The sequence below is a fragment of the Phyllopteryx taeniolatus genome, chromosome 6, assembly GCF_024500385.1.
Source record: "Phyllopteryx taeniolatus isolate TA_2022b chromosome 6, UOR_Ptae_1.2, whole genome shotgun sequence".
In the NCBI taxonomy this organism is placed as follows: domain Eukaryota; kingdom Metazoa; phylum Chordata; class Actinopteri; order Syngnathiformes; family Syngnathidae; genus Phyllopteryx; species Phyllopteryx taeniolatus.
In genome coordinates, this window is record NC_084507.1 from 16,990,502 (window position 1) to 17,276,069 (window position 285,568).

Below are 285,568 nucleotides of genomic sequence, written 5' to 3' on the forward strand. Positions count from 1 at the left end.
AAGTTGCCTTAACGTTTTCATCAACCCTTTCTTCTAAAGTGTATTTTGTTAGTTAGTTGTTTTTTTTAAGTACATAATATCCACGAATAGGGAAAATTTGCAGATAATTCACAGCCATTACAATTGCATTGGGAAAAAAATAAACCCCCCAAATTATTGAATAAGCGGGGATAAACCACCAATTAGTGCTTTGTTTTTTTTTTTTGTTCCCCCCCAAAAAAGAAAAACATTCAGAAGAATCTGTGGATGCGAGTCTGTTTTTTTTTTTTTATTAAATAGTGTATATATACTTTCTTCTTCTTCTTCTTCTTTTCCTTTCGGCTTGTCCCGTTAGGGGTCGCCACAGCGCGTCATCCTTTTCCATGAGAGCCTTTTCTCCTGCATCCTCCTCCTCTCTAACACCAATTGCCCTCATGTCTTCCCTCACGACATCCGTCAACCTTCTCTTTGGTCTTCCTCGACCTCTCTTGCCTGACAGCTCCATCTTCAACACCCTTCTACCAATATACTCACTATTTCTCCTCTGGGTGTGTCCAAACCATCGAAGTCTGCTCTCTCGAACTTTGTCTCCAAAACATCGAACCTTGGCCGTCCCTCTGATGAGCTCATTTCTAATTTTATCCAACCTGGTCACTCCGAGAGCGAACCTCAACATTTTCATTTCCGCCACCTCCAACTCTGCTTCCTGTTGTGTTGTCAGTGCTTCTGTCTCTAATCTGTAAATCATGGCTGGCCTCACCACTCTTTTATAAACGTTTCCCTTCATCCTAGCAAAGACTCTTCTGTCACATAACACACCTGACACCTTCCTCCACCCGCTCCAACCTGCTTGGACCCGTTTCTTCACTTCCTGACCACACTCACCATTGCTCTGGACGGTTGACCCAACATATTTAAAGTCCTCCACCCTTGCAATCTCTTCTCCCTGTACCTTCACTCTTCCCACTCCACCCCTCTCATTCATGCACATATATTCTGTCTTACTTCGGCTAATCTTCATTCCTCTTCTTTCCAGTGCATGCCTCCATCTTTCTAACTGTTCCTCCAGCTGCTCCCTGCTTTCACTGCAGATCACAATGTCATCTGCAAACATCATGGTCCACGGGGATTCCAGTCTAACCTCATCTGTCAGCCTATCCATCACCACTGCAAACAGGAAGGGGCTCAGGGCTGATCCCTGATGCAGTCCCACCTCCACCTTTAATTCATCTGTCACACCGACAGCACACCTCACCGCTGTTCTGCTGCCCTCGTACATGTCCTGTATTATTCTAACATACTTCTCTGCCACTCCAGACTTCCGCATGCAGTACCACAGTTCCTCTCTGGGTACTCTGTCATAGGCTTTCTCTAGATCTACAAAGACACAATGTAGCTCCTTCTGACCTTCTCTGTACTTTTCCATCAACATCCTCAAGGCAAATAATGCATCTGTGGTACTCTTTCTAGGCATGAAACCATGTATATATACTTTATATGTACTATATACTGTATTGTGTATGTATGTATATAATTTAAATAAATTAAGATTAGATCAACTTAAAATTTCATATATAAGTACATCCATCCATTCCCTTTTCATGAGTCACCTGTTTAGATTCAAAGTTTGAATGTTTTGGTGGTTTCCTTTTCGTGTGCGCACACCTGTCACAGACTGACTGCACCAGTTGTGGTGAAATACACAGATGTTATTTAAGTCACGAAGCGGCATTTGGAAGAATGAAATAATGATTGGTTTATTTAAAGGTTGCTTTTGACATGTGCAGAGGAATATCGCTGGCGTTGGGTCAAAACCACCCATGTTCGAATTTGGTCAATTTAATATTTTTTTACAAATCGACATCATGGGTCAGTCTCCATGTGTGTATTTTTAAAAATACCAATTTCAAGTGTTGAAAATCTCTCTCTCTCTTTGACGACACAATGTTAATGGATCAACAAACATGCCATTATTTTCTTTTCCTGAAAAGCGATGGTATCGGAGATGCAAGGTTTTCCAACCGACGCCAGAGATATGTATACCACTTCTTAAACGTTGCACTTTCATTCAAACTCTGGAGCTTGTGTAAAAATAGAAATGAAAGCCCAACAGGAAAAATAGGCTGGATTCCAAGATGGTCAGATCACAAAGAATTTATTCTCAAAGGCAGAAGAACAACATCTTCTCTGAGAGACTGAACCACAATGGGCAAAATACGGGCATATAAACAAAAATTTGGCAAAACCCCTTCTTTCTGATTTGTCAATCATGGACGGGCTGATCTTAATGGAAAATGCTGTCCTAAACTCTAAACTTATTAATGTTGTTCTTACTGGTACCCAATCTAGACTTTGATTTGATGTCTGCGTTTCTCTTTCAGGCTGTCACACTTTCCCTAATTTAACGTGTCTCGAGGTTCATTTGATTATAATGGAATCCAGGACAACAGAGTAATGAAAATTACACACTAAATTTCACACTAAATGAAAATGCATCAAAAGCGGCTTGCATTTCGAAATGCACTGTAACTTATTCATATGTCGCATGTATGTAAATAAGTCCATGTTGATCTTATTTACATTCACATAACTGGTAAAGAAAGCATCACAATCGTCATCATCATACTCAGAAACATCAGTAATTCTCTTTCTCTCCTTAGCCCAATCTTTATTTTTCTTCAGTCGCTTTGCTTCTTCAGTGCGTCAGTGGGAGGAGAGGGGGCTTCTTCTTCTTCTTCTTCTCTGGCCGCAGTGGCACTGCAGCAGCTGTCGGACTGTGATAAAGACAGGAGGTTTTTGCACTAATTAGCACAGCGGTGACTGGTGAAGGAGTGGAGTGAGTGCAGCGAGGATAAGAAGGAGATGAAATACCAGCGACACTGGCAGTAGTGGCGGGCGTTCATCGGCTTTCTGGCGTTCTTCATCTGCAGGAATCTTTTCTGAAGTTGGAAAAAAATAAGAGTGTTTTTTTTGCAGGCTCCCTTTTTTTATCTTGTCATCTCTTAAAACAGCTCATGAAAGGTCAGCCTTGTCGTGACTCAATCATTTTTTTTTTCAAATTTGCAGTAAATTTTATCTATAGAGCACTTTTCAGAAACTTTAAACAACTTATATTTGAAAACAAATAGCAACACATGCAGACGGAACATACAGCAATACTCACAGGGATATATTCTTCATCCTCAACAAAAAAATGACTAAAACTGTCACTCTAAATTGCCCGTAGGTGTGAATGTGAGTGCGAATGGTTGTTTGTTTGTATGTGCCCTGCAATTGGCCGGCAACCATTTCAGGGTGTACCCCGCCTCCTGCCCGATGATAGCTGGGATAGGGTCCAGCAGGCCCGCGACCCTTGTGAGGATAAGCGGCTCAGAAAATGGATGGATGGATGCATGGATGGATGGATGGATGGATATAATGTTTGCCAACTTGGGTGGGGTACACACAGAGCAACAACCAGGCCAAATTTGAGCATTTTCCCTCCCTAGGAAAGCTCGCCTCCTCCGGTGCAACCCAGGGGTGTGTTGTCAGTCCATTCCTATCTTGTTTGTTACCAGTGTAGCTCAAAAGCTACTAAACTGATTCGTAGAGGACAGGTCAAGGAAAACACAGATTAAGTTTAGGTTGGATCTGGATAGTGGATCCAGGATTTTTTTTACTGAAATCAAAAATCTAAAAGTCCCGTTCTGAGACTTTTGATCCATGTAAGGCACTTTAAACGCATAAAAATAACCACAAACGTTTATCCCGTGGTGTCAGGTGGTTTAAGAGGAATTTATTTCTCAGCGATCTGCTCGGTGATAATAATCAAAGTTAAACCAATTTTTATAATGGCAAATGCTAGTGATACTACAAGATGTGCAAAACAGATGCAAAAATGCAATTGCTTGTCTGTTTTTGACATACTTGGCGATAAAGAGGATTCTGACGTTATGTGGTTAAGATACAGCAGCCTATGATTATACACATGCCCAACAGGTTGTTTAATGTGCACATGGAGCATCAAGAAATGAACGGCTGAAGTGGTACCATGCTCCATGAAGCTTCATCTCGCGATCACTAGAAAATGCTTATGTGTGTGGTCAACACCGAGTTGGGCCGACCACTGACTCCATGATTTTGACGGGAAACGGAACGATAGCCAATTTGGAAGCCCGGGCGCAAATAGAGGAGCAACTGGTTGTGTTTTGACGGATATCTGACACATTTCGACTTGTCATAAAATAAAATATGACATTAAATGTACTAACATAATGAATAAAATACAGGTATTATAAATAACATTAATAAAACAATAAATACAACAACATAATATATACAAAAAAATCATTTTAATTACCTGACAAGATGGCTAAGGTCATAGCAAATATTGGCATTTTAACTTCTCTGCTAGTCAAGCGTTTTCAACCAAAACAGTTTAAATTTTCTCAATCTGAACAAGAACTCGAATCATTTTGACAGACGGTTGAGGTCCTGTTTTAACATCTGTCAGTAGAAATACGTCTAAGTGAAACCGGCCAGTGGCGCAAAAAAGGTTGAGGACTGCTGTACTATGCTGAGGGGGAGAAAAAAAAATCAATTATGTCATCAATTAATCGACCACTACTGTCGACTACAAAAAAAATTACAATTCTCTCTTTTCTTTTCACCTCTCCAGTCATATATTTCAACCTATCAGGTCTCGACCTGAACAAGAAGGCTATTCATTTAGAAAAAAATTATCCTAACAAGGGTAGACATCTTTGTTTTTACCTTCCTTCTTCTGATTTGGCCAAACAAAAGCAGAACCAAGCTGAGCAGCAGGAGCACCACCAGGCTACCAGCGACCAGAAGCCACCAGCCCAGCTTGGAAAGTGCAGGCTGGACACGGGGGGGGGAGGAATAACCTGAACACCAGGAGAGGGAAGCATCAATTTGTTAAAAAGACAATCATCACATGGGTGGCGGGCTGATTTTGAAAGCCGAGGGGACGAGTAGATGGACATGGTAGCACATAGACGCTGAAATCTGACTGGGCATACAAATCTAACTTTTTTGTTGTGTTACTGTTGAGGGGTTGTGGCTAGCATGTCACGTTCTGTTGCTCTGAGCACTAACATTTCCAAAGTGTTTTTGAAACCGTCACTCGACTCGCAGTTGTGGCAATGGGAAGAGGGAGAGCGACTCAGAGAGCTAGAAGCTAATAGTCGTGTTCTGCTCGTGACTTGGTTGTTTTGGCGTCGGTCACGGCTTACAGCAGCCATTTTCTTGTTTTCCAATAACACGGAGATAAACCGTCCAACATCTCACGTAATCATTGAGCAATGATTTGAGTCGATCACAGTCTTTGTTCTTTGCAAATATGAGAAGTTGAGTAGAAATGCATGGTAAGGAAGCGACACGAATGTCAGCACATGCACACAGCAGAACATTTCTTTGAAAAACCTAATAAAATCCAGATGATACTTACATTTTGAGCCTGGATTGCGGTAAATCGATGGTGTCTATTATACATAGAAGGGTTTTCCTGATTGTTGGGGTGGATTTTGGGGCTGCGTATTTTACTTGTGTAAAATACATGAGAAATTACGGTAATCGATTAATAGACAACTATTCATCAATCCATTTTCTACCGCTTATCCGAGGTCGGGTCGCGGGGGCAATAGCTTTAGCAGGGACGCCAGACCTCCCTCTACCCAGCCACTTCATCCAGCTCTTCCGGGGGGATCCCGAGGCGTTCCCAGGTCAGCCGAAAGACGTAGTCTTTCCAGCGTGTCCTGGGTCGTCCCCAGGGTCTCCTCCCGGTGGGACGTGACCGGAACACCTCACTAGGGAGTCGTCCAGGAGGCATCCGAATCAGATGCACCAGCCACCTCATCTGGCTCCTCTCGATGTGGAGTAGCTGCGGCTCTACTCTGTAATCCTCTCGGATGACCGAGCTTCTCACCCTATCGCTAAGGGAGAGCCCAGACACCCTGCGGAGGAAAGCCGTTTCGGCTGCTTGTATCTGGGATCTTGTTCTTTCGGTCACGACCCACAGCTCGTGACCATAGGTGAGCGTAGGAACATAGATCGACTGGTAAATTGAGAGCTTCGCCTTTCGGCTTAGCTCCTTCTTTACCACAACGGACCGATACAAAGTCCGCATCACTGCAGACGCTGCACCGATCCACCTTTCGATCTCCCGTTCCATTCTTCCCTCACTCATGAAGAAGACCCGAAGATACTTGAACCCCTCACTTGGGGCAGGATCTCATCCCGACCTGGAGAGGGCACGCAACCCTTTTCCGACCGAGGACCATGGTCTCAGATTTAGAGGTGCTGATTCTCATCCCAGCCGCTTGACACTCGGCTGCGAACTGCTGAGTTGGAGATCTACGCCTACGAAATTCTGTCCATAAAAGTTATGAACAGAATCGGTGACAAAGGGCAGCCTTGGCGGAGTCCAACCATCACCGGGAACGAGTCCGACTTACTGCCGGATATGCGGACCAAACTCTTACTCCCGTCGTACAGGGACCGAACAGCCCATATCAGGGGGTTCGGTACCCCATACTCCCGAAGCACCCCCCACAGGACTCCCCGAGGGACACGGTCGAACGCCTTCTCCAAGTCCACAAAACATATGTAGACTGGTTGGGAGAACTCCCATGCACCCTCGAGGACCCTGCCGAGGGTGTAGAGCTGGTCCACTGTTCCACGGCCAGGACGAAAACCACCCTGCTCCTCCTGGATCTGAGATTCGACTTCCCGACGGACCCTCCCCTCCAGCACCCCTGAATAGACCTTACCAGGGAGGCTGAGGAGTGTGATCCCCCTGTAGTTGGAACACACCCTGCGGTCCCCCTTCTTAAAAAGGGGGACCACCACCTGAGTCTGCCAATCCAGAGGCACAGTCCCCGATGTCCACGCGATGTTGCAGAGGCGTGTCAACCAGGACAGCCCCGCAACATCCAGAGCCTTTAGGAACTCCGGGCGAATCTCATCCACCCCCGGAGCCTTGCCACCGAGGAGCTTTTTAACCACCTCAGTGACCTCAACCCCAGAGATAGGAGAGCCCGCCCCAGAGAACCCAGACTCTGCTTCCTCATGGGAAGGCGTGTCGGTGGAATTGAGGAGGTCTTTGAAGTATTCTCCCCACCGACTCACAACGTCCCGAGTCAAAGTCAGCAGCGCCCTAACACCACTATACACATTGTTGATGGTGCACTGCTTCCCCCTCCTGAGACGCCGGATGGTGGACCAGAATTTTCTCGAAGCTGTCTGGAAGTCTTTCTCCATGGCCTCACCGAACTCCTCCCATGTCCGAGTTTTTGCTTCAGCGACCACCAAAGCTGCATTCCGCTTGGCCAGCCGGGACCCATCAGCTGCCTCAGGAGTCCCACAGTGTTTGTTATGGGTGACCCTGCCAGGGGCATAAAGCCCCAGACAACTTAGCTCCTTGGATCATTGGGACACACAAACCACTCCACCACGATAAGGTGACGGGTTGCAGTAGGGGTAATAGACAACTAATCGATTTTAAAATTAATCAGGAACTATTTTGATAATTGATTGTTTAAAGCCATTGTTTAACTTGAACTTTCCATATCCTCTGGTTTAAGTCTCTCAGTAAATATTCTCTAATTTCTGTAGTTTTCCATGAAAGCAGACTGTTTATCTTTTTTTTTAATCAAAATAAGATAGTTGCAGTTAATTGTTGGCCAATTATTTAAAATAATCAATAGAATACAGATAATCGATTCTAAAAATATTAGAGCAGCGGCCCTACTATGCCTGTTTATTTTATTATTATATTATTATTTATTATATTTTATAATTTTTTTTGACAACGCATAATACCTGTTTTCTAAGAAAATAGTTTTCTTGGTGTTGTCTGGTTTTGTAATGAAAGGACATCAATGACCTCTTTAAAGACATTTTCAATAAAGTTAGATTTATTTTCTCCAAATTAGCCCTTTAATTGCTTAATTTATATTAATTTAGAATACCCTAGATATAAATAATTCGCTTTAACCTGGAGTAAGAGATTTAAAAAAAACAAAAAAAAACACTCAAAACTCATTTTACTCAATTCACAATTCTGCTTTTGAACTAATCACATGTATTGGAAGCAACACAGCCAAGAGAAATGCTACAAAATGAAGGTACTTTACTGTTGGAAATACATTTATACAGTTTCATAGAACAAATATTAGGATTTAAGTTGTAAATGTAGGTCAGTGCTTCTGATAGTGTTTAGGTCAGCAAACAAGGCCTTACTGGTCTTGACCACATAAAATAAAAGTTGTATTTACCCAAGTCCTTTGTGCTTGGCGTGCTGGTTGTCATGTAAATGTCTGCAAGGAAAAAAAACAACATTTAAAACGTGGTCTTGTGGTAGAAATGATCATCTGAATTCCTACTTCCTACTTTTCACGTCAATCTCTATTTCCTCCGTGTACTCGGCCACCTCATGGTAGAAGACACACTGCCACTTCCCCGCATGGGACGCCTCCACCGGGTCGAGGCGAGCAATGCCGCGGTCCCATCGACGAGCACCGCCGGGCCTTCTCCAGTGCACCACTGTGTCCGAGGGCAACCCGGCCACCCAACACTGCAGCACTGCCAAACTGTGCAGCCACAGGTCACCCGCAGGCTCCACCAACACTGACAACGTGATGGAGAATATATTTAATCATTCATTTATGTACACAAAATACTCTTGACTTATAATTGCTTGTCCATTTTGTTGCTTGTGTGCGATTTCGTGTCAGCAGTTTTTGATGTATAGTATAAATGTTATGTTATTAACATTAAATGATATCAAAAATATTTCAAATAATAAGAATAATTCTTCTTGGGAATGGGAGTTGGCATATTTAACAATATTTAAAATATTCATTCATGTAATTTGTAACTATAAATTATTGAAAATTTTAAATTGCAAATTAAAATTACAATTTAATTCAATGTAAAACTAAATCACACAAATAATTATAATTTAAATAACAATAACAATAAGTGACACTAACAATTTCTAATTCAATTAGATTTACTTTAGAATTTATTTCTTATTTTCAAAATGAAACTATGTCAAATAAATTAGACTTAGCGGTAATTTTTAATTTTTTCAAACTATTATATTTGCGGGAGGGCAAATTAGGTGAAATTCACACAATGATATTAAAAAACTAAAGTGTTTATACAACTAAAAACAGTTTATTTGCAACTTCTTGCACATATACAATATAGTGAAGTACTTTAGGTTCAAATTATGATACATATTTTATTTTTATATATTTTGATAATTTCTTATGCGGTTGGAAACTTTGTTGAAAATGTCATTGCCTATTTAAAAATACATCAAGGTTAAAAAAAATAATAGCTCGCTGCATTCTAAATTATTATGTAAATGATACTTTTCTCAAATTTTCCTAAAAATGTTGATACAAATAACATGACCTCCTCATGTTGCAAATTCAATAAATGACAATTTTCAGTTCTTTACAACCTGTCAAATATCTTGAAACTCTGTTGTGCATCATTTAGAACAATGCATTTTAAGTTCTTTTATTTATTTATTTTTAAATACTATCATTGGGAGATTTCTTCAAAAACATTAGAAAATTATTCTGATGGTTGATGATTTAAAAATTATGGCCGACTATCATTTGTATCACCTATTTAGGAAAATCGGGGAAAATACCATTTGCATAATAACTTGGAACATTGCGTAAAAAGGAAAAAAATAAATATAAAATCCTATGAGTTTAAAAAAAAAAAAAGTTCTTTAAGAAAACATGTTTAAGCTTTGGCAGGAGTCTGCACTTATAGTTAGTGCTATTATAAAGTTGACAAGTGGAGTCTTTATTTTAACTCACAAATACGTATAGTATTGTGGAGTTCAGTGCTCACCGGAGACAACAACAAGCGTGTGCACTTTCAACTTATTGTCTACAAAGCATGTGAATTGTCCGGCGTCGCCTTCCTCCACCGCGGTGATCTCCAGATTAGTCTCCTGCCTCACCTTTGACCTGGACCCAATGGCATTGGTGCCTGACAAAAGACAACATGTTATGAACTAATGAGGGATTTGATTTTGTTAGTTTTTTTTGTCCTACCTCTGAGCAGCATGTGAGTCTTGCCGCTAATCTGGACAACCAGGTCGTCGCTGTGACGCCACACCAAGCTGCTGGCGAAGTCGCCAAGGCCGCACGTGATGGTGACCCTCTGGCCCGTTTTGGTGTGGATCAGCTCTGCTCCAGTCTGCTGCAGAGCACCCAGCACTGAGGAGGGAAGATCACGTTACACAAAGATCAACCCTATGTTTGATTCAATCTTGTTAATACTCACATACTGACTCACCCAGTGGAAACCACATGAGGGTCTTCATTGTGATAAGATGCATCCAAAAATTCTTTAAAAATATATAATAAAGTTGAAAAATTTTGTTTTTAAATCCAGGATAAACGTACCACACGGAGCTTCTGTGTGAGATAAGACGAGTTGATTCCAAAACCACTGAACTTTTTCTTCACTTCCTTCCTCTCTCGTTCTGGACTTAAAAGCGTGTGCTTTGTCGTCTTCTGATGTCACTAGAAAATGTTTTTGCCATATTACCAAGCATTTATTGTTTTTATGAGAGGTCTATAGTATCCAATGTTGAATTTTCTCATCTATCTGCATGCTGGGGCAACTCTGTGTACTGCTGTTTTAATATATGTCATTTATTCTTATTATTTCTAAATTTTTTGTGAGCTCAATACATTTAAAATCATGTTCAACCAAAAACAAAGCAAAATGTATTCACAAATTTGAAAAAATCTGACCTTTCATTTGAGGGTTAAAATTAGTATATTTTTGTGTATTTTTTTAAGGTGACTGAGTCTCATGAAACACACTTTTAAATCAAATGTGTCTACATAATTGACAAATGAAGTACAGATGAGTAAAATCACAAAGGAAAATTGTATTAAAAAGTGCTTAGTAGACTTCAGATGTCACTAGAATTGTTTTCTTTTTTTTGGGTCATATTTTAAACCATTTATTTGTTTTCTGGGATGTCAAGTGTCCAAATGAAAACAATATTACTGCAAATGTTTTTAGTCATCTGCAGAGTCAACCTCATCTGTTCTGCTCTATTGATTTTCTGTGAATACATTAAAAAAAAGAACAATACACATTTATTCAAAATATTTAAGTGTAATTTGTTTTAAGGTGACACTGAGCATCATGAAATGTGCTCTTAAGCGTAAATACAAAAATGTATTTTAAAAATACAAATAATTAAACAACTATCAGATAAATAGATAAGAACTATTATTGGCATATAAAGAGAACGCTGAGTGAGACTGAGTTCACATCAGCGCAACTATATTCATTCATTTATTCATCTTCCGGATCGCTTATCCTCACTAGGGTCGCAGGGCAATTTATTTATTTATATATATATATATATATATATACACACACACACACACACATACACAGTATATATATTTTAGGTACAAAATTATAGTTATGCTAACATGACCAGAAAATATGATTTCAAGCATGATGACACTTTTAATGCTGTAGATTTAAATGTTTTCATCTCTCACCTACCAGTATTCATGTTTCAGATGATTACTGGTCTAACTCAAGATTTAGTTCCCATTATGAAATATGAGGGCAGTCCATTGTTGGATTTTTTTCCTGATACATCAGTGCAACACTGTGCCAACTCCCATTTCCATGATGACCGCACCCAATAAACCAGGCTTCACCTGTCACAAAAACATCCGAGAAAGCGAGCTTCATAGAGTGATAGAAGACTCAGAAAGTAAGTAGTGCTTTAGCTTGGGTGTCAGTGCATTTGCATGTGAGAATGTAAATCGTATTTAATATCATCTGTCATGAAATACTGATAGCTGTGACAGATGTTTAGACTTACACTACTATTGTACGAAACGTTTTTTGTAATCCCAGTTCGTTTCTTTTCTTTCAGGGAACGTAGATGGTACCGACTGTGATCTGATACAGCAGCCGTAGATTAAAGTTGATTTATTATATTTGGCAGAATGCCAAACTCTGGCGAACAAATCAAAAAACGCAATTTTTGTAAAAGCAAATATCCAGAAGAAATCTTTGTCCTATGAATCACCAAAATATAAATCCCCCAGATTTTACTGCCGCCATAACTTTAAATCCCTCCTGCAAAATGACAAAAATGGAGTTAGCCCACTCTCAATTATAGAACCTTTTTCAATACTTGATTCAGAGGCAGTTACTTGTGCTTTGTAATCTAAATTATTCAATACTTACCTTACTTCAGAGGCAGTTACGTGTGCTATATTCGTAATCAAGGCATCATCATCTGCAACACTTGCAAGGATGCAAAACACTGTGGGAGGCGCAACTTGAAAAGAAAGGAGCAACAAAAGAAAGCTGCACATTGGAAAGTTGTAGACCAACTTAAAACCACACAGGGGGAAAAAACAAAAAAACATGCGGCTTTGCTCTTGCTTTTGGAAACGACTGAGCTGAGATTCTGCACAAATCTTAAGTGTGATAAATGTCTCCACCACATTCACATATTACTTCATAGGACTGGGAGGCTAAAATATATAAATGGAATAAAACACAAAAACAATGATATAGGCTCAAGGTTGATTTGGTGTTTTTATTTTCTTTCACAGCACTCACTGGAGCGGACATGAGCTCAACACTTTCTCCCTCTGAATGAATGAATAACTTGGAGGCTGACTTGGCTAAAGTGATGTCCAATTGTGAGAAGGAGAGGGCAGGGTTGGAAGGAAGTGTGCTGTACTTTTCAAGGGGGAAGTCATGCAATGTAAACCAACAGAAGATATGGAATATTAGAGGCTAAGTGAGGCCTTATGTGAGAGTTTGTTTCATGAAGGATTTACTTTTGAAAACATGGACGAAAGAAAAAAGAAAAAAAAACTCAGCCAAATAGTGAGCAGGTCAAGAAAGAGTATTTACAATTATGACATGGGTCAGGGTCTTTCTTTCAAAGAGCTTGTAGGGAAGTGTGTGCGGCAATAAAAGCTGTGTGTGTGTGTGTGTGTGTTAGCATCCACACTCGCCACTTTCACCCCCCCAAAAAAGTGCTACAGGAGCCCCCTCAGTCTCATTCAGGCATCCGCCGGTAGAAGTAGAGGTACCCCAGGTCCTTGGGGGGTTTCTCGGAGGCGCACACCTTCTGGTCATTGAAGATGACCCACCTGTCACACACACACACACGCGTCAAAATAGGAGTGTGGCTTCTTGACAAAAACGTAATAATCTTTGAATTTGACTCCCCTGCAATACATACATTGTAATTGGAAAATGGGAGGTGCTTTTTATTAAATAAATAAATGATAAAACAAATAAAAAATACACATTTATAAAATACTATTAAAAAATGTATTTGTGGTCTTAGATGACCCTCATGCCATTTTTTAAATAAAATAACTTCAGATGGCCCTCCTTCTGTGAAAAACAGACAATTGGAAAATGGGATGTTCTTTTTTATAAAAGAATAAATATATACTAAAGACTAATATTTATAAAATACTAGAATATTAAAATAATAGAAATATGTGTTTTTTTGAAAGATGAGCCTCATGAGAAAGACAATGGGAAAATGGAAGGTTGGTTTAAAACTCTCTCAATGAAATACAATAAAAATAAAATACGAAATAAACAATATTTTTTAATAGAATAAAATAAATGCATTGTCCTTGGATTTTAGGCACACATAAAACACACATGACAATGGGGAGATGGGGGGCTCTATTGACAAACTAACTAACTAATTAACAAAAAATGTAAATGTTAAAGTTGTGGTCTTTGACGAAGACCCTCAATTTCTGGTCATTGAAGATGACTCGCACATCTTTGGAGGTTCTTTCTATAAAATGTAATAATATTTTAAAAAAGAAAAAAAAGGTAGACTTTAATAAAATAACATTTTAGAATGAGTCAGTCGATATGGTTCAGGTCTTTAGAGTGACCTTATTAACGTTGCTATAGTTTTTAACATGGAGAAACAGCGCCTTCTGCAGGTACTGAGAAGGAATAAAACACAGAAAATGAACTTTGAAATGGTATGGAAAGCCATTTTTGAGTATTTATTCAGTATCCTTGATATGCAGCTTAAGGTCCATGTACTAGTACACTATTTGTCCTCACGAGTAAGACAATTTAGCGCACTAGTAGAATGACTGTGTCTTACAGGTAACCTTTTTTTTCCCCTCCTGACCTTTCTACACACTATTAGGACAACTTTGGCAAAACTACTAGTGGTCATTTTGGTGCTACTAGTAGGGTTCAGGAGGTTACTTGTGCGTGACAACTGTTTACTAGTTGGGCCTAGTACTGTTACTAGTGCAGCTCAATAGTAAGGTTTAATTGTGTACTAGTAAGTAAAAAGTGGCACTCCGAGTAGAAAAACCATGACTTGTAACACACAATTGCTCTACTAATGCGCCCTAGTCGTTCTCTGAGTGCGCCAAATTGTGTTATTAAAGAGGACAAAGAGCATACAGGTACATGGACCTTTTGTGGATGACATTTGTTGCTTTGGCCTGAGCGTTATTCAGTGAGGTTGCAAAAATAAAATGTGCAAATGTGCAAATACTGAATTGCGAATATGTGGGTGTTCACTGTCCATCTGGGTGCTAGAATGTGAACCATGAAAGAGACGCCAAGATAAGTGAGTGAGATAACACAAGTACACTTACTGCTGATCCTTCTTGATGTGACAGACGTAGTGGCCACACATTGTGCTCGTGCCCATGTGGCTGATGAAGGCAAACAGTTCATATTCTGGACAGATCACAGAGAACATGTAACCCTGAGACAACACTTCCACAAGGGGCTCTCATGTTCCTCGACTAGAGCGCCCTCGTTCTCCCTGACCCTCCCAATGGGGACTCACTGCCTGGTCCGTCTCTGACGCAAGGCCCGGGAGGAGGCTCCCGAGCGGCCTCGCTCTCGGCAGCCGAGCGGCCTCCTTCTGACACCTCCATGGACTCCAGGTCATCCAGGTGTGAGAAAATCCAGTCCACGGCTCGCTCCAGAGTATTGCTCTAAAGGACAACAAGTGAATGCATGGTAAATTTGACATTAGGTTACTTTCATATTTTGCTGTCCTGTCATATTTTTTTGAAACAAGTTGTTAGGAAAAAAAAATACATTGGGATAAATTTTTGTTTATATTTCTTAAGTCCTAGTGATGCTATTTATACGTTAATCAAAACTTTATTGATAGCACTTTTCATGCATGGAAATAGAACAAAAGGAACAAAACATAAATGCTATATACAGATATGCATCAACGCACACATACACACTATTGCATTTGTACATATACATTATATTCATAAATGGGGGGGCAGGGGCCTGCAAGTGGTGGAGGCAGGACTGAGGACACAGAGTGTCTCAAGCAGTCTCACCGATCCGCTCTGCTTGTTTGTACAGATAAAAAAAAATTATAAAAAATAAATAAATCATAAACAGCGGAATTCAGCTAAATAGCAGAGGTTTGGGATCTCTGTAAAATGTATGTTTCACCTTTTGAACTGAACGACTGAAATAAAATAAACAATTTTAGATTTACCGCCACATTATAATAAACCTTTGCTGTCACCTGCGTTGTGCACACAAAACATAATGTGGTAGGTAGGTTAAAAATCCAATTCATCACAGTCAGATCAGTCACAGTATTAAGTGCACCATCACAATGTAATGTAATCCATCCATTTTCTGAGCCGCTTCTCCTCACTAGGGTCGCGGGCGTGCTGGAGCCTATCCCAGCTGTCATCGGGCAGGTGGCGGGGTACACCCTGAACTGGTTGCCAGCCAATCGCAGGGCACATACAAACAAACAACCAGTCGCACTCACAGTCACACCTATGGGCAATTTAGAGTCTCCAATTAATGCATGTTTTTGGGATGTGGGAGGAAACCGGAGTGCCCGGAGAAAACCCACGCAGGCACGGGGAGAACATGCAAACTCCACACAGGCGGGGCCAGGGATTGAACCCGTGTCCTCAGAACGGTGAGGCAGACGCTCTAACCAGTCGTCCACAGTGCCGCGTAATGTAATCTACTACAAAAAATAAAATAAAAAATTTGCCTTTACAAAGGTAGTAAGTAGCTCCATTTTGATTGACACCATCAGGTCGGTATTGTTTATGTTATTCATTATTTATTCTTATTATCATCACCATTATTATTTATATTTTGTATTTTTTATGACTGCACTGGCAGTGGTGTGGAAATGTACTGAAGCATATAATGCAGTGTACCCCCGTTTAGTTTACAGTGAGAATAGTGTAAAAAAAAATTAAAAAAATTTAAATAAATAAATACATAAATAAAATTGCAAGGCAAAAATTAAGTGGGTCAAAATTTTCATTTTGTGCCTCATACATTCAGATTGTTGCGATTGTTGTTTTTCCGCATTGGTCACGTGACGTTCCGCATATAGCCAATTAAACCACGGAGACTGTCCCAAAAAAACTTCACAGCAGCCAGTCATAGTACAGCGACGTGTGTCCTGGAGCCAGTAAGTAATATTGGAGCAAGACGTGTAACAACAACGCGATTATGTTGTCACTGAAAAGGCGGAAGTGAAGCGAAGCTCGGTAGCTGTCGTGCATGAAGCTGAATTCATTTTAAAAAAAATATGAGAGCAAACGATAGAAAATGGAAAAAGTGTAGACGCATTGCATACTGAAATGCAAGGTGAGCACCTGAGACGTGCAAGCGCTGTAAAAACCTTCATCTCCGCCAAAGACGCCCAGTATGTGAGCTGCGTTTGACATGAAACAAGGTAATGTAGCTCTTTTGCCGGGTTTCTATAGATGCCTTTTTGCCATTCCGATTGAAAATCTCTGGTCAACTATTTACATGTGAAGTGATCGATTCCGACTGGGTGTGTATACCTGTGCACTACATTTAATCAGCCGTGTGACAGGTGCACATCGAACAACCACTTGATAAAACAAGTTGCAAATACTGTAGTTCAAAACAAGATTGTCGTCGCATATGAGCTCAGCTAGGAAGGTGTCATATTTACGTGCGTAAACGATGGCTTGTTTGTTACGAAGGTGACAACTTCACAAGTACAGGATAAGCAAACAGTACGTTACTTCATTCAAGATGTAAGTTTGCTCAGTGTAGTCACTGTGACATATGCCCAGAAAACTACCATCTGATCTGTAAGTGGTTACACTTTTGAGTCAAAGAAATAAGACTAAAATGAATCATGTACCTACACAGTGAAAGGTTTTGGTGGTTTCTTTATTTTAATTTGAACAAATTAAAGACTTCCAAAACTTCTAGTAGCATAAAGAATGTCTTATTCCTTGTCAGTTGTTCTAAAATCATAAAAGCCCAGCCATGAATATACTGTATTATGTCGTATACTAAAATGCTAGCTGCTTAAGTCATGTTGTACAAAGGATGTTGTCTTTTTTAATGCCTTATTATTTATGAACAATGTGAATTTAAGAAATAAAACTGTTGATTACAGTGGTGTGAAAAAGTGTTTCCCCCCTTCCTGATTTTGTATATATATAATTTTTTTTTTTTTTGCATGTTTGTCATACTTAAATGTTTCCCATCAAACAAATTTAAATAGTCAATATTAGGCCATGTAGGTTTGTATTTTTTTCTCCCTTAATAAAAAACATTTAAAAATTGCATTTTGTGTTTAGTTGTATTGTCTTTGACTAATATTTAAATTTGTTTGATGATGGGAAACATTTAAGTGTGACAAACATGCAGAAAAATGGGAACCCAAGAAGGGGGCAAACACTTTTTCACACCAGTGTATATAAAAAAAAAGAAAACAATTGTTCATTCGTTAAGTAAAGGGTCTTATTTTCTGTTTTGTAGTCATTATAGCTCTTAAACCTTGGAAAAATATAGCTTATCCAAATATTCGATTCGATAGAATTTTCAGTAGGCTAATCAAATACTAAAATATTCGATAGCGCCTCCTCCACATTCAACCCCGCGTTATATTGTCTTCGGGTCTCTGCGATTAACATGCAAAAAAATTGCTTCTCAAATTTAGAAACTTGCTCCTCAAATGAAGAACTGATGAGCAAAACTTCTCCTCAAAGGAAAAAAGAATAAATAATTTTGAGCCCTGAAATGATTGCTTAAAAAACATGACATAGCTGGAGAACACTATTTTAGGTTATTTCTTGAAACTATGCAACATTCATAAGCTTGTGTGGGTACACCCAATGTTGTCTATAAACGTATTAGTGTGTGAATGGATCGACCGAGCCTCTAACCGTTGCTCGAAGTGCTTTGGTGGCTTGTTCTCGGCTGAAGCCCATAGAGACTATGGTTGCCAGGTGTTCCTCGGAGACGCTCTCCATCGTCGGCGTGGTCCCGCCACTGCAGCCGGGCAATACCAAGGGGGTGGAGAAGTCTGCGACCAACCAAAAAGGATAACACAACATGGCTTGAGAGAAGCAAGCGCTCAAACGGGACTGAAATCCACTGACTGTTCAGCACACCTGAATCATCCATGTGGCCCATCACCCAGTTCATGGCAGAGTCGATGCCAGTGTTCCCAGTGTAGTACACGGCTTTCCTGCACGCTTCCAAGGGGAAGCCCATGTCACACAGCTGCGAAACGGTGCAGTCGTCGAGGACCGGAGCTGAAGATTGTTAAAAGGCTGAATTACTTGGACAAATTCACTGTTCAGAGAGCAAAATTGGATAAAAAAATGAATCAAATGAAAGTGTTACAGCATATTTCCTCATTTGGTGGGCAAAAATGATTATTCACTCAACTTCAGAAAGGGGCATTTTTAGGACAATATTAATCAATTTTACAATTATATTACACTATTGGGACTTTAGCGGAGAAATGTAGCTAAAGCAGCAAAAAACTAACATAAATATGGGCGCAAAATCGCTGAGCAATCATATAAGAAAGTCTACTGCAAGGGTCGGCAAACATTTGTGCTCAAGGGCAACATTTGATTTTTAAAACAGTTGTGAAACTCAAAGTACTGTGCCTTCATCGTTGCCCGCTTTTCTATAATTCGGCGAAGTGGAGAGAGGCGACGGTAAGCATAGTCTCTGTTACTGGGTAGCCGTTGTCAAGGGTAACAGAAAGGCAAAGGCGCAACCCAGCTGGTAGAACTATCCTGATAGCACTCGTCTTCCATTAACTGAAGGAAACTCAAATCTTCCATAAGTGGTGCAAGTTGGTGGTCATTGGGTGACTGATGGAAGATTGACTGTCCCAGAATGAAATGTGTGACGTGTGGTGAGGTTCTTAATGAGGAGCTTCTCCTTTACTTGGACCAAGTAAGTAGTCCGGACTGTTTCCAAGACAGAGGTCTTGTAGGCATTCACCTGAGATGATCTGCGTGTTCCTCCAAGACTCACTTAACCAACAATGACCCACCATAAGTCAACTTTTAGAGCAAAGGTGCATCATGGGGATCATTAACCTGATCACACACTTTATGCACTCTCCAAATCTCGCTTCCCAATAGTAGAAGGATTTTGGCCTCTGAAACAAAGGGAGGAATCTCTCCGGTGATGCATTTCAGATTGCTATGATGAAGAGCAACATTTCAAGTCGGGATCTCAGAACAGTTACATTCAAAAAGTGTTGGAAGTGGGAGACAAATCTCATCCACTGATTTGATCACGAACCCACTGGCCCACAAGCTGGGGTCTGTTTGTATTCTAGCCTCAGTTCGGATGAAGTCCACAAACACACTGAAAGGGGGGAAAGGAACATTGTGTTGCAACTTATACTAAGGAAGTAACTTCGCCAACTGATTCCCACTTTTGCTGTGTGCCGAATGGGAGCTTCTCATGATTGGGCAGACTCCTCGGGATGTAAATGGGTATGAAAGTCCAATCAGGAATCCATCCAACTTTGCAGTTTCCACCTCCATCAACAGGTCTGCAAGCTGAGTGAGTTTATGTGGGTCTTTGTATGAAAGCCTCACAAAATTCTCTCGCTCTGAGAAGTGTGTGTTGAATGGCTTCAGGTAAGCCATAGGTTTCCTCCAGCCTTTCCCATATCATCATCAAGCCTCTAGATGGGTTTCTTACATTAACCGCCTTTATCCTGCGTGCATGCTCAGACGAACGACTTATATTACTGTCTTTTACTGGGAAGCTGTGACCGTCTAATAGCAGTATGTGTTTTACTGCCCTCTGGTGGCCATGGTGCACACATTAGAAGGAGCAGCTCAATGTCCATTGAATTGAAGCACAAAATGTGGCAATAAGTGTTTGTTTACATACTATGTAATTATGTCATTACTGAATTATTTTATAAAGTACAATAATATTGAGTGCATTTTTTTCCCCTAATAAAAACGTAAATGTTTGGGGGGAGGCTCGAATGGATTACTGGCATTTCCATTCAATTCGATGGGGAAAAACTATTTGCGATAGGAGCGTTATGAGCATGGTCACGTAATGAATTAAACTTGAAAGTCAAGGAACCACAATATATAAATATATAATGAGGACATGCTCTACAGAAAATGGAATGAATAACATGGCTACCATTGCTGTAGAAGGAAGGCCACTATTTGAGGAAATATGATGAATCATAAAACAAATGATGTAAAAGTGAATAACTAAGGCAACATGAGGACGTCAAAGGCAGAAAAGCAAGAAAAGGAGGAAAAGACGAGTGGATGCTTATGAGAGGGAGGAAAGGAGCAGAAATGACAGACAGACTGACACAGCAGTGGGGAGTAGAGAGAGTCGTCCTCCTCGTTGCCGTGGGAGCCCAGGATACCTTTGACCTCCACATCAGGGGTCATGAGTGGGGGCGGAGCCACCTCTGGTAAGAGCTCCTCTCCTGGCTGCTGCCCTGACGCACGAAGTGCACTTAGATCCAGAGTGTCGGGGACGTCAATGCTCACATCTGCACAGAAAACATCAGTGAAATTCCTTCAAAGGCCACGTTACAGTGAACCCCCGTTTATCACAGGAGACACATTTCAGACCCCTTAACTTTTTATATACTACACTGAAAGTATTTTAGCTGATATAATAACAGGCTTGGAGTGTAACAGAATACAAGTAACGGTAATCAGATTACAGGTACAGTTACTAAAAATTGGGAGGATTTCAAACGATTACAATTTCAATGGTTTTTTATGATAACATATACACTTTTTTTACATTTAAAACAAGAGAGATGGATAGAGATAGTGCGCACACCACCACGACTCAAGAGACTCAGCAAAATGAGCTGCTAGCTTGGCCTTTTATTGTGGATTTATTGTGACAATTACAATTCATCCAAAATGTTACTTGAGTACATGTAACGGACTAAACGTAGTGCGTTAGTACCCATCTCTGATTATAATACTGAATAATTTTATTTTATTATTTTTTTTAAATAGTAATTATATTGAAATACATTTGTAAAGTAACGCTCCCTACTCCCCATACAATTTTTTGCACACATATACAAGTCAATTTTAGCAAAAGGAGGAGAAAGTATCCTTCCCAAACAAGTGATAGCTTTGCTCACCCAGTTTCTTGGGGACCCAGTCAAGGCCAAATGTGAACTTCTTGATCTGGATAACCAGGTGGTCAGGGAATGAGGCAAAGCGGGTTGTTCTGATGGAAGAAACAAATCAGATTGATAAAAACAATCATTCTGAATGCTAATGTTATCAGTATGCGCATACTTGGTGGCAGTAGTCTTGGTCTGCACAGCTGAGCTCCAGAAGTCCGTAAGGAGTTCAGGTTCACTGAGGGCCGCCATGCAAACCGCAAAGGGAATTTGTGCTCGCACGGGCGTGACTGTCGAGTCACCGTTCTCACGTTGGCGCTCCGCCTCCTGCAGTTCATCTGTTGGGCGGAAGTTATAAAATAATACTCTCTCACCCTGAAAACTGACTTGACAAAAATACTTAATATTGGGCGATATGGCCTCAAAATAAAATCTCAGAATTTTTTTTGCAAAGATACGACTTCCAATATTAATCACGTTATTCATATTTTCTATTCTCTCGGATTTGTTTTATTTCTCCTGATACAAAACAAGCGTTAAAACATTTTTCCAAAATATTAACTTGTATCAACAAGAGAAATAATAGAAATAGTACTTATTTTATTTACACTGTGAAAATAAGTGTTTCCTCTAAGAAATGTTCCTTTTGTCAAAACATAACAACAACCAGCTCTGTCACCCGCTTTTCTCATGTAGAGATGCACAGGTAAGGCAAGGGGACGCCCATGAAATATTTGTTGCTTTGACGCACATACCTTTCTAAAAAATAAAGTTAAGGTAAAAAAAAATAAAAATTCCACCATGTCAATAAACACATTTGGAGTATCTGCCAATACAAAGTCTCGATCCAATATCTCAGCAATTCATTAGGGGGAAAAAACTATCCAAATTGTGTCCATTATATTACTTTTTATTTGAATAAAAGTATCCCAACACCGTAGCTATTTTTATGGCTATACATCTAGTGGAGCAGACTTAAAAAAAAATTTTTTTTTTTTTAAATAAATAAAAAAATCATACTGACAAACTTGAATTCGTCGATTAACTTCATTAATCACCCAATTTAATCTGTCTCCTTGATTTTGAGTTTATTAAATTATGCTAACGTTAAATACTCAATTGAAGTAAGAATTTACAAAATCAATGATAGAACCACATGAAAAAAGCATATCTACAAAAATTCATCTAAAAATTAAAAGAAACAAAAACATGACATAAGATGCCACAGGGAGACAAACATTAAACAACCAAAACAAGAAAGGAAAATAAAACGTGCCACCTGCATGTACAAATACATACATTGAAAATCACATGAAACACAAACAAGAAACAAGTACATTTGATAAAAAGATCATATTCCCATCAGCCCACTCACCTTTGTTGATGGCCTGGTCCATGGGCACGGGCAGCTGGATGATGTAATCCACTCGCTGTGTGTACTTGGCCTTCTGGGACTGCTGACACACAATCCTCTCCTCCACCAAGAACCTGAAGGCTTCAGAAGGGTTGGGCCCCGAGCGACAGTTTCTCTGCAGATGAAAAGAAGTAATAAGATAGGGGGAGGCAGATGACTAAGCTGGAGAAGTAGCGGTGTGTGTTCAACATTACCTCCACCATGTTTATGAAGTGCAATAGAAATTCCTGAGCATCCTGCTGTCGATTGGTAGAGAACTCCGGGTGGCCCCGCCCAACAAGTGCTTTGAACATTCTTGGTGCTATGCCGATTTGGTAATCCTGTGAATAAATAATTGAAAATGCATGATCAAAAAGACGCCAAACTACCCCCCGCCCCCACGCCCCTTACCTTGGCCTCAGATGCACTATTTTCATCCACAGGATCCGGTGCTGGTTTGGAATATTCACCCGACAACAGGCCGTAGCCCAGTTTGGCTCTGTGGGAGACGACCAATTACAACATCACCGCACAGACAGCGACACTGACAAGCTGAATCGGGTATCACACAGATACTCAGAAGAGACACTTACACTTGGGTTTTGAAGTCTTGAGTGGGGTCACTTGGGGCCTCGTCAATAATTTTGTCGATGTTAGACACATACCTGGTATGCAACACAGAAGGAGTTATATTATATCATTACTATTACATTCATAACTATTAACACTGACTAAAATTATACATAATCATCTCAAATGTACTGTTAAAATAAGATTTACACTGACACAATGTATACAAAAAAAAAACATGCTGTTAATATATATTATGTACCGGTACATGCACCATACAAGTAATAGAGTAAGTAACCCAATTGCTAATAATGGTTGGTAACAGTTTTTCACGCTACTGCTTTGAAATTTCTACTTAGTACCAGGCATTTATTTGGAGCAAGTGGTTTATTTGAGGATAACTACTACTAACTTTTCTCCAATCGAATGATAATTTTATAATTTTGTAACAAATAGTGACACTCAAGTAGGGCTGAAACAATTCAACGAATACCTCAAATTACTCAAACTCAAAACAACAGGCAACTACACTCTCTTTTTCTGACTGACACGTCTCTCACCAGGCCCCGCCTTTTTAAGCCACACACATTCAAAGGCACGGAATCTACAGAGTAGAATGTGAGGATGGCGACCTCAAGCGGACAAAAATAATACCTGCATCATGTGCACATTTTGTATGGGTATTGTTGGTTAATATAGCAAAATCAGTTTTAAAACGATTACTCGATTAACCAAAGTGATAATTAGCAAAATACTCTAAATATTTGTAGCGCAACACACAAGTGAAATTTAAAGAAATACTGTCAAAACATTTTTTAAATCACTATTAATTTGGTTACATCTACCAGGAAAGGTACAGTAAAGATAATTACAGAAGCTAAGTATCATCACAGGTTGTTTTGTTTTTCTGGAGCAAGCCTCTTGAGGTCTTTAAGTGGACAATACACCAGGTGATTAATTGAGGCGTGGACAATGCTTCATGAAATATAATATGCAGGCCATCAACTGCATTGGTAGCACTTCAAATTAGCCACAAAGCCATTTTATTTTTATATATTATTGTGAAAACATTCTATAGCTTGATCTTTTTAGTAATCAAGTTACTTGACTACCACTAAATGTCAAGTACATGCAGCTGTTTAGAATTTTACATTGAACATAAACATAGATAGAATTTAAACAGGATATAGAACCGATGGTATTTTGAGATTTTTTTTTTTTTTATTGGCTTTCCAAAAAAAAAAAAAAAAAGTCTCTGCTGCTGCACAGCGGCAATTATAAATTAACCAAGACAATAAACACAAAAAGGAAAAGGATGGATACTAACTTGCTCTGGAAGTCTGGAACGGTGAAGAGCACTTGCATGACAGAGTTGAGGTAGCAGCTGTTGCCCAGGTTCTTCATGCCAGTCAGGCTGGGGCCAAACAGCGGACGCAGGGTGGTCCCGGACTCTTGGATGACCTCCCACTCCCCGACGCGCTGGTTCACGGCAATCTCCAGCTCTGTCATGGTCCGCTCAGTCTGCGAAGGCACAGGTACGTGAGAAAGCTCAGATTGAGCAACAACAGACTAAGATGAACATTCAAAGAACACTGATAACGTTGCACTTACAGTATGTGTACTGTACTTACTTTCTCCATAGTCATCATGTCGATGCCAAAGTGAGAAAGGTGCTCTGGTAACTTGGAGTCTAGCACCATGTCATCCTCATCGTAAGAATAAACATCTGCAAAATAATTCAGTAAAGCCACATTTCCCGAATTAATTCTTTTGAACTGCATAATTTTACCTGCTCCGTCGGGGGTGATGGTTCCAAGTTTGACCGCCAGCGGGTATCCAGTCTCCTGGAAGTAGAGCAGGGCGTGGTTGTTGCCGCCCGAGCCGTCAAAGTACTTGCGACCGCAAAGCACCTTGCCGTCCGTCAGGTTCATCCAGAGATTTTCCTGGAGACCGCACACTTCACACCGCCAGCCACTATAGCATGGAGGGACCCACATGATGACAGAGAACTGTACTCAAGCACAGCTAAAAGGCCATGTCTACAAAAATCTTACAATTGGAGTCAGAAAGATGCAATTAAACGAAATGAGAAAGAATTATTGATTACACAGTGGAAAGTCAAAATTCCATTCATTTTCTATAGCGCTGGACCTCACTAGCACTAGCCCATAATGCTGCAAATACCATAAATGTCAAACAATTTGGATAAAAATCTCTCTAAAATAGGCATGGGCAAAGTACAGGCAGGGCATCAGACTAGAGATGGCACATTCTGTCGTTTATGACAGCGCACTGAGCATTTACATTATCAAGAGTCCTGATTTGTTACATTTATTCAAAATCAGAATCATCTTTATTTGCCAAGTATGTCCAAAAAACACACAAGGAATTTGTCTCCGGTAGTTGGAGCCGGTCTAGTACGACAGACAGTCAATTGACAGAGAACACTTTTGAGACATAAAGACATTGACAGAAAAAAAAAAAAAAAAGTCACTGAGCAGTAAAGGGTTGCTAGTTATCTGGTAATGACATCGAGACCGTTCGGCTTTATTATTATTTTTTTATTACTAAAATGATTTTATTCATTAATCTTCTGGACTGTTATCCTCATTAGGGTCAGGGGTGTGCTGGAGCCTATGCCAGCTGACTTTTGGCTAGAGGCGGGGTACACGCTGAACTGGTCGCAAGCCAGGTACATACAGTTTATAGATCTACTGTGATCTCTAAGTTCCAACTATAAATGAAAACACTGTGTAATATTGTTGAAATTGCACAAATTTTTGTTTTGACATTTGAGATTGCTCATTTGATTCGAAACAAGATTGGCAACAAGATAATAATCAATAAATGTGAATATTTTCCCAAATGTAGTTGTAATTATGTGCACTCTAAGAAATGGTAGAAAAAAGTTGAAGTGTTGTTATTCATAGGTTATAAGGCCACGGATATACTGGTCTGGCCCACTTGAGATCAAATTGGTCTGGATGTGGCCCGCAAACTAAAATGAGTTTGACACCCCTGAGTTAGACAGTTTAGATATTTGACCACAAGTAACGTTACAACAGTGAAATCATGTTCTTATTTGTGGATATGGGGGGGGGGGAACCCAGCCAGGGGGATGCCACCCACTCCCCAGGATCTAAATTACATCATCATTAAAATAAAGTTTAATGATTGACAATTGATTACGTAAAATAAAAGTGATACAAATGTAAAATAAATATAATTAAACTAATAAAAGAGTAATAAAGAGGATAAGCTATTCGGAATATGGATGATGGATACTTTTTATATTTAATTAAACAATTAGTTTGTTACTGCGATTGGCTGGCGACCAGTTCAGGGTGAATCCCGCCTGTCGCCCGAAGATAGCTGGGATAGGCGCCAGCACGCCCGCGACCCTTGTGAGGATAAAGCGGTATAGAAAATGGATGGATGGATGAATTAGTTTGTTAATTATAATTACATTAATGACACATTATTCCAGTGATTCTCGAACATTTTCACCAAGTACCACCTCCAAAAATATTTTGCTTTTTCGTACCACCATAACAGCCAAGTTTTATCATGGCAACAATTTGACTGGTGAACGTACAGATTAAATTTATATTATTTCAAATGGGAACAATTGCTTTGACAACAAATCTGAGGTGTACCATCCTGAAAATGATTACGGTCAACATTGAAAGTTATGCTCTACATGGGCAGGCAGTAATGACGGTTACGTCAAGGCTCACCTGGGAGGGATCTTGACGCCGTTGTCAAGCTGCTTGAGGTCAGGCGCATATCGCGACTCCTGTCTCACCTCCCCGTCCCACTGTTGTACTTGCAAGGTGTGACACACTGAGTCGGCGGCAATGATGCCCGCCATGGACAAGGACACCTTTGCAGGGCATGGAATAAAACAGATTGGATAATTAATGACAGAATATTAATATACAGTGGCACCTTGACTGACAAATTTTAATTCATTCACACATATTTTGCATTAGAAAATCTTACGGCACACCACCCATAAAAATAATAAATCACAAAAAAGTGGATACGCATGTTGTCCGTTATACTCATTTATCAAATCAGTTATCCCCATTGAAAATAATTGATCTACCACTGATCCGTTCCAGCGCCCTGCCGCCCCAAAAAAAAAAAAAAAAAAAAGCATAAGACTACTTTTACTTGTTCTGCGTCAGTGACAGGGCATGCCAACCCAACACACACACACACACACACACAAAAAAAACATTAACAGCACTTAAAAATAACTCACCCGCTCTTTAACGACATCAGGCATGGCTCCAAGGTCCTCTGTTGTGACTTCCTGTTTGTCAGGAAAGATGACAACCTTGTATTCTTCCTCATAGTGCTCTTGCTCCACATCAAAACCACCTTCAATCCCTGGGCAGGCCGAAAATATGACAAATGATCAACTCCAGAGATTAACATATAAGCAGAAAATACTGTATATAAACACTTGTATTTATAGTAAGATTTTGAGTTCCAACAAAATTTGGGGAGAAAATATGGCTTAAAAATGTCACAATGAGTAATATCATATTGCGTGAGCAGTCAGCCAGTAAGGGATTCATTGTGTGTGTTTTGCATTATCTTTTTCCTTTTTGTGACAGTTTTCCAAAGAAGAAGTGCGTTAAGAGAAGAATGTGAGTGAATGTGCTTCTGTGTCACAATAGCTGGAGATGATCACCAGTAGTCATGTGGATAAATGTGTTTTCAATGTGATGTGTAATGCTGTTATTGGTATTATATTGTTCGATTTCCATTTCCTGTTTCTATAGCTTGATGGGCCGGTATTGAACTACCTTTTGCCAACAAAGGACTTTAATTTGATCTTCAGTTTCAAGTTTGTCACATAAGCAATTATACAGGGATAACCAGTAGTGAAATGCTTGTTCATTGGATAGGCTCCTGCTCACCCGTGACCTTAGTGAGGACTCATACAGAAAATGGATGGCTAGTATGAAATTGAATATGACAGGTGGCACGGTAGGGCATGTGGTTAGCACGTCTGCCGCACAGGCAGATGCTGTGGGTTTCAATCCATCCATGCTTTTTGTTCAGGGCACAACAGCAATTCTCCAATGTTACCAAAACATGCATGTTAGGCTCATTGAAGACTCTAAATTGCCCATAGGTGTGACTGGGAATTGTTGTTTGTCTCGATCTGTCCTGCGATTGACTGGCAACCAGTCCAGGGTGTACCTAATCTCACACCCAAAGTCAGCTGGGATAGGCTCAAAGCCAAACACTATACAAAATGGTTTGATGTATGGGATGTTGTTTTTTTGTCAACACAATTGGAGTCTCAACCTTCAAAGTACCACTGTGATGCATGTCAATATGCTTCCATGTTTCACCTATAGCCAATCTGGTGGGCTTCTTCTTGGGCGGGTGTCCTGATCCAGAGTTATTGTCGTCTTCTTTCTGCCAGACACAATTGGGTGATCATACGGTCGATTGTGCCACAGAAAAAGTAACAGGCATGGAAGTATGCATGTATGTATGAATACCTTGGCCTTCCGAGTCCTGGTGATGTGCAAGTAAGCCCTCTGCCCAGCCCGAGCGTGGTGCCTGTCCACATACTGGCTTCCAAAGCCCAGGAAGCTGTTCATGCACACGTACAAGCCTCCTTCGCTTTCCTAGGAAACAAAATCCACAGATTTTTTCCAGACACTCTGACCCACATTTCTACCTGTCCTCTCTTCCTCCATCACCAAAAGACGTTGAGAAGTTGGCAGCAATGTCGCTAACTTTCCAGGTTACAGTCAACCTGTCACGATGCTAGCTAGCTAAACAAACAAACAAAAACAACTGTAAAAATTGCATGTTAATGCTTCTAAGTGGAAAATACAGCACAGAAAGCGTTAAAGTTAGTTAGTTTGAGAGAATTCCCGGTGATAGCGGAGATGCAAGCTAACATGCTAAGGCAGCTAAGTTTCCCAATTTCGCTACGGCGCTCCATTAGCTTAGCTTAACGTTCACTGGCTAGTTAATGGGGCATTTAAGGTAAACCGAGCGTTACATTGTTTCAACGTTCCGCCGTAATAAAACCAAATAGAGATGACAGGTAGAGTGGTACGGTCCAGTCCTGTTCGCTATGCTTAGAAAAAGAAAGAGAGAGCTGTTGCTCACCGGGGAGGAAAATGACAAGGCGCATTCATCTTTGTGGACGCGGTCCCCGGGCTTCGGTACCCGAATTGTGGACAAAACCGACATCAAAACTTCGCTGACGTCCGACATGACAAGCTGGCTGGTGCCGACGTTCGGTAAGTAAGCGTGGGTCCACCGGGCACCGTAATTCCACCGGCTCGGAGTGAGTGTACGTCGCTTTAGCCCGTCAAACGCTGTGTGTTGGGCTTGAATGAACCATGAGACGCTGCCTTGTATTGTGGGAAGGCCGTGAACACAACTGGCTTGCAGATTTTACCGTAAATCTTACAATACACGCGTCCCCCTTGAATGTAAAGGCGTTGTTTGAAAGTTTTACCGCACATATTTTGTTATTAATAGGTCATTATATTTGTTATAATACTTAATATCGTCATAATTACTATTAAACTGTGTAACTGAGAGTTTAAAACAATAGTTGATTTTATTGTGTGATAATTACGGTTCCGTGCCGAACACAGCTGTTACCGTAATTATTATAGTACATGCCTCCACCTCTTATTGAAATGCATTGTCTTCCAGCTGTATGGCGCATATTTTGTTATTCACGCGTCTCTAAATATATGAAAACTCTACATGTTAGTGGTGACTGCAATATTGTATAAATGAAGTCTGAAACAAGAGTTCATTCCAGTTTGTGATAGTTACGGTAACAGCTCGAGCACAAACAATCACCGTAACTTTTACAATACACGCCTCCACTAGCAATGGAAAGGCGTTATTTTAACGCTTTTACAGCACTTAGCCTAATTATAACTAGAATATCGAAATGTTGGTGGTTATTATTAAACTGATGAACTGAGAGGGTATAAAGGAAGAGTTACGATAATACGTGTAGTGCCAGACCACAGCTCCCCCTACCGGGAAAACAGCGGTACTGTAAGTCCCACCACCTCCCCTAACTTCCTCACGGACGTGGTGCGGTCTCTCCTCGTCTCCTCTTGTGCGGGACCATGGCGCTTCCCCCTGACCTCTTTGCTGTCTACGTGGCGTCTCAAGTCCTTTTCCTATGCGCGGCATCGGTCAACTCGAACGGCGTTTCGTCGCTGCTGCAGCCCTATGACTTTTTGTACTACAAGGGGGTCCGGTCGTATTACAACGCAGAGTGGGCGAAGGCCGCGGAGCTGCTGGAGAGGTCCATTGCGACCAAAGAGGCTCTGTTCAAAATCCGAAGGCAGTGTTTTGAGGAGTGCGGAGCGGCGGGAGGAGGTGCTCTCCAAAAACTAGGTAAGTTGCATCGACGGTATGTACATTCTGGTCTTTCTGCTTTTGTGTGGCACAACCCTTGATGTGCAATCTATATTCACTTCAGTGTTTCCCAACCTTTATTGCGCCAAGGCACATATTTTGCATTAGAAAAACTTACGGCACACCACCCAAAAAAATAATAAATCACAAAAAAGTGGATACGCATGTTGTCCGTTATGTATCTTCTGCCATCTCATGGGATAGCATTTAATTGTTCTGCCTGTCACTATATGACGCTGGTGTAGATGGATGAACACATATGCATTATTTGTACAAAATCATTTTGTGGACCAAATCAGTGTAATTGGATAATTTCCCACAACATACCTGTTGATTTCTCACAGCACCATGGGTGGGAATGGTTGAATCTCATTTGTCAAACTGAAGGCCCTCCATGTCATTTTATGTGTCCCACGACAGCTTGCCACAATTTTTCCTCAACTTCAAAAATAGTTATTTGTTATAAAAATGACAATGACCCGATTAGTTATTCAACACAAACTGTGGAGCAACACATAGAGACAGATCATATACCAATACTCACAGATATTCTCTATCCTCTGCAAAGAAAGACTAATAATGCTGCAACCTACTGAGGAGCTGTGACTGTTTACATGTATGTCTGCGTTACACTGTCGAATTGAACTGATTTAAATGCATGATAACATGTCATCAAATGCCTGTGGTCACTTGTCCCTGTATTGTCAGACACTGAAGAGGGGAGCCTGTGGGACCTCTGGGCCCTGGACTGGGTGCAGAAGAAGGCGGAGTGCTTGAGGTTCTGCGTGGGACGCTCGGTCAGCCATGTGGGACAGCTTCCCGTTTCCACAGACATCGAGTACGAGTTCGGCTCCCGCAACCCGTACAACTTCCTGCAGGTTACGTATTATAAGGTTAGTAATCACTCACAGATACAGTAGCTGCTAGTTGCCGGAGAGTTACGGTGATAGGTCAAAATCAGTTTCTCACGGAAGGCATATTCATGAATCAATAAGGTATACATGTATTCATTGTAATACTGTCTTCACACACTCCTCTCGCACTCGCTGCATCAGCTGGAAAAGCTGCAGAAGGCTGCGGCGGCAGCCCAGACCTACTTTGTGGCCAACCCCACTCACCTTGAAATGAGGAACAACATCGAGAAGTACAGAAGGATGGAGGGACTCACCGATGAAGACTTTTACGACCGAGAGATGGACAGCGAAAAACACTGGGTGAGGGAGCACAAGAACAATGTGCTCTGTTGTCATGACAAACTCTACAGCATATAATTTAGATTACACTACGCACAACAAGTGAGGGATATTGGGCTTGTAAAATGCACTATACCCTCTACAGGTGGACATTGAACAGTTGGAAATGTAAATTCAAGAGCTGAGAGATGGTCAAATTAAGTTCATCTGTAAAGGGTATAGTGCATTTTAGGTTGATCTTGCAATTTCACCTGAAATCCCAATATCCCTAACTTTTTTGTGAGTAGGATATACATTGGAACGTTGGTTTTTACCAGTGACCCAATTGACAAACAATTCGGTTTGCAAACATTTTTGAAGAAAATGTACCTTGGTTCACACACTTTTTTTCAGTTCACGTACAGTATTGGCATGGCAGCGAAAGTCTCACTTGTGCTTTTTCTCATCCAAATTACAGGTATCTTTGCTTATTTGCTCAATTAGGCTCCCCAAAAAGTGAACACTGCTAGTGACAGTGTTATTTCAAGACTTAGCCGCTTTGAAGCGCCTTATTCTCGGTATGATATTGCCAACGCCACGGAGAAAAAGAATAAAGAGTGGAGGGCGGAAAAAAACAACTTTAATTCCAAAAAGGAGGCCAGCCAGCGAGTGTTAACACATTCACTGCCATTGATGGCTTTAGAAGTCAAATATCCATGTTAACTACAACGCGAGAGATGTATTTATGTATTTATGCCAGGTTTCTGTCTTTGGCCATGGGAAGAGAGCTCGCCGGTGATAGTGTTAGCGAGGCTTCGCGAGCTAATGTTACCCTGTAAATCTCCGTAACGTTCCTGAGAGTTACCATGCAGTCTTTCACTATGCGACTACACAATTAAGTTTACATTCACCATGGATACAGCCAGCCCAAATTGGCCACCACATCCCACAATGCAGCGCCGTTCCCAAAGCATATTGTGCTGCATGCGAAAAGACTAACTTGTTGCACAGTGTTTTGCTAGTGAACACACCTTGTTATTTCTTCATAATAAAGTGTGTATTCACTTGCAGTGGTGTAAGATCGGCGTAAAAATGGTCATTCTGATGATTTTTTTGCTTTGACTTGCAAGCAAAAAGATTGAGATACGAGCATTTTATGGCAGCAATGAACTCAACTCAGTTCACAACAGATAGCAGCTTGGCAGATAGTGAACAATTCTTCAAAAAAGAGGCTGCACGCTGTTAAATGCCATTTCCAGTTGAAGTTTACTGTCAAGCTAAACATAAAACCACGAAAATTACAGTACATGTGTATTTAATCAAACCACATTTACTTTGTCTTCTAAAAGTTTAGTGCTAGCAAACAATGCAAAACGCCATAGACATGCTAACAAATACCATCTATGTGACACTTTAAGCAAGATGTACACAAACAGTGCATCAACACACGTAGACAGAATATGTTACAATACTCACAGGCATATACTGTATCTTCTTTATCCTCTGTGAAAAACGACTGCTATTATTGGAGCTTACTGAGTCACTCACTTTTCGTTCGTCTGCATGACTATTGTACTGTCCCCTGGTGACCAAGTTTCACACACCAGAAGGAGCTGCAATTAATTAATCATGATGTAAAACTGTTAATTCTTTACATTTACATGTAATTATATTATAACTATATGTTGTTATAAAATATAATATTATAGAGTGCTATTTTCCTTATAAATTTTTTATTTTTATTTTTTTTGCGGGGGGGTTTCAAACAATTTAATGGTGTTTCCATTAATTCCATTTCGCAAACGTTTTGGTTTGCGAACGGATTCACAGAAGGGGTTAAATCTGTAAACCTATGTTCCACTGTATACATAGATAGATAGATAGATTTATCTATAAGTAGTTTGTAGATGAGCAAAATTCTTGTATGCTTCAACCTTTAATAGAGAAAATTGTCTGGTGTTTTTTTTTGGCGGGGGGTGCTCGTCACAGCTGGCGTACGATTCGGCACTTCAGCTGGAGGCGTCGTCCGAGTGGACACAGGCGGCGGACAGATGGCGAGCGTGCGTGAATGAAACGCTGCGTCAGACCGAGGAGTGCAGGGTGCAGTGTGTGGTGGCCGGACAGCGCTTGCCCGAGGACAGGGGAGTGGACAGCGTCGACGGCGTCTTTGAGAAGGCTGCGGGTATTCGGAAGTGTCTTTGTTTTGAATGTTATGTTAGGACACTTAATTGAACGCAACATCTTTTTTTATGCATTCTAGCTCTTTCCCTCTCACTACTGTCGTGCCAGCAGTCATGTGTGACTCAGGTGGCCACGCCTCCCGGCAGGATCTCCTCACAGGACGACTTCTTGCCCACTCAGCTGGAGCACATGCACATCGCGCAATTTAAAGGTTTGTGTTTCTACAGCCTAACATCTGCATTCTCTCTTACACTCCCCAAATACCCTCAACAACTGGGTCACTGTCATCAATTGGCAAAAAGTAAGCAAATACTTGTGCCCTGTAGGGGGCAATGCTCTCCAATATCTTAAGCTGTGTACACATCCACTGTCCACACATGTATTCGCTTATTGCAAATTCACCTCTGCTGATTTTGTTGTGGATCCTATCCTCTGTTTGTCGCTGTTTTTGTGCTCGGGCCAATAAAAGTATTGCTTCAGGAGTATGTGGATGGAACTATTTTCCCATAGCTGACATCATGTTGGTCTTCTTTTGACAGTTAATTAGTTGAGAGCAAATCAACAATGCTTCAACTTTTTGCAGCCCAACAGTGCACTCTATTTTGCCTCATTGATTCAGTTTCACACAACTTAATTGATTCTTAATGATCGGTTAATTGATTATTATGCTGACCCCTGCAGATAGCAAAAATCTGGGCATAATAGACATCCACTCATTTGCCTGTAGATGCCACAAGATAGTGGCAAATCACTACTTTTGTTTAAATGAAGCTCATCAACTCACTTCAACATAGTTCCTTGGCACCAAGATGCCACAAGATGACACCAAAGGACTACTTTTTTCTAAAAGAAGCTCTTCAACATAGTTCTGTGGTGTCAAGATGCCACAAAATGGCACCAAAGCAATACATCTAAAACCTAACCATGAACATGTGGGGGTTCACTGTTGTAAAACTATATCTTTTGTGGACAGAAGTATTGGGACACAACCTCTCATCTTTTACTGTATTTGAGAGGACCACACAATGTCCGTTCTAGTTCATCCTAAAGCTTGCTTTGCCTTCCTCATACTCATGGAAGCAATTGTCCAAAATGTCATGGTGAAAGGAATGATCAAGATTCTGCAGGAACTAACCTCTGATGAATTTAGGAATTGAGACTCTTGCTCATATCGAATATTGTTGATTGGACCACCTGGACTACTCCTTAATATTCGGGCATTCTGTCTTCATGCTTGCTTACAGCTGGAGACGTAAGAGGTGCAGTGCAAACGCTTCGCTCCCTGCTCCTCTTTTATCCCTCAGACAAGGACGCCATTGACAACTTGCAGCTCTACCAAGAGACACTAGGAGGAGACAAAGAGTCACTGGACCTACAGCCTACTCAGGTGCGACCTGAACATGAATCCAGCCATTTTCTACTCGCTTGTCCTCATTAGGGTCAGTGGTAAGATGGAGCCTGTCCCAGCTGACTTTGGGCCAGAGGTGGTGTTCACCCTGGAGTGGTCGCCATCTGATCGCAGGGCAGAAATAGACAAACAAGCCTTCACAATCACATTTGGTCTTCAAGGCTAAAAGATTTTTGGGATGAGGGCGGAAACTGCAAAAAAGTGGGAATTCCACAAAGAGACAGTCAAACAGAGATTCAAACTAGCAGCTAAACTACTATGCTACCATGCACATTAATGTCTGCTAATAATGAGCTCATGTTTTCATGGTTTTTGTGCAACGTCACCTCTACGGTTTCTACTGTCAACTGTTTTCATGATGGGAGCGATTTCTTTCTTATCCGCATACAATTGATGATGTCATAAATAATTAAATCTGTCAAATCTTATCCAATTTAAACAAAATATGAAATGTGAAGGTCGAGGCAGATTAAGGTCAAACCACATTGACAGGAATTTAATTTAAATATGGAAAATCCCATTTAATATGGGATATATGCCTATATATACAGGTGCAGCTAAATACTTTAGAATATCATGGAAAATGTAATTTAACTTCAGTAGTTCAATTCAAAAAGTGAAACTCACATATGGATTTACTAAAAAGAGTGACATATTGATTATATATTTTTCATTTAATTATGATTATAGTTTACAGCTAAATAAAGCCCCCCAACAATGTCAAGAAATCAGACTATTACATAACAATCAAAATACATTTTTATTTAGAAATTAGGTAGGAGGGTAGCACGGGGTCCTCGTGGTCAGCACGTTTGCCTCACAATTATAAGGTTTAGGTTCAAATCTCGGCGGCACGGTGGCCGACTGTTTAGAGCATCAGCCTCACAGTTCTGAGGAGTGGGGTTCAATCCCCGGTCCCGCCTGTGTGGAGTTTGCATGTTCTCCCCGTGCCTGCGTGGGTTTTCTCCGGGCACTCCGGTTTCCTCTTACATCCCAAAAACATGCATTAATTGGGGACTCTAAATTGCCCGTAGGTGTGAATGTGAGTGCGAATGTTGTTTGTTTGTATGTGCCCTGCGATTGGCTGGCAACCAGTTCAGGGTGTACCCCGCCTCCTGCCCGATGATAGCTGGGATAGGCTCCAGCACGCCCGCGACCCTAGTGAGGAGAAGCGGCTCAGAAAATGGATGGATGGAGGTTCAAATCTCAGTTCTGGGCTTCCTGTGTAGAGTTTGCGTGTTCTACTCGTGCTTCCGTGTTTTTTTTCTTTCCGTAGCCGGTCTACAACTTACTCGTTTCCTCTTAATTATCCACTTCCAACATGTCACCTTTTACATTTTGATATATTTGTCTAAAATATGTCTATTTTTAATCTTTTTTGTATGTTGATCATTACAGGAGATCGTCCACTATGTCCAACGCTCGTTGCAGGAGAAGAAGCTTCTCTATTTCGGCATGGAGAACCTAAATTACACTTTCACTGACCCAGTAAGTATTTATCTTTAACTTTAATTTGCATTGTGTAAACTTTTTCAAAACGTTTATCACATGTTCCTATGCAGGATCTTTGGACACCAGAGGATGTTGTCCCAGAAGCACTGAGGGAAATGTGGAAGTAAGTCAGCTCACAAGCAAAAATGTGAATAAAAAACTAACAAACCGAAGTGAAAGTCAACATAACTTGTTTCTTAGAGCTGAAAAGAAGAAGATGACTGAAAAAACTAAAGAGGAAGAGCAGCAAGAGGAGGTGGACGACAGCGGCTTCTATGCAGGTCAAACACGCACCTTCTTCTTGGAATTAATTCTGTTTTTTTCAACACTCTCATCCCTCGGTTCGACCTTCCCTGCAGGTGGTCCAGTCCGTCAGGTGGGTGTGACCATCACCATGGACGACCTGCTCCTAAACGGGACCAACCGGGTGGTGCTCGATGGAGTCATGACTGACAAAGAGTGTGAGAGGATGTTGCAGATGGCAGCAGTGAGTCAGATTACAGTTCAGATTTTTTTGCTCTCAAGTGGCATAATTGATATATACATCTTGGCAGCCTAAAGAAGATAGTGATAGTATGGGGCTGTGTTAGTGCCAATGGCATGGGTAACTTACACATCTGTGAAGGCACCATTAATGCTGCAAGGTACATATAGATTTTGGAGAAACATATGCTGCCATCCAAGCAACGTCTTTTTCATGGATGCCCTTGCTTATTTCAGCAAGACAATGCCAAACCACATTCTGCACGTGTTACAACAGCGTGGCTTCGTAGTAAAAGACTGCGGGTACCAGACTGGCCTGCTTTCTCCCATTGAAAATGCGTGGCACATTATGAAGCGTAAAATACGACAACGGAGACCCCGGACTGTTGAACAGCTGAAGCTGTACATCAAGCAAGAATGGGAAAGAATTCCACCTACAAAGCTTCAACAATTAGTGTCCTCCGTTCCCAAACATTTATTGAATGTTGTTAAAAGAAAAGGTGATGTAACACAGTGGTAAACATGACCCTGTCCCAGCTTTTTTGGAATGTGTTGCATCCATAAAATTCTAAGTTAATGATGATTTGCTAAAACAATAAAGTATATCAGTTTGAACATTAAATATCTTGTCTTTGTAGTGTATTGAATTAAATATAGGTTGAACATGATTTGCAAATCATTGTATTCTGTTTTTTATTTATGTTTAACACAATGTCCCAACTTCATTGGAATTGGGGTTGTACACAAATTACTTTAAATTACAGCGAAACCATAGAAAATTTAATGTAATTTAACTGTGTTACATTAGCGATTTGGGTATAATTAAATAAAACTATATATATATATATATATATATATATATATATATATATATGTGTGTGTGTGTGTGTATACTGAGCATACAGCGATACATAAAGCTCTGTGGGAACAACGAACATAAAAACAACAAAACGTGGTAGCGTACACAAAAGCATCCTCTTCTTGCTCTAGATTCGGCTGCTTCTCTTCCAGTACCAGAACTCAGTGCTACCCACCATGTTAGGAAAAATAGCCTGTCAATAAAATCGGATATAGGCATTAAATTGGAATTAGACACTTGGACCTACAGTGTAAATCCAGCCTAATAAACTGTCTCACCCTATTAATATTCTTGTCTGTCTCTTGATAGGCGGTTGCAGCAGCAGGAGACCGGGGTCGACGGTCGCCGCATACGCCTCACGAGACGCTAGACGGCCTCACTTTGATCAAAGCTGTGAATGTGAGATTTAAAAAAATAAATAAATAAAAGCAAAGTACAGTAAGACATTTTTTTCACACGCCATACTTGAATGTGACAGCTGGCTCAGGACGGCCTGGTCAACCAAACGGACGCGAAGCTGTTGCACGAGCTGGGTGAGAGAGCGCGCATCCTGCTTCATTCCTACTTCAGGAGCCCCTCGGGACTATTTGTCACCTTCACGCACCTCGTTTGTCGGAGTGCCATTGCAGGTAAGAAGAAGCAAGGGTTACTCCATTGCAGGTCACACAGTGATGGTCACGCATAATTTTTAATCTGATTGGTTACTTTTGAGGTTTAAGAGGGTGTGCAAACTTCTGCAACCACATTTTCTGAGTTATTTTTACTTCCTTTCTCAAAAATTGCATTTCTTTCTGTTGAGTTGTACAAGTTATATAGGTCACATTAATGGTGGAAAAAATCTTTTGAACTTATTCATGTTGGTCTCGTTTTTTATATATCACCCAAAAAAAATGGCATTTGACCAGGAGTGTGTTGACTTTTTATATCCACTGTACTAAGGAAAATGTACTTTTTCTTGTCTTTTATACAAATAGTTGGGTCTCTGGAGTTTTTTTTTAAAAAAAATCAATGTCGTAATTTATAGTCCTGCATTATTTATTGAAAAATAAAAGAAAACGTTTTGAAAAAAATGTAACGCGAACAAATGTAAAGACATGAAATAAATAAATAAATAATAAATTCTCTATATTTTGTTTGTGCCCACCAGGTGACCAAGAAGGCAGAATGGACTTGTCTTATCCGGTCCATGTGGACAACTGTCTCCTTGAGCCAGACACCAGGCAGTGCTGGAAGGAGCCGCCCGCCTTCATACACAGGGACCTCAGGTACACATTTGGATTTTTGGATGTACAACCATTTGGAATGTCCTGAGCTAGAAAGTATTTACTGTATGTGTTTTTGCTCTTTAAGCATAACACATATTACAGATATGAAATGTTTGAACATTAAAAATAAACTCACAATTTTATCATAAGGTTTGTGTATAGTTCTTGTAAAAAATACAGATTTACAATATATATCGATTTTTTTAAAGGGACAGAATTGCATGTCCAGTGATGCCTTGGGATACGAGTTGAATTCGGTCCATCGCTGTTTTTGGAAGAATTGTTCACTAACTGCCAAACTGCTGCTTGTTGTGAAGTGATTCGAGTTCACTCTTAAGTCAGGTCACTCGTATCTCAAGGCACAGCTTGTACTTCTGTACTTTGAAATTGAAATGTAATTCATATTTCTCTGCACAGCGCCATTCTCTACCTAAATGACAACTTTGACGGGGGCGAGTTGTTCTTCACCAACAGGGACACCAAAACTGTCACAGTAAGTGTTTTATATTATATTTACAGTATATACACAGTGAACCCCCGTTTTTCGAGGGCGATGAAGTAGGTAGGTGAAAATCCGCAATATTGAGAGACCATATTATTTTTGTAGTTTTACCGCACCACACGTTTTAAACACATTTAAACTTATTAAAGCACTTAAACCTATTAAAACATTTTTCAAAAGTATTCCTTAGTGCCAGTTCTCACTCTCTCGCTATCAAGAGAGGGGATAGTCGTCCCTTTGAGGAAACGAATACACTCGCTCGGACAGTTGAACAAGAGCGAAGCGTGCTTGCCTCAAGCTGTTCGTCACTCCCAGTTGAAGTTTACTGTAAAAGTGGCAAATAAAACAAAATCAAATCAAACTGTGTATATTTAAAGACCAAAATGTTCAACCAAACCATAACATTTTGGCTAACCAAAGTTGAAAACCTTCAAACAACTGCTACTTCAACACGCACGCAGCACCAACACATACAAGCACCATACAACAAAACTAATGCGATGTACAGTAGTAGGGGGAACACTGTAGTACTTCTGTTATCTGACAAGATGCATGACATTTGTGTCCTGGCCCCGCAGGCCCGAGTCAAACCGACGTGCGGCCGTCTGGTTGGCTTCTCGTCGGGACCCATCAATCCGCACGGTGTTACGGCGGTGACGAGAGGTCGCCGCTGTGCATTGGCTCTCTGGTTCACCAAAGACAAGCTCTACAGGGACATGGTGAGTCATGACACGTTGGTGTGACCGTCACACCCGCAGCGCGATGCAAATTTGGCGGGATGTTGTGGAGTTGACCTCATTGAGTTCATCACCTGGGAAAATGTTATGTCATGTAGATCTACTTAAGTACAGTAAGTATGTATTTGTACTTCACTATTTCCTACCACTGGCTATACAGATTTTTTTTTTAACCCCACCGCAGGCAGCTCTATCTACTGCATCTAGTAGGTCACTTGAGATGGAAATTGTTGGTTTTGCATACTGTACTACTGCCTTGCTGACAAATTGCCTCACAGGAATTCAATTGTGTCTGTAGAAATGTTTAAAAAAAGCAAAATGAATTACAAAAAAATCTCTTCAAGATCAATAAAGTATCTGCAGTGCATCTGCGAAACAATTCACAGCACTTCATTTTTTCCCCACATTTTTATGTTACAGCCTGATTCCGAAATGGCTCAAATTCATCTTTTCCCCCTTAAAATTGTAGCCATGACAAACAGCCTATAATGACAGTGGGTATGAAGTTGTTTCTAGATTTTCTTTTTTTTTTTTGTAATTGATTTGCAAAACTCTAATAGAAACAAAGTTAAATAAGTACTAATGTGCCGAAAAAATGGAAACAAGTTTTGAAACAATTTATCTTGGTCTAATTTTTTTAATTTATTTTCTTTATCAAAAAAAATGAACATTGAACAGGGAGGGGTGTGTCGACTTTTTATATCCACTGTATTTTGGGAAATGTATTATTGTATGTATGAGTTGCAAAAATCTAAGATAAATAGATAAATAAAATCCCATCTACATACAGTAATTACTAATTTGCAAAAAAATAAAGGTTTTCATTATGGGGTGTCGATTTTCCATTTTGAATCTTCATTTTATATCTGATTTTTTTTTAATCATTAAAATTTGACAGGCTTGTTAACAACACTCTTCTCTGTGGTGTGTTAAATTTACAATTTATTTTCATAGATCGATGAACAACGATGTATCATTTGTAGTAAACAACAAATTCTGACAAATTAAGTGAAATTGGATAATTTCCCACAGCACACCTGCCGATGTCACAGTGGGTGGGAATCACTGCTCTAAACTATATTTCTGTTTAATAGAAGTTTCAAAGATGTTGCTTAGGTTAAATATTGATTTGGAATTATTAGCTGTATTGGATTTCATCTTCATGCACAGTCTAGATTCCAGCCTGTCTGTCTCCCACCCTGCAGGAGCGAGAGGAGGTGGAGAACGGGTGGGCCCCCGACAGGCAGGGCGTGGCGAAGTCGGACGACAAGGATGGCGGCGGCGGCGGAGCCCCCGCCACTCGGAACGCACGTAACCAAGCGCCGGCCAAGGGTAGAGCGAGAGGACGAGTGACGGCAGGCAAAGATGAACTGTGACTGTGCGCCTCTCAAGTAGCGCTTTCGCACTGAGCTGGTTCCAGTGCTGCTTGGGTAACAGTGGTAGATTGGTTCACTTTGGAGTTCGCTGGCTTCTTATGGATTTCTTTTAACCTCACATTTCTTTTCTTTTCAAAAAGTATTTTGCAAACATCGCATTTCTAACACTGAATATTTTACCATCAAATTTCAAAAATTCATATTTACTTCCATTGTACTGTATAACTGTGCCATCTGAGTTTGAATTTGAAATTCTAACAGAATTTTTTTTTACCATCAAATTTCTAGCACTAATTTTATTTTTTTTCTATAGACGCAATAGGTGCAATGGAAGTTTATCTGATTCTGTGCCTTTAAAGTATAAATTTGTATTTCTAACACATCAAAAATACAATGTCAAAAATTCTACTTCCTAAATTCAACTCCAAACTCAGGTGGCACAGATAGATATCTTGTGGTGCTTTTGTGTCATCTGAGTTTGAAGTTGAATTTAAGACATTACATTTTGTACACTGAATATTTCTGACTAGAAATTCTGGTGGGGAAAAAAAAAATACATCTGTGTCAGAAATTTAAATTTAAAATTCTAAACAGCACAGATATGTATATTTCAGACGTTGAATATTTTACTCAGATTTTTTTCATTGTTTTGATAGTAAAAATATTCATTGTTATAAATTCAAATTCAAACTCGGATTGCACAGATACAGAATACAATGAAAGTGTATCTACATTTTCAATTTTAAAAATTTAGTGTTACAAATTTGATGGTTAAAAAAAAAAAATAATCAGTGTTACAAATTCAACTTCACTATTTCGATATCTTCCATATCCGTAAAAAACAGTTGAATGTCCGCACCCCTCAGCCAGTGATGTAATAAGAGCCTTCCCCCTGGACCAACAAAGATTTAGTGCTAGTCTGACACAGCATTTTTTGCGAGCTCCAAGTGGGTGGGTGTTCTTCCAGTGAAAAAGCAAAAAGAACCACAACTCATTTTGGCTCTAGCTCCAAACCAACACTGGCACCAGCTCAGTGTGAAAGGGTTAAATGTGGCAACTAGCTTTCCGTTACCACCAAAGAGCAACTCCACTCTGCCAAAGAAAACCATTTAAGTGACACCAAAGAACAATATCCTAAGGTGTTCCCTAAAAAGATGAGCATGCTGTATTTAAGGAAGAACCTTATTGGTTTTCAGTGAAGCTTGACACGGTTTTTGAGTATTTATTAGTGACACTGTTCAGTATGAACTTGTTTTAATTATGTGGACCTAATTAACTGACGTGTGTGTGTGTGTGTGTGAGTACTGTATTTATACTTACTATGGAGAAAGAAAGTAAAAAAACATTTCTGGTCCCTCTGCAGTGTGTGAGTGCTGTTTTTTCCTTGAAATCACAGTCTTGTGGAACATTTATGTGTCAATTAAAACTATACGAGGAATATCACATGACCAAAACCGGATCGCTGACATCCTGTCTATGCTATGCTAACAAGCAGGACTACGGTTTGTTTGCATAATTTCACGGTTTGAAGCCGAACTTGCGGTAAAAAAATAAATCTTTATGACTAGTGTCTCGATAGGGGCCCTGGTGACCAGTCCAGGGTGTAACTTCTTGCTCCATCGATTAATTGACAACTAATCAATTATCAAATTAACTGAGTACTACTTTGATAATTGATTAGGGACATTGTTTAACTTAAAATTGTCAAAATCCTCTGAATTTCGGCCTTTCAACAGTATATATTCTCAGATTACTGTGGTCCCCCATGAAAGCAGACTGATCAGTCTGATTTACATGGAGTCTTGCGTTCTGATGAGAATCAGGTTAGAAGCCCAAACTGAATAAAAATGCTCCATATGAACACCTCAATCGGAATAAACAAGCCGAATCTGAATGGAATTTCATTCGGATTCACAGGGGTGGAATGTTCCTTTTCCCAAACTGATCCAACGTCATCCAGTTCAATGGGAATAGACAGGCAGCATCCTGTCTGCGCCTGCTCTGTCTTGAGGTACAGTAAATGAAGAGTGACGTCATCGTTTACGCACTTGTAAATATGGCGGCTTCCAACCAGAGCTCGTTTGCGACGGAGATTTTTTTTTCACTACTTGAAGTTGTCATTTGTTTTTATCCAGCTGTTGCTTTAATACAAGTGTAAAAACAACACCGGTTACTGTGCGAAAAAGACGACTGACCGTCTTGATAAATCACACGATGTTTGCATCGATCCGCGCATGTCACGACTGTACAACGGCTGTTCCAATTAAATGTGGTGTACCAGATTGGAATTGATCACGTGTAAACAGTTGACCAGAGGTCTTCAACGGAATGATTTCAATGGAAATGAGAAAAAAATGTCTGGGTTACTATTTTTGTGTTTAATCAAATTAAGATATTTGAAAACATCGATTTTTACTCTGGAAAAGAATGATCAACATTTTTGCGTATTTTACAGACCGAACCAGTAACTGAATCAGTAACATCAATTTATGTTTGTGCATTTTCTGCACTGTTGATTTGAAATAATAGCCTGTGTTTTAGAAAGGGATGGAAATTTTAAAAATGTTATCTGGTTCATTGATTAATTGAGAAAATAATTGACCAATTAATCAATTATTAAAATAATAATCAGTTGCTGCCCAAATAAATTGCTATTTTACTTTATTAAAACACAAAATAAATGGTTCGTTGGAAGATGGAACAGATTAATGGCATTTTAATAGATTTCAATGGGGACAATTTTATTTTTTTATACGAGTAAATTGAGTTACAAGCTTGGTCACAGAAAGAATTGTAACGTATTCCAAACTTTTGCTCTCATTAAAATGAATGGATGGTTGTTGTATCAACTCTAGATATAAATGTTGATCTCTTGTCTCAATGTTTATGGCTAAAATAAAGGAAGAGGGCTCACTGTTCCAATACTTTAGGAGGGGATGTATCAGTACCAAAGATGGAAGCCATGTTTAAAATGTCCATTAGTCTCACAAGGGCCAGCAGCAGGAGAGAAACTGTGAAAAAAAAAAAGAGGAGCACAGAAGTGAGTGTGTGTCTGTGAGAGAGGACAGAAATAGAGCGATTACGTTTAATCCCTCCGTAAATGAGTGCATTTGTTTATGAAGCTTAAAAAGTCGCCCATTTAGAATATGGAATAGTAATCCAGCTGTAGAGATCTTTTTATCATTTGGTGGAGTGACTCTGTCGGCCAGTGGGCCCCCACCCTGACCCCGACCCACTCCCTCATCTCCTCAGTGCACACTCAAGTGCTGTTTATGTCCCATATTAACACTCTCACCTCCCAGCCCCCACCCCCTTTCCTGTGTTATAATCCCACTCCCACCACCACTACTACTTCTGCAGAATTGGGTCGGCGTGCCGGCTGAAAAACACGGTGTATCCTAAACATCCGCATTAATCCCCTCTTAGGCGGGTGTCACATAACGCATGTCATGTTTACATCGAACCTCACACTCGATGCAGTAATTAGGAAGTATGACCGTGTGACGCCACCTTTCTGTATTTTACTCTAAATTACTTAAGGCCTCGTTGCAATATTGGAATCGACTCCATCGTGTCAATTTGGCTTGGGGTGATAGTGTGTGAAGAGTACAGGGCTTCAAATTCCAAAGTGCAATAATGGCGAGAATATTCATATCAGGGAATGATTAAAAGTGCAATCAAATTCAATTAATTCAGATACAAAGCAGTCACACTGTGAGCAGGAAATGAAAAAAAATATTGAGCAAATAAAAGTAGAATAAAAATACCACCATAAAAATGTGTCTTGCATTGAGACATCACTGTTTTGATATTTTTGAAAAAAAACAAGATCATAATGAGTAAACAAACTACTGAGCAAAAAAATACAATCAATAAATTATGATTATAGTAAAAAGAATACAATGTGCAATGTAATTGGGCAGTGGCTGTCAAAGTCTTTACACCAAGTACCACCTACAAAAAAAACAAAACAAACTTTGCCCCTCCAACTACCACCATAACGGCCAACATTAAAATACAGTAGCGTAGTAGGCCTTAGTATTATTATATTATATTATAAGCTACTGTAACATTATGCACCGTTTGAACATTAACACTGATTAATTATTGTAAAATTACAAAAACTGTAATTTACTAATAATTCAATTAAAATGTATTCCACATAATTTTGAAAACAAACATTTCTTAAAGATTAAATGCAAATGTACTAAGAAGGAAAATACAACTGAACAGTATTGGCAATGATTTTTTTGGAATACCACCAAGAGGGAGGCCGCGTCTATTCTATTAGTCGACTAATCCACATCGACTAAACGGGGATCACGTCTTTTTGGCATCTCGTCTTCCATCCATATATCCATCCATCCATTTTCTAAGCCGCTTCTCCTCATTAGGGTCGCGGGCGTGCTGGAGCCTATCCCAGCTATCATCGGGCAGGAGGCGGGGTACACCCTGAACTGGTTGCCAGCCAATCGCAGGGCACATACAAACAAACAACCATTCGCACTCACATTCACACCTACGGGCAATTTAGAGTCTCCAATTAATGCATGTTTTTGGGATGTGGGAGGAAACCGGAGTGCCCGGAGAAAACCCACGCAGGCACGGGGAGAACATGCAAACTCCACACATGCGGGGCCGGGGATTGAACCCGGGTCCTCAGAACTGTGAGGCTGACGGTCTAACCAGTCGTCCACCGTGCCCCCCTTTAAAAATATACAATGTGCGATGTACTCCATATTTTTATATATATATATATATTTTTTCTTGTCTTTTTTGGTCCTTGAACAAATTTAAATATTCTTTTCTTAAGAAAATATTTGTAGATGAGGCTCAAAATGTTGTCTACTTATCGGCCAAATTGTCACTGCAGAGAAACTGCTGTACAGTAGTAAACCAAAACTCACAATGCCAGGACTGACTGTGAATATATTCAACATCAGAAGCATTCAAAAGTGATTATTCATTTAAAACACGTACACACGTTTAAAAAAATTCCACAAATAGAGCTCAAGTACAAAGTTCCCCTGACGTCTCCAAATGCAGCCGCTGCTGTCGTCACTCTGCTCCAGTGCGTAATGGTTCCCGGCGCATGTGACGTCATAAAGACAGGAAATAGGGAACACATTAGAAGCTTTAGAATATACAAAAAAAGACTGTAGCTGCAAATCCTTTGCTTACAATAATCACATCAAACCACTGATATCAACAAACCTTTGTATTCTTCTTAATTGCTTAATTTATTTACTGTAAATAATAATATTAAAAGATTTGGCCGATACAGTTCATTTAACATTTTAGTGATTATTCTTAATATTACTTAAATCTAAGCCTGGAGTACAAAGGTTTCAAACAAAAGGTATTATTTTTAGGGATTGTACCATATTACAACGTCATATTTCAACAAATTAATTAAATAACATTGTTTGTTGCTTTGAGTTATCAGTCTTTACGCTAGTATTAAGTAATAACTATCTGTTTTCCACTGTGTTGTCTTTTCTTATCGTCTCAATCCATAAAGTCTTAAAATGGGCCACTGACAACTAGAGTGTGCTGACTCTGTTTCGGTCATTTTGAAGTTAAGTGCAGAAAAGAAAAATTGAGAAAAGACATATCTTTCCGATGAATACTGGTCTAAATGAAGGTGTAGTTACAATTTTGGCTTGGCTTGCGACCAGTTCAACCTAGATGATATCCACCGGGATGTAATTTATGAAACTGAAGATGATGACAGACCCTTTGTTGTGGATACAAGTGCAAGCAAGCAATATGAAACCGATTCCAAATTCATTATATTTGGCAAAAAGCCAAATTGTGAGGAAAACCACAATTTCTGTAAAAAAATATAGTATCCAGAACTAATCATTGCAATAGAAACCACCAAGATATAAATCCCCCATATTTTATTGCAGCCATCTTTCTCACACAAAAAAAAATCATAAAATTCTAATTCTCAGTGGCTCATACAGTATTAGCTCCCTCTCAGGTTTAGTCAACATCAGCACTGCTGCCACTCAAGGAAGTTTCAGGATTACTTACTAGTACACCATAAAAAGTCATATACCCAGACCCTCTTATTTTCCTTCTTCTCCCCTCCCCTCCATTATTTCCATCCCTTGATTCACCCTACGCTCGTGTCTTGTGACCCCCTTGCAGTAAGCGCCTTCTTTGGTCTCCCCCCTCGTCTCCTCTCCGTTTTTGTCTGCCCCTTCCCCACCACCACAACCAACCACCAGCAGCAGCCACCTCTCACTGTCCATTGCACAGTTTATCCCCTCATCCCTGATCTCCCTTCATCCCTGCAATCCTCATCTGTTCTTCACAGGGCAGCAGAGGAGAGGAGCGAGGGACTAACAAAGGGGAGCATCAGGCCCGCTGCAAAAGTGAATGGAAAGTGCTGGAACGGTCAGAGGGTGACTGACTGCTGTACCAGTGTGATTACATTTTTTATTTTAAGTCTTCTGGAACATTCCGAGTGGAGTCCCCAAATTGGTGAGGCCCCTTTTTGTATTTTTTAAGTTTGATTTTGCTGCTTAATTGATGGCTCATGTCATCAAAATATTCATATTAAGGGAGTGCTTAAAATGCAGAGTTCTACCACATAATCGGTGAAAAATATGCATCATATACAATTAAATTCAACAATCTTCAATGATGTCATAATAATATTCTAAATTTTTGGGTATTTATTTATTTTATATTTTCTTTATTTTATGTAATTTATGTAAAAATCTTTCAAAAAAAAAAAAGATGCCCTATTAAAAATGTCATGGTTTTTGAGAATGCTGTTTTCAGTAAATAAGGTTGAAATTGCTGCAGCAAACATGATAAACTTAAAAAATATGAGTTCAATTCAACTAAATTTAGTGTTGTTATAATAATATTACAAATAATTTTAAATACATTTTATACAATTTGAAAAATGCTTTGTTAAGTATTATTTAGTAACTGCTTAGTGCTCAAAAGGTTATAACTCCTTGAAATGTTGATTTCTGAATGAATCAATCAAAGTCAGTGAAGCCCAAAAATATGAAAATTATAGAGCTAAATACAGCAAAAAAAAAAAAAAAAAACAGTGATGTTATAATAATAGTTGAAATATTTTTCATATTGTTGGAGAAATCAGAAAAATATTTTTTATAATGCCTTATTAAAAAATGCCAGACTCTTTCAAAGAGTGCTGTCTGTAGAAGTAAGGTGAAGTGGCTGCAATAAACATAAACATTTTTAAAAATTGACCGTTAAATTCAATTAAATTTAGTGATGATATAATATTATTAAATAATCAAAGTAATAAAAAGAAATAATCTTTTTTTTTTAACTCCTTGTTGAGTAATATTTAATAACTGAAGGGAGTGCTCAAAATGCTAAAAGCCCTGGAAATGCTGATTTCTCTCAGCCAATTGGTGAAGACGTAAAACATGAAACATACCCTAGTTAAATTAAGAAAACATCTGTGATGTTATAATAATATTAAAAATAATTTCCAAAATTGGGCGGCACGGTGACCGACTGGTTAGCACATCTGCCTCACAGTTCTGAGGACCGGTGTTCAAATCCCGGCCCCGCCTGTGTGGAGTTTGCTTGTTCTCCCCGTGCCTGCGTGGGTTTTCTCCGGGCACTCCGGTTTCCTCCCACATCCCAAAAACATGCGTGGCAGGTTGATTGACGACTCTAAATTGTCCGTAGATGTGAATGTGAGTGTAAATGGTTGTTAATTTCTATGTGCTCTGCGATTGGCTGCCGACCAGTTCCGGGTGTACCCCGCCTCTCGCCCGAAGATAGCTGGGATAGGCTCCAGCACGTCCGCGACCCTAGAGAGGATAAGCGGTACAGAAAATGGATGGATGGATGGATTTTCAAAATTGTTGAAGAAATCCCAAAAATAAAAAAAGACACCTCATTAGGTAAAAATGTATTTCAAAGAGTGTTGTATCAATAAGGGTGAAGTGGCTGCAGCAAACGTAAGAAACGTAATTCCTTGACTTTTTGGTTCATATAATAAACTAATGTCTTTTGTATTATTTTTCATAACATGTGTATTATATGTATCATATATATCTATGATTACATGACAAGTTAGTATCTAAGTCAAACTTCTTCTACAAACCTTTGACCAAGAATCAACATTTTTGACCAAGAATTAAAATTTGACTACCATGACTTCTACACTTGTAGCAGACAATTGACACTCCATCCAGCCCAGCACACACCACTGCACCTCCCTCGGGTGTCATCCCCTCCCTCCCGTCTCTTATCCACATGCAAAGAGCAGTCAGTAATCGGATGAGAGCAGATTTGATTCAAAAAGGCTCCCCCCCGCCCTCTTCCCCTTTAAAAATCTCTGCCGACAGGATTTAAAACTCACTCTCCTGACTCACCTCTTGCCCTCGTCCCCCTGCCCCCGCCCCCCACCCATGGATGGTGTTAATGCACTTCAGAATCCAGCACCACCCTCCTCTTCTAGCAGCCATTTAATCACGTGAAACAATGGCAGGACAATACCTTCTGTCTGGACTAATACATGACAAAAAGCTACTAAATCAGCAAGACACTATCAATCGGCACTTTAATTTCATTTTAACAGGGTCGTGCTTTCACTACAGGCTCTCCAGATGGTTCAAAAAAAGTCAAATCTACACACACATGCACGCACGCATACACACACACAAAAACACACACCTTGACCTCTCCTTCCTCTCCTTTTTACTTTAGACAAATGAGAGGCAAATCCATCAGGTCATGTGTTGTCTGATTCAAATGGTGAGGGAAGGTGCAAATAGTGGCCATCACTGAGGTGTACCCTAGTACACTGTTAACATACGAGTTTAATTCGTTTCCAGTCAAGAACAATAGCACTGTATTGTATAAAACATAAAAAAAGATCATGTCAAGAAATAAACTGGTTTTATAGAGTGTACTTACTGTACATACTGTACTATTTGTGTGTTCGATGTGTACCTTTAAGGGGCATTGCCAAGTGAGTGAGCTGATGGTTGGCCGGTTCGTCTGTGTGTGAGTGTCTGGCTATGAGTTGTGGCCTACAGCAGCTCCTTGCCAATGTTCTCATGTTGTATTTTTGCATTTAACTTTCTTTCCCATAAAATAAACAGAAAGTGCACTGAGGTACTGTAATGCATGTGGGCAAGGAGAGCCACAGTCGCCAATGCATATGACTGCATACAGTGCCGTAATTGCGGCATTAATTTTTCACTTCGTTTGAGTAGTGGCGTATCAGAAGCTTGCTCGTAAATCTGATTTTGGCTTGGAACACAAAGCAAAAAAGCAACAAAACAAAACAAATTGACCAAACAATGGCTCGTGACTCGGAAAGCTCGTAAGTTGGGGCATTTGTAAGTCAAGGTACCTCTGTGGTAGTATTTAATGACATCGAAGGATGGGCGTTTGATTAATAATTGTATCGATTAATTAGAGCAAATATTGGCAAATATGAATTTTTAAAAAACAAAATCCCTGCAAAGAAACAATACCAACACTGACTACATGAACATAATCATTTTCACACTGTATTGAGTAGTGACTCTTAACTGGTAGGTCATGGACAGCCATAAAGAATATATACCGTTTTCTCATTTAGATTTTTCTGCTACAGTACAAAGGCGTGCCAAGTTCCCACATGGAACATATTAGCTAAGCGACTGGAAGTGTAGCTGCCTCGTGCTTTAGTCACTAGTTTACTCCGTAAACAAAAACTATGCAGCTCAGCCTCTGGCTAGCAGGCGTCATGGTGAGCAATAAGCTTTTGGCGGTACATGAACCTCATTTGAAACAGCTTTTGAAAATATACGTGTTATGAGAGGCTATTTTTAAACAAAACATGTTCTTTATTGTACTTAAGCTCTATAAAAGTGGGATGCGATTGCGATGTTGCAAATAAGGAAAACGCGGGTCCCAGGGTGACCTGTCCTAGTGTCAGCTCGTGTCATTCAGCCCCAAAAACCTGTCAGGGGTTATCGTGGTTGCATTTGTCACACTAACTGATTTTCTCCATTAGAGGATGAACTGGCTCTTTTAATCACGACATGACCAAATTCTATTGCAATCAACAATTTGGACGCTTGAACACACACACACGCACTTCCTCTCGTTCCCCGCCAATACATCCATGTGATGACATTATGACAGGACGTACTGGTTTGTGTGTACATACAGGGCGAATCAGCTGAAGAGCAAATAGTTTTACTGTTCAGGACCCGCTTGAATATTCATACACTCCTGCGTGAGCTCCACTGTATGTGCGTGTGTGTGTGTGTGTGTGTGTGCGCTCGACCGGTTTCTGTGTGCTTACTGAAGTTTGCAAAGCAGGCAAGAGCCCAGTTTGACTTGCAAAAACATTACTTCCTCGCAGAGCTGGAGCCTGCCGCAGGTAAGGCTCATTGTTAGGGTTTTTCGCAACATGACTGAATGGACGCTGTGAGTTATATTGCAGACGGATCATTGAATTGTGTTATCTTTTTTTTTGGGGGGGGGGGTGGGGCTTATCAGCTTTCCTGCCATCCCTGACAGTGCCTGACGAGCATCGCCATGGGTGAAATGGAGCAATTGCGAAAGGAGGCAGACAACCTCAAGGACCAGATCACTGTAAGTGCACTTAATTTGATCACCTAATACTTAACAAATCAAAAGAAAATTATACTGTATATACAGGAACAGCATAAACTCTTATGTCAGTTTTGGTTGTTCTCCTTTCTAAACAATTTTTGCTTTAGAAAATAATGGAAATGGAAACAATCTGTTCCAAGGTCACACTGTCCCCAAAAATCGTAGTTACCGAAGTCATGCAAGTGTATAATTGAGCTCACCACTGTCAAATCAAACTAAATAAAACTGAACTTACAGCTGCGTGCAGCAATTAACTGGCCCTCGCACCTACTTTTTCATGGCAAAGTCTCAAAATCATCAAATTTGACACCATGTTTTGTCAACATCAGATGGCAAAGGTATAAATGCTTTGTAATTTTGTATCGCCCATCTGTCTAGGATAGTGTTTCCCAACCTTTACTGAGCCAAGGCACGGATTTTATTAAAAACAAAAAAAAATGTTACGGCATACCACCAAACAAAAATGACAGAAAAAGTGGATACACGTGTGTAATGAAATCTAGTGAACGAGAGTGTTCTACCTGTCACTATACATTGGTGGCATAAATAGATATGTTATTTGTAGTAAATATAATGATTGGCCCTATGAACTGGAATTGAATAATTTTCTGCGGCACACCTGATAATCTATCAGCACACTGGGTGGGAATCGCTAGTCTATGATCTGTGGTTACTGGGGCTCATTTGGGCCAATTTCATAGGCTGGAATCTACCCAAGATGTCTCCTTCGAACCATAATGGCCGACGTCTTGTTCAATTTTTCTATCGGTCCTTTTTACTTTTTTATGCATCCTGTTATGATAGACATTTTTACCAAATTAGATTTGGGAGCAATGAGACCAAATCTGTGGGACAAGTTTGTTTTTGAAGGACCACTGCAAATGGTCCAAATGACCCTAAAATGGCTGCTTCAAACCAAAATGGCTGACTTCTTGTGTCTTTTGAGGCATGGGTTCTTGAGACTTTTTTTTTGTGGTTCTGTGCATGATAGACATGCATACCAAATGTCATGTTAATAAGAGAAACTGGCTTGATTTTTTATTTTTTTTTGACAAAATCTGTAGGATGCGTTCGCCTTTGAAGGACCCCTGGAAATGGCCAAAATGACCGCTTCACAGCAAAATGGCAAACGTCCTGTATCTTATTGTTCATGGGTTACTGACACTTTTTTGTGGGTCTACTCACAATAGAGACCCCTACCAAATTCCATCTTGCTCAGAGAAATTGGTTTTCAGAGTTGTTGTTGTTTTGTTTTGTTTTGTTTTTATATAATCTGTAGGACACGGCCACCTCTGACGGACCCCTGGAACTGTCCAAAATAACTCTAAAATGGCGATTGAAACCAAAATGGCAGACTGTGTCTTTTTGGCCATGGGTTCTTGAGAACTTTTTGTGAATATACTGATGAAATATATGACTGGCGAATTTCATGTTGCTAAGAGAAATGAGATTTGGGGGCTGAATGAATTATTTCATGGCTTCCATGTCAAAACATACATTCTGTGGTGGCATCAAAAAAACTAAAAAACAAACGTGAGCTGAAGTCCACTGAAATTCGATTTTTGAGATCCAGATCATTTTACCACTGCACTCCTTCCTCCCTTCCAATTAGGCAGCGCGTAAGGCCGCGCAGGACACAACCCTGCAGGAGGCCGTGGCTGGTATCAATGTGGTTGGCCGCGTCCAGTTGAAGACCAGGAAAACACTGAGGGGTCACCTCGCCAAGATCTACGCAATGCACTGGTCCACTGACTCCAAGTAAATAACATTGAAAAAGTGTCCGTTTTTTGGACAGATTGTGTAAGAAATTCAAAGTTTTCGTGTTCACGTGTCACCAGGCTGTGCGTGAGCGCATCACAAGACGGGAAGCTTATCGTGTGGGACAGCATCACGACAAACAAGGTGAGAAAGTGCAATGTGACGCGCTTGGAATTGAAGTGCTAACAAGTTACACACCTCTTGGTGTTTGGTTCTCTGTGGTCTCCTGAGGGAACAACTCAAGTCTTTGCCGAGCGGGTCGCGAGCAGGCTTTTCTTCTTCAAAACAGACGCCTGTGGGGAACAAAAACGTCAGTAAGGTGGACTTGAGCAACAATTTAAACTTTTAACTGGTTCTGTTAAGAGTAATATCCAAGTTCTTTCATTAAAAAGAATGCAGTGGTTGTGCCAACTTTCTCTGAAGTCCCTGTAAAGCACAGGTGTCAAACTCAAGGTCCGGGGCCAGATCCGGCCCGCCACATGATTTTATGTGGCTCGCGAAGGCAAATCATGTGTGTCAACTTCCATGGTTCTTGTTAAAATCTGTACCAAGATTTCAAATTGTCATATTTCGTAAATAACATTGAGATATTGCAAGTATTTTTGTGTTACCAAATATGAACAATAGTTGAAAAATCCATTACCCCCGATTTCTGATTCCAAAACTAGTTTATAAATTTCGGGTGTAATAATATGATGAGGTGATTCGGCTGTTAGGCTGTTACGGCCAAACAGGACAAAAAAATCAAATTATGAGGTGATGAAAGATTATTATGGTTTCACAGCCATAACGGCCCTCTGAGGAAAACCGTAACTACAGTGTGGCCCGCGACCAAAATGAGTTTGACACCCCTGCTGTAAAGTGACCCAGATAAACACTAATGTGAACGAAGGCGCTCAAAGGCACTCAGAGGAGCTCAGATTCTTAAATAGTGAAGGGATGAGTCATGCCAGACGCCCAAGTTCATCACTGGGCGCTGTTTTAGCCACGGCCCCAAAAATTCAGAAAGACTGAAATTACGTATGTATTTATTTCTTTCTTTATTTTAAACCTGTCCTGTTCAGCTGCATGGCCATGCACAACGGTGGATCTGTATGCCTTTTGTGCTGGAAGAGTTTTGTTGTGCAACACGGGAGATTGAAATACTCCCTCTGCTTGTGAAAAACAGTCCAACGCTATATCTCCACAATTGAGTACTACGTTCCATGTTCTGTTTTTATATGTTTTTGGCAATTATCTTCAAACATGTATATTGTATGAAAAACAAATCTATGATTTCACTTTTTAACTAGTAGAAGTAGTGATTCAACTCGTTTTTGAAAGTAAAAGTAAAAAAGTACAGACTATTGAGATGTACTAAGGTAGAAAAGTAAATATCTATTTTTACTGTCAGTTTCAGTTTCTACAGTAACCGTTTTGATAACTTGGCACGATTACAGCAAAACGTCTCTGAACAAAATACTTTCCCTCTTTATTAACTCACACAGTGCTCATACTGAAAAGAAAAATGAAAAATAAGCATTGGCTCAGGCTTTTATATCTGTAAGTCCACCTGACATCTTGACAATAAACACTTTTAATGTCATCTTTAAACAATTGCATGTTTAAAAGTAAATATAATTGTGGTGTGTATTATTTCAATTTGTATTTTATGATTTTTAAAGCCTTTATTATCTAAATATCTTTATATGATCGTTAAATAATTGGAGAAGCTGTAAAATAAAACCCTAAATATTGGAAAAAGCTTTCAGTATGATGGCTCTCCATTAACTTTGGCAGACGCCATCGCTATTCTTCTTGGGGTCCACATGCACTATTGCTATCTTTCCACTGCAGTACACCATTACAAAAACACAACAACAAAACAACAATTTTAAAAACACCTTACAACAACACTTTCACATTGTAGAGGACTGAGTTCAAATAAATAAGCACTTCCAGATATAGATGAAAGCACAGCCCACACTTGGTCTGATAGTTGGATGTACTGTATATCAGCATGCATTAAACCTAACAGTTTATATATATATATATATATATATATATATATATATATATATATATATATATATATTTACACAACTGTGTACGTGGATGTCATCGGACAATAAAACATTTTAATGAATTCATTTTACATGATCAGTGGCATCAACTAAACATTATAAGAAACAGAACTTGCTTAATATGTAATGCTCTATCAGTATTGGTTTAAATCTATTCCACCACTGCAAACTACAACCACACTAATAAACATATTGTTGGTTGAATACCTCTGAAAACATCATGATTAATTGATGTGTTTTCCTCCTCCAGGTGAACGCCATCCCACTCAAGTCGTCGTGGGTGATGACGTGTGCCTACGCCCCGTCTGGCAACCTGGTGGCGTGCGGCGGCCTGGACAACATGTGCTCCATCTACAACCTCAAGGGCAAGGACGGCAATGTCAAGGTCATGCGGGAGCTGGCGGCGCACACAGGTTAGTGGGAATCGAAGCCTCGTTAATGGTCTGCTGCTTGTTCAAATTCATTTTTTTAAATTCTAGTATTGTTGTTGTCTTTGTAGGTTACCTGTCCTGCTGTCGTTTCATCAGCGACAGCGAGATCATCACCAGCTCTGGAGACTGCACTTGGTGAGACACAGGCAGTACAATTTATTTGGTACACGTACACAATCGATGAAAATCTAACACAAAAGATATATAAAAATGCAGTGGTGGGAAGTAACCACATTTGTACTTAAGTCGATTTTTCAGGTACAGTGGTGCCTTGAGATACAAGTGCCCCGACTTAGTTTTTTGAGGTAAAAGCCATCAATCAGTCTGTCGATTTTTTTTGCTGTGACTTGCGAGCGCGAACTTGAGATATGAGTTCTGTAAGGTGACAGTGAGCTTAATTCAACTCACTTCACAAATGCCAGTGTACAATTCGTCAAAAAGAGATGCCAAGCTGTTTAATGCCACGCCCAGTTAAGCTTACTGTCAAACTAAACAAAAATAAACTAAGAGAATTACATATTACACAACTTCCGAAAGAAAGCCGCCGCTAGCTTAATGCTAACATACATTTGAAAACTCCACTGACGTGCTAACAATTAGCATCGATAGTTGCGATTTTAGAAACCATTCAGCAACGAATATTTAAACACAAACTGGTGGAGCAACATATAGACAGGTATAATAATTCTCTGGCATATCCACTATGAAAAATTATTGATGTCATGATACAACATCTTCTGAGTCACCAAAAGTCATAGCTACAGTATGAACAATTGGTAGAAAACTGCGTGCTTACTGTGACATTCAGATAGTGGGGGCAAAGTGTCATCACATTCCATGTTTGTGAATAGCACAAAAGCCAAAATAACAAGGAGGTCTCCACATTGTGCTGCATACGGTTGCAAACAACGCAGGACAAAAACAAGGCAACTGGGAATAACCTTTATAGGTGAGAATAATTTGGGGCTCTTTTTACAAAAGTTCTCTATTAATAGCACATGCTTTGATGTTGACAAAAAAGTAAACCTAATGAAAACAACTTGAGACGTGAGCTAGTTATGATTCAATTTCAATTTCAATGCATTGCCTTTGATGGGAACGTTGCCCTGCTCAACATGGCCACTACGTAGGCACGTCGTTTAGCCGGCCTGTAACAGCACGCTGGCCAATCTAGTCTTCTATTCATATCTGTGCTTACAGTAGTTGTGAATCTATCGTTCTTTTGTTGTATCTTAATTGAATTGAAGCATGAAATCATGATGCGCAAACTGTTAATTCTTTAAACACTTCTTTGCACAAACTGTTTAATTCTTTACTTTGTATTTAATTATGTCATTCAATTATTTTTTTTACACAAATTTCTGTACTTCTACTTAAGTACAGAGTGTGAGTACTTTTACTAACTCTGGAATTACCTACAGATAGGCAATGGCCAAATCTGCTATATAATATGCCTCTGACACCATCTCAGAGGATGGAAAATTGCCTGGTTGCCTGTGAATTACATTGTGCAAGTGTACGTAATGTGGCTGTGCGGTGTCATATAAAACTGACTTTCCTGACTGCCGTGATGGTGGTTGGTCTTGGTGCCAGCGTGCTATGGGACATCGAGACGGGCACCCAGAAGACTATCTTCGCAGGCCACCAAGGAGACTGCATGTCCTTGGCCGTGTCCCCGGATTTCAAGTTCTTCATCTCGGGAGCGTGCGACTTCACGGCAAAGCTGTGGGACATTCGAGAGGGCAACTGCAGACAGACCTTCGGGGGCCACGAGAGCGACATCAACGCCATCGGGGTCAGGATACTTGATGGTTCTAAATGTTGGCTGTGTATTCTAAACATACAATCTAATGTTTTCATGACAGTCAAACATCATTGCTAAGTCTTAATCAACGCAGGGTCTATTTTTATTAGATTTCTATGGTTGTGATGCCCGGTCCTCACCATCTCTTCCACAGTTCTTCCCCAACGGCAACGCGGTCATCACGGGTTCCGACGACGCCACCTGTAAGCTGTACGACCTGAGGGCAGACCAGGAGCTCCTCACCTACCAGGACTCCAGCATCATGTGCGGCGTCACCTCGCTGGCCCCCTCCCTGTCGGGACGTCTCATCCTGGCTGGATACGATGACTTCAACGTCAACATTTGGGACTCGCTTAAAGCAGAGAGAGTGGGTGAGTTGGCCTGCTGTGAATGCTTTCAATCGAGAATCAAATGCTACACATTCCAATTCGAAAACTACCAATGTAAAATGAAATGCTACACATTCAGAATCAAATGCTACAATTCAGTAATAAACATTACCAATTAGGAATGAAACGCTACCAATCCAGAATAAAATGCTACCAATTCTGAATCAAATGTGACCGATTCAGAATGAAACACTACCAATTTTGAATGAGACACTACTAATTCCAAATCAAGTGTTACCAATTCGCAATCAAATGCTGCTCATTCTGATTCTAATGCTACAGATTCACAATCAAAAGCTGCCAATTACAGTAAGAATCAGTCACAATCAGCAAATGCTACCAATTCAGAATTAAGTGCTATCAATTTTGAATCAAGTGTGACCAATTAAAAATCAAATGCTACAGATTCAGAATAAAATGCAACTAGTAATTTAGAATCAAATATGGCCAATTTAAAATCAAATGCTACCAATTCAGAATCAAATGCCACCTATTTGGAATTGAATGCAACCCATTCAGAATATACAGTAATACCTGTAATCAGAGGTGGGTAGTAACGTGCTACATTTACTCCGTTACATTTACTCAAGTAACATTTTCGATAAACTGGACTCGTCAGAGTACTTTAAATGCACTGTACTTTTTACTTTTACTTGAGTATTTATGTGAAGAAGGATCAATACATTTACTCCGTTACAATGATCGACACTTTTATTTATCAATTCTTGCGTGTGCGCGTCTATTTTTAGACTCCATCTTCGACTTCCGCATATGGCGCCCGTTGCGTCAATCAAACATGAACACTAATGTCGTTTGACTCCAATTCACCAATCAGGCAACACAAGGCAGTCACGTGACCGCGCACATAGCCTTCGCGAGCCAATCAAAATGGCTCATTTTGGGAACAAACAAATACTTTACAGAATACGAAAAACAACAGCTTTGTCATGCAGCTCTTCAATTGTGACTGCCCAAACTTGGATATATCAGCCGACTTCTAACTTGAGAAAACACCTTGCAGTAAGTTGCAGAGGTTTTTGCTATTGTTTTGTGTTTTGTGTGGCAAAATTAGCACATGCACACACACACAATCACTAAGTCTGGTCAGCAAACAGCTTCTTCATGAAGTCATTTCAGTGAATATTGCAAAGAATTTTTCTGTAGGGCCCAATGCATGTGTTGTTGTTTTTTTGGCAGTTAAAAACTGAAATGATTGTGTGTCGACTCCCATATATTATTTGTTTTATTTGATGTTCATACTCTGATTTAAAAAACAAAAAACAAAACAGAAGTTACTCACAAATTAATCTTTACTTGAGTAGTTTTTTCATTGAGTATTTTCTCACTCTTACTCAAGTAAATATTTGGATGACAACATTTTACTTTTGTCATAATATTCTTATGTAACAGTGCTCTTACTTGAGTACAATATTTGGATACGCTACCCACGTCTGGCTGTAATACCGGAATAAAAACTTGTCACCCTTCCAGGATGTCGAGTGGGCAACATTTATCACATACATAGTCTGGTGCTGTACAAGTTCATTACAATGGCAAGATGCTGTACAATGTTCATTAAGATGGCATAAGAGTCCATTTAAAGAGAGAGGGCGCCGCAGGTAGACTCCTTCGGGAAAGTGGTTCTGCCTCAGGACCTGGCCCAGTCGGTCGGAGCAGAATCCATACAGCGACAGCCTCAGATTCGGGCAACATCACCTAGCCCTTTCTCCAAGCAGGAGAGGAGGGGGGAGTTTACGAACAGTGCAGTGGGGCTTATTTTACAACTACTTTGTGATTTACTTGGTTGTGTAATTTCACAGTTGAGGGGTCAGCAGGCACTTTGGAAACCCAACAATTTAGAAGAAAAACGAAAAACATTTCCATATGTGGCCTTCTCTCACGTGTGGTGGTCCAGGAGTGCTGGCCGGCCACGACAACCGAGTGAGCTGCATCGGCGTATCCTCCGACGGCATGGCGTGCTGCACGGGATCCTGGGACAGCTTTCTCAAGATTTGGAACTGATGCTTCACAGCTGGTGTCGGATCTGCATATGGGATTTCTTCGGGAGGTCACAGGCGGGCGTGGTATTTAATTGTGCCAATTTTTTAAGTTGGGTTTGTTAATGTGAATGAAAATTCCTCTCTGTAGTTCATTACGTAGTGGTCTGGCACACTCAGTTGCTGCAGTCGAGCAGTCACCGAACGGAAGCACACCGGATGTTTGTCTTTAGGTTGACACGAACTATATTGGTATGTATGTATGCTGTGTTTTATATCAAGCAAACTTGTTTTTTAGGTTGTTGTTAGTTTTCCATTAGCTGCTTATGGTGACTTCCTTTTCTAAACAGAATGACACCCTACTTCAGAGGTTTTTGTGTTTGTTTTGAATGTAACATGCTTGTTCTAACCCCCCCTCCCCCAACACAAATGTGAGACAGCCAACAGATGGGAAAACAAAAAGTGGTTCACACAGCACTTACAAGCAACAGCCCATTTGTCTCAGGACCTACTCATGGATGCTATTGTGTGCACATTACCGCTAGTTTTTTTTTAGGAATTTGTTGTAAATATTAGTTATCCTTTTCCTCTACCAGGTAAAGTCAGGGGTACAGTAGTTTGATGATTGACAGGTTTTCTTATTAGGATTTTACAACAGCAGGCAAGGTCTAGCGTAGCTTAGCAGCCCGTTGAATAAAGAAGGAATTCTACTTGTCTTCTGTGGTCATTTTGCAAAATCCAACTGTTATTTCAATCAATAAGTTATAAAACAATGGTAACTTGTTGAGGTACTCAGTTACAACGGCACAATAAAATGATATGCAATACAAACTATTCTTTTCACTATCAATTTACACACGCAGACTGTACATATACATAACAGGCCTTTTGCAGCCCGCAGGCTGTTATTTTCCCCTTCTACTTTTCTTCTTTTCCTCTCGGCTTGTCCCGTTAGGGGTCGCCACAGCGGGTCATCCTTTTCCATGTGAGCCTATCTCCAGCATCCTCCTCTCTATCACCAATTGCCCTCATGTCTTCACTCACTACATCTATCAACCTTCTCTTTGGTCTTCCTCAAGCCTGGCAGCTCCATCCTCATCACCCTTCAACCAATATATTCACTGTCTCTCCTCTGGACGTGTCTAAACCATCAAAGTCTGCTCTCTCTAACTTTGTCTCCAAAACATCGAACCTTGGCTGTCCTTGGCTGATGAGCTCATTTCTAATTTTATCCAACCTGGTCACCCCTCGAGCGAACCTCAACATCTTCCTTTCCGCCACCTCCAGCTCTGCTTCCTGTTGTCTCTTCAGTGCCACTGTCTCTAATCCGTACATCATGGCTGGCCTCACCACTGTTTTATAAACTTTGCCATTCATCCTAGCAAAGACTCTTCTGTCACATAACACACCTGACACCTTCCTCCACCCCCTCCAACCTGCTTGGACTCGTTTCTTCACTTCCTGACCACACTCACTATTGCTCTGGACGGTTGACCCCAAGTATTTAAAGTCCTGCACCCTTGCTATCACTTCTCCCTGTAGCCTCACTCTTCCCCCACCACCCCTCTCATTCATGCACATATATTCTGTCTTACTTCGGCTAATCTTCATTCCTCTGCTTTCCAGTGCATGCCTCCATCTTTTTAATTGTTCCTCCACCTGCTCCCTGCTTTCACTGCAGATCACAATGACATCTGCAAACATCATGGTCCACGGGGATTCCAGTCTAACCTCATCTGTCAGCCTATCCATCACCACTGCAAACAGGAAAGGGCTCAGGGCTGATCCCTGCTGCAGTCCCACCTCCACCTTAAACTCCTCTGTCACACCGACAGCACACCTCACCGCTGTTCTGCTGCCCTCGTACATGTCCTGTATTATTCTAACATACTTCTCTGCCACTACAGACTTCCGCATGCAGTACCACAGTTCCTCTCAGGGTACTCTGTCATACGGTTTCTCTAGATCCATAAAGACACAATGTAGCTCCTTCTGACCTTCTCTGTACTTTTCCATCAACATCCTTAAGGCAAAGAATGCATCTGTGGTACTCTTTCGAGGCATGAAACCATACTGTTGCTCGCAAACACTCACTTCTGTCTTGAGTCTAGCCTCCACTACTCTTTCCCATAACTTTGTGTGGCTCATCAACTTTATTCCTCTGTAGTTGCCACAGCTCTGCACATCACTCTTAAAAATGGGCACCAGCACACTTTTCCTCCATTCCTTAGGCACCTTCTCACCTGCTAGAATTCTGTTGAAAAGGCTGGTGAAAAACTCCACAGCCACCTCTCCTAGATGCTTCCATACCCCCACAGGAATGTCATCAGGACCAACTGCCTTTCCATATTTTTCTTCTCTCATTTTCCTCATTCATCAACTCCTCAAAGTATTCTTTCCATCTATCCAGCACACTACTGGCACCAGTCAACACATTTCCATCTCTATCCTTTTTCTTCTTTGGGCATTGTTTACTGTTAGTTTTTTAATTATGTTAGTACTCTTTTCTGGTAAGAGGTTTGAATTGTTTTCAGATAAATTAACTTTTTATTTTATTGTAGGTGAAGTGTTTATCCTCACCATCTTCATCTGTACCCTGTGAAAGTTGTTTTCTAAGGCAGGGGAACTGGTGTCTCAGAGGAGAAATCACCTTGGAGCAAAGACACTTCAAAAACTTTTGTTCCTCAATAAAAATGCAGAAATACATTTCTAGTATTTTATTTTATATGATTGAATACTTACGTTAACAAAATTCCATACATAAGTTTAAAATTTTAACAATTTTTGTAGATACATTTGCTGTATTTTACATACCAACACATTTTAGCATTTAAACAAGGTTTTAAGCAAATTTTAAACTTCTCATAGCTCAGCAAACAAATTATACAGTGACATTTTTAAGGACTAGCGATTAAATATTTCACAGGCTGATGTTGGGTTTGCAGCATGTAAGCCTTTCCATCTTATTTTCATTTTGTTTACCTGCAATGATTTTAGAAATTACTGCAGGGGTCACTATTGCGTGACCAACAGTGTCAATACAGTTTATGTAGTGTGTCAATACACTCCTTGCGGTATCATCATCCCATCACTAGTTTGCACTGCCTTGTGCCCCCCCATCGGGCTGCATTTTGCAGGCCATATTTTGCCCATGGCTGCTTAAAAATCATTTAATCTGGGCATGTCATGCAATTGTAAAAACAAACAAAACCGAGAAACTGCTTAAGAAAAAAAATTAAACCCAAGAAATGCTTACAATATATATATTTTTTTTTTAAAGAAAGAAAAAAAAAATCTTTGCATCCATTTTTTTTTTCTATACAAGTCCATTTAGTCCATTCACTGACTGGGGTTTAGAAGTTTCCCCACTTGTATTTCAGACAAAAATAAAGGTTTGTTTGGTGACAAATACTTTTATTGCTAAATGACAGAAAGGACATAACAGGGTAAGAAAAACTGAACATGGTAGTAAAAGGGAGAACAACAAACAAAAAGTAAATTTTGGAAAACTCTACACATAAAAACAGACATTTTTAAAAAGCGGTATGAAAATATGGACAAATTGTTTTTTGCACAACATTATCGATTCTCCTTGTTCAGAGACACGGCCAGAAGTCTGCGGTCCATCTGGCCGAGCCGAGGCTTTTCTGGGGTGGAACCCTTCAGCTTCATCTGGAATAAAGGCATTATTTCAATTAAATTGGACCGGCATTACCAGATAACTAGCAACCCTTTATTGCTCAGTTACTCTTTTTGTCAATGTCTATATGTCTCAAAAGTGTTCTCTGTCAATTGACAGTCTCTTGTCATACTAGAGCGGCTCCAACAAATTCCTTGTGTTTTTTTGGACATACTTGGCAAACAAAGATGATTCTCATTCTGATTATTTTACAATAAACACTGTTGCTTTTGATGAGTCAGCAGGATGGATGAGTGTTTAGTTACCAATTGAAAAGGTGAATGATATAGATAGCGTCAAATAATGACGAGACTATTCCATATATAATGGCTAGTTATAGAAAACACAGTTGGCGCATATATATCTATAGATATATCTATCTATCTATAGATATATATACACACACACACACACACACACACACATTATGGCTAGCTAGCAAAGGATACATTTAGAAGCTAGAAAACTCCATGTAGAGAGTGAAAGCAGGGTAACTAAAATTAGTGCCAAGTAGCTATAGCAGAAGAGCAACAGATGCATACCAAATTATAGCTGAAGCAAAAATAAATCAATTGCCCTGCTTATATATTGTCGGCCATAGCTAAAAATTGTTAACAGTAGAAGCAGATGAATACTGAAGCAAGATGTTAAGTGGGCAGCCATAGCTTATAGCAGGAGACTGATAGCATAGCTAGGGTAGGTAGCGTAATTAGCCAATAACTAGTGCTAGAAACCCAAAGAAAGAGAAATACAAGCCCCTTTGTGTTAAAACTGTTTTTCGATTACCGGAGGCTGTCCCCTGGCCGAGTTGGTCTCCTTGAGGATCTGCAGTGGGGAGCGGCCTTCTGTCCACAGAAAACAAAGGGGGAAAACACGCATTAAATGAAAAATGCGTCACAAATAAGAGATTATGCAAATGGTGGATGATGATGCACACCTTTCTGCTTTTGTTTCCCACAGGTCCCCTTGTTTTCATTGTTGACGCTCTTAAATGCCACAGACACAGCAAGAGGGGAGGAACCCCCTTTTGCACCTTGCACCGCTCTGGCTCTGAGCCCAGTGGCCCCGAAGCCTTTTCCCAGCCACTGTGGCTTGAACACCACTTGACTCGGACTCTTGATGTCCAGGGTGAGGCGGCGGGGGCCGGTGGGAAGCTGTGAGCCGGGTGCCTCGGGAGCCACCTTGGAGACTTCTTCGGCTTCTTTCTGCGGTTGCGCAGGGTGGTCCAAGGAGTCCCGATTGGGCTCGAGTGCGATGGCGGGCAGGGCGTAGAGGTGGTCCAATCCGTAGGTGAGCACCTCCAATTCGGAAGCGCCACTTCCATCCTGGTGCACCTCCGCGAGAATTTGGGAGGGGGACGCTCCCTCGTGGCAAGTGATAAGGCTCATGCTCAACCTCTTATGGAGCGGAGATTCCCGGGCTTCCTCAGCCTCCTCCAGGCTCACGGTGTCTGCTTCGATCTCTACCTCCACCTGGGGCTCCTCCAGCAGCACGAAGGGGCTGAAAGAACTGCCCCCACTCTGGATGGGCATGGCCGCGAGGTTGGCATGCTCAGCTAAGGAGCCGAAGACGCGTGGTCTCTGAGGAGTAAGGAGAGGCTCTGTGGAATCCAGTTCCTCGCTCTTAAGGACATCCTGATCCTCTTGTGCAGCGTCTCCATTTCTAGGGACTTTGCCCTCGGCTTCGATGTGGAATAACATCCCCAGACGACGAGCGAGGGTGTCCACTTTGGCTGAAACCGGCAAGTTACATTTAGTCAGTCTATATTCCAAGTGCCAAATTCCGATGAAATGCAGATATCTGAATTTTTTGTCCATTAATTTCCATGTACAGTAAATTTCAAGTAACATTTCTCATATGGTGGTTTCCATTCATACCCTGCACAGGGAGACATTGAGATTCCACAACAGTACCTCCCCAATAGTCAACACAGAAGCAAGCAAATATTAATCAATACAAACACAGTGCTACCTTGACTTGCAAGTTTAATTCATTCTGTAACCAAGCTCAAAACTCATCAAATGTTCCCCATTAAAATACCTGAAAACACCAATAATTCATGAAAGCCCCCACAATTATTTTGTTTTTAATAAAGACACAGCACTGTATTGTACACACAAAATAAAAATGCAAAGAAAATATGGTTTTCTTTCATGCATTTACTGTACATTCTGTAGTATTCACGACAACTATTTTATAAAAAGAACTATTTTCCTCATTTGTTATGAATGCTTTTTTATTTTATTTTTTTCAACTGTCAGTAGTTATTTGTTTTATTATTTTATTTTTTAAGTCCTCCAATAATAAAGTTGACTTAAGTCTGTTGAATGCATGCCTTAAAGGGGTGTGGCCTAGTGAGTGCCATCAGGAGCTGTGGCCTTCAGCATGCTGTGTAAATCCAGACTATTTAAAAAAAAAAAAAATGAAATTCACCTCTCATGACTTCTCGGACAGGCGTTCGGGCAATTCCCACGGTGGGCGAGCGGGGATCACCTCCCACCAAAAGACACTCACTCTTCGCTTCACCTGAGCCAACCTGAGGGGAATAAGACTGGCTAATGCAGCATTCAAGAAAATTGGGAACTCAGGAATTTCAAACACCGATCGAAATGCCACTTCAAGTCAGAGTTATGACTCTAGGATATCTGAAGGTTTAAGGAAGCCATATTTAAATTGGGACATTATGTAAAATTGACTAACATCATGTGGCCTGTACAAATAGTTGGCTCAGTGGAGTGCCTGCCCAACTATCAAGTGTGAAATTAAACAACCAAGTAAATCTTTTGTTTGTTTTCCAAAATGTGTTTACAAGCGAGCCATGTCATGAAAGCAGACTCCAAAGTAGGAGGGTGGGGTGAGCAGAGGCTCATTTGCATGATAAGAGACCAATTTAAGAGTCAATAGAAAAAGAGGGTGAAAAGTCAGCTATAATTCTTTACCCTTAATGGCTTCTTCATAATTGCGCAGACGGCGACCGCGCCGATGTCTCTGCGGCTGTCCAGCGCGTAGTTTGCCTTTATACTCGAGTGCAACCCACACGCGCAGTTTTGAAAATGTAGTGCAGTTCACCTCCAAGTCAGGGGTGTCGCTATGGCAGGTATTGGCTAGGACACCACAGGGTGGAGTATCCTCTGCATTTTTTTGGCCATTTCCGGTAGCCGTTTTTAACTTTCCTTTCAGTAACAAGGAACAAAGCAACAACAATGGCGACCATGGAACTGTCTGCTAGAACAAACTGACCTTGCTGACCAGATGATACGTTTAAGTACGCTGCAAAAGCGATCAAAAAGCCGGCGGCATAGATGGTATGTAGAACCAAGGGGCACGCTGAGTAAATCATCACAGCATGTGACTAAAACGGACCAATCACAAGAGATGTTCTCCATGGCGTTCTACACGCAGCAAAAATTTTCACAGTGCGCGCGTGGGGCCAATTCGTTGGTCACGTGATGCAATGCGGGCGTTGTCGGCCGGGTGAGGATAAAGAGGCCTTTAGGGTATTGTTAAATATATTGTAGAAGTTATCATTTATTTGCTTAGCTTGCATTAGTATTATGGACGATTTTGAGAAAGGGAGATGTCTCGCCTTCAAGAAGATGACTCAGCAGGAATCATCAGAGAAAAGGACGTGGCAGGTGTTGGTCCCATGTTTTCACCTTGAAACCCTATCCTTAGTGTGTTGTGTCTTGTTGCTTAGTACGTTATGTCTTGTAAACTTAGAAACCTCCCTATTTTCAAATAAATGCAGGAGCGACGGGAGAGATTGTTTAGAGCGTGTTGAGAGGCTGTGATCTGAACAATCTCCCATACGCCCTCCTCATGAGAAAAAGAAACCAGCGTCTTCATTCCTTGTGTCTATTTTTTATAATGTTGGGTAAGATAAATCCAACAGGTATTTTGACAAAAGCATGTCAGAGATATCTGGGGACTCTTATAAATTGTGAAACAAAAAGGCATATTTTAAAACAAACTTCAGAGTACGTTATAACAATATTTTATGGATTTTCAAGATTTTTGATATGCAGTGCAAAATATTTGTTTTCCAAAGAAAATATAGCAATGACTATTAAAGACGTTTGATAAGCGGGTATAAGTACTGTCATATTTAACCCCTCTATTATGATGCAGGACAAATTGACCCATTTCGAAGTTGGAAAATAATAAAATAAAAAAACATGATTACACATATGCTGCTTAACACACACACACACAAACCGTGATTATGGTTGATATAGCCAAGAAATGAACAGCAGGAGGGTTACCGTAATTATGCACTATTTTTTTTATCATCAAGAGGATAAGACATCCGATTTCACACAACAAAGGAAGCATATTTCAGCAGTCAAAAAAAAAAAAAAGACATTCCCCATATTTATTGCTTGTACTAGACTACCATTCATCATAAACAATGTTTTGAATTGAAATAGTGTTGAGGCGTGTTTCTATAGTTGATCTGTGTAAAGTTATTCATACAACTGTCAATTAAAAGTGAAGGTAGCATTATTGAATATAATTTAGCTCCAGTGCTAAATGACACAATTTGCTTACTTTGACTGGAACAAGCAGAAGTTTCCTATACGGTTTTGAACCATTGAATGAATGAATCATCGGAGCGGATACTAGTGAGCTTCCAGTGGCTCATACTGTACCTGAATGGGTGTGCGATCAATGGTTACCGATGGGGAGCGTGGATCAATGAGTTGGGCGACCCTAGAGTTCATGACAGGCACTTCTGGTTTGGTAGAAGCTCTGTCAGCAATCTTACTCTCACTGGCTCCCATCCTTAGTTTTTGGTTGTTTTTTTTCCCTCCCCTCAAATGTCAAACCTAGACAACCACAAAATGAATGAATGGGGTTATAATAAAATTCTTTTTTCTTTTCAAAATATGCCATTATTACATGAAAAAGCCCATTTAAGAAAAGATAACTTATTAGTCCCACAAAGGGGAAACTTGCAATTTAAGTAGACTAATTACATAACATGGCTTAAAGAGGGAGACTGACTAAATATGGCTCAGATTTATTTAAAATAATAATAATAAAAATAAAAAAGTCTTCAAACATTTTCCTCAATGCTAACTTTAAAAAGGTCCAATATTTTACCAAACCAACTTTTTCTAGTATTTGGAATGTTATATTGGCTCTAGGGTGCCTCAGTAAATGTGAAATCTGAATTAAAATCATCCACACATTTTTCTGCCGAGAATCTTGAAACCAGGTCATTCGAATTTCGAGCTTATCCAAGTCACTCGCTAATATCGCCACCTAGCTCTCTGCTCACGAACCAGCGCTGTCAACATAAACACGTGTGGGCTCACAAGTAGTGGTGGTTGGGACTTCTACACCGAGGCAACCAATCAGGGGAACGGGGATATGGACAAAGCTGATACAAAACTGGGTCAAAGAGAAGGCGCTGTCAGAGGGCCCTTTTCTAGACACTAGTATGACAAAACCAAGATATTTGTTTTTGTTGTTAATGAAATTGACACTTTTACACCAAGTCCATGTTAGAGAGTCACTCTAAGGGACCTTTAACTACTTTTAAAGCATTGTCAAGGTGACTTTTCAAATTAGTCCACCATACAACAGCTATTTTATAAACCTCCATATAGTTTTTTTTTATAAATACAAAAGAGAATGTGTAAAGTGTGTAAAGGGATGTTTTATGCACTGGTTCATACGCTTAACCTTCAATTCTTTATTGTACAATTATTATTCAGCCATTTCTTAAAGTCTTGTACAGGTATATCCAAAGACCTAGTTACCGTAAACTCAATACAATAAACGGTGTAACTGTATAACGATAACACGCCAAATGACTTTGAACGTACGTTTGTGGCATCAATTCGCAAGTTAAGTCTTAAATACGAATAAGAGTGGACTAATATTAGCTCGTTAAGAAGCTGGTTATGCTAATGTCTGCTAAGTTGGTTTTTTTTTTCCTCCCTCAGTTCACTCTCAAAGACTCGTTGTACTTTTTGTATTGTTGTAGTACATTAACGTATACAATAATTAAACCAAGGCTAACAAACAGCAGTTAATGCATTGTCAAGCTTACCTTTAAAAGTCAACTGAGTCAATGGGACAAGCTGACTTCTTATCACCTGCGTCCCAGCACTTGAAAGTAAAATAACCCCTTCTTGTACATTTAAATGGCGAGGTAGGGCACTAGCTTTTTTTGAATGAGCCAATCAGTGGGTGGGTACGCCCCCTGTTCTCCTCGCTGATTGGTTCAGAGGATTGTGATCGACGGGTAGGTGGGGCGTCGTGAAGCATTTTGAAGTAAAATAACTGACGTTTATTTTTCGTTTGCGCACGTGACTGACAATTTCAGAAACGTTTGCTACTTTGCTTGGAAAAAATATATATATATATACATATATATTAATCTAGAATTTTTCCAACGGTCGGCAAATAATATTCAAGATATGTGTGCAAATAAAATAAAACATTTGCAATATTTATTTTTTAGGTGCAGTAGTTTTTAAAGCACTCTATAATTACAATTCATGTATTTATTTAACCTTTTATCCAGGTAAGGGATTTGCGAACAGATTCTCATTTGCAATGCCGACCTGGCTGCAGTCAGCCGCAGAGTACAAAGCAAAATAAAAGCAAATATGGATAAATAGAATAAAACAAATGCATACATATACAAACTGTAAAATGTGATGTTACATATTTACATAATATATTACAAAGCATGAATGAAAGGTTCATAACAGGGTAAAAACAAGAGTTGAGTCTGGAATAAAGTGTAAATGCAGTAATGTGGGGAAAAAAAATTGTTTTCTACCTACTTCTGGGTCATCCAGTATAATTTTGTATACCATTAAAAACAAACACTTTGAAATTCAAGCTTTATTGCTGATTATTATATGAAACATTGCAGCCAGGCCATCAGTTGCCTGAAAACAATTATAGTGCAACAATTAGGTTACAATACACGTTATGGGGACAGTTCAATTTACAATGGAGAAAATTGTTTGATGAGATGTGAAAAAGAGAGGGAGGAGCACAAACAGAACCTATCATATTTAACAAATATGATCTTAACATTCAATTTGCCTGTACACACACACACACACACACACACAAACTCACTCAAACGCACAAAAACTCTCACGCACACAAACACTAACTCTCGCAATCTCTCACAAACACACAAAAACCCTCTGACACAATCTCCCTCACGTGAAAACTGACACTCACACATCCAAACTCACATTAACCAACTCTCACACTCATCTCGCTCAAAACAAATCTTACAATCTCTCTCACACGCACAGTCTCTCTCTCTCTCTCTCTCTCTCACCAACTCACACACACAGACACGCCCTCTCGGTCACACAAACACTCGTAACGGTCTCACTAGTTCTGTTCAATGGTCAGGCTGATAACTGATTACAACAAAATTAAATAATGTTCATACAGTAAAATGAATAATTGATATAACCATTCCATTTTGCAAGTACTTGTGACAAAAAGTGGAGCAACTTAAAAACTTGCACTCACTTTGTTTGTACCATCAATCTACTGTACATCATAACCATGCTGGAGTTGAGAGCTCTCCTAGTTTTTAAGGAGAATAAAACAGCGGTAGTGCGACTAGAAAACTGTCAAATCATTGTAAGAAGAAACACAAGGACTGCCAAATACACAAAATAAAACAAATGTACTCTGGTTGGCTGATACGAATACTGCATCTGGCTCGGAAGGGCATCGATTGATGAATGGAGGATGATTCACAGTGTCTTCCTCCTCAGTTCCCTCTTGTTGTCCCTTTCAGTGCCAAACATTTACCTCCATACAGGGAACATTCACACTCAATAAAACCCCCCGTGACAGACCTTCATTCGGGTCCGCCCTCCACCTCCCTCTGGCAGAAGTGGGCCAGTAACGTGTCCAGGTCGCGGCGGTCGGCGGCTGAGTACAGCGAGCTCTCACCCATCATGCTGAGAGCCATTCGCAGCGTGGACCAGATGTTGTCAGACATGACGGTGGCCGCGGTGCCGCCGGGTACCCGCGTGGCTCTGGCCTCCACGCCGGCGGCTGCCTGGCGCTGAAGGGACAGCGCTTCCAGAAAGTGCTCCACCGCCTCCCTGCACATTAAGGAAACAATGAGGATAATTAAGATAAGAGTTAAGATAAGATGAGCATGTTTTTTTTTCATGCTTCCTGGTTCACCTTTCTTTAGGTCGCTTCTGTTTTCTGCTTTATAAGACCCCAAGCTCTCAATCAATCAATCAATATCGCAACTGCAGTTGACTTTACCTCACTCTATGTTTTTTTTAAAGATCGTGTTGTCACCTGCAGAGATTGAAAAAGGTGACAAGCCTAGTTTGACAAAGTAGAGGAGTAGAAAGTACAGATATCTGTCTACAAATGTAGGGACTTCAAGTAAAAAGTTGTCAGAAAAACATTTAAGTACAGACACCAGAAAAATCTACTGAAACACAGTAAGAAAGTATTTTTCCCCCATCACTGCCTCTAACTTCACATGTACTGCAATACTTTTAGCTCGATGAGTATGAACAGCAAATTTACAGTACTGCTGCTGCTACCTAGTGCGCAACTGACTTGAATATACTCACTGTGTGATCTATCATTTAACTTATCCAGTCAAGACACACTAGTGAAAATGTATTGAGCTCGCTAATAGTACTGCAAAATGGCACTGTCAAAATTGAAAATTAAATCTACCTGACAAGTCTGATGCAACCAATTACAAATTAAATAAAATGGAAAAAAAAAAAAACAGTTTGCATTTGAAATCACACTTCTGGAACACCTGAATAATCTAGATAATATTGAAGGAGAGGAAAGTCTTGGAAGTATGAGGAAAAATGAAAAACTAATCTTAACAAAAAGAAAAAAAAAGAAAAAATACATTTAATATGCATGAAATATATAATACAAAAATAAAAGGAAACAAAAAGTTAATGCATAATAAAATATATTTTTTAAATGTCAAAAATGTAGCAATAGTGTTTTTTTATTAGATTGACTAACTTTATTCATGTACTTATAAGACAAATATCGCAATATTATGAGTTATAGAATGTGAGTGCGAATGGTTGTTTGTTTGTATGTGCCCTGCGATTGGCTGGCAACCTGCCCGATGACAGCTGGGATAGGGTCCAGCACGCCCGCGACCCTAGTGAGGAGAAGCGGCTCAGAAAATGGATGGATGGATAGCCTATCCCAGCTGACTTTGGGCCAGAGGCAGGGTACACCCTGGACTGGTTGCCAGCAAATCACAATAACAATAAGCATACTGTTAAATCAATACATCTCTGACAGTGTTAATAAAACATAAGCTTTATTAATAGGTGAGGCGGGCATATTCAGTGTTGTAGTTCTGTAGTATAGTATTACCTGTGTGCTCCTAAGTTAACACAACTGATTCCCAGGTTGTAGCGACTGCGGATGAAACCTGGCTGCAATTCCAGGGCTCTCCTGTAGGCAGCCACGGCCTCTTCCGAGCGGCTACCGTTGGCCAGCGTGGCACCCAGCTTGTTCCAGAGTAAGTAGTCCTGAGACGCAGACCGGGGAAAGGACGGCATTAAAACTCCCCACACCCACCCACACTGTAGGTCTCAACTTAGTGTTGCCGTGGTAATTAACCTGTGGTGTGGCAGAGAGCGCCGCGGTGAAACAGTCCACTGCTTTATCGTACTCGCCACTGAGGTTGAAGAGGACTCCCAGACCGCACTGCAGCTGAGGGTCCACCTGTGCAGGGTCCGTGTTAGCCGCACGCAGGAACAAAGTCTGTACGTCTGAAAACAAGGACCTGGGAGAGTGGAAGGAAAAGAGGCATGTATCGGAAGAAAAAAATTACAGCAGTGCCTTGAGATACGAGTTTAATTTGTTCCATTCCTGACCACGATTGCAACTCAAAATACTCTTAACTCAAATCATCTTTTCCCATTGAATGAATGGAAATGGGCGGCACGGTGGGCGACTGGTTAGAGCGTCAGCCTCACAGTTCTGCGGTGCGGGGTTCAATCCCCGTCCCCGCCTGTGTGGGGTTTGCATGTTCTCCCCGTGCCTGCGTGGGTTTTCTCCGGGCACTCCGGTTTCCTCCCACATCCCAAAAAATGCATTAATTGGAGACTCTAAATTGCCCGTAGGCATGACTGTGAGTGCGAATGGTTGTTAGTTTCTATGTGCCCTGCGATTGGCTGGCAACCAGTTCAGGGTGTACCCCGCCTCCTGCCCGATGACAGCTGGGATAGGCTCCAGCACGCCCGCGACCCTAGTGAGGAGAAGCGGCTCAGAAAATGGATGGATGGCTGGATGAATGGAAATGCCATTAACCTGTTCCAGCCTCATAAAAAAAGTGTGTAATGTGTTTTTAAATTAGAAAAATAGGATTCTCTAATATAGTACTTTTAAAAAACATACATTATAGACAGTTCAATAGAATGTAAAGAATTTAAACATTGTTTTCTAATTTTTTTGCTTCAATTCAATGGATATGCTGTTCCTTCTAGTGTGTGTGCCTTGGCCACCTGGGGGCAGTATAAGACAGACAAACTGATATAAATGAGGGAGACGGTCACAATTGCTCATTAAGGCACAGTAATACTGGTCGTCCTTCACTGAGGATAATGAATATATGCCTGTGGGTATTGTTATATTATCTACATTTGTCACTCCATTGTTTCAAATATTTGTTGTTATAATATTGAAACAATGATGCGATTCATTAGGCCATCTTTGGCATTGCCCATTACATACTGTGGACTTTAAAGCAAGGTTATGTGGTTGTTTTAAATATATGTGTAATTCTTTTTTTTTTATGCTTAGTTTGACAGTACGCTTCAACTAGGAGTTGCAATAAACAGCCTCTTTTTTGACGAATTGTTTACTATCTGCCAAACTGCTGCTTGCTGTGAAGGAAGTTGAGTTGAGTTCACTGCCACTATACAGCGCTCGTACCAGAAGCTGAAGAGGGAAGGAAAAAAATAAAATGAATAACGGCTTGAAAAACTCCTAAATCGAGTCACTCGTATCTCAAGGCACCACTGTACTGGCAACAATCTCCAGTCTTTTCTGCACTGGATAGTTTTCTTCTCAGTTTCTCTCACCAACAACGGTCTTTCCGATAAAGTGTCACAAAAAGCCACAACACCAACTTAAATCCTTTGATGCTGGCTGAAATGATGTCTAATGAGATCCAATAATGGCTCGCATATAACAATCCTTGACTTTTTTAAGGCATATTGTTCCCTAAAAATGTTGGCGAAACTTTTGAATGGGTTCCACTGTAACTAATTTTAATCACTGAATGTCCACTAAACAAATAGCTACTCACTCAGGCAGCAGAGAGCCAAAACGTTGCCTTTCTTTTTCCCTTTCTCCAGAAGCGACCTGTTGGTGTTCCCGCTCGTGCTGCTCCCACACAGCGCTGTATTTGGGGTTATGCTTGAGCCAGTCACGTAGAGTCTCGCAGGCCTGCCGGTGCAGCGACTCGTTGGTGAAGCTGACGGCCAGCGCCATCAGAGCGGTAAGGTTGTCGTTCTTTAGCTCCACACATCTGATGGAGACACAGAGAACATGTTATGCACTCCAAATTTTTACTTTGCATTTATGGACGCTGTCTTTGAAAGCACAAAGGACCTCGAGCCATAGCTCAGATCTGCTTACTCAATGTTAAATCATAATACTGGAGCTACTCTTGAAAAGCACCTTGAAGATCTTGCTGCATAGACTTTTTTTTTTTTTACAATCAATCATTTTCAACATGACTCCTCAGAAATAGAGGACTATAAAAAGCAACTCAATCATCAACAAGAACCGCTATAAAACAAGAGGATGTGCAGACCTCCACGAAAGCTTAACCATTTGTCAATTGTCATCACCAAAAGCAGGCAAAGTTCCATCCATATCTGGGAAGCCCTTCTGGAGCCAAAGATAAAAGCTGATCCAATAAAATTTGACTGAAATATAACTGTGTGATTGTGCCTGATGTGGGATTTTCCATGTAAAAAAAATCAATTACTGGCAGGAGTCTAGGTGGTTTGATGTTCCAGGTTTTGACTGATGAAATGTATTCATCTCGGTACTGTAGCTATCTGTGCTGGAAATAAATGTTTGCCTATTGTAAAAGCAGGGATTTCTTAAAAAGTGGTATTCATAGTGTGGATTTTCAAAGAAGAATGTCTCAGTATGATGCAGTGCAGTTGTCTACGATCAAAATAAACATACAGTGGGTCCTCGGATTATGACGATTAGAGATACCCCGATACAATTTTTACTTCTGATCCAATACCGATATTGCAGCCTTGAGTTTTGGCAAATACCCTTTACTGCTCAGTGACTGTTTTTTTTGTCAATGTCTTTCTGTCTCCAAAGTGTTCTGTAAATTGACTGTCTGTTGTCGTACTAGAGCGGCTCCAACTACCGGAGACAAATTCCTTGTGGGTTTTTGGACATACTTGGCAAATAAAGATGATTCTGATACCGATATCAGTCCGATCCGATATCAGCAATAATCATACATACTTATTTTTATAATGGAATGTTAGAAAAGGCTTGATCAGGTGATATTACTCAAACAGAGAACAATAATCAGCAACAGTAGGTATAAGAAAAACTGACCCATTTATTATTAACCAACGGGTTACATAAAGTAACTTTAAACATGTACTATAATTGAATAAAATAGATGAAAATTATATGAGAAAATCTTGAAAAATAAATAAAACCAAGAATAACAAAAATATATATTTAAATTACAAAATAACCACTGGCTAACTTAAGCATAAACAAATAAAAAATACATTAGAAAACCATAACAAACAACCTCAATATATAATAAATACAAATTATACTTTTATACCGCAAAATAACAATACAAGTTAGATGTAGTTATTTTTTACTGTCAGTATATGGTGGGAACAGCATTTGCTTTCTCTACGTGCGGCAATGCAGAGGAGTAGCAGCTCTACTCTGAGCTCCTCCCGGATGACCGAGCTTCTCACCCTATCTGTAAGGGAGAATTGTTGAAATCTTTGCAGATTTATTAAAAAAGAAAAACTGAAATATCACACAGCCATAAGTATTCAGACCCTGTGCTGTGACACTCATATTTAACTCGGGTATTGTCCATTTCTTCTGATCATCCTTGAGATGGTTCTACACCTTCATTGGAGTCCAGCTGTGTTTGATTATATTGATTGGACTTGATTAGGAAAGACACACACCTGTCTATATAAGACCTTACATTATCACAGTGCATGTCAGAGCAAATGAGAATCGTGACGTCAAAGGAACTGCCTGAAGAGCTCAGAGACAGAATTCTGGCAAGGTACAGAGATGCAGTCAGGAGGTGGGAGAAAGTTCTAGAACGTCAGCCATCACTGCAACCCTCTACCAGTCAGCGCTTCATGGCAGAGTGGCCCGACGGAACCCTTTCCTCAGTGCAAGACACATGAAAGCCTGGATGGAGTTTGCTAAAAAACACCTGAAAGACTCCAAGATGGTGAGAAATAAGATTATCTGGTCTGATGAGACCAAGATGGAACTTTTTGGCCTTAAGTCCAAGTAGTATGTGTGGAGAAAACCAGGCACTGCTCATCACCTGTCCAATACAGTCCCAACAATGAAGCATGGTGGTGGCAGTATCATGCCGTGGGGGTGTTTTTCAGCTGCAGAGACAGGACGACTGGTTGCACTCGAAGGAAAGATGAATGCGGTCAAGTACACGGATATCCTGGACGAAAATCTTCTCCAGAGTGCTCAGGACCTCAGACTGGGCCGAAGGTTCACCTTCCAACAAGACAATGACCCTAAGCACACAGCTTAAATACTGAAGGAGTGGCTTCAGAACAACTCTGTGAATGTTCTTGAATGGCCCAGCCAGAGTCCTGACTTAAACCCAATTGAGCATCTCTGGAGAGACCTGAAAATGGGTGTCCACCAACGTTCACCATCCAACCTGACAGAACTGGAGAAGATCTGCAAGGAGGAATGGCAGAGGATCCCCAAATCCAGGGGTGAAGAATTTGTTGCATCATTCCCAAAAAGACTCATGGCTGTATTAGCTCAAAAGGGTGCTTCTCCTAAATACTGAGTAAAGGGTCTGAATACTGTGTGATATTTCAGTTTTTCTTTTTTGATAAATCTGCAAAAATTTCAAAAATTCAATATGTGTGTACTAATGAGGGGGGGAAATGAATTTAAATGATTTTAGCAAATGGCTGCAATATAACAAAGAGTGAAAACTTTAAGGGGGTCTGAATACTTTCCGTACCCACTGTAAGTCCATGTTAGAGAGTCAGTCTTTGGAGGTCTAAAGAGCCAAAATATGGGACCTTTAACATTTTTATTTCATAATTATAACAACATACACCAAATATAAACAACTACCAGCTAAAAAATAATAATATAATGCTTTATATACAAACATCTAATTAATATTGAACACAACTGATAAGCATGTTTGCCTGGCCCTCAACCCCTCCAGTTTCTCACATGGCCCCTTTGGAAAATTAATTATGATCTATGCTTATAACCGACCTGCGGAGAGCGCTGATGGCAGCAAATTCTTGTTCATTTTCTGCTTGACACGTGCCCAGATACTGCCAAGCCTGCAACATAAAAATTACAAAAGAGTATAAATGCTTTCTGTGAGTGGTTTAAAAAAAAATAAAATCAAGTTAATCACCAGAGACAGAACAACTGAGCAAAGCATAAGCTGATGATTGGGCCAAATTTTAGCACCTCCTGTCAGATCAAAGTTAGCTAAGACCCGATGGTCGGATGTCTCAGACAGATTATCCTGAGCAATTATGCTGAGCTGTTTGTGTTAAGAGTGATTTTTTTTTTTCCTCCCCATTCTGGTCGGAAAACTGTCGAGGCCGACAATCAGAATAGTTACACCACTTAAATATTTATCATGGTACATTAATGTGTGTGGTCAACAAGTTGGGCCGAGTCACGGACTCCGTGATTGTGACGTGAAATGGAATGATAGCCAATTTGGAAGCGATCTGAAGCTCATAATTTTTGTCCTCGTCATGTGTGGTCTTATGTTTTTAAAAAATCGGTATGTGTGTAGCATGTGCCCTTCTTAAGATTTCACACCCTCACCAGCTGGTTGTCTGGTTCTTTCTGTACTGCACTTTCAAAGAAGCGCACAGCCCCAGGGATATCTCCAGCCTCCATTCTCTTCACGCCCTCCGTTAGAGGGTCCTGGTGGGACAAGTAGGGATTGTCCTCTTCAAACTGATACCCCTAAGAGGAAGACGAGCAAAGGGACAGGAGAGGTTCAAACTCTGTGATTTTGAATCATGTGCAGATGAAGCGGCGTTCAAAAGTGTCAGCGACCTTGTCGTAGGACGAGCTGAGCAGCTGATCAAAGTCCGACAACCAGGGATGACTCTCTGCGTCCCGTTTGGCCATCTCCTCCCACTCCTGTTGCAGCTTCTCCCAGAAATCCACATCACTCTGGGAGGGGGGAGGGGGAAGCCGGTCAAATTTAACTGGGGAAGGCCGAGGAGACGCACATGGCGCTCGCCTTTACAAACTGATTTATGAGCTGGAGGACGAGGTGGAGGAATTTGCCCGCCTCTTAATGACACATAATTCATTTCCAGATCTTCTACTTCCCAAACTGCCTCCTTCCCAGTCTTATCCCTGCATCCAATTAGCAATGTGGTTCACCGCCAGCTCTGACTCACCTCCACCGCAGTTTTGGCTTGGTGGAAATCCGGTCCTGCAGCAGTGAACTCATCCACCCAGGCTTCGGCAGACTCCTGCGACACCTGAATAAGAGATGAGCGGTGATGCGGGTTGCTCTAAGTTTTATGTGCAAACTTTGAGTTGGGGATGGAAGGGTGGGGACAATAAATCAGGAAAAATGTCACGGAAAGTGAATGGAAAGGCGGAAAAGATGAAGACAGAAAAAGCTAATATTCTTCCACACGCTTGCTGCTTAACTTTGGAAATGCACTCAACATTCGAGACTAATGTTGCTGAGTGCATCTCCCTCTAGCACACTAAAATGGTGCAGCCTACAAGTGGCACGACCAAGGCGGTCCTACCTGCCTGACGACCTTGGCCCACTGCTGTGCCTGCTTAGCTTTAGCTTTGTCAATCTTCTGATTCCTTTCTGTGGATTCCAAGGGAAGACTCCCTCCCCCTGTTTCTGTCAGGAACTATGCCGAGGAGGAGGAGAAGGAATGGGACAGAGTGTTCGATGTTTTTAAGGGGCCAGTGTGAGAGGTTAAAGGGTAAAGGAAGTAGATGATTTGTGGTTGTTAATTTAGGGTAAAAAATGTGAAGAGTACATCTGTACATGACAAAGTTAGAGGCCCGTGGTTATGAGCAGGTAGTCATCACAAACAGTGTATAGGTCAGTAATTTCTGGCAGGAAAACAATGTTTTATCAAACGGTAACACCAAATGAAAAAAATATAGACGAGCAGCCAAACCAGAAGGAGAAAATGTGATTCAAATCTGTTTTATGTCATTTCTTGGCAGAAGTGGGCTTTCTACAGCTATTTGAAGGGGAAATCCAGGGACATTTGGCTTCAGCCTTTTTCATTAACAGAAAGTGAACACCACAGTGAAAAGAAATCATAGTTTACATTATTGAAAAAAAAGACTCGTTAATGTGCATAAAATACTAAACTCCAGCCGCAAGATTCATATCAGGAATAGGAGTCGTGGTTGATTTGGTGGAAAATGTTACTTAGACACAGTTAGCAGCCTGCCAGTTGAGGGAGGGTGGGTGGAGGTGGGACAACTGTCACATAATGGCAAGTGGCTCATCCTCAAGGAGGTAGAGACTCGTACCTGGTTGAGGTTGGAAGCCCAGTTGTGAGCCTCCTCGGCCTGAGCTTTATCTGTGAGCCGTTTGTCTGTCCTGCTTTCCACTGTCACACTGCCCTCGCCAATTTGCCTAATGAATCGCAGGAACTACACAACAGTGAAAAACAAAAGGAAAACGACAAAAAAAAAGAAGAAAAAAAATCAGCACTTACCATTACTATCTTATCATGCTAATGCTAATATGCTATTAACATAAGAAAATAATTCACCGGAGCACCCAAATATGGCTATAAAGGAAAGGAAAGAGAGTAGAGTGACAGATGTGTAATGAAAGGGGGATGTTGGCCACTGGCTGGAAAGGAAGTTGATGCTCACCTCTGTGTTTTGTAATTTTGGGTCATCAACGTTCGAGACAAGCTCACTGGCTGTCTGCCTCAACTCTTCTCCTGGTTGATATTCCTTTGTCCTGTTAAAATTAACCAGAAAAGATGATCATGATTTTCTGTAGTCATTATACAGGGCATTTGGAAGGTCACTGTGCACTTTATTTACAGTCCTGCTCACCATTATTGGCACCCATGAAGTACTAAATGTGGAATATTTCCTGAAGAAATTGTATCAAGTGCAACAATATTTTTCTATAGAGATCTTGTGTTTGATACAAAAGAGCAAATGATAAGCAATATTTCATGGACAGATGGAAAAAAAAAAGTTTTGGCAATGCACATAAACTGTATGTTTACAGGAAATCAGAATCAGAAAATTATCAAGAGATTTTAGAGCGAAATGTCTTACCGAGTAGGGCTGCACAATATTTTGTTTGAGCATCGTCATCGCGATGTATGTGTGGGCAATAGTCACATCGCAGGAGACGGTGCCCTGTAATATACAGTGAATCAACTGTAATATTAAAAGTGACTGGCAGAGGGAACTTTTTGGACATGCTCAAAAGATAAAACGATTGTACAATTCCTATTTCGCTAAGTAGAAAATGAACTTTCCCAACACTGATCCTGTATTATTTCACATCGCAATACATATCGCAGGTTTAAAAAAAATAAATAAAATCACGATGTCTTTTTTCTCCAATATCGTGCAGCCCTCTTACCCAATATCGTGCAGCCCTATAAGAAAACTTGGTTTGAGGCAAAAATCATGGGTCCTCTAGCAAAACAAAGACCCAAAGCACACATCCAACAGCGCAAAGGAACGTTTGAAAAGGAAAAAATTGACTGTTTTAAAATGGCCAGCAATGAGTCCTGATCTCAATCCAATTGAAAATCTTTGGGGGGTGCTGAAATCTGCCATTGGGGAAAAGAACCCTGCAAACATTCAAGATCTTGAACAAATTGCAAAGGAAGAGTGGGAGAAAATACCATACAAGAAACATTTGGAGGCTTTCATCGCTGCCAAAGCATGTGCAACCAGTTTTTAAGGAGGCGTGCCAATATTGCTGCACATGCTGTCTTTTTTTTTTCTTCTTTGAAATCACAATATCTAAGTTTAAAAAAAAAAGTTGGTTAAATTACTTTGGACCTCCAATTAAAAGATCCTGATGATATAAGTTTGGTACGTTTACATTTCTGAAGATATACAGATTATGCAAAATAATGCCAATAATAGTGAGGAGGACTGTATATTAACAGATTTGTTTCATGTACAGTGGATATAAAAAGTCTACACACCCTTGTTCAAATGCTAAGTTTTGTGATATAAAAAAAGAACAATAAAACATTTGGAAAGTTTTTCTACCAGTAATTTGGCCGATAATACGTAGAACTCAATTTATTTATTTTTTGTTCTTTTCTAGGGGCAAGTAGAAATAAATGACCAAAATAATGTGGTTGCACGCCTTCTAATAACTGGAACTGGGGCTGTGTTCAGATTCAGACTTGCCCAATCACATTGAAACTTTCCTTAAATGGGAGTTTGCACACACATGCCAACATTTAAAATGCCTGTGGATTAACCTCATATACATTTTAGATGTTCTAAGTAGGCTTTTCTTTGTTTTTTGCTTTCTAGCAGAGGCCTGGAGGTTTTGTGCTAACAGTGACATCTATTTCGAACTCTTCATAATTCCCTCCACCGTCCCTGAGGCCCCATTTCCAGTTGAAAAAAAACAGCACCAAACATGATGCTGCTGCCACCACGCTTCACTGTAGGTATGGCATTCCTCAGTGTTGTGTTTGCGCCAAACATACGTTTTTTTAATTAAGGCCAAAAGGTTCAACCTCAAAAAAAAAATAAAATGAAGGAAAATATTTCATTCTGAACACGGCCACATCCCACTTATAAGAGGGTGTGCACAATTGTGCAACTACATTATTTCAGTTGTTTATTTTTATTTCCCCACTAAAAAGAAAGAAAAATCAAGTTGTATAGGTTATAGGCCACATTAATGGTGGAAAAAGCTTTGAAATGATTTACCTTGTTCTCATTTTTGTATTTCACAAAAACCTGCCATTTGAACAGGGGTGTGTAGACTTACATCCTCATGGATTCTTTATTGAAACAGGTCTATAAATAAAAATATGAGCACACAGTGACTTTCCGATCACCCAGTATGTATGCTGGATCAAATGCATTTAGACTGTATGGTATTGATCAGTTTTACTTCCACTTTCCAGCTTAACATAACAATAACACTTTTATATTGTCCTCTTGTGCCTTCGCCTCACCACTCGTTCTCCTTGTCTCCAAAGTCTCCCAGCCACAGCTTCTCCTCTGACTGTTCCAGATATTCCTCTGCCCAGCGTCCAGGATCTGTAAGGAAAAAAAATATGCGCCAGGAGACCACACAGTAAGAAACACTTTATACCAAATGCTGTACTGTAGAAAAATTATGCAGGTTTATGGCTATGTTGAGGTTGTACAAATGCATTTTTTTCGATAAAATAAATAATATATATATATATATATAGATATATATATAGATATATACATAAATTTTTTTTGATTGAATAATTAGAGATAGTGTACAATTACAATTACAATAGAACAGTACACTGAAAGGTAATGACAGCCAACTAGTGACATCAGCTGTTTTTTTTGTTGGTTTTTTTTCTGGGGGGGCATGTATTTGAGAAGCAGTGTTTTAGTCAACTGTTCGACTTTTCTACTCCTTGGCAATGTTTAACGCTTGAAGTCGATTAATCGCTAATCACGTGTTTTTGTTCTCAGGGCATTGAATTGATCGCAACCAGACATGCCCAGAGAATGAAATAACCTGGATGAATGAGACGATTCACAGGCACGTGTTTTTGGTATCCTGTCGAAACAGGTGGCATGAAAAAAAAGGTGGGGGACCGTTGTATTGTGCTAAAAAAAAAAATAGCAATGTTGTCATCAATTCATTGACTTCAACTTGAATTTCATCACATCATCTTGGGGCAGCGTGGGGTTCGGTGGTCCGGTACCCGTGCCCTTCCATTTGAGACTGGTCGGGGCGCTTCGGTTGAGCTAGGGGACTGTCCTGGGGAGTGGGTGGTGTCCCCCTGGTTGGGTCCCCAGCGGGATGGGCGCACTGGCTTGGCCCCCACTTGCGGGTGGAGGGGGCCAGGCCCACCCTTCCTTAATGTGCCGGCTCAACAACTTGTACACCAGACTAACATGCATATGATATGGTGTTCATTCACTCATAAGTTCGATAGACACGCTATAGGCTTTAATTGCTTGTGCTGGAACCACTAATTAATAACAAATGTTATATTAAGATATCAACTCACAGAGCCTTACTGCTGTTTAGACACTATAAAAAGCATGCCACCACACCACTCATCAGTAGCATTGCCTTGCTCATTTCCCACATCCTGTCCTGTCCTGCCCTTATCTGTCCTCTCTCGTCTTGTACTATTGGTTAGTTGTCCTCCGTGCATGTCCTCACTTTGCAAGTAAGGGTTATGCCACCATATATGAAATGTTATTCACTTCAGGTTAATTTAATCATGTCCGTTCCAATACTTTTGCTCACTTGAAAAGTGGTTGGCTTCAAACAAAAGGTGCTCAGTCAGTTGTTTAACACCTCGAGATGTAAATACCATGAAATAAAGGCTGGAATTCTGAACTTTTGTCTCATATTCATCTTTTGATCTGAAACCCAAATGTCTTCAATATACACTAAAAACAAATGAATTGACCTTGCCGTTCCAATACTTTTTGAGGGTGAATGTAAATAAAGGAGTAATATGATGGTAATATAATACATTGAAAAGCATTCATACACTGTGTGAAATAAGACCTTACTGTGCCAAATAAAATAATACAAGAATGCCAATGAAAAACTTATGGCATGAAGTATTAAGTTCAACTCAAACACACCAAGCAGAACTGCTCTAGGAATTTATGAATATGTAAAATATCAATTATGTTGTGTGCCAAAGTGGTACAACATTCTGAAGCTACCTGCGGCCTGAGCGATGAATTCTTTGGTCCAGTCGGCGTCCACTGCGTCACTGAGTGCGACGAGGCCTGCCGTTGACGCCGAATCCGAACCAGAGATGAACTCTGCCGCCCAGTCACCCGAGAGAGCCAATGCTGCCACATCTGGAGCTGTGACGCCACAGTAAACATTACATTAAAGGAAGGCTGGAGACATTCGTAAGGCGAGTTAAACGACGAAAAGAAGAGAGACCTCTCTGTGGAGCCTGTCTGTAGCTCTGCTGGTCAATCTGCTGCATCTCTTCCAGCAGCTGACCCATGTCGAATGTGTGCTGTGGACGTGGGGGTGCCTGGAGGAACTCATTCACCAGCTGGAAATCCCCCAAAAATATGTTAGTATAGCTTTTAACTTCATCATCATAAATCTAAATAATAGTTGGGAAGTGAAAACACGAAAACTGACCTCTTCTTCAGTTGCTATTTCAATGGGAGTTGGGGCAATCTAATATGAAATAAATATTAAAATAATGAGATGTGTAGACTTTCCAAGCATTTCTAAAGTGGCCAATTTCAATAAATGGCTCAAAAATGCACTCACTGTAGGTGTGGAGCGGTGCCGCCATGCCCCACCTTCCTTGGTCATGTGACCAGTCAACTTCATGAGTGGATTGGCTCCGCCACATTCTGCCTCCACCAGCTCCCGCATCGCCATTGCAACACAAGGATGAAGCAATCCCAAATGGGCCACCTGAGAACTGAGAGGAGGATAAAGATGTATTTAGAGGATTTGACGTTTACTTTGTGTTCCCAGTCACAGAAATAAATGGTCAAATAAATACAAACTACAACACAAAGCTTAGTATTACCAGTTAAGACAATGTCAGTGAACATGTTTTAGAGACTACTGCTTTTAACAGCTGAAAGGCCAAGTGAGGCCAAATCTGTGCCCCAGTTATCTTTTGCCACATAACCAAGTTAAAGCTCCATCTGCTGTTTTCCATGTCATTTCCTTGTTAGGCTCAACCATGAATAATGAGGCTGTGATGGGGCATCACGCACGCACGCACACACGCACGCACACACACACACACACACACACACAAACAGCGACACGCTCCACCAGTTCTGCTTCTTTTTTTGTTTTGTCTTTCAAAGCTTCAGTATAACCATGTTATAATGAACAGACTCCCAGACCATACGCATCAGCAGCAATGGAAAAAAAGCTAAAAAAAATTTTTTTTTTAAAAGATTGGTGTCTAAACTCATGCCCCACTAATTTAAAATAAAGAGCAGCAGGTTCATATAATAAAAACGGTAGTGAGAAAAAATGTTTTGCCTGCACTTCAATGTTCACCTTATCCCAATTAATCGCCAGAATAAATAAATCCCATACCTTTAATAGTTCCCTTCTTTTTTTCCCAAGGGGGGAAAAAATCAGGTAGTACTACGAGTTAATTCTTGTGTGACAGTTACCACTATGTGTCATGGTAGACGTTGCCCCCCACAGGTCAAATCTGACATCTGTAAAGGTGTGTTTACAATGTGCAGTAATATGAAGTGTTGTAGCCTATTCAGTGGTCCTAGTTTGAATAGAACCTTGTGGGAATCATCTCCTTTACGTCGTCATTCTTTTCATGACTCAACCTTGAGGTTTACATTCACTCTGTAAAATGTTCACTGACTGAGGGACAGTGTCCTCAGTGCCCTGCATCTCTTCTACAGAAGGCAACTCCACAAGACGGTGCAAATCCCCCACACGAACGTCAATGATTGACATGTCATGCCAGTAAACAACTTCATTTCACATAGCATTTTTTTAAGGGCATGCTGCCAAAAAGCCATAGCCCTCCACAGAGATCTTCGCGAAAGGAGGCGTCCGATAGCAGAGCCCGAGGAGCTGAAGGGATATTTATAGGAAAACCGAAGTTGGAAAGGAGCCATCGCTGGATGTAGTGACTGTGGCAGAATGAATGGTATAAGGTTGATCCAACACAGCGTGGCAGATAATGAGAGCTAGCTGGCTAGCCTGCCAGGAGGCAACTGGTCCCAGGCAGCGAGGATTTACGGCACCGACACAGGTCTAAACCAACCCAGGTTCTACATTTGGCAATTGTACAGCGAGGGAGCCTGGTTAAAGTAAGCCATTTTAAACTAAAAAGAAAAACCTTTCCGGGGGGCGAAGTGGCAGCGAAAACGTGCCTGCGTACTGTCTTTCTGGATTAATAGATAGTTCTCAAATAATTAAATTGGACTGTCAGACTATGACATGATTTTATATCGGAATAGTACAAGGAGTAATGGTTTGATTCTGATTCGGAAGTCCTTCGTTACTGTCAACACGAAAAATCAATCGGGATTTTGAGGGCGAGTCTGAGCCATAATGCTAATGTTATATTGTAACATATATTATTTTAAACAAAACACCTTATTTTGTGCAAAATTACGAAAAATATACATTATTATTAAAGCTCTTTTTTTTTTTTTTAAATGTTCGAATGGACACCAGATGTGGCACCTGTCAAGCTGAGGTTTCAAAATTGTTTAAGCCCTTCAGTCAGTGACAGAGGCATTATCAAACACTGTATATAGAATACGATTGTATATTATATCAATTGTGATAATATTATATTGTAATACATGCGTACATGGAACAGAAGTATCATAATTTGTGGACAATAATGACAAATATCTAATATTATTTAGGATTGTTAAAAAAACTCAGCTCTGCAGTTAAGTAAATTAATGCCACTGGCTACTAAGAGGAAATAAAGTAAGTCCAGTTAAGTAACTCCATGGATTTTTATGCCCAGAAAATAATAAATAAATCACAACGATCAGCCATTCTGCAGTAAAGTACAGAAATATTGAAACGTAGTGCAACAGTTGAGTCTGGCCTACTCAAATCCACCACCGTGGATATGAGTTACAATTTCCAAAAATGAACTGTCAGGAATATAAATCACATCTGCCAGTATTCTTCTCTCAAACACACACATAAAGTGTCATACAAGACAAGATTCCGTCCTCTGTTATCAATTACAGACGAGGCCATGACTAAATGCCAGGCACTAATTCACATTGTGGTGATACAATCAGGATGGAAGTAAGAGGATTATAATACGATATTAATACGCACTCACTGGACACAACATATCAGACAGGTGTAATCAGACACAATATAATATTTGCATCAAACATTATACCTTTGTTATCCAATCTTCCCTTTTCTACAGTCCTTGTCAGGGTCACAGTGTGAAATGGAGCCTATCCCAGCTGACTTTAGGTGAGAGGTGGGCTACACTTTCGAATTGTCGCTAACCAATCGCAGGGCACATAAACAAGGATTCACATCAGTGGACAATTTAATATAATAAATTCTGAATTTTGATCGATACTTGACAGGTTCAACATTTTAGAAACAGCCCGCCGTATGATGCAGTGCCGTTGTAAACAATTTCAAACTACAATAATAAACATATTGTTATACTTGTATCACAAAACTGAGCATTTTTATATTGGAAAAGGTAGAATTAGAGATACAACTGTTGTATTGATCTTATTAGCGGCTCCTAACTAAATGTCAGGCAGTGAGTGTACAGTACTACAAATTATACCAGAATGACACCTGTTTACACACCACTGATCAGGCAACTGCTGAAGCCTCGGTTTTATTATATTAATAATTTCCATTTGTATATGTATATTGAATCAATTAATCCGAAACAAGTACAAAAGCCAAGCAGAAGTAGAATGGATATGCTAAGTGACAGGGTTCATTGTCATGTGTCAAATGATTAAACAGTGACCACGGTGCTTAAGACTGAATATGCCTTTACCCAAAAATATCAAAATTATCGTTTGACTTATGTATTACGCTTCTAACTAAAGTAGTAGGAGCAGCAGCGCTCCAAACCCAGCATGTTTTCGAAACGAGTCAAAACGCACCCAACAATAGCAAGCTAAATGTTAGCTCGCAAAGCTAATTAGCCATGGGGCTAACATGCCAAGGGCAGCGGTGAGGAAGAAGTCAGCTCGCCGCGGAAGAGACACAGAGAGACGGATAGCGTGACGTGCAACTCACGACCGACAGAAGCTGCTGCCTGGAGCTTCACCCCCGCAGTCCCTCCTTCTCCGATACGTCCGCTCACTCTGTTGTGCTTTTACAACCGCGTCTGGGCCAAAGCTGACGTCGTTAGACTGCCATCTCTCACAGGAACAGCCACTAAATCGTCCGTCGTGTGTTGTTGTAAGCGCAGCTCTTTTATTTACCTTCCTCCTCCATGACACACTGACTGCACAGTGAGTGCACGCTTAGCCCAAAGAACAAGCTCTTGTTAACGAACGTCTGAACCCTATTCTTGAACGGGTTTACGTACGTGCGCCGGCGCACCAACTTCTTTGAAGGAGTTACGTCAAAATATTCGGCGTAAAATAGCAAAGTTCAACAGTTGTTTGTCAGGGGCTAAAAAAAAACATTAAAATATAATACTCCGTGTACAATGATGACAGTTTAACTAATCATGTTAAATTTTATCCCACCCGATAATGGTGTATTTTTTTACTATGTACGTATGGTGACGACCTTTAAATAAATTATGCGAGCATGTGATTCGTCAAATCATGTCAATTTTTTTTTTTTTTTTTTTTTTTTTTACTTTTTAGCTGCTGGAAATTGTTTAAGTAAAAATATAGAAGTGAAACAATGAAATTATTAATCGACAATTAATTGACTACTCTTGATAAGTGAATAATCGATTAGAGCAATTGTTTAACTTGGAATTATCCAAATCCTCTGATTTCAGCCTCTCAACAGTAAATATTCTCTTATTTTTGCTGTCTTCCACGTAAAAAGACGGATCATCTTTGTGTTTAATCCAAATAAAAGATTTGCAAACATCTGGTTTTACTTCGGAAAACAATGATCAACATGAGCTTTGGTGTTTTACACATAAAATGTATATTTGATTGAACTATGGTGGCACCGCAAGGTGTTCAGTGCATGCACACCCAAGCCTTTATGGGTCCTTAAGCAGAATTTGACCCTACCACCCCCTACACCTCCTTCCCCCATCGGGGAATGTCTATATGTGCCTTGCTACTGGCTGCCGACCAGTCCAGGGTGTTCTACCTCTTGCCCAAACTCAGCTGGGTTTGTTATATGCCTATTCCTGAAGTTGTGACTGTCAGTTAGGCCTTGTAATTCAATTAACAGTAACTGCCCACCATACAACGTGTTTATCTGCCCATTACATGATCAGATAGACTGGGTGAAGATCCAGAGCCACTTTCATGTGACAGCATTGCCTGAAGCACTATCAAGAAGAAAAAGCCACATTCCCCACATGTGAGACTCCCCCTGCAATCAAGTCAAAGCCAAAAGGTAAGTAGAGCTGCATTGTTTTGTTGGCTGCACAAATTAGCATTAGCTAACAGCATTAGCTTCTTGCTTGGTGAAGTTGTTGATGGGTTGGCGGTGGTGACGGGGTACAGGGGTTCCTTGACTTACAAGTTTAAGTCGTTCCGTGAGTGTGACTGAGCTCGCAGCTCAGTTTCCTCGTACCTCAAACTGTAAGTGAGACATGGGATACTGGGCAGATGTTGTGGCGTTCTTGCTAGCAGCGGCCTGTCTGAAGCTCACTCGTACCTCAAATTTGGCTCACAACACAAAGCAAAAAAATCAACCGAGCAACAACTCAGAAGTGGAAGAAACCGTAAATTGAGGCACTTGTAAGTCAAGGTACTGTTGCATTTGTGTTTGGTACTGTGTCTATATGCCACATACACACGGTTTAGTGTATGAACTGCTTACCTCCATGCATAAAAAAAGCTTTTATTGTCTTTATAGGTGCTGGGCTTTTGCAAGTAGAGGCTACTCTCGTCACATTGCTGAGGCTCCGCCCCTGGTCAGCATAGTAATGAAAGGTGGACTCGCCATTGGCCGAGCAGTGTATGGCGCGGGATGCGGTCTGTCTCATTTGCATGCAGGAATTAAGGCGGAACCTTTAAGTGAAACCTTGGTCCACGTGTAATTTAAGTGGACAAATATTGCTTTGTATCAAAAACTGTGCTGCCTGACATCCACGCAAAACGCTCACTGGTGTTTTCATTCACACAGTGTAAACGTCATTCGCGCTGTATGTCGCGTATTTTAGGTATATTTGTGTTCTTGCCGTATTTGTATGGCTCCCAAGGGGAAACGTGTGTGTGTGTTTATGTGCGTGTGTGTGTGTGTGAGAGAGAGAGAGAGAGAGAGAGAGAGAGAGAGAGAGAGAGAGAGAGAGAGAGCGAGCAAGCTGCAAGGCACTCTCTGGGTAGGCCACGCCATTTAAAGGCACATTACACAAATGTACTACGGTGTGTTTGTCTTTCGGCTCAATTATATTTAAAACCAGTTTATTTCTTAAATTCGCTTTAATTTTATATTTTATGATGCAGTGCTATTTTCTTATTAAAAACGTAACAAAATATTGTGGTGCTTTTTGGAGGGCCTGGAACTAATTCATGGCGTTTCCATTCATTTCAGTGGGAAGAGTTGATTTGAGATATGTGTGATTTGAGTTACGAGCATGGTCATGAAGCAAATTAAATTTATAAGCCAAGGCACCACTGCACAGTATTATTAAAATGCGTGAACAAACACAAAAAATTACCTTTTCTTTGTAATTTTTAAATATAAGATGCATTCAAGTGTCTGCTAGACTGAAACATTCAAGGTGTGAAAAAGGGGGGGAAAGACTTATCGCAGAGACGTCATATATTGTTTTTATTATGAATTTTGTCACAATGTCCAACAGTTTTCTCTCAGTAACAATCCATCTCATCATCGCTGTATCAGTAATTACAGGTAATGTTCCAGTAATGAGCGTAATACAATATAAGTTATTCAATGCAATGTTTACACTCCTTTGTGACATTACACTCCCCCCCAAAGAACAAAAAACAAACAGGCTTTATTATTATTTATTTACGGACAGGGTTTTCTTGTTTTTTTCCTTATAGCACTGCACATTGAAAGGCTACACAGACTGACAACAACAGACACAGAGGTGGGGGAGCGGTGTTGGAGATGAGGCTGTTTGGAGGGGTGGGTGAAAAGCACAAGTTGTACATTCGTTGAAGGGAAGTATCAGATGGAAGATATAAAACTGAATAGTAATGCAAAAGAGTGTGAAAGATTGCGATGCCACGTTTATATACAGTTGCAGGTATTACAACAAATGTGCCTTCCTTTTTTATCTGTGATTCCTATATTGACAAATTCTTAAATTACAACAGTATTAGACACAAAAGTAAGAGACATTCATCAAGCCAGTTATCATCTTCACCACGACTACTAGTATTCTTTTCCTACTGTTTTCTCGATGCTGGAATAGGCGATTAACAAAAACAGGGAAATGACTGTCTGCTCCCTCTTCAAGTGTGCTGAAAAAGTGGCTGCAGTAGTAATTCATAACAGCAATAATCATAATATTTCTCATTGTATGTACATACAGTTCATTACAATCAATACAGTCAAAACTGCCCAAGCTGAGCTGACATTCCGGGATAGCGTGGGGGGGATAGCGTTGTAGTGTGTAAGCGTATGTGGTGACAAGAGTGTGTGCTTTATGTGGTTTAAAGACATTCCAGACATCAATTTGAAATGCATTAGAGCAGTGATTTACTGTCTATTTTTTATGTAGATTGAATTGAGAATTAAGTCAGATTTTATTTTATTTTTTTAGAGAAGCCATACTGTTATGAGAATAGTCAAATACTATTACCCAAAAAGTTGTAATGTTATGAGAACGAAGTCTCTTTTTTTATGAGTCATAATATTACAAGAAACAAGTTCTAATGTTATGAAAATAAAGTTGTAATCTTTTTCAGAAAAAATGGTCATATGCAAATTAAGAAGTCTTAATGTTATGCCAATTCATTAATTTGTATTTTTTCAAGAAAAAAAATACAATTATTTTGAGAATCGTAGTAAAATGTTTTAAGTTTGCAAGACAAATTGTGATATGAATTGTGTGATACAAAAAACTAATTATGATAATAAAGACTATTATGAAAAAAAAAGTTAAGACTAAATTTAGTGAGTAAAGGGCAAGAATGTCCAAATTTCCACACAGACAAAAATGCAAAAAAACCTCAAAATATTGCAACTTTATTCTTCTTAAGTTGCATATTATTTCTTATATTATCTCTTTTTTCCTGTAATCAAATTGCAATGCCTTTTCTATTTTCTTGTTGTATTACGACTATTCTTGTAAAAATTACAACTATTTTCCAACTATTTTGTCATAAATTCCAACTTAATTCTCCAAACACTACGGCATTATTGTGGGAGTAGCCTTTTTTTTCTTTTCAGTGTGTCCCTATTGCTCCATCACAGATGAAAGTCTTACGAAACACAATTATTTATCGCGGAATGTGTAGAGAGGTCGCAAAGGGGAAGGAGACAGCTTGTGCCCAGACTTTGTGGTTCACTCTATTGAGTTGTATCTGTATGTATCTCTCTGTGTGTGTGTCAGCATGTGGAAATCAGGGCTTTTGCCTACTTATTCAAGCAAAGATTTAATTGTGTGTTCAATAACAAAATACAATACAATCACTTATTGTTTTGTTGTTTAAACAAAGCAGCCTCATTCATCCAGCATCACACTATACAGACACATTATTATTATTATTATTATTATCATCATCTTGTGATGTCGAACTGGTGCACCACAAATCATTTGTGTGGCTCAGGCAGTTCAATTACATTGAGTGTATACATTGTGCCGCTGAACATCGAAGTGGAGAACGACTGCCCGTCGTCCGCTATAGGTCACGTATGGTGTCGTGTGGCTGAGTATTACATCAAATGTGTTGTGTGTTTTTGCAGGTGTACATTCCATACATGATCAGAAAATCCATGAGAACTGGTGCAGGGGGTTACATGCAGCTTAGTAGCGACAGGCGTTGCCATCCCTCCCCTCCTTCTTGAAGATGATCCGCTGGTCGTCGCTGGCATTGTTGGGCGACTCGCCCACCTCCTCTTCCTCCTCCTCCTCCTCCTCCTCCTCGCCTTCTCCTTCCGTGTCAGCGGACATGCCCATGTGAGACTTGTAGGACTGCAACAACAGCATAGGAGAAAAATGTACTCACATTCTGCAATTTACGAGACTTAGTAATACATTTCAAGAAAAAATGTATTATGAGAATAAAGATATTATCTCATGGGGAAAATTTGGATAGATCGATACATTAAGGTGTTAAGTCATAGTTTAGTAAGGAGTAACAATTACATTGAAAAAGATAAGATCACACCCACATGTGGTGATTTTACCTCCATGGGGTTGACGATAATGGTGAGTGCAGAGTCGTCCCACTGGCCGCCGCCCTCCTTGGCGGCCTCGCGGGCCTCCTCACTGCGGCGGTGGATGGAACGGATCCGGAAAATACCCAGGATCACCATGATGACCAGAAAACCCACACACACCATGATGATGATGGTGGCTGCCCCGGGGACCACTGACAAACAACACCGACATGTCTTTCAGCAAAATGGATAATCACATTCATGATCTGAAGATGAATTAGATGTAGAGGCAGTCTCGTGTAATACAACCAATCACAGCATTATGACCACTTGCACGATCTAATGAGATCCAGTATAAGAGCTGTGAACAAAATTAAGTTTAAGAAAGAGCTATTATTTTAACAATACAGTTGGCACTCAGGTTTGCCATTGTAAACTGAACATCAGCTACTGTGTATCCACTCCTGAAAATAGTCTCTTATCACAACACTTACCATAAGCTACAACACCAAATTATTAAGCCTAACATACTATTGACATAAACTGTTTAAAATGCGAACAGCGAACATGTCACCTGAGTTGCGATGTAGGCTGGGCAAGGCGTGTCCACTGAGCTCGCCCGCATGTTGATGGAGAAACTGTTGCTGGGAGGCCATCAGGTGGGATGGGCGGTACATACTATCCAAGGAGTGGAGAAAATTCACCTAAGAGAGGAAGGAACAAATCAATATCGTGAAATTGAATAATGTTCAGTGCATTTCCAAAAGGATTTGCTCTTTCACAAAGGTTTTTGGGAGCATCACACAAAGAATCACGCGTCTCCTCACCTCCAGAGTCAACTCATTGCTGGTGTATCTGCCGTTCATCTCGGAGCAGGACAGACGAAAGCGTCTCTCGAAGCGGGACGAGCTCCTGGACAGTCGGTAGCGGACTGAGCGAAGGACGTCCTCGTACACAGAGATGGATTCAGCACCTGGAGAGCCAGGGAAAAGATGTAATTGAAACCGTGTATAGTGAACACAAAAAACACTCCAGACAGTATCAAATGAACTTTGAAATGTGAAAGCAAAGAGGATTGGGTCCCCATTCTATTGGTTTACTTTAATGGTATTTTCCACCTGATTTCTTTCAAACATCCAAATCATTATTTTATTTGTACATAAATGAAGGCTGTAACTGAAGTAAGACCAGTTTTGAAATGAATCATACTGAGAGATGGTCTCAGTGTCAGTCATTTCAAGTCTTGGAAGTAGTTTGCTTAACCTGTGCAATGTCACATTACCTTTTTTGTATTGACTGAGGCTCCTTCAGGCCTGAATAAGAAGTTGACCAGAAACAGAATTGGATCCTCTTTTGAATGAACTTGCAATGTTAATGCAAAAATAATTAAGCCCACTTTCTGTTGGTTTACTTCTATAGTGTGTTCACCCCGAACACACCATATGAGCTCTCCATTGCATTGGTTTCCAAAGTTGTAGGCTCCATTGTCTTAATTACCTGTAATAGCAATGTAGGCGGTCGTATTGATGATCTCCAAACCCCGTTCTCGCACAACATCCATATCAACCAGAAGCTCCTCCCTCTCTGGGTCTAGCTCCTCGCCCAGAGGTTGAACCTCACAGCCGTCCAAAGTATGGGCCACTGCGTCAGACATCAGCGCTGCAATACCACGTAAAAAGCAATTGACAAATCGCTATCATCTATGGAGAAATTGTTGAAGATTACATATGCCCTGTTTCAATAAGAAGTAGGGTTCAGTTTGGTTCAAGGTTTTCCTTGTGTTTCCATTGTCAGATGTTAAGGGTACACAAACATCCTACGGGATATCATCCCACTTTCTAGCCCCCTTTCGTTGGGGTACCAGCCACATGGACACAATATGGCATCTAAGTGCAGGGTGGAGTTAAACATAATGCTGTCTGTTAATTGGTCAACAGACAATTTTTGCTTTCGTGTTATCAACTTTGTCTAGTGTCAAGTTCCTTCCCACCAGAGCATACTGGAGGATACTGAGGCATGCCACAGTATACCGAGGAATACCAAACCGTACCAAAACATAAGAAAGCATACAGAGGAATGCCAAAGCACAACGAAGCATACCGAAAAATACTAAAGAATAACGAAGCATACTGAAGTTTACCAAAAGATACCGAAACATACTAAAGAATACCAATGTTTACCAAAACATACAGAAGCAAACCGAGAAATACCAAAGCTCAAAGAAGCATGCAGAAGAATACCAAACATACTGGAGCATACGAAGGAATACCGACCCACACCAGGGAATAAAGAAGCATACCAAATCATAACAAAGCATTCCGATGAATATCAATGCATACCAATGAATACCAAAGCATACAGTATCAAGGGCTACCTGAGGCATACTGAAGCATACCAAAGAATATCACAGCATACCAAGTAATACCAAAGCATACAGAATGATACTGAGGAAAATGGAAGCATATCGGAACATACCCAAGAATAGCGAAGTATATCAAACCATACAGAGGAATACTGGTCTACGGAAGCGTACCAAAACATACGTAATCATAGCGAGGAACACCCAATCATACCAAATAATCAAGCATACATGGCATAAAGATGCATACCCAAAAATAACGAAGCATACAGAGGAATAATGAAGCATACCAAAGAATACTGAAGGATACCAATGTATACCATGGCACACCAAGGAATACTGAAGCATACATATCATGGCATAACAAAGCATACCGACAAATAGTGAAGCATGCAGAGGAAAACCGAGGCATACCAAGGAATAATGAAGCATACAGAGGCGCACCAAAGCTTACTGAACCCTGACAAAGGGCTCTTGAAAAGTGAGACAGTTCAGATTGGATAATTTGGGACCCGTTACAATGGAAAAAGTTAAAGGTGTATGATACCGAACTGAACCATACTGATTGATCTAGTCAACAGATATGTATTTCTTTGACTTACCACCGCCTTCCATCCCCTGTGCAGCCGTGTTGACAGCATGCGTTAGCGAACAGACAATCCGCAGCTCGGGGAAAAGAAGGACGCCCCGGGGGCCTTCGAACTCAGGAGCAGGGCGAGCCAGATGGGGGCCGACCCCGGACAGTGAGATCTGAGGAGCATCGGGCTGGAGGACCACCAGGTAACCTTCCAGCGGCTTCAGGGACAGACAACTCTCCTCGTTGAAACATCTAGCAGGGTTGAGAAGCAGACCGTTAGCCAGAAAACTCTGAAACTGAAATTAACAAAGTTTATGTGATCCCTCCTACTTCTTTAGCCAGCAAATAGTTTGAGCCTGAATCCACAGTTCCCTCTGCTCTGCTGGTTGCTGCCAAGTAGCACTATTTACCTTAATTGGCTTGCAATGCTTCACTTCTTTAGCCTGCAAATATGTTTAGCCTGAATAAACAAAATAAAATAAAAGAACCACAGTTGTTTTTGCCACTAGCCTTAACTGATACAATGCTTAAGCAACAATTAGCGAATTGATTTTCATGTACACCTCCCTTCTTGAGCCAGCAAATAGGTTTAGCCTGAATCAACAGTTCTCTCTGCTGGTTGCTGCCAAGTCAAACACTCCTTTTTGTCACAATTTCTTCATGACTTAACTGACAAAATGCTGAAGAAACAATTCACTGACTAACCGGTGTTTATGGCCCTCCACTTCTTTAGCCAGCAAATAAGTTAAGTCAGAATGAAAGGCTCCCCCTTCTGGTTGCTGCCAAGGTGTGCACTCCATTTGGCCTGAATTGTCCATGACTTAATTGGCCAAATGCTTCAGAAACAATGAGCACACTAATTGATTTTTATTGCCATCCCTGATTCTATAGCCAGCAAATACGTTGGGCTTGAATCAACAGCTCCCTCTGCTGGATGCTGCCTCGCACCACACTATTTTCTTTTTTTTTGCCACTAGATTTGATCAAAACGCTTAAGAAACAATTAGTTGACTATTGATTTTGTATGGACATACCTACTTCTTTAGCCAGGAAATAAGCTAAACCTGCATCAAGAGTACTAAACTTTTCCTGCATCTCTGCAAGATGTATAAACAAAACGCTTATGAAACAATTCGTTGACTGATTGATTTTAATGGCCATTCCTAGTCAAAACGGTTGCAATCCACTTGTTTAGCCAGCAAATAAGTTTAGCCTGAAAAATCCACGCTTGCCTCTGCTGATTACTGCCAACTGGCGTGCTCCATTTTGCCACCATTTCTTCGCAATTTAACTGGCAAAATGGTTAAAAAACAAAAAATAAATTACTTGACAAGTTAATTTTCATGGGCATCCCTACTTCCTTCGCCAGCAAATAAGATGAGCCTGAATCAAAAGCACTCTATTATACCTCCATCTCAAGATGTTACTAACAAAATGTGTTAGAAACAGTTCATGGATGAACTGAATTAAATGCGCGTCTGTGGTCAAAATAGTTCAATGAATCAATAGCTTCCTCCGCTGATTGTTCCCAAGTAGCACATACTGTTGGGATAATTCTGCCTCAAATTCCAGAAGACAGTCGTTTTGTTAAATACTGTACCATTAATATAGACAAATATTATTATTATTATTAATCAGTTTATTTGAAAGGGGACAATGCAATTTCATAAAACACATGAGGTACGCATGGTTAAAAAAGCCAGAATTAGCCAGAAGGCTAGTTTTCATCTGTAGTCCCCTGGCCATGATGTAAAAAAGCAGTAAAATACATCTACAAGACAATATAATACAGGATACATAATCAAAGACTTACTATACTATTAAGAGAGAATAAAAAATATATGCCATATGATTGCAAAATATTTATACATTTGCTTGATAAATCAGTATGATGATATTTGCGGGTGGATTAAGCACAGCACGTGTGAATGCGTGTGTTACATTTCCACTATCACAGTGAGCAGCTGCTTCTATCGGCTTCTCCAGAAGGGCCTGCTGTTCAGCCATCTGGGTTACTTCCTGGCCCAAAATCAATCTAATCTTCACACACACGCAATGAAATAAGGAGGAGGGGGCGGGGGTGATATAAAGAAAAAAGAAAAGTCATGGCACACTTGAGCTGAAACTAAAACAATCTCTTTATGACCTTGAATTGTTGAGAGAGAAACCCTACCGCACCAACATGTGGCCTAGAAATCCTCCATCCATTTTCTATCGGGCTTGTCCTCATTAGGGTCCCGAGTGAGCTGGAACCTATCCCAGCTGACTTTAGCCATCCTGGACTGGTCACCAGCCAATCACAGGGGAAATAATTTTAATTTTAAAGACAGATGCATTATGTGCTCGGGCTTTGAGTTTGATGCGATCTGCCTTGTCAGCAGCTTACTTTTTCGCTCTCTCTCACTCTTGCTGTGGTATAAATATAAATACGCAGCTCACCACATACATGCACTGGACTGCACTAATCTGAGGGGGAATTAATATTTCACCAGCGAAAAGCGACAACTAAAGCCAGAGACGCAGTTGTGTAGATGTAGAGCATGCTGGAGCATTAACTTTAGACAAAAGACTGTTCTGTGCATTTTACTGTACCTTTGATTGACTTCTTCACCTTTACTAAAGACAGTGATAAAGGAATAAATGATCAATGCAACATCCAAATCAACTGAGTTAGAAGGCACATTTTATTTCTTGAAAAAAGTGCCAGTAGATTGTTAAAATATGGGACACACAAAAAAAAAAAAAATATATATATATATATATCAGCGCCGATTTCAACCAGATACATTGAACAAAAATAGCCTCTTTGTAATGACCCAATTCTGTTAAAAACATTGACAGTAATAAGACCATTTAGCAGATATTTGATGTGAAGTGTGGACTCTTGGATATTAAGTATTCAGTTTAGTTAAAAGTGATAAATATAGAGAGCTTGTAGCATATCCACCAGGGAATGTAGTTACAAACAACACTTTTTAAAGATTACTAAAAAACAAATATCACCTTATTCACAAATCTTTTGTCAATAATATTGTTAAATGTAATCCCTCCACACTTTAAGGGCCCAGTAAAGTGAATAGAGTGATTTGATTCTAAATATTTAAAATTAAAATAATTTAAAATATTTCAAGATAGGCGGCACGGTGGCCGACTGGTTAGAGCGTCAGCCTCACAGGTCTGAGGAGCGGGGTTCAATCCCCGGTCCCGCCTGTGTGGAGTTTGCATGTTCTCCCCGTGCCTGCGTGGGTTTTCTCCGGGCACTCCGGTTTCCTCCCACATCCCAAAAACATGCATTAATTGGGGACTCTAAATTGCCCGTAGGTGTGAATGTGAGTGCGAATGTTGTTTGTTTGTATGTGCCCTGCGATTGGCTGGCAACCAGTTCGGGGTGTACCCCGCCTCCTGCCCGATGATAGTTGGGATACGCTCCAGCACGCCCGCGACCCTAGTGAGGAGAAGCGCCTCAGAAAATGGATGGATGGATATTTCAAGATAATTGCTGGCAACATTCGCAAAAACTGACAACTACGGTATTTCATACTCAGTTGTGGAGATATAGCGTTAAAACGGTGTTTCACCATTTCAGTTTAACTGATTTTTTGGGGGTGTGGCCAGAATGGCACCATGAGATGCACTTTAGAGTTCGGCACAAATCTCTCCTCCCCACTATATTAGAACTCGAGGGCCTTTGTTCACATCAGCGGTCATTTGGCTGGGTTCCTTTGTGACCTCCTGGATGAGTCGTTGCTGTGCTCTCGGGGTAATTTTTGTCGGCCGGGCACTCCTGGGAAGGTTCACCACTGTTCCATTTTTCTCTCACCGTAGTTCGCTGGAGTCCTAAAGCTTTGGAAATGGCTTTGTAACCCTTTCAAGACTGATAGATGTCAATTATTTTATTTCTCATCTGTTCTTGAATTACTTTTTCACACAGGACCAGGGAGCTTTGAATTGTTTCCACCATCACCCCCGTGAATAAATAAAATCACCATTTAAAAACTAAATTTTATGTTTACTTGCGTTATCTTTATCCAATATTTACATTTGTTTGATGATCTTAAACATTAAAGTGGAGAAGATATGCAAAAATATAATAATTTGAGAAGGGGCAAATATTTTTTCACGGCACTGTAGCTAGACCTACACGCCACGCGAGTTGGTGGCGTAACTCGCTTGGCGTTGCCTCCCAGTCTTAGTTGCACTTGGTTTTTCACAGTGGCTGTGAGATGGGCGCGCATGGAGTCACAAATCAACAAGGACGGTGACGCGTGGAAAAAAACATCCGGTCTCTTTACGTACACCTCACTCAGCCACTCTCTCATTTTCTCCTCGTCCATCCAGCCCTTTTGATTGGCCTTAACGATGACTTCGGCTGGAACCTTTTCTTTAGGCAGTGTCTTCCTCTTAAAAATCACCATAGGTGGCAGTTTCTGTCCATTACCACGGCAACCAAGCACAACAGTAAAAGCCGACTTCTCGTGCCCCATTGTGCGTATCGCTACCGTGGTGGTCCCCTTCTTCTCTACAGTGTGGTTCACCGGGATGTCGAAAGTGAGCGGCACCTCGTCCATGTTGGTGATGTGGTTGGGCTGGATGTGTTTGTCGGCAATCTTTTTACTGCAGTAGGAGCGGAAGATGGCCAGCTTTTCCTTGTAATCCGCCGGAGGTTGCTGCACCACGGTAGTCCTTGCCCGGATGGATAGATGGCGCCGTTTCATAAAACGAAAGCACCAAGACGGACCTCCTTGAAAATGTTCGATTTTAATTTCTTCTGCAAGCGTTATTGCACTCAGTCGAATGGTGACTGTAGAGACGCTTCTCCCGGCTGTTCTTTGCTCATTAATCCATTGCTCGAGTTGGTCTTCCAACTCGGGCCACCTCGCCTTGTTTCCGCGGAAACTCAGCTTCATCTTCTTGACTTGGCGAAGCTTGTTTTCCTGCTTCCTCCACTTGCGAACCATGGATTCGTTGATCTTGAATTCTCTCGTGGCTGTTCGATTCCCATGTTCCTCCACGTAACTGACAGCTTGCAGTTTAAACTGTGCTTCGTAAGCGCGTCTCTTCGTAGGTGCCATTTTCGGGGGTCCTTAGCCAAACTGATGTTTTTTTGTACAATGCACATACCGGCGCTATATACCTACTGGGGGCGTGCCTTTAGCGTCCTCCTTCACGCTCACCCTTCCCCCTTTACGTCCGCATGCTGTACTCAGTCACGTCCGCCTTTCCTCTATATAAGCAGCGTGTCGGCAGGAAATGCTCCCAGTCAGTCAAGCGGAGCGCTAATCACACAGCAACATTTATAGATTTTGGAACTCGGTGCACACATAAGACTTTTAAGTGCGCCTTATGGTCGTGAAAATACAGTAATCTTTTGCCCAACACAAAATTGCATTTTCATGTGAAAATGTAAAATTTTCAAGGTCGGGCATATTTGTGGAAGGTATGGCATCGACACTCACTTGCTACAGAAGTGTTTTGCTAGTTGAACTTTGCTGTGACAACTTTTGCGCTGACCAACCAACCAGAGAACAGAAAATTGTTGACATCATCGTCTGTGAGGACGAATTTGAAGTCTGATTGGTTAAATAACAGTCCCATTTCTAATTAGTTAAAGTTACCTCGGTATTCCGAAGGCTGTCTGCAGATTAGATTGACATGGCAACACATAGAGGCTGAAATATGGTTGGACAAGAAAATATAAAAAAAAAAAAAATCTACATCCACATACACTGGAAGTAGTGCAGCAAAGAGAAATGCCACAAAACGAAGAAGATAGACTGTAGGGAATAAGTTAATATGATTTCATGGAACAAATATAAAATTGTTCTTTTCAGCCAATTTTGTTCAATTTACAAAAGACAAAGTACCGTATTTACTGGCTATTTCTAGCTACACAGACAGTTTCATACTGCAATAATAAAATAAAAAGAGCCCACGGCAAGTAGCAATTTGATGTAAGCATGCAGAAACTGCTGGGTCTTTACAAGAGTTGGAATTTGAATCATCTCTTCTTTGCGTTATTTGAAAAGCTAATTGAGTGGCCATGAGCTGCTGCCAATTGAATTAAGTCCAACTTGACTTTACCGGAGCTCAATAGGTAATTTGAGTGTGCAACCTGCGGTTTGCCAAGAAGATGGCAGGTGACTTTGGGGCTGAAGTGAGCAAACAGGAGATCAGATACTTGTAGTTATCTCTTGATGATTATTTTCCCTTATCAGCGCTGAGGCAAGAGTCATGTTTGATGAGTTCATGAGGAGGAGGAAAAGGAGGAGGGGGAGGAGGAGGAAAAGGAGGAGGGGGAGGAGGAGGAAGAGGAGGCGGTCACAGGCCCCGGAGTGACACTTTATGTGACAAGTGCCTGGGGCTGCAATGTCTGGCAATGTAATATTTCCACCACAAAACATTCCACTTTCACAGTTTACATCATGAAGGCGCAACCCCTCAGCCTGACTTCATTTTGTATTGATTGTGCAGCCAAGAGGGGAATAAAAAGTCTATTATAGAAGCTTGGCAACCGCGCTCCATTTCTGGCTCGAGTGTGCTTTTGCAAATGAAATAAGTCTATCCACTTGCTGTGTGCTTGCACTCAAATGTGTTTCATGGTGATTAGATGCCATGAGGAGTTGCGGTACCTGAACGAGGTGGTAAGTTTGAGGGGTCGCACTCCGGGCGTGGCAAAGCGGAGGGAGTTCCTGTAGGTCACCTGCTGCACGGCACGGTTAAAGCTCTCAATGTCGTCCCCCTCCAGGACTAACACTGACTGGCTTGGGTTCACGTGCACCTGAAAACATCAAACAGAAAGTTAGAAAACTGCATTTAACCAAGCTAAATACATTTTATATATTCCATTCTATCAAGAGTCCTGTAATATGTCTTGCATTAATTTAGCCATTTATTCCTAAAATTGCTTCATAATATATCATTCATTTTTTAAAACATTCATTTATCAAATTAAATAATTGGTTAATTGATGTACTGTAAATAAAAAAAACCCTACATAAACAATTTTAATTTGTTCAACATTCAACATTTAATAAAAAAAAGTGACAAAACTAAACATTAGTAAAATAAACATTCAACATTAGTAAAATAGACATTCAACATTTTGTTATCTATCCATCCATTTTCTGAGCCGCTTCTCCTCACTAGGGTCGCGGGCGTGCTGGAGCCTATCCCAGCTGTCATCGGGCAGGAGGCGGGGTACACCCTGAACTGGTTGCCAGCCAATCGCAGGGCACATAGAGACAAACAACCATTTGCTCTCACATTCACAACTGTAATATAAACTATAAACTGTACAGCAGAGAACACTGTACATTAAATGGAATATTATTAAATGTCATCCTCCATGTCACTGCTCCTTTAGTGACATGGAGGAATCTCCTGCTAGGAGATTGTTATAATCATCTCCTCAATGTTATGAGGCCCAACACAATTCCCTGAAGGGTTGTTACCTTCATTCCAGATCCCAAAGTCTCCAAGTCTCCAAAGTCCAGGCCCTCCCTGCAGGCGTACAGACACTCCACCACACTGTGAGGCTCCACGCTGCCCGGACGCACCGTCAACCCCGACAACAGGCCGTGGTAACCTCCCACATATTTCACTGATGCCCAATATCAGACATGAACACTTATTCGGATCAACAAAAAGCATCAACACAAGCGAAAAGAGTAACCCTACGAGGGGCCGCCAGGAACATAATTCAGGATTACCTCTCTCACACACACAGCTACTGAAACGCTCTCATGCTCAATAATGAAATACTCTCATACTCAGTACTAAAACGCTTTGACACACACTTATGATTTTTTTTCCCCACTGACACACGCAACTAAAACGTTCGCACACACATTACTGAAAGGCTCCCAAACAGACTTACTGAATGTTTGGCTCATAAACACTACTGAAACACTCTCGCACTCTAAAATATTCATTCAAAACTACAGTGCTGAAACGCTCACAATGAAATGCTTACACTACTGAAACGATCCCACACACAAAAGTGAAACGCTCTCGCATTCACTACAATAACGCTCTCACACCCTACTGAAATTCTCACATGTATATATACTACTGAATGTTTTTTTCGCTCACACGATGAAATGCCGTCACATACACTACTGAAATGCTTTCACACGGACTACTGGATTTACAACACAACCACATTTTTTTTTTTACTCATTTACACTACTACGCTACTTATTTTTGTTCGTTCACACACACTCCTTAAAGACTCTCACACACAATACTGAATTTTTTGCTTATATACAGTACACTACTAAAGCACGCTCACAAACCCCACTAAAACACGTATTTCAGCATATTATACAGTCCCCTCCAAAAGTATTGGAACTGCAAGGTCAGTTCCTTTGTTTTTGTTGTATACTGAAGACATTTGGGTTTCAGATCAAAATATGAATATGAGACAAGAATTCCATCTTTTATTTCATGGTATATACATCTAGGCGTGTTAAACAACCCAGGACATATCGTCTTTTGTTTGAAGCCACCCACTTTTCAAGTGAGCAAAAGTATTGGAACATGTGACTGATGGGTGTTTCTAGTTGCTCATTAAATAGTGCTTAGTTAGGCAAACATGAAGAGGTGTCTATGGGGGGAAGGCAAACCATTTTGAAGCTGAGAGAAGAGGGAAAATCAATCAGAGCTATTGCACAAACATTGGGCATGGCCAATACAACAATTTGGAATGTCTTGAAAAAGAAAGAAACTACTGGTGTACCGAGCAACAGACATCAAATAGGTCGGCCAAGGTTATCAACAGCAGTCAATGACAGAAACATTGTGAGAGCAGTGAAGAAACACCTAAAGACAACAGTCAGTGACATCACTGCCAACCTGCACTGGGCAGGGGTGAAGGTGTCACAATCCACTGTTCGAAGAAGACTTCGAGAGAAGAAATATACAGGCTATACCAAAGATGCAAACCACTCATCAGCAAAAAGAATTGGAAGGCCAGATTGGATTTTACAAAGAAGTACAGAGATGAGCAACAAAAGTTTTGGAACAAAGTTTTATGGACTGATGAAATCAAGATTAACCTCTACCAAAGTGATGGAAAGGCCAAAGGATGGAGAACGAAAGGATCTGCTTACGATCCAAAACACACAAGGTCATGTGTGATGTATGGTGGAGGTAATGTCATGGCTTGGGCTTGCATGGCTGCTTCTGGAACAGGCTGACGATTCTTTATTGATGATGTAACTCATGATGGTAGCAGCAGAATTAATTCTGAAGTCTACAAAACCATTTTGTCTGGCAATTGACAGAAAAATTCATCCAAACTAATCGGGAGAGGCTTCATCATGCAACAAGACGATTACCCAAAACACACTGCCAACATAACAAAGGACTTCATCAGGGGGGGGGGGGGGGGGAGGTGGAAGGTCTTACACTGGCCAAGTCAATCACCGGACCTTATCTCAATAGAGTAATCATTTTACCTCCTGAAGAAGAGACTGAAGGGAGAAATCTCCAGAAACAAACAAGAACTCAAAGAGGCTGCAGTAAAGACCTGTAAGAGCATCTGAAATGAAGAATACAGTCTGGTGAAGTCAAAGGGTCGCAGGTTTGATGCAGTTATTGCATGGCATTTTTATGCCGCCAAATATGAAATGTTATTCAACATTATTATTCAGTCATTCAAGTTAATTTAATAATGTCTGTTCCAATACTTTTGCTCACTTGAAAAGTGGGTGGCTTCAAACAAAAGGTACTTTGTCCTGAGTTGTTTAACACATCTAGATGTCACACATCATCTTCTTCTTCTTCTTCTTCTATCCAACAAAAACAAAGATATTTACCTTGCCGTTCCAATACTATTGGAGGGGACTGTATGAGCCCATTATATTCATTTCATTTTATGATGTAGGGAATGGATTTCCAGTTGTGAGCGTGAGAGGGTTTGAGTTGTGTGTGTGAGAGGTAATCCTGAATTATATCCCTGACACCCCCTCATAAGATCCCTCGTTCTTTCTTTACCTTCTGGGACGCTGTTGTTCACGATCTCTCTCTGCTTGTCCTCCGGCTCTGCAGGGAATAGCAATGTGGGGGGAGAGAAGGAGAAATGAGACAAACACTCATCAAAATGTATGAAGAGGACGCGAGGTGATGCCTGAGCGGACCACAGAGTGACAGGAAGGAATGATAAATGGAAAAATGCAGTAAAAGCGCATGCTAAAAAATGCAGGCAATCTAAGAGAGAAAAGACTTTTGCATGCTCAGTTTAGTTGCTCGACTTAAACAGTAAATCTGTGTTAGCATACGTGCAGGGTATTGTAATTAAATCATTAGCTAAAGTATATCATTGTTATTTTTGGAATGGTTAGCTTTTATTATTTGGGGCACTCATATAAGTCAAGGTACATTTCTATGTGCTATTTTTAAAGTCCCTGGTCAAGAAGGATTCATACTCTTTCTCAATAAAGGCATATCCAATGTGCTAAATATATTGTTGATAGAAATATTGTAGATAAGGCTACAAGTCACCAGGATCCCCCAAATCTATGAAAATAGAAAAATGAGACTTTCTTGATTCGAACAGAGAACCTCTCAAATGTGAGGCCGATGTGCGTACCACAACAGTAAAACAGTGTTGTGTAAAGTCAATTCTCCCTTGGTAAGTTCCCTGTCTGTGTGTCTTTATAGTGGTGTTTTAACTCGACTTTGGCATGATTTCAGTCTATCTTTGAAGTCTATTTTCTCTAACACCATCTCCGCGTTATCGAGCAGCTACTACCAGCCGCTTCTACAGTGTTTGTCTTTCTATCTTGCTAATTGGCAGCCAGAGATCTAGACATTTTAGTGTGGTGTTTCTGAAAGACATAGCTGCCTGGCCATCATGCTGCTCAGCCATGCTGAATAATTGATGACTGCGTTATATTATTAGCCCTCAAAGATGCAAAAACGTATCAACTAAATCTTAAGTGAGCAAAGTGTATAAAATGTCCCGCGAGAGCCCTCCGACACGCTTTATAAAAAGTTGTGACGCCATGATTTACATCAGCGGTCCCCAACCGCCGAGCCGTGACATTTGGCCGCACAGAGAAACTGAAAAATATTCATTGATCGTCACAGTCTGTATTTTGGAAATCAGGAACATGCACCTATACCTCAATACAAATTCATTTTTTTATTCAGTTTTGTGATATCATATATAAAAAAGTAAGCTGACAAGCAAGAGTTTGTACAGCTTCTTCGGGGTTAAATTTACCAGAATTTAAATTGTCTTGACTTTTAATGTTACCAAACCCTTTTTGAAAAAAATAGATTGAACAATAGTTGAATAAACTACACTGAACAAAAATATAAATGCAACACTTGGTTTTGCTCCCATTTTTCATGTCCTGAACGTAAATATCTTTTTTTTTTTTTTTTTTGTACCTAAGTACATAAAGGCCTATTTCTCTCAAATATTGTTCATAAATCTGTGTTGGTGAGCACTTCTGCTTTACCAAGCTAATCCATCCACCTCACAGATTTTAGAGTGGCCTTTTTTTTTCTTTTTTTTTTTGTGGGCAGCCTAAACCATACCTGTGCAATAAATAAATGTGCTACACTGCTTAAATGGTGGTCACACGAGATACTGACTGGTTTTCTGACCTCCCAGACTGGAATACAGAAAGTCCTTGAGTTACGACGTACTCGACCTATGACGTTTCGCCTTTACGACGCCCGTGCCTCGTCCGCCATTTTGTCCCAGCACCATAGTGTTTCTGCTTAGCTAGTGCATAGTGCTTGTCTGTGTTTGTGCGCCGGGAGTATCTTTGCCTTTTTTCACACTCTCAGCAGTAATGGTAAGTACAGAATCTTATTTTTATATTTTAATATATTTTACTTTCTTTATACGAAGTGTTAACCTTTCCTGCTACGGTCACCTGACCGTGGTCGGGAGACACAGGGGTTAACTCCCTTCTCTCGTTGCACAGCTGAGCTGGCACGAAGCACCGATTTGCTGCTTTAATGGCTTTATTAGCTCCTCTGCACATTCATCGCTACTCTTCCCCGGTCGCCGTCACTACACTTGCTACTGTACACACTCGCCCCGGCACGCACTTCTTCCTCCTTCATAGTCCCGCCGGACAACGCCTGCGCAGTCCCGTCTCACTCACACATCGACGGACACGCCCACACACACTGTGCTTGCCGTCACACTCACGTGGGACAATACCCATAACACAAGTATTTCGCTGTAAATTTCGACTTTAACGGTGAAATCCAACTTACACGGAAATTCGTGTTACGTCGCCAGCGTAGGAACGGAACTCGTTCGTAAATCGAGGACTTCCTGTAGTTGAACAAACTACAATGAAGAAAAAAAATGAAACACTTTTGTTGTTGCTCCCATTCTGCATGAGCTGAACTCAAAGATCTAAGACTTTTTATTGGTACACTAAAGGCCTGTTACTCTCTTGCCTAAATATTGTTCACAAATCTCTCTAAACCTGTGTTAGTGAGATAATCCATCCACCTCATGCGTGTGGCATATCAATATGCTGATTAGACAGCATGATTATTCCACAGATGTGCCTTGGGCTGGCCACAATAAAAAGCCACTGAAATGTGCAGATTTGCTGTATTATGACAAAAAGGAGTTTGACACCCCTGCTTTATGTTAATACAATCCGTGGCGTAAAAAAGGTTAGACACCGCTGATTTAGATGATAGCCGCTCGTCGCTTTCATGCCCGAAAATTTATTTCACCCTCGCTGGCTGTCAGAATCAGTTTTCATTCATCAACGTTGCGGCTCTCACCCCAGCAGGCACCGATGGACATCCTCTGGCGGGGGGCCGGGTTGGGCAGGGCGCCATTGTCGTGGATGAGAGCGGGGTCAAAGGTGACACCGTCCACGTACAGGGTCACAGAGGGGAACTGGACGCTAAGTGACAGGTGGTGCCACTCGCTGTCACACACCTGGCGAGCACATGGGACAATCGGACAGTCGTTTAGGATGGCATGGAGTCAATATTGCATTGGTAGCAAACAAACTGACCTACTGTTTACAGATGTTATTACTTTTTTTATTTTTGTAATTCTTTTCTTTTAAATGTTAATATTATTATGTATTATTAATCACTGAATATCATTGTTAATGTATTTGTTTACTTATATGTTGTAATTTATATTTTACAACTATGTTATTGGTTGCCCCCGACTTCAGAACAGCCTCCATCCATCCATTTTCTACCGCTTATCCGAGGTCGGGTCACGGGGGCAGTAGCTTTAGCAGTGACGCCCAGACTTCCCTCTCCCCAGCCACTTCATCCAGCTCTTGCGGGGGGATCCCGAGACGTTCCCAGGCCAGCCGAGAGACGTAGTCTCTCCAGCATGTCCTGGGTCGTCCCCGGGGTCTCCTCCCAGTGGGACGTGCCCGCAACACCTCACCAGGGAGGTGTCCGGAAGAACAGCCTATATTATTATTTAAAAAATATCCATCCATCCATCCATCCATCCATCCATTTTCTACTGCTTACCCGGAGTCGGGTCGCGGGGACAGTAGCTTTAGCAGGGACACCCAGACTTCCCTCTCCCTAGCCACTTCATCCAGATCTTCCGGGGGGATCCCTAGGCGTTCCCAGGCTAGCCGAAAGACATAGTCCCTCCAGCATGTCCTTGGTCGTCCCCGGGGTCTCCTCCCGGTGCGACATGCCCGGAACACCTCACCAGGGAGGAGTCAGGGAGGCATCCGAATCAGATGTCCCAGCCACCTCATCTGGCTCCTCTCGATGTGGAAGAGCAGCGACTCTACTCTGAGATCCTGATGACCGAGCTACTCACCCTATCTCTACGGGAGAGCCCGGACACCCTGCGGAGGAAACTAATTTCGGCCGCTTGTATCCGGGATCTTGTTCTTTCGGTCACGACCCACAGCTCGTGACCATAGGTGAGGGTAGGAACGTAGATCGACCAGTAAATTGAGAGCTTCGCCTTTCGGCTTAGCTCCTTCTTTACCACAACGGACCGATACAAAGTCTGCATCACTACAGACGCTGCACCGAGCCGCCTGTCGATCTCTCATTCCATTCTTCCCTCACTCGTGAACAATATATTGTACTTTTACAATTAATATATATTTTTTAAATTTCATATACTGTATATTTGTATACTGTATACTGTGTTTATACTGTATACTGTACTTTATTTTTATATTCTGTATATTTATTTCATATTTTTAGGTAAACAATTTTTACATTTTAGGTCAAAAATTTCATTAGAGTTGTGAGTGACTTGATGAAAGCATTATTATTATTATTATTATTATTATTATTTTATACACATATATTAATTTTTTCATATGTTAAAAACATTTTGGGTAAAATATTTTTTAGAGTGGACTACAGTATGGCTCGATATTATTAGAATTATCATCAAATCATTAATGTTTTTCAAATATATAGTACTTTTTACACTTTTTAAAACATTCCTTTATATTACATCCATCCATCCATTGTCAACACCGCTTATCCTGGGTAGGGTCGCGGGGTGCTGGAGCCTATCCCAGCTGACTTCGGGCGAAAGGCGGACTACACCCTGAACTGGGCGCCAGTCACTCGCAGCCTTTATATTACAGTATATAGTAATTTTATCTCTGGTCATTTATATTTCTAAATTATATTTTTGAAAAAAATATTTTCATTTGCTTGTGACCAGCCTGACTTTTAAAATATAATACATTATTTCAATATACAAAATTTCCATTTTAATCATCCCAAAAAAAATGCAGTATATTTTTGGTAAAATACTTTTTTTTAGGTTTGCCCCTGTCTTGAATTACCATGCAAAATATTTCTTTATAGTTCTTAAATAATTTTGTAAAAAATACTTTTCTAAGATGATTCATTTTCTTTGCTTTCATGAATAGTTAAAATATGGATTTAAAAAAAAAATACACCCCAGTAAAATGGTGGACAAATACTGTAGGTCCACGTTGGTATATTGAGCGGAGAAGAGGGGTGTAAGGTAACAAGGTATCAGACAAAGACAGAGGGATTTGAACAAATCTGATCTTAAACTCAGTATCAGTTTTACTGTAATCCTTCACAATCTGTCTGGGGCGAATGGTTTCAGTCAAAATAGAATCCCCGACTACCACCAGTAAACCCTGCACTCTCACACTCGAGCCTGACAGACACATTGGTCTTTTTCATATGTTTGCTGCATGTGTGAGACTATTACCCTAACAGTTTGATGTGAAAGCAAAGAACATCCCCCCAGTACCTGCTCCAATTTCCACAGGAACTTGACGGGCCGTGCAGCAGAGACATCGGGCCAGTAAAAGAGCGAGAGACGGCAGCCGTGCACGGACAGCGAGTAGTGGGAGAACGCGTCATCTGTGAAGAAGAAACGACAACGCTCAGGACTTTAACTTGACTTTTCTATTGATTTTTAAAATTTCATTTCAATCTCCCTTTCTTGGGGCAAATATTCAAATAGTATTCACACAGCGGCCGAGGTGCACATTGCCTCTTTTTACTGGACTTATTGTGGCTGCTGTAGCGGAGGACGTGAGGTTAAGGGCCTCCCTCAAGAGCACCTCGCCCATTGAGGCCATATATATTCAGCTCTGAACACCTCCTGTGATAACTCACAGGAGGGTAGCATTCTAAAAGAATATTCAAGAAAGGCTGATTTGCCGACAACGACGTCAAATATCCATTTGGACAGGCTTCAAATGGAAGAGTGGACCTTTTGGGTTTTCAGCTTTAGCCAAATCTAGGGAACACATTGTTTTGAGAGCATAAAAATCAAGCGAACGTTAGCTACTTCTGCTTGTTTCTCTTCAACAAGCTGGTGCAATCTTGGGGTAATGGGAGACAATGACACCCAAAGTGTGTTACTTATGTCCAGTCTACTCCTTAATTTCGTTTTGGTCATTGTCATTGCAGAAAAACCTGCTTCACTAACATAGGATGATGGAAAAACACAGGATTATTTATTTACCATTCTAGTTCATATAAAGTTATTTAGTGTAACTTACCATTCTTGACAGTGCTGCACACGATGGTCTCCTCTTCCTTGCGGCTCGCTTTAGCCTGAGCGGCCGCTGGCTGGACATTGGTACCCCACCTGCGCATCCACAGCTGCAGGGTGAAATGGTCGCCGGAGAGACCCGAGACCACCGCGTCCGGTACTACCGCCACGTGGTTGGACCCGTTGAAGGAGAAGACCAGAGAGGAATCCGAGGAGGGAAGAGTGGGAAGGGCCGATGTCCAGTTGGCTGCAGGCGACGGAGGCGGGATGAGGTCCACCTCGCCCCGAACGGCGCCTGGAACAGTTGGAGCCAACATATCAATAAAAAGAACAGAGGTGGGGGACTCGAGTTACATGGCTTGACTCGAGTCAGTCTTAAGTCACCAATTTTAGGACTCGAGACAAAAACATATGAAAGACTCAACTTCGATTGGTATTCATGAGGCTCGACTTTACTTGGACTTGAACTACATGACTTGACAAGTCCTGCCTGTTTAGATTCGAAAATAGGCATTTTCATGATAGTGTGCCATTTCTTTTGTTTTTGAAAGAAAAATATCTTTTGTAAAGTTCACACAAAACTGACAACCCACCGGAATCTGCAAAGGCCAACCCAAGAAGCAGCTACCAAGGAAGGAGCTCTGAAGATTAGTACATTTGGATTCAATTATTATGTTTTTGATCAAATCAAAAAAAAAAAGAGAATGCAAGGTTTGTAACTCAAAGATAAGTGACACAACAACTACGGAATCTAACTCACTCCGTCACTATAAAACCCACAAAATGAAGTAAGCTACGTTAACGTCACAATTTTGCTTACCGATAGCTGGTCAAATATGAATTGAGCTTCATGGTGGTTTTGCATTTAATTGAGAAGATAAAGTTATTGACAATTAAGACCTTTGGAAGCATTGAGAAAAAATACCCCCACCATGTCATATTTGCCAATGTCACTGCCAGCGAACTAACCCCAGTACAGTTGCGGTGACGCTACATGCTAATACCGACTGAAAAGTGGCAAATATGCAAATATACTGTATGTTGTGACAAAGTGTATGATGTATAGTATGATGATAAGGGAAACAACAGCTAAGTCATCTAACTTCACTCTGTCGCTATAAAACCCACAAAGACAGGACATTGATGCTACATGCTAATACTAAGTGAAACCTATGACATTTAAATTCATCTTGTCACTCTAAAACTCCCAAAGCTAGGTAGAGCTTTGTTAACTATGCAGTATAGTTAACTGATAGCTAGTCAAAGATTAAATAAGCTTCATGTCGGTTATGGTTTCATTGAGAAGACAATGAAGTAACAGAAAAAAGATACAAGGTTTTGAACAATTTAAAAACTATATATAGTTGGGAATGTGTTAGTCCAGCTAACTCATGCAAGTACAGATAGTGGTGACGCTTCATGCTAATACTGAGTGAACAATGGCTAATGTGCAAATATACTCGACTTGCTTGAAATTTAGAGGGGAATCGACATGATTTGATTTTTGCCACAGTCACTTGCTTGAAACTAGAAGGTTAAGACTTGAGACTTATGACTTGGACGTATGTGACTTACTCCCATCTCAGGTAAAACCTCAAGAGAAAGAGTCAGGTCATGTTTTTAGATTCACTTACCGCAGAGCCGGCGCACAGATCTGTCAGAGTAGCTGTCACGGTCGCAGCCTTTCCCGATGTGGCCGGTCTGAAGCTCTACGGTGGCCTGGATGTTCCATACGGTCTCCTCGCAAGTCTCCAAATGCAAGGTGGGGAAGAGCGGGATGCTACCTGAGCCAGGTGTGTACTCCACCCGCTTGGTCCAACCTGAAACACATTAAAACCAGTTAATCCAAGCTGACTCATGGCGAGAGGCGGGCTCCGCCCTTGACTGATCACTTCATTTAAGATGCCAATGTGGTGGGGGTTCATTTGTGTTTGCCAACGTGTGCAGACGCACTGCACTAATTGACAGGAATAATTCAGTAGTTTGGAGAAGAAAGTGCTGCCTCCATGAGTGAAAATACAATGCATGTTTTTACTGTCTTTAAAGGCGTTTGCTTTTTTTCTTCATCCTCTGGGCTGCAGTTAGTAGTAGCCTCTTGAATCATCGCCACCCCTTAGTTCCTTCCTAAATTTTGCCAAACTGTGAGATCACAAATAGTACATAGTACTGTCCCCAAATTGAGTTTCTCACCTCATGACTTGGTCACTAGCCGTTGGCTGTCATTAGCTAACAGAGTCACCACTGTTAGTTTATGATAACCGGCACATACTTGAATGTTGGGCTAAATTGTGGACAGGGGACAGGATGGTATTAGCCTGTCTCAGTACTACTGAGACAGGCAGAGAATAGATTCGGGAATAAATAAATACAATTTCATGGAAAGAAATTATAGAATTTAGGTTGTAAATGCAGGTCAATGCTACTGAGCGCTTTTATGCCAGCAAAGGAGTTGCCCGCCCACCACCGTATAACAATAATTGGAATAAGGATTAAAACAATTCCAATTATAAACCCTTGATATTAGTAAGCCTCGGCACCACTTCGTTCTACTCAAGCTGACTCACGTCGCCAGCCAACCCACATAGCTCCCAACCCACGTTGATGCTATCTACGACTAGGAATGACGCAACGGGGCGAGGGAGTGAGTTACCGATCCAACCAGGCTTGCAGGACGGCTTGACTGTGACCGCCACCTGAGCGTCGGCCTGAGCGCGGTTCTTGCCGCAGTCGAAGGCGGTCACCCAGAAGGTGTGAACGCGCTGACGCTTGGAGTCCAGCGGCTCTGTGTTCTTAATGTTACCTAGAAGACAAAGAAAGAGAGAAAGAAAGATGATAATGAGACAAAGAATATCGTGCGGAAGAGGAGTTAGTCACTGGGATGCGAGTCCTGCGTCAAACCACCCTCCTTGGTACACGGCACTTGTACAATCTTTAGAAAGAAGCTTTTTGTTATGCGCAAAGGTGAGAAAAGTGATGGTCACGTAAGATGTTGTAACATGAAGGAACATCGCATAAAGAAAGAACGACGGGGTCAGAACGTGAGGTCTTGGACCACAGCGCAAATTGTGCAGAGTCACAATGAGGCAGCTGTTCTTCCTTCTCCCTGTTTTGTGTTACAAAAACACCCCGGGCTGTCAGTCAGCCAGCCAGCAGTTGCAGCAACGAGAAATAAGACCTCAGAGAATAAATGGAGAGATCACCTGAACAGCTGCTGCAGTGTTTATGCAGAAATTCACAACGATAGTCCGCCCACGCTGAGTCTATTTTCACATTTGTGGCTTAATATCTGGCAGGGGAAGGAAGACGATGCAATTGTTGGACTTTATGCCTGTGCACCATTATCTATTTGTGCATGAAGATATATAGAATTTAGAGGTTTAGTCCAAATTGAATCTACAGCAGTACGTTGACTTACGAGTTTGATTTGTTCCGTGTCCAAGCTCATAAGTCACTTTACTCATATGTCAAATCAATTTTCCCCATTGAAATTAATTGAAAGCCCATTAATCCTTTCTACCCATAACTAGGACCGCCCCCGAAAAACACACAAAACAATTGTTACGTTTTTAATAAAGAAAATAGCACTGTAATGTATAAAAACATTATAAAAGAGAAACTAAAGCAATAGGCTGATGTCTACTTGTGGCTCTCCTTGCTCACATGCGAGTGCATTACAGTGCTTTCATTGCGCCATTATACTGTATTTGCACTTTCCTCGAGTGGTGCTGTAGCTGAAGTTTGCTCCTACTTAAAATTTTGATTCGCAACACAAAGGGACAACTTGAAGCTGGGAAAACTCGTAAGTTGCGCCACTCATAAGTCAAGGTACCACTGTATGACCTATTTTTTATTTTTAGTGATAATGCGCTATTCGGGACAGAAGGACCACTGCCCTATTTCGAGCAATAGATGTTTTTCTTCCATTCCATGACATATTTCATATTTAATATAGAGAAATTATTCATTTGTGTGTTACTAACACCCCTAGGAGCCCCTATTTTGCCATTTAAACAATGTAGTGGGTGTGGCTAACAAAATGTTTTTTCATTGGCCTGTGGAGCAGTTATAATGATGCCCCATTAATTCTCCCTGGCAACCAGTCTCCAGGCAGACACTTATGGCATTGGTGCTGTCAGGCCTTTTTTGTCTTAGCTACAACCTATTGAGTGTGGCTAGCCTATGTCATTTTCTTTTAATTGGCCGACAGGGCAGTTACAATTAAGCACCATGAATTCCGCCTTGCAGCAAGTGGCAAGGCAGACACTTGTTGTGCAGTGCCCTCAGGCCATATTTTTACATGAAAAAAAAGCTATTGGGCATGGCTAGCACGTGCAAATGTTTTCGTTGGTCAGTGGGGCAGTTACAGTTGAGCCTTATGAATTTTGCCTAGCAACAAGCAAATGTTGCCATCAGTCTCATTTTTGTTGTTCAAACAGCCTAGTGGGTGTAGCTAGCATATTCCATTTATTTTCATTGGCTGATGTGGCAGTTACAATTGAGCCCCAAGAGTACTGCCGAGCAACGAGTGGAATGCTGGGAAAATTTGTAATGTGACCCAAAAAAATTAACATGACTGCATTAGGGGCCGAGGGAGGACTGACCAACTTGATCCAGCAATGTGCAACTTTTATTCCCCCTTTCCAATGTACTTTATATTCAATACAGAGCAGTGTTCAGTTGTGTAATTACATTGTTTTATCGTTCTAATTTCCTTAGAGGCCTTCAACTTCTTGTTTCTGCGCTTCACCTGAGTTTGCCATTAAAACAGCCTGGAAGCCATAGCTAATAGCATATGCCAATTTTTTCATTGGTTTGTGGGGCAGTTGTAATTGAGCCCCATTTATTCCGCCTAGCAACAAGGACTGGGCAAACACTTTCTTCTGCGAGGCCCTATTTTGTCATTCAAACAGCCTAGTGGGCGTGGCTAGCATATGCCATTTAAGTTTCAAGTGAGGATTATGGAACCAAACAGTTTGAAAAACGCTGCTCTAGGGCTCTTTTGTCTCACCATCGTTGTCAATAGCAAAGGGCACGTTGGGAGTGATGATGTCATAGAAGCAAATCTGGCTGTACTGCGGGGAGCAGTCGGCATCCAGAGCCTCCACGCGGACGATGTGATCAAACAGACGCCCCTCTGGGACCGACGCCTCGTAGCGACGCTCTACGAACACGGGGGAGAACTCGTTGACGTCGTTGACACGCACATGTACAGTGGCCCTGAGGAGACAAGGAGCGTTGTAAGAAGGATGAGGAGCGGATGTGCACGCGTTCCCGGGAGGATCGCACCCACTTGTGGGATTTCTTGCTGTTGACGCCATCGGGCCCCTCGCCGCAGTCGTAGGCCTGGATGGTGAAGCTGTGCTCCCGCTGGCTCTCGCAGTCCAGCGGCTCCTTGGAGCGCACCAGACCCTCCCCGGTAGAGCGGTCCAGGACCACCGCTTCAAACTGGACCGAGCCCGAGCCCGAGGGCCCGTTGTGCACCCGGAAACCACAAATTTCACCTGGATGTTGGAGGGAGGACAATAAATGGAGGCATGAAGGAGAACATGTCGTCTGCATATATGTTCATAGCTCAGATATATATCTTGTAGCTAGCACGTTAAAAGGGATGCCACAAATCGCACTATAAGGCGGTAGACCAATGAGATTTCAAACAGACAATCTGCAAATAATAATAACCAATTTTGAAGAAGAAAAGAAAGAAATATAAGAAAGACAATTATATTACTGTATACATTTTCTATACAGCTTATCCTGTGCAGGGTCACGGGGACTCATATAATTACTGTAATAATTATTTTTGCGGGTGAATACTGAAGAACTGACGCTGAAGTGAAATGCTGTGGAATTAATTGAATTGTTGAAATGCAGAATGTGAAACTTGAAGTTGGAATGGCTTGAATCGCTCATGAGGTAAATATGTACAATATCTCTTCACTTGAGAATTTTACTGTGAAAATTTGACGCCCTGAAATGGTTTAAACGGGTCAGAATATATGGAAGGAGGAGATAAATATGGTAAATATCTCTTAATTTGCGAATTTTATTGTAAAAACTGTGGGAATCATTGAAATGCCAAGATATCCCGAATGAGCTGGACAGTTTGAAGTTGAAATGAATGAAATGATGAGAAATGTTTTTGTTGAATGTTTCATTCACTTCAGTGTTCTTATTTTTGGCATGTAAAATGTGGAATAGTGGGAAAAGTTGGAATTTTTTTGGCATGTGGAATGTCCTGAATTTAGTGAATATTTTGACGTTTTAATGCTTTGAATCAGTTGAGAAATGTAGACGGTATAGACTGTACAATAATTGTAATAATAATAATAATAATAATTTAAAACTTTGGTGCAGAATAACATGTGAATGCTCTTTAGCATACGCACAACAATAATAAAATACATAATTCGTACATAATTACATAAAGGCTTGATTTTGTGCCACCAACCCTTAATAAATAAAAAGTTAAAAATTAAAACAAAAGAAAAAACAATATTAAGAGAAATTAAAAATTAAGGTTACTCTATACAGTATGTATAAATATAGTTAGTAGTTTTTACTACTTTTTCAAATAAGACCTTTGAATAAAACCTAAAAAGCCGGTCTTTACGCGATGTGCAGTATGTATATGTATCAGAATCAGAATCATCTTTATTGGCCATGCATGTTAAAACACACAACGAATTTGTCTCCGGTAATAGAGTGACAACAAACAGCCACTATAAAACTATCAAAATGTACACATTTAGGATGTAAAAACACAAGTGCGGTGTAAGATACAGTACATGAAATATAGGATGTTTCACTTTCATTTTTCACTTGTGATTTTTTTCTCCCTTAATAATAAAAACCTTGATTTAAAAACTGCATTTTGTGTTTACTTGTGTTGTCTTTGACTAGTATCTAAATGATTTTAATGCTGGGAAACATGTACCATTGTTACACCACTGTGTGTGTACATATATATGTATATGTGTGAATGTATATTGTATACTACATTTAAAATGGGGAAACTGTGACAACTGTCGCACAATTTTAATGTCATTTTTGGCATAAAAGAGTGAGAATGCCTTGTCCTACAGAATAGAATAAAAATGAAGGAGGTTGCCACTCAATACAAACTGTACTGTAGCATCTGATCCAAGGGTTTTGCAGCTTTTAACAACAAAACATTCCCTCTTTGTGAGTGACACAAACCTATTTCTCCATTATCATTTGAGCCCACATGGTTATTTCAGGTCCCAGGGCGCACGCATGATAGAGCGGCTGACTGCTCCTGCCATGATGGCTTCAATTACACTATGCTGCTCTAAAAATAGACGCCTCGACCAGCAAATTCATCTATTCATTTAAAACGGGGTGGGTGAAAATACAGCCATGCGATGACTGCGGTCTTAAGAGATCTAACACAAAATAACGTGCAATGAAGGATCTGTGAGGTCATTGTGCGTGTACTGTTGGGCGTTACCGGCGTAGTGGAGCGGAGCGTCTTTGTCCAGGGCGAAGAGCGGCGGGTTGAGGAGGACCGTATTGTCATTCTCCATCACGATGCCCTGGTACTCTGTCTCGATCCATGGTTTGTGCTTATTGGCTGAGGAGACCAAGCAATCAAAATATAAATGTATAAAAGTATAATACCTTAAAATATACTACCTTAACTGAAGAGTTGAATGATAAATCATGTCAAATAAATGTTGCCCATTGAAATGCCCTAATATGTTCCAGCTCCACCAAAAAAAACACCACCATAAAAGAGAATGTAAATGTAAAGAAATGTAAATAAAGTATTTTATAAAGTGAAATTACTACTGCATGTGCTGTTGCATTTGTGTGTTTGATGTGTACCTTTAAGTGGCGTGGGCTAGTGAGTGACATCAGGAGCTGGAGTCAGTCGGGTTGGCTGTTTTTTTCCGTGTGAGCTTCTGGATGCGAGTTGTGGCCTACAGCAGCTCCTTGTGAGTGTTCTCATTTTGTATTTGTGTGTCTGATTGTTTGTCCCACTCAATAAATGGCTGGAAGTGCATCGTCAAATGCGGCACTCCTTGCCCACATGCAAAGGCATTACAAAAATCCACAAAGTGAAGGCTCGGAACTCAAAAAAATTCACATTAAAGATTTATTGAAATTGTTGCCAAAACATTTGACTGGTAATCAATCAATCTCAAGCTATAACCATCATTGCAAAGTTGTAAAGTTGACTAGTCAACGAGTCGGTTCAACCCCTAGTGACCACATCAGATTCTTCTGGAATGCTTATCAGCGGCTCAATCATGTTCAATAATGCATAACTTGCAATAAGACTCCACACTTCAATTAATCTGATCAGTAGGTCCTGCTGTTTTGGTTAACAACAGAGGCCGAATGGGCTCAAGTTAACCACCATCAACACTGTGTATAGCGGAGATGGGACACTGCTAACCTTGACTCGGTGGGGAGAATACTTCGAAGACCTCCTCAATTCCACTGACATGCCTTCCCATGAGGAAGCAGAGTCTGAGGTCTCTGAGGCGGGCTCTCCTATCTCTGGAGTTGAGGTCACCGAGGTGGTTAAAAAGCTCCTCAGTGGCAAGGCCCCGGGGGTGGATGAGATTCGCCCGAAGTTACTGAAGGCTCTGGATGTTGTGGGGCTGTCCTGGTTGACATGCCTCTGCAACATCGCGTGGACATCGGTGACAGTGCCTCTGGATTGGCAGACTGGGGTGGTGGCCCCCCTTTTTAAAAAGGGGACTGGAAGGTATGTTCCAAATACAGGGGGATCACACTCCTCAGCCTTCCTGGTAAGGTCTATTCAGGGGTGCTCAGATTCAGATTCAGGAGGAGCAGTGTGGTTTTCGTCCTGTCCGTGGAACAGTGGACCAGCTCTACACTCACATACACACATACACAGGGTCCATGAGGGTGCATGGGAGTTCCCCCAACCAGTCTACTGAACCCCCTGATACGGGCTGTTCGGTCCCTGTACGACCAGAGTCAGAGTTTGGTCCGCATATCCGGCAGTAAGTCGGACTCTTTCCCAGTGAGGGTTGGACTCCGCCAAGGCTGCCCTTTGTCACCGATTCTGTTCATAACTTTTATGGACAGAACTTCTAGGCGCAGCCAAGGTGTAGAGGGGGTTCGGTTTAGTGGCCTCAGTATTGCATCTCTGCTTTTTGCAAATGATGTGGTTCTGTTGGCTTCATTAAGCCGTGATGTCCAACTCTCACTGGAGCGGTTCGCAGCTGAGTGTGAAGCGGCTGGGATGAGAATAAGCACCTCCAAATCTGAGACCATCGTCCTCAGTCGGAAAAGGGTGTAGTGCCCTCTCCGGGTCGGGGATGAGATCCTGCCCCAAGTGGAGGAGTTCAAATATATTGTTCACGAGTGAGGGAAGAATGGAACGGGAGATCGACAGGCGGATCGGTGCAGCGTCTGCAGTGATGCAGACTTTGTATCGGTCCGTTGTGGTGAAGAAGGAGCTAAGTCGAAAAGCGAAGCTCTCGATTTACCGGTCGATCTACGTTCCTACCCTCACCTATGGTCACGAGCTGTGGGTCATGACCGAAAGAACAAGATCCTGGATACAAGTGGCCAAATGAGTTTCCTTTCGCAGGGTGTCCGGGCTCTCCCTTAGAGATAGGGTGAGTAGCTCGGTCATCAGGGAGGGGCTCAGAGTCGAGCCGCTGCTCCTCCGCATTGAGAGGAGCCAGATAAGGTGGCTCCGGCATCTGATTAGGATGCCTCCCGGACGCCTCCCTGGTGAGGTGTTCCGGGCACGTCCCACCGGGAGGAGACCCAGGACTCTCGGCTGGCCTGGGAACGCCTTGGGATCCCCTCAGAAGAGCTGGAGGCAGTGGCTGGGAAGAGGGAAGTCTGGGCTTCCCTGCTGAGGCTGCTGCCCCCGCGACCCGACCTCGGATAATCGCAGGAAAATGGATGGATGGATAGTTTTCATACATTTAAATGTCTGAAATTATTTTTAAAAATCTATTGTGGGTGGATTTTAAACCTATAGCAGGGGATAGACCCAGCACTGCTGCTAGTAGCGAACATCTTTAAATAATTGACGCCTACCCAAAAGGGTTTGCAATGCCTATATATACACCACAAGATGGCAGCAAAGCACTTTTTCTATTAGACACTGCTATGGCCTGACTAAATGAAGCTCCCTCCTGACTTCAACATAGGTCTTTGGCATCAAGATTCCACAAGACGGCACCAAAGCAATATTCTTATATTAGACATGGCTTTGGTCTGAGTACAAAACTAGCAAATAACTGATAAAAGGTTCAGAAGAAAAAGAAAAAAAAAAATCAGTGACTTGGCAAATTTGCAAATGACCTTTTATCCGCATGGAAATGATTATAATTAAAAAGACTTTTTTTGTAAAATAAATACAAATATTTTTTTGTGGATGTGGATGACTAATGGGGCTACTATTTGAGGAAATACAGTACATGTCACGTTGTCACTGACTCCGCCCGCCTTGTTCTCCTTGTCCACTTTCTGTCTCATAGAACAATTAAACCCTGACAAATTGTCTACTTTTTAATCACACACTCATCTCTAGCACCGCCATCAATCAGCCCGCCTCAGCTCGCCAGCTACACAATATCCCGTTGAAAGGATACAAATACCCCAGGTTTTCTGTGGATTTAACCTTTAATTGGCAATTAATTATTCATCCTTGTGCTGGATGTTCAGCGCTAAAGGATCAAAGGCCAAGTTAATGAGCAAGAAGCAAGGATTGTTCTACGCTGCAGCAAAGGCAAGCCAAGCCGTCTGTCTCCTTTCTGTCTTTCCCTCTGTTGGCCCGCAGCTCTTTGGAAATCACACGCAGAGAAATGTTCCTTTGTGTGAGGAGGAGACTGGAAAAGTGCTTGTTTGTCATTTTAAAGTCATGAAGGGCTAAGCTTTCACAGGTTGACACTTTAGTCTGTCGACCAATCTAGCTACCTTACATACCCTACCTACCTACCTCTTTGCCAAAATAAGACCTACTTCTCTACCTAACAAACTACCTTACCTACCTACCTATTTTTAGTAGAAAATGGAACCAAAAAAATGAGCATTATATTCCAGTTGCATCCTGCCCAGCATCTCCCAATCGTAAGGTCAGGGATTGACAATCAGTATTTTGACTCTCTAATGTCGCTAAATGAGATAACCAGAATATTAGGAACAAACGCAAACCACAAGTCCAATAATAAACATACTGTTAAATGTTCCATAAAAAACAAGCATTATTATCTAAGTAAAGTAGGTTCTCCTGCTGGCTGTCATTATATTGCATATGGTAGTAATAATAGTATCTTATGTATGTATGCATCGCTTCTTGCTACAGGCTAAATTAAGGAACAAATATCCAGACTGTCCACATCTCCTCCTCTATATCCACAGTCTCTTTTTTGGTCATTTATCTTCCACCCAGACGCCTCCTCCCTCCATGTAGCATTAATCTGAGCATCAGGCGCGTGGATTACATTCCGGATTACAGATTGAGAGGCATTCCATCGCTCGGTCTCCCTTGGCACCGGTCGCCTCTCTGTCACTCTATCTCGCCACAACACGCCTGGTGCTTGGCACATGCACGCACGCGCGCACACAAACACACACGCACGCACACACACACACACACATACACACTTCTTCATCTTTTCCCCCAACCTGATCTCCCATCCTCCTCCTCCCTCCTTGTCTGCGTCTTTTTTGGCCATGTCTGATTCTCCTCCTGTCACTGGTCCTTCTCTGCCTTCACTCCTTCCCTCCGCTCCCTTCATCATTATATTCCTCGTCTTTTCCCCAACGTACACTCCACCCGCTCCTCGGATGATATTTGGAGAACCAATTTAGAATAGGAAAATTATAAATCTGATGTCAGAGGAAGAAATAGAGTCACGCACATGACAGACATTTGCCAAATTGTGCCTGCCTGTTTATTCGCCACGATTGCAGTGGCTGTTAGTCAGGGGTGGGCAACCTAAGGTCCCTGTGTCATATACAGCCCCTCGAGAGCATTTAATTGGCCCGCCACTCAATTCTAGAAAACAAATAGAACCTAAGAGGACCTGTCCCCAAAAAAAAAAAAAATATGGAACCCATAAATCCTCATACTATATAATAATGAATGTCCCCTCCACCCTTAGTGTAGGGATTCCTAATGTTTTGACATTGCGTGGAAGAAAAAAAAAACAGCAGCCATTTTTACTTTAAAAAGGGCAAGAGTTGCGGTACACCCTGGACTGAACGCCAACCAATCACAGTAATAAATATACAGTGGGTATGGAAAGTATTCAGACCCCCTTAATTTTTTCACTCCTTGTTATATTGCAGCCATTTGCTAAAATCATTTAAGTTCATTGTTTTCCCTCATTAATGTACACACAGCACCCCATATTGACAGAAAAAACTGAATTGTTGAAATTTCTGCAGATTTATTAAAAAACAAGAACTGAAATATCACACAGCCATAAGTATTCAGTATTCTGGAGCTCAGCCACAGTGATCTTTGGATTCTTCTTTAGCTCTCTCACCAAGGCTCTTCTCCACCGATTGCTCAGTTTGGACGGACGGCCAAAGGGTTCTGGTCGTCCCAAACGTCTTCCATTTAAGGATTATGGAGGCCACTGTGCTCTTAGGAACCTTAAGTGCAGCAGAATTTCTTTTGTAACCTTGCCCAGATGTGTGCCTTGCCACAATTCTGTCTCTGAGCTCTTCAGGCAGTTCCTTTGACCTCATGATTCTCATTTGCTCTGACATGCACTGTGAGCTGTAAGGTCTAATCTGTACAGGTGTGTGGCTTTCCTAATCAAGTCCAATCAGTATAATCAAACACAGCTGGACTCCAATGAAAGTGTGGAACCATCTCAAGAATGATCAGAAGAAACGGACAGCACCCGAGTTAAATATATGAGTGTCACACCAAAGGGTCTGAATACTTGTGGCTGTGTGAGATTCCATTTTCTATTTTTTAATAAAATCTGCAAAAATGTCCATTCAGTTTTTTTCTGTCAATATGGGGTGCTGTGTGTACATTAATGAGGAAAAAAAATAACTTAAATGATTTTAGCAAATGGTTGCAATATAACAAAGAGTGAACAATTTAAGGGGGTCTGAATACTTTCCGTACCCACTGTACTCTCCAGTCAATACATCTTTGACAGAGTCAATCAAAACATCTTTGTAAAGCCTTCACTTTAGCTATTGGGTCTCCTTAGGACTATGCATGTGCACCTAATGATGTGACAGAGCATCTAAAACAAGCTAAAAACAACAACAACCAAATAACACACACACGCAACACATCAACATAAGCAGTCAATATCGATCTCGACGAGTAACTGACCTTTGTTGCCACTGGCAACCGAAGTCAAGCAAAGGAAGAGGAAGGAGAGACATTTCATTGTGTCCATCTGGTGGAGTAGAGGTGTAGAGAAGGTGGGGTGGGGGGGGGCAACAGGGTTGGATTAGGATGGGGGGGGGGGGGGACAACAACACTAACTCATTAGCACGACAGAAAAAGAGGTTAAATAAAAAAGATAAAACATGCAGGGAGAAGATTATTGATTGACAATGCGCAAATCCAATAAAAGATTCCTTTGGGAAGGTGTGCTTTGATCACTGTCCCTGCCATATACAGTACAGCTCTGGAAGAAGAAAAAAAAATGGACAGGACCTTTTTTGGGTATTTTGACAATTATTCATTTTCTGCAAACAAATGCTTTAAATCACACTATTTTGAAAACTGGAATTGTGTTTGCAGTAATGTATTACCCAAACGTATACTGCATCTATAAATAGCAAAATTAGAGAAACTGATTATTTTGCAGTGGCCTCTTTCTATAGTTTTAGAGCTGTATGCGTTTCGCTGCAATAAATGGCCAAAACTGAGTGAGAGTGTGTTAAATAGGTGTTTTCCTGCCTTTTAATTGTAGTTTGTCAGCTTGTGGCTGTAGCTGGAAAATAACTCCTCAGAGGAGGATGTATGGAATGAGTGGTGGGGGTCCAATATGCTGCACCTCCCTGATAAGCAATATTATATACATTACCACACTGTGTGTGTGTGTATATATATATATGTGCGTGTGTGTGTGTATATATATATATATATATATATATATCAACATACAGAAGGCCTCGGATGTGAGAATGCATGTGTTCGCACTTGCAATGCGACATTACTGCGCGATAGTGACACACATCTAAACAGCAAGATGAGGCACCAATAATGCCCGACCAGATAAAGTAAGGTGAAATGTCGCAGCAGTCATGATCAAAATGATTATATGAACAGTGACATTACCGTGTCGGCTGCAGCAGTGATACTCGATACCCACGACCGCCTCTTTTTTAATTTTTTATTTTTTTTTAGCCTCGCAGCATCCGCCTCACGCCGCTGCCTCGTCCCCGCGTACACGTCCTGGTCCTCGGCAAAAGCAGTCCTAAAGCTCCCGGTGGTGGTGGAAGGAGCTGGATTGTTGGTGAGGGGGGTGGGGGGGGAAAGAAGAGGACGATTCTGTGTGTAACTGGAGCGGTGTCCTTGTTTTCTCGGCTGTGGAGAAGGAAGCAGAGTGGGAATGTTACACAGGCGCCCCCACCCCCCTCCACTCCCATCCCCTCCCCTCCCTCGACGTGCGTTAACCCGCCCACACTGCGTCCTTCTCCGGCTGCGTCCTCCCCCAGCGGCTCGGTGACACGCTGGTGCTTCGGATCTGTTTTTTTTTTTTTTTTTAATGATCGAGGGAAAAAAACACATCGTCATGATGTGTTATCATCACAAAAATGTGAATTTAATAATACTTTTCCTCGACTCTCTCGCTCACACACACACACACACACAAACACACGCAGTAAACTGCAAAATGACGTAATTGCACGGAAGGAAACAGGACCATCTCAGTTCTGAAATGCAGCACTTTTTTTTTTTTATTTCTCAACATTAGAAAATTGTATCCTTAAAAAAAAAAAAAAAATCACATTCCTCCATGGGTTTGCGCCGCTCATTTTTGTAGATTTGTACATTTGGGTGGAATAAGGCATAAAATAAAAAGAAACCCCTTGAAATAGCCATTAATAATAGTCATGGTGTTGTGTAAAAAATCGACAGGCAGTTGCTACAGGTAGTCCCTGCAGGGTGGGATGATGAGGTGCATCATGTGCCAGGCCAGCACCAGTGGAGGCGGCACAGGTGAAGCACACAATGTTCTTCGGCCGGTTGCTGCACAACGAGAAAACTATTCCCCAAAAAAGTACGAGACTTTGTTTACAACAAAAAAAACACACACACACACAACTAAAAGGGAGTGGCAACAATAAAATAAAAGAAAGAACATCCATGGATAGGAGCAGGAGTGATTTTTCTTATTACCAACTACAAAACATTTCCATTGAGCATCTACAAAATCAAGTCCCCACCCCCCCCCAAACACTAATCACAAGCAAATTACCGCTAAAACATTCATGAACACAAGGCAATGTGAGCCTGTTGTGTATGTATGGTATATCACAAAAAGTGAGGCCAACCGTCACATTTTTCATATTCACATATCTTTTCATTCACTGGACAACACCGAAGAAATGAGACATTGCTACAAACCCCAATTCCAGTGAAGTTGGGACATTGTGTAAAACGTAAATAAAAACAGAATACATTGATTTGCACATTCTTTTCAACCTATATTCAACTGAAAACACTACAAAGACAAGATATTTAATGTTCAAACTGATGAACGTTAGTTTTTTTTTGTTGCAAATATTCTCTCATTTTGAATTTGATGCCTGTAACACATTCCCAAAAGGCTGGGACGGGGCCACAAAAGACTGGGAAAGTTGAGGAATGCTAAAAAAAACACACAACACCTGTTTGGAACATTCCACAGGTTATTTGGAAACGGGTACAGTAAGTATCATTATTGGGTATAGAAGGAGCATCCCCAAAAGGCTTAGTTGGTCACAAGCAAGGACGGGGCAACTGCATGAGCAAATAGTCCAACAGTTTAAGAACGTTTCTCAATGTACAATTTCAAGGAATTTAGGGATTTCATCATCTACGGTCCATACAGTAATAATCAAAAGATTCAAAGAATCTCTGCAAGTGGCAAGGCTGAAAACCAACATTGAATGCTCGTGATCTTCGATCCCTCAGGCGGCGCCACATTAAAAACTGGCACAATTGTATAAAATATATTTCCACGTGGTCTCAGCAACAACTCAGAAAACCATTGGCAGTTAACACAGTTTGTTGCTACATCTACAAATGAAAGTTAAAACTCTACCATGCAAAGCGAAAGCCACGTATCAACAAACAGTAACGCCGCCGGACACTAGGTCCAAGCTCATCTGAGATGTTTGCTGTGGTCTGCAGAGTCCATATTTCAAATTGTTTTTGGAAATCATGGCTGTTGTGTCCTCTGTGATAAAGACCAAAAGGACCATCTGTATTTTTATGAGCATCCGTTATGGGGTTGTGTTAGTGTCCATGGCATGGATCACTTGCACATCTGTGAAGGGACCATTAATGCCGAAGGGTACATACATATACTGCCATTCAAGCAACGTCTTTTTCAGGGACGTCCCTGCTTATTTCAGCAAGACAGTGCCTAGCCACATTCTGCACCCATTACAAGAGTGACTTCGTGATAAAAGACTCCCGATTATTGGACTGACCTGCCAGCAGTCCAAACCTGTCTCCTACTGAAAATGTTTGGCGCATTATAAAGTGCAAAAAAAGACAACAGAGATCCCAGACTGTTGACCAACTGAAGTTGGACATCAAGCAAGAATGGGGAAAAAAAATCAATCGACAAAGCTTCAACAATTTGTGTCCTCAGTTGCCAAACACTTATTGAATGTTGTTTAAAGGAAAGGTGACGTAACAGACGAAAACATGCCCCTATGTTTTTGGAACATGTTGCAAACCTAAAACCCAAAATTAGTGAATACGTTTTTCAGTTTTAAAATGAAATATCGTGTGTGTGTGTATGTGTGTATGTATATATATATATATATATATACACACACACACACACACACACACACACACACACACACCCCTATGGGGGGCACAAGCCAGTGCAAACTGTAGAGGGTGCAGAGGGTTGCGTCAGGAAGGGCATCCGGCTTAAAACTTTGCCAAACAAATATGAGCGTTCATCCAAAGAATTCCATACCGGATCGGTCGTGACCCGGGTTAACAACGTCCGCCACCGGCGGCGTCAACCTGCAGGGCGCCGTTGGAAATTCAGCTACTGTGGGTCGAAGTCGAAGACGAAGAAGAGATGGAAAGCGGGTTCTTCGGCAGAAAGAGAAGAGGAAAGCACAGAGCCTAGAACTGAATGTGGGGACTTTGAATGTTGGGACTATGACAGGAAAATCTCAGGAGTTGGTTGACATGATGATTAGGAGAAAGGTTGATATATTGTGTGTCCAGGAGACCAGGTGGAAAGGCAGCAAAGCTAGAAGTTTAGGGGCAGGGTTTAAATTATTTTAACATGGTGCAGATGGGAAGAGAAATTGAGTCGGGGTTATTTTAAAAGAAGAGTTGTCTAAGAATGTCTTGGAGGTGAAAAGAGTATCAGATCGAGTGATGAGGCTGAAACTTGAAATTGAGGGTGTTATGTGTAATGTGATTAGTGGCTATGCCCCAGAGGTAGGATGTGACCTAGAGGTGAAAGAGAAATTCTGGAAGGAGCTAGACGAAGTAGTTCTGAGCATCCCAGACAGAGAGAGAGTCGTAATTGGTGCAGATTGTAATGGACATGTTGGTGAAGGAAATAGGGGTGATGAAGAAGTGATGGGTAAGTCCAGGAAAGGAACTTGGAGGGACAGATGGTGGTAGACTTTGCAACAAGGATGCAAATGGCTGTAGTGAACACTTTTTTCCAGAAGAGGCACGAACATAGGGTGACCTACCAGAAGCACGCAGGTGGATTACATCTTGGTGCAGACGATGTAATCTGAAGGAGGTTACCGACTGTAAGATAGTGAGTGGTAGGGGAGAGTGTGGCTAGACAGCATAGGATGGTGGTGTGTAAGATGACTCTGGTGGTGGGGAGGAAAATTAGGAAGACAAAGGCAGAGCAGAGAACCTTGTGGTGGAAGCTGAGACAGGACGAGTGTTGTGCAGCTTTGCGGGAAGAGGTGAGACAGGCTCTCGGTGGACAGGAGGAGCTTCCAGAAGACTGGACCACTGCAGCCAAGGTGATCAGAGAGGCAGGCAGGAGAGTACTTGGTGTATCTTCTGGCAGGAAAGGAAAGAAGGAGACTTGGTGGTGGAACCTCACAGTACAGGAAATCATACAAGGAAAAAGGTTAGCTAAGAAGAAGTGGGACACTGAGAGGACCGAAGAGAGGCGAAAGGAATACATTGAGATGCGACACAGGGCAAAGGTAGAGGTGGCAAAGGCCAAACAAGAGGCATATGATGACATGTATGGGAGGTTGGACACTAAAGAAGGAGAAAAGGATCTATACAGGTTGGCCAGACAGAGGGATAGAGATGGGAAGGATGTCCAGCATGTTAGGGTGATTAAGGATAGAGATGGAAATATGTTGACTGGTGCCAGCAGTGTGCTAGCTAGATGGAAAGAATACTTCGAGGAGTTGATGAATGAGGAAAATGAGAGAGAAGAGGCAAGTGTGGTGGACCAGGAAGTGGCAATGATTAGTAAGGGGGAAGTTAGAAAGGCATTAAAGAGGATGAAAAATGGAAAGGCAGTTGGTCCTGATGACATTCCTGTGGAGGTATGGAAGCATCTAGGAGAGGTGGCTGTGGAGTTTTTGACCAGCTTGTTCAATAGAATTCTAGCGCGTGAGAAGATGGCTGAGGAATGGAGGAAAACTGTGCTGGTGCCGATTTTTAAGAACAAGGGTGATGTGCAGAGCTGTGGCATCAGTATGGTTTCATGCCAAGAAAGAGTACCACAGATGCATTATTTGCCTTGAGGATGTTGATGGAAAAGTACAGAGAAGGTCTGAAGGAGCTACATTGTGTCTTTGTAGATCTAGAGAAAGTCTATGACAGAGTACCCAGACAGGAACTGTGGGACTGCATGCAGAAGTGTGGAGTGGCAGAGAAGTATGTTAGAATAATACAGGACATGTACGAGGGCAGCAGAACAGCGGTGAGGTGTGCTGTAGGTGTGACAGATGAATTAAAGGTGGAGGTGGGACTGCATCAGGGATCAGCCCTGAGCCCCTTCCTGTTTGCAGTGGTGATGGATAGGCTGACAGATGAGGTTAGACTGGGATCCCCATGGACCATGATGTTTGCAGATGACATTGTGATCTGCAGTGAAAGCAGGGAGCAGGTGGAGGAACAGTTAGAAATATGGAGGCATGCACTGGAAAGCAGAGGAATGAAGATTAGCCAAAGTAAAACAGAATATATGTGCATGAATGAGAGGGGTGGAGTGGGAAGAGTGAAGCTACAGGGAGAAGAGATTGCAAGGGTGGAGGACTTTAAATATTTTGGGTCAACCGTCCAGAGCAATGGTAAGTGTGGTCAGGAAGTGAAGAAACGGGTCCAAGTAGGTTGGAACGGGTGGAGAAAGGTGTCAGGTGTGTTATGTGACAGAAGAGTCTCTGCTAGGATGAAGGGCAAAGTTTATAAAACAGTGGTGAGGCCAGCCATGATGTACAGATTAAAGACAGTGGTACTGAAGAGACAACAGGAAGCAGACCTGGAGGTGGCGGAAATGAAGATGTTGAGGTTCGCTCTCGGAGTGACCAGGTTGGATAAAATTAGAAATGAGCTCATAAGCCAAGGACAGCCAAGGTTAGATGTTTTGGAGACAAAGTTAGAGAGAGCAGACTTCGATGGTTTAGACACGTCCAGAGGAGAGACAGTGAGTATATTGGTAGAAGGGTGATGAGGATGGAGCTGCCAGGCAAGAGAGCTTGAGGAAGACCAAAGTGGTTGATGGATGTCGTGAGGGAAGACATGAGGGCAGTTGGTGTTCGAGAGGAGGATGCAGGAGATAGGCTTACATGGAAAAGGATGACGCGCTGTGGCGACCCCTAAAGGGACAAGCCGAAAGGAAAAGAAGAAGAAGAAACTGAATATATGTTGAGAAGGATTTGCAAATCGTTGTCTTCTGGTTTTATTTACGTTTTGCAGAACACCGCAACTTAATTGGAATTGGGGTTGGTATAATGTAGTTACACTTTGGAGATTATCACTGAAAGGTGTAGTCACTTTTGTTGCCAGCGGTTTAGAAAATAATGGCTTTGTTGAGGGATTTTGAGGGCACAGTAAATATATACAGTATTTTTTAGTTATTCTGAGGGGACAGTAAATTTCTACTGTCTCCTCAAAATAACAACACACAGGCATTAATGTCTAAACCTCTGGCAACAAAAGTGAGACCACCATCAAGTGTGATGAGTATTTTTGTGTGAACAGCAAATGTTTATAAGTTTTTACAAGCTGTACACCGACTACTTTACATTGTAGCAACGTGTGATTTCTTCAGTGTTGTCCCGTGAAGCGATATAATAAAATATTTACAAAAATGTGAGTGGTGTACTCACTTTTGTGAGATACTGTGTGTGTTACATTGCTTTTGTGTTGATCTCACAAACCAACACCCATCAATTCAACTGTTGTTCTTCCAAGCGTGCAGCAGTTGTGGTTGTATCGTTCCATTTCAAAAGTGTATTGACACCAAGCTTCCACCTCACGTGAAGCTTTAGTGCTGCTGTTGTTATTTGGAGATGGAGAGAAATTAAGAATCATGAAAAAAAAAAAAAATGTAATAATATTAGGGGCCAACAACAGGCTCCGGACCCGTGACTGCTGAGTGCAAATGGTGTGTCTCTTAGAGGATTAAAAAACAAACAAACAAAACATACAGGAAGTCGCTGCTGACGGGCACCCCAAGTTAGCCCGTGTGGCACAATGGTTGTTTCCTGTAAACATTTCTTCAAAAATGTTTATAAAAGCCTCCTTACTTTTTACACAAAAATATATATAGATTTATTTTCACATGGACAAATGTAGATATTATATATATACTAAAGGCCTTAAAATATTTTCCTTTCCGCTCCTTTTGAAAGTTACTGGTCCCTTCAGTGGATATTTTGACCTGCAAAGGAAGCAGATAGACACTTTAAAAAAGATTTTTAGAAAAGGTAGTGAATGTGTTCATAAAAATAGTGTGTGAGTTAAGCTAAAATTCTTATAATAGCTGTCATTTCCATACACACGAATGCAATGGGAACACCACATATTACATCCATCCATTAATTTATTTTCTATAGTAGTTGGCATCATTAGAATAACGTATTGAAAGCCGTTTGAGCATTTATTTGATATCTTTGATATCCAGTTTAAGGTCCATGTACTAGTATGCCCTTCGTCTTCACTCGTAAGACAATTCAATGCATTAGTAGAAAAACTAGGGCATACTAGTAGAACAACAACTTTCTCTTACTCGTAACACCTTTTCCACTACTGACATGATACAGTATTTCTGGATTCTAATAGAACAATTTTGCCATACTTGTAGTATAACATTAGTAGTGAGGCAAAACTGTGCACTAGTGAACATCTCCACACTACTAGTACTATTAGTAAAGTGCTAGATGTTAACTACTAGAATTGTATAATGTCGGCAGTAGTACTAGTAGCATGCAGTGCACAGTTTTGCCTCACTGGTACCATTTAGTTGTCCTACTAGTATGCCAAAGTGGTCCTACTAGTGAGGACAAAGATCATACTTGCGCATTACCATTAAGCTGGCTACCAAAGATATTGAATAAATGCTCAAACAGCTCCAAGACAATTAAGCACACTAGTAGAACGATTATGTCTTACGAGTAACGTTTTTTCCACTAGTGTACACTAGTAGGAAAACTACGTTATTTTTTTAGGCCGAATGTGCACTAGTTGGAATCTGCATGTTACTAGTACTAATCATGAAGCACTAGATGTTAACTAGTAGAATTTTATTATGTCACTAGTAGTACTACTAGCAGCACACAGTTGTCAACTAGTGCACCGTTTCACCTAATTAATAACATGTAGTTGTTCTACTAGTTTGCACAACTTAATAACAAATACTCAAACAAAATGAAGATCACTTATGGGGTCCTCCAAGGAACTTTACTGGACCCCAAGTTATTTCCCCTGTACATCAATGATATCTGCAATGTTTCCAAAACCTTCAAATGTGTCTTATTTGCCGATGACAGAACTGTCTACAGTTCAGGAAAAAAAACCTAGAACAACTTCTGACTACTGTGGAAAAGCAATTAAACATATTGAAAAACTCGTTCAACATCAATAAATTGTCACAAAATTTAACAAAAACCAAGTTTTATCCTTTTTTTGGCATTAGACAGATAAATAAACAGGCAACAATCATGATTAACTCCACTAAGATAGAAAGAGTGTATGAAAATAAATTTCTTGAACTATTGATGATAAACTGTGTTTTTTCTGTATCCTGTATGTTCAATAAACACATTAAAAAAATACTGTCCTACTAGTGAGGACAAAGAGCATACTAGTACCTGGACCTTAAGCTGCCATGAAAGATATTGAATAAATGCTTAAGATGTATGAACATTTATTTGATCCCTTTGATATCCAGCTTGAGGTCTGTGTACTTCTAAGACAATTAATTCAGCACACTAATAGAACAACTAGTGTGCACTAATAGAACAACTGTTTTTCTAGTAATGTTTTTTCCACTAGTAGGTGAGGCAAATCTACTAGTGGCCATTTTGGTGTTACTATTAGGGTCGAGGAGGATACTATTGCGTGACTTATGTCTACTAGTTGAGCATACTAGTGCTACCAGTGCAACACAGTAATATACTAGTACGGTTTAATTGCATACTGTTAGGCCAAAAGCGGCACTAATATAGTTGATATAGTTAATCTTTACTGTAAGATTCTACTAGTGCACTGAATTGTCTCACTAGTGAGGACAAAAAGCTCACTAGTACATCGACCTTAAGCTGCATGTCAAGGCATCGCGAATAAATATTCAAACGGCTTTCCATACTCCACGCAATACAGATGTTTAGCATTATACTACACTAAATATTGGTAGAGTGATGTGCAGTGTTCCCTATGAATGTAGAAATAAACACCATCATAAGGATTTTTGCGCTCAAACTGCATATCTAGTTGTGCATGTGCGTACCTAGCCGTCTTTGGGTAGAGAGTTTTTAATCCTGCTTGTGTGGGCTGCGTTCCTTCTTTGGCACCAGCGCCTTCCGCAGGTACGGCACCATTAAAAAGGCTACGAGGAAGAAGACGTGACCACAAAAGTACACCGAAAAGTACACCTGTAACACAAAAGGAGAAACAGAGGAAAATCACCAGGATGTACAAATTCTGAATCATCAGGGGAAAATACACCTCTAAAATAGAGTTGGAAATGCCTTTATAAATTGAGCGAACATCAAAGAAGTAACGCCGACTGTGGGTTATGCTTTTTCTTTGGCTTTTGGGGGATGCTAAATTCCAAAAGGAGGAACAGCCTTAATAAGGACTTAAGAATAATGTGAAAAAAGGAGAACAAACAAGGGTACCATTTGTCATCACTTGCTATCAAAACAGGTCCCTCTTAATAAATTAGAATGTAGTAAAAAAGTTATTTTACATCAGTAGTTCAATTTAAAAAAAAGTGAAAATCCAATAAATGTACAGATTCATTAAACACCACCGCCATTGGATTCTTGTAAACTGGTATTTCACTCTGACTGTGTTCAGATTCACTTCAAAGTATAGTATGAGTACCACTAGCTCTCTCTATAATGGTATGCGAAAAGAATACATGTATTGAATACAAATACAGTTTATAAAATTAAATACAATCAATTACGGCGTCAACTAACGATTCTTTTAATAATCGATTCATCCGTTATTTATTTTTGGGATTAATCAATGAATTGGATAAAAATTATTATTAAATTATTTCAAATTGACAATGCAGAAAATGCACAAATCAGTCTGCTTTCATGGAGGACTACAGATATCCAAGAATAATTTATTTGATAATCGATTAGTTGTCGATTAGTCAATTAATTGTACCACCTATACAGTCAAATATATAGGAATTAAGCTTGTAGCTGCACATGCAGCCTCTTTAAACTTTTTAATCTAGTACCGTGGATTTTTATGCAAAGTACATTTAAGTACAGTTCAGTTTTATTTAACTTAAGTACAGTACAATACATTATTATTATTTTTTTTTAAACAAGTAAAAATGTTATTTAACTTGTATGCAATACATTTTAGGCAGCACGTTGGATGACTGGTTAGCACATCTGCCTCACAGTTCTGAGGACCGGGTTCATATCCGGCCTCGCCTGTGTAGAGTTTGCATGTTCCGGGCCTGCGTGGGTTTTCTCCGGTTTCCTACTACATCACAAAAACATGCATGGTACTTTAACTGAAAACTCAATGTGCGCCCTGTGACTGGCTGGCGACCAGTTCATGGTGTACCCCGCTTCTCGCCCAGTGTCAGCTGGGATAGGCTCCAGCACGCCCGTGACCCCAGTGAGGAAAAGCGGTACGGAAAATGGATGGATGGCAATACATTTTAATTGAATCATTGTTTAAGTAAACTTTTTTATTTTCCTAAATTTAAGTGCAGTGTTAAAATTCAAACCCTGCATAATGTTAGTAGTGCCTTGCAATAATCAATATACTTTTTCAGGAATAAAACCTCTGCATCTAATGTTGGTCATTATGGTAGTAAACTCTGTTCGGAATCTTTCACTCATTCCCTACTCACTTGTTACTATATAGGGATATCTTGTGGATTTGTTTGTGAACTGTATAGTCCACTATGTAAAAATCCTTTATATAGTCATTAGGTAGTAGGAAATGAATGAAAAAATCCAAACAGCCTTTGTGTGTAATGAGCGAGTTTCACTTTTTGAATTGAACTACACGTGGGTTATAGGGATCGAGCCCTGCTGCGATTAGTGAAAATCCACGGGTGACTGATGCCCCATACTGTACTGTAATTGCCTGAAGATGCCAGAGGATGGTGGCAAAGGACTGCTTTTGTCCAAATGAAGCTACTCAACTCAGTTGAACAATTACTCTGCACCCAAAAATAGACCGATTCCTGATTGCTGAACTGCGAGTATACGCGGGTTCACTGTACTTAATTTCAGTAACAGGCCGTTAAAGGGGTTGAAATTATGGTAAGGTGTTTCATTGTTCTTTTACATCACTTTCTTCCACCCAAGTCACAAGGTTCCATTTTCATCACTTGCCTCTGATTCCCATAGCAACCCCTCATTATCCTCTACAAAAACTCAGTGCTGGAATAGAAAAGGCCGTTTGCAAGTCTTACGATGTTATTTCTGTCCTGTCTTCACAAACAACTCCCAGAAGGACCCAATGTCAATTTACCATCGCGTGTTCAGCACTAATGTCTTCAAACTGCCGTTCCTAATTTGATAATGTATTATGACAGGCGGAGCTCTCACTGCATTACTTGCACCTTTTAAAGCAGGGGCGAGGAACCTTTCCCCTATCAAGGACCATAGCCATTAAAGCCATAATACATTTCTAAAAACATATAAGACAACAGTTGAAGAAATTTTTATTATTACACTGAATATTATGGGGACTTGTTGGTGAGATGTATTTTTAACAACTGTTCCTCTGAGGTTTCATTTGCTTTTCAAATTGCATGGTGGGCTGCATCAACATTGCCACACAGATAAGTAGGTTCCCACTCCTGATTTAATGCATCAATCCATCAACGTACTACCATTAAAAACAGCCTCACAGTCAGCTAGATGGTGCATTGACTTGTAATAGGGAGAACAGCATATCTGTCATTGCTGTGGAGAACCAAGTAAACATTCTGATTTATGGCCGATAATGTTGCTGGACCAGCCAGGACGCTTCTCACGTACAGTTAGAGCTGAAGCTAACTCAATACTGGTTAATAAATAAACCAGTTAATAATAAACTGGAATAATAAAGTTAATAATAAAACTCTTTTGTTTCTGACAAAGGATTTTTGTTTTTTTGTACAAAGTAGTATTTTGGCTATGTTGAAAAGTAAAAAAAAACAAAAAAAACAAAACACTATGAATCTTAACGCAATATTGAAACTTTAATCAAAACAAATATACGACTTGTATCTCATAGTATTAAGATTTTAAATTAAGAAATATACAACTTTATTTCTCAAAAATCGGAGCCGTAAGGTGGAGGGAGTCGTGGCGGCAACCCCCGAACCCGTTGGTGGACACCAACGGTGAGGGATGCCGTCAAGCTGAAGAAGGAGTCCTATCGGGTCTTTTTGGCCTGTTGGACTCCTGAGGCAGCTGATGGGGCAGCTGATGGGTAGCGGCTGGGCAAGCGGAATGCAGCTTTGGTGGTCGCTGAAGTAAAAACTCTGGTTTGGTGGTTAAAAAGCTCCTCGGTGGCAAGGCCCCGGGGGTGGATGAGATTCGCCCGGAGTTCCTGAAGGTTCTGCATATTGTGGGGCAGTCCTGGTTGACACGCCTCTGCAACATCGCATGCACATCAGGGACAGTGCCTCTGGATTGGCAGACTGGGATGGTGGTACCCCCTTTTTAAGAAGGGGGTGTGTTCCAACTACAGGGGGATCACACTCATCAGCCTCCCTCGTAAGGTCTATTCAGGGGTGCCGGAGAGGAGGGTCCATCGGGAAGTTGAATCTCGGATCCTGGAGGACGAGTGTGGTTTTCGTCCTGGCCGTGGAACAGTGGACCAGCTCTACACCCTCGGCATGGTCCTCCGGGGTGCATGGGAGTTCGCACAACCAGTCTACATGTGTTTTGTGGACTTGGAGAAGACCTTCGACCGTGTCCCTCGGGGAGTCCTGTGGGGGGTGCTTCGGAAGTATGGGGTACCGAACCTCCTGATACGGGCTGTTCGGTCCCTGTATGACCGGAGTTAGAGTTTGGTCCACATATCCGGCAGTAAGTCGGACTCTTTCCCGGTGAGGGTTGGACTTCGCCAAGGCTGGCCTTTGTCCCCGATTCTGTTCAAAACTTTTATGGACAAAATTTCAAGGCGCAGCCAAGGCGTAGAGGGGGTCCGGTTTGGTGGCCTCAGTATTGCATCTCTGCTTTTTGCAGATGATGTGGTTCTGTTGGCTTCATCAAGCCGTGATCTCCAACTCTCACTGGAGCAGTTCGCAGCACAATGTGAAGCGGCTGGGATGAGAATCAGCACCTCCAAATCTGAGACCATGGTCCTCAGTCGGAAAAGGGTGGCGTGCCCTCTCCGGGTCGGGGATGAGATTCTGCCCCAAGTTGAGGAGTTCAAGTATCTTGGGGTCTTGTTCACGATTCAGGAAAGAATGGAACGGGAGATCGACAGGCGGATCGGTGCAGCGTCTGGAGTCATGCGGACTTTGTATCGGTCCGTTGTGATCACGGATACAAGCGGCGGAAATGAGTTTCCGCTGCAGGGTGTCCGGGCTCTCCCTTAGCGATAGGGTGAGAGGCTCGGTCATCCGGGAGGATCTCAGAGTAGAGCTGCTGCTCCTCCACATCGAGAGGAGCCAGATGAGGTGGCTGGGGCATCTGATTCGGATGCCTCCCGGACGCCTCCCTGGTGAGGTGTTCCGGGCACGTCCCACCGTGAGGAGACCCTGGGGACGACCCAGGACACGGTGGAGAGACTACGTCTTTCGGCTGGCCTGGGAACGCCTCTGGATGCCCCCGGAAGAGCTGGATGAAGAGGCTGGGGAGAGGGAAGTCTGGGCGTCCCTGCTAAAGCTACTGCCCCCGCGACCCGACCTCGGATAAGCGGTAGAAAATGGAAGGATGGATGGATTTCTCAAAAATATGACCCTATTCTTGTAATATTATGGCTTTAATCTAAAAAAAATACACAACTTTGTTCTAAAAAATATACAGCTTTTTCTTTCAAAAATATACATCTTTATTCTCGTTATATTACGACAACCTAAAAAAATTTACCACTGTTTTCCTTGAAAATATACGACAGTCTCAAATATTATGACTTCAACTGGCTGTTATAAAATGCTCTATGAATAAATTTTATTTGAGTTTAATGTAGAAAATATTTTTAAAAATTCTCATAAATGTACAACTATTTTCGTAATATTAAAATTTTAATATTGAAAATATGCCATTATTTCTAGAAAATGTCTATTATTGTAATATTACATTGAACTAAAAGAAACATATGGTACATCTCGTAAGATGACTTTAATCACTACAATACATCACTATTTCTGTAATATTATGACTTTTTATCTCCCCCCAAAAATTTTTCCTTGAAAATACACAATTCCTTTCCCAAATATTATGACTCTGAACTGGAAAATAGAGAACTCGTTTCTCAAAAATATACAACTTCATTTTCATAATATTAAAACAATCTCAAAATAATATGACTTTTTATCTCAAGCATATATGACATTTCTTGAAAATATACGACATTATGGTTTTAACCGTAAAAACTTTTTTCGAAAAAATATACGTTATTTTTGTAATATTAGAACTTCAATCTCAAAAATATGAAACGTAATATTATGACTTTAAAAAATTCATAAAATCTTCTCAAAAATATACAACTTTTTACAACTAAAAAAAGTTCTACAAAGCATACGACTTTTCTTATACAACTTTAATCTAAAAAAATGTACTTTTTAGTATGTGACTATTTTCCTAACATTACGACTTTAATCTTGAAAAAATATGATTTCTTATCTCCAAAATATGTAACTTTATTCTCGTACAATTATGACAGTCTCTTGAAAATGAGTTTTTATCTCAAAAACAAGCTTTTTTTTCTTGAAAATATACCACTTTATTCTCTTAAAATTGCAAATTTAACACCAGTGTAGGTTTTTTTTAAATTTTCATTCTGGCCAAAATACAAAAAATAAAATACTACAAAAACAAGCATGAAGAAACAGTGTGTTAAAACATTTTTTCCAACAGCAAAAATAAAGGCAACGTTTAATCTTATTATCTGTATTTTTCTTGCATGTACACGTTTGTCTGAGACGCACCTTCAGCCATTTGTCATAGGTGAAGATGCAGAAGGGCACCAGCGCGTAGCCCATGAAGAGCCAGTGTATGACCTGCTGGATGACGTAGATGAGCGGGTAAAGGGGACCGTCGGCCAAATTAGTCAGCACTGGACTGTCACGCACCAGCAACTGATACTGTCACACAAAAAAACACACAATTACACACACTCTTTTAAGAGTGGGCTGCTGCCAAATTAAGACCAGAGTCAATATTTAATAATAGGTGCTTTTAACAGTGAGGTGCATTAGATCAATATGGTTAAGTTATTTAAGAACAAGACGCAGACGTCGCTTCATTAAAAGGTTGAGTGGGTTTAAAATGAGGCAAAAGTGGATAATGATTATTTGAAACGTCCGGGAAATACATTAGTCATCCACTGACGGTTTGATGAGAATGATAATTGTGGAACGTACCTGTCGCTCCACAGTGATGATGAAGAATTCCATGGAGAAGCACATGATGTATCCGGAGTGAAGACCGTGCCACATGGTCAAGAAGAGCAGAGTGGACACATGGGAGAGTGTCTTGTTGCCTAAAAACTTCAGCCGCTTAAACACTTGCCTGGTAAACCCAAAAAAAGGTTTTTATTAAATTAAAGCCAATGTGTTTGGCTCACATGTACCTGGAAGCTTCTGTTGGCTTGATGATAAAGTTCATACAAAACATCACATCACATTTGATCAGGATGGTCAAACTTTTTCCACTGACAAGACATACATATAAATGGTATCATCCTTATGTTTATGGAATGTTAAAACCAATTCAATATGCTGTCGGTCAGCAAATTCAAAACTGTTAAACATGTTTAAAGCAAACGAAAATGCCTAAAACGCAGCTGGATGTTATTGGTGACAAAGCAAAATTATTAGTATTAGTGTGATATCTATTTTTGTTTTATTAAAATATTGTGATATTTTGTATTTTCTTTTTTTTTAATCAATTAAAAAAGTGTGTTGTAAGATTCCGATTTGCAAACTTAAACACAGTGTCACATTTTCATTACTTTTTTTTTTCATAAAAACATCCATCCATTTTCTGTACCGGTTATCCTCACTAGGGTCGCGGGCATGCTGGAGCCTAGTGAGGATAACCCAAGTAATCCATACATACAAAGAAAGTAGAACAAAAACTCAGAAATTAAGTTGTGTGTAAAAATGTGAAATGACACAGGTAAAGGAATTGAACACATGACGAAAGGGAGGTGCAAAAAGGCATGGAAAGCCAAGACAATACCTAAAATCTATCAATAATCAAACAGCAATCCAGCCCCTTGTCAGTGCAAATGAATATTCGCTGGTTCAGTCCGAATTGATGGCCTACAAAAATGTCTCATTCCCACAGTGTGAGTCAAGACACAGCTCATGATTGGTAAGAGCAGACAGCTGTCTCAAGACCGTCGTACACTAATTGTTACAAAACATAATAATGGCATTGGTTAAAGGCGTATATCTAAGCTTCTGAACGTTCCAGTGAGTACAGTTGGGGCCATAATACGTAAGTGGAAAGCCAATCATAGCACCATAAATTTGCCTCCATCAGGTGCTCCTCGCAAGATTTCTGACAGAGGAGTGCAAAGAATAATCAGAAGAGTGGTCCAAGAGCCAAGGACCACCTGTGCGGAGCTTCAAAAAGACCTGGACTTAGCACGTACTGTTGTCACAAGGAAAACAGAGTAATTTACTTCGTCGCCATTGGCCTGCATGAACGCTCACCATGAAAGACTCCATTGCTGAAAGCTCATTTAGGGTTTGCTGAACAACATCTGGACAAGCCAGTTAAATACTGAGAGAATATAGTCTGATAGGATGAAAGCAAAATTTAACTGTTTGGATGGCATAATGCAGACCACGTTTGGAGGAGAAATGGCAGTGCACATCACCCTATGAACACCATACCAACAGTGAAGTTCGGAGGTCGGAACATGATGGTGTGGGGTTGCTTTTCAGAAAATGGTACTGGGGGTTTAGATCAGGGGATGTTGTCAATTTTTGTCAACTGTGGGCCTGTAAAGCCCTTTGTGTCTTTTTGGTGATGAAGGGCAAGTTCAGAACATGCTGAGAGAGGGAGTCAATAATTCTATTTATTTAAATCAGTGATTTGCAACCAGTGTGCCGGGGGACATTAGTATGCCGTGAGCGCTCTTCAGCTGTACCGTGGAAAATTATAAGATTTTACGTAATGTGCCTGCGTGGGTTTTCTCCGGCCACTCCGGTTTCCTCCCACATCCCAAAAACATGCATGGTAGGTTAACAACTCTAAATTGCCCGTAGGTGTGAATGTGAGTGTGAATGGTTGTTTGTTTGTATGTGCCCTGCGATTGGCTGGCAAAAAAGTATTTATTTACAAGAAATAATGTATCGTTGTTCATCCATTTATGCCTTTGAGGCATAGTGACAGACAGAACAAATGCTCTTCTATTAGATGGCTGGAGGTACATACAGTAATTAATGTATCCACTTTTTGTAACATTTGGTGTGCCGTGAGATTTCTCAAATGAAAAATGTGTCTTGTCTCCATAAAGGTTGGAAATCACTGACTTAAATCACTCATTTAATTGGTCATTCACTTCCCATAATCTATCACCAGTAACAAGGGCCAGCCCCACATTTTCTTCCATTTTCACTTCCTGTATGTGTAACACTTGGGTGTCCCAATACTTTTGTATATATACAGTGGGTCATGTTCTGTATTGCTTTTTTTTAATCCATCTCACTCGTGCATTATTATTAATTACTGCTTCAGGAGTACGAGATCGATAATCATTATAGGAAAGATCTGGATGACATCATGGTCCTTGTCCAGTTATTGTGTTATGGAGTCCTGCAGGTTAATAATTGGACCCGCTGCTGCCTCTGGATTGATACCTGGGCAATTAAAATAAATCTGCAGGCTACCGTCTCCTCTCCTGTGTGCAACATTGTATTATGTGTGGTTTGTTTGTGGTACAGCTCCCAGCAATATGCTGGTTGAGTGGTTAGCACATCTGCCATCCCACACTGCAAAAACATGCAACTTCATTGAAGACTCTAAATTGTCCATAATGTGTGAATGATTGTCTATATGTTCCCTGCAATTGGATATACCACGCCTATCGCCCAAAGTCAGTTGGCATAGGCTCCAGCTCACCCACGACTCAACATTTTTTTGTTGCATTTCCTTTATGAAAAGTGCTTTATACATTTAAAAAAATAATTGGCTGATTGAGTAATGAGGCATAGAAAATGGATGGAGGGTACATTTCTCATGCCAATTTGTAGTTACCTGGTTGTGAAGCTATTCAAAGCTTAGCATGGCAGCCTTCTGTTCTCACACATTGTTTCTAACTGCAGGATGGGCAACCTGTCATTTGTTTATTTCATTAGGACTTTTAGGGAACAAAGAGAAATGGCTGTTTATTGTTTTGGTGCGCTGCTACACCTTGAGGGTTAAGCTCCTTGGTATCCAGTTTAAGGTTCATGTACTAGTACACTTTTTAAGACAATTCAGTGCACTAGTAGAACAAGTCCTGTAAATTCTACAGTTATTTACCACATACCAGACAGTAAAATAGTTGAAAGTGATTGTAGAGTAATTAACTACAGTTTCCACTGCATCATGAGATTTTGGTTGACGTCACACAGTGAGTTACTGTATATTGTAGCAGAAGCCGCGTGGCTCCCAACATGCATAGTGCCATGAAATGTTGGACTGTTGCCATAATAAAGACGTTAGTCCTTAATGTTCATGAACGATCAGGATTAACGTAATATGAATAATGTGTGGTAATGTTACCCATGGTCCATTGAATGTGTGTCTTATTTAATTCTCACGTTGCAATTATGTTGCAATTAGTTTTCATGAAATCCTAACTGTGGGTTGTGTGCAATAGAGTGACATCCTGATCAGGTTAGCTGAATGCTAAGCTAACTGTTACCTGGTGACTTTTCAACTGCTTTAGGTACAAGTGTGAACTTCCTTGTGATTACTCAATTTGGCCTACTTCTTCTGCAAGCCAAAAGAGCTCCCATTTTCCTTGTGTCACTCATCAGCACTACAATTAATAATAGCATTGATTTAAAAAATATATAGCAACTCTGTTTAGTGTGTGTGGTCAAACAAAATCCCATGATGCAGTGGAAACTATATTTAATTAAAGTATAATCATTTTACAGTATTTTACTGCACGGTACAAATATTGGCACCCTTACCAAAATTATTTCTATTTGCTAAATGTCAGAATAGTGAGAGAGTGACAACTATTTACATGGGGTGCCAATATTTTTAGCATGACTGTATGCGGTAAATAACAGTAGAATTTACAGCAATGTCTAAGTGTACTGTAATTTAGGTTCCCAGCATGCATTGTAATACATTGATGGCTCCACAGTGTTTAAGCATTTCAATGAAAATAACAAGACACGTATATAACAGGAGACACATGCAGGAAAATATGACGATACAACAACAAAAATCTATTGTGTAGAAATACTGAACACTAACAATGTGGCACCTGCTACAGAAAAGCATTGTGGTTTATGCTTCTATTATATACGTGTACAAATATCAGTATGTTTCCATTGGAGGAAGCTCATTGTAGAGGTCAAGAGACAGGAGCCAACTGCTGCTTTTGCAGAATATCACCTGATTCAGGTAAGGTACTACTATTGAGCAAATAATGATTCACAACTGGTGTAGGAGTATGATGCATCAAGTGGTGCATGACTCCAGAATCCAATTCAGACTACTCACCTCCCACTTTTTTATTAAAATTTTTTTTACAGGAACTTAATATCAGCAGTGTTGCCAGTATGTTACTGTACATTCAAGTTTACAGTAAATTACTGGCAACGGTGTTGCCAGTAAGTTACTGTAAAAACCCTATGAAATGTCTTAAGAGATTGTGTCTTACTACTAACGTTTTTTCCACTACTGCATGACATTTCTGCATACTAGTAGGACAAATTTGGCATATTAATGGCATATTGTTTTGGTGTTACTAGTCGGGCCCTGGAGGACACTTGTGTGTGACAGATACCTAATAGCTGGGCCTAGTAGTGTTATTATTGCAACACAGCAGTTTACTAGTGGCACCAACAGTGGAAAAAACACTAGTAAGAAACAGTCGTTCTACTAGTGCACTGAATTGTCTTACTACTGAGGACAAAGAGCACACATGTACCTGAACGTGGATATCATGGATATCGAATAAATTCTAAAAACGACTTTCCATACTTGTCCCATCTTGCATAATGTCTCTACGTGTTGAAACAATCAAATAAAAGCACGTATGGAATGTTAGTATAAATGAGTTCCTTCTTTAGCGTCGTCACATCAGCTTCATCTATATTTCAGCTACCAGCAACGGTAAATAATTAACTTTTTTTTCTGGCTGCTGCACTGACCTGGCAGCCCAAGCGTTGGTGTTGATGTTAAAGGAGGCGATGGTCCCCCCGAAGAGCGGCGTGGTCTCGAAGAGCCACACCTTCATGTTAGCGCAAGCATCCCACTGGGGCTCACCGTCCCTCACGCCGTTTAAGCCTAGCCCAGTCAAGATGCAAACGCCCTCCTGCAAACGCATCATCATCAAATGAAGTCTACCTATAAAAGTGCATTATTGGCCAGGTACACACAAAGATAATTGGGCTGTTCTTGTACGTATTTTGCCCCTTCCCCACCAAGGATGACAAACGCCATACTATCTTATGTCTCATAAAATTAACCTATAAGAATATCCTGTGGTCTGAGGTGTGTTAAGAGTGAATTTGTCCCAATAGTAGGGTCCTAAATGGGTTAGGGCTGACAATCTTAAATATTAAACGTGTTCAATATTTACGACCAAAAATCTTCACGTGTGTGAAAAGCCAACTTCTCAGAAGTCATGACTCCGTGAATTGTGATGTGAAACAAATGTAGTCAATGAAGACACTAGCTGACAGAGGAGGAAGGAAGCGGTCATGAATTAAAAAAAAAATAAATAAATTTAAAAAAAAAGGAGTCCTACCCGATGTCATATTTGGTATAAGTGGGCTCGCCACACGGCAAGAAGTATTTTCCAATAAGACTCTTTACTGACAACATCACCATTCTACAACACTCACGGTTTCGGTCCCTTCGGAAACACTCGGGAAACGTCTGTGCAACATATCCGGAAGCCTATCAAGTCAGGTCTTCCAAATAAAAGCATACCACTAAGATAACAGAGTTACACCTCACTCAAAACACAAAGTCCAGTGGACGTCAGAAATGGAGGACCAACCGGTGGAGCTGTGGGAAGCCAGAGATTGCATATTTAACATCTCCGCCAAGTTTTTCCACAGTCTTTAAAAGTATAAATATTTTAGGATTTTTTTCATGAAAAACTATCATTCCCTCCTTTTGAGTGTCCTCTTCAGTGTTGCAGCTAGTCTTACCGGGTTGCTGCTATGTTTCTTCTTCTTGATTTTTCTTAGATTACATTTGATCATGCAAGTTTTCTGTCTTGAAGATCGTTGGTGGAAGACAATCTCTATGTGAGGTGTGCTGTGTTGAGATTATCTGAGTTTTTAACCTTTGAAAAATCCTTTTGTGTATAGGAGGCCTTAGGTTCCTGCAATTTCACCCGAAAGTCAACTATCTTTCTGTGAGTAGTGCATTATCTTTGTAGACAGTTTTAATACAAGTCTTGCATTCGATCTCATAAAACAGCATCATCAACATTATGCAGATGGTTGTTAACACTTACGGCTATGAGCCAGCAGCAGACATATTTATACAGTATGATTTTAGCCCAAATCAGAATGAAGATGCAGCGAAACCAGAATGGACGAGCCTGTGGAGCAAACAAAAAAATTACAGACACGTGACAAGACTTGAAAAACAAAATGAACACATCCAACATTGAAATACGAATACTGACGTCATACTCATCTGTCAGGTAGTAGCTCTCTTGGTAATGAGGACTGAATATTGCAAATATAACCAGAAAGAGAAAACCCAGAGAGAATCTCTTCACAGCTGGTACTACGCTAGAAGACGGGGAAAACATGAAAAGATGAGGAGAAGAAGTTCTCCATCTGCTGAAAGTATTACTTTGTGTCTTTCAGCTAACTCTTGTACCTGTTTGGAGGCTTTCCCGGGCAGTCGCTGAGCTCCCCCGCCACCAGCTTCTGGTAGCTGTGCAGCGTGAACTGCGGGCCCACCAGGAAGCCTCCGTAGAAGTAGGAGAAGCCGAGCACCTCCAGCAGCGAGGGAACGCACGGCAGGGCAGAGGTCTTCTGCTCTCCGCTCAGCTCTCCCTAACCATTGAGAATTGGACATTAGCAGAGAAACATTTGACGCGAATCAGCTGGGGAGGAATCACACACTAGAGTGCCCGCATTCTCAATAATGGCCGTGTGACAATGTCATTGTTTTACAGCTCATCCGATAGCATTTGCTTTAGCCTTTTCAGCGAGCCGTCCGTGTCCAAAACACGTGACTGGCGATTATTCGACTACAAGCTATAACCACCATTGCACAGTGGCAAAGTAGACGCATCGATTAGCCGACTAATTGGTTCAACCCCTAGTCCAGTTTCTATAAAACTAACAAACCAACTAATGTGCAACTAATACCGAGCAAAGTTATAGTTTCTAAATTTCAGTCAGTTTACCACACTTACTGGTTACACAAGATACATACACAATCCAGTGAGATTCCATACAAGAGCTGTATTCAGAATTACGATGTTCTGACTGACACTGTATGAATTCAACATTAATTATTGAACCATTTCTAATATTTTGAACTATAAATTACAAAGTCAAAACATAGTCTGAAACTTTAAGTAAGCCAAATTAAAAACTTTTTAAGAGCTCATTCACTAAATACAGCATATTTAAAACTTCTACACACCCCTGTCCTACTGCCAGGTTTTTGTGGTATAAAAAATTGAGACCAAGATTAATAATTTTAAAATGTTTTCCACTATTAATGTGACCTATAACTTGTACAACTCAATTGACAAAAAAAAGGAAATCTTTCAGAGAGGTGACATAAAAAAATAAACAACTGAAATAATGTCCTTCCACAAGTGTGAACACTCTCTTTTTACTAGGATTTGGATGTGTTCAGAATGAACCACTCCCATTCAAACTCCCGTTAAATGGGAGTCAACACACACCTGCCACCATTTAAAGAGCCTCTGATAAATCCCAAATAAATTCTATAATTCCAAAAGTTATGTTTGGCAACGCAAAAACAACAGTGCTCATCACTAGGGCCCGGTACACATAAAGACAATCGGCCTGTTTTTGTGCTGATTTTGCAACATCCCAACCAAGCACGTCAAACGCCAGACAATCTAAGATTATCCTATAAGAATGTCCTTAGGTCTGATGTGTGTTAAGAGTGGATTCAGCCTGTATATGCTACCCTTGGGTCAAATTCTTCAGAACTTTAATTTTGAGTATCATAGCTATGCAGATGACACAGTTATATCTCGCAGTGTCTCCAGATGACTAAAGTTCAATTACGGTGTTGTGTCACCGTCTAAAACAGATAAATATCTGGATGAGCCAACATTTTCTTCAATTAAACCACAAAAAACTGAGATAATTGTTTTTGGCAATAAAGAAAAGAGAATTGTTTTTCAATTAGTAAATACCTGGAGTCACTCTCTTTAAAAAGCAAACACCAAGTCCGAAACCTTGGTATTCTGATAGATTCCGACCTGACTTTCAACAGTCATATCAAATCAATTACTAAAACTGCCTTAGACCTTCTGAAAAACATACCCAGAGTGAAGGCTTGCATGTGTCATGCAGACCAGCAGAAGCTCATCCATGCTTTTATCACAAGTAGACTTGACTATTGTAATGGTCTTCTGACTGGAGTCCCTAAAAAGAGCATTAAACAGCTGCAGCTCATTCAGAATGCTGCAGCTCAGGTTTTGACCAGAGCAAAGCGGTCAGAGCATATTATATATATAGTCTTTACACTGGCTTCCAGTCAGCTTTACCATAGATTTTAAAGTTCTGCTACTGGTCTATAAATCACTAAACGGTTTAAGTCCTGAATACATGAATGAAATGCTAATGGAATATAAACACAGTAGGGCTCTGAGATCGACAGACTCAAGTCAAATAATGGAGCACAGAGTCCAAAGCAAACATGGTGAAGCAGCATTACGCTATTATGCTGCACACAAATGGAGTAAGTTTCCAACAGACATCAGCCCCAAGTGTGCATGTTTTTAAGTCCAGGTTAAAAACATTTTTTGCACTGTATGCTGTTCTAATTGTATTTTATTTTTTTCCTCTTTGTTTTAAATGTTTATAAGCAGTTTTTTTCTTTGTTTCTAAATGCTTTTAATCATGTAAAGCACATTGAGTTACCCTGTGTATGAAATGCGCTATATAAATAAATTTACTTTGGTCCCAATTTTAGGGTCTGAAATAGGTCGGGGCCGACAATCTTGAATAATGAACATGTTCAATATCTACGACCAAAACGCTTCATGTGTGTGGGGAACGTATACTTCTCCCGAGTCATGACGCCGAGAATGGTGACGTGAAACAAAATGTATCCAATCAAAGACTGACCAAGACTGACGAACATGGAAATGACCGTAAATGAAAACAAAAATGTGCTTGCCCAATGTCGTTTAATGTATAAAAGTGGATTCCTGTAACGGCAAGAGGTAGTTTTTTGAGATCATCGCCATTTTAAGACTGCGGCAACCTTCTGGAACACTCGGGGAAACATTGGCGCATATCTGGAAGTGTTTCTTCTTCAATTTTGTGAGATTACGTATGATGATGCAAGACTTCGAGATCGGCGGTGCAACAGAATCTTTATGTGTGTGGTCTGCTGTGTTAAGATTCTCGCAGTACGCCACACACGATGACCAAAACTGTTGAATGCCCAATTTTTTTATCTTTATGTGTAGAGTCTGTAGCAAATAAAAATCTTTTAAGAGTGAAACAATCTTTGTGTGCGTACCAGGCCGAAAAGTACGCCATACCTTCAGTGAAGCATGGTCGTAGCAGCATCGTGATTTGGGCACGTTTTTCTTCAGCTCGAAATGGGGCCTTAGACAAGGTGGAGTGAATTATGAACAGTTCGAAATAGCAGTTAGTGTTAGCATAAAACCTTCAGGCTTCTGCTACAGAGCAAAACAAAAATGTCAGGAAAAGCCGAGGATTAACAGCTGAACATTATTTGGGGTTAATAAAGCATTTTAGGTGTGAGTTAACTCCCATTGAAAATTAATTTGAATGAGATGGGTTAATGCTGAACAGAGCCACATCCCAGTTCAAAGAGGATGTGCACACTTGTGCAACTACATTACTGAGTTGTTTATTTTTACTTCCCCTCTAGAAAAAAAAAACTAAATCTATTGAGTTGTACAGTTACATTCATGGTGAAAAAGTTTGAAATGATTAACCTTGGTCTCATTTTTTTATAATCACAAAAACCTGGAATTTGAACAGGGCTGTGTAGTGTAGATGTTTTACATTCACTATATAGCCTTTGATCCATTTTCTATAGCACTTGTCCATGTTAGGGTCACGGGTAAATTTGAGCCAGTCTCAGCTGACTTTGAGGGAGATTAGGAGTACACCCTGGAGCAATCACCAGCCAATCGGTGGGTACATGTAGACAGACATCCGTTCATTAAGATGTTTTGGCTAAATAAGACAATCAGAATATTACATAATGCTCTCAATGTGATGCAGTGCAGTTCTATAACACATACTGTACGTTACCCACACAGCTAAATGAATGGCTCTTGCAGGTGTACCTAATGTAGTGGCTGGTGAGTGTGTGGCGAAGACAAACAAAAATGAAGAAAGAAAAGCAACGACATCAACCGACTCACTGGTTCTTTCCCGCCGTCATAGTAATCAAATGCCAAACCTGAAATCAGAGAGCGTAAAAACAGGCGTAAGGAACCGTGTTAGGGTGACTAATGAATGGAATCATGACCTTTAGCATTACGGGCAGTGTGCACAAGCAGTTAATGGCCGTGATAAAGCGCTGATAGATGGCGGTTGTAAAACAGAAGCGAACGAGCTTTGGCGAAATGACGTTACCAATGAGTTTGAGCGTGAGGACGCAGTGAGGCATCGTCCACTTGATGTCGTACTCCCCTGTTTCTGTGTAGTAATAGCCTGCCAGCAGGTATAACTGTAGGGAAATGAAAAGACATTTAAAAAGCAGTTACATAAAATCTTACTGGTCCAAGAACGATTGGGAAACAAACAGCACATTAGCGAAACAAGTTAAGGGAAAAGGTGAAAACACTAACTGAACATTTATTTATAAAGGCGGCACGGTAGACGACTGGTTAGAGCGTCTGCCTCACAGTTCTGAGGACTGGGGTTCAATCCCCGGCCCCGCCTGTGTGGAGTTTGCATGTTCTCCCCGTGCCTGTGTGGGTTTTCTCCAGGCACTCCAGTTTCTTCCCACATCCCAAAAACATGTATGGTAGGTTAATTGATGACTCTAAATTGCCCGTAGGTGTGAATGTGAGTGCGAATGGTTGTTTGTTTGTATGTGCCCTGCGATTGGCTGGCAACCAGTTCAGGGTGTACCCCGCCTCCTGCCCGATGATAGCTGGGATAGGCTCCAGCATGCTCGTGACCCTAGTGAGGAGAAGCAGCTCAGAAAATGGATGGATGGATGGATGGATGTATTTATAAAATATGTAAATGTAGTCTCTCAATTAAAATGTAACAGCAGGAAGGAAAATGGGTTCTTTAAACAGGCAATAGTGATTATAATTGGTGGAAGGGAACATCCAGCGAGGACTGGGAATACAATGAGGAAGGAAATGAGGATTTACACCCTCTAAAATCTTCGGAAGTAGATGGACAAAAGTGTTGAGACACACCTCTTAATTGTATCAAGTAGGACAGAGGCTTTAAAAATGTGCATTGGCTTTTGAAAAATACAGAAAAACGATATTTACAAATATGCAGAGGAAACTCCAAACTGCATTATAAAAGACAGAAAAAAACAGATTTTTAGTTACTGCGGTTAAAGACCAGTAAATATATATTAGAAGTATTAATATACAACATCGAGATGATACTATGAAAAATAATACTCAGTATGGTGCACACTAATTAATTTCATTAGTGTTAGACCCATTGTGATATGATCAGAATGTCAATGACTTGTAATTCCACTAAGGCCTTCCGATTACTTTAAAAAGGCTGTTAAATGAGATTATTTCAGTGGTATTCTTGAAATGTTAAACATGGTTGTTATCGATTTGAGAGTGTGGAATGTGGCAAAATGCTAGTCTGAATGTAACATACAGCTTTTCTTTTTTAAATTGACAGTGCATTTCTTAAATGGTTAAACACTTATTTTCTTAATTATAAAAAAAGATATTTAATCCCTAAGTGGAACATTATAGCAATACAAAAGGTATTCATTCACTCACCCATTTTCCATACCGCTTATCCTCACTTACTCCACACAGGCGATGCCGGATGTGAACCCGGATCCTCAGAACTGTGAGGCAGATGTGCTAACAATTTCTCCACCGTGCCGCATACGAAAGGTATTATTTAACTATCCATCCATCCATCCATTTTCTGAGCCGCTTCTCCTCACTAGGGTCGCGGGAGTGCTGGAGCCTATCCCAGCTATCATCGGGCAGGAGGCGGGGTACACCCTGAACTGGTTGCCAGCCAATCGCAGGGCACATACAAAGAAACAACATTCGCACTCACATTCACACCTACGGGCAATTTAGAGTCCCCAATTAATGCATGTTTTTGGGATGTGGGAGGAAACCGGAGTGCCCCGAGAAAACCCACGCAGGCACGGGGAGAACATGCAAACTCCACACAGGCAGGACCGGGGATTGAACCCCGCTCCTCAGAACTGTGAGGCTGACGCTCTAACCAGTCGGCCACCGTGCCGCCATTATTTAACTAATACAAGAGGAAAAAAAAAAAAAAAAAAACTATGCTCATCTGTAGTGTTGTACAACTGCACTGCATCATACCGAGAGCTGTTTCTCATATTCAGCATATCTTATGTGCTGAAGGAGAATAGGGTAACCAAACTATTAGAAACACCTCACAGTACAACCGAAAATAAAACAAAACTCAAGTCCTTTAACTAAGTGTGCATACAAAAAGCAGGATATTAAACACCAAGCGGATATTTATACACTGGGGTATAACAATGGGTAAAGATAACCACAAAAGATGATGTTTTGTTTGTAATGTATTGTCTCGATCAATGATTCTTTAAAACTGTGGTACACCTACACCTAGGAATACAAAGGCTACCTCTCGTGGTACACAAAAAAAATCATTACAATTCGGTTGTATTTCACTTTTTAGCACAATACATTTGTATTTAATCTTTAAGAACAGTTTGTTTTTAAACATATGTAAAATTTTTATTTAACTTTTATTTGTAATACATTTTAATTGAATTATTATTTCAGAATTATTATTTGATCCTCCTATATTAACATAAGTGCAGTGTTAATGTTCAAACTGTGCATAATGGTAGTGGCTTACAATAATACTAAATACAGTAATCCCCCTTCCATTGCTGGGGTTACCTTCTATATATAATAAAAAATAAAGCAACTACTCTTCACGCAGCCACTTTAATTACCCTACAGAATGCTCACGTATTTATTTATGTGATGATTTTTTTTGGGCTGTGTACATTTAAGTACTGGTATCTATACATCATCAAATTAATTATGGAAAGTGTCAGTCAGACAGTCTGAGAAGACAGAATAGAAGCATTAAAAAGGGTGCATGTTTAAAAAAAAATAAAAAAAAATAAAAAAAAGACAAGGCCACATAAGCATGCCTCACCATTTGAAAGCTGAAGCTGCCCAGGATGGTCGTTACCGTCCTTCCCATGAGCCTCAGCATCAGGAACTGGACAAGGATGCATATTGCTGAGTGAAAGATCTGGGAACCTGTTGGAACAAAAAGAGCACCGCTAAATTGGACCTGCTCGATTCAATGCACTTTAGTTACTTCTATAAGACATGGATGCGGAGCTATCAGTGTAGCAGTGGACACACTTTATTGGTGCAACAAGCTTACAAGACATAAACAAGGATGAACTATTCAGTAACAGACCTGCTGTGAGATCCAAAGTGCAGCCACAAAAGAATAAGAGATAAAAGGAGAGAAAGGATCAATGTTAACACTAGTGACAAAGTCAATTCATCCTTTCAGGAGGTGAATTAGAACAAAGGAACAACTCCACAAATTTTTTTTTCTTTTACTTTTTTGTACATTTTTTTTCCCTGTGATGCCAACACATAAAGGCACCATGGGTGGCAAAGAGTAAAACACGTGATGAGAACCCTCAAACAGGAACATAAATTATTGTGAGGCAGCGATTATATAGCAATGCTAGCACTTGATAGGTCTCTGTCCAAGCTGATAAGTAAGGCGAAGGGGGGGGGGGGGGGGGAATGCAGGAAAAAAAAAGTGAGCTGAGATAAATCCCTAAAGCAACTCCTGTCTGACCTGTTGACTGTCTTATTGAAATTTGCCACACTATCGTCAATTCGGTACACGCATCTTTGTCCCTGCTGGTCAGCACAATATAACTCAGAGATCAGCAAACCATGGCCTGCTTCATTCTTTAATCTGGCCAACCAAGCATTTTCATTATCAAGAGTCCTGTAATAATTGTTGCAAAAGGTTGGCTATTTTTTCCTGAAATTGGTTAGTTGAAAGGGTATTTAAAAATGTTCAAATTGTGCATTATGTTACAATGGCCTAATTCTTTTTCAATCCAGTACAGTACATTTGTTAAGTAAAGTTCAGTTGTATTTAACTTTAATGGGCAATAAATACATTTGCATTCAATCTTTTAGAACTATTTGTTTTCAAACATTTATTTAGGTACCGGTACAATTTTTATTTAACTTCTGTGCAATACATTTTAATTGAATCATTATTTAAGTACAGTTGTTTATTTTCCTATATTTAAGGGTGGTGTTCATGTCAAACTGTGCAAAATGCTACAGTTGCCTACAATTATTTTCAATATACTTGTTAGGAATAAAACCTGTCCTGTTTTTTTTTTTTGTTTTTTTTTTATGAACCCTACATTCCTGTAGTTTGATGTTGGCACTTTGGGAGCCAAGTATTTTTTAATGTGGTACTGGGTGTAAAACGTTTGAGAACCACCAATTTAAACAAAGTACTTTACATATTTTACATACACATTTTAACTGTTTTTACTCTATGCATCTGGATCTGTTTTTTTCCAAAAAAATCTAACCTGGCCGTATAGCACAACGGACCTTGATATAACTAAACAATAGGTCTCAATAGTAATACAAGAACAATGTAAGAATGAGGAGCCTAGCATCATCCCTCTGAAATCTCAACAAAGTTAAAGATGAGTACATTTTAATATTAACATATTAATAATATTAATATTATTATTATTTCATATGAATGAAAACAGCATCTGACTTTGTAACAGATTATTTCTGTTATAATTGATCCCGAAGGAAATGTGTTTTTTTTTAAAAATACAACGCAACCAGCATAAATTAAAACGGATTGTGGTCTCCTTTGAAGGCTGCACTCTTAGGAGAGATTTTTCTGTAAGGTAATGGGTAAGTGCAAAAAAAAAACAAAATAAATAAATTGTGTTAGTAATGGGTTGCATCTGTAAATACGCGAGAAAATGAATGCCAGCTGTATAGAAACATGACTCATGAATGAAGAAAAGATTCAACAAAACCCAGTGACTCATGAAATGCATTCAGGAACCATTACATTATTATTACTACTACATCCCTCAAATTTACACTGAGAAAATGTTATTTTGCTTTTGTTCTATTCTCTTCACTCATGAGTTTATCCACGAATGGGTTACTGTAAGCAGCCTGAGGAGTTTTTTTTTTCTATAAATAACTGAATTTGTTTAAAAAAAAAAAAAAACTTTCAACTGGCACTCCACCGAGACTGCTTTGCATGCAAATAGGACGCAAATACACACCGGGGGCCTTAGGTGGTGAGCCACCGCTAGAAGAACCTGCAACCTCAACCGGCGGCAATGTTAATCCCAAATATCACACGCAAAAAGAAAAGAATAAATAGACACTCTCATGAGCCCAGAGATATTCTCAAGGCAGATGTGAGAAACTGATTTGAAAATCTACTGAAGTGACACGAGTGGTGATAAAGTTGTGTCTCGTAGGCACACATTTGCATATCTAGTGTATGAATAGAGCCAGAATTTGATATTTCCATCACACATCCTAACTTCTTGTATGACTACTCTTACACACTCGCATGTGGTTAAACTACATCAAGTATGCAACTATTCTCTTGCATTGCCACACCCCCTGGCATCTGGATTTTGGCCTGTTTTACTGTCGCTTCTCTTCTCTCCTGAGAAAAGAGAAGCTGTTGCTGTAAGGATTCTGCATTGACCAACCACGGCAGGTCCTGAGGAGAACCGATTCCCAGGAGGCGTCTACCTCCATCCATCCATTTTCTGTACCGCTTTATCCTCACAAGGGTCGCGGGGAGGTGTCTACCTGCGGCACTTAATTTAATTAAATGGACTCTCATTGCTGTTAAAAAAAACTAACATTATACAGCATTATATCATGTGATAAATGTTGCCCATTAGACATCCATCGATTTTTAGTGGAGCTTTCGTTATGTGTGTGGTGTGCTGTGTTGGTCAACTCGAGTACACCGCGTACTAAGAACAATAGCACACACTTGCTGATTCTTGCTAGGATCTGTCACATAAAATTTTTTTTTTTTTAAATGTTCAAGATGTTAAAAATCGGTATGCATGTAGCCCTCTTTAGAAATAAAAACGAATATAAATTAAAAATTGCATATGACTACCACGAGGAAATTTAAATTCTGTACATGAAACTTCTGCATACGTGGCATTTGAGGGCAAACTCCATGTTGTTTTGTCACTTCCAATAATGAATAAGGACCCATCCATTAAATTGCTGCTGAATGTTTTGAAAAGCATGGAAAAAAAATGGTAAAATGTCAACGTCATCCCTAGCAGTCAGGAGATGTCACCACAAGTCACAGCTGTGGGAGGTTCGGGAACAAAGAGAACAAGAGTGTTCACATTGATCCTTGTAGTGTTCCGTAATGGTAGTGGTTGTTTAGTGAAGGGCTCAATAGACACGTTTAAGACCTGGTGGTTCACTTTGGAGTGTCATGTGGCCTCATCCTACTTCTGAGCCACACTGAGCTCGGCTTGACGTGCTGCGCTAGTGTAGTATGTAAACAGTATATGATCTTCAGATTGAAAAATGAAGACCACATGCCTGTCATAAGAAGCTCCTGAAAATCAAAGTGACAAAAAAAACAAACTGTGGACCCTCTTAAATAGAGCACAATCCGTTACTGGATGTTGGGTCACCTCCAATTTGTTCAGATTTTGCAACTATTTTTCCCGGAGGGAATAACAGAAGTAGAAAATAATCCTGTTCAGGGTCACTGTCACAATTTTCAGCGCAATGCAGTGAAAGAATTTGTCTATTCATGTTTTTTTTTCTTTTTCAGTGGAACCTAAGTTCAGCTTTTCGCTTAAAAACTCACCTAAACACAGGTTTTGGGACAAAGTCCTGAGTAACAGGAAAGTAGTAATTGGTGTCAAGGAAGCAACTGACAGATGAACATCTTTGTCGGGAAGAAATAAATTTAGCTTAAGTTGTTGGTGAAAGTGACGGAGCGTGTTTGCCGAATGTTGCTATTCGTGGCGGGGCTTTGTCCAAATCCCTGTTTTAACATTCTTAAAAATGGTACAAAAGACTTAACCGCTACAAAAAAAATTGTAATGGCAGGGTCCAACATTAACGGTTGCCCGGGGCCACTTCGCCGCTGTGTCGGGCCACCACCTACAGTGGTACGGAAAGTTTTCAGACCCCCTTAAATTTTTCACTCTTTGTTATATTGCACCAATTTACCCATTTATACCTAAATTTCCTGTCACACTTATTGTTGATTAATGCTGTGTATGTTTTTTTTTTTTTTTAATGAAACCATTACTTTAGGTAGTGTGTGAAAGAATGACGTCTTGGTCAATTTCTCTGCCACAATGTGCCCAACACAGTGTTAACTGTAAAAGATAAGCCTAAAGTACTCAGTAGCAAGACTTTTGTCCTAATAAATAACCATTAAGACACTCAACATATTGAAGTTGCTTATCACATTGTCTTGAAGAAAGGCAGTGTTATGCACATGCAGTTATAGGAAGAGAAAACTATGATGCTTTGGTCAAAGTCGCAAGTCTTTTCAAGTCAATCGGTTCAAGCTCCAAGTCTTTTAATATACTGTTGAGTCTAAAGTCATCCAATTTATGACTCGAGTCCAAGTCATGTGACTTGAGTCCACACCTCTGAACAATTCTGGTTGAACTTCTTAGTGGAACCTTGGTTCAATACAGTCCAACAATCAGTTTACAAACTAACTTTTCGTACAAATATTGCCTAAGTTGACGAACTCTGCTTCCTGACATTTACACGAAATGCTCTCTTGGTTTCGCTCACTCCATGTAAATGTCATTCGCTTCACGCATCACCTATTTCAGCTATAGCCGTTTTTTTTTCGGGGGGCTGTAAATTACCCCTTAATATTTTGGAGGAAGCCAGGCCATTTAAAAGTACAACACACAAATGTACTACAGTGTGTGACTTTTGGCTTAATTACACTTCTTAAAACCTTTTTTTTTTTTATGTTCTCTTTTATTATTTTTTTATTATCATACTTTGCAAGACAGTGCTACTTTTCTTTATTAAAAACACACAACAACAGAAATTGTGGTGGGTTTTTGGGGGTGCTGGAAAAGGATTCAAGTTGATTTGAGACACGAGTGATTTGATGTAAGAGTATGGTCACAGAACTAATTAAACTCCGAAGTCGAAGCACCGCTGTATTTTATACGTCACACCGGACACTGGCCACGAAGATATCTAAATGTCAGATTGACACCGTTGTGGCAATATATCCCTTAGCTGCGTCAAACGTCAAATCTTCTGTTACGACTCTGAGACAGCTAATTAGCAGGGTCTTCTATTGTTCAACTTTAGAGATTCCACTGTCATTTAAGACCGCGGTCTTGACAGAACAGGCTATTATTATCTATTATTCACACAGTCACAACACAGGCTGTATGTAAACCTTGCCGCGTGTCTCACCAAAGTTAAACGTGGCGAGGGCCAATCCAGAGAAGGTGTGGAACAAGTGGATAACGGTGGCGGGCTGGTGGAACAAGAAACGCCGGTAGATCAAGGCAAATGGATATCCTGCAGGAGAGAGACACAGAAGGAAATAAATACTGGCAACTACAAAATGACAATGACAGTTTCATATGAACCAATACAAATTGTCGATCTTCAAGAGGTAATCATCTTCAAACGTAAAGGTCAGACAGAAAAGACATCCAGTGTAAAAAAGATCATAGAGGTGAGCTAAATATAGTTTTATGCGACTCTTAAAAGAGCTCAGCCAATATTCCCTCGCTCAAAGGGTGTGAGGCACTTCGTGCGCTACTTCATGTTAGCAGCATGATTTAACCTGATTTACTAGATAAGCGGCTTAACTTGAACTAGGAGTGCCAATGATACTGATGTTTGACACTTGAATCAATCTGCTATATGCAGTTAAAAGTTAAATACGTGTACATCATTCACTGTATTTATAAAAATTTGATGAGATATATTTTAACAGAAACAAATCCTAAACATTGGATATTGTCATCTTTGGTAGCGCTTGAAGACACTGAAGAGGTTTAAAGTTCTTCCAAATGCTTTGTCTCTGTCTCCTGCTATAGGATTCCGTCATTTACCCATGCCAAAAGGAAGTCCCTTTGACCTGTTTTGACAAATGCAGAAGTTTGAATTGTGAAAATACCACATACTCTATCACAACATATATAACAAAATGATGTACTGTGATACCAATATTTTGTCCCAATTCATATGTAAAGCTGGACAAAAGTACTTGGATAGCAATCGAGATGTTGCTCATATTTTCTCATGTTCTTCCTCTCTTAACACAAAAAGCAAAAACCATGACATTTAAGGAATATTTTTCCTGAAAAATTGACTTTCCAAGCAGCACTGTACTTTTTGATTATCAACTACGGTCTGCTAACTTTTTCAAAGTAGTTGACTGACATCACACTTCCATAATATCTACCTACTTCCATTATCTTGAACATGAATGGTGATGAAATTTTACCTAGGCTGTTTAATATGACTGTAAAGTACAATCTCAGATTTGTTTTCACAAAAATCTGATTTCCAATTTTAATCGATTTGATCACATTTTCTTGCAGAAAAATTAAATGGCAATGACATTATTTAAAATATGAAATGGAAATAAGACATTTAAACTGATACCAAACAACCTTTAAAACAGTTTTTTTTCCAGCGCGTTTTTTCCCCCTCTTCTCATGTAGAGTTTTGTACAGGTGAGGCAAGGGGACCTCTGCAAAATATTTGCAGCTTGACAGCACATACTTCAGGTCAACCGTTTCCAACATGTAGATCAATCACTGTTTTTGCAACATATAAATGCAACCTCTCTTTGGCAATGTTCAGCACGATTGACTCAGAAATGTCTTGTCTGTTACTTGGCCGGAATTAAAAGTCACTAGTAGTAGTGACTCTTTTTTTTAATATAGTCACAACAGGTGTCAGCAAAGTTGATATAGTGACCAAATCATTAATTTAAGCAACACTGACTCTGACTTTGTAAAATAGCTCCTCTCTGTGCGCAGCCATGTTGTTCGTGTAAGCAATGCACGGAGCGAGAATGTGCTTTGAACTACTAAAGCTGCTACAAAAAAATAAATGCACTCAAATTAACAGCTATAATTCATTAATTGCCTAGCCGTACCCTTTCCCATTATGGCCTTTAAAAGGGGCTACTGTAAGGTGTTTTGCTTCATAACCACAGGGTTATGCAAAACCCATTAAGTAACACACAAGGACAGGGAACATTCAAACACAATCAAATTTACTGTAGAGCCATCGTGTTGCCTTGTGGTCCTGCTGCTGTTTAGAGAGAGACAGAGGTCCTGACGTGTCAGGGTAAAGTTCGTTCACTCACTCACTCACTCACTCACACTCACACTCACACACACACACACACACGGTTTCATTCAAAGCCCTGTGGGTGTGTTTAAAATCATTCTGTTCGTTTTACAAAATCTGTTGGCATGAATGCTAATTCATTAACTTAAAAATAACTGAAAATTACACAATGTTAAGTTTGGAAGGTGTTTCAATCATGCGACCTTGGTTGATGACATACATTAATTGCCACTCAAAGTAGTTGTTTGCTCGTTAGCATCGATGTTGTTGACTTGAAAGCAAAAACAGTTGGCATGCGACCTTGCCTCCCCCCTTCCCCCACGGTTTAGCATGATTACAAAAATGCTTTATGGAAGAGGGAGGTGTGACGAGCACAATATATAACATAGCTGACTCGTATGTAGAGTGTAAACTCAGCTTGGGGCTGTCACAACACTACGTGGTAGATGTTGTGGTAACAGTTCCACGCAACAACACCATTAAACCAAACCACTAAAACGCTATCTTAACCAGCGTTAGCGTCAACCCGTATTCGTATAATGAGAACTTACCAACTAAAATGGACAATATTAACCGAACAGCAGGCTCAGAAGAACCCAAAGACTCCGATAGATTCTCCAGCCAGGGAGCCGCCATCTTTACTGTGGGCGGAAATGTCTCCACGCGACGGTTCACTGACTACGAGGCACACATACACACGCTTCCACACACACGCGCACGTATAAAATAGACAAGGTTACGTGGGAACCCGCCGTGGTTCGGGCCCCTCCTTCCCCTCAAAGGTGGCCCATTCCCCCCAGCTCCTCCTTCGACTTCGTCTAGTCAGTGAGCCAGTATGGGCAACGTCGTGGTGCTCATGAATATGAATTAAGGCAGCAGGAGCTGATTGGATGAGAAGAAAGAGTTCATCGTCACCAGCTAATCATGTCACGCGTTTAAATGACATTAATGAACTTACTTACTAAGAATGTTTCGTCACACTTTTTGCGATATGCAGTTTTGGTGGGTAAATACGTGACACGAGGTTTTGTTTTTTGCATGAAAACGTAAACTATATTGTACAATTATAACCAAGCGCGCCTCCATGTGGCTAGACACTAGAATTACATTGGAAAGAAGCTTGACATACAGTACAGTGAACAGATGACAGCAACTGAGTTCATATTCATAAGAATGCGCTTCTTTTTTTCGTTAAACTATCTCTGTCACTTAGCTATGGGTTACACAAACTAACAACACCCACGTCACACCCACTTAATTGTCGTTTCTCTCCAACTCCACATCAAACGCGTTAGTACAGTTGTGATCGACGACTGACTAAACGGTAAGGTCCGACCACTGATATAGATATCGAAGATTGTTTACTTTGAACATGAAAGAGTGGGCTTCTCTTTAAGAGAAACCTGCTAGACAAATATCTAAAGAGCAAATATTCCGTAAGTACCTGCTCATCGGCGGTAGTCTTAGAACATTAGACCCATCGCTTTTGGTCACGGTGTCACAGCTTTCTTTCTTTTTTCCATCGATTTTTTTTTATCCCGACTGTCGAATACCCACACGTGGCCAAATAACTCATACGTAAATCTACCAACGACAACTAAATTCTTAATACATTTGGGGGATTTGAGTTTAAAACGCAGATGTCTACAAATTATGCACAGTGCTTCTCCAAATCCACCAATCGGCGTAATGAGGGCGGGTACAATAGCGCCTCGGCCAATCAAAATGCGAAACGTCACTGTTTCGACTACCTTTACTCTGAAAAACATTTCACTTTGCATTACAGCTGCACTTTGCTGCTGTACTTACGTAGATTTTTCAGCTGTCTGCACTTTACCTTTGACAACTTTTTACTTTTACCTACCCTCTACATTCGACAACTGATATCTCTACTATCTACTCCTTACTTTGTCAAAATAGGCTTGCACTTTTTTCAGCCTTCGTGGCTGACGACATGACGTAAAAAAAGATGCTGAAGCCACGCCCAGCTCAACTGTTAATCAAATACCTTTACTATAACCTGGAAAATGGAAATTTCCCCCTCCTCGCGCTTGCATCTTTCGCTGCATGACGTGCGCGCACTCGCTGCCAACAACAAGGTGCTCTAAAGCCACTGCGCCAACCCGAAGCCCCGGTCTACACGCTGGCAGTCGAGTCGAATATTTTGTTTTCACCCACCCTTCTTGCTCTTCCATCTTTGCATGATGTGCGTGCACTCATGGCTGACAACAAGACACTCTAAAGCGTTAAGGCCAGCAGACAATCCAAAAGGAAGATGTATTTTCGGGCTTTTTACATGTTTGTTGCATGTATAATTTATTTGGAAACAAACATTAGAGTCTTTAAAAAAATACTTTTACTTTTGTACTTAGGTAAAAGTCTGTATTTTTTTTAACTTTTACTTAAGTTCAGAGTTGAATCCGTACCGTTTTTATATCTGTACTTCCATTTACGTAAAGATGTTGAGTTGACATGACATTTATTACTCTTAAAGCAGTACATTTTTGGCAAGCTCACGTCTGTCTGTTTTTCCACAAAGCTCCTGAACGCCTCATGACATTCCCCTCTTCCCCTTCCTCAAACATGGAGGCGCGTTCATGGGCGGTCCGACACAACCCAATGTAGCTGCTCCAGAGGAGGGGTTAGCTTCTCCGTCTTTTATAAATAGGCCGAACGGCTCTCTGACGTGCGCTCTTCTCCTCTCCAAGTCAACCTAGACCCAGGTAGGTTTCACTCGACAGCGAACACACCACCCAACGGCAAAATGAGCAGGAAATTCTTCGTCGGTGGAAACTGGAAGATGAACGGCGACAAGAAGAGCCTCGGCGAGCTCATTCAGACCATGAACGCCGCCAAGGTGGATCCCAATGTCGGTAAGAATAGCGCCATTGTAGTGTTTAAACATCACCTAGCTACACAAACCATAAAACCGTTCGATTTGGTGCCTTTAGCTGAATGAGTACTGCGTGTGAATACAAATTTAAATGGGATTTTGTGTCACGTTAATCGGTCAATGGTGGGCGTGCGTTTGGGGCGGCACGTAGTCCAGTTTTGCGTCTGCTAAGCGCGGTGTGTTCGCGTACACTGGGACGCTAAATAGGCGGCCTCCAATTCACTCTGAAACCAACATTTACAGTATGTGCTGCATTTATCCAGTAATGTTTATTTTTTTTAAAATCGAACTGACTCTCTTGCAGAACAAATTGTTACTTATTTCAAGAAATGATCACGTGAGGTGCTCTCGTGTACAATTTTTCACATGTAGCATGTAGGCAACAGTTTGGCAGTGACCCCCTTTTTTTCTGCAGGCTTGGAATACCCACCACAATGGTTCTGTTTTCACAGTGTTTTATCACTGCTGCTCGCACAATGGAGATGCTGAGTCTGTGGAAGCCAGTTTCCGCTATCAGCTCTGCTTTTGTATTACGCCACTGTTCTGTGTGTGTTTCACTCAAAGCCCTCATTTGCCCTCCCAAACTCACACACACACAATCCTTGCACTTCGCCCCATCTATGCGTACGCCCCTCGGAGTGCCAGATGAAGCACGCTCTTTACCATCAGCCAGACGTGACCTCCACAGAATGTGATCGTGTCGGTGACCTTTTGCCGTGCTGAACTTTACGCAGAGGGGTCTGCAGAGAATTGACCTTTAGCATGGCATTAATGGCACTGTGTGTTTTAATATAGCCAGCCCGGGGCTACAGTTACAATTTGAATATCAACTCTAACTGTACTCTGAGCAACCCGATCTACCTATGCTGCCGTTGATAAGATCCAAGTGTTTGCTCATTTCGAGATGCTGGCTTTAAATTGTCTTTGTGTACCTCAAATAATGACTTTTGTGACACAATATGTTGGTCCGGTGAAGAAATAGATATACAGTCATGACAAAAGGAAAGGGAGGGGGGGATGCTTAAGTCCTCCATTTTGTTAGTTTATACTTTCCTGTTTTTTTTTTTCCTATGGATTATTTGTGGAATTTTTTTTTTAATGCATTTAAAAATAATTTAAATGTTCAACTTCTCAAAGTTAAGTTACAATTGTGTGTGTGTGTGTGTGTGTGTGCGTGTGTGTATAAACAAAGACAATAGGACAACAGAACTTGCACCAATAGGAAAAACAAATATAAAGGTACACTTTATTTCTACAGAGGTGGTGTGTGGCGCCCCATTCATTTACTTGGACTTTGCCAGGTCCAAACTGGACCCCAAGTTCGGCGTTGCCGCCCAGAACTGCTACAAAGTCGCCAAGGGGGCTTTCACTGGGGAGATCAGGTATGTCCCCTTCCCTAACCGGGATTTTTACAGCACAAAAAGTAGCACTCCCTGACCTTCCGTGACTTGCACATGCCTTCAGCCCTGCGATGATCAAGGACTGCGGCGTCCACTGGGTGATCCTGGGACACTCTGAGAGGCGCCACGTCTTCGGAGAGAATGACGAGGTGAGTGCGCTTTCGCCGTAAAGATGCTAAAATGACACGCGACTGGTGAAGGAGATGTCTCGTCGTGTCTCATCAGCTCATCGGGCAGAAGACTGCCCACGCGCTGGAGAACGGTCTCTGCGTAATTGCCTGCATTGGTGAGAAGCTGGATGAGAGGGAGGCAGGCATCACCGAAAAGGTCGTCTTTGCTCAGACCAAGGTCATTGCAGGTATGACTGACATGTTTTTCATTTTCACCTCTTAATGTCTGAGTGGTTTTGTCCCAATCTTTTTAGGGTGTACACTGGATATATTATTTATTCATTTTAATCCTTTTTCAACCAAGTTTTAAAGTCAGACGTTTGCCTTCAAATGTACTTTGTCCAGGGATAGGCCACAAGTAGTATACTGTATATACAGTATACAGTAAACCCAAATTTATCGCAGGGGTTGTGTTCTAGAAAACCCCTGCAATAAATGAAAACTGCAAAATAGTAGCCAATTGTTAATTATAAATTCATTTCAATGATGTTTTAAACTACAATACTGTAGTTGAAGAAACTCAAGCTAAACGTTGTTCTTTACTTCCATTGGTTTCTGTCAATACTGTTATGAGTGTGTACATTAGCTGTTCTTTGGGTTAAGGTTGGTATTTTTGAATTAATTTCATAATACTCTGACTGTGCCCTGTTTTTTAAACAGTTAGTGTCCGGTCATGTCCTTTGCTCCCACAAGCAATTTTAGTGATTTACCAAATGTAAATGTTGCATATACTCAGCCAGGCTTCTTTTCCTGCTATGAACAAGAGCCCAGTTGACCTGTGAGTCATTGATGCCACATTTAAATTATTTAGCCTTTTAAGACGATTGTATCATATGTACAGGTGAATAACTGCACTACACTGACCTTTTAAAAAAATAATAATAATAATCTGAACCCACAGTAGAGGAACTGCAATATAGCGAGGGATTACTGTATACAGTACTGCTTGTGAGAGCATAAGTATTTAAAAAAAAAAAAAAAAAAAAAAAGTTACACAACCTGAAATCATCCATCCATGCATCCATTTTCTGAGCCGCTTATCCACACAAGGGTCGCAGGAGTGCTGGAGCCTATCCCAGCTATCTTCGGGCAGGAGGTGGGGTACACCCTGAACTGGTTGCCAGCCAATTGCACAACCCAAAATTATCTAGCCCACAAATGCACGTTTTATACAGTACAATAAACTTTTTGTTCATAGCGTTATATTTTTCATAAATTTAGGATGGGCCTCGACTTGATGGGAAAATGATCCCCAAACTTGTTCTAGTTGAATTTTCTGGATTTCCCAGTTTTCTTAAATGCAACAAGAACTCTGTTTTTGCATGTGGCTTATCAAAAAAGGCTGTGTATTGTCAGCCACTGCCTCGTTCTTGTTACAGTGCACACTACAGATTGCAGCAACTCTTGTTTGCTTCATTGTGGTCGGCTGTAAAAGCACAAATACTATTGTTACAATTCAAAGAGTCGTATCTAAAATCTCCTTACTGTATGTTTTTTGTGTGGCTTCACAAGAATAGGCATTTGTTGCTATATAGTGCCTTTTTCGGGTCCAGAGCCCACTCTACTCCTTGCAGAAACTGCTGCTCACTGCAGTAGTGTGTGATAAACAAGCACAAATACAGTTTTGGCTGAAGCACTGTGGGAGTTCTTGTTTGAATTTCTGTGCTTGTTTTTTTATTCCAGAGAATGTCAAGGACTGGAGTAAGGTGGTTCTCGCTTACGAGCCCGTGTGGGCCATCGGCACCGGCAAGACAGCCTCCCCCCAGCAGGTAAACTACAAAGGGGAAAAACAATGTTTTAGCTCTGAGACTCCTCCAGTCACCAATGGTGGCAAAAGTACTCACACTCTCTACTTAAAGCGGGAGTTTGCCATTTCCAATCAGAGCCAGAAGGCTTAACTTTCGAGGTGTCAGTAATTTTGTCTCCGTTACAAGTAAGGTGCTGTTCAGAAGTGCAAAGGGAACAGGTTGTGTGTGTGAGTGTAAAAACAAACAGATTTTTTGGGGGGGATTGCAAATGTCCCCTTTTTAAGTAGCAGTATGGATTCATGTTTTAAAAAAAAAAAAAAAAAAAAAAAGAACTTGTAACAGTCGAAGTACTGATTCAACTCGTACTTAAAGGTAAAAAAAAAAAAACTGTCCAAACTCTGAAATGTTCATTAGTACAAAAGTCAATTGTAAAAGTGAATTTTTACTGTTAATGATGTACAATACTCGTTTCACCACAAATCATTCTTTGGAGGCGACAACAAATAGTCTTAAATAAGGCTATAGATGGGGAATAGCTTGCTTCTCCGAATCAGTTGACATCATAGTTAATGCTCCCTGGTTCACGCTCCTCCATGCCGCCATTCCTCCATCAGTCTTAAGTCTCAAAGATGTCATTTGTTTACTTTTGTCTTTTTTTACATCCTGTTGTCATCAGCGGAGGTTGAAAATGTAACCGGCCTATTTTTGACAAAATAAGAAGTATAAAGCACATATGTTTTCAAATGTAGAAAGTACAAAGTCATCAGGAAAAACAAATACTCCAAAGTACAGATACCTGGGGGGGGGGTGGAAAAAGTTAAGTACAGTAATGAATTATTTGTACTTCGTTACTTCTAGGGCCCGACCGATATGGGTTTTCTTTATGCTGATTTCAAAATTTGACAGAAAAAAATTGAATAATCGGCCAGTTAATTTTAAAAATATATAACAACTTATTTGTTGGTCTCTCAACGTTTAGCAAAGATATGAATTACAGTCAGAACTGTTTTCGCTATTGTCATTTAATTTAGTATTTGACAGCTTTATAATAAAGTGGACTTTATGGCCGCATTCATCTTTTCTTCGATTGCAAACAGTCTCCCTGTCACTGCAGCTGGAAAAAAAAAAACAACACAGCATGATGCTGCCACCACCATGCTTCACTGTTGGGACTGTATTAGACAGGTGATGAGCAGTGTCTGGTTTTCTCCACACATGACACTTAGAATTAAGGCCAACAATTTCTATCTTGGTCTCGTCAAGCCAAAGAATCTTATTTCTCACCATCTTGGAGTCCTTCAGGTGTTTTTTTATCAAACTCTATGCAGGCTTTCATGTGTCTTGCACTGAGGAGAGGCTTCCGTCGGGCCACTCTGCCATAAAGCCCCGACTGGTGGCTTTGGGTTCTTCTTTACCTCTCTCACCAAGGCTCTTCTCACCTAATTGCACAGTTTGGACGGGCGGCCAGTTCTAGGGAGGGTTCTGGTCATCCCCAAAGTCTTCCATTTAAGGATTATGGAGGCCACTGTGCTCTTAGGAACCTAAAGTCCAGCAGAATGTTTTTTGTAACCTTGGCCAGATCTGTGCCTTGCCACAATTCTGTCTCTGAGCTCTTCAGGCAGTTCCTTTGACCTCATGATTCTCCTTTGCTCTCCCATGCCCTGTGACTTTTAAGGTCTTATATAGACAGGGGTGTGGCTTTCCTAATCAAGTCCAATCAGTGTAATGTAATGTAAACACAGCTGGACTCTAATAAAGTATAGAACCATCTTAAGGATGATCAGAAGAAATGGACAGCACTCGATTTAAATATATGAGTGACACAGCAAAGGCTCTGAATGCTTATGGCTGTGTGATATTTCAGTTTTTCTTTTTTTAATAAGTCAGAAAAAATGTCAACAATTACATTTCTCGGTCAATATGGTGTGCTGTGTGTACATTTAATGAGGGGAAAAAATGAACTTAAATGATTTTAAGAAATGGCTGCAATATAACAAAGAGTGAAAAATGTATGGGGTCTGAAAACTTTCCGATCCCACTGTACTTCCCACCACTGCCACCATAGCATCTCCTCCTTTGTTGTAATATTCCAGGCTCAGGAGGTTCACGAGAAGCTGAGGGCGTGGCTGAAGGCCAACGTGTCCGAGGCTGTCGCCAACTCTGTGAGGATCATCTACGGAGGTCTGTCGTGGAGCAAAAAATACAAAACAAAACAAAAAAAGTCCTACAAAGAGCATCTTGCATCCTTCTCGTCCCATGTGCTCTTCTTCTAGGTTCCGTGACCGGCGCCACCTGCAAGGAGCTGGGCTCCCAGAAGGATGTGGACGGTTTCCTCGTTGGCGGAGCGTCCCTCAAGCCCGAATTTGTCGAAATCATCAACGCCAAGATGTAAAAACATCTCCTGATGATCCATCAACTCTGTACTTAGTCCTCCCCATTATTTTTTTTAAATTAAATTAAACATACTTGTGCAATGCGGTCATGCCCTCCTTGTATGTGTTTGGGTGCCTCTAGTCTTGACGAACAAGATTGGAGCGGGTTGGCACATGCACTGAAAACTTCTGTGCACTTTTAACACTTCCACAGCAAGCTGTAAAGACTGACCATCACGCCTTTACTTGAAACGTTTACCACCATGTGTCTGGATCACATTATCTGTCTCTCGCCTGTGTGTTTCTAATGTTCCCTCTGTATGTAGCTTTCACCTCCCCGTAGCTGTGCATGAACCGCGCTCTCATTGGCGTATCCATTACGTGTCCGGTCATGTTGTCTCACGGCTGATGGTCTTTGAGGGTGAGGAGACTTTAAGGAAACCTAATAAACCGTTTAGAGACAGACTTGGTGTCTTATTGCGCTTTATTAAAGTGGTTTCATAAAGTTAGTATTGCGCTCTGAGGAGCGTAAAAGCTGAATTGGACACTGATGGATCCCCACTCCAAAGGAATGCAGCATCGCAAAAATGTTAAGGATATTTTGCTTTTGGATGAAGTTTCAGGATGAATCTAAAATGCACTAATCTTTGAAGGAGAACTTAATTTGCCCTCCTTTAAACTTTTGAATGCATGTCCAACTGTTAAATGTTTCAGTACTTTTTGCTCAACTTTCTATTCTCTTAACAAGTAACTGAACAACAAAATGCACAACCAGACTCAACCACTATGACATCGCACATAAAGTCAAATCAAACTTCTAAATCCGTTCTATAGTAAAATTAAACATATACAGGTTGAAAATAAAAGATAGAACATTTATGGTTTTAGCCAAATTCTCTCCATTGCATTATCTTTAAATGTTCTATTTACTTTTTCTAACTGGTGATATGACACAAAATGTTGAATTTTAATACGAGAATCACAATTTTCATTCTTGATCTAATTTAATTTAATGTATAATGTTAATTCTGGCGGCACGGTGGACGACTGGTTAGAGCGTCAGCCTCACAGTTCCGAGGACCCGGGTTCAATCCCTGGCCCCGCCTGTGTGGAGTTTGCATGTTCTCCCCGTGCCTGCGTGGGTTTCCTCCCACATCCCAAAAACATGCATTAATTGGAGACTCTAAATTGCCCGTAGGCATGACTGTGAGTGCGAATGGTTGTTTGTTCCTATGTGCCCTGCGATTGGCTGGCAACCAGTTCAGGGTGTACCCCGCCTCCTGCCCGATGACAGCTGGGATAGGCTCCAGCACGCCCGCGACTCTAGTGAGGAGAAGCGGCTCAGAAAATGGATGGATGGATGTTAATTCTGAGGACAAGATAGCATAATACATGATCCCGAAACCTAAATATTTACCAAAATGTTATTTATTGTATTATTTTTTTTTACATATTTTCTTTTTTTGTTTAAAAATATTTCTGATGGCAAGAGCACTCTACACGAGAGCGCAAAACAAATATCAACCAACATATTTTAATTTTATTTATTTTTTAAATTCTGATTCATTCTGAAGACAGGATAGCACAAACTGAATATTTAAAAAAAAAATATTTTTATAAATAAAATAGTTTAAAAATGTATTCTATTTTTATTTCACTATTTTATTGTATTTTTTTATTTGACATTAATTCTGAAAAAAAGATAGCATGATACATGATAATGAAACCTACAACCCCAATTCCAATGAAGTTGGGATGTTGTGTTAAACAAATAAAAACAGAATACAATGATTTGCAAATCATGTTCAACCTATATTTAATTGAATACACTACAAAGATATTTAATGTTCAAACTGATCAACTTTATTGTTTTTAGCAAATAATCGTTAACTTAGAATTTTATGACTGCAACACATTCCAAAAAAGCTGGGACAGGTGGCAAAAAAGACTGAGAAAGTTGAGGAATGCTCATCCAACACCTGTTTGGAACATCCCACAGGTGAACAGGCTGATCGGGAACTGGCGGGTGCCATGATTGGGTATAAAAGGAGCTTCCCCGAATTGCTCAGTCATTCACAAGCAAAGATGGGGTGAGGTTCACCTCTTTGTGAACAAGTCTGTGAGAAAATAATCGAACAGTTTAAGGACAATGTTCCTCAACGTACAATTGCAAGGAATTTAGGGATTTCATCATCTACGGTCCATGACACCATCAAAAGGTTCGGAGAATCTGGAGAAATCACTGCATGTAAGTGGCAAGGCCGAAAACCAACATTGAATGCCCGTGACCTTCGATCCCTCAGGCGGCACTGCATCAAAAACCGACATCAATGTGTAAAGGATATCACCACATGGGCTCAGGAACGCTTCAGAAAACCAATGTCAGTAAATAGAGTTCGGGGCTACATCCGTAAGTGCAACTTGAAACTCTACTATGCAAAGCAAAAGCCATTTATCAACAACACCCAGAAACGCTGCCGGCTTCTCTGGGCCCGAGCTCATCTAAGATGGACTGGTGCAAAGTGGAAAAGTGTTATGTGGTGCGACGAGTCCACATTTCAAATTGTTTTGGGAAATTGTGGACGTGGTGTCCTCCGGGCCAAAGAGGAAAAGAACCATCCGGACTGTTATGGACGCAAAGTTAAAAAGCCAGCATGTGTGATGGTATGGGGCTGTGTTAGTCCAATAGCATGGGTAACTTACACATCTGTGAAAGCACCATTAATGCTGAAAGGTACATACAGGTTTTGGAGAAACATATGCTGCCATCCAAGCAACGTCTTTTTCATGGACGCCCCTCCTTATTTCACCAAGACAATGCCAAACCACATTCTGCACGTGTTACAACAGCGTGGCTTGGTAGAGTGCGGGTACTAGACTGGCCGTCCTGCAGTCCAAACCTGTCTCCCATTGAAAATGTGTGGCGCATTATGGAGCGTAAAATACGACAACGGAGTCCCCGGGCTGTTGAACAGCTGAAGCTGTACATCAAGCAAGAATGGGAAAGAATTCCACCTACAAAGCTTCAACAATTAGTGTCCTCAGTTCCCAAACGTTTATTGAATGATGTTAAAAGAAAAGGTGATGTAACACAGTGGTAAACATGACCCTGTCCCAGCTTTTTTGGAACGTGTTGCACCCATAAAATTATTATTTTTTTAAATTAAAAATTAAAATTATAAAAATTTAAAAGAAAGTTCATGATTATTTGCTAAAAACAATAAAGTTTATCAGTTTGAACATTAATTTATCTTGTCTTTGTCGTGTATTCAATTAAATATAGGTTGAACATGATTTGCAAATCATCGTATTCTGTTTTTATTTATGTTTAACACAACATCCCAACTTCATTGGAATTGGGGTTGTATTTACCAAAAACGTATATCTTAATGTTATGTTTATTTATTTAAAATGATTATTATTAACTCTGAAGACAAGACAGCATGATACATGACAGCTCAACCTTTTTATTTTATTTGGTATGATTATTATGACCATTAAACTATAAATTTTTTTTTTTTTTTGCGGAAGTGTCCTGCAGTTGCACCTCCGCTGCAGTAGGGGCAGCGAATGAACGCGTATCATATTTCTACCTTCCGAAGCTCATTTCCGTATTTACAAGCGGAGCGTGACGTTCAGGGTCGCGTGAAAAAATACGTCTCGGTGGCGCAAATTGGAGCTTTTAATTTCCACTGCGGGCAACTACGATGCTCTCCTTGAAAGCTTTTCTCAACGAGAGGCTGGCGGCGGTAGCGGAGGAGATCTTCGGCGCCGTCGAGAAGACAATAGACGAGTACAAAGAGGAGCTTTGCCGTGTGAAGGACTTGGAGATCGGTCGCCTCAGAATGCAGCTGAGGCTTCTCAAGTCAGGTCGGTTTGAATGTCATTTATCAATCAAGAAGCGTTGCATTGCTCTCATGGTGTTTTTTTTATTTTTTTTAATGTCGTTCTTCTAACTAGATGCATGTAATGGAGTCCAGCTGCAGGAGCACACCCATCACCACCTCCCTCCTCCTCCTCCTCCCCCTGCACCTCAGAAGCATGAGGAAGCAGCAGCATCAGTAGACATGGAGGCCCCTGAGTCCCAAAACCTTGAGGAGGAAGGCAGCAGCAGCATCTTGGAGCATCCTAATGAGACCGCCCATGTGAAGAAAGAACCAGAGAGGAACCACAGGGAGTTCTGGCTGGGCCACGGCTCCGAGCCTCTGGAGGATCTGGAGTCAGACATAAAGGACTTCATGTCCTCGGCGTCGGGCGTGAGGGGGGGCCTGCACGACCCCATCTTGCCTTTTCACCTCTATCATCACGGCGGCATGGGCGACGAGGGCAAAGAGAAGCCCTACAGCTGCTCCGTCTGCGACAAGCGCTTCGGCAACTGCTCCCACCTGGCCGCTCACATCAGAACGCACACGGGTGAGAGGCCGTACAGGTGTGACATCTGCAGGAAGAGCTTTGTCACCACTAGCGCCCTCAATAGACACCAGACCATCCACACTGAAGGCAAACACTACGTGTGCATTTACTGCAGCAAGGCCTTTAAATGGATGGAGTCTCTCGGGAGGCACGTGAGAATTGCCCACAAGAGGCCCAACGCCCCTCAATGACCTCACATTTTGTGGGGCAAAAAAAAAAAAAAAATGTAGTAGTATTTATTATGTATGTAGTATGTATTCGGGACGGTGGCGTAGTGGTTACCCCGTCTGCCTCTGAGGCTCTGGGTTTGTGTTCTCCATGTGTCTTTTCTGGCTACTCTGGCTGCATCCCATATCCACAAAATATCCCTGCTGGATTAATTGAAGACTCAAAATCAGTGGCTCTCTAACTTTTTACACCAAGTACCACAGTCGTAACATATTAGGCTCAAGTGTTCATAAAAAATGAGCCAGAGGTTATATTCCTAAAAATGATACTTAATATTATTGTTAGGCAGTGTAACATCATGCACAATTTGAACACTGTGATAAATACAATGGTGGCTCGAAATACAAGTGACCCCGTCGTTTGGTCAACTGTTTACTTAGATTTGTGAGCAAAAATTTGAGACACAATTGCTCTATTGTGGCAGTGAACTCGATTAAACTCACTTCTCAAGCAGTCGTATAGCAGATAGTGAACGATTCTACAAAAAACAGGGTACAAGCTGTTTAATGCCGCTCCCAGTTGAAGTTTACTGCCAAACTAAACAGAAAGAGAATTACATGTTCTGTACTTAAAACAACCACACAACTTTACCTTCCAATAACTTAATGCTAACACTCAATGCAAAACGCCATAGACGGGCTAACAGATAACATTGATCGTCGCGGTGTTATTACCCCTTGAGCAACTGGTATTTGAACACAAAGGGTGTATCAACACGTAGACCGATAATACAACAATACTCAGAGGTGTATAGTCTTTATTCTCTGCAAAATACAAGTAATATTGTTGCAATTTACAAGTCATTAACAGTAGTTGTGAAAGTCTTCTTCATTTGTGTTTTCATGACAGTATTATACTGCCTCCTGGGGGCCAAGTTGCGCACACCCAAAGGAGTCATAGTGATGCACAAACTGTTCAATTCTTCACATTCTATTTAATTATGTGATTATTACAATATGTTTTCTGGAGTACATTATCATAGAGGCTATTTTAGATTTGAGATACGACTGTTTTGACTTACAAGCATGACCACAGACTTTAATCTTAAGGCACCATTGTATAGGAAATAAAATTTTAAAAAATGTACTTAAATATTGCTTCAATTGAAATCTGTAAGGGAAAATAAATGGGTTGTAAATTGGACACACCTCAGAGAAGTGTTGTGACATCCCTGCCAAATTTGAATGATTAAAAACACCGATAAGTATATAAAACAAGGCTTCAAGATTGTGAAAAATTAAGCCTGTCTCTGAATTCACTTAACATGGTCTTGTACAGTTAAATACAACTGAACTGTACTTATCAAATGTACTGTATTAGATTAAAAAAGGTTTTAGCCACTGTAACATTTTGCATGGTTTGAACATTTAAATACCACTAAGGGAGCCTAGTGGTACTCAAAGCACATTTTGAGAACCACTGCTCTAAATTGTCCATAGGTTTGAGAACGTAAATGGTTGTTTGTCCATCTGTGCCCTGCGATCAGGCGGCAACCAGTCCGGGGTATACCCCGCCTCTTGTCCAAAGTCAGCTAGGAAAGGCTCTCTAATAAGAAAATGGATGGATAGATATTTATTAATCAAGGAAGTATGTTTGAGAATGTAACATGCAATTGTAAAGGACTCCTCAGTGTACGACGTCAACGCCAACACCTTCTCTTGGCTCATGATCCGTCGACGCTGCAATTTTTCCTCGCCTTTTTCTTTGAAATTTAATGTACTCGTGCAGTGCCATCGTTCCCATTTGTTTGAGTGCGTCTAGTCATGAGGAAAGCCAGCAGCCTGTTTAGCTTCCTCTATGATTCTAATTAATATTGTATTTGTGTCTCATGTCCTGTGTGTGTGCTTCCGACTATCGCCTTGCATGAGACGTGCTCTTGTTGGCTCTTTTGCCAAGAGGGGTCGTGTCCGTTACATTTTGTGTTTCGGTCGATGGTTTTCAAGGGCGAGGAAGATGTTATGAAATATAATAAACTGTTTAGAGACTGTCTTGGTGTCTTCTTTATCTCCATTAAGATTTAGAAATAAAAAAACTACTAAAATAATCATTCAGTTAAAATGTATTGCTCATAAAAGTTAATCAAAGAGAAAGAATTGGCCCGAAATAAGTATTTAAAAAAAAAAAAACATTCTTAAGGAGAAAATCTATTATACTTAAAAGTTAAATAAAACTGAACTGAAAAGGTGCCGCCGTACTGTACTTAGTAATACTCTGGGCTTTAAATGAATTTCCAAATGTCTGTAATTATTCATTATGCTTTCATTTCAAAACCCTCATTTGGTGCATTTACTGCAATAAATACTAGTAAACTATGAATTATACCTTTCATTGTAAGTACATACATTGAAATGATATAATATATATATATACATGCGACAGTAGTGTTTTTTTCGCTGCCTTTTAATTACCTCCTGAGCCGATGGTGTTTCCGTGTAATCCTGTAGGGGGCAGCAGTGTCCCATGGGTGACTATGTGCAGTATTTGTTTAGAAACGAGTAAATCAATATGAGCTTCATTTCCTTGAGGTAAGTTGCAGATATTTTTGCTGTTGTGCATATGGCAACTTTAGCACTGTTTTTATTTTGTGGTCACAAAACTTGTAGGGTACGTTCTATTCTCTCTCTCTCACACACACACACACAACACATGCTAGTTAGTGCATCCATGTGCAACCAGATTCACGTGCAAGTTTAACGTCAAGTCCAAGTCAATCAGATTCTAGTTTATTTCAGTTGTTTATTTTCACCTCGCCTCTCAAAGAGATACAAAAATAAATCAGTTGAGTTGTACAAATTCTAGGTCACATTAATGGTGGCAAAAGCTTAAAAAGGATTTATCCTGGTCAAAAGTCTTTTACAAAACAAAAACATGGCATTTGAACAGGGGTGTGTATACTTTTTATATCCGCTGCAGCCTGTTTTTGTAATCTTCCTGGTGAGCCTACAGTATTGTGCTGTTTAACAAGTAGAAACAATATAGTATAAGACCATTTCTTGAATTTGCCTTAATTTGTTACTTTACAAAGATTTTATCTTGTAAAATTGTATTTATTATTTTTTTTAGATTAAGTGATATTGTTCAGTAATATCTGAATTTGCACATTCATATTTTATTTTGTTGTTTTCATTTTAGTTGATGCCGATGCCCTGATTTAAAAAAACAAATCAGGTTACTCACTATTTACTCAGCACTTGAGTAGTTTTTTCCACTGAGTATTTTCTTACTCTTACTCAAGTAATTATTTGGAGGACTGCTTTTTACTTTTACTTGAGTCATATTATTGTAAAGTAACAGTACTCTTAGTTGAGTACAATTTTTGGCTACTCTACCCACCTCTGCATGTTTATATCCATCCATCCAGCCATCCATTATCTGTACCGCTTATCCTCACTAGGGTCGTAGGCGTGCTGTTAGCACATCTGCCTCACAGTTCTGGGGACCGGGATTCAAATCTTGGCCCTGCCTATGTGGAGTTTGCATGTTCTCCCCGTGCCTGGGTTTTCTCCGGTTTCCTCCCACATCCCAAAAACATGCGTGGTAGGTTGATTGAAGACTCTTAATTGCCCGTAGGTGTGAATGTGAGTGAGAATGGTTGTTTGTGTGCCCTGCGATTGGCTGGCAACCAGTTTGGGGTGCACTCCGCCTCCCGCCCGAAGATAGCTGGGATAGGCTCCAGCAGCCCGCGACCCTAGTGAGGATAAGCGGTAAAGAAAATGGACGGCTGGATTAACGTTACATGCATGTTTTTGGAATGTGGGAAGAAGCTGTTGTACCCAGGTAAAAAAACTAAAACATGCAAGCACGGGGAGAACATGCAAACTCCACACAAGAAGGCCACAGACCGGAGCCAAGATTCGAACCCCAAACATCAGAACTGTGATGCAGGTACACTAACCACTCGTTCACCGCGCTGCCCTATTTTAATTTATCTTTGTTTAATTTAGTCTATTAGCCTTTTAGTGGTTTTCATAAGTCACTGTGTATGTATTGTACATGAATAGCATGATTTATTTATTTTATTTTTTTACATTTTTCTCAGACCAGTTTGAACCTTTTGAACCAGTGTTCCAAGATTGTATACTACAAGACGTGCATACACATGCAGTACTTGGTGTGTGTGTGGTTGTACGGTAGGCACATATTTCATTGTATTTACCAATCCATTTCATTCTTACATCTGGAAAAACATTTACCCTAAAAGGTCCCGGCTGGCTTTTATTGTGAAAGCAACGAGGGAAACACCACTAAGTGATTACTTGCCTGGGATGGTGCAATAGCTCCCCGAATAAAACAACAACAAACAGATAAAGGTACAGAACGTCATGTTGCAAGGAGAATGTTTACTCCCTTAGTGTTGCAAGTCCTTAAAAATATAGATTTAAAAGAGGAGAAACTTATTTTTTCCAGAAGATCCTGTTCACCAGATGTGAAAAAATAAATAAGCAATAATTCTAAAAAAAAAAAAAGCAATAATTATTGCAATAAATGTATTGAGCGACATTTAGATCATTGTAACGGGCGACATTTAGATCATTGTAACGGAGTAAAAGTACCGTTACTTCTTAACAGCAGAAGCAGCGGAAGTTTTTTTCCGGTCTCGTCAACTCATGTAACTTACCCAAACCAGGTCCCGAGCACACAGGCGGAACCTCGGGCCGCATATTAGTCTGCCGCGGAGTAATATTCACAATTACATCTGTGTATGGATGGTGGATGTGTGGAATGGATCTAGCTGCCAGCGTTCAAGGAGTACGAAACAGCCTATGACGACAGCGACGGCGACCCCACTCATCGGAGCTATACGATTCACGTAATGGACTATTTAGTTCAAAACGGCGAATTTCGCAGAAAGATGACTGATTTGCATGTATGTAATAAGCACGCTCATACATGAGCTGCTACTGCCACAACTGACATGCAGGCACTATGGATATGCAACAACTAACCAATGCTACTGATGAGCGGTGCGGTGGGATGCGCCATCTTTGCCTCCGATGTTGTCGACGTGATAGGGAGGTACTATTTGTGTTTTTAAGTTTGATGTGCTAACTTTCCCACCGTGCAGCAAAATGTATGTATTTTGTACTTTTATTTTTACTTAATTGTATTTTATTATTACACTTACCTATAGTAATTGGTTTATATATATTTTTTATTTTTCTCATTCTATCAATCTATCTTATATGCACTTTTTAACTCTTCCAAATCAGGCATCATTTTGCAGATGGCTTTATTTTATTGTTTAGTTTTTCTTCCAGCTATCATATAGTGACTATTTTTTTTAACCCTCAAAACTTCTATTAATATTTTATTTCTCATATGGCCACTGCTTTCCAAGTGTCCTATCCCCTAATATCATTGCATTTTATAGGTGGGGAAAGTCTCCAGAAAAGCCTCTGCCACACCACCTCAGGCAGGCAGAGAGCCCTCGTCTGGTGCTTAAGATGTTCTACAACGCTTTAAGGTGATCCTCTGGGATCATCTTCACAACAATAGAGTGGAGTGGCTGAGAGAGACCGAGCCACTCATCTGCTTTTGTGAGTTGCCTCTGCAAGCGGTGTTCCCTCCCGAAGATAAATGATACATGTACGCTCATTCACCAATCAGCGTGACTGTCTCTCGACGCAATACGTGTGTGACTGTGACGAAACTGGAAAATGACAGCAAGCCTCAAGCCTAACCTCCCGGTCAGTGGAGAAAACGCACAGTAAAGTTAAGGAGGCGCTGTGTTGGTGGCCACAGGGCGACCTTTGACTTTGACAGCTCCTCCGGTAGGAGAAACATGACTGTGGAGCTGTTGCATCAGCTCGAGAATGGGGTCAAGTGTTCTTCATGTCACATCAAACATGTCAACAGAGTCACAACATAGCATGTGGACCATTTAGAGACCCACTTGTTCATACTTTCACTTTTGACTGCGCACAAGATGCATTCAAGGACCGCCCAAAAAAACTGAAGAAAATCTCAAAATGAGACGGAAAAAAAAAACAATGAATTAAACCAAATTGCACCAAGATTGCACCAAATTGTGCCAAAGTAATATGAATGCGAATATGCAGGGTTCACTGTACATACTAGACTAGGGCATAATAGACAGGGCTTTTGGCCTGAGCACAAAAACAGCGAAAAGTAAAGCTTTTTGGCTAATAAACGAGGATAGTTCCCACCCCCCATAAAAAAATCACTGGACATGCGAATCCACGAATTGCAAAAATGCGAGGGAACGCAATATTTACACAAGATCTATGGGAAAGGAGAGCCACAGTCGCCGATGCACTTTTCAGCTGTTAATTCAACACTGGTAGAAGAGTAAAACACATAAACACACTGAGAGAACAGTCATGTCCAAGCTGCTGTCGGGCACAGCTCTCACTCATACAATCACACGCAGACTTGCCGATGCAACTTTTCACCCCATCCGGCCCCGCCTCTTAAAGGCACATGCCTGTACACAAAAACTATACAAAACGTACAGTATTTTCTACACATTTCATGCTTATAATTAGTTTTTTGTGTGTTCACCCACATTTATGTGTTTAAAAAGTGTATTTTAATAAGTTTGTGTGTTTTAACACAGTACTTTTTAAAATATTTTGGTTACCTTGGGCAAAATATTAGAAACACCTCTCAGCGTGATGCTGTGAAGTTTGGCACAGATATCAACAGTTAAAAATTGTAAATTGTAGAACACAATAGAAAACCTTTATTGTCATTGTATGCGCAGATACAACGATCACAAATTAAAATGTTCACTCTTGTATATTTGTAAAATGTATTTTTGTAACTGTATGTGGATAAAATAAAATATTTTAAATGTATAAATGAATACCTAAATTAATGTCACTCAAAAGCTAGTACTGCTGTCAAATAAATTTTGTAAACACATGCTTTGGATTTTGGGGTGCCCTCAAGAACAAATATTATTATTGAAGAATTTTACCATAACGACAAAACGACATATGGTCATAATTTCATTTAATATAATTAAATTTAGTTTAATTTAATACAGCGGGCACTCACAGGTTGGTCCATTTTTCAAGCTCACGTTTCACAACATCCTTAACAAAGGACTGATGAAGCGCTAAGAATATCACGAGCAGATGTGATGTCATCAGATGGAGGACAATCAGATTCTTATACATTACATTGACACACTTGTTCAAGGTGACTTTTAATAACACGCTACCTGCCATGCCCGATATATCGTATCCTTCGCAAGTCTTCGTCTGAGATGGGCCTATCCATCATTAGATGAGATTTTATTGCATTTTTCAGACCTTTAAACCTTAGCGGACTACAGGCACAGGATATCATGATTACAAAAAGAAAAGATTGTAAATTGTAGTTTGTTCTGCCAGATATCCCTGCAGCATCTGAAGGCCTCGTTCAGTGATCCGTGTCCGTTTTGAAGGAGGTTCCTCTGGCCGGATGTGGCGAGAAAACACAGCGTTGCAGGCTTCAGCACAGTCAGTAAATCACACTCTCACAGCTTCTCCTCCTCTTTCCCTCTGTTTTTTCCCCTCTTTTCTTTTCAATTTTTTTTACAGTTCACTATGGAATGCCAACTCTACAGGGCGTCTGCTGTTCAATGGAGCAAGTCAACTCCCATGTCTCACACTCATCCCATGTGTCTCCTATTAGCCACACTTGCCAAGAGAGAGGAGGGGTTTGACTGGTGGGGGGAAAGACAGAAAGAGGGAGTCCAAAAGGGGGAGGGGGAGGCGCATGAGGAATTTGATATGCTTTGTGCATGAGTGACTTGTATAAAACAAAGACGGGGGCTAATAGACTCAAGGTAAAGGAGTGCGTGGGACACATGTGCACACACAAAAACATAGCAAAAGAAAAAGAGATCATTAATTTCTGGATTGGATTTTCGTTGTTTTCTTTGCTTTCATTTGCATCTTGTTTCACAAGGTCATTTTAAAATACAAATCAAGACTGACAGTCATACCATGAAAATGTAAAAAAATAATACAAATAATATGTACCGTATATATAATTATGTCATTATCAACAAACAGACAACAGTAATAATAATAATCATAATAATCATAATAATACTGTTGTAAACAGAACATTAAAAGGCTGGTCTCATGCATATAGAACCCTAGGTACAAATGCGGGTGTTTTTTTTCTTCTTACGAAAATGAAGAACCAAAAGTTCCACCAGATCCGAGTAAGCTCGTATAGCTACATGCAATGACATTAAAAAGACTCATGTACACATTCCCTCTGGCATCAAGTATTTTACACATACTGTACCTTCACATTATTGCCACCCCCATCTAATTCATATACTGTACAAAGCACAATACAAAACAGGACTTGAAGTTCAAGCACACAATGCAGGAAAGGAGTCTGGAACTTCAACATGGTGCACTTCACAGGGACGGAGTGTAAACTCCTTTGTCCAGCTTTGTTTTCAGTCTTTGTCTCTTTACAGTTTTTAGTGCTTGTCTCTTTATAGTTTTTAGTGCTTCTATCTTGCTTGGTTTTGTTTAAAGTTTGCACACGTTCTCCTTTTTTCCCCTCCACGCCACTCCTCCTTGTGCCCCTCCCTCACAGGGTCTTGTCACTCTCTTTCTTCAGGTGACTGAAAGGTCAAAGGAGAAAATATATTGATGTAACATGTTTACATCCTACAATCCTCAGCTTTTTTAGCATGTGAACTAAAAGTGAAGCGCAGTAATGAAGTAAATTTCCCTCCAAGCTCAAAATCGTGAGACAAGGGATTGTCTTTTTTTTCACCGGTAGTTACTAAATTAGTTGTGCTACATTTACCTTAATGCCCCATGAAACAGTCTTTTCAATTAACTAGCCATAAAACTTTAAGCTAAGATCATAAAGTACAGTTACCAATTGTTTGTGATAGGGAAACATAGCCTAGCATGTTCACTAGCAGCTTCACTCTCAGGCTAAAAACTAGCTGGCAGGCTAACTTTGCAACAAAGACAAGTTAGGCAGTCAGGTAGTTATTCTTGGGGCAGGCAAAAAACGATATACCGGGGGTCCTCGGTCTATGACGTAGTTCCGTTCCTATAATGGCAACGTAACCCGAAATTGTACATAAGTCAGAAAGTGCCAAAGTCAGTAACCTAAGTGAAAGCTATAGTAATGTCATGATTATACAAAATATTTGTGTGAAAAATACAGCTAGGCCAAAAGTATATACAGTAACAATAAAATTAAAAACAGTAAGTACGACTCTTAACAAACCACGCCTTCTTGAGCCACGTGACAATGTAGAGTATTCTTACACCACTGCGCAAACTAGTTCATTACGTGGTGTATGTAGGTATCCTCAAAACATCATGCTAGTATGCCATAAACCGAGCCCATCTCCTAACCAACTTCCCCCAAATTTGCAGAGCATTTACACATGGGCCAATGAAGAACCGATAAATTCTTTTCAACATTTTGTGGATTCATTTGACTAATGTCAATCCATTCTGCTTGCATTGGGGGCAGTGACCCACCCGATCCAACGGAGGGCGTATGAAGCTGTTCGCACCTATTCTGTAATGCAAATTTAGCATTACAGCATTACACTCTGTCTATTGGGTCAGAGTGGAATAGAATCAGCTCAGAAAGTCTTGATCGTTCAGCTTGGAGTAGGGTATACTGTTCTTGTTTGTTTTTGGTTTGTCAGGACTTGTGGAAACTGGTGTCAGGCTTTAGTTTGACCATAACCACAACGTACCTGTAGTACTCGTCCTGGGTGAGGGAGTGGTGGTGATGGTGATGAATCCACTGTTGTTCCAGGGCCAGTCTCTGGATCTGCAGCTCTGCACTCTGGGCCTGCTGCATGGCCTGGAGCTGATGGGCTGCCGACATTGGACCAGTAAGGGAGGACGGTTGGGGCATGTCCCGGAAAGGAGCACCTGGGAGAAGTGTCCCCAAGTGGTAAAATCATCAGTAACCCCGCCAAAATATTCTCTATAAACTCTGAGGACTGTTTTGAGAGTAAAAAAGTGAGCGAGTACATGGACGAGGAGTCTTCTCCTCACCAAACAGCTGTTGGCGAAGCACCTCGCTGTCAGTGAGGGGGTGAGCCAGGATGGGGGTGCCTATTGCCGCTCCGGGGTAAGGAAGCCGCGCCAAAGGAGACCCTGACGCCAGCGGGTCCATCAGGGGGTGAACCCCGCCCGCCGCTAGATGCCAATGATGTAATAGGAAATAAAGGAGATATTTAATAGAAAGCCAAAGAACAAGGAAAAACTAAAATGCAAATAATATAAGGGTAACTCAATCAGGGTAGCATAGTTAGTAGCAGTGGGTACCTGTGTCTTGTTGGTGCAGGTGAAGGTGTGAGTGGATGTGGGAATGCTGGTGATGGTGGGGCGTGACATTCAGCATCTGGACACGACCCACATTTTCTCCTCCACTTCCTCCACCTGTGCCTCCTCCATTTGTGTTGCCTCCTCCTGTTCCTCCTCCACTTCCTCCCCTTTCTCTTTCCCGCTCTCTCTCACGCTCCCTGTCCCCAAAGGCCGGCAATGCCGCTCTGTCCCGCTCCCTCTCCCGCTCTCGTTCGCCGCTGCGTTCCCGCTCAAAAGAGGCTGGTGACCGAGCAGCAGTCGGGTAAGACTCAGAGGAAGTGGCTGGGGCTGACGGTTGATGAGAGGACAAGGAACTAGGAAAAGAAGAATTGGGGACTGGATGATGAATTGAGGTGGTGTTGGAGGTTGGCGGAACAGGTGGAGGAGGGGGAGCTTGTGGAGGTTGAGCAGGGGCTGCCGGGGGCGGGGCTGCGAGTGGTGGCGCAGTGGAAGGGTGTGAAGGTGGTAGGTGCGATGAAGGAGGTGGATTGGACAGGGACTGAGGGGCAGGAGGGTTTGGAGGTCGAGTTACTGGGGCCAATGTTGGGTTCTGGAGGTGTAGTGGGCCAGTAGGAGCTGGGGGAGGAGGAGTGCAATAGAGTGACACCTCATTCGTTCCTGCTCCCCCTCCCCCAAGGAGTAAGGAGTGGGCATGTGCATGTGCATGTGCATGGGTATGGGCATTGGCATGTGAATGGGAATGAGAGTGAGCAAGGGCAAGAGCTGCAGGATCATGAATGGACCCTGGTGGGTAGACCCGTTCATCACTCTTAAACTCGAATCCCGGCTTCATGCGATCCCGATGAGCAGTGACTGCGTGAGGAAACCCAACTCCTCCTAACCCTGAAGACCCAATTCCTCCAGGTACTGGTGCCCCACTTACCCCAGGGTGGCCCCCAATACCTGGGCCGCCTTCCAGGCTGCCACCATACAGTAAGCCTAAGATGGCTGCAGCTGTTGCAGCATCAGTAGGTAGGTGATGTGGATGGCCTATTGCATGATTTTGGAATTGGGGGAGAAAGAATGAGGGATGCACGTGAGGATGACCGTGATGAATTTGAGGGTGGTGTGCTTGGGCCCGACTTGCAGCCCCGAGGGGAGACATCGCATGAGGGCGAGCATACTCACTAAGGGTTCTTAGAGCTGGGGTATCAGGACCAAGATAAGGACCTCCTATACCAATTCCCAGAGCACCCTGATGGCCCCCAACTACTGCTGATGCTCCAGCCATGGATGGAAGTAGAAGAGAGTGGGGTATACCGTGAGAGAGGCTGGGATGCAGGTGGTGTGTCGGAGGAAGGTGAGCATGTGGATGTGAGTGATGATGCTGCATGTGATGTGCATGGTGGGCGGCCGGGTTGCCCGGACAGGAGGAAGATGATGAAGGATCAAGGATGATGGAGGACGAAGAGGGGAAGAAGAGGGAAGATCCCTGGCGAGCCGCTGCGTTGGCATTGGCATCTTTTTGTTGCTATGGAGAAAACAAAATGAGATCTCATTTACCCCATTGTGAAATCTCTTGAATCTACTGTCACTGTCCGATGAAAACCATGTGTGCACACTGCCCCTCTTGCTATTTTGTGTTATCATCTAAACCTCCAATATAGACATGTTGTATTACTCTACTTTGTGCTCTTAACATGCATCTCTATTCATGGCCGTCAAAGAAGTACTTTCAGACCACACCAGCCTATTCACTGTGTTGGGATGAAGAGTGGAAACTCAAACCATATATTATGCATATGTATTTGTTAAATTTCAACGCTTTATGACGTTGTGTCGACAGTGTTGTGTAAAAATGTAGTTATTGTTGTATATCTTGCTACTTATCATCACAAGCTGAGTGGAACATAAGCGGAATACTTGTGACCTGTAAATGTCCATTCATCTCTGTAACACATTCTTCTTTGCACCTGAATAAACAGTAAATGCGCATAACAGGTTTTTGAGTTTACCTGTAGATGGCGATCCAGCTCCCTCTCCCGCTCCCGCTCCCTTTCTCGTTCTCTCTCTTTTTCTCTTATGTCTCTGGCCCGTTGCTCAACCTCCCTCCGAGCTCTTTCTATCATCTCATTCCTCTTTTTCCACAATTTGGACCCGTCCAATGGAACAAAGACGACATCGCTACGGGCACAGGAGTTGCCGATACCACGGTCAAGGACTTTGTGAAACCTAGACAAGTGAAGCAGTACATCTTTATTTTAACTACCAGAAGTATGTACCTCAATTACCAAAAACTGAAGTGGGAGACAAATAACAAAACGAAATAATGACAAATGTGATTTCAATGTCTGTGACATTACCTTGCTGACTGGCTAGCATGGATGGGAATGTCCACAGGCTTAGGTTCAGGAGACGGGCTTCTCAACACTGGTGGGGGACTTTCACTCTCTTCCCTGTCTTCTAGCGGCTCCTCTTTAATGACAGGTGTTGGAGGTGGGCCTGAATCTGAATGGCCGTCTCCACCGTGATGTGGTAAGCTGGGGACAGGTGTTGTAACGCTGTTGGTGAGGGGTGGAGGGCCCTTAGAGACATTCTGAGGTGATTGGGAGTTGGTATTGCTGTTAGTGGGCGTGCCACTGTTGCTATTGCTGTTAATCAGGCTATTGCCACTGCTTCCATTGGAGTGGTATGTTCCACTGAAGCTTTGGTGACTGTTCAAGGTGCCGTGTAAAGGGGCAGGGCGGCATCCGGGTGAACAGCTGGATGAACCGCCAGGCCCAGGAAGTGGCATGCTTGGTGCAGAGGCGGATCCAGGAGGAAATGACGAGAAGCCTGCTATCTGATTAGTGGATGGGCTGGGTAGTGGAGATACATGTGTTGGAGGAGTTTGGGCAGATGACTGGTAGAGTGCGGGGCGAACATTGGGTGCCATACCTGGTGGGAGTTGCTGGGCATGAGAAGATTGGGATGGGGGTAAAGGAGGTTGATGTGGTGGAGGGGGATAGGGAGCATTTGAAGGGTGCCCGTGACTGGTCGTGGAGGATGGAGAGAGCGCAGGAGGTTGATTTGGACCTCCACGGTTTTGGTACAGTGCAGGCTCTCGCAGGTTTGACTCCCTCTCTCTGTCTCTGGGCCCAGACTGGTAGTGGGGATGAGAAGGGTGAGGATTTTGGATTCCACCAGGCCCTGAAAACTCTCTTACTAGATTAGAAGTAACCCCAGGTGGGCTGAGATAATCTCTATTTGTTCCAGCGGAGGGAGGTGCACCTGCATTGAAATCTTTCCCGCTATTGGGAGGATATTCTCTGTGAAAAGGGTCAGTGGCAGAGGAAGGGGTTTGTGCCTGGTCAATGGGAAGAGGAAACTCCCGACTGGCCAAGTTTGTGGGATGCGGGTGTGGGGGCAGGGAAGAATGAGAAGGGTGGTTATTGTTGTTTTGGGGTGATGCAGGTGGGTCTCTGCTTAGCATGGGGTTTACAGGCAGTCCACTATTTGAACTTGGATGGTTTCCTTGAGAGATGGAGTTGTTGTTTTGGTTACAGTTTCCTCCAACTTCTCTTGTTTGACCTCCAAAGTCACCCCATCTGCCTCTGTCTTTGTCTCTGGGATGCCCCCCTCCAGCTCCATTGGGGCCAAAGTCTCTACTCTGGTTTTGGTTTGGTATGGAAAACTCTCTTCCTGCATCACGTTCCCTGTCTTGCTCTCTGTCATGGTAAGCTGGAACAAAGTCTTTTCTATCAGGACCAATGCTAGAAGGTCCATCTCTTCCAGAGCCTTGAAACTCCCGGTTCTGACCCACAGACAGACCTGAAAATTCCCTGCCTTGGATGCTAGTTGGGCCGCTACTATTACCCGCACCACTTGTGTTGCTGTTGTTACCGATGGGAGCGGAGAAGTCCCTGTTGAGTTCCCTCCCTACACACTCACCCCTCGCTCCCCTCTCCCTATCTCCTGCAGCCCCCCTCTCTCTGTCCCCTCCCCCTCCGGCATACCTGGGAAGGTACTCCCTGTGGGGATGAGGGTGTGGATGGGAAAGATAAGAGGAGTGAGAGGAGGAGTGTCGAGAGGAAGGCGGGTTATAAACAGAAGGAAGTTGTTGTTGCTGCACCGGGGGCTGATGCTGATGAGGGTGATGGTTGCCAGGGTAACGGGTGTAGCCCCAACTCCCCTGGCAACCGGTTGCTGTGCCACCCTGCCAGCTGGGGGAGCTGTAATGATGGGGGTGGGTATTGGTTTGGGTTTGTGATTGGGATTGTGGCTGGGGCCCCGTCTGCAACAGAGAAGGAGGCGTGGACTGGGCTTTGTCGAGGTGCTTATCTGCCTTTTCCATTTTGTCTCTTTCTATTTTAACCTCAGCAGGAAGATTTTGTCCCCCGAGCTCCAGTGGTTTTAGAGCAGGTGGAGGAGGAAGAGGCGCAGGCAAGGAGTGGGGAATACCGGGGTTGTTATGAGAAAAATCTCCACCCGCGGCAGATGTCTTTGTCACACATTGTGTGTTGGCTTTGGAATTCATTCTATTGCCACTAGGCACCGCATCAGTGCCTGTTGGTCCACCATACTCCACTTTACACATTAGTTTGGAGTCCAGGGAGAAATACGACTTCCTCCCACCAGTGCTATCATTTGAAGAATCCCCAGCGACACGGACCGAAGAACTGAGACCAGAGGAGGAGCAAGGATGGATAGGCTTAAGTGCACAGTCTTCAATTCGTGCATCTGTATCCGTCTTTTGTTCGTCTCCACAGGGATCATCCCCTCTCAGCTCCCGTAGTGCCCTTCTGTCCTCTACGGACCCGCTTCCTGCTCCTCCATCTTTGCTTTTCTCCCGTTCCTTCTCTCCTTGCTTTGGTGAGTCTGGGCCTTCAGAGTCAGAGTCGAGGCTACCCAGGGGGGAAGCGGAGAGACTCGGGGATGAGGAACGATTGTCCTGGTCGATGTCCCGCCCGCTGCTCAAGCTGCTGCTGCTATTCGCCAGGCTCCCCACAACTGAACTCCTGCTGCCCTGGGATTGGCCATCCTCATTGTCACTCTCACGGGATTGGCTGGCCACTGAGGTGGGAGCTGGGACTGTAGAGGGAGCCAAGCTGTCAGCGGTGTGTGTTGATGTTGGAGGGTTCGGGGTGGCTGCTGAATCCTGACAAGAAAAGATCATTTGTGGATCAAGTAGAAAATCAATGTTGTGAAAGGATCCATTGCCAGAGCATATTTCTGGATGGCAAAAATAACTCCCTATATGTCAGACACATGAATTATTTCCAGCTTTATATAACAGATTGATGAAATGTAAGACAAACCTGAACTTTCTGCCTTTTTGCAGGAGAGACAAGTTCCTCCCCCTCACTTTCTGATGAATCATGGCCTTGTGATCTGCGACTGAAGCGATTCCCAGCCAGTTCCTCACCGCCACCTCTTGGCTACAATGATACAATACTTTGAATTCTTCCGTCATGCGTTTGAATACCTTATGTCTGTGTTAAGACCACTTTCATACATGCACCGACGCCTATACATCAAATCATCACCATCAGAGATGTCTAAGTCATAAAGACACTACGGGACAATACTGACATTGTGAGGGTGCTGGTCTGTACTAATGTGAACATATGACATAAACTTGAAAACAAAGAGGGCGAATACCGTCTGTCTGTCATTGCGTTCAGGGCGAGTAGGGCTGGCGTGCGGGCGTCGACCCCTTCTCTCCTCACTTGCCCCCCGCCGCCGCCCGCTGCGCATGGGCATCTGCAAGGCCAGAACAAGGTGTTGAAACAGGATGTGGTGAAGTTGAGTAGTCCAATAAGGAACTCTAAAGTAAATATTTGCATGTGGTTCGCTCATACATACCGATTCTTTGTGCGTCCGTGTTTTCATGATTTCTCCTTTATAGCGTCCATTTTACAGCACGAGCCATTGCATGGACTGAATGGGTTACTTCTGCGGCTGCTTACTCACTGGGAATACATGAAAAGAATTATAAACAAAAAAGGCCTTATTGGGTCTCTGGGCTCAAATGCCGATTTTTAAGACGCAAATACATACAAAACAGAGTCACAAGGGGATGCGTCGGTCACTCTCAAAATATAATCACACTCACCATGTGTGCCGAGGACGAATTTGCGCCATTGTGTTAAAACATGTAATTTACAACTGCAAAAGCCTTGTTTCAGCATTTGAATTCCCAGCGTGCCTCGCTCCACACCAACGGCACTGCTTTTCAGTGCTTCTCTAAACTGTCACACAGCGGCCAAAAACCTACTGACACACATAGAAGGCCCTGGTGTTTTGCCCACCAAGGAACACTTGATATTAGGCATCCAAACATGCAGACGTGCATTCGTTTTGGTCACACTGTCCGGCAAATGGAAGCCACTCCCCCCCACCAACACGGTCCCTCTTATTCACCACAACATCCCTAACCCTCAGCCACTTGTGGTTAACTCACATGGCCTGGTTATGACTGGCAAGCATCGTATGCTCCTTTCACGCTGCGAGAATAGCTGTTTGTGACCAAAAAAAGATGGCCGCATCCATTCATTCATGGTTAAAAAACAGCAGATGTATTTTGAATGAGGGATATAAATAGTGTGCACTGCCAAATGGGGAAACTGTCCTTTTTAGCAGGCAGGCATGTGTACAAACACCGTCCGCAGCAGCATCAGCGCTACACATGACTGTGCATTAATTATTAGTGCATGCTGCAGTGACTAAGTCGATGAGAACCACACAATCAAAAAAAAAATGGAGCACGCACACACGTGTTTATGGGCCCCACTCCATACTAATAAGGACAGATGCACGACGCATGATACAGGTGGCAGCTGGCTGCCCTGGTGCAGGTTACACACACTGGTCATGAACTTGCAATAAATAAAATACAGGCAAGAGCCCACTGCAGTGTAATTGATACACATGCATGCAAAGGCAGCTCGGTGCACACGCCAGGAGCACCACATGCATGGATGAGAGGATAGGGAATGGCGGAATGATTGCATCTAGCACCGGCTCCCCCTCTTGTTTTTTTTTTTTTTTTTTTTTTTTTTTTTTTTGCTTCGCAGGAATGTGGCCGTCATCTTGAACGCAGCACTGGGATGACAATAAGGCACAATAGAAAGTGGGGTGGGGGACGCAATGGTGGTGGTGGTGTAGATTCCAAAACACACAGCATAAGCATGCATTATATTGCACCCCCATGCCCCCCACTCCCTCCTCCTTTAATTGTGCTTACCTTTAATATCCAGCAATGTGTGCTGCTGCTGCTGCTCTCGCTCCCCCTTTTTCTTTTCTCGCCCTCCTTTTTGTTGCCTTTTCTCGTAACGCTCGCCGCCTCATGTTGCACACACACAAAAAGAAGCAGCAGCAGCACCCAGGCAGTAGCAACAATGCGGCTGAAATCTTCTTGGTAGTGGCGTGGAAAAAACTGAACTGTACAAATTGATGCGTATGTGCACTCGCCTCTTCCCCACCCCTTTTTTCTGCTTTGGCCCCCCTCCTCTTTCCTACCTACCCCCTCTTCTTCCAAGACGACTTTTTTAAATATATATTTATACCTCTGCTTGTCACTGTGAGAGGCAATGGTGAGAGGGTTGAGAAAGGGAAAGAAGGGAAGGCGAGATTTGCATAAGGAGAGACTCAGAAAGAAGGGGGGAGACGAAGAGGAGGGAGGGGGATCACCTTTACAACCGACTAAATACTGATTATTGGATTGCAAAAATAACACAATAGTGTTTGATTTTTAATTGTTTTTTTTTCTTTCACGATCGTCTGTCCTGCAGCTCTTGTCTGAGAAGCTTGTGTCCAGCCAAGCGGCTCTGCAGACCTCCTCTTTCTCCTCCCTCTCTCTCTCTCTCTCTCTCTCTCTCTCTCGCTCTCTGCTTCGCGCAGCCCCCTGTCCCGTCTCCTATTGTGTGGTAACCATAGCAACCTGGCCAAAGACTATGCCTAGTACGCCTGCGCGACTCCCCCCCCCCCCCCACACACACAGTCGTGTCGTCACGGAGCAGCCAACCCTCACACACGCAACACACGGCCTCTCAACACAGAGCATGCGGGCTCCCCCTGCAGTTCGTTTTTTGGAATTGTAGGTGACGTGTTGCGCTACACGTGATCACGACATGGCACTCATCGGCCACAATATTAGGTACACCTGCACCAAGCTCATGAGATCCAATACCAGTGGTGGCAAAAGCACCCATACAAAAAAAGTACAAGTACAGATTTAAGACAGTTGAAAGTAGCATTACTGATTCAATTATTGGACTTCAGTAAAAGTAAAAAAAAGTACTGACTGAAATGTACAAAAGTAAAAATAAATTTTTACGGTCAAAGATATATTCAATGACCGTTTTAATAACTTAATACAAGGAAGAAAATCTGCATGCAAAATGATTTCCTTCTTCGACTAAGTTACATAGTGATCATACTGAGAAGGGAAAAAAAATCACATTACATGTCGTTTAAGAGCTCGTTAACACTTGCTCGACTTCTATGCAGTCAGAAGGTTTGGTTGCTTTGCTAGTGTAGAAAATGGTCTCGCAAAAAAAGTATTATTTAATTATAACGACTGAAAAAACAACAACCTTACATGTATGTTTTGGTCATTGATCACTCGGTGCAGGCAAGCGTGGATTTAGTTCCCACTCAGTGACGGTGTGAATGTGAGAGTGAATGTTTTTCTGTCTCTGTATGTGTCCTTTGATTGACTGGTGACCAATCATGAGTAATCTGCTTTTTGCCCGAATTCAGATGGAATAGGGTCCAGCTCCCCCGTTAATTTTGAGAAAAGAGAAAAAGAAAAAAGTAATTACTTTAGAGAAAAGTAATGTTACAAAAATAAAGGGGCATTTCTACAATGATAGTCTTAATTTTGTAACAAAAGGGCTTCATTTTATGATAAAGTAAGGATTTTAAGAAAAAAGTCAAACGATAATGAGAATATGGCAATATTAGATGATGAAAGTTGTATTCTGAAGAAAAAAGTTGTCCTAATATGACAATGAAGTTGGAATTTTTAGTGTAATGTTTAAGGGAATAAAATTGTAATGTAACTCGAAAGTTGGACAATTACTAGAAAAAAATGTAATTATAGGAGAATAAAGGAAAAAATAAGTAAGTATTACAAGAATAAAGTAATTATTTTATGAGGAAAAAAGTAGTAATTTTACAAGAATAAATAATACAATTTTGCCATGGTTAAAATTTTGCTACTTTGTACTTGATGGTGTGGTGAGATACATTGTGACTATGCATTTGTAGTGTGATAATGTTATTGTGGTTGTAGTTTGCGGTAATGAACAACTGCATTATGTCATAGCAAGAGCTGTTTCAAATACTTTCAAAATTCGTAACCTTAAGTAGCTACATGAGAGGGGCAAAATATTGGAAACACCGAGCCTTCAGGATAAAGCATTTGCACTAAGTCTGATTGAAATTTGCAGGCGTATTAAATGTTGGGTGTAGTGAATGTGTATTAACAACAAATACTATAGATAGGATTATAGAGTTGCCATGTACCCATCATTTTATTTGCCACAATTAGTTCTACACACACGTTTGTTTTAAAGCTGCTTAGTGTTCGCAGTGGGAAAGTCAGGGAAGATGACAAAAGCACACGCGGAAAGACAAAAGTCATCCACAGTTGACAGAAGGAAGTGATGGGAGGTCAGTGCAGGGAGATGCTCACACCAGTCAGTAAACTCAGCCACATATTAACAAAGCCCGGGATCAACATAGCATGGAGCGACGAAGCATTTGTTGGCCTTTTGGCACAATGATTGCTGACGTCACAGCGGGGTGCTCAGAGTGCACTCGGGTTGCGGAAGTTGTGTCCGGCAAAGCGCGCCTCCTCACCCAATTCTTCCTCAATCCTGAAGTTGATGGAGGGAAGAGAAAGTGACGGGAAAGAGTGGACAAATGCACGCATTAGTGACTATTTGCAAAGGTGGCAAAAGTAGGCCAACTCACAAAGTACAGATATCTGTTCTCAAATGTAGGGAGTAAAAGTAAAAAGTTATCAGAAAAACAAATACATATACCTGAAAAATCTACTTAAGTACAGTAACAAAGTGTTTGTACTTCATTACAATTGCATTACATTGAGTATTTGTATATGAAAGACATGGACTGCACATTTGATACACACCTCATGAGCTGATTGTATTTGGCCAAACGTTCCGAACGACAGGGGGCTCCGGTTTTAATCTAAGAAGAGAACAAAATTTAGATTCTTTATTAATCAAAATACAGTAATGTAAATGTTTTGTGACAGTGACAGTTTAAGACAGTTACCTCGTTTCCTATAAGGAAAACAACAAATAAGTCAACCAATCTCACAGAATAGCTTGTGAACCACATTGGGGGTTCCACTCTATATACACTTTGAGATACCTTGTTCCGTGACTCAAATCATCTTTCTCCATTGAAATGAATGGAAATGCCATTGATCCGTTACAGTCTCTTTCCCCCCCAAAAAACAACAAAAATGTTTGTACGGTTCTTTAATTTAAAAAAAACAATCTATAATATTGTACTTCACAAAAGCATACAATAATGACATATTTCAATACATTCTAAAGAAATGAATTGCCATTTTTTTTATTTGCTTCAATTAAATGGACATTGTGCTGATCCTTTTGGTGTGTGCTTCTTGGCCACCTGGGGGCAGTATAATACAGTGTATGGATATATGGAGATGGTCTGAGCTTCTCATGAAGCCACCTGCAGCAATAGTAGTCTTTCTTTCTACAAGATAAAGAATATATGCCTCTGAGTGTTCTATATTATCTGTCTACATGTGTTGCACCACGTGTCAAAATATCTGTTGCTTAAAGGGTTATAACACTGCGACACCGATGATATTTGTTTGGCTGTGACGTCATAAGTGTTTCTAACCTGTCCAGTGCAGAGACCCACCACCAGGTCGGCTATGAAGGTGTCCTCGGTCTCACCCGAGCGGTGGCTCACCATCACGCCCCACCCGTTCTCCTGAGCCAGCTTACAGCTGAAAAAGAAGAACAAGATGATGTATATGCATGCTGTTTGAAACAACAGCTGCCTGCAGGTATGTGTGCGCTCATGCCAAAACACAGAATCAACTCACGCCTTAATGGCCTCCGTGATGGAGCCGATCTGGTTGACTTTAAGCAGCAGACAGTTGCAGGCCTTGTCCTCCACGGCTCGCTCTATCCGACGTGGGTTTGTGACGGTCAGATCATCGCCAACCACCTGCACAATACGAATATATGTAACTAACTAGCTATCTGTCTATCTATGGCTATCTGTCTGTCTATCTATAAAAAGTCTACACACCCCTGTTCAAATGCCGGGTTTTTGTGATACAAAAAAATGAGACCAAGATAAGTCATTTCAAAATGTTTCCCACCATTAACGTGACTTACAGTTTGACCTGTACAACCCAATTAAACAGAAAAATTGAAGTAAATATCAACAACATTCATGTTAAGTGGGAGCAACATGCTTTGGGACTGTTTTTCTTCAGCTGGAACTGGGGCCTTAGTCAAGGTGGAGCGAATTATGAACAGTTTCAAATTGCAGTCAGGGTTAGAACAAAACCTTAAGGCTTCTGCTGGAAAGCCAACACTGTCAGGAAAAGCCTACTAGAACATCAGAACTTTGTTTGTGGTTAATCAAAGGCAGTTTAAATTGTGTGCTTTCCTCCCATTTAACGTTAGTTTGAATGTGACTGGTTAATTCTGAACGCCGCCACATCCCAGGTTGTAACTATGTAACTGTAATTAAGTAACCAAGTAACAAAAGCAAAGTAAAGTCAGCAAGAAAACGCCAGGAAAAGCCTACTTGAACGACTTCATTTGGGGTTCATCAGAGGCACTTGAAATTGTGGCACGTGTGTGCTGACTCCCATTTAACATGATTTTGAATGTTGTTGGTTAGTGTGAGGCGCACACTTTTGAAATCATATTATTCCAGTTGTTTTTTTATACTTTCCCCCTTGGAAATATATTGCAATTGAGCTGTACAGGTTCATATTAATGGCATAAAAAATGATTTATCTCATTCTTCATATCACAAAAACCTGGCGTTTGAACAGGGGTGATCTTTCCTCTTAACTCAAAACGTGTGACTTTTACCTGAATCCCAACTGAGGCTGTGAACTGAGTCCAAGCAGGCCAGTCATCCTGGTCAAAGGGGTCTTCAATGGAAACAACTGCAAGGAAAGCAGCACATTGTTTGCCTTGAGGCTAAGTGGTCTACAAGTCAATTACACCTAAGTGCAATCGCGTTCCACATGGTTGCGCACGCTAGTATGAGCACAAAGAGGCACGTCCTCGCCTGCCAAATGAGCGCTGTAGCACGTAATTAAAAGCTCTTTAAGCAGTCTAATTGCGGGGTGCTGGGGAGGCAACAGGCTTACTTGTTCTCTGTTCTCTCCTTTTTTTTGTCTCCGAGGTGACAGAGGAAAAGAAACCATGACTCAACAGTAAGTAAAAGTAAAAAGAGACAGCATAAAAAAAGATTCATGAATGGAATCAAATGCTTTGTAAAACGCTGATTCCTTTACCTAGCCACCGATGAGGCACGAGGTTATGTGAATTTTGTCCCCATTGGTCGTGATGTAAAGTTGCTAGTTTGACCTTTGGTGGAGTTTTAGCTCAATGTTTAGCTTGTAATGCGACTTTTTCTACTTTCTTTCCACTATGATGAAATAATTTATATATTTTATTTTTGTGTCTGTCATCAGGTCTTACGTTGGTTTGAAAACTAAAATAAATGCAATCCACCGTTTAACTTGTTAGCAGCCTCAATGTTGCCACTTTCGTCTTCGGCGTCAGGGGACTGTGCGCAAGGAAACTGGGAACCGACATTTTAAAATTTGAACGATTCCGGGAGAACCAGAACGTTAGTCCCGGTTCCGACCGGTCCTCGATTCTTGATGCCCAACCCTACCACACACACACTTGCACAGACCTGGGTAGTTGTTGATGAAGCCTTGGTAGATGCCGGCCAGCTCCTCGCCGCTGATGTTGCGTGCCGCGTTCGGCGGGGACTTGAAGTCCAGGTCGTACTTGCCCTCGATGAAGAACTCGGAGGCGGCCACATCCATCCCGATCACTACTTTGTCTGTGAAGCCCGCCTTCTCGATGGCCGTCTTGATCAGCTCCAGAGCTGCAGGGAAGTCAGATCACCCTGCATGTTATTATCAATAGGTTTATAGTGGAACCTCCAAAAGTGTGTTTTAGCAAATCTTTTTTCTTACAGAATAAGTAAGGAAGTAATCTTGTCTTTATGGGTTTTTATTAAAAGAAAGAAAGAAATCTTTGCAAAGAGAGGAAAAGGTACAAGTCGTCACGAGTTGTTTCCCCTTACTGAAGCGCAAGCAAAGAATCACCTTCGTTATACAGAAGTGAGAGACAGAGAAGAAAAGAAAAAAAAAAAGAAATACAGCCCTCTCATTTCCACAACATTGTCACAGAGTTGGCTTATCTTTATGGGAATGGGTGCGTGCAGAAGGTGAGAAAGGAAGAGAAAAATAGGGAGTAGTCAAAACAGTCCTGAGCAAATTTGCAAGGACACACAGTAGTACTGTGCTTAGAGCTACGGAACAATAAAACATGCAAAAGACATATAATACTAATATGTGATCTATATGAAACATACATTTTACAAATCAAGATCCCCCTTTTCATAATATAACATGGCATATTAATCACATAAGAAAGGAAAATTACTAAACACACTAAGTAACCAAAAACATTAAGCTAGCATGGAGTAATCAAAACGATATAACAGTATAAGATGAATTTACCACACAACCTCACAATCATCCAGAAATTCACACCTTAGGTTGAAGAAAATCCTTCATAAGCCAGTTATGCAATAAAGTCTGATAAATAACAAATAAATGATAATAAAGACTGAAGAACAGTTCATGGTTTGAAGGAAGCAAGGACAGGCAACAAATGCTATTTTTCCAGTGTTCAATGTAGTTTCATATTATTGCAATTAACAATTTAAAATTGTATTTATTAAATATGTGATAGGATCAATGTGCAGGACACTTTGCTGGGTAAGAAATGTATTTGACAGTTAATTTGATCGTGCATTGTAGCATTTTATTTCCTGGGGATGCAAATGGCACCAATTTAGTGAATTTGTCCCTTAACAGTGGTGGCGTCACATGTACAGTGTGTCACTGTTCACATTCTTACCTTCACTGTTCTCCTGAATGTTGGGCGCGAACCCCCCCTCGTCACCCACGTTGGTAGCATCTTGACCGTACTTCTCCTTGATCACGCCCCTCAAGGTCTGGTAGAGCTCCGCCCCGACACGCAGGGCCTCCCGGAATGACTCCGCCCCAACAGGGAGTACCATGAACTCCTGCATCGCCAGCCTATTCCCGGCATGGGAGCCCCCGTTGATCACATTAAAAGCCTTAAAGTGACGAACAGAGAGGTTATTTCAACTTTAGGTCAACCATCCAATCATTTTCGAGAGTAATCATTTTCATTAGGGTCATGGAGGAGTTGGTGCCTATCCCAGCTGACTTTGGGCAAGAAGTGGGGCACCCCCGGGATTGGTCACCAGCCAATGCATACAAACAGCCATTCACACTCACATGCAATGTCAACATGGAAATTCAACACAGAAATCCTCAAGCTAAGATACAAACCCAGATCCTTTTGACTGTGAGGGAAATGCCTTAACATATATCATATGTACGTGTTTTTTTGGGGAAATAATTAAATATATATTAGAAACTATATCTTTTTTCAATTATATTAAAAATAAATTGATAGAATTTGAATGTTATTAATATGGCACCAGCTGACAGCAAAAGCTGTATCAAAGCAAATTTAGTACAGAAAATATTTCAGACCGTAGTCATAATATACTCACTCGTATGCAGTAATAATAGTGATGTATAATAAAATATTACAGTACATTACATACTTGGATTTAGATTAGGATTGGAAGACATTATAATCATTTTTTTTAAAACACTTTTTTCACTGTATGTCATTATATTACAATATGTTACCACAAATTTCATTGCCATCAAACATTTTGCTATTGTTTTACTTCACATTACCTGGGACAAAAAAAATCATTAATTTAAGAAAAAGGCAATATTATTAATTATACTAATCATTTGATATTATTAAATGAAGTACCGGTAATGTTGATGGCAGCCATCGCAGTAATTTAGTGGGTAACACGTCTGCTTCATAGTTAAGAGGTTCTGTGTTTGAATGAAGATGAGAACTCTTGAAAATAGATGGAGTGATGTTTCTGACTGCAGTTATGAAGGCAGGAGCACCAATAAGTTCCACTCACAGGAACTGGGAGAACCAGGTCCCGGTTCCCCGCCAGATCGGCAATGTGACGGTACAGGGGCACGTCCTTCTCCGCTGCGCCCGCTTTGCATACGGCCAGTGACACTCCGAGGATGGCGTTGGCCCCAAACTTAGCTGCACGGAAGCAACAGATGCGTTGGGTGTTTAATCAAAGTGTGGACTACTGAGAATCAAAAGCCTACATTTGTTTTCAGTGCCGTCCATTTCAATCATCAGGTTGTCCAGTTTCTCCTGCTCCAGCACACTGGTCCCCTGAAAGACACAAAGGAGAGACATTGTGCCACCATCTATGTGCAGTTACACATAGAGTCAACTACACTATATCCTACTACTACACTGGTACTCACTGACTGAATAAGGGCCGGTCCAAGGGTGTCATTAATGTGACCAACTGCCTTGGTTACACCTAATACACAAGCACAGAAAACATATTAAACATATTGTAAGGGTATGGGTCATTTTCATATAATTGGATCAATAACGGCAGCACAGTGGACGACTGGTTAGAGCGTCTGCCTCACAGTTGTGAGGACCGGGGTTCAATCCCCGGCCCTGCCTGTGTGGAGTTTGCATGTTCTCCCTGTGCTTGCGTGGGTTTTCTCCGGGCACTCCGGTTTCCTCCCACATCCCAAAAACATGCATGGTAGGTTGATTGAAGACTCTAAATTGCCCGTAGGTGTGAATGTGAGTGCGAATGGTTGTTTGTTTCTATGTGCCCTGCGATTGGCTGGCAACCAGTTCAGGGTGTACCCCGCCTCCTGCCCGATGATAGCTGGGATAGGCTCCAGCACGCCCGTGACCCATGTGAGGAGAAGCGGCTCAGAAAATTATTATAGTGGAAAAAGTTTTGAAATACATTTTTTTTTTTACATCACAAAAACCTGGCATTTAAACAGGGGTGTGTAGACTTTCTTTATGCATTGTACATTAAAGTAGACAACTACCACAATAATAGATGTATTGTTCTCAGAGGCACTGGAGGGCATATTTGCATGTTCCTGGGGATTTCTATGATATGCTGTCACTTTGCGATGTATCAACTAGTCCTCGTCAGCGACAGCACAACTCAGATGGGAGAATTTATACAATACAGTATATTTCATATACAATATTATTCTTTCTCACACTTTTCCCTTGTCATGCAGCTGAAATGTCAACCTAAAACATGAGGAACAGCTCAGTGTGATGCAGTACAATTCGACACTACTGCAAACTCTTGAACTGTTGTATTGCTAGTATTGTTATTGTCTACTCTAATGTACTGTATCTAATGATCTACCTTTGCCCTTGTAGCGAGTCTTGTCTCCATCTCGGAGTTCCAGAGCCTCGTAGATGCCGGTGGAGGCGCCGCTCGGCACAGCGGCCCGGAACAGACCTGGATTGGGGACAAAATGGTGAGCCATAGGTGCATTTACAGTTCGGCCAATGAAAGCTTTTGCCTGTGTACCACAATCGCAATAGATTTGAAAGAAAAAAAAAATCAATATGTGATTTTGAGGTTTCAGAAAAATAATGCCTTTACCAGTTAGGAATTCCAGCCATTTTATGCAGAGCACCTCCATTTTCAGGTGCTCATAAGTATTTGGACACTTGTGTCATATATTATTTTGGTCCTAGCAGTATAAGGGATTGACACTTGGATTGATTTGTGGCAGCATGCAAATACACACTAACATTTTTAATAACCTTTATTGGTATGAAGATCTACTTCCACTGTTGGATTTCCCCGGGAGTCCAGGATCTCCCTGGCAACAATATTCACTATGGACATCCTGTAAAAATAAAAATCCATCGAATTTAGCTGGTGTAGTACAACGCGTGCAAAACAACGCTACTTAAGGCGCACTATTTCTACATTGGTAGTGACACATATGCGTATTATTCCTGCAGGAGAAGCAGCGAAAGCAGAAAGCAAATGCTGTATTCTCAAGTGGGAATCTGCTCGTCATCGCTGAATGATCAACATCACATTCGAGAAGATGGAGGACTGACTAACTTAGTAAGTGAATGGAGAAATTCTTACCTGCAGCCTGTTTGACGCCCGCCGGAGGAAGCGAGAGGATGTGTGGGAATGAGAGGAAGGAGGGAAATGGTAGATGAGGAGGAGGGCGAGTACTCTGCACACACTGGCAAGATGAGGGGGGAGGGGCTGATGAGTCACGAGAGGGTGCACAGTGGAGGGGAGGGAGGCGGTGGGGGGCACAAGAAGGAATGGCGTATCAAAGATGGGGATGGAGTGGAATAGCAGGGGGTCTGATGATGCTTGACTTGGCTGCCATTTGTTGTGTGTGGTCTCTATTTCAGCATCACTCATTAGAGGATGCTCGGTAGATACAGAGCAAGCATGTTACAAATTTCTTAAAGCACGTCGACTGTCATCTTACAACAACGTTGATGAAAGGGGGCCTAGGAGACAGGTAGACAGGTGACGCAGCCTCGAGGGACGACGTGCTTTTAAAAATAGTCGTGGGTGTCATGGGTAGACAGGCGCAGGGGGGAAGAGGAGGGATCTCATTGGCTCCATCTGTGTGTCACATGACCTACAACGGCATGGTGTCCAAACTACGGCCGGGTGCAATTTGTGGCCCACTGTTTTGCAGCCCACGGCATATTGTAAACTTAACAATCGCCAGTTTGGGTGTGACACTGCACTACTCAGGGATGTATTTAGTCATTTAGGGGCCCAGGGCGAATCACTCATGAAGCACTCCACATTTGTGTACTTACCATCAACTAGAGAAATGTGTCATATTTCCTGAGCCAGATAAAGTCCTCAAGGGCCAGTCCAGAGAATCGGTGCCATTTGCATCCTCAGGAAATAAATGTATAAAAACATGCACGATAAAATTCACTAAGCAAAGTGTCCTGCACGTTGATCTGATTGCATATTTGATAAACACAGTTTGAAAGATTAATTTAAACTACCTTGAACACTGGAAAAATATTAGTAGCCTGTCTCTGCTTCCTAAAATTAGACTTGAGCATGAACTATAATTTAAAGCCTTTAAAAATGTTATACTTTTTACAGATTTGTGTTACTCCTTATCCCAAATATACTTTATATATTTATTTTCTTAAAGTCTTGTCCCTGGGGTTTCACGCAGTCAAGTTAACGATCAGATTCACCCCTCTGAAAAATTTTGCACACTCCACAAGTAATACTGTATGACCCACAGGAATCATGCATTGCATCATGCAGATGAAGGCCAAAACTAAGTACACTTATTTATTTTTATGTATATTTGATGATATTTTCACTTTGACAAGTTATGGTCAAAACCTCAGCACAGCCCCGTTACATGTTATTTATTTGATGTTCATTTTTAAAATTCAATTTGTTGAATCGCTGTAATCTGCTTAACGTCATCGTGCTATTAGCATAACTGCCATGTGGCTATATTTCATGTATTTGCTAATTCTGTGCTCCTTTTACTTTCAGTACTGTTACTCAAACGAGGAGTTACAATAAACAATGACAATTTTGTCTTTTTTGCCATGTTGGCTGAAATGAGCCAATACACATTGCGAGTTGCTCAATACATGTAGTATCAAATTTAGAGCTGGAAAGACAGAAATTTTAATTTATTTGGAGAGTTACAAGAAAATGGCACCCATTTATAAGTTCTTGCGTCTGGCTCTTGTCACTTACATGTTATTAGGTATTCCATTCGTGTTCTAGGCAGGACACACAATGCTCCAATATTACTGGCTGCAGGACACACGCTGCTGAAATATGATTGGCTGCTGTATCCCGGTAGAACACACCCTACTTCCAGACGGGAAAAGAGGTATGTGACCTTAAGTGTGGCGGTATGAATATGAAGCCCACTAACCCTAATCCATCCTAAACCGCCTTAACCCCAACCCTAGCTAGCCTTAAACCTAACCAGAATAACCCTCCTCGTCTATATTTTGTACAAATTTGATACATATTTGGAATGGTCATCTCATTTCTGTAGCCTGCCCTTGCCGCGAAGCAGGAGCCAATCATGTTGAAGCGGCACTTGTCCTGCCTAGTGGGATTCCTCATAGCGCGTCGTTGTCACCAAAGGTTGAAACCCCCGGTAGTTTTGATTAAAAAAAACAACATATTTCCTCTCACCTTCTCTGCTCCACTGGGACAACTCGGCTTCATTTTCCTCGCAACACAGCAACAAATTTGTTTTGCAGCTACTTGCATCTTCCTGAATCAAGTTAGAAGATGGGCTAGTCCATTGCATGAAGGGGGCACGCTCGAAACGATGGTAGATTAAGCATTCTGTTGTTTTTAAGTGCATGAATTGAGACTAAAACAATAACAATTGCTTTAAATCATGTTTTCATGAGGTGTTTGGTGGCCCTGAGACCGTAATTGCCTGTGTTTGCCGAATGGTAAGCCCGCCCATGCCCTCTACACTGGGGAAAAACAAAAGTACCCTACCTAATTTCCAGTTGCACATGCTTAAACTGTGGTTAATTGATGTAATCTCCCCCTTTTCCGAAAAAATAGACAATATGTTAACACATTCTAATCATGTGAAACCGATGTAGGCCTACATGTTCAAACCAAGTAAATTCAAAAGACAGTTTTTCAGTGTACTACATTGGCAAGCTTTACTAGATTTGCAAAAACACAAGAGCTTTACTTGCGTTACAAAAAACTACAAACAACATTTCTATTCATAATATCCCATGAATAAAGATAATTTAGTTACAGCAGGCGGCAGACTGGTTAGCACATCTGCCTCACAGTTCCGAGGACCGGGGTTCAAATCCCGGCCCCGCTTGTGTGGAGTTTGCATGTTCTCCCCGTGGCTCCGTGGGTTTTCCGGTCTCCTCCCACATCCCAAAAACATGCATGGTAGGTTGATTGTGAATGTGTGCGCTAATGGTTGTTTGTTTATATGTGCCCTGCGATTGGCTGGCGACCAGTTCAGGGTGTACCCCGCCTCTTGCCCCGAAGATGGCTGGGATAGGCTCCAGCACGCCCGCGACCCTTGTGAGGATAAAGCGGGACGTAAAATGGATGGATGGATGGTTACAGCATCAAACAGCGTCAATCCCTATCATTTGCTCTACTTTTTGCTCCATGTCGAGGTCAGCATACATATTGCTTATTTTGGTTCTGAACATGGAGATGTGATTCCGCTAGGGCCGATCTAGTCTAGTGGGATACGTGGCTGTTGGCCAACCAAAAATCTTGAAAAATCCTTGACTTTTTGCTTTAGCAGCTAACCTTTTATCAATATATATAAAAACAATAATTGCTGACCATACCTTTACCTACACTGATGGATTGCAGTTAGCATGATACTGTAAATAAATGAACGGTCAAGAATATTTAAGTGGCCATTTTATCAGTCGACTTCTTTCTCTGCATCCTTTGGAGGAAAAAGTTTGGACACCTCTCTATACTATAGCATTTATACTGTACTCACCAGCCAACAACATTACGCACACGGGCACAATCAAATGCCATCCGACACAAAATCTGTACTATTTTCCCCTGACATTGCACGAAATCATAATTTATATTAACTTACCAATGTTTATTATATAAATATGCATACAATGTATATTATTGTGGATGCAGTTGAGTCAAAACAGATCAGTATCCCCCACCCCCGCGGTTCATCATTCGCACCGCCACTATATTGCAGATTTTTAAGCGACTATTTTTTATTGTTTTTGACGTTTTTTTACTTTTTGTAACGCTCTCACGTGGGGAAAGGAGAGCCACAGTTGCCGATTTTATTTTATTTTTTCCAACCGTTTATTATCGCCAGGAGAACAATAAAACAATAGGAACACTCACACAAGCTGCTGTCGGCCACCGTTCTCCCCAGACACTCACACTTGCTAAAGTTACGCAGCACTCAACGATGCCCCGCCTCTTAAAGGCACATGCAAGTATCTAACACAGACATTACAATATGTACACTACTTCCTGTACATTTTAATACTTTTTTTGTGTCCAAATACATTTACATTTCATTAATAAGTTTACATGTGGCAGGGGTAAACTATTAAAAAAAATTTTTTGGGTCTCTCTATATTGTGGATGTTCGCCTATTTAGTGGGTGCGTCTTGAACATATCTCCCATGATAAACAGGAGTTCACTCTATTAAGGCTGGAAATGCCAAATTTGGAGTGTCAACCTTAACTGGGCTTGTAACAGAAGAGACACAGCCTTCAGTTATCTAGCAATGTTTAATTAACTCTATCTAGCTAGTTTAGTCAACAGTATACAATTCAATTCACAGACACATTCATGTGTCTCCACAAACATAAAACGAACTGTACAGCAGATGCACTGTATACTTTGAGCACTTTTAGTGGGCAAAAACACACACACCAAATCTTGGAAGAGTAAGCGAGGGTATTTTGTACAAGTGTGAGTGTGCAGAGTATTAATTCTAAGACTATCAACTGTGTGTGGAGTGCGGTCTGGGGGAAGGGGCGGGGCGGGGGGGGATTGTTTGGGAGGTGTTTCATGTTTATGTATAGACAGTCCGGTCAACTCAAACATCAACGAGGAAGTTGGAACGATCCTCAACGTGGTTCACAGCATCCGTGGAGAGTTTCCTCCACTCCCCCCGGTCGGCTCATGTTTACAGGTGTGACTCCTGCGGGAAGAGAAGGAATGTCGCTTTATGGCAGGTTATCGATTAATCCATTTTCGGTGGCACTGGTCGTCATTAGGGTTTTGGGTAAGATGGAGCCTATCGCAGCTGAATTTGAGTGAGAGGTGGGGTTAACCTTGGACTGGTCACCAGTCAATTGCAGACCACTTCGACAACTTTACGCTCACACCTATGAACAATTTAGAGTCTTCAATTAACCTAACATGCTTTTGGAGATATTGGAGGAAGCCATGTGAATGTCATGCCTGAAAATACGCACCTCGTACTTCTCACCAGTCATAACGCGGGCGGGACTGGGGCGGTTGGTGTCGGGGGGAGTCGTGCCGGTGGCCCGGGGGGGTCGTGGAGCTGGGTGGCGCAGTGAGAGCAAGCTGCTGGCCCCCTGCACGTCTGTCTCGGCCGTAGTCCAGCGCCCGGGTGCTGGGGGGGGCGTATCGCCCCGCCTGAGTCCTCCACTCGGTGTCGAACGCCTCGGCTTCAGCTGACGGGAAGGAAGGGTCAGTTGTTAAATAGCATCGACACGGCTTGTATACTGTAGCTGAAAAGCATTTTAGTCCTCAAATAACTACTTTTCCAAATCTACAATTGACAGTACAGAGGTACCTTGACTTACAAGTTTGATTCATAACTTAATATACTAGTACTATAGCATATCAATATGAATTGAAATGCCATTAATCTGTTCCAGCACCCCCCCCGCCCCCCAAAAAATAGAACATCTTTAATAAACAAAAATAGAATTGTATTGTATTAAAAAATAGAATGTAATGTAAATAAACTGGTTCTAAGTGTAATTCATGTACATACTGTAGTATTCATGTGTTGGATGTGTGCCTTTAATGGGCGTGGCCTGTGAAATCAGGAGCTGGAGTCAGGTTGGCCAGTTACTCTGCATGCGAGTGGCATGAGTAGTGGCCTACAGCAGTTCCTTGCGAGTGTTGTCATTTATGTGTTTGACTGTTTGTCCTGTTGAATAAACGGCTGAAAGCGCATCTGCGACTGTGCCTCTCCTTGCCCACACGTGAGGGAATTAGAGCACCTTTTTTACTCGCCTTTTCCCATATTTGTAGCTCACTGATAACTGACGTTTTGGCACCAAGCGGTGCCTCGTAACTCGAAAAACTTAGAAGTTGGGCTACTCGTAATTCAAGGCACCACAGTATTCTCCACACAGCAGCAACTCACTCTCATCTAGGTTTATGAAATCCTGTCGTTCCTCGCGGTCGCCAGTCCGGCGGTTCCGTGAGCGCTCCATGATGTGCGCGCGTTCGCCAATGTGGTGGCCGATGGCGAGCCGCTCCAGGCCGCTTTCGCTGTCTCGCATGGACTGACGCGTCTCGCGGATCTGCAACCAATCACGTTGCATTTACGAACCGGTTGATGCAATAATGCATGGGTGTCAAACACAAGGCCCACTGGGCAAATCCGATCCGCTGCATCATTTCATGTAGCCCGTGAAAAATTGCTACAATTTTTCCTTGACTTGTGTCAAAACTATCCATAAAAATAATAATACTCAAGTTCCGGGGGAAATTATATAATATGATGGGGTGATTATTAGGGTCCCCACACAGAACATATTAGCGAAAGGTAAGTGTAACAGTCACGCATGTCCAGCCACATGGCTCGTCTGTAAACAAACACAGAATAGCTTTTGGCTGGCAGACTTGAAGGAGTAGCTTGGTGCAAACGCAACTTCCAGCGGTATTTAAACCACCATAAACCACTATCATAATTCATACTGTTACATTTGTCTGCATCATTCGTTTCCTAAAAAGAAGACAAATTATTGATGTTACACTGTCCTAAAATGAAACGATTGAAGCTATTGTTTCCTTTTAAATGTCATTCAATCAACTGTTTACAAAAAAGATAAGCAGTTTGTTTTGAAGTTTGTTCCGTAACTGAACAGATGTGAACTGAAGCACAAACTTAAAACTATAGGTGCAACAATTAATCGGCAACTAATCGATCCTTCAGTCGACATCTAATTTTTGATAATCGATTGTTTAGAGACACTTTAACTTGAAATTGTCCAAATTCTTAGAATTTCACCCTCTCAACAGAAAATATTCTCACATTTCTGAAAGCAGATTATGTTTGTTTAATCAAAATAAGCCATTTGCTAACATCTGCTTTCACTTTGGAAAACAATGATCAATATTTTCCCCTATTTGTTTGACATTATGGACCTGTTATGATAAAATATAGTCTATATTCTTTTTTTATATTATCCCATAGTTTGTGTGTGACTTTTTTTTTTTGTTTACTTCAAGAGTTCTTTGTTCTTGTGTGACTTTTTCCAAATGTACCTAGTGCCTCCGCTTGAAAGCAACCATAACTACGTCATGGCCCACGATGACCCCAAGTGTTGACACCACTGCATTAATGGAACACAAAAGCTGGAATTGTTATTGAGAGAGTAATAAGCGCTTCTGTGAGCATTTAGCAGTGTATTCTCACCCCTCCCGGGCCATGTCTTGTTTGATGGGTTTGCTGGTACACTGTTGGAGCCCCAGCATCCATGGAAGAGTAGGAGATCACTGTGGAGGAGGAGAAGGTCTGGCAATTGGGCGAACCAGAAATCCTCTCCTGGAAGAGAAGAATGCAAACTAATATTTACGGGGGTCCTCTGTTTACCAGGGTACTGACATGCGTTTTGAGTAGGGATGTCTCAATCACATTTTTTTTGCACCAGAGTCCAAGTTGAGTCACTTGATTTTGAGTATTTGCCGATACGGAGTATGATCCGATACCTCCCCATTGAATTAAGAAGAGTGAACTGTTTGACGGTGCCGTTCAGCAAGATGTTTGGCCGCACTGTATATTATATCAGGCTTTTCAGACTTTGTTGCTTTAGGTTCTATGATCTTTCGGTTTGCCCTGACTGTCGGCTGTGTAAGCAAAATGTTTCCACATTTCACTCAGTTCCTCTTTTTCCTTAACGAGCTGCATTTCTATGTCATACCGAAAACACGCTCTGGGGAGTGATGCTTTTTAGGAAGCGCCGCTCATTATAGAAAGCGATGGGGCTGCAGACTCACAAGACTCCTGTATCAAGCCAAATCTGTTACTGTCTCTTAAAATACCAATACTAGAAAACCTGACATGTTGTAATACTAAGCTATTGCTATTTCATTTGGCAAGCTCTTGGCACCCCAAGGATTATTGTGTAGTTTTGTGACCTTTAAAAATAGGAAAATCTGTTCTTTTTCAGATCATACTAATGAGCTGAAAATTACATTTATGATCACATCTGGACAACTCTGGCTTCGAGGTCATGAACGGCGCACAATGAACTAGTTTGCGCAGCGGTGTAATAATATGTACTCACGAGATGCAAGAATGGACTCTCAGTTACAGCTGTACTTACTGTTACTCATTCGACTGTTATATTTATGACCTTAAAAAATGTTTTTTATACAAATATTTACTACTGCGTTACGTCAGTGATAGACTACCACAGGAACAGAACTCTATTGTAAACAGAGGACCCCTTGTAATTTGATAAGACCACAAGTCAAAACAAGCAAAGCCGCATGTTAATTAAAATAAGAAAATAAATGCAACTAAGTACATGTAGTACTGGCAGTTTTAAAAAGTTAGGGTTTCAAAAACGCTAAAACATTCCATCAGCAGTATGCGCTGTATTCAATTTTTGAGCCGTCACTAAAGGCGAAGTGACACGACCACTCACCCCGCTGTTAGTGCAAGCAGCCAGTGAGGCCGATGACCTTACCCCTTGTCGAAAAAGTCGCCTCTTTTGCAAATATTTTTTTTTTTTTTTTTTGGTATTTGGGTACTCGGATACTTTCTTATTTATGTTGGAAGGAAGGATATGCAAAACGTGCTTACAAAGAGTGGATGCTATAGGAGGCAATACTTCCGATATGATATCACATTTACCTGTACAAGAGCTCCACTTATTACTCTTTGACAAATTCAACAGAAGCTAATATATTATTATTACGCTGTCTTGAAATGAATGTTTGCAACCAGCTACAAGAGTTAGCGTGTCTACAATTGCTGACATAAATACTATAGACTCATTACTGAGGCAGATATCTAGCCAACTAGCATGACTAAAGTCAGTTCGTTTCCACGTTGACGTTACTTCACGAAACAGAAACGCGCAGAAAAGTAGCTACTCATTTTCTCAGAAATAAGTACTTTTACTGTTGGACTACATTTGGATTTTGTTTGGAAAAAAATGAATTGTTATCTCTTTAGATGTACTTATGTACATATGGAATGGAAACAAGTTATTTACACAAAACATTACAAAATGCATACATTTTAGAGCTTTAATTGCAATACTGCGATACCGCAATATTTTTGCTCACGGTGATCATACCGTCGGTATCTGATACCACCACACGCCTAGGTATTTATAGACAATGTGTGTTTTCTTTCCATACAACACTGAAGAAGGCACCCAATCATTTGTCAACCAATCAACAGTAGATTTTACATGGTACTGGATGACTCGGAGGCGGTCCAATGATTTACTCACCATGTTCTCCATCATTTCCCCCATCATGCCAAACATGTCCATGAACCCTCCACCCTGCAAGCAGTGAGAATAATGTGAGCCAGGCATGTGTGAAAGTATCTTGAGCACTGCCAATATCCAAAGGTTGATTATGGAAACAATTGTGATGCATTGTTTCAAAATCTATTTTTACTGACTCACTTGAAAGAATAAAGTTAATAAGACACTCACCATTCCCATCATGCCAAACGGGGTCAGTGCACCAGCCTGGAAAACGGTGCATAGCAAATGTAAGCGGAAAAACTTCAAATAAAAACATATTCCAGACAGTTTTTGTTTTTTTTGCTACCTGTCGCCGTGGGGCACGAGGTGGTTGAATCTGTGGTGCTAGTGCAAAAGGGTCCATGCCAAACGGTCCAAACATGCTCCTCATCTGCTGCCGGTGAGCGGCAAATGGATCCCTACAGGGCAAAGACAGCAACACGAATGCTTCTTTGATATTTCATTTTCAATTTGTGAAGTGATTGGGTGTATTTGAATGACATACAACACTAAAGTGCTGCTTTAGCTACAGTGTGCCAGCATTTTCTAGGTGTATGAAGAATAGCAATGTAGGTTTTGTTCCACATGTGGAATAAGGTAAAATATTTCCTCTTAAATGGATGTTTACAACAACAGCTATTACTTTTGGACGGTTTGGGAAGTCTGAAAGACAATGTGAATTTTTTTTTAAGTGGCATAGACTGGTCCGAGCCACTTAATACCACAGTCAATATCATCATGTTCCACTTTGTACTAATTGTACAAATATTACTGACCAAACAATACAACATCTTAAACTTGTTTTTTCTTTCAAAGTAGATAGTCGTGCCTTGAGATACGATTGACCTGACTTAAGAGTTTTTCGGGAATACGAGCCATCAGCCGGTTAAATATATATTTTTTTGCTTTAATTAGAGCCAAAATTTTAGATATGAGCGCTGTTTGGTGGCAGTGATCAGAACTCACCAAACTTCACAACAAGCAGCAGTTTGGCACATAGTGAACAATGCAAAAAAAGAAAAAAAGAAAAGAGGCTTCAAGCTGTTTATTGCCCCTCCCAGTTGAAATTTACTGTCAAATTAAACATAAAACAAAGACAAGCAGTTGTATGCCGAAATTTTTTATTTTTTCCCCAAATGTTTTCTTTATGGTTGGTGTATTCGAACAACAGTTAAATACATGAATATCATTTCTTTATACAAATATGATATATGTAAACGGCCTAAACATTGGCTACTGTGGTGACATTTTGTGCTTTAAAAAAATAAAAAAATTAAAAAAAATAATAATAATAATTTAAAAAACACATAGACGTTTAAAGTTCCCATGGGTGCCATGTCACGGTCCCCGTCGCCATTCACCCAAGCGAAGAGGAAGGGCTTTTACCGTTTTGCCGAATGCGGAAGTAGGTTGCGCATTACCGGATTACACGTATATTTAAAACAACATCATACCTTTGCCTTCAAGTCCGCTAGCTTAAGGCTAACACATCATGGGAAACACAATACACGGGCTAATGAATACATAGCATCGATAGTCACAGTGTTATAACCCTTTGGGCAACGGATATTTGAACACAATGGGTGGAGCAAAAATGTAGACATACAATATCACTATACTCACAGGCATATATTCTTTCTACTCTGAAAAAAAAAACTAATACTGAGTCACAGTAGTTCTGCAACTCTTCTTCGTTTGTGTCAGCATGATTATACAATACTGCCCCCCGGTGGCCAAACAGCACACGACAGACTATTACTATATGTTATATGAAGTACAATACTATAGAGTGCTATTTTGCTTAATAAATAACATTAAAAAAAAAAAAAAAACTTTTCAGGGAGACTCGAACAGTTCAATGGAATTTCCATTCATTTCAATAAGGAAAGATTATTTGAGATACAAGTGTTTTGAGTTACGAACTTGGTCACAGAACAAATTGATCTCGTATCTAAAGGCACCACTGTATTGTAGTTTTTTTTTCAGTATAGCATATTATTAATACGAGTGCATGTGAGTGAATAATATTTCTGCTGTGGCCCTTTATCTCCCCATCCATCCATCTTAATGAGAATTTGTTAGTTTTTGCCCAAAAACAATGGACACATTGACATCATATTATGGTTCTTGTATTTTAAATAGATATCATAGCATTAATTAAATCAGTAATTGCATTTAATTTAAAATAACTACGTTTAGGCGTGGAGCTCCCAGCCAGACCTCTTGTCTTATTCCCTACTGCACTTATTTCTCGTAAATGAATCACGTTGCGTGTCCTTATCTACATTTAATATTTAATATGCATGACGTGCAACGCTTTCACACAAAAACAAGCCCCTGAATCAAAAACGTTGCATCACCATCAATCACTCGCGTGCTCTGGGAGACACTTGTAACAGGCTTTTAGTATCGAACAATGCCTGCAATAGCCTCGCCCCCTTCAAATGTGATTTAAAAGTAATGTCTGGGATGTAAAACAGGTCTGTGGAACACAGTAGGCCAGGCGACGAGTCACCTGCCTCCGAGCACACAGACACACGCAAGCGATGTGCTCCAAAAATTAAACTCTAAATGCAAATCAGGGTCTTTCAAGCTGCAATTTCTGGTTTGTTTACTCACAGCATGTAGGGGTCGTCATCGACGTCATTGAGGAATCGAAACATGCTCGACGGCTGGTTGATGCAACTCAGCTGGCTGCTGTTAGCCAGCTAGCTAGCTAGGTAAATGGACGTTGTTTTCTACGAACGACAACACGATGTACTCGATCCCCCCCCTCCCAGATCAGAAATCTGTTGTCCGAAACACTTTTGGCGAAGCAAAGCGGCCAACTAACTCGCTGTAAAGCCGGGATGGCAAATTCCAGAAGCCCGAACAAAACATGAGAATCGGAAGTCAGATTTTGACAAAGAGAAGGCAAAATTGCTTACAGCCCGCAGATGTAGACCGTCGCTACTTCCGGTATACATTTATCAAAATAAAAACGAAAACATAATGCAACCACGCTACGCACCTATGTATAGAGTATATCAACGCGTCATATGTTAACATTTCACTATTGTAGTTACAAAAATATTAATGAGCCAAGATTCTCAAATAAGTCGACAAATTATTTCATGTTTGCCACAGTCTGTATTTTATTTTTATATTCCCACGTGTTTCCGCTTCCCTAGCGTGGCGCTGTTTCCCCGTTTTGGGACGAGATTGCGGCGCGTCGCTTCTGCGCCTGCGTACAAAGTCTTTCGACCCTCAAACCCGGATGTAACCAACGCCTAGCCTGTCGGAAGGAGAAAACGGTGAGTAGAGTTGCAAAAGACGTTTTTCAACGGCAAAATTCGTGCTATTTCGCCTAGCAAACACACGCAGGAGTGCTCCTTCACCATTCGTGGCTCACACCGAGGGGAAAAGTGAGTTAATTCGACCGGCTCCCGTTTCGTTGCCACCGAGCTCTTGTGCATGTACGTATGTATATGTGTGTTTGTGTGTGTATTATGCTGGGGCTGGCATCAATCTGGTTTTTGCCTTTTTATGAAACTTTCTCTTTGTGGCAAGTTTGCTAAATAGCGTGGCTACCCTCCGATACGACAAAGGTGACTAACCGTATTTAATACTTTTTGTTTTGCAGTGTTTCCTGTATATTGTGGCCTTTACATTCACCCCCTTTGAATAATATGTTGTTTATATAAGCGGACGTGTCTGCTATAATTGCGTAATTAACAGCTTGTGATGAGTATTACGAGCCGACGGCATTTCTTTTTGTTGGACATCTTTGGTATGTGGCCTGTGCGGAAGTGAGGCCTCGTCAATTTGTGTGTGTTTATGTGCTCGTACGTGTATTAACAAGTCTGGCACGACGAGCCTCCCCTCAGTTCCAAGAAAATCCTCTTATGGCAGGGGAAAAAAACAAAACAAACCCTGCCTTCTCAAATATGAATTTCAAAACAGCGATTAGCACATTAATTAAGCTTCAGGAAAGCACCTAAATACGATGTGTGTATGAATAATTGTCCCTTTACACATAATGCTCACTTTGATACCCATTCATGTTTATTATTGTGCTGCTCCACGTTATGACGTTGTACGAATGTATGGACTTAAAGCAACATGCAACTAGACAGCAACTCTTACCCAATCTTCTTTCCTGTTTTGCCCTCATTTTTAGACTCTTTATGCATGATGTTGTTTGAAAATACAACATTTTGCCAGTTATTACACCAAATCTCAAAACGTGAAGCCAAGGCCTCGCCCATTAGTTACAGTTAAGATAACGGTATTTGGTGCCATTATTTAAATGTTTGTATACAGTATATTAACAACAGTGGGTAATGTTTTTATATTTGTAGCAAACACTCCAAAAAAAGGGCTTAATTAAAATCTGTTAAAAGTTTGATTGTATTTGGCATTCCCCTTTTTGTATATTTAAAAAAAAACAAAAAAAAACAATGTGATGCTGATAAAATGGCCATGGTGTAAACAGATTATATCTGGGAACTTGTCGGATCTACATTTATCAACTTCATGTACACTCCTGTTCAGAGTGAGAAAAAATACCTGTCTTAGAATCATGTCTGCCTTTTAATATTTTATTATTTCTTTCGTGTTTGCCTCCCCAGATGCAGACTATAAAATGTGTAGTTGTCGGGGATGGTGCGGTAGGAAAGACTTGCTTACTCATCTCCTACACAACCAACAAGTTCCCCTCAGAATATGTACCTACGGTAAGATTATCCCATCTTTAAAATCTATTTTCTATATTGACTGCATGAGAAGAAATGATCCTGTTAAAATGTCCTTCTTGTTGTTCCCCACCTTTTTTAAAAGGTTTTTGACAACTATGCAGTGACAGTGATGATCGGGGGCGAGCCCTACACACTAGGGCTTTTTGACACTGCAGGTAAGGAATTTTAATCGGAATTGTCATGTTTGTGTCACTGACAGACTGAATAACAAAAACATTGTTTTTCCCACGCGCTCAGGTCAGGAGGATTATGACAGGCTACGTCCTCTCAGCTACCCACAGACAGACGTGTTCCTTGTGTGCTTCTCTGTCGTCTCCCCGTCGTCATTTGAAAATGTCAAGGAGAAGGTTGGTTTTGTGGTTATTAGGATTAAACTTTGACTATACAGGGAACCCTGTAAATACCCAGGAGTTTTATATTCTGACTAGTCAGGATCTTCTACTGGGGCTCAGGCTCACTACCAGAAGCCTTCGAAGATGCAGGACAATTGGGAAACCATTGTAGGGTTTAAAACAAAAGCAAAAGTGTTTGATCTGAGAATGCGTGATGGTATCAGCAGTCAATTAGAGCCCAAGACAAGTAAAATCCTGCAAGACTGCTTTAAATGTTAATTGTTTTGTATAAATAGTGACTTTTTACTCCATATTTATCCAGTGGTGCCTGGAGTTACGAGTGCCCCAACTTAGGAGTTTTTCATGTTACGAGCCCACGTTTGGTCTTTTACCAGCAAGCTTCAGATATGCAGCTGTTCGAGTGAAGTGTAAAAAAAAAAAAAATGGAGAGTGACAGTCGTCAATGCACTTTTAGCTGTTTGTTGAACGGGACAAACAGTCAAACACAAATACAAAGTGAAAACACAAAGAAAGAGCATGGGGAAGACCCTCACACTGAACTAACCACGTGGTAAACGGCCAGCTGGAGCTGGAGTCAGAGATCCTGATGTCACTTACTAGGCCTCGCCCTTTAAAGGCACATGTCAACACACGAACACTACAGTGTGTGTGTGAGAGAGACTTGCCAGTTTATTTCTTTACATTATCATTTGTGTTTTATGCTGTCACATATTTGTATTCTACCATTCAGTGATATTTTATTAAAAATGTAACACAACATCGTTTTTTTTAGGGGAGTAGAACAGACGAATATCATTTCAATGACCAAAATTGATTTGAGCGGAGTTGGTCAGGGAACTAATTAAATTAAACTTGTAAGTCAAGGTAACATTGTATGTTTTCAGTGCTGTACAGTATTTATATTAACGTGAAAAACTGTAAAAAAAAAAACTATAGAAAATGATCGCTGTAAATCACAGATTTCCAATGTAATAGCAGAGAGATGCTTTCCACCCAAAAAATCTGCAGTATAGCGGGGCCATCATAGGTGAACCGCGATGTTGCTAGGGAACACTGTACTTAATCTGTCCAGTCCGTTGAGTAAATTTTACGTATTCCTGACCATCAAGTTCACCCCCAATCCCCTCTCGCTCTTCAGTGGGTTCCTGAGATTTCCCACCACTGCCCCCGCACACCCTTCCTGCTGGTGGGCACTCAAGTGGACCTGCGAGAGGACAGCAACACCATTGAGAAGCTGGCCAAGAATAAACAGCGCCCCCTGTACCCTGAGAGTGCCGAGAAACTGGCCCGCGAGCTCAGGGCCGTCAAATATGTTGAGTGCTCTGCTCTCACACAGGTATGTTGTACTTACTCACCCTAAACTGGGGTTGTACTGTAACATGAGTCACAAACACAGTGGATTTACGATTCGTTTAATGAAAAGGAATGTGTTTGCACAGCAAAACTGTCTTGAGTAGCGCTTAGTAGGTACAGTTGGACTTAATAAGGTTTGTGCAGTGTGTAATAAGTATATGGGGGGGTCCTAAGTTTACAATGGAGTTATGTTCCTATGGCTGCTAATGTACCCAGAATTTCTATGGAAGTTGGAACGCGCTATAGTTTATCACTGACCATGCAGTAATACAACCCCATTTCCAATGAAGTTGGGACGTTGTGGGTTAGTTAGGGTTAAGTTGGGACGTTGTGTTAAACATAAATAAAAACAGAATACAATGATTTGCTAATCATGTCCAACCTATATTTAATTCAATACACTACAAAGACAATATATTTAATGTTGAAACTGATAAACGTTATTGTTTTTAGCAAATAATCATTAACTTCGAATTTTATGGCTGTAACATGTTCCAAAAAAGCTGGGACAGGTGGCAAAAAAGACTGAGAAAGTTGAGGAATGCTGATCAAACACCTGTTTGAAACATCCCACAGGCTAAATGGGAACAGGTGGGTGCCATGATTGGGTATAAAAGGAGCTTCCCTGAATTGCTCAGTCATTCACAAGCAAAGATGGGGCGAGGTTCACCTCTATGTGAACAAGTGCGCGAGAAAATAGTCGAACTGTTTGAGGACAATGTTCCTCAACGTACAGTTGCAAGGAATTTAGGGATTTCATCATCTATGGTCCATAATGTCATCAAAAGGTTCAGAGAATCTGGGGAAATCACTGCATGTAAGCGGCAAGGCCCAAAACCAACATTTGAATGCCCGTGACATTTGATCCCTCAGGCGGCACTGCATCAAAAACCGACATCAATGTGTAAAGGATATCACCACCTGGGCTCAGGAATACTTCAGAAAAACAATGTCAGTAAATACAGTTCGGCGCCACATCCTTAAGTGCAACTTGAAACTCTAGTATGCAAAGCAAAAGTCATTTATCAACAACATCCAGAAATGCTGCCGGCTTCTCTGGGCCCGAGCTCATCTAGGAGGGACTGATGCAAAGTGGAAAAGTGTTCTGTGGTCCGACGAGTCCACATTTCAAATTGTTTTTGGAAATTGTGGACGTCGTGTCCTCCGGGCCAAAGAGGAAAAGAACCATCCGGACTGTTATGGATGCAAAGTTCAAAAGCCAGCATCTGTGATGGTATGGGGCTGTGTTAGTGCCAATGGCATGGGTAACTTGCACATCTGTGAAGGCACCCGTCTTTTTCATGGACGCCCCTGCTTATTTCAGCAAGACAATGCCAGACCACATTCTGCACGTTTTACAACAACGTTGTTTCGTAGTAAAAGAGTGTGGGTACTATACTTGCCTGCCTGCAGTCCAGACCTGTCTCCCATTGAAAATGTTTGGCGCATTATGAAGCGTAAAATATGACAACGGAGACCCCGGACTGTTGAACAGCTGAAGCTGTACATCAAGCAAGAATGGGAAAGAATTCCACCTACAAAGCTTCAACAATTGGTGTCCTCAGTTCCCAAACGTTTAGTGAATGTTGTTAAACTAAAAGGTGATGTAACACAGTGGTAATAAACATGACCCTGTCCCATCTTTTTTGGAACGTGTTGGAGCCATAAAATTCTAAGTTAATGATGATTTGCTAAAAACAATAAAGTATATCAGTTTGAACATTAAATATCTTGTCTTTGTCGTGTATTCAATTAAATATAGGTTGAACATGATTTGCAGGTCATTGTATTCTGTTTTTATTTGTTTAACACAACGTCCCAACTTCATTGGAATTGGGATTGTAGTTAGAATTATAGTAAAAATCTGTATGAAAAACATCTCTTGGCCAAAAATATAATACAGTCAAAATGAAATAATTAACAGTGATAACTGAGCATGGCTTTTTGTGCCGTGTGACCATGTATTCTTATACTGCGTTGCAAACTAGCTCGTTGCGTACCATTTGTAAATTTGGAACGTCGTATGTCAGCACCTTTGTAAACCAATGACCCCTTGTATTTATGTTCGCAACTGCTTGATAAAATTCAATTTTGTTTGTGTAATGGATATTTAAGTTGCCTCTTACCAGCACTGTTACCCTTGTGATGGCATCGCAAAAAGCAAAACACATCAAGTTAATCCCTTTAAACACTCACAGAGCTGAGCCTTGACTTTGGAGGTTCTACTGTGCTAGCTCCTTTTTACATGGACATAAACATAACAATGACCTATGCTAAATGCTTGTTTCTTAAAGCATTTGTGCTTAGAAAAACAAAAACAGACGCTCTCGACCCAAAGGGACATGTCGACCACCATACACCGTGCTGTGTCTAAATAGTTTTACACTAATAATCAATAATATATTTTATTTCTAGAGCGCTTTTCAGGTAGTCAAAGACGCTTCAGAACAATATAAGTATTGAAAAAAGTATCTACAAATTCAAATAAATTCTGAATATGTGGTTTGTATTTGAAGGTGGATGATTCTGATGTTTATTATGGCAAAAATGTGACTCTGAAACAAATAATTTCTGTTATTTCCTAAGAAGAAAATATATATATTTTTATTGTCGGCCTCAACAAAAGTTGCTTTCTGATTTGGAGACACCATCCGCATGTGACGCCTGCTTCCTTTTGTTTTGTCAACCAGCGGGGCCTCAAGAACGTGTTCGACGAGGCCATCCTGGCTGCCTTGGAGCCCCCCGAGACCAAAACCAAGAGGAAGTGCGTCCTGCTATAGACGAGCAGCAGTTAGACACCGAACGGTATAAGAAAACGTGTAGGGGGGTGGGGCAAAATCCAAACATCAGTGAGTTCAGTGGCCAATTCAGACAATGGGGAAGGTACAAAGAGACTTAAAAGGGGATTGTGGTGACTGTGCCTTCAAAACTAAAGGGAGTGAAAGGTCAGTGTGCAGTGCAGTAAACGCGGCTAGTATCAGCCATCTCCTCATCGCTGAAAGCTTTTAGAAAGTGCAGTGTTCTCCACAAATATTCCACAAATGGGGCAGGAACCCTCCACCTCCCTTTAAATACATTTTTATTATTATATAATTGCTTTTGACTTCATGTGGCCTGCTGGGGCTTTTGCCCCAGATGGAGTAAACAAGACAAAAACACATTATTTACATATCATTTTGAGTCAACTTTGGTTAAAATGTAAAGGGGCATGTTAATGATAAGTGGTACTCTGCTATCTTTTCTGACTGATTTGATTGATGGAAGCACAAGAGATTTAGTACACGCCCAACAAAGGTAGTGCTCTGTAACTGCTACTTCCTTCCAAACACTCAGTAATTAGTGGGGAGGCCATTTTCACTTTTTTCCCCCTTCTGCGGGTGACTTAAAGAATTTATATTTTATTCTTTCTTTGTGTATATTGCATTGATTTATGTGACTTTATTTTGGGACCTGTTTAGGAGTAAAACAAAATGTTTTCATTTTGAAACTTGAGGTTTTATTTTTTGTGAGATCACTAGACTACCAACAGGGTGATTGATAATGCAAAACAACAAAAATCAAGCTGTAATATTTTGCATAGATCTTGATCTTGAGCGATTGAGATGTTAACCTTTGCTAGTAAATTCGTGGGAGTTTGTAATCGCATAATATTTGTAATAAAATGGTTTAACTGACTTGGGCAAAAGCACCTTTTTTTCCCCCTGACCCGTTTCCATACTAACTATAAAGTGGCATACACACATGGCGCGTCAGGCCAGATTTGATCATTTTCTCTCCCTTGCAATCACAGTCAGCAAAGGCCCGATTATTGGACGTCTCTGAAAGATGATAGTGCGCAGTTATTGTGGTGTGTTAAAAGCGATTTTCTTTCTTTCTTTCTTTTCCCCTCCCCGATCTGCTTGCAAAACAGTCAGGGCGGATAATCGTAAAGTGGGGTACACGTACTGATAATGCCGAACTATATTATCTTGTAGTATGAGGTGAATTAGAAGGGATTTTTTTGCCCCCCTGATATGCTCGGAAAACAGTCGCGATAATGATTATAAATGTTAAACCTGTTTAATATTTACGCTAGCAAATCCTTTGTGTGTGCTAAACACTGAATTAGCCTGAGCCATATATTTCGTGATTGTGATTTGAAACGCAACAATAGGCAATTAGGAAGCTCACTAAAGCCGCTCTGTTACCAGACACAAATGAGGAGAAATTGGTTGTGTTGAGTGTTTGTGTTCATGTGGAGATATGGTCATGTGTGGTGTGCTGTCATCTCAAGTACACCACACACTATAGGAGCAGTAAGCACACACATGCCCATTTTTCCTTCAATAAATCAGTTTATGTTAAAAATGGGTTTGTGTGTACACTGGTAAAGATTACAATTGAGTTGGGTACATTTTTATCCACTGCATGATACCTTCAATGTTCTCCACGGCTCTACTCTTAAAAAAAAATTCAGTTTAACTGCTAGGTTCTATTTCTTGTCCTATGGGAGACCTAAACTACTTCTGGTCACTCATCTGGTCATTCATCGTGGCAACATTTGAGCAGTGGTGGGCCACGCATTTTGTACATGGGCCTTCAGTTGGGACGTACTGACTTAATTCACCTTTTAATACAGCCACAATCGTGTCACCACCATCAATATTAGTACAAAAACGCAATAAAACAGCCCGCAACTGTGGCACATACGTATATTTAACTGGAGCAGTTAAGAATGAATATTTACGGTGATGTGAAAAAAAAAGTGTTTGCTCCATTCCTGATTTGTCACACGTAAATGTTTCCCATCATCAAAGAAATTTAAATATTAGTCAAAGACAAGTAAACACAAAATGCAGTTTTTCAATGTTTATGATTGAGGGAGAAAAAAATCCAAACCTACATGGCCCTGTGTGAAAAAGTGATTCCCTCCCCTGTTAAAACAGAACTGGTTTGTCATACCCGAGTTCAATTTCTCTAGCCAAAGCCATGCCTGGTAGTGCCACACCTCTTCTCAATCAAGAAATTATTTAAATAGGACCTGCCTTACAAAGTGAAGTAGACCAAAAGATCCTCAAAAGCTAGAAATCATGCAAAGGTCGATTAGAAATTCAGGAACAAATGAGAGAGAAAGTAATTGAGATCTATCAGTGTGGAAAAGGTTATGAAGCCATTTCTAAAGCTTTGGGACTCCAGCCTACCACAGTGAGAGTATTCACAAATGGCAACAAACAGAACAGTGGTGAACCTTCCCAGGAGTGGCCGGCTGACCAAAATTACCCCAAGAGCGGAGCGACGATTCATCCAAGAGGTCACAAAAGACCCCACAACAACATCCAAAAGAACTGCAGGCCTGAGTTTAGGTCCGTGTTCATGATGTCACCATAAGAAAGAGACTTGGCAAAAATGGCCTGCACGACAGAGTTCTAAGATGAAAACCACTGCAAAAAGAACATTAAGGCTTGTCTCAATTTTGACAGAGCGCATCTTGATGATCGCCAAGACTTTTGAGAAAATACACTGTGGTCTGACAAGACAAAAGTTGATCTTTTTGAAAGGTGTGTATTCCATTTCATCTGGCATAAAAGTAACCGCATTTTAGAAAAAGAACACCAGTAAATTATGCTGGTGGTAGTGTGATGGTCTGAGGCTGTTTCAGGACCTGGAAGACAAATGGGTAAATGGAACCAGGAATTCTACTGTCTACCAAAAAATCCTAAAGGAGAATGTCCAGTTATCTGTTCGTGACCCCAAGCTGAAACGAACTTGGGTTCTGCAGCAGGACAATGATTCAAAACAAGTTCACCTCTGGATGGCTGAAAAACAAACTGAAGACTTTGGAGTGGCCTAGTGAAAATCCTGACCTGAATCCTATTGAGATGCTGTGGTATGACCTTAAAAAAGCGGTTAATGCTTGATAACCCTCTAACCTCCCAAAAAAGGCGGTTCATGCTCAAAAGCCCCCCAACCTCCAATGTGGCTGAATTACACCAATTGCCAAGCAAAGATGAGTAGGCCTCCCGTAATAATAAAAACATTCATTTAAAAACTGCATTTTGTTGTGTTGTCTTTGACAAATATTTAAATTTGGTTGATGGGAAAAAATTGAAGTATGACAAACATGCAAACAAATAAGAAATGTGGAAGGGGGCGAATACTTTTTCACACGACTGTATCTTACAACATTACAAAAACAAAAAACAAGAACAACTTACTAGAGATGCTGATTATTAAATGTATTAATATGTACATATTGCTCTGGAGATATTTTGTTGTTGTTGTTGAAGTTAGCTGTATCAAGTTTTGCTCTGACCAACCACTCACAAGAGAGAAAAATGATAACATTGAGGGCAATCTTGCTATGGTCTTGGGAGGACAGATCTGAAATCTGATTGGTTAATGAAACATTACTAATATAGTTTAAGTTACATGGACCAGCACTATTGATTCCGAAAGCCTTGGGCTGGGATTAGATTGACGTGGCTAAAATCTGATTGCACAAAAAATATACAGTATATATCACATGTACTGGAAGAATTGCAGCAAAGAGAAATTCTGTTAAATGAAGTTGTCTGCTGGGAATAAATTACAATTTCATGGATTTTTAATTTTTTTTTATTTTTGGGGTAAATGTTTAGTATTTGTGATAGTGTTTAGGCGAGCAGAGAAGGGCTTGCTGACCGCCCACCACTTCATTTGACTATAAATGACAAGCTGTTACATAAATAAACACACTTATAGCGGTCTTTAAATCTGGATGCTGCAATATCATACTCCAGTCTCCACTTTGCTGCATCGCTCCACTTTCTTTCTGTCCTCAGTGTCCTCCCAAGTAAATTTTTACAGTGGATGAATGGAGCAGACCGTTGTTCTCCAATGTTGTTTGTTAGCAAGTCTTGTTCCCACGGACACATTCAAAACGCTCTAAACCTTTGACTACGCATAGCCAACTGTTCTGTATTTCAGTACCTTTTCTACAACTTGCTGTTCTCTAACAAGGACCTGAATGGCAAAATTCTCAAAAGGTGTTTGAACCATGAATTGACCAATACGCTGGCAGAGGCCAGTCTCTGTATCTCTGTCGCAACCAGCTGATAACAATCTGACACTCTGAGCTCAGTGGCCACTTCCTTTTTGAAGCCTCGCAATAGCAAAGTACTGTTGAACCCCTTTTTAAATTTTGTATTTTAATGTTTTTTAATTTGACAGTGTCCAGTTAAGGCATTGAGAACATATTTTAATTTGAAATGCTGAACTGGCTCAATTGTTTGGTGTCGTCTTGGTCTCAGGATGTCAAAATGTGAACGGCATGATGAACCAATTCTACATTATCTAAAGAAATGTATTGGTCCATTCAGGGATAAAAATTTCAACACACGATAAAATGAAGAATTAAAAAAAAATATACTCTCAAAATCTGTTTCACAAACATCTTACTGTTAGGCAAGCAAACCGACTTAAACATGACCAGGCAATTAAAAGAAGCACTTCACATTCTAGTGGTACAAAACTACTGTATTTATTAGATGACACAAGCAAAGCTAAAAGCACTGCGAGTGCATAGAAGCTCGATTGACACGAGGCTAGGGTGCGAAACAAGAGACAGACGGACACAGATGTCAATAGAAGTTATTTTCTGTGTTTAACATGTCTGCCGGAGGCTGAAGTGCAGCAACGGCTCCCGTGTGCAATAAATAAACGGTGTTCGAGAGGACGTGAATCCACCTAGGAAATAAAAACTAGTGCTGGAACGCTTCCCTGTTAGTGCTGCTTACGTTCAGCTTTGAGAGCATTGTCGGTTCAATGTGAGATCATTAGCAGTTGTCTGTGTGAGTCATAGAAAGCCGTTTGTGCATTTATTTGATATCCTTGATATCCATGTACTAGTACACTCTTTGGTTTCACTAGTAGGACAATTCAGTACACTTACAAGTAATGCTTTTTTTTTTTTCCAATACTGCATGGCATTTCAGCACACTAGTAGGACAATTTTTGCAGACTAAAAGGCCAGGTTCATGTTAACTGCAGTAGTTGACATCTGCATTTTGCTAGTATGACTAGTGAAGTGCTAGATGTTAACTAGTCAGCTTGTGTAGTTTTGCCTCATTAATAAGTTGTCATCCTACTACTATGCCAAAATTGTCCTAGTAGTGTGAAGAAATAAATAAGGTTACTCCTAAGACAGTCATTCTACTAGTGCCTCTGAGGGGTTCTACTAGTTAGAGCTTTTTTTCCGTATCCTTGATATCCATCATAAGGTCCATGCACTAGTACGTTTTTTTGTTCTCACTAGTAGGACAACTTTGGCGTGAGGACAAAGAGCTATACAGAGAAATAAATACTTAAAACAGCTTTATGGAAAGCCATCCCTACCAGGAAGACAATTCAGTGCACTAGTAGAACGACCGTGTCTTACTCGTAAGTTTATTTTTATTTTACTGTATAACATGTCTGCACATTAGTAGGACAACTTTAACCCACTAGCACTACAACTACATGTTACTGGTGGACATTTTGTTGCTAGTGCATTACCTGTGCCTACTCATTAGGGCAACAGCAGTAGTGTTACTAGTATAGGACAGTAGTTTACTAGTAAGGTTTAATTTTCTACCTGTATGCCAAAAGTGGCACTAATAGAAACAAATGTCACTAGTAAGACACAGTCATTCTACTACTGCACCCTACTCATTCTACTAGAACAGTGAATTGTCTAACTCGTGATGAGAAAGAAGGCACTAGTACATGGTCCTTTAGGTGGATTTAAAATATCGACTAGATGCTCAAACGGCTTTCCATAGTGAGTGATCAGCGTACTTGTGAGCATGCACGTCGGTTTCAGTATTACGAACGCGTAAGAAGTAACAATGGTACCCTATTTGGGCTTGTATTAGGCCCGTGGGCCAACTTGTACGTTAGAATTCAGAACAGCCTTGACTGCTTTGTTGTAAAACTGATTTTAGGTAAACTGATAAAGAGATAAACATGTCATCAGTGGTAAAATAGTCCTATGCTCATCCTGTGGATCAGGAGTGTCTTGTCTGGTGTTTGTTTGTCTCTCTTCTAAGGTGTTACGTTTATTTTAATAGGGAGGAGTATGGGGGCGTCGGTAGGGACCGGAGTGGCTTTTAAACTCTGCAGGTGTGAATGGTGACAGTGTTCTTGCACTGCTGGCAGCGGACTGAGCAGCACCAGGAGAACTTGCAGGAGCAGCGCTGCACCACCTCGGCCCGGCCCGCTCTGTAGCCCGGCCCGCAGCACACCAGCTCGCAGCCGTCCGGTGCCAACCGAGAGGTTCCTGTAGGGGGTGCATTGGACAAAAAAAACCAGACAGATGTCAGATTATGATTGAAGATAATCTGGATTTTGTCTGCAGTGTTCCCCCGTAATATCACAGTTTGTCGTTTGCAACCCTGCTATATCACATTTCTTATGTGGAGAACAGTAAGAATGCGCCAGTACCGATATCACGTATACTTGCCTTATTTCAAGGTATCGGGTACTCGTGAAGGATGCCGATACCAGCCATCGATACTTAAAGCAAAAAAAATCTGACATTGAGTCCGTCTTGCTAGTAGTTGGTGCTACACTGGTGGGTTGACAAATTGATGAACCATCATGTGCGTCCGAAGCAAACGTCTTTGTTCACAATTATGTCATTGAGTTAATTTAAATGTTATGTATCGATTGTACTAGAGGTGTCCCTACTCGAGTGACTACTCGTACTGGTAACGGTCTTAATATAAGTGGTATTAAGCATTCTTAGTTTACAGCTAACTTTTGCGAAAGGAGAACCACAGTCACCAATGCACTTTTCAGCCATTTATTGAATCCCCGGAGAACAATACAACACATAGGCACAGTCGTGCAGAAGCTGCTGTCAGTCACAGCTCACAGCCAGACATTCACAGCAGACTCACGACATCACACAGCACTCCACCAGGCTCCGCCTCTTAAATGCATGTACATGTACACACACTATGTACAGTACTTTATATATATTTTTAATGCTTGAAATTAGTTTTTGTTTTGTTTTTGAATACATTTAAAATGCATTTAAATACACTATTTAATCAATTTAAATTTGTTTCAAGCATGTGATAGGGGTAACACTATAAAAAGTTGTCCGCTGATCTCTCTCTGGTCTCTATCGCGGATTTTCACCGATTGCGGGTGGGTCGTGTCACCCGCGATAAACGGGGGGTTCATTGTGTAGATCTGGGAAAAACTATCACCATTGCATCTCCTGCCTGCGGTCCCAGGGATACCGTTGTCAGGGTCAAGGTGGCAGAAATCTGGAGACGGTGCGAGGTACACCAAGTCTCTGGCAGCGGGGGGTTTCACCTGCAGGTCGCGAGGGAGCAGAGCGGTCCTGGATCCAATGCGAGTCAGGCGGACCTACAGGAGGACTCGACATCATTTCATGTAAAATCAACCAATACATTTCCCTTCACCTAGCAGATTTTCTTCAAGTTTTATTGAAAATGAAAGGAAATGATGATTGTTCTAAACCTATTAATTAGAGAGATACAGACTAACAAACTTTCAGCTAAATCAAAATATCTCTCGGCTTTAATATCTTTGAAAGTACATCACTTAGGAAGCTGATTTTGGTATCATGGTAACATTCTTTCATCGTCTTACAGAAATGTAACGAACTATTTGCTCAAATCTGAAAAAATTCTCAACTAATTTTCAAAACTAAGTAAAAATACAGTGGCTAATATAATAACCTTCATTAAAAAACTGCAATTTGTGTTTACTTGTGCTGTCTTTGACTAATATTGAAATTTGATGATGGGAAACATTGAAGTGTGACAAACATGCAACAAAAATAAGAAATCAGGAAGTGGGCAAACACTTTTTTCACACCATTGTATATATTAACTTTTTTCCTCAAAATAATATTGTGGATTCTTCAGGATGTGGAGAAGCGTTGTAAATATGATGGCACTCTAAAGGTTTCTAAGACAAGTAATTATGTAAAACATGTCAATTCATAAATTAGCAATCCTTGTACGATATCATCCAGTGACATACAGTGTACTCCCGTAATATTTGAGTTTCAGCATTCGCAAATTCACATATATTTATATTTTTGGGGGATCCTTTTGTACTTTGACGCCATCTTGTGGCATCTTGGTGCCAAGCAACTATTAACATGAGTTGAACTTAATTCAGACAAAAGTTGTTTGCTGCCATCTTGTGGCCAAGGAACTATGCTGAAGTGAGTTCAAACGCTTCATTTAGACAGAAGCTGCTTTTTTCTTGGTGCTAAAGAACTGTGTTGAAGTGAGTTGAGGAGCTTCAATTAAACACAAGTAATGATTTGCTGCCTTCTTGTATCCTGGTGCACAGGAACCATTTTGAAGTAAGTTGAGGGGCTTCAGATAGACAAAAATAACGATTCACTGCCTTCTTATGGCATCTTGGTGTGAAGGAACTTTGTTGATGTGAGTTTAGGGGCTTCATTTAAACAGAATGAGTGGCAGAATGAGATTCATTTAAAGAAAAGTAGAGCTTTGCGGCCATCTTGTGGCATCTACAAGCAATTATGAACCCTTTTAGGGGTGGCGGCAATTACTTGCGGGTATTTTATAAATCAGCTTGGTAAGTGTTGGAGTATAAATCACTTAAGGATGTTTTAAGTCGGGAGTTATATCTAATTAGCTGAAAGTTTGATAGTCTATAGCTCTCAAAGAGGTTTTGAACAAAAACGTTTTGTTTCCTGGTCTTCCTTCCATTTCCAACCCATCCCTCCATTTTCTGAGCCGCTTCTCCTCACAAGGGTCGCGGGCGTGCTGGAGCCTATCCCAGCTATCATCGGGCAGGAGGCGGGGTACACCCTGAACTGGTTGCCAGCCAATCGCAGGGCACATACAAACAAACAACCATTCGCACTCACATACACACGTACGGGCAATTTAGAGTTGTCAATTACCATTTCCAACCACACTGCAAAATTTGAAGAAAAATCAGAGAAGTGAATGAAAGTCTTTGGTTGATTTTGCCATACCTCTGTGGCTCCGTCAAAGCGCTCCTTGAGCACGATGCCGACGCGCCGGAATGGCGGCATGACTTTCCAGCAGGTTCTCAGCTCACAGGAGCCAGAAACGCCGTGACACTTGCACTCCACCTGCATGTTGTGAAGGATGGCCTGAGGACAGAAGCCATTGAAAATGATCTCAGAATCTCATAAGTGGTGGGAGATGAAAAAACGGGAGAGATGTCAACCAACCTTGCGACCGGCCTCGTTATTGTGAAGGTTCATCAGTGGTCGTCCAGCAGACAGCCCTCGGGCTCGTTCCGGTTCATCCACAAAGGTTTGTGAGAAGGCGACGCCGTAGGACAGGTTGTCACTGCAGCCAGACCACTGGAAACCTGAGGTTGACACAACGGACATTGAAACTTCAGTTGTTCACACAATTAACTCATTCATTGCCAGCCTTCCCAGTTAACATGGATATCTGACTTCTAAAGCCGTCAATGGCAGTGAATGTGTTTTGAGAAAAACTAATTTCCTGACCCACAAAGTTTTCTGCTATCCTATTAATGCTAGCATTTCTCCCCATACACCTCGGTGGATAGTGGGTAGCATGTCAGCCTCACAGTTCTGAGGTTTGTCGTGATCCGTTTTCAGCGTAGTTTCACTCTGGTCTGGCTACATTGCATTAAAATTCATATTTTCCTTTACAAACCTGCAACCTTGCTGCTGGACTGTGGCACTTTCGAGTGGCAGTACTGTGCTTACATGTCCTATGTGAGTCACGGCGCATTTGCCCTCATGCGGCAATTTTCCACGTAATAGAATCCATGCTCACCCTCGGGGCTCACCCCTCTGACCTTCCTGTCACAGCCACACCTCTCCAGCTCCCCGCGTGTGCACGCCCGGGTCACGGCCACCGCCACCGCTGCTGAGGACAGAGCGTGCACAAAGGCTGCCTCGCGGGTGCCTGTTTAAATCAAACAAACCATCAAACAAAACACATTCTGGAAATTTGGAATTTTCAAGTGCAAAATGGAGGTGATTATCGGTGGACACACCTTGGTTCATGACTCTGCCAAATACATTGATCCCTCGGGGGGTAGTGGAACAGTTCCAGCGGCGGTTCCGGAATTGGTGCTGACACTGGATTGGATGTGTAAATGTTATTCCAATTCATTTCATTGGGTACATGCACAATCCCACAAGAGTCAATTCAACAACACCAAAAAGCTTCCTTTACGAAGATGATACTGCTCAATTTTGATTGACACTGCCATAAAAGCAATGTTAGGTTCATTGAAGACTAAACTGTCTATAGGTGTTAAAGTGAGTGTAAATGTTTGTATTTATTTATTTTGGTCTATATGTGCCCTGTAATTGGCTGGCGACCAGTTCAAGCCCAGGTGTACTCTTGCCCAAAGTTAGCTGAGATCGGCTTCAGTTCAATGAGGAAAACTGCTACAGAAAATGTGTAGGGTATATGAAATTTGAATACACAGTATCTCACAAAATTGAGTACACTCCTCACATTTTTGTAAATACAGTCTTCCAGCTAAACCAGCTATATATTCAGTGCATTGGGGAATTATTTTTCATACTGTGTATCGCGCATAATTCGCCATATTTTGAGTGTGAGTGTGACTGATATTTTTGTTGCTAAAATAAACGCTTCCTTGTCTAAAACATTAAAACTGTAAAAAAACAAACAAACAAAAAACCCATTAAAACACAATGAGTTGCTCTCCAATAGTGTAAATCAAAAGTTATCATTATTATCTTTGTAAGGGCACAGTATAATACAGCTCTTCTAATGGCTCGTTAAATTATAGTTGCTTCCATTTTATGACAGCAAGAAGTGTCCTTCATGTTTTATGGATCTAAAATATGAGCAACACTTCTCAATGTCGCCTAAATTTCATTCAATCGACAAGTCGCAGCGTCCTGAATGTCAAATGAAACGAATCTGGGAGCGTTTATTGCTGAGGTGTTGTAGTAAAGGGCACCACCGTGAACAAGTGGTTAGCACATCTCACAGTTGTCATCTTGTGTTGTTTTTCTGCAGATACCTACTGCGGCTTCCTCCCGCTCCCATTCCCAAAAACATGCTTTTTAGTTTCACTGAAGACTCTAAATTGTCCTTAAGTGGGAATATGAGTGTAAATGTTTGTTTGGCAACTGGCTGGCAACCAGTCTAGGGTGTAGACCGCTTCTTGCGCAAAGTCAGCTGGGATAGGCCCCAGCTCACCTGCAACTAATGAGGACAAGCCCTATAGAATATGGATGGATGTTGTAGTAAATCGCATCCTACCTCCTCTATGACCATCTCGGCAGCCTTGCGTACGGACTCCATGACCTCCCCCCGTGCCCTGCACACCCCCACCTGCCCCGGGGTCAGCCCCCTCAGCCGCGCACATGGGGCATCACCGGACACGGGCCTGGAGCGAGGCAGCCTCGCCAGGGAGCTGTGGACACAGGGAAGTGGGTGGTTCACACAGTTTAGCAATGGTATACTACTTTATAATAATTTATTGCTGTACATAATTAGATTTCTCATATAACTACTTTATTTGAGTGTTTATTTTTATGATGACTTTTTACTTTTACTCCCTAACACTTGAAAGCAGATAACTGTGCTTTCCATTCCTTACTTTGTCAAAATAGCCCCGTTACTTTTATCAAACTTCACGGATGATGACACAATGTAAAAAAGACGTAACTAGAGAGAGGTAAAGTCAACTATGGTTGAGCTCTTCATAGAGACCAAATTGGCACAGTAGCGACAAGGGGAATGTGAACCAGGGAACACTGGCAACAAAAGACGTAACTTTCTGAGAAACAACGTTCCCCATTCATGGCGTAATTTAACGGAATTGTTTGATGTTACTGTATCTGATTGAATTGTTTGATGTTTTCTGCTCAAAGACTTTTTCATGGAGAATGCGTTGTCTTCTGCCAGCCTAAAAACACGAGGTTCTGGATGTTCGAAAAATGATCTGCCTTATCTGAACATACATGTAAGGTGTATTTTTTCATTTGATAATGTAGCATTTTTTTTGGTTCATCAGTTAACATTAGCAAAGCTATGGGAACACGTTTTATGTTATCAAAATGGGTATTGTAGATAATTGACATTACTTTTTGCTTTTGTACATATCCGAGTTTGCACTTTGTTACAATTAATTAAAGTCCCTATAAAGTGAAATAAATGTCTTATAAATTTGACACACCACATAGAAGATTCCAATGAAGTTGGGATGCTTGTGAAAAACGTAAATAAAAACACAATACGATGATTGGCAAATCCTTTTCAACCAATATTCAATTGACTCCACTAAACTAAAGACGAGATATTTAATGTTTAAACTGTTAAACCTTTGTTATTGTTTCAAATTTTCACTCGTTTCAAATTTAATGCCTGCAACACGTTCCAAAAAAGCTGGGAGAAGGGGATATTTACCACTGTGTTACATCACCTTTCCTTTTAACAACACTCAATCAGCATTTGGGAAATGAGGACACTAATTGTTGAAGCTTTTTAGGTGGAAATCTTTCCCATTCTTGCTTGATGTCCAACTTCCGTTGCTCAATAGTCTGGGGTCTCCGTTGACAGATTTTGCACTTCATAATGCACCACATGTTTTCAGTGGGAGACAGGTCTGGACTGCTGGCAGGCCAGTCTAGTACTCACACTGTTTTACTATAGAGCCACGCTGTTGTAACACGTGCACAATATGGCTTGGCATTGTCTTGCTGAAATAAGAAGGGACATCCCTGGAAAAGATGTTGCTTGGATGGTAGCATATGTTGCTCCAAAACCTGTATGTACGATTCAGCATTAATGGAGCCTTCACAGATGCGCAAGTTACCCATGCCAGGGGCACTGACACAACCCCATATAATCACAGATGCTGGCTTTTGAACTTTGCGCTGATAACAATGCGGATGGTTGTTTCCCTCTTTTGCCCGGAGGACACGACGTCCATGATTTCCCAAAACAATTAGAAATTTGGACTCATCAGACCACAGTACACTTTTTCACTTAGCTTCAGTCCACCTAGATGAGCTCAGGCCCAGAGAAACTGCCAGGCATTTCTGGTTGTTGTTGATATATGGCTTTCAATTTGCATGGTAGAGTTTTAACTTGCATTTGTAGATGTAGCGGTTAATTGTATTAACTGACAATGGTTTTCTGAAGTGTTGCTGAGCCCACGTCGCCATATCCTTTACACAATGACGCCGGTTTTGAATGCAATACTGCTGGAGGGATCGAAGGTCATGGGCATTTAATGTTGGTTTTTGGCGTTGCCGCTTACATGCAGACATTTCTCCAGATTCTCTGAATCTTTTGATGATATTATGAGGCATAGATGATGAAATCCTTAAATTCCTTGCAATTGTACGTTGAGAAACGTTCTTAAACTGTTGGACTATTTGCTCACGCACTTGTTCACAAAGTGATGAACCTCGCCCCATTCTTGCTTGTGAACAAGTGAGTATTTCAGGGATGCTCCTTTTATACCCAATCATGTTACTCAGGTGTTTCCAATTAACCTGTTCACCAATGGTATGTTTCAAACAGGTGTTTTTTAATTAAAAAAAACTTTTTTAAAATTTTTTTTTTTTTTTTTTGAGCATTCCTCAACTTTCCCAGTCTTTTGTTGCCCCTGTTCTAACTTTTTGGGAACATGTTGTAAGCATCCAATTCAAAATGAGAGAATATTTGCAACAACAAAAAAACTAATTCATTAAATATCTGGTCTTTGTAGAGTATTCAATTGAATATAGGTAAAAAAGGATTTGCAATTGTATTCTGTTTTTATTTATGTTTGACACAACATCCCAACTTCATTGGAATTGGGGTTTGTAAAACGAGGCCTCAAAATCGTGAAAAATCAAGCCATTGTCTCCCCTCTCAAAAGCTGTGGCCGTGTCAGCTGAATATGTGAAACCATGCCCTGCTGAAACCTGGATGCTACTTTGTCTAGCATCTTTCTTATGCCAACACATCCTACATCCTGCAAAAATATATCTGCTTAAAGGCTCCAGTGGCTGGAATATTTCCACACCGCGACAAGAGGTGCTAGCCACCAGCTAACTCATGAGCCAGGCCGGCGGACTGGCTCGTATGCGGTGTCACCTCCTTGCTTGGGAATTTAAATACAAACCGAGCTTTTCTGTAAATTGTGGCATCCAGGGAAGACTTTCTCAGGCTAAAGGCTGTAGTGGTAGAAATGGGCCTAATTAAGCAACTTCCAATTGCGCCTTATAACAGATGATGCTAACGACGACACTCAAGTTCTTATATAGTGCGGGAGAGGCAACTTATGCCGGACGCTCAAGTGGGTCACTGGGTGACCGTTTTAGCCACACCCCAAAAATTAGGAAAACTGAAATTAAGTGAAACATACTCTGCAATTCAGTACTACGTAGTTCTCAGTCTTGTTTTCAGCATTCTATCTTCTGCATGTGTAATGTATTTAGAAACAAATCTGAATTGACTTTACAGGGTCTTTAAGTAAAGGTATTAAAGCAGTACTTCTAGTTTTACCAGAGTCTTCTGTACTTCTACTTAAGCTCAGAGTCCGAGTACTTTTGCCACCTTTGACGTACAGCGGGATTTAAGGGGTCACAAAGGGGGGCATAACTCAGGAGCACAAGAACTCAGGGAGGGCGCTTAAAGAACGACGAGGTAACAAGTCGTCGCGCTTTTAGTGGGAGACGGAAATGAGGGGACAAGCAGAGTAAAGAAGACGGAGAAGCCCCAGTGACGGCAAAGAGAAAGAAAAGCGAAAGGTCACCGGCGGGGAGACAAAGAAAAAAGCGGGGAGCCGCTGAAAGGGATTGGGAGACATGTCACCATCTTTTAAATCTTATAGCATGACAAACAAACTCCCCTCTTCGTGCGTCGGACTTACAGCCAGTTGGTTGCCATGGTGGGCTGGGTCGCCCATAGCAACAGGAGGAGGAGTGGTGCCGTGAGATTGACAGTGGAGACGCTTGGCATCAGACTGTCCGGCCGTCGTTCCGTCTGCGTTCGTCAGGTCAGGCGGGGTCTCTGGACAGCACCTCTGTCCGTCCGTCCCTCAGTCCGTCTGCTCTATGTTCCTGCTCCTGAACCTGGGGTTGATCCCCTCATAGCTGTTGGGAAGTTTACAGGTCAAAAACTGGAGGGGAAAGTTGGTCCTGGCTAACCTCTATGAAATGTTTACTTTTCAATTAACCAAAGACTGGATTTAAGTGCAGACTGGTCGCCAGGGCTTTTGAAAGGGAACTGAGCCCAAGCAAAAAAGTCAGCTAGACCAGTGTGCCCTGAGGCAACATCAGGAAATCATACAGTTTCACTCAATTGGCGAGAAAATTATGTATCTCTGTTCCTCTATCTGTGCCAGTGACATACTGTATAGTGACCGGCAGACTTGTGTATCCACTTTTTGTGACATTTTTGTTTGGTGGTCTCAATGAAGGCTGGGGACCACTGACTGCACTACACTACCAATCGCCCTAATGTGATTGGGAAAGATGCTGCCCTTTGGCCAGTCGTGTTTATTACCTCAGCCAGGGAAGTTATATTGTCAAATCTGTTCATGAATGAGATTATACAAAAGCAATGCAATATAGTGCAAGGAAAGTTGATGTGTTTTCATTTTACTGACATCACTGTGGAGTCTCGGAATGGATACAATAGGAAGACTTTACAAACAAAGTGGCCAAAATATATAATCTAACACAAAAAAACCTCAAGTTTTTCTATTATTTCAAAAATATATTTTAGAAATTATTTTTAAAATGACAATATATTTTGTTTTTGAAGAATTTTCATCTGAAAACAATTTTTTTGCAAATAACAAATAATAATTTTTGAATAATTTTCCATTAAATATTTTTTTAAATAACTTTTTACAGTAATATTTGATCTTACCAGTCCATAGTGGTGCTGTTTTTTCATCACTTTAAAAACATTTTAAATATATATATATATATATATATATATATATATATATATATAATAAAATGACCATAATCTTTTATTTTTAAAGAATTTTCTGCTAGAAACGTACTTTTTTTAAAATAATATTTTTCGAGTAATATTTTATCAGGCCCCCTCAAAAACAAAAGTAAAAATGATGATCATGTTTTTGTTTTGCAGTTTAAAAACATTCTTATTTGTAAAAAAAAAAAAAAAAAAAAAAAAAGAATAAAAATGAAGAATTTTCTGCTAAAAACGTACTTTAAATTATTTTTTAAATATTTTATGAGTAATATTTTATCTTATCAGCCCCCCCCCCAAAAAAAACAAGAGTAAAAGTGATGTTTTATTTTTGAAGCATTTTTCCCACTGAACATTTTTTTTTTTTTTTAAATAACCTTTTAGAGTAAAGGTTTGGGCTTACCAGTCCATAGTACTTTTCTAGTGTTTAGTGTATAGTTTTTCTATTATTGTTAATAAAGAGTTAAATGATCATATCTTCTATTTTTGAAGAATTTTCTGCTGTGAGCTGTAAAAACGAACCAAAATAAATAGGGTAATATTTGATCCATAGTGCTGTTTTTCTCTTATTGAAAAGAAGAATACAATGATACTATTTTCAATTTTTAGGATTTTCCTTCTGTAAACTACAAAAAAGAGGGTAATATATGATCTTACCAGTCCGTATTGCTGTGGTATCCAGTTTAATATTTGCAGATCAAACTGAAATTTAATCCAAGTTGTTTGAAACAAATATTTCGTCTCTCAGTTTCCACTACTGTGTTGACTGCGAAGCATGCTCGTGTGGATGTTTTCCAGAAAACAAGTCCACGTGTTGACTTTAATTGGAACAAAATGACTAGTCCTCCGTTGAAAATAGATGAGTTTTCACGTTTTCGGAAGCATCGATCAAGAATCAGTTTTGAGCACTGTGTCAGCAGGTTCCATTGTGCGTGCGGGGGTGAGGAGAACAAATTCCAGGTTGTAAGCGATGAGAACGAGCCAGTGATGGGTTATAAAGAGGCAGCCAGGCTGAGGGTGGGAGCGAGGACGGGCGTGATCAAGGGTGTGGAGGGATGCACGCTAAAGGCGTAGGAAGGGGGAGGATGGTGATGTACTGCGCAGGTGTCAGCAGTGTATAAATGCTCTTTATTGGTACTTCATTGGCGAATCATGCAAATATACGCATCAGGTGAATGGAAGTGATTTGTTTACCTGTGGATGTAATGTAAAGCCTTTCTCCTCAAACATGTTGTCAAAATACTGTACTGTGCTCTACCCCAAAACATAAAATCAAATAATTTTAAAATTTGAAAGCAAGAAAAATAATTTGAAAAAAATGACAATTTTCTGCTGAAAGATGTAAAAAAATAACTTATCCATTTTCATATGATTAAAAAACCTTTTTAATTGAAAAATGACAAAGAATTGCTACAGTAGCTTCTATTTTGTTTTGTAAAATAGTGTTTTAGAGTAATATTTGATCTTACCAGTCCTTAGTGTTGTTTTTTTTATTATAAAAAAATAATAATAACCTAAAAAAAGAATAAGAGTGAAAATTATGGTAAATGGAGTGCACCTACATATCGCTTTATGGTGTCCAAAGGGCTTTACAAAGCCTCACCTTCATAAACCAATGAGCGGCTGCTGCCATGCGGGCGCTGCCAGGCCCACTGCGAGCAAATTAGGTTTTAGTGTCTTGCCCAAGGACACTTTGACAGTGGACAGTCTGAGGCAAGAGTCAAACCGGCAACTCTTCAGTCACTTGACAACCTGCTCTACCAACTGAGCCGCAGCTGCCCCAATTACAATAATATCTTCTATTTTGGAGGCTTTTTTTTTACATTTTAGAGTAATCTTTAATATTATCAGTCCATAGTGCTGTTTATCTATTACTTTTAAAACAAGAATTAAAAACTAATAAAATCTTGTTTTTGAAGAATGTTCTGCTGTTTTTTTAAAATAATTTTCGATTTTATATTAGATTTTTTAGATATTTCATTTTCTATTATTTTTTTTAAAAAAAACTTTTAATTGTAAGAAGAACAAAATGACTAACAATTATAACAGTACCTTGAATTTTGTAAGAATCTTCCACTGACATATTCTTCAAGTCCAAGTTTACTCACATAGAATACAGTGATAATAAAGTCAATGCAGTATTTCAAAACAATGACACAGCACTTGTGCATCCTATATATACAGCACATGCATGTGAAAGCGCGCCTTACCAAATGTTTAATTTTCCCAAACTTTGTTGCTCTTTTTACGAGTTTCCCTACTTCTTCCCCACCTTCCCACCTCACTATGCCCCCACTCACATGCACACATATACACATTTGCCCTCGGTCTCTCCCCATATTGTCTTGGAAGAAGGGGTGACATTTAGACAAGGGGAGGAAAACACAGTGCTGACAAATATTGGAACTGAGGCAAATAAATCACGCGAGGTAGGAGGGAAAAGAGGGCACAGGGACACAGGCAGGCGGCGTATGGGACATGGCTCCATTTACATTGGCCAGAGGAAAAAGGTCGTAAAGCAACGGTTGACAACGCTGAAAGAAAATGCGTCAATTTATCTATATAGTGTCAAAATAATTTGTTGTTGCAGGCCACTGAGGAACCAGCAAACAGGCTGTGATTTATTCTTAGTGATTTAAAATGTCCTTTCAACTTTTCTTTTTTATTTTTGGGGTGATAATTTTTGGGGTGATAATTTCCCTTCTTTTGTCCTCAATTATGCAGCTAAGACAATACTGGAAGACTAGAACTAACCCCAGAATATCATAATATCACATTTCTATATAATCCTTATACTGAATCCATTTCAATGGTGCAAAAGTAAAGTAAATTTATCCAATTTTTCCAATCTCACTCCTAACATTTAGAATGTTAAGAGCTAAGAGCTTGTGAGCATGTGTGAAGTACCTGAATAATGTAAAGTTAAGCAAATTTGTTAAATAAGCAGGTAGCCAAAGAGGTCCCGTCAACTTTCTGGTACACAAGACAGTGATCGGTCATAAACCCATCACCACCGATAAATCTAATAGCAGCATTATAACTATCAAGTGCTTTTAATGTAGAGGGGGAGCGTGCATATACAGTAAGTCACATCTCCACAGTCAAAAACTGATACTGTACAAATGTAGCTCTTACTATCTGCCTCCTACAGTGCTGAGGAAGACAAGATTTTTTTCTGTAAACGATTGCCAATAACAGAGGGGGAGATTGAGTAGATGACTGCATCTTTCAAATGAAGATCCATCCATCCATTTTCTGAGCCGCTTCTCCTCACAAGGGTCGCGGGCGTGCTGGAGCCTATCCCAGCTATCATCGGGCAGGAGGCGGGGTACACCCTGAACTAGTTGACAGCCAATCGCAGGGCACATAGAAACAAACAACCATTCACACTCACATTCACAATTGGGCAATTTAGAGTCTTCAATGAACCTACCATGCATGTTTTTGAGATGTGGGAGGAAACCGGAGTGCCTGGAGAAAACCCACGCAGGCACGGGGAGAACATGCAAACTCCACACAGGCGGGGCCGGGGATTGAACCCCAGTCCTCAGAACTGTGAGGCAGACGCTGTAACCAGTCGGTCACCGTGCCGCCTCAAATGAAGATGAATTACATAATTTTTCATGTATAGTACGCTCTCGAGTATAATGTGCACCTCCAAAATCGACCCCAAAAATCTGGAAAACCCTTCTACCCATGTATAATGTGTTCCATCAATTTGCTGCTATCCATATGCTTAAATTTTTTTTGTACTTTCTGTATTTTATTAGGTTTTTCAAAGAAATATTCTGTTCTGTGTGCAAGCGCTGACATTTATTTTTTTCATCTCCCGTGTTGCGACAGTCGACGCGTGATGTAAAAAAGCTTAATGTTGACGTTAAGCCGTTTCCTCGCCATAGACTTTCACTAGAGACCTTCAAAAAAGTTAAACGTTGCTTAACATCACAAAACTGTGACTAATTGTCACCCAAAAAATTGCGAACATCTCTAATTATGCCCACTTCAATCTCTGAATATATCAGAACGAAATCGCAAATATTTTGGATTTCATGGATTTTATTTTAATATGGGCCTGCGATGAGGTCATGATTCTGGGAGAGCGTGTGTAATATCATTGTAAGCATGTGTAATATCATTCGCAACCTTTGTGGTAGCTGAAACAGTACTATGCCTAGGTTCTAAAACCAGACTGGGAAATGTTTTTCTTCTCGTTCTATATAATTCACACCTTGCCCTGAAAATAACTTATTAGTAAGACTTTATTGTTTTGTGCTGTACTTATTTTTTACATGTATTTTTTACTAGGGTTGGGTATAATCATGGATTAATCATATGTTGAAACAATAGAGACAAAATTTAATGGACTATTTGGCTACATCGCTTATTATCATCTTTGGTGGCTTTGTGGTGACATCTTGTGTTAAAAAAGACATTAAAAGCTGCAGATTCCACTCTAATACAGCACTCGCATGAACACAGATTCCGATTCCGATTGAAACAACTTGATTGATCCCAGTGCAGGCAATTCATTTGCAGCTTCCAGGTCTGTACGCACAATGAGCCTCAACGAACAATAATACAAGGTCATAGAAGACATTATAAATGGGTTATGGGACAGGTTGCAATCTGCTATGTATGTGGAATGTCACCTGACCAATGCGGAAAACGGGATAACAGAATTCCTCCGATTGGTACATGAACAAACATAACTAGGATTGATGACATGATTTTTTTTTTTTTGCTAGAATTTAGGTTATTTTTAACGGCTGGTGTCTTTGGACAAAAGTTAAATACATGTATTCTATATATATAATTTATACAAATATGATATGATATACAGTAAGTAAAAACGAACGAAGCCTAAACATCGCTTATTATCATCTTTGGTGGCTCTATGGTGACGTCTTAAAAAAAGACATTGTAGATTTTAAGTTACCACAGGTGCTATGTCACAGTCCCCTTGCTGTACTTTTACCCGTTTTGCCGAATGCGGAAGTAAATTGCCCATATACAGGATTAATAAATACAAATCTTGAGCAGTTCAATTTATCTAATAACATCACAAAAACATAACTAATTGAAATAAAATACATCACACTCACAAAAGATGCTGATTATAAATCTACTAAGGTGCGCAAATCATTACAGAAGTGTTATTTATGCTTGTCGAAGTTGGCTGTAACAAGTCTTGCTCCAACCTTCCCTAGTAATTCTCTTCTCCCATCAATATTTTGTTAATTTTGACAGAGGCAGTTTAAATCCCATGATTTTATCGATTTATCAAGTGTGGACTTTTTTTTTTTCTTTCCCTGACACGCCAACAAAGCGAAAACGGCTCTGAGCTACACCCTTGTCCCACCTTGACAGGCCTTATTTATGACTTGGAGGGGCTCAGGGCTCATTTGTTGAATCAGTCGGTGCGCCGCTGCCATCAAGCATTTACAGACGTCGCCACACTGGTCCTCACATCGGCGGCCCATCACCGCGAACCCCGTGACACCCACTTCCTGCATAAATCCTCCTCCTCTCCTCCTGCTGGTAGCTACCACGACAGAGCTCTTAATGCCCCCAACCCCCTTGCCTCCTTTTTTCCACTCTCCTCATGTCATATTCCTCCTTTGTGTCCCCCCTCCCCTCGTTCTCCCAGTGACGTCTTCTTCCGCAGTCGCCCACAGCAACGCCATGGTGATGAGCGGCCCGCTGTCACGTCCGGCGCCTCTGTTATGCTAGTCCCCTTCCTTCACCCTCCTCTCGTAAATAACTTGCCCCCTCTCTCTTTTTCTTTTTAAAATCTTTATCACTCCCCCACATTTGTAGACATTTTATCATGAGGTGCTGATTGATTGTAGCTGGACTGCAAGGCCTAAAGAGTATATGGACGATGCCATTGGAGCATTTATTCCATTTCCTTGATATCCATCTTAATGTCCATGTACTAGGACTCTTTGTCCACACTGGTAAAAAAATGCAGCACGCTAGTAGAATTAACAGAGCGCACTAGTGCAGTGATGGTGTCTTGTAATGTTTTTTCCACTACTGTAGGACATTTCTGCATACTTGTAGGACAATTGCATGTTACTAGTGAGGTAAACCTACTAGTGGGGATTTTAGTGCTATTAGTGTGTTACTTGCAAATTTACCCATTGAGGGACTAATAAAGGTTAGCCAGTAGGGTCCAGCAGGCTACTAGTATGTGTCATGCAACATGCCAAATAGTTGGGCCTAGTGCTGTTACTAGTGATGCACTGTAGTTTACTAGTGAGGTTTACAGTAATTGCGTACGAGAAGGCCAAAACACGTACCTTGAAGTAGTTTAGGCCATACCTGATAGACAGAAGTTTTAGTGTCCATATTGGGGCTACTGTGTCCTCCACGATTCCCCTTAGATGCGGAGTGCCCCAAGGCTCCATTCTTGGGCTTCTCCTCTTTTCCCTCTATGTCCTTTCACTTAGGGCCATCCTCCGAAAGCACGGCATCTCTTTTAATTTCTATGCTGATGATGGCTAAATGTACAGTACATGCCACTGAAACAAGAAAATGCATTGCTCCAAAATAACATGAGAAAGTGTTAATGTATATTTAATATTATTCTAAGTCAGTGTAACATTATAAACAGTTTGCATATTAACACTGTGCTTAAATGCAGGAAAATAAAAAAAACTGTCCTTAAATAATTATTTAATTTAGCTGTGATGCACATAAACAAACAGGTTTTAAAGATTAAATGCAAATGTACCTAAAAACTGAACTCAAAAGTTAAATATTACTGAACTGTACTTAGACAGTGATTCTTTCGCATACCACACTTTGAGTATCACTGGTATAGTGGCTAGGGAGTGATTCTGAACAAGGTCCGAGAATCCCAACATTTTGCATCTTCCTGTTAATAAAAGAAAATATTTAATTCAATTGAGTAAACCAACAAACATTAAATAAAAGGCAGTCAGCAGTCCACAGTGACCTAAGGGCACAATAAAATTACACCAGATCCTCCAATTGCCAGGTAGCCTGACCATTGAGGGCTGTGTCAGTGACTGTTAAGATGATAATAATTATTTTAAAATAAAATAATAGCCCCTTTCATTTCCTCCTTCTCCACGTTACCTTCACCTGCTACCTACGCATCCTAAGATCACTGCGTCGTGCGTGAGCGCGCTCACGCCAACAAAGAGTCACACGCGCTTGGCGGTGTATGAATATTATGGGATGGCGGCCGTGTTGTTAGGCAGGGAGAAGTGCACAGTGGTGGCAGGGAGGAGGGCCGTGGGGTTGTGCGTGAGATGTGGAAGGAAGGCTGAGATGCCAGGAGGAGGCGGATGGGGAGTCGCATGCGGCCTTTGTTGCTATGCGATGTGCATCTACTGTACTGTATGACGGGAGGCCATTCTAGTGGTGCGAGGCCCTTTTTGGCGCCTCTCTCGTATCATTTCCACACAATACCCGCTGATAACGCCATCATGATTATGACTATCAAACACAATTACAGTACACTTCTGTAACTCCATTTATTCATATATCAAATCAGTTTCCTCCATTGGAATGAATTGAAATGCCATTTGTTCCAGCCGCCAAAAAAAACACCACCATTTTTTTTTTACATCATTCACAAAAAATAGCACTGTATTGTATAAAATCATTATCATTATAACATATATATAACATAATAAAAGAGAATGTAAAGAAATAAATTGGTTTTAGAAAGTTTAAATGCTGGATTTATTGTAGCATTTGTGTTGGATGAGTGCGTTTAAGAGGTGTGGCCTAGTGAGTGACATCAGGAGCTGGAGTCACATTGGCCAAATGCAAATAAATTGACTGACTATATACTGTTTTAGGGCTGTCAATCGATTCATTATTTTAATCAGCTTAATCACAATTTTGAAGTTTGAGTAATCGTGATTGGTGATTGATCAGGTGCCAAATATACCACACATAATACCACATTTTCCTTTTAGATGGTATTTTAAACTTGTGCTTCCATGAAAAAAGAGTGCTGCACTATATGCAAATTACTTTAGTTTTATTGAAAGTCTGATCAGGGTGATTTTGAAGCAAATTTGCTGCTGAGCACACCAGTCTGAAACAAAAGTTCAGAATTCCAGCTTTTATTTCATGGTATGTACATCTAGATGTATTAAACAAATCAAGACAGAGCACCTTTCGTTTGAAGCCACCCACTTTTCAAGTGAGCAAAAGTATTGGAACAAACGTTCTTAAATTAACCAAAAGTGTGTAACATTTCATATTTGGTGGCATAACCCTTACTTGCAATAACTACATCAAGCCTGCGACCCATTGACAGGACTTCAGGAGCTAAAATGCATGCGCTATTGGGTTAAGGTCCGGTGATTGACTTGGCCAGTCGAAGACCTTCCATTTTCCCCCCCGATGAAGTCCTTTGTTGTGTTGGCAGTGTGTTTTGGGTCATTGTCTTGTTGCATGATGAAGCTTCTCCCGATTAGTTTGAATGCATTTTTCTGTAAATTGCCAGACAAAATGGTTTTGTAGACTTCAGAATTCATTCTGCTGCTATCATCATGAGTTACATCATCAATAAAGACTAGTGAGCCTGTTCCGGAAGCAGCCATGCAAGCCCAAGCCATGACATTACCTCTGCCATGCTTCACAAATTAGCTTGTGTGTCTTGGATCATAAGATCCTTTCTTTCTCCATACCATCACTTTGGTAGGGGTTAATCTTGGTCTCATCAGTCCAAAACTTTTGCCTTCCGATTCTTTTTGTCGATGAGTGGTTTGCATCTTGTAGTATGGCCTGTATATTTCTGTCTTCTTTGAACAGTGCATTGTGATACCTTCACCCGTGTACTGTGGAAGTTGGCAGTGATGTCACTGCCTGTTGTCTTTGGCTGTTTCTTCACAGCTCTCACAATGTTTCTGCCATCAACTGTTGTTGATACCCTTGTACGACCTGTTCGATGTCTGTTGTTCAGTATACCAGAAGTTTTTCTTTTTCAGGACATACCAAATTGTTGTATTGGCTATGCCCAGCGTTTTTAAGTTGTGTGGAACAATGTGAAATGACAGGGGGAAAGTATTGAAAACGCTAACTGGTATTTATTTAATACTTTGTACAAAAGTCTTTGTTTTGCAATGACCGGTTCAAGACGCATTGCTCTGGTGTGATTTTGGCTCATTCCTCCACACAAGCAGTCTTCAATTTTTTAAGGTTCTGTGGCCTGTACCATTTTCTCAGAAGCAGCCCCACACCATCATGTTCCCACGTCCGAACTTCACTGTTGGTACGGTGTTTTTAGGGCGATGTGCAGTAACATTTCTCCTCCAAACATGGTGTTCATTATGGCCTCCAAACAGTTAAATTTTACTCTCATCTGACCAGACTATATTCTTCCAGTATTTAACTGGCTTGTCCAAATGTTGTTCAGCAAACTTTAAACGAGCTTTGACATGTTATTTTTTTTCCAGCAATGGGGTCTTGCATGGTGAGCATGCACACAGGCCATGGCGGTGGAGTACATTACTCAATTTTCCTTGTGACAACAGTACCTCCTAATTCCAGGTCTTTTTGAAGCTCTCCACAGGTTGTCCTTTGCTCTTGGACAACTCTTCTGATTACTCCTCCTCCATCAGAAATCTTGCGAAGAGCACCTGATCGAGGCAAATTTATGGTGGCATGATTGGCTTTCCACTTACGTATTATGGCCCCGACCGTGCTCACTGGAACGTTCAGAAGCTTAGATATGTGCCTGTAACCAATGCCATCGTTATGTTTTGCAATAATTAGTTTGCGATGGTCTTGAGACACTTCTCTGCTCTTACCCATCATGAGGTGTGTGTTGACTCACACCTTGGCAATGAGACCTTTTTGTAGGCCATTAATTAGGATTGAACCAGCTGATATTCATTTGCACTGACAAGGGGGTGGATTGCTGTTTGATTATTGATAGATTTTAGGTGTTGTCTTGGCTTTCCATGCCTTTCTTCATGTGTTCAATACTTTTCCCCTGTGTTGTTTCACATTATTACAAACAACTTAATTTCTGACTTTTTTTGTTGTACTTTCTTTTTATGTATGGATTACTTGGGTTGTTCCAACAGCTGGTGCAAATTTCATCTCAATAGTACCTTTCGAAATATATTTCGTGAGAAAAATGGTGACGTATTAAATACTTATTTCATCTGCTGTATATATTTAAACAAATATATATATATATATATATTTTTTTTTTTAAACAACTGAATAATTTTTTTTTTTTTTGGGGGGGGGCTAAGACTCAAGAGAATTTGGCCTAACCACAGACAACCAAATCATTTTGGGGGGCTTAGCTGAAGCCCACCCTAAAATAGGCCTAGTGACGCAACTATACATACAGTATAAACAAACAGGCATTCACACTCATGGACAATTTAGTCTTCAACCAACCTAACTCACATGTTTTTGGAATGTGGGAGTCCCCGGAGAAAACCCCCAAGCAAGCATGGGTAGAACATGCAAAGTCCGCACAGGAAAGGCTGAAATTTGAACCCTGAACCCCAGAACTGTGAGGCAGACATGTTGACCACTGGCACGCCGTGCTGCGTCAGCATCTTTATATTGACCCTTATCTGACAATGTATCTGATTTAAGCCTCCACCTCAGTCCTCCTCCTTGAACCACTGACAAAAAGTTTATGTTCCCCTGTTTTTTTGTTTTTTGTGCGCTTTCCCACACTTGGAACAGGCCTTGAAGGCAGCATGTGGTTTTAACCATCTCTGCACTTGAGCTGCCCTCGTTGAGCCCGGGACGGACTTGAACCCCATCATTTTTGTCGGGGTCCAGTTTGTGGTCGAGATAGTGGTGGACATTGTTTCGGGACAAACCACAAATTATTTGATTGGTCACCCCAGGTGGATGCCCATTCAACGACTATTATTGGCCGTCACCGGTGGGGTTCGGCCTACCTCTGGAGACCATGTTCTCCCTCCCATTTCCTTGTCTTTTTTAGGTGTAGTATATTATGGGATGTACGCTTGCTTGGAGTATTATGGTCTGGCCTGGTGCACAGGGGAGGGGGCGTCGCCATGACAACGAGGTGGCTCAGTGGGCCTGAGCATGCATGTGTTGGAGTGGTAACGTGCACGCGCGTGCGTGCGAGCGCGCGCGCTTCGGTAGGGGGGGTGGGGGCAGACTGGGCCCTGTGAGTATTATGGTCTGTCAGTTGCGTGGTAACCATGCAGAGTCCTGCGCGCGTGTGGGAGGGGAGGGGGGATTATTATGGGATGTCTGGCCCCCTTTGTGTGCTCGTGAGGATGTTAGCTAAGCTCTCAGGCTGGGGGAGAGGACATTGGACCGTGTTTTCGTATTTTTTATTTTTATTTTTTTTTAAATGAATGAATGGACGAAATAACGAGCTGAGTTGTGGTAATACGTACAGAACAGAAGCGAGAGCTCATTGCGACCTGGGACCACACACTCTTCACAGCAAGTTTCCAAGGTGTCAAGGTAGGCCCCGTTTTCTACTTCAACTTTCCGTTGCCGTGTTCCAACTTGCGGGTGTCAAGTGTGTAGTGTCTATACCTAATTAGCCAACTTGTTTGATATTGTAAACACACTATGCCATTTTTTCCCCTCTTTCAGTAGCCGCCCACTACCTTCCCCTTGGACAGTACACCCACCTCGCTCCACTCTCCAGCAAGTCCCACGTCATTTTGCCCTCCTCCCTCGTCGACCGACCGAGGAGCGAGAGCTTTAGGGGGGATTAATTCGAGCGAGGAGGAGTGGTGGTGGTGGTGGTGGTGGTGGTGGCGGTGGGGGGGGGGGGGGGGGAGGGAAACACTGGAGACATGTCAGGCAGCGACGATGACAGGGACGACTTCGCAGCCGCCGAGGAGCACTCGCTACTCCACGGTAAGCTCCAAACCTCACTGCTCTCTGACTTCTTTTTTTGTTGTTGTTTTTGACCGGGTGTGTGCGGGGGTCGCCTTCAAAGTGAGGCTAACGTTAGCCCGAGCTAGCTCCGCGTCGCCTCGGTCACCATAGGTTAGTGAAGCTAACTTAACGTGCAGGTGTCCCCCCCCCCCCCCCCTTTTCCTTATTTACAATTTTGACGCGCGCTTTTACCGAGGGGAACCGCTGCCGACTGTCAAAGTTGTGCAAAACCCTCCACACAAGTTGTTTAACCCCAGTGTTTTGTGCCACACGGTACGCGTGCACGCGGATTTGTGTGTGCACGTCACTGTGCACGCGCCCCCCAACCCTTCTCCTCCCTCCTCCCTCCACGCTCCACTCTCGAGCCTGCAGGGGCGTGCATGTCTGCGCCTGCGCTGCCTCCCCCCCCCCCCCCACCCGCACCCCCATAATAGAGAGTGAATGAAAAGAGTGACAAGCATTTTGAGTGTCACCTGCAGACGACAACGAGGCCGAGGACGTCATGTCCGACGTGGACGACATGCCTAAGTCGAAGAAGAAGAAGAAGGCTAAGAAGAGCAGCCGGGAGAGCAGAAGCAACAAGAGGCAGAGGGCCGTCAGAGAGGCGAGTTGGATGTCACATGATTTCATGATGCACACACCTCCATTAATGTAGTCACATTAGTTGGATAAGTGCAAATATGAGGATATTGTTTCCCAACCTTTATTCAGCCAAGGCACATTTTTTCACATTCGAATAATCTTGCGGTACAAGACCAAAAATGTAAGGTTAGAGGGGTACAAAAGTAGGTACACAGTTTTTTAATGATTAAAAACAATAGCTTTATTAAGTCAGAATTACAATAACCCACAAATTATCCTTAAGTAATCATAGTTCACTAATGACAAATCACTGACTGCCAATATACATAGTGTGCATAAATTTAACAAATGTATTGCAAATGCAATGCAAATGAATAGACAAATCTTTGGAAATTACTACACAGTGGATGACTTACTCACGCTTGGTCTGCTGTCTGCTCAGAGCTACCAAATTTTATGGAATGTCCGTATTTTGTTACGGAAATAACTGAACGCTGACTCGTTATGGCCGTACACTGATAATGCCTGATTTTAGGGAGGACAAAATCCAGTGTCCGACATGACCGGCCAGTATGGCGCTGTGTCCGGCCACCGTGATAAAAATTTTATAAATTAATCTGATGAAATAAACACTATATTGTTAAAAAAAAAAAAGAGAGGGGAAAAAAAGGTTGCTTGGGGGTACAACCATTCACACCTACGGGCAATTTAGAGTCTTCAATTAATGTACCATGCATGTTTTTGGGATGGCTGGAGGAGACTTGAGTACCTGGGGAAAACTCACGCAGGCAGAACATGCAAAGTCCACACAGGCAAGGCCGGTTTTGAACCCGGGTACTCAGAACTGTGAGGCAGATGTGCTAACCAGTCGCCTACTGTGCCGTGCCCCTGCAAACCTACAAAGGCATATTTCTGTTTCTCCTTAGCTTGTGCAGATGTACCTAATTTTGTAATCGGTGATTGTTCACACTTTTAGGCAATTGCAATAAGACAAAAAGGCATACTTTAACTCACATTTTTGTGTTTATTTGGAAAATTGTGTTTATCAGTGTTCCCCAACCTTTATTGAGCCAAGGCACCAATTTTACATTGGAAAAATGTCATGGGACGCCACAAAACAAAATGTCACAAAAAGTATCAATACTGAAATAAAGATGATCTCGTCTCAATTTACTCACAAATTGACTAACTCAGTGTGTGAAATCTGAGCCTGTTTTATTGAACACCAAGCTGACATACATGCATCAGTGAAGCTATGAAATGATTTTGTATGAATGGCCACAGGTGGATATACAGGTTTATTGTACCATCTGCCATCTAACGGAAGAGCATTTCATTGTTCTATCCGTCACTATACGTCACTGGCATAGATAGATTAACAGACATATCTTTAATTGATAAATAAGTGAAATTGGATCATTTCCTGTAACACCCCTGATGGTCTTTCATGGCACCCCGGTTGGAATCACTGAAAGATTGTCATGGATGTCAGACGTGGCTGACTTTCCGTACCAATGCAGTTGTTTGAAAGACATAAGACTGAAAATTTTTAATGCCGTTTCAACACAAACAGGAGTTGCCGCTGAGCTCCCCCGAGCACCTGATTGGAGCAGGGGCAGGAGAGAGGGACCCAGATGATGGAGGCCTGCGCTCGGACAGTGATGGCAGCGATTACGCCCCGGGGAGGAAAAAGAAAAAACGCTCCAGCTCGACCAAAGACAAGAAGAAATCAAGCATGGCTGCGGAGAAAGGGGGTTCGTCCGGATCGAAGAGCAAACGCAAAGGTCCAGAGCCGGACGACGAAGATGATGACGACGACGACGACGACTGTCAGGTAAATTGTGGATTGTTACATGACGGTTGGCATCAGGGGGGGGTTCATTCCCACTTGGATTATTGTACATGTCTTTCCCTCTCTTGTCCCACCTCAGCCGAAAAGCTCCTCCCAGATGCTGGAGGCCTGGGGCATGAAAGATATCGACCACATCTTTACTCAGGAAGACTACAACTCTCTCACCAACTACAAGGCCTTCAGCCAGTTTGTCAGGTGTGGAAACTTTATGAACATGTAAATACACGCGCAGCACTGTGTATTAACCTAGTGGTTAGCAAGTCTGGCTGATGTTTGGGGTTTGAATCCCACTTCCAGTGTGGGTCTCTAAATTATCCATAGGTGTGAATGCTTGTCTATATGTGGCCTGTGATTAGTTGGTGACTAGTCCAGGGTGTACCACCGCCTCTCTCCCAAAGTCATGTGTTTAGAACGGCTGCCTCACATAGTGCAAAGTGGCCCTGGGTTGGAATCTCAGCTTTGTGGAGTATGTGCAGGTATTCTCCGGGTACTGTGTTCTCGTCCCAGTATAATTTCAGGTTAATTAAAGACTTTCTAGATTGTCAAAGTTATACTATAAATTACACTGTGAACAAGGGCTGCCGCTATTGAATATTTTTAGAATCAATTATTTTATTGCTAATTCCATCGATTACTCAAATATTCGGTACAGATTTATTTGGCATTAAAGGTTATTGCAATATTATTTTTTGGGATTAATGTTTATTAACTGATTATTGTTGTTTATGTGGTATTGTTTCAACATTAAACGAAACCAAATAACCAACTGTTAAGCAATATCACAGTAGAAGGAGTGATGTTTTACTCATCAACCTTTTTGAAACAGAGCTACTTCTTGGGTACTGATACATCCAAAGAGCTACTAGTTTGAGATGCACTTCTGAAACTGCTTCAGGTTCAACTAGATGCCAATTACAGATTACAGTAGTCATACTACGGCTGCAAATAATGATTATTTTCTTTATATATTATTTTCTTCCCCCATAAATTGATTATGATTCACTTACTGGTTTGGTCTGTAACATGTCAGAAAATAGGCCAAAATGTTGATCATTGTTTTCCAAAGTAAAATCAGACGTTTGCAAATGTCCTATTTTAATTTAAAACAAAGATAATTTGTTATCTTTTATGGAGGATTACTGAAATCAGACAATATTTACTGTTGGGAGGCTGAAATCTAAGGATTTGGACAATCTTAAATTAAACAAGGTCTCTTAACGATTAATTGATTAGCAGTATAGTTGTCAATTACCTTGATAATTTATTAGTTGTCAATTAATTGATAATTGTTTCGCCTTTGCAGTGAACTTTGCCATTTGAATTGCATCTTTGCAATGCAAGGACTGTATCGGTAACAGAAAAATCTGCCTTTATGCTATTGTTTTACTCTAACCAAATTATTAGAAATACCTTTTAAAATGATGCCATGCAGTTTTACACCATTAATGAAACAAACATATCTGACCGTGTCAATGAAAGCTGGTAACAGCAGAATCTTTGCTACTGCATTTGATCTCATCAGGTGTACCTAATGTTGTGGCCAGTTGTGCCAGCATGACATTTGTTGTTCTCCACAGGCCCTTGATTGCAGCCAAGAACCCTAAAATTGCTGTGTCCAAGATGATGACTTTAATGATGGCCAAGTGGAGAGAGTTTAGCACAAATAACCCTCATAAGGTCAGAATCAGAATCATCTTTATTTGCCAAGTATGTCCAAAACACACAAGGAATTTGTCTCCGGTAGTTGGAGCCGCTCTAGTGCAACAGACAGTCAATTTACAGAACACTTTGGAGACATAAAGACATTGACAAAAAACAATTGTGCAAAAAGATGCAGAGTCCTCTAGCTCTACTAGTCCTCTAGTATTACACTGAATCAATTCAAATCACAGATGAATGGAGCACTGCTCACATGCAAAAAGTTGCTGACTGGAAGTCCCCCCTACAGGGCTCGGCGACCGCCAGTGCTGCCCTGGCAGCCGCCAACGTGGCTGCAGCGGTGGAGAACATGGTGGTGGCTGGGACAGACGGAGGGACCGACGGCGGTCATGCACCCCCCACTCCAGCCGCTGCCGCCGCTGCTCAGACCCCCCCTGCTGTTCCTGCACCACCGCCTGTGCCACCTCTCCGCAAGGCTAAAACCAAAGAAGGCAAAGGTGACTAGACGAAGGGGCAAATGAAAAAACATCCTGGGCTGTGTTTGGAATCATTCACTCGTTCCCTATTCTCTAATCACTTTAGATATATTGTAGTATACATTGAGGGCACTATATGGGGGAAACCTGTACTCACTGCACATTCTAACAGCACTACAAAATGGCAAACTCACTATGTGGGGAGCTATACTTGCACAGTGAACCCTCGTTTATCGCGGGGATGCCTTCCAGACTCAGGCTCAACCGGCAAAAATCGCGACATAAAGAGACCATATATTTTTTTTTTGTTTAATAAATAGCTTTCCCCCTACTGTTTGAACACATTTAAACTTACTAAAGCACGTTAAACTTATTAAAAACACACTTTTTAAAAACATTGTCAATTCAAATTCAAGCAGAAAATCGATTGAACTAGAGTGACTAACCTTGACTGTACGTATTGTAGTATCAGTGTACATGCATGCGGCTTTTTAGGAGGTGGGGGTTGTTTGGGTGCCGTGTGACATCAGAGAGTCTGCGTGTGAGTGTCTTGTAATGAGCTTTGGCTTACAGCAGCTTCCATGTGAGCGTCCTTATTGTGTTTTGTGTTTTACTGTTGCTGAAAAGTAGGGAGGTTGGATACCACTTTTTTTTTCAGACCAATGCCACTATGAGTATTCACTCTTGACTACTCACCAATAGCGAGTACGGATACAACTAGTACTTTTGATACATAAAATTTCAACGAACAAAATGACATAATTGTGAACAAAGATCTTTCTTTCTTTCTGATGTACATGATGATTCGCCGATGTGTCAAACCGCTGCTGTGTAGCACCAACTACTGGCGAGGAGGACTTACTCAATGTCATATTTTTTTATTTTTTTATTTTTGCCTTTAGTATCGGTGGCTGGTATCGGCATACTTCATGAGTACCCGATACCTTGAAATAAAGCCGGTATCGGCCCGATACCGATACCTGGTATCGTACTTGCCCTTCCCTAGTAAAAAGTACATCAGTGACTGTGGCTCTGATGTGAGGCCATTACAGTATGTATCTATACTGGAAAACGATCGCTTTAAGAATACGATAAAAAAACGCTTTAGCTAACTGCTTTAGAGGGTGAAGTGGAAGTGGATGAGGAGTAATTCCGAACACAGCCCCCGGTTGTTATTTGTATGACGTAACCTCTCTTCATTTCCGTGTCAGGCCCTAATGCTCGTAAAAAGTCCAAGCCTAAAGTTCCACCAAAGCCCAAACCCAAGAAGGTGGCTCCACTGAAGATCAAACTGGGAGGCCTGAACAGCAAGAGGAAGCGCTCCTCTGTAAGATGTTTTGCCACTTTTTATTTTCCTGTCTTTTGCCGACATTGTCAGCCTTACAATGCGTCGCTACTTTCCCTATCAGAGTGACGAGGATGAGCCAGACATGGACAGTGACTTTGATGAAAGCACCTTTTCCGTGTCAGAGGGCTCCAACCGCAGCAGCCGCAACAAGAAGAAGTCCAAGAGTGCAAAGAAAAAGAAGAAAGGTGTGGTGTTAAACTCTTTCATTCTTTTGTTCTAGACTCACAATCCCAGTTCACGTATCCCCTCCTTCCCTCTCCCAGTGGAGACGGAGGATGGTGACGGCTACGAGACGGACCACCAGGACTACTGTGAGGTGTGCCAGCAGGGAGGAGAGATTATTTTGTGCGACACCTGTCCCAGAGCTTATCACATGGTCTGCTTGGACCCTGACATGGAGAAGGCACCCGAGGGCAAGTGGAGCTGCCCACACTGTGTGAGTACAGCCGTTTCGGCTCGCTTTACGCCAATTCACAATGTGACATGCAAACAAGCCGTTTGAAGGAGAGACTAGAAGGAGAAAGCCCTTGGATGTCAGTGAAGTCGATAGTACAGTCAAATGATAGTGATGATAAGTTTAAAAAGCTAGCTAGCTACCTACCTACCTACTAGGGCTCGGTGGTAGGGCAAAAAAAAAAAAAAAAAAAATCACTATATATTTTTTCATATTGTCGATCTCTATTATTATCACCATTTTTTAAATATTATTTACATTTTTTTTTACAATGCCAGTCTTATAGCATCTGTACTGAAAACTGAAGGAGCTAGAGAGTAGTTTTAACATTTTATTAACATGTAATAAGTAAATCAAGAAAAAAAGAAGAAGACTATAGAAAAATACAAAAAAACTTACCCAACAGTACAACAAATTTAGGCAAATATAAGGTAACACAGTAAATTAGTTTACAGTTTTGACTGAGTGTTTTGTAGGTTGCCTATGCAAGACCCAAAATAAACAATATGCACTGCTCGGGGATAATGAAGATGCATTAAAATGTGCATACTATTATTTTCAAGTTATGATGCTCCATAAGGTGTTATTGCCACTTGCAGATTTGCATTTTCTTTAATAGCAATACCGATTACTGTAGTTTCAAGTTAAAATATAACACAATACACAAAACATTTAACGATGTAAAAATTAGCAGGAAGCAGCAATACTCTGACCAAACGTTTTTTGCAGACAACAACGCTCCTCGTGGTCAATATTTAAAACAGTATGACAGATGACACGAGTGATTGCTGCTTTGCTTGCGTCCGGTGGCTGAACTGCTAATGCTATGTAGCATTAGCACGTACGAAGCAGCACCTAAATGTGCTGGCAGGAGTGAGTAACAGGCTGACGGGCTCCGTAGGAGGATAGCTGAGTCAGACGGGGCGTGTCGCTATGGAGCGGGTAAGCTGAGGAAGCAGGGTTTCTGCTTACTTCCACAACTTGCAAATGGCAGTGGAACAGAAAAACGTCGCCTCTGATTGGCTGTTGTCACGCACATTTCCGCCATGTTTGATCGAAGAAATAGGGACACAGCTGATCACCGTGATCGACTGAATATTTATCGCGCTCACTAATCATGATCATTTAATCGCCCAGCCCTAGTACCTACCTACCTACCTAATAGTCAATAAGAAGCAGCTTCTCACTCATGACCCTCCACCTCTGCCTTTGATTCTGACACCAGGAGAAAGAGGGCATCCAATGGGAGGCCAGGGAAGACCTCTCCGACGCCGAAGTGGAAGACGAGGACGACAGACAGGACGATGGCGCTGAAGAAGAGGATGACCACCACATCGAGTACTGCAGGGTCTGCAAGGATGGAGGGGAGCTGCTTTGCTGCGATACTTGCCCCTCGTCCTACCACATCCACTGTCTCAACCCGCCTCTCCCCGAAATCCCCAACGGCGAGTGGATCTGCCCCCGCTGCAAGGTACAGAATAAAGTATCTGCTGATTAGCAATAACAAAAGCAACACTGACTTTCTATTCACTTCTTGGCAGTGTCCACCAATGAAGGGTAAAGTCCAGAAGGTTTTAACATGGCGTTGGGGAGAGCTTCCAGCCCCCACGCCCGTCCCTCGGCCTGCTGACGTGCCTGCTGATGCTCCTGATCCCCCACCCTTGGTTGGCCGCAGGGAGAGGGAGTTCTTTGTAAAATGGTGCAATATGTCCTACTGGCACTGCTCCTGGGTGTTGGAGCTACAGGTGCATGCCTAATCTAATTGTGTTAGACCAGTGATTTCCAACCTTTATGGAGCCAAGGCACATATTTTACAATTGAAAAATTTCACCAACAAAAAAAAAATGTCACAAAAAGTGGATACATTAATAACTGTATGTACTTCCGCCTATCTAATAGAAGACAATTTATTTGTTCTGTCTGTCACTATGCCTCACTGGCATAAATAGAAAACAAAGATACATTATTTGTTATAAATATATATATTTTTTTGAGCAATTATGTAAAATTTTATTATTTCCCACGGCACACCTGAAGAGCACTCACGGCACACTAATGTGCCCCCGGCACACTGGTTGAGAATCACTGTGTTGGATAATCTTGTCATTACTGAACCTCCACACCTTCTAACCTCCTGACCTGTGGTCACCAGTTGGAGCTGAACTGCCAGGTGATGTTCCGCAACTACCAGAGGAAAACAGACATGGACGAGCCGCCGCCCGTGGACTTCGGTGGCGAGGGCGACGATGACAAGAGCACCAAGAGGAAGAACAAGGATCCGCTCTTTGTCCATATGGAGGCAGAGTTCTACCGCTACGGAGTCAAGATGGAGTGGCTGATGATACACCGCATCCTAAACCACAGGTGAAGACTGGGCTTTTAAATCAACATGTTGATTGCCTAAGAATGCAAAAGTCCTTTTAATGACACTGTATTATTGATGTTATTTTATTGTTACTACTTTTTACTCCAGATTTTAAAGACGTGTAATGCCAACATTTTAAAAACAGTTAAGCTCCAGTTGTTTTCACTTATGAATACATATCGCTGGCATCGGGCTGAATCCCTGTATCTCCAAAACCATCACTTTTGTTGAGCTATCAACATTGCATCATCAAAGAGAGTAAGCCATTTTCAACACTTTATATTGATCAATAATTATTAGAAATAACTAACCAATACTATCGATTTGTGAACAAATAATAAATTGACCAAATTTGGACATGCCAGGTTTCGGCCCGATGCCGGCTATATGCCTAAAGGTGCTTGCCCGAGTATTAAACTGGTGTAAATTATCCCCTTTTAAAAAGTCTATTTTTACTGGATATAAAGTAATATTAATTTAGGGTAGTTTAAAATTGTCATTAAACCGCCATAAATATTTGTTTTTGAATTTTTACTAAACATGGACTTATGACTTTTTAGTGAGTGGAAACATAAAAACAATGTTCCAAAACCATGGATGACGTTTAAATTTTATGCACTCAATTTGGATTTACCTTCTCTAGCTATAGAAACAGAATACAACAGCTGTAATGGTATCACACACCTGAAAAACCACCAAGCATTTTACCTGATGTCATTGCCACTGTTATAAGCGCACACACAATCTTTCTCTTTTCATTTCAGTGTGGACAGGAAGGGCAACGTACACTACCTGATCAAGTGGCGAGACCTGGCCTACGACCAATCTACGTGGGAGAGCGAAGACATGGACATTCCAGAGTTTGACCTTTACAAGCAGACCTACTGGAATCACAGGTGTGCAGAAGTTTACATACCTCACACAGTCCTCTTTTACATATAAATAAGTGCCATTTAACTGCCTTTTTTTCAAACAAATTAGAGAGTTGATGATCGGTGATGAGGGCAGACCTGGTAAGAAGCTAAAGAAGCCTGTCAAAGTTAAGAAGGCAGAGCGTCCACCTGCTAATCCAGTGGTGGATGTAAGTTTTCCAACCAAAACATTAGTTTTTCTTGAGGCATAAACTACAATGAAATATTGTGAAGTGATAAATTAGGAAGGTGAATTTTAGTGTCTTTCATCATTCTCTTGATTACCTCTTATAGCCCACTATCAAGTTTGATCGTCAACCTGACTACCTGGACAGCACCGGGGGCACTCTTCACCCCTACCAGCTGGAGGGCTTGAACTGGCTCAGGTTTTCTTGGGCACAGGCCACCGACACCATCCTTGCCGATGAAATGGGCTTAGGCAAGACTGTCCAGACCGCTGTCTTCCTCTACTCGCTTTACAAGGAGGTGAGGAGAGAAGAGACATAAAATTAATATTAGTCGGTGGTACCTTGACTTACGAGTGCCCCAACTTACGGGTTTTCAGCGTTATGAGCCGTCGCTTGGTCGTTTTTTGCTTTGTGTTGCCAAGATTGTATTCACGGTCGAGCTTGACATATGCAGCTGCATGAATAAAGTGGGGGGGAAAAGGAGACACACAGTGGCTGATGCGCTTTCATCCGTTTTTTGATTGGTACATGCAGTCAAACACACAAATTAAAAATAACGACAGATAGGCCAAAATTTTGATGGAATTTCAGTTCATCTCAATAGGGAATAGTGATATTACGAATTTGGTCATGGAACTATTTAAACTCTTAAGTCAAGGCTTCACTGCACAGTATTAGTTTTATTTTGTCCAGTCTACCCTCCTCTGTCAGTCAGTATAAGTGATGGGGGTGTCAGACATTGGACACACAGTACCATTGCCCATTAAAGGGGAGCAGCTCTAAGTGAGGAGCTTTATCCTAAAGGCAGGGCAAGACATTTGTTTGCACGTCAAATTTAAAATGTTGACACCATGTGTTTTTTTTCTGCCCTCAGGGTCACTCTAAAGGTCCCTTCCTGGTTAGTGCACCTTTGTCCACCATCATCAACTGGGAGCGAGAGTTTGAGATGTGGGCCCCAGACATGTACGTGGTCACATATGTCGGTGACAAGGACAGTAGGGCTGTCATCCGAGAGAACGAGTTCTCCTTCGAAGGGAATGCCATCCGAGGTGGGAAAAAGGCATCCAAGATGAAGGTGAGAAAGAAACAATAACAAATATGTATCAGCGTCACATTGAAAATATGCCCTGTGGCTCTCAGGTTTAAAAGTTAGGCTTTCTCCCTCTACACACTAATATCCACTTTGCAGAAAGACTCAACAGTCAAGTTCCATGTCCTGCTGACATCCTATGAGCTGATTACCATTGACCAGGCTGTGCTGGGCTCCATTGAATGGGCCTGTCTGGTTGTGGATGAGGCGCACAGGTTGAAGAACAACCAGTCCAAGGTGGGAACACTCTATTTTTACTAGGCTTTACACAATCAGGATTTTTGGGGCCGATCAGCGAGTTTAAAAAAAAAAAAAAAAAAACTATAACTCATCCCATCACAAAATGGAACAATGTGTTTAAATGACTTGTTCATTTACTCTATACACTTGTGTACTGTATACTGAGTATCTTCAAAAGTATTCTCCAGCATTTTAGACAAAAGGTAAAACATTAATGACCTCTAGGGGGCATTCAAGGATTGGCCACTGACATAAGTTTAAGTTTTCAGTCAGGTCAAACCAACATTACAACATGACAGCAATAATGGGTGCTAATTTAGTGTAATTAAATTACTTTATTGTAATTAAATTACTTCGCACACACCGAAACTTTAGAGCATGTTTCGACAGAACGCTGGCATGTTTACCTACAGCTGTTAGTGCTAGCACTACCTTGCTATGCTACAAAATGTTTTGTTGTCTGCTTGCGAGCCATATCTTATTAAAAGTATGTGAACATACCTCAAGCAGTAGATGAATGAACGTCCTCTCCCGAGCATCGGCGATGACCGCCACACGTTTTTCCTTATTTTATTATCCCCCCCCCCCCACAATAAATTTGCACGAGCTGTTGTTGTTGTTGTTGCCGCCATGGTAACAAGTGTATACGGTGGCGTTTGATTTGGCAAGCTAAAGCCCAGTGTTGGTAAAAGACTGAATGCGATGGTTTCGGAATACAAGATTTTATTGCGGTAGTCTGACATCGTGCAAGTGTGTCAGACCAAATTTGTCTTGTAGTCTGATCCAGGCCGCCGAATGTTTTTTCACCGACAAGATTGAAATAAAACTTTATTGGCCGTCAAATAGTTACAGTACTACATCACAAGACACGTGACAAGGCTAAAAATAAACTAGCTTTTGGATCGGTACACGATGGCAACATGGAGTAAATGTCTTTTGCGGAGCGGATCAATGACATCATTGATCGGATCGGCGAATTAGGACATTAAAGCCGATCATCTTCAAATGCTAATTATTGGCCGATACCGATCAAGCCGATCAGATCGATGTAAAGTCTACTTTTTACTGGTTTATTGCTTCTATATTTGTCTCTGTAAAACGAGGATAGAAATTGCCCTCAAGGTAGAACTATCGAACTGTAATTGTATTTGCATACAAACACATGAGAAAATGGCAGTAAGTAGTTACTGAAAGATTCCTTTCCCCTCGGCAGTTCTTCAGAGTGTTAAACAATTACCCACTGCAACACAAGCTGCTGCTGACCGGCACGCCTCTTCAGAACAACCTGGAGGAGCTCTTCCACTTGCTAAACTTCCTCACTCCAGAAAGATTCAAGTCAGTCCATTCGCTATGAGTTTGCTGCATGTGTGCTTGTGACACCCACGCTTGACCTCATTTCGCTCGTTTCTTTCCTCCCTCTTCCTCTGCAGCAACTTGGAAGGGTTCTTGGAGGAGTTTGCCGACATTGCCAAAGAGGACCAGATCAAGAAACTTCACGATATGCTCGGACCACACATGCTCAGGAGGCTGAAGGCTGATGTCTTCAAACACATGCCATCCAAGACTGAACTCATTGTCAGAGTGGAGCTTAGCCCCATGCAGAAGTAATTAAGTTATTAAATCATCTGGACTATGATTGTTATTCTGGTCTTTTTTCTTGTTGATGGTTCTTTCTGGAAATTATTTATCTATCTAGAAAATACTACAAATTCATTTTAACACGGAATTTCGAGGCTTTGAACACCCGCGGAGGAGGAAATCAAGTCTCTCTTCTCAATGTGGTGATGGATCTGAAAAAGTGCTGCAATCATCCGTACCTCTTTCCTGCTGCTGCTACAGTACGACCCATGTCTTATCCTTTAATGTTGCAGGAACTGTTTGAACATGAACGTGTCATTAATCCACAAATCTTTTCTCTCCCCAGGAGGCTCCAAAACTTCCGAACGGGATGTACGAGGGCTTGGCTCTGACCAAGGCATCTGGCAAGCTGATGCTCTTGCACAAAATGATGAAGAAGCTGAAGGAAGGAGGTCATAGAGTCCTGGTTTTCTCTCAGATGACCAAAATGCTCGACCTCCTGGAGGACTTCCTGGAAAACGAGGGCTACAAATACGAGAGAATCGACGGTGGGGTCACCGGCAACATGCGGCAGGAGGCCATTGACCGCTTTAATGGTAACTCTTTATCCCCCACAATATTGACTACTCAAATTTCGCAGATTGCATGCATTTAACTTGTGTTTTGGTCTTCATTCCAACAGCTCCTGGTGCTCCCCAGTTTGCTTTCCTCCTCTCCACTCGAGCAGGAGGGTTGGGTATCAATCTTGCGTCTGCGGACACCGTTATCATATATGACTCTGACTGGAACCCTCACAATGACATCCAGGTATGCTACCCCCAACCCGACATTATTTCAATCAATTAAATTGTATAGCACTTTTCCAACCAAAATCTGATCGCAAAGTGCAGTAAGCAGGGAGAACTATGTAAACAAGCACACACGCATATCATTAAATGACAGCCGAATTCCATCTTTAATGAGGAAATACTGCAAGGTATGACTGACTTGGAATAAGGAGGAAATTACCACAATAAAATAATTCCACGTTGAAATAGTAAAATAAAGACTAAATGCGAAAGCAGTCTGACATCAAGAGATTAAAAGGCTTGAAAAGTAGAGATATGCTGCTGATGCACTTTTCAGCTGTTTGAGTGCCGAGACAACAGTGAACCCACTCACGTGGAAGCTGCTCTCGCCACAGCTCTCACCCAGACACGGGCAAACTTGCAGAATTCGCACGCCACCCCACTAGGCACACTTAAAGGCTCATGCATGTACACCGACACTACACTACGAATGATATTTTCTATATATTTTATGCCTGTTATTTACTCTTCGTATATGAATACGTTTACTATGCGTTTAAAAATAGTGGTTTAATGAGTAAACATGTAAAGTATGTAAAACAAACATTCACTGTAAAATGAGATGGGATGGATCAACAATCTATACTGTAAAAACAAAGGTCAAACACAATGTGTTGTAGAATTTCTCCATTGGCCTTCGAGATTCCACTGTTCCACCGTAGGCTAAGAAAAAACATTGGATGTATGATAGGCAATTTAACTGTTGTGTGTGTTGTAGGCGTTCAGCAGAGCTCATCGTATTGGTCAGAATAGGAAGGTGATGATCTATCGCTTTGTGACCAAAGCATCTGTGGAGGAGAGGATCACACAGGTAGAGGAGCATAGAAAAAAAACCACAAGTCCTTATTTACTGTTCAGCCTTCTGACTGCTCATTTGCCTCCCGTCTTATCAGGTTGCAAAGAAAAAGATGATGCTCACTCATTTGGTTGTGCGACCCGGCCTCGGCTCCAAGACCGGTTCCATGTCCAAGCAGGAGCTCGATGATATCCTCAAATTCGGAACTGAGGAGTTGTTTAAGGATGAGGTTGGAGAAGGTTGGTGACATTTATTGGAATATCATACTATTTATAAAGATAATAATGCTCCGTTTTGATTGACACAGAGATGTTTTAATTTAATTAATAAAAAAAGAGCATTATTATCATTAAGGCAGAATTTTTGATACTGCTCTTACATTCCCATGGGTGCTTGAAATTATGGAAAATGTGGGAATCTTTTTATTTTTATTATTATCATTTCTTTTCATCACAAATAGCTATTTGACTGAATAGCTGACTTTATTTATAGAAACGCTTAAGCTAAGTATAACAAATGATTTGATAATAACACTGGTAAATATGAGTAGATGTTTTAAAAATAAACCTGTACGAAAAATGCTAACTATATATATTTTTTTGTTATTAGCACATTATCAATTTTAGTTTGATAAAGGAAAATCATTTTGTTTTTTTATGACAATTAGGCAGTTGTTTAAACTTCACAATTATCTTTTTGAAAGTGCTCTAACTATGGAAAAGGCATGACCCCCCCCCCCCCCCCCAATAGGATCTTGTATGTAGGTGTACCTACTGTTATTGTTGTGGCCGATGAGTGCGTTTTGTACCTAATGTTCACATTTGTCTTGCTTTCAGGGGACAACAAGGAGGACGACAGCAGTGTGATCCACTACGATGACCAAGCCATCGATCGTTTGCTGGACCGGAACCAGGACGCCACCGACGACACTGAGATTCAGAGCATGAACGAATATCTCAGCTCCTTCAAAGTTGCCCAGTACGTGGTGAAAGATGAGGATGATGAGGTACGCAGCCCATGGGCAATAGATACGAGATGGCGGAAGGGCGAGTGGTTGGCACTGAAATGTTGATCATTGTTTCCTTTCAGGAGGAGGAAGTGGAGCGGGAGGTGATCAAGCAGGAGGAAAGCGTGGACCCAGACTACTGGGAGAAGCTGCTTCGTCATCACTATGAGCAGCAGCAAGAGGATCTAGCCCGCAATCTGGGCAAAGGCAAAAGAACTCGAAAGCCGGTTAACTACAATGACGGTTCCCAGGAGGACCGAGGTATAAGACAGGGTACAGAAACATATAATGCAACCTCTTTTTTCTGTGCTGTGCTTGTGGTGTCATTAGTGTTTGTGTCTCGTATTGCACAGTGAGTGCATGTATGGGAAGCTGTTTGAGCATTTATTCCATATCCTTGATATCCAGTTTAAGGTCCATGTGATAGTATGCTCTCTGTCCTCACTAGTAGGACTATTAAGCACACTAGTAGGATAGTGAGGCAAAAATGTGGCCAAACTGACAATTCTGTGCTTCTAGTACTACTAGCGACATTATAAAGGTCTTCTAGTTAATATCTAGCACTCCACCAGTAGTACTAGTAGCATACAGATCATATAAACGAGTGAAGTTTTGCCTCGCAGTAACATTTAGTTGTCCTACTAGTGCACTGAATTGTTTTATTAGTGAGGCCAAAGCATACTCGTACATGGACCTTAAACTGGATATCATGGATGTGGAATAAATGCGTAGGGGGCTTTCCATATGCATGGCATGAAATGTGTGTTTATTTGGTGTTTTAGAGACTCAGCTTAGTTGAATATTCATCTTATTTAAAAAGTATGCACAATTTTAAAGCTGAAACTTTTTCTAATTGAAATAGTTGTCTGCTATTTGTTTTATCAATGTTAAAAAAAGTGGAGAAAACTGAACTTGCTAAAACAAAAGTCCTTTAGTCCTTCTTTTGTTGAACTTTCATCTTGAATATTGATTACATTCTGTCCAAGAGTTAAGGAAGTCTTTCTTTCTACTCCCTCCCCTCTAGACTGGCAAGAGGATCAATCCGACAACCAGTCTGATTACTCGGTGGCGTCAGAGGAGGGCGACGAGGACTTTGATGAACGTGCTGAAGGTACCCCTGAAAAAAATTCTAATAAGGCATCTTCAAGCCGCACTTTTTTCCCTTACTAACAAGCTTCAACACCACCCCAACCCTGCCGATGTGCATGCCAATTCAGACGAAATCTACGAGGGTCACAAGTTCAGCCTAAACAAGAGCAGAAAGTGTCCGTGCATCATCTGCTCGGGGCGCACAAAGGAAAAAAAAGACAAAAGGAGGGAGAGCAAGCAGGAGGACAAGGAGAGGAGAATGCACTAAAACAGGGACAGAAAACGCTAGATGCCTACCTCCTCCACATGGCCTGCACTTAAAAGACTAAATGTTCATTGTATTCAAGTTGAGTTTGTTTATTCTACGTGCACTTTAACTGTTAGCACTTTCTTTTTCTAATTCTATTTTGTATCTACTGAAACCATTGTTCCCCTTAATCAGGGATCTCTCTGTTACTGGAATTGCATTAAAAGATGCTGCTTTTCGTTATAAGTGTTCTGAAAGCATTTGTGGTCCAAATGGCCACTTATATATATATAAAGGTGTGGAGAGACAGAGAGAAAGAGAGGGTGCCATTATCATGCGTAAGTCAAATATCTTTACAGTGGAAGCGCTGGGACACTAACATCCCACATGAATACACATCAAGTCCCTTCACAATTATTTAAATGTTTGAGTCAAATGAGATAATCTGACCATGTGTGTCCCGCTGCAGCCAATGCCCGCAGGCCAAGCCGCAAAGGGTTAAGGAACGACAGGGACAAGCCTCTTCCTCCACTTCTGGCCCGAGTGGGGGGGAACATCGAGGTGAGTCTACATCTGTTTGACTTCACTTTCATTTGTTTCTGACCGACTTCTGACTTGAGGTATTTCCGTCAAATTGCATGTTAGGTTCTGGGCTTCAATGCACGGCAGAGGAAGGCTTTCCTGAATGCAGTGATGCGTTACGGGATGCCTCCCCAGGATGCATTCACCAACCAGTGGCTTGTCCGAGACCTTCGAGGGAAGTCTGAGAAGGAATTCAAGTGAGGATACAATTTTTTTTCTCCCCTATACAATTATGCACCTGGGCTTCCTGCTTAGCATACACTTTTTATACAATATTTCCCAAACTTTATTGAGCCAACGCACAGACTTTACATTAGAAAATCTTACGGTACGCCAGCGAACAAAAACATCACAAAAAGTAGACTTTACACCGATCTGATCGGCCTTATCGGTATCGGCCGATATTTAGCATTTTATGCTGATCGGCTGATCGGCTTTAAAGTCCTAATTCGCCGATCCGATCAATGACGTCATTCATCGGCTTCGCAAAAGACATTTACTCCGCGTCGCCATCGTGCACAGTATATTTGAATCCAAAAGCTAGTTTATTTTTAGCCTTGTCACGTGTTTTTTGATGTAGTACTGTAAATATCTGCCCAATAAAAAAAAAACATGTCCGTGGTGTTAGACAGACGACACGTAATGATGTGGTGATCAGACTACAAGCCAAATTTGCTCTTTCACGATTGCACATGTCAGACTACTGCAATAAAATCTTGTATTCCGATACCACCGTATCCCGTTTTTTACGATCATTGGGCTTTATCTTGTCAACTCAAATGCGACCGGATACACTCGTTACCGTGGCGACGACAACAAGAGTGGATCGTGCCGACTGTATTATAAGGACAAAATGGGGAAAAACGTGTGTTGGTGGTCACCGGTGCTCAGGACAGGAGAGGACGTTCGTTTAAGGCTTGCTTGAGGTATACTCACGGACCTTTTAATACGATACCGCTCGCAAGCAGGCAACAAAACGTTATGTAGCCTAGCAAGCTAGTGCTAGCACTAACGGTTGTAAGCGAACATGCTGTTCTGTCGAATCATGATCTAAAGTTTCGGTCTGGGTGAAGTAATTTAATTACATTAAGTTAGCACCCATTATTTCTGTCATGTTGTAATGTTGGTTTGACCTGACTGAGTAGAATACATGACCTGACTAGAGCAGTGATTTCCAACCTTTATGGAGCCAAGGAACGTATTTTACAATTGGAAAATCTCACGGCACACCAACAAACAAATGTCACAAAAAGTGGATACATTAATTACTGTATGTACTTCCTGCCATCTAATACAAGACTATTCATTTGTTCGGTCTGTCACTATGCCTCACTGGCATAAATAGATGAACAAAGATACATTATTTATTGTAAATATATATTTTTGAGCAATTAAGTACACAAGTATATACAGTAAAAGAGTAGGTCATTTAAATAGACATTGCTCCATCTTGTAATTGGTTATCGTTTTTTTAAACTCGGTGATCGGCCCCAAAAATCCTGATCGTGTAAAGCCTAGTTACAGTTACTTGGTTAGCCTAACGAAAAGTGTTCTTCACATTACTTTACTGTAGGATGCCTCCTACCTGTTACTATTGTTTCTAAATTGTTATGTTCAATTGTCGTTTGTTCTATTTGTATTTCTGTACAGCCCTTTGTTTCAGCTGTGGTTGTTCTTAAAGTGCTAATATAAATAAATTGTATATAATTTTAAGCTTAATTTTATTAATCGAAAAGTTTTGTTCTTCCTCTTTAAAAATAGGTATTTGTCTGCTGCTCTGTGCTTTGGAATCCCTCATTTAGCATGTTATGGACAAAATATTAGAAGCAAAATGTCATAAGCAGTGTCAAGTATGACATTGTCAATCAAAGGTTCTCATTAGTATAGTTAATAATATATTTTTAAAAACATATATAAAGCTTTAAAGAGTTTCTTTTCTAATTCATAGAATGTTTGTCTCTGTGGGTAACAGTATTTTTCCCATTGATTTGCGTATTTCAGTTTTTTATATTTTTTTCCAGATTTTCAGGTGTATTCCATATAAAGTGATGATTTGTACCCTCGTTTATTTTTCCCTAAACAATTTCCCATAGGGCTTACGTGTCTCTGTTCATGAGGCATTTGTGTGAGCCGGGAGCTGATGGAGCAGAGACCTTTGCAGATGGCGTCCCACGAGAGGGTCTGTCCAGGCAACACGTGCTCACTCGTATTGGTGTCATGTCCCTCATTAGGAAAAAGGTAGCACTTTCCCCCATTGCTTTCAGCCTTATCGCTCCAGTCATATTCCCGATTCATCTTAACATAACGCAATGTTTCACTTGCATGTATTGATTTGACAGGTGCAGGAGTTTGAGCATGTGAATGGTCAGTGGTCCATGCCCTGGATGGCAGAACTGGAGGAAAACAAAAGGGCGGCGGCTTTGGCTGCAGGTGAAGATCCAAAGACCCCTTCAAGCGGGACACCTGCGGATACCCAACCAAACACTCCTGTGCCAGGTAAACGCACGCATAAACTCCAGCTTTTTTAACCAAAATGAAGCTTTCAGAATTGTGTTCACTGCTGCCATATGGAAAGCCATTTGGGCATTTATTGGATATCGTTCATATCTTGTGGATGCCTTACAACAATACTGATGCAGTTGCTGTTTCTGACTTTGTCATAACAGACACAGAATAATAAATTCTTGCTCACATTTTTACATGTTTCTTTAAATAGAGGATCTGTCAAGATCAGAGGACAAAGAGGACATTAAGAAGGATGTAGAGGACACCAAAGCAGCTAGAAAGACAGAAGATCCAGAGGTAATTCTGGATTCATTCATGTCATTTATTTTGTTAATTTCAAATTCATAATAATTTTCTTTGCCCTAGATTATTGAAATCCCGGATGACCCTGACAAGTCGCCAGCGTCTGAAAACAAAGAAGATGATCCTGCTGGAAAAGAGGACAAAGAGAAGGAGACGCGAGGTGGCGACGAGGGGAATGAGCCCGACGAGCTCAGCAAGGACCGAGAGGACAAGGGCGAGAAGGGCGTTCCTGCTGATATTAAAGGTGAAGGAACGGAGGGCAAAGCAGATAAGGAGGACCGGTCTAAAGGTGAGGCAGTTTTTTTTATGTATTTATTTTTATTTTTTTAAAGACAAGGCAAGACACATTTATTATAAATTTAAAAACAAAGTACAGAAAAATAAAAGACCGCTTAAAAGATTTAAAAAATGTGCAGAAAAATAAGAGCTTATTAAAATGACTAAAACATTTTTTAAATGATGATAATCCTCAATCATAAGCATGAGGAAAAAGAATATTTTTAATCTAGATTTAAAGACATTGACACTTGGGGCTGACTTCACTTCTGTTGGCAGCTTATTCCATTTGTGTGCAGCATAACCGATAAATCAGAATCAGAATCATCTTTATTTGCCAAGTATGTCCAAAAAACACACAAGGAATTTGTCTCCGGAGCCGCTCTAGTACGACAACAGACAGTCAATTGACAGAGAACACTTTTGAGACATAAAGACATTGAGAAAAAAACAGTCACTGAGCAATAAAGGGTTGCTAGTTATCTGATAATGCCGGTACATTATTATCATTATTATTTTTTTGACAATTGTGCAAAAAGATGCAGAGTCCTCTAGCACTTAGAGCAGTTCGAATGACTAATATTGCAATAGTCCGGTGCACTGACCATTCTGCAAAGGGCGCCGAGTGTATGTGTATGTCAAGGAGTGTATGCAGTTTAAAGTGACGAGTAGTGCGATAATCTGGGACAATGTTGATTCTGCAAATGTTGCAGATACTCCTCAATCAGTGTGCAAATGGTGCAGATGCTACTCTGGCATGAGTGGCCATTATTGGTCAACAATAGATATGCAAATAGTGCAGCGTGGCGAGACTACTACAGTGAGTGCATGAGTAATATATGCAAATGCTGATTCATCATCAGAATCAGAATCGTCTTTATTTTGCCAAGTATGTCCAAAAAACACACAATGAATTTGTCTCCGGTAGTTGGAGCCGCTCTAGTACGACAACAGCCAGTCAATTGACACAGAACACTTTTGAGACATAAAGACATTAAAAAATAGTCACTGAGCAATAAAAGGTTGCTAGTTATCTGGTAATGCGGGTACAATTTATTTTTAATTTTTTTACAATTGTGCAAAAAGAGTCCTATCACTTAGAGCAGTTTGAATGACTAACTTACCAGCATTACCAGATAACTTTATTGCTCAGTGACTGTTTTTCTCAATGGGGACTTGGGGACTGGAATGATGGTGGAGCGTTTGAAACAGGATGCTACTTTGCAGTTCCAGAGATCTATTGAAGAGCTGTGTGACGACTGGAGTGAGCTGGTCCGCACAGTTTTTGGTTCATGTTTGGTTTGGACTCTGTGCTCCACTATCTGACCTGAGTTTATAGCTCTCGGAGCCCTACTGGGTTTATATTCCATCAGTATTTCTTTAATGTATTCAGGACCAAATGCATGGATCAGACTACAAGATACATTTTGTCTTTCATGACTGCACAATGTCAGACTACTAGCATAAATTCTTGCCGTATTTCGGTCAGACAGTGGCAACACTGCACGATCTTTTACGATTACTGGGCTTTATCTTGTCAAATCAAACAGTGTCAGGGAGGCATGACCAGAAAACATGTCACCTTTCACCGTAACCGGATACAACTGTTACCATGTAATACGCTCTGATCTCTTAGTTAAACAGCTGGTTTCAGCTCAATGGAATGTGCTTTAAATCTAATTTCTTTTGTTTCAGTTGAAGAGGCTAAGGATGAGAAAATGGACACGGAGAAAGGTCTGCATGCTCGCTTTTTTGCATTTTCTAAACGTTACCTTATTTCCCTATGAGAGGATGTCAATGTGATGCTGTACAGTTGTACCTCAATACCAAACATTGTTAATTTAAACCCTCCCTTTCTGTGCGATTCTAAATTTGTAAAGACAATGTTTGACACACTACTTACACTGGATCTCATTGCGCCTCTGTCTAATTTCGCACAGATCAACAAGAGGAAAAAGATGGCATGAAATCAGAGGAATCTAGCAGACTTCAGAATGGAGAGAACACCAGAGAAGGAGCTCTGTCCATGTTGAATGTGAGTGAAGAGAAGAGGAAAGCCAGCAAGCAGAGGTTCATGTTCAACATAGCAGACGGAGGGTTCACAGGTGGGGGCTCACACACGCGCATGTTTTCTCTCTTATTTTTTGTCTCATAATGTTTTTGGCCTGCAGAGCTTCACTCCCTGTGGCAGAATGAGGAGAGGGCAGCCACCGTCACCAAGAAGACCTTTGAGATTTGGCATCGTCGCCATGACTACTGGCTCCTAGCTGGCATCATACAGTATCCTTTATATGCACATTTGGATCAGACTTTGAACAAACATTGTAAAGAGTATTGCTACAGTCTTGTGAATAAAAAAGGCTCCTTGACCGTGCTGTTCCTCAGACATGGCTACGCTCGATGGCAGGACGTGCAGAACGACGTAAGGTTCGCCATCCTCAACGAGCCCTTCAAGGGGGAAATGAGTAGGGGCAATTTCCTTGAGATAAAGAACAAGTTCCTGGCACGCAGGTTCAAGGTGAACTGAACACCCACCCTTAGTTGTGTGAATGCTGAAACTCAAGCATGTTAATATTTTTCATTTGTTTCATATTTATGGTCTACAAGTGTTTTGTTTTTTTTGTTTTTTTAATTCAAATACTTTTTCTAATTATGACTTTACTACTGTGTTAGCATACGTTAGATAGACTACAGCATATACTGTAGTAGTTGTCCATGCCATCCATCAACTATAGTGATAAAGCGGCCTTTATCAAAGTGCAGTGCAAGAAGAATAAAAGGGATTACATAAAAGATGATAAAACTAAATCCACCAAAACCATCTGATTCTGCTCATAGCCACATAGGGCCTGTATGCATTGTTTCTGGAAATTGCTTTGATATCCTGTAACCACCTCTATAGTCTTCCATTTATTTTTATTATTTTTTTTTTCATATCAAGTAGCAGGAGCTCTCAGTATTGTCTCCGTCCTGTGTCTCACTGACCAATTATTGTCCTCTCTTAGTTACTGGAGCAGGCATTGGTAATCGAGGAGCAGCTACGCCGGGCGGCCTACCTCAACATGACGGAGGACCCGGCGCACCCTTCCATGGCGCTCAACACGCGCTTCAGCGAGGTGGAGTGTCTGGCTGAGTCCCACCAGCACCTCAGCAAGGAGTCAATGTCGGGAAACAAGCCGGCCAATGCAGTGCTACATAAAGGTAAAGACAAAGGGACACTGACAGTAACCTATTATTTAGAATAGGGGTTCTCAAAGTTTTTGGGTCCAGGGACCCCTTAGATGGAGATATTTATCAGACACAACTACTAAGTGTACACCGAATCGCCATAGAAATATTTTCCAAAAACAAAGTTGTACTGTTATAATAACAAATTGATATTTTTTTGAGGAAAAAAAAAAGTCATAATGCTATGGGAATGAAGTTTTATTCAAGAAAAAAAGTCATAATCTTTACCAGAAACAAAGACATATTTGCTCGTATTTTTCCATGATAAAGTTGTAATTTTTTTATATTAAAGTCAAAGTTTCATGGGAGAGAGAGTCACATTTAGCCAGTGAATTTCAAAAATACAACTTTATTCTTGGAATATTATTATATATATTTATATATAACTTTATTTTGAAGTGAGAACGAACAGCAATTTAGGAGTTTTTTGAGTTACAAGCCGCAGCTCAGCTTTTTTTTTTTTTTTTTTAGTTGCGAGGGAAAATTTTAGTTATGAGCGCTATATGGTGGCAGTGAACTTCACAAAGAGCAGCAGACAGTAAACAGTTCCTCAAAACAGATGCCAACCGCTTGCTTTAAGCTGTTTCCATTCCTTTTTTGATTTTACTTTAAAACTAAAGACAAAACAAAGAGAATTACAGTTTGTGTATTTAACTAACGCAACAAATAACAACATAACTTATGAAAGTCTGCTAGCTTAATGCTATCATACATTGCAAAACGCCAATAGACGGGCTAAATAAACTAGCATCAACATATCGGTAGTTATAAGAAATGTATGTTTGAACACATGGTGCAGCAACACATGTAGACAGACAATATAGCTATACTCTCAGGCACATATCGATGGCGTCAGGTGGAATCCTCACATTTCCAAAACCATCACTTTTCAGGAAACCAAAAAAACGACATTTGTTGACCCATTAGTATCGCATCGTCAAAGAGAGCAAGCCGTTTTCAACACTTTCAATAATCATTTCAGTAATTTGAAAAACAATTACTGAAGTGACTGATCAATAGTATGTATTTGTGAAAAAATATAAACTGGACCGAATTTGGACCTAGGCTTCAGCCCGATGCCAGCGATATTCTTTATCCTCTGCAAAAAACAACTAATATTGCTGCAGCTCCCTGAACTTGGAAGAGACTGTTGTCGTTGCGTATTCTTTTATGCAAGTATTATACTGCGGTGTGGTGGCCAAGGCACGCACACCAGAAAGAGCAGCACAATGCCCATTGAATTAACATGGTGCTATTGCTGTATGTTTTTATGTAGTACAATACAGAGTATTGCTAATTACTTTCAAATGACATTAACTAGTACTGTACTTTACATTTTGGAAGTAATATGTGTTAATAGTGTAGTGGTACATGCTGCTGCATTTCACTCAAGATGCCGTGGGTTACTTTTTAAAAATAGGGTGGGTTGTGTCAGGAAAGTCATCCAGATTAAAGAAAACTATCCAAGCAAATCATGTGAATGACTCGCTGTGGCCCCAAACGGGACAAGCCAAAAGTCACAAAAACATGTAGGAAGTAATATGCTCAACCTTTAGTTTTTCTACCTTCCAGTTCTGAAACAGTTGGAGGAGCTCCTGAGCGACATGAAGGCAGACGTCACGCGCCTCCCGGCGACCATTGCTAGGATACCGCCCGTGGCCGTGCGGCTGCAAATGTCCGAGAGGAACATCCTCAGCAGGCTGGCCAGCCGCGGGCCCGAGGTGAGTGCACAGAATCAGTCGCAGAGCGTGCAGCAGATGCAGCTTTCGCGCTGACACAAGAACTGTCCACTGCAGTTTAGCGGATGCCCCTCCCAAACCTCCCCTTTCAACTACCTTGTACAGCACAGACAGGTTAGTCCTCAGTCCACATACACACATGCCACTTGCCTCTGAACCCAAAGGAACATCAGCTGTGTTACGGGACACCCAAATGTCAAGACTGGAAGTAACCATAGAAGAAAGATCTCCTCAAACATGGCCTGACTATCCAGAGTCATGTGCATTTATGTACACTATACACGAAAAAGGAAATGGCGGATCTTTGTTGCAATGTTTGGACTGCTGGAGGCTGATGGAGAACTGAACTGATTTTGTGGCTCATTTTCACATGTAGAAAATTGTGACATTTGAAGCAATTTGTTATTTCTTTAAAAGTTGTAATGTTCTCACCTTAACGTGCTCGTCTGTCTCTGATATGTACAGGTGCATCTCACAAAATATTGTGGAGAACTTAATTTAATTCAGTAGTTCAAATCAAAAAGGGAAACTTAAGTTGCATTATATAGTTCACTGCAGGAGAGGGAAATATCTCATGATTTTTAGTTTTTGATAATTTTGAAGATTATCGCTTACAGCTATCGAAAACCCACAATACACCATCTCAACAAATCAGAGTATTACATAAACAGAGATTTTTAAAAGAAAATAGGCAGGAATTGGCCTTTTTGAAAAATATTTTCTTGTTTAGTAAGTCTACATGATAGGTACTGTATATGAGTTTGACTTTTTGAATTGAACTACTGAAAAAACGTTTCTACGATATAAAATGTTGACATACATTGATATATGTACAGTACTGTGTGCAAAAGTTTTAGGTCACCATTAGCTTTGCTGTTTTAATAAAATTCACATTAAAACAGTAACTAGTAGAACAAATATCAAACATTAAGGGTTCCATTGCATTTAGGTTTAAGAGTCGTGCTGTAGCTCAAATGTATTCCTACATTTTTGCTGCTCTAAAAAACGAAATAATTTGTTCATGAAGTGGGAGCACCAAGTGGTTAGCGCGTCTGCCTCACAGTTCTTAGGTTCATATCTCAGCATGTTCTAACTGTGCTTTCGTGGGTTTTCTCCGGGTACTCCGGCTTCCTTCCACATTCCAAAACCAGGCATGTCAACTTTATTTAGGAATCTAAATTGTCCATAGGTGGAAATGTGGGTCTGAATCCTTGTTTATCTATGCTGTATGTGCCCTCCGATTGGCTGGCGACCAGTCCAGGGTGTACCCCGCCTGACAGATCATGAAGTAACAAATGGTCGCCTAACACTTTTGTACTGTACATATATATACTGTATGTATATGGCCATATTTGGTGCTCCATTGCGGGATGTGCCGACGTCACAGTGAGTGAGACTGTTACCGTCAAACTTGTTGTTATCTCCATCCCAAAATAACCGCCCGTGACATCACTTTAACTGGCCTGGTGATCAGCTCACGCACCAAACATGCACCCTGACATTCCTTAAGTCCCCACAAGCTCCTGTATTTTGCTCAAAATAAAGTACGAGGGAGAAGGAGGGGTGCGGTTTTTGGGACATGTCGGCAATCTTTAAATTAAATTAATTTCTGTACATGTATCATTATTGTTAAGGTTACTACGTTGTTTTTATCACATTTCTTTTTAAATGGTCCACAATAAAAGGTCAACTGTTTTTTTCAAGTGTTTTTGATTTTCTTAACATTAACTGGATGGATCTTGATTTCTTCTTTCGTATGTCAATCCTAGTTCTACTTTTAATCACAATATGGAAGCCCTAGAAATAAACAATCCAGACAAAAGTGATGGGTCACACTTTGTTGGGGTTAGACTACACCAGGGTTTCCCAACTTTTATTGAGTCAAGGCACATACCGTCAGCCTAATAGCATAATTGCCCAAGTCATTTTTAACTTACTGTCACAATGTCAATAAATGTTTTTCTTTATTTCTGTACAGATTTTCAGTCATCCATGTCATTTTAACGTAAAGGTTGAATCGAGGCTACTAGACTCTTCTTGTTTGTTAAATTTGTTGTTTTTTCGTTTTTCCCAAAAATGTTCAAAATATAACTTGGGCAATTATGCAATTAGGCTAATGATATTTTACATTAGAAAAAAGCTCACACCATAAAAAAAAAAAATGTCACAATAGAAGGATACACAGGTAATTCATGTATCGTCTGCCATATAATGGAAGAGCATTTAATTTTTCTGCCTCTCACTATATGCCACTGGCATAGATAGACGAACAAAGATGCGTTATTTGTAGTAAATAAATATCTTTCGGATCACGAGTAAAATTGGATAATTTGGTTGGGACGCTGGCAGGGAATCGCTGGACTACACCATAAAGGCATGCTTGGATGAGTTTGGCATGGAAGAACCCCACAATGAGAACAGATTCCCACAGACAGACTTGAAAACATTGTAATTAGTCTTCCCAGAAAAGTGCAAGCTGTTTCACTTGGTGTAACAAACGTGTCCCGATAGTTTTGTCTATAGTGTGTATACATTTTACATTGAGATAACTTTAAAGAGTTTTTCAGACGAAGACCGGCCGAAGACCCAGTCAGGAAGCATTATGTTATCTCCCGGCAATTTAAGAGAATTAGCGCAAATTACAGGGCGGGACGATTGACTTGTTTGGAAGTATCATCACCAGTGGAGCTTTTAGGCGGCTAAATGTAAGGAAGGGGGTGAAACAATCGCAAAAAAAAAAGTGATAAGTTGCAAGTATTGAGGTTTAGTTATATGTGATCTCACCCGTCACTTCCTGCAGAAGAGTCCACAAGACTTGTTGAGGTGCCATGTAAAGAGGAACAGCAATGATGTGGGTGAGTTGACAAATGTGTGTTTGTGTGTTTTACTAGGCCAAAAAGTTCCCATAATACATGTTTTTGTCCGAATGGTAAAGTCGCTACTTGTCTCTCTATAGCAGTGTTAACAGATTATTGGCAGGAGGAGTGCATGTGATTCTTAGCTAATGAATTCAAAATGCATTTCAACTTTTAACAGCTTCACATGCATTACTATAATTTTAAAATGAAGATACGATATGTGTTATGCGCTCACTCTCACTCTGTAATATGGCCTTAAAAAAAATCTTTTTTTTCCACCCCAAAATGAAATTTTCTAGTAAAAAGAAAAGACAAATGACGGTAACATTATTCAAAACTTGGAGAAAGTGGCTCTTTAAACAAAACTCTTAATACATTTGAATAAAGTATTTTAAATGTTCGACAATTTAACAGCAATACATTAAGAAAAAATATTCCCTTTGGGATTAATGTGTAAAAACAAAACTCTCACTGAACAAAACGTGAAGAAAAGGTTGCTGCTTCCATGCAAAATTAACCTTTGTCCATGAAAATGTTAACAAGATCCTGCATACTACTGTATAGCACTCCAACTACATGCCAGGTAGGTTGCCTGGTTATCTTTTGGCAGGTGTTACGATCTGTGTTTTTGTGATGTAGACTATAGTTAGTTTTGTTTCATGTTATGTTTTAGTTTTTTTCTTAACTTTTTTTTCTCAATCTTATTTTTGCCTTTTTTGTTTTTGAAAATAGATTTTCAAGATAAATTGAAATGATCTTGATTTTTTTTTTGGTATCACAAAAACCTGGCATTTGAACAGGGGTGTGTAGACTTTTCATATTCATTGTAATATTGTGGCCGGTGAGCGCATGTCAAGTACATATATCTTCCCTTTTAATGCAAGTGTTGCGTTTTGATGGGAAACTAGTCAGTTTTTGTGATGAAATAGTTTCACATACACACACGCACACACATAGTGTTGTTGAGCTGCAAATAAGGAAGTGTACTATGTCTCTGACCTTTGTGTTTTCACAAATACACACGCATGCACACCTGCACCACACAAGAGTAGCAGCAGACAGGTGGGCAGGTGGCCTGAGATGAAAAATCCTGAGCTCTATTTTTATTTTTACGGCTGTAGTGAAAGACTGTTTATTTATTTGTGGAATTACAATAGACAGTGATGATATTTTCAAGCCGACCTGCGCAGAAAACAACACAATGGAGGCTCACTGAAGATTCAAAGACATTCAGATTCGTGCTATGTGTATCTTTTGATTTCCCGTCTCATTTACAGCAAAACAAGGAGGAATTCCGCCTTTGTCAGCTCTTCTCGTTCCTGTTGGGGCTTTCACTGTTTTGTGAAAGGAGCTACAATAAGGAAGGAAGAGTGAGAGACAACGAAGACAGACTCAGAGAGCGATAGAAAGGAGGGGAGAGTGTCAAGACGTGCTCAGTTGCGTTCAGTAGCAGCGGAGAAGAGGACGTTTTTATCTGCTTTTCTGCTCGGTCGTGCACAAGCTGAGTCAGAGGGGAATAATAAGAGCAGGTAACTTCATTTAGATACAAGGGTGCACAGTCTTAATAACAGGAAAAGTCATTCTCGCTTCTTTTTCAGATTTAAGTGTATTTTTTTTGCATAATGAGATCTAAAATTGTGCAGGTGCCAGGCCCCTTCACCGGCCTTGACTCCCGTTGTCTTCTCACCCAGACGCTTTGAGGGCGACATCATGGTTCGGTGAGTGGACGTCGCCGAGTGAGCCTTGTTGGGCAACGATGACAACTTCTCTCTTTCCATTCCTTCTTCTCTTTCTTCCCCTCAGCTGCTCTGATTCTGCTTCATGTGATTTGTGGTGTGTTTGTTTTTAAGCAGCCTTCCCCAAATATAATGTCCAGGACCCATTTTTGTGGGTCTTTTTTTAGTGGGTCACCATCATAAAGCAGGGGTGTACGCATTCTTCATTAAAAGGGGTTGTACCAAATCCATGTCTGTTATATATTTAAATAGAATAGAATGTGACACAATAGGTGAAATAAATGCCTTTGTTGCAGAAGCAATGACAAAGTGTCAAACAACGATGAACGGGCCCTTGCGCCCCTTTTTCATGGCTAATCCTCAAAATTTTCATTTGACACCATGCGCCGCCAACATTAGATGGCATGATTTTTTGGGTAGGTTTTAGATACGGAATAAGATCAAAAAGGCAACGCAACAACAAACACTCACAAAAAAACAAATGAGGTCCAGGTATGATCCATATATACCCATGCCATTTCTGCCATCGTTTTTCAACCAAATCTTTTTGGAGCCAACAACATCAAGGAATTCTTTAAAATAAACCATGGATAGCTATCTTGCCTCTCTGAATCCATTGCTGTTCAGACAAGTTCGCGTTCAGACATATTGGTTGATTGGATTATTTATTTTGAACATGTAAGAAAGTGACGTAGAATAACAACTAAACAGACAAGAAGTAAACAAAAAAAATAAAAAAATAATAATTTTACACATTGAAAAAGGAGTAGGAAAAAGTAAAACTTATTTACGCCTACCACTATCTCTACTTCCTACGTACGCTGCTTACAGTATGTCGGAGTAAGTGCTGTTACTTAAAAACAAAATCAAGTAAAAGTAGTCCTCCAAATAAATACTTGTGAAGTTAAGTATTTAGTGAGAAAAACCTACTCGAGCACTGACTAACTGGTGAGTAACTTGTATTTCATTATGTATTTTTATTCGGTGCATGAACGTCAAATAGATAAATATAATCATAGGGATGTATAAATATAGGAACGTATAAATATAGGAACGTATAAATATAAATAATAAAATGTTGCACCGTTTGATGCCCTCTGTTATAGTTTATCATACGCCACTCATATTCAGTTGTTAGCCTGTTTGTCATTTTTCTTGTGTTGTCAGCAATAACCTTTCTTAAGACAAGGCTGTGTGGTTGTTTTAAGTACTCAACATGTAATTCTCTTTGGTTTTATATTGACAGTAAACTTCAACTGAGCGCAGTAATAATGAGCTTGAAGCCTCTTTTTTTCTGGTAGCCATTCATCATCACTGCCACTATCATCATCCTCATTCACCTCACATACCTCAAAGGGTATGTGCTCAACTACCCTGGAGACTTAACACATGCTACATACTGGAGGTCCAGCACAACTAAGACATGAATCATTCCTCCCATGATGGAACTATCCATCCATTTTCTGAGCCGCAACCTCCTCACTAGGGTCGCGGGCGTGCTGGAGCCTATCCCAGCTGTCATCGGGCAGGAGGCGGGGTACACCCTGAACTGGTTGCCAGCCAATCGCAGGGCACATACAAACAAACAACCTGTCACACTCACAGTCACACCTATGGGCAATTTAGAGTCTCCAATTAATGCATGTTTTTGGGATGTGGGAGGAAACCGGAGTGCCCGGAGAAAACCCACGCAGGCACGGGGAAGACATGCACACTCCACACAGGCGGGGCCGGGGATTGAACCCGGGCCCTGACGCTCTAACCAGTCATCCACCGTGCCGCATGATGGAACTAATTTGCTCAAAATATATATATTCCAAAAATGTACATTCTAATGGCATCAATTAAATGCTCTTTATCACAGATAAGTCTGCAGGTAAAGACTGACTGTATTAGTTAGTGCTTGACAAATGTATGTAGGCATGAATATTAGTGCTTCCTTTCAACGATGTGTGTTGAAACATTGTCTCCATTGCATGATTTCTGACAGTTTTAATCTGGGCGTTATTAAATTAGTTAAACTCAATCATTTAAACCCTGATAAAACATTAGCATTTTAAATTCATACGTGTGAAATTTTAAATGTAGTAAATGATTAAAAACCTTACAGGATTTTTGATATATCAAGCGTGCGTATGCCAAGATCTATTTGGAATACCAACTTCATTTAGTCAGAGGAAACTAAGAATGTGAATTTATGGCTCAGCAAGATTCCTAGGATTTGGTGAGGCGCAAATGAATTACATTTGTAAGGAACAGATCCTGTTTCGAGAAACTTGTCATGGATAGGGTAAATTGTACTGCGCGTCAACATCTCAAACTGGTCCTGAACTGCACTTGGGGACAGAAAAACATCTTTCTGAGCGGCAATTTTGTGGGCCATGGGAAAAGGGAATAATTACCAAAACTGCAAAGTTTAAGCTGTCAAATACTGATGACCTCACCTGTCCGAATGTTACCAGAAACGAAATAGAAAAAAGGAAGTGTATAGTAACTTTTAGGACACCCTATTATGCATTCCGACATGCTTGGTCTAAAGTCGATTACATCATTGACGCAAACTGAAGCTTCACTGTCAATAAGCTCTTGTTTTGCTCGCATTTGGCCACGTTTTGGCTCAATGAAAGCGGCCTTTAATGCAAAGTCTATCAATAGGCTGTCATTGTTTTGCCTGGTTTTAAGTGTTTAGAATGACAGACAAGGATCTACTCAGGTTGCCAAGATTCCAAACAGTTACCTTTCTACACGTACAGTAAATGTCAATATGGTGTGTGTGTGTGTCTGTGCAGGTGGTTCCACAGAGACATCACAGGCCTACAGGCTGAGGACTTGCTCAAGACTCAGGGTATTGCTGGCAGCTTTCTGGCTCGACCCAGCAAAAAGAATGTTGGGGATTTCTCTCTTTCTGTCAGGTAAAAATCCCGCTTGAAATGCTTCTTTTCTCCCCCACTTCTGAAACTCTCAATCCTAACATTTGCTTGTTGCTTCACTTTAATGTTGTGGAAGCATCAAGAGAGTGCAATTGTTGCAGCTAATGTATTATTCTGTTTAATGGGTCATATTTTTAATAGATTTAGAGGATGTGATTTTTGACGTCTCTTGTAAAATATGTTCTACGTTAATTGCGTAAATTAAATGCGTACCTGCATTTATAAGCCATTTTTTTTCATCCGTCAACATATTAAATGTTTGTTGTTTTCTTTGAGACAAGCACTGTGAACATAAAATATGAAAATGAGTGAATTGCAATTTACTAATAATGAATAGAGTATAAAGTAATCAAATGTTGCACTTCTATACTAGCAACACTACCAGCCAATAGTTGTAAGAAATACATATTCAGATATGTATATTAAAATAGTAATAATGCATAATAAAATAAACAGTACAGTGTGTGTGTATAGTGTTTAACATTAATTAGACCACCTGTCATAAAAAAACGAGACCATGCATTATCATTAAGTGCTTTAGTACTGACTCTTTCAATTGCTCTTGATGTTTCAAAATTCAAGTACTTTAACTTCCTTCCCCTACTATTTTTTTTCTGTTGGAATGCAAGTAAATAAGTATGATTTAAATAAATGAAAACAATAATGTGCTCTTACCACTTTTTTTTTTAATTTTTAATTTAATTTTTTTTTTTTTTTACATCCGTACATTTTCATCAACATTCATGGATAACATTAATCATGATATTTTAGCATTAAAATGATCATTTTAACAATTACAGAAGCATGATTTTGGTACAACAATACATTTGGTAGTGGTCTAATACATTTGAGGGCAGGATATATAGTATAGAAAACATATACAAATATTAGCTTTATTGTCCGAAGCTATAAATATACTGTAAGGTAAGGTCCTGAATACAAAAGTACTGAAACA

At 41.0% G+C, this 285,568-nt stretch overlaps 17 protein-coding genes, 3 long non-coding RNA genes and 1 other non-coding gene across 46 annotated transcripts in view; 9 read left to right on the plus strand and 12 right to left on the minus strand.

The window, feature by feature from the left end:
• Positions 1-2,047: 2,047 nt before the first annotated feature.
• LOC133479112 (uncharacterized) lies at positions 2,048-12,467 on the minus strand. Its single transcript, XM_061775630.1, has 9 exons — positions 12,244-12,467; positions 10,306-10,357; positions 10,062-10,226; positions 9,856-9,996; positions 8,371-8,607; positions 8,256-8,297; positions 4,732-4,865; positions 2,851-2,918; positions 2,048-2,753 (listed from the first exon to the last, which is right to left on the minus strand). Exons 2-9 carry the CDS (start codon positions 10,346-10,348, stop codon positions 2,675-2,677), a joined length of 909 nt encoding a protein of 302 aa, XP_061631614.1. The 5' UTR covers positions 10,349-10,357; positions 12,244-12,467; the 3' UTR covers positions 2,048-2,674.
• A 109-nt stretch (positions 12,468-12,576) lies between these two features.
• On the minus strand, positions 12,577-29,860 carry usp5 (ubiquitin specific peptidase 5 (isopeptidase T)). 2 transcript variants are annotated; one of them, XM_061775621.1, is made up of 20 exons: positions 29,571-29,860; positions 28,949-29,077; positions 28,796-28,862; positions 27,691-27,818; positions 27,161-27,306; positions 25,213-25,397; positions 25,055-25,149; positions 24,751-24,944; positions 23,447-23,518; positions 23,265-23,352; positions 23,069-23,194; positions 22,836-22,989; positions 21,636-21,798; positions 21,476-21,564; positions 20,675-20,860; positions 18,468-18,611; positions 18,240-18,379; positions 14,867-15,017; positions 14,670-14,754; positions 12,577-13,166 (listed from the first exon to the last, which is right to left on the minus strand). In XM_061775621.1, the coding sequence occupies exons 1-20, from the start codon at positions 29,676-29,678 to the stop codon at positions 13,073-13,075; spliced, it is 2,544 nt and encodes an 847-aa protein (XP_061631605.1). In that variant the 5' UTR covers positions 29,679-29,860; the 3' UTR covers positions 12,577-13,072. The 2 variants fall into 2 exon arrangements, with proteins under 2 accessions (XP_061631605.1, XP_061631606.1); XM_061775622.1 differs by having other exon boundaries at positions 20,732-20,860; positions 29,571-29,856.
• A 599-nt stretch (positions 29,861-30,459) lies between these two features.
• p3h3 (prolyl 3-hydroxylase 3) lies at positions 30,460-43,682 on the plus strand. The gene is made up of 16 exons (XM_061775623.1): positions 30,460-30,833; positions 31,563-31,747; positions 31,910-32,068; positions 34,016-34,208; positions 34,287-34,418; positions 35,452-35,594; positions 37,014-37,103; positions 37,178-37,230; positions 37,308-37,387; positions 37,466-37,593; positions 38,758-38,847; positions 38,927-39,077; positions 39,596-39,713; positions 40,131-40,206; positions 40,794-40,934; positions 42,158-43,682. The coding sequence occupies exons 1-16, from the start codon at positions 30,560-30,562 to the stop codon at positions 42,326-42,328; spliced, it is 2,184 nt and encodes a 727-aa protein (XP_061631607.1). The 5' UTR covers positions 30,460-30,559; the 3' UTR covers positions 42,329-43,682.
• Positions 37,489-57,538, minus strand: LOC133479113 (uncharacterized). Its single transcript, XR_009788839.1, has 6 exons — positions 57,277-57,538; positions 56,980-57,130; positions 54,908-55,002; positions 45,243-45,339; positions 38,727-38,839; positions 37,489-38,641 (listed from the first exon to the last, which is right to left on the minus strand). It is a non-coding gene; the product is annotated as an uncharacterized LOC133479113 (long non-coding RNA).
• gnb3a (guanine nucleotide binding protein (G protein), beta polypeptide 3a) lies at positions 48,531-64,099 on the plus strand. Of its 3 annotated transcripts, none has more exons than XM_061775626.1 (9): positions 48,531-48,820; positions 52,835-52,930; positions 54,564-54,709; positions 54,790-54,853; positions 57,023-57,185; positions 57,272-57,338; positions 58,797-58,998; positions 59,162-59,378; positions 61,217-64,099. In XM_061775626.1, the coding sequence occupies exons 2-9, from the start codon at positions 52,874-52,876 to the stop codon at positions 61,339-61,341; spliced, it is 1,041 nt and encodes a 346-aa protein (XP_061631610.1). In that variant the 5' UTR covers positions 48,531-48,820; positions 52,835-52,873; the 3' UTR covers positions 61,342-64,099. The 3 variants fall into 3 exon arrangements, with proteins under 3 accessions (XP_061631610.1, XP_061631613.1, XP_061631611.1); XM_061775629.1 differs by having other exon boundaries at positions 48,544-48,820; positions 61,312-64,099; XM_061775627.1 differs by lacking the exon at positions 48,531-48,820 and adding an exon at positions 49,066-52,715.
• Positions 64,100-64,786: 687 nt separating this feature from the next.
• On the minus strand, positions 64,787-71,278 carry cdca3 (cell division cycle associated 3). Of its 2 annotated transcripts, none has more exons than XM_061775625.1 (6): positions 71,131-71,278; positions 69,722-69,898; positions 67,506-67,608; positions 66,010-66,804; positions 65,859-65,914; positions 64,787-65,065 (listed from the first exon to the last, which is right to left on the minus strand). In XM_061775625.1, exons 2-6 carry the CDS (start codon positions 69,851-69,853, stop codon positions 64,973-64,975), a joined length of 1,179 nt encoding a protein of 392 aa, XP_061631609.1. In that variant the 5' UTR covers positions 69,854-69,898; positions 71,131-71,278; the 3' UTR covers positions 64,787-64,972. The 2 variants fall into 2 exon arrangements, with proteins under 2 accessions (XP_061631609.1, XP_061631608.1); XM_061775624.1 differs by having other exon boundaries at positions 65,859-65,917.
• A 640-nt stretch (positions 71,279-71,918) lies between these two features.
• On the minus strand, positions 71,919-90,592 carry pex5 (peroxisomal biogenesis factor 5). 4 transcript variants are annotated; one of them, XM_061776970.1, is made up of 17 exons: positions 90,316-90,592; positions 86,833-86,989; positions 86,698-86,736; positions 86,488-86,605; positions 86,259-86,405; positions 84,536-84,620; positions 82,230-82,320; positions 81,879-82,001; positions 81,125-81,238; positions 80,762-80,845; positions 80,409-80,528; positions 80,172-80,315; positions 79,599-79,669; positions 76,393-76,614; positions 74,700-74,865; positions 74,451-74,608; positions 71,919-73,174 (listed from the first exon to the last, which is right to left on the minus strand). In XM_061776970.1, the coding sequence occupies exons 2-17, from the start codon at positions 86,944-86,946 to the stop codon at positions 72,925-72,927; spliced, it is 2,046 nt and encodes a 681-aa protein (XP_061632954.1). In that variant the 5' UTR covers positions 86,947-86,989; positions 90,316-90,592; the 3' UTR covers positions 71,919-72,924. The 4 variants fall into 4 exon arrangements, with proteins under 4 accessions (XP_061632954.1, XP_061632955.1, XP_061632956.1 ...); XM_061776971.1 differs by lacking the exon at positions 90,316-90,592 and adding an exon at positions 89,438-89,453; XM_061776972.1 differs by lacking the exon at positions 81,125-81,238 and having other exon boundaries at positions 90,316-90,590.
• Positions 88,121-92,268, plus strand: LOC133479682 (uncharacterized). The gene is made up of 3 exons (XR_009789039.1): positions 88,121-88,370; positions 91,493-91,614; positions 92,080-92,268. It is a non-coding gene; the product is annotated as an uncharacterized LOC133479682 (long non-coding RNA).
• A 712-nt stretch (positions 92,269-92,980) lies between these two features.
• clstn3 (calsyntenin 3) lies at positions 92,981-128,993 on the minus strand. 2 transcript variants are annotated; one of them, XM_061776974.1, is made up of 19 exons: positions 128,720-128,993; positions 127,763-127,829; positions 121,910-122,032; positions 119,732-119,942; positions 119,450-119,658; positions 117,092-117,241; positions 116,076-116,261; positions 114,449-114,736; positions 113,689-113,801; positions 111,225-111,384; positions 108,453-108,500; positions 105,908-106,056; positions 105,086-105,234; positions 98,482-98,708; positions 97,018-97,179; positions 96,348-96,493; positions 96,095-96,224; positions 95,533-95,732; positions 92,981-95,332 (listed from the first exon to the last, which is right to left on the minus strand). In XM_061776974.1, the coding sequence occupies exons 2-19, from the start codon at positions 127,827-127,829 to the stop codon at positions 95,165-95,167; spliced, it is 2,886 nt and encodes a 961-aa protein (XP_061632958.1). In that variant the 5' UTR covers positions 128,720-128,993; the 3' UTR covers positions 92,981-95,164. The 2 variants fall into 2 exon arrangements, with proteins under 2 accessions (XP_061632958.1, XP_061632959.1); XM_061776975.1 differs by having other exon boundaries at positions 95,548-95,732; positions 128,720-128,989.
• A 323-nt stretch (positions 128,994-129,316) lies between these two features.
• Positions 129,317-165,323, minus strand: lpcat3 (lysophosphatidylcholine acyltransferase 3). 3 transcript variants are annotated; one of them, XR_009788890.1, is made up of 14 exons: positions 165,028-165,323; positions 162,575-162,682; positions 157,233-157,342; positions 154,470-154,563; positions 154,256-154,293; positions 150,511-150,689; positions 150,311-150,419; positions 150,137-150,223; positions 148,818-148,981; positions 143,850-143,997; positions 143,415-143,570; positions 137,568-137,712; positions 134,404-135,500; positions 129,317-132,655 (listed from the first exon to the last, which is right to left on the minus strand). XR_009788890.1 is itself a non-coding variant. In XM_061775937.1 (13 exons), exons 1-12 carry the CDS (start codon positions 165,110-165,112, stop codon positions 137,593-137,595), a joined length of 1,398 nt encoding a protein of 465 aa, XP_061631921.1. In that variant the 5' UTR covers positions 165,113-165,323; the 3' UTR covers positions 129,317-135,500; positions 137,568-137,592. The 3 variants fall into 3 exon arrangements, 2 of the variants coding, with proteins under 2 accessions (XP_061631921.1, XP_061631922.1); XM_061775937.1 differs by having other exon boundaries at positions 129,317-135,500; XM_061775938.1 differs by having other exon boundaries at positions 129,317-135,500; positions 157,233-157,339; positions 165,028-165,321.
• A 533-nt stretch (positions 165,324-165,856) lies between these two features.
• LOC133480223 (U7 small nuclear RNA) lies at positions 165,857-165,911 on the minus strand. Its single transcript, XR_009789225.1, has one exon. It is a non-coding gene; the product is annotated as a U7 small nuclear RNA (small nuclear RNA).
• Positions 165,912-167,148: 1,237 nt separating this feature from the next.
• Positions 167,149-173,524, plus strand: tpi1b (triosephosphate isomerase 1b). Its single transcript, XM_061775939.1, has 7 exons — positions 167,149-167,349; positions 168,628-168,751; positions 168,834-168,918; positions 168,995-169,127; positions 170,623-170,708; positions 172,781-172,868; positions 172,961-173,524. The coding sequence occupies exons 1-7, from the start codon at positions 167,241-167,243 to the stop codon at positions 173,077-173,079; spliced, it is 744 nt and encodes a 247-aa protein (XP_061631923.1). The 5' UTR covers positions 167,149-167,240; the 3' UTR covers positions 173,080-173,524.
• A 2,817-nt stretch (positions 173,525-176,341) lies between these two features.
• Positions 176,342-179,687, plus strand: LOC133480002 (zinc finger protein 112-like). The gene is made up of 2 exons (XM_061777617.1): positions 176,342-176,929; positions 177,020-179,687. The coding sequence occupies exons 1-2, from the start codon at positions 176,767-176,769 to the stop codon at positions 177,661-177,663; spliced, it is 807 nt and encodes a 268-aa protein (XP_061633601.1). The 5' UTR covers positions 176,342-176,766; the 3' UTR covers positions 177,664-179,687.
• A 511-nt stretch (positions 179,688-180,198) lies between these two features.
• Positions 180,199-193,592, plus strand: LOC133479588 (uncharacterized). Of its 9 annotated transcripts, XR_009789005.1 has the most exons (8): positions 180,323-181,585; positions 181,740-181,830; positions 181,902-182,010; positions 182,433-182,716; positions 183,072-183,237; positions 185,059-185,166; positions 187,466-187,606; positions 193,283-193,592. It is a non-coding gene; the product is annotated as an uncharacterized LOC133479588 (long non-coding RNA). The 9 variants fall into 9 exon arrangements; XR_009789008.1 differs by lacking the exons at positions 187,466-187,606; positions 193,283-193,592 and having other exon boundaries at positions 180,312-181,585; positions 181,740-181,811; positions 185,059-185,193; XR_009789007.1 differs by lacking the exons at positions 187,466-187,606; positions 193,283-193,592 and having other exon boundaries at positions 180,318-181,585; positions 182,433-182,510; positions 185,059-185,193.
• atn1 (atrophin 1) lies at positions 185,682-195,432 on the minus strand. 2 transcript variants are annotated; one of them, XM_061776768.1, is made up of 10 exons: positions 195,188-195,432; positions 193,807-193,913; positions 193,603-193,704; positions 193,260-193,379; positions 190,326-193,099; positions 189,978-190,194; positions 187,984-189,493; positions 187,711-187,854; positions 187,404-187,584; positions 185,682-186,296 (listed from the first exon to the last, which is right to left on the minus strand). In XM_061776768.1, exons 2-10 carry the CDS (start codon positions 193,831-193,833, stop codon positions 186,263-186,265), a joined length of 5,109 nt encoding a protein of 1,702 aa, XP_061632752.1. In that variant the 5' UTR covers positions 193,834-193,913; positions 195,188-195,432; the 3' UTR covers positions 185,682-186,262. The 2 variants fall into 2 exon arrangements, with proteins under 2 accessions (XP_061632752.1, XP_061632751.1); XM_061776767.1 differs by having other exon boundaries at positions 187,687-187,854.
• Positions 195,433-197,448: 2,016 nt separating this feature from the next.
• On the minus strand, positions 197,449-205,468 carry LOC133479194 (gamma-enolase). Its single transcript, XM_061775803.1, has 13 exons — positions 205,315-205,468; positions 204,978-205,063; positions 204,571-204,666; positions 203,639-203,697; positions 203,474-203,543; positions 203,272-203,405; positions 202,146-202,368; positions 200,905-201,102; positions 200,067-200,143; positions 199,058-199,182; positions 198,850-198,958; positions 198,101-198,159; positions 197,449-197,825 (listed from the first exon to the last, which is right to left on the minus strand). The coding sequence occupies exons 2-13, from the start codon at positions 205,060-205,062 to the stop codon at positions 197,756-197,758; spliced, it is 1,305 nt and encodes a 434-aa protein (XP_061631787.1). The 5' UTR covers position 205,063; positions 205,315-205,468; the 3' UTR covers positions 197,449-197,755.
• A 3,994-nt stretch (positions 205,469-209,462) lies between these two features.
• Positions 209,463-217,381, minus strand: mlf2 (myeloid leukemia factor 2). The gene is made up of 8 exons (XM_061775804.1): positions 217,069-217,381; positions 214,757-214,868; positions 214,639-214,674; positions 214,429-214,482; positions 212,379-212,507; positions 211,101-211,260; positions 210,175-210,396; positions 209,463-209,897 (listed from the first exon to the last, which is right to left on the minus strand). Exons 1-7 carry the CDS (start codon positions 217,110-217,112, stop codon positions 210,185-210,187), a joined length of 747 nt encoding a protein of 248 aa, XP_061631788.1. The 5' UTR covers positions 217,113-217,381; the 3' UTR covers positions 209,463-209,897; positions 210,175-210,184.
• A 243-nt stretch (positions 217,382-217,624) lies between these two features.
• On the plus strand, positions 217,625-224,565 carry cdc42l (cell division cycle 42, like). Of its 3 annotated transcripts, none has more exons than XM_061775805.1 (6): positions 217,625-217,742; positions 219,060-219,164; positions 219,268-219,340; positions 219,423-219,532; positions 220,677-220,874; positions 223,582-224,565. In XM_061775805.1, exons 2-6 carry the CDS (start codon positions 219,060-219,062, stop codon positions 223,669-223,671), a joined length of 576 nt encoding a protein of 191 aa, XP_061631789.1. In that variant the 5' UTR covers positions 217,625-217,742; the 3' UTR covers positions 223,672-224,565. The 3 variants fall into 3 exon arrangements, with proteins under 3 accessions (XP_061631789.1, XP_061631790.1, XP_061631791.1); XM_061775806.1 differs by having other exon boundaries at positions 217,712-217,853; XM_061775807.1 differs by having other exon boundaries at positions 217,717-217,904.
• A 3,721-nt stretch (positions 224,566-228,286) lies between these two features.
• Positions 228,287-240,786, minus strand: wnt4b (wingless-type MMTV integration site family, member 4b). 2 transcript variants are annotated; one of them, XM_061776587.1, is made up of 9 exons: positions 240,499-240,786; positions 238,769-238,991; positions 235,162-235,315; positions 233,912-233,996; positions 233,689-233,820; positions 233,106-233,248; positions 232,884-233,024; positions 231,103-231,211; positions 228,287-230,165 (listed from the first exon to the last, which is right to left on the minus strand). In XM_061776587.1, exons 2-9 carry the CDS (start codon positions 238,855-238,857, stop codon positions 229,996-229,998), a joined length of 1,023 nt encoding a protein of 340 aa, XP_061632571.1. In that variant the 5' UTR covers positions 238,858-238,991; positions 240,499-240,786; the 3' UTR covers positions 228,287-229,995. The 2 variants fall into 2 exon arrangements, with proteins under 2 accessions (XP_061632571.1, XP_061632570.1); XM_061776586.1 differs by having other exon boundaries at positions 231,103-231,265.
• A 10,254-nt stretch (positions 240,787-251,040) lies between these two features.
• chd4b (chromodomain helicase DNA binding protein 4b) lies at positions 251,041-278,784 on the plus strand. Of its 4 annotated transcripts, none has more exons than XM_061776631.1 (41): positions 251,041-251,301; positions 251,437-251,706; positions 252,207-252,331; positions 253,883-254,143; positions 254,241-254,356; positions 255,739-255,838; positions 256,110-256,317; positions 257,508-257,623; positions 257,706-257,829; positions 257,908-258,080; positions 259,324-259,569; positions 259,640-259,843; positions 260,251-260,462; positions 261,228-261,359; positions 261,445-261,544; positions 261,669-261,860; positions 262,437-262,637; positions 262,752-262,889; positions 264,106-264,227; positions 264,323-264,496; positions 264,589-264,730; positions 264,817-265,066; positions 265,153-265,277; positions 266,037-266,129; positions 266,212-266,353; positions 266,951-267,120; positions 267,204-267,393; positions 268,145-268,231; positions 268,926-269,017; positions 269,102-269,235; positions 271,132-271,276; positions 271,378-271,534; positions 271,755-271,840; positions 271,910-272,135; positions 273,818-273,856; positions 274,063-274,227; positions 274,294-274,402; positions 274,508-274,640; positions 275,128-275,323; positions 276,923-277,071; positions 277,147-278,784. In XM_061776631.1, the coding sequence occupies exons 2-41, from the start codon at positions 251,643-251,645 to the stop codon at positions 277,243-277,245; spliced, it is 5,937 nt and encodes a 1,978-aa protein (XP_061632615.1). In that variant the 5' UTR covers positions 251,041-251,301; positions 251,437-251,642; the 3' UTR covers positions 277,246-278,784. The 4 variants fall into 4 exon arrangements, with proteins under 4 accessions (XP_061632615.1, XP_061632618.1, XP_061632617.1 ...); XM_061776634.1 differs by having other exon boundaries at positions 267,204-267,381; XM_061776633.1 differs by having other exon boundaries at positions 251,440-251,706.
• A 2,179-nt stretch (positions 278,785-280,963) lies between these two features.
• The window catches only part of ptpn6 (protein tyrosine phosphatase non-receptor type 6), a 25,014-nt gene continuing 20,409 nt past the window's right edge, over positions 280,964-285,568 (plus strand). Inside the window, exons 1-3 of the mRNA XM_061777368.1 lie at positions 280,964-281,476; positions 281,591-281,665; positions 284,473-284,595. Coding sequence (XP_061633352.1) covers positions 281,658-281,665; positions 284,473-284,595 — 131 coding nt within the window. The 5' untranslated portion in view covers positions 280,964-281,476; positions 281,591-281,657. The remainder of the gene's footprint in view (positions 281,477-281,590; positions 281,666-284,472; positions 284,596-285,568) is intronic.

Bases quoted from the DNA above. Each gene is read 5' to 3' on its own strand.
- LOC133479112 (XM_061775630.1), bottom strand. From the start codon at position 10,348: ATGCATCTTATCACAATGAAGACCCTCATGTGGTTTCCACTGG. The intron at 10,227-10,305 runs GTGAGTCAGTAT...TTCCCTCCTCAG, and splicing joins CCTCATGTGGTTTCCACTGG to TGCTGGGTGCTCTGCAGCAG. The intron at 8,608-9,855 runs GTGAGCACTGAA...TCACGTTGTCAG, and splicing joins CACGCTTGTTGTTGTCTCCG to TGTTGGTGGAGCCTGCGGGT.
- usp5 (XM_061775621.1), bottom strand. From the start codon at position 29,678: ATGTCGGACGTCAGCGAAGTTTTGATGTCGGTTTTGTCCACAATTCGG. The intron at 24,945-25,054 runs GTAAGTACAGTA...GTGCCTTCGCAG, and splicing joins ACATGATGACTATGGAGAAA to ACTGAGCGGACCATGACAGA. The intron at 14,755-14,866 runs GTGAGTCCCCAT...TGATCTGTCCAG, and splicing joins CGTCAGAGACGGACCAGGCA to AATATGAACTGTTTGCCTTC.
- p3h3 (XM_061775623.1), top strand. From the start codon at position 30,560: ATGGCGCTTCCCCCTGACCTCTTTGCTGTCTACGTGGCGTCTCAAGTC. The intron at 30,834-31,562 runs GTAAGTTGCATC...CTGTATTGTCAG, and splicing joins AGGTGCTCTCCAAAAACTAG to ACACTGAAGAGGGGAGCCTG. The intron at 37,594-38,757 runs GTGAGTCAGATT...GTCTCTTGATAG, and splicing joins GGATGTTGCAGATGGCAGCA to GCGGTTGCAGCAGCAGGAGA.
- gnb3a (XM_061775626.1), top strand. From the start codon at position 52,874: ATGGGTGAAATGGAGCAATTGCGAAAGGAGGCAGACAACCTCAAGGAC. The intron at 54,854-57,022 runs GTGAGAAAGTGC...TTCCTCCTCCAG, and splicing joins ACAGCATCACGACAAACAAG to GTGAACGCCATCCCACTCAA. The intron at 57,186-57,271 runs GTTAGTGGGAAT...TTGTCTTTGTAG, and splicing joins GGAGCTGGCGGCGCACACAG to GTTACCTGTCCTGCTGTCGT.
- cdca3 (XM_061775624.1), bottom strand. From the start codon at position 69,853: ATGGGAGCCAGTGAGAGTAAGATTGCTGACAGAGCTTCTACCAAACCA. The intron at 67,609-69,721 runs GTACAGTATGAG...TATTCCCCTCAG, and splicing joins TTGATCGCACACCCATTCAG to GTTGGCTCAGGTGAAGCGAA. The intron at 65,066-65,858 runs GTAATCGAAAAA...CCTTTATTCCAG, and splicing joins CGGCCAGGGGACAGCCTCCG to ATGAAGCTGAAGGGTTCCAC.
- pex5 (XM_061776970.1), bottom strand. From the start codon at position 86,946: ATGGCGATGCGGGAGCTGGTGGAGGCAGAATGTGGCGGAGCCAATCCA. The intron at 86,737-86,832 runs GTGAGTGCATTT...ATTTCATATTAG, and splicing joins GGCACCGCTCCACACCTACA to ATTGCCCCAACTCCCATTGA. The intron at 84,621-86,258 runs GTAGCTTCAGAA...TTTTCCTTACAG, and splicing joins ATTCATCGCTCAGGCCGCAG to ATCCTGGACGCTGGGCAGAG.
- clstn3 (XM_061776974.1), bottom strand. From the start codon at position 127,829: ATGGACACAATGAAATGTCTCTCCTTCCTCTTCCTTTGCTTGACTTCG. The intron at 106,057-108,452 runs GTAAAGAAAGAA...ATTGGGCATCAG, and splicing joins GAACAACAGCGTCCCAGAAG to TGAAATATGTGGGAGGTTAC. The intron at 95,333-95,532 runs GTGGGTGTGATC...CTGTTGTTGCAG, and splicing joins TGGAGGTAAAATCACCACAT to TCCTACAAGTCTCACATGGG.
- lpcat3 (XM_061775937.1), bottom strand. From the start codon at position 165,112: ATGGCGGCTCCCTGGCTGGAGAATCTATCGGAGTCTTTGGGTTCTTCT. The intron at 143,998-148,817 runs GTCAGTGCAGCA...TGGGTTTACCAG, and splicing joins ACCAACGCTTGGGCTGCCAG to GCAAGTGTTTAAGCGGCTGA. The intron at 143,571-143,849 runs GTACGTTCCACA...TTTGTGTGACAG, and splicing joins TCATCACTGTGGAGCGACAG to TATCAGTTGCTGGTGCGTGA.
- tpi1b (XM_061775939.1), top strand. From the start codon at position 167,241: ATGAGCAGGAAATTCTTCGTCGGTGGAAACTGGAAGATGAACGGCGAC. The intron at 167,350-168,627 runs GTAAGAATAGCG...TTATTTCTACAG, and splicing joins CAAGGTGGATCCCAATGTCG to AGGTGGTGTGTGGCGCCCCA. The intron at 172,869-172,960 runs GTCTGTCGTGGA...CTCTTCTTCTAG, and splicing joins TGTGAGGATCATCTACGGAG to GTTCCGTGACCGGCGCCACC.
- LOC133480002 (XM_061777617.1), top strand. From the start codon at position 176,767: ATGCTCTCCTTGAAAGCTTTTCTCAACGAGAGGCTGGCGGCGGTAGCG. The intron at 176,930-177,019 runs GTCGGTTTGAAT...TCTTCTAACTAG, and splicing joins GCTGAGGCTTCTCAAGTCAG to ATGCATGTAATGGAGTCCAG.
- atn1 (XM_061776767.1), bottom strand. From the start codon at position 193,833: ATGAAAACACGGACGCACAAAGAATCG. The intron at 189,494-189,977 runs GTAAACTCAAAA...TTTTCTCCATAG, and splicing joins AGCTGGATCGCCATCTACAG to CAACAAAAAGATGCCAATGC. The intron at 187,585-187,686 runs GTACTCGCTCAC...CACTTCTCCCAG, and splicing joins GGAGAAGACTCCTCGTCCAT to GTGCTCCTTTCCGGGACATG.
- LOC133479194 (XM_061775803.1), bottom strand. From the start codon at position 205,062: ATGTCCATAGTGAATATTGTTGCCAGGGAGATCCTGGACTCCCGGGGA. The intron at 202,369-203,271 runs GTGAGTGGAACT...CGTCACTTTAAG, and splicing joins ACCTGGTTCTCCCAGTTCCT to GCTTTTAATGTGATCAACGG. The intron at 199,183-200,066 runs GTAAAAGTCACA...CGTATTGTGCAG, and splicing joins CAGCCTCAGTTGGGATTCAG to GTGGTTGGCGATGATCTGAC.
- mlf2 (XM_061775804.1), bottom strand. From the start codon at position 217,112: ATGTTTCGATTCCTCAATGACGTCGATGACGACCCCTACATGCT. The intron at 214,675-214,756 runs GTAGCAAAAAAA...ACCGTTTTCCAG, and splicing joins CTCGTGCCCCACGGCGACAG to GCTGGTGCACTGACCCCGTT. The intron at 210,397-211,100 runs GTGAGTTGCTGC...CCTTCCCGTCAG, and splicing joins TTTCATAAACCTAGATGAGA to CTGAAGCCGAGGCGTTCGAC.
- cdc42l (XM_061775805.1), top strand. From the start codon at position 219,060: ATGCAGACTATAAAATGTGTAGTTGTCGGGGATGGTGCGGTAGGAAAG. The intron at 219,341-219,422 runs GTAAGGAATTTT...CCACGCGCTCAG, and splicing joins AGGGCTTTTTGACACTGCAG to GTCAGGAGGATTATGACAGG. The intron at 219,533-220,676 runs GTTGGTTTTGTG...CTCGCTCTTCAG, and splicing joins TTGAAAATGTCAAGGAGAAG to TGGGTTCCTGAGATTTCCCA.
- wnt4b (XM_061776586.1), bottom strand. From the start codon at position 238,857: ATGCCAAGCGTCTCCACTGTCAATCTCACGGCACCACTCCTCCTCCTG. The intron at 233,997-235,161 runs GTAGGATGCGAT...CATCCAATCCAG, and splicing joins CCGAGATGGTCATAGAGGAG to TGTCAGCACCAATTCCGGAA. The intron at 233,821-233,911 runs GTGTGTCCACCG...TGATTTAAACAG, and splicing joins TGGCAGAGTCATGAACCAAG to GCACCCGCGAGGCAGCCTTT.
- chd4b (XM_061776631.1), top strand. From the start codon at position 251,643: ATGTCAGGCAGCGACGATGACAGGGACGACTTCGCAGCCGCCGAGGAG. The intron at 254,357-255,738 runs GTGTGGAAACTT...TGTTCTCCACAG, and splicing joins GCCTTCAGCCAGTTTGTCAG to GCCCTTGATTGCAGCCAAGA. The intron at 262,890-264,105 runs GTGGGAACACTC...TCCCCTCGGCAG, and splicing joins TGAAGAACAACCAGTCCAAG to TTCTTCAGAGTGTTAAACAA.